The sequence below is a fragment of the Sturnira hondurensis genome, unplaced genomic scaffold (genome assembly GCF_014824575.4).
Source record: "Sturnira hondurensis isolate 20B ecotype Veracruz unplaced genomic scaffold, ASM1482457v3 Scaffold0025406, whole genome shotgun sequence".
NCBI classification, from domain to species: Eukaryota; Metazoa; Chordata; class Mammalia; order Chiroptera; family Phyllostomidae; genus Sturnira; species Sturnira hondurensis.
Genome location: NW_028098037.1, coordinates 847,315 through 1,093,624, shown reverse-complemented (window position 1 = coordinate 1,093,624; position 246,310 = coordinate 847,315). Strand labels below are relative to the sequence as shown.

At 40.4% G+C, this 246,310-nt stretch overlaps 2 protein-coding genes across 6 annotated transcripts; one reads left to right on the top strand and one right to left on the bottom strand.

The window, feature by feature from the left end:
- Positions 1–12,522: 12,522 nt before the first annotated feature.
- On the bottom strand, positions 12,523–68,071 carry GDAP1 (ganglioside induced differentiation associated protein 1). Of its 4 annotated transcripts, none has more exons than XM_037039716.1 (7): positions 67,865–68,071; positions 67,300–67,446; positions 44,257–44,310; positions 18,609–18,782; positions 17,303–17,397; positions 16,329–16,443; positions 12,523–15,351 (listed from the first exon to the last, which is right to left on the bottom strand). In XM_037039716.1, exons 4-7 carry the CDS (start codon positions 18,763–18,765, stop codon positions 14,969–14,971), a joined length of 750 nt encoding a protein of 249 aa, XP_036895611.1. In that variant the 5' UTR covers positions 18,766–18,782; positions 44,257–44,310; positions 67,300–67,446; positions 67,865–68,071; the 3' UTR covers positions 12,523–14,968. The 4 variants fall into 4 exon arrangements, with proteins under 4 accessions (XP_036895611.1, XP_036895610.1, XP_036895608.1 ...); XM_037039715.1 differs by having other exon boundaries at positions 67,805–67,869; XM_037039713.1 differs by lacking the exons at positions 44,257–44,310; positions 67,300–67,446; positions 67,865–68,071 and adding exons at positions 33,011–33,203; positions 34,481–34,631.
- A 206-nt stretch (positions 68,072–68,277) lies between these two features.
- On the top strand, positions 68,278–160,902 carry JPH1 (junctophilin 1). Of its 2 annotated transcripts, none has more exons than XM_037039718.1 (6): positions 68,278–68,834; positions 74,580–75,339; positions 132,741–132,859; positions 151,018–151,664; positions 158,361–158,456; positions 160,238–160,902. In XM_037039718.1, the coding sequence occupies exons 1-5, from the start codon at positions 68,456–68,458 to the stop codon at positions 158,439–158,441; spliced, it is 1,986 nt and encodes a 661-aa protein (XP_036895613.1). In that variant the 5' UTR covers positions 68,278–68,455; the 3' UTR covers positions 158,442–158,456; positions 160,238–160,902. The 2 variants fall into 2 exon arrangements, with proteins under 2 accessions (XP_036895613.1, XP_036895612.1); XM_037039717.1 differs by lacking the exon at positions 160,238–160,902 and adding an exon at positions 159,049–160,145.
- Positions 160,903–246,310: the final 85,408 nt, after the last annotated feature.

The following is a 246,310-nucleotide window of genomic DNA, read 5'->3' as shown; positions in this document are numbered from 1 at the left end:
AAACATAATAATGTCCGTATAATAAAATTACCAGAAGAAGAAGAAGACCAAGGGATAGAAAACCTAGTTGAAAAAGTGATGATGGAAAAATTCCCTAATTTGATGAGAGAAAAAGTCACACAAATCCAGGAAACACAGAGTCCCATTCAAGAGGAACCCAAAGAGGCCCACTTCAAGACACAACATAATTAAAATGGCAAAATTCAAAGAAAAAGAGGGAATCTTAAAGGCAGCAAGGGAGAAACAGGAAGTAACATACAAGAGATCCCCAGTAAGGTTAGCAGTTGACTCCTCAATGGAAACGCTCCAAGCCAGAAGAGAATGGTAAGAAATATTCCAGGTATCGAGAACCAGAGGCCTGCAACCAAGACCACTTTACCCAGCAAGACTCTCAATTAAGATAGAAGGCCAAATAAGGAGCTTTCCGGACAAAAGAAGTCTAAAAAAATACACCTCCAACAAACCAGCTCTGCAAGACATGCTAAAGGGACTGCTTTAAGGAAAGGAAGGTAAAAAGAGAAAGGCAAGAACAGAAGTACAAAAATGGTAATGAATAAGTACCTATAAATAATAACCTTAAATGTAAACGGATTAAATGCTTCAATCAAAACACATAGAATAACTGAATGGATAAGAAAGCATGGCCTACATATATGCTGCCTACAAGAGACCCACCTCAGGACAAAAGACCTACACAGACTGAAAGTGAAGGGCTCAAAACAAATTTTCCAACCAAGTGGACAAAGAAAAAAGCTGGGCTAGCAATATTCATATCAGGCAAAATACACTGATATGTCATAAAAAAGGTCCATAAAGAGAGACCCAGAAGGTCACTTCATAATACTCAAGGGAAGATTCCACCAAGAAGACATAAACATTGTAAATATATGTGCACCCGACATAGGAGCACTCAAATACATTAAAAAAATCTTAGAGGGCTTCAACAAAGATATTGACAACAACACAATTATAGTAGGAGATTTGAACACCCCACTGTCAAAAATTGGCAGATCTTCCAAACGAAATGTCAATAAACATATTGCAGCATTGAACAATTCCCTAGATGAAATGGACTTGACTGATATATATAGAGCCCTTCATCCCAAAGAAGCTAAACACACATTCTGTTCAAATGCACATGGAATATTTTCAAAGGTAGATCACATGATAAGAAATGAAACAAGCCTCAACAAATTCAAGAAAATTGAAATCATACCAAGTATTTTCTCTGACCACAAGGGACTGAAACTAGAAACTAACCCCAAGGGGAAAAACCTAAAACACTCAAAATCATGGAGATTGAAATGGCATGCTATTAAACAACAAATGGGTCAAGAATGAAATTTGGGAAGAAATAAAAAAGTTTCTGGAAACAAATGAAAATAAACTCACAACAACCCAAAACTTATGGGACACAGTGAAGGCAGATCTGAAAGGGAAGTTCATAGCAATACAGGCCTACCTAAAAAAAGATAGAAACATTTCAAACAAACAATCTAACCCTATGCATACAAGAACTTGAGAAACAACATCAAAGACAGCCCAGAGAAAGTAGAAGGAAAGAAATAACAAAGTTCAGAGAAGAATCAAATGGCATAGAGACTAAAAGCACAATTCTAAGAATCAATGAATCCAGGAGCTGGTTCTTTAAAAAGATAAACAAAATCAACAAGCCTTTAAGCAGGCTCATCAAGAAAAAAAGAGACAGAACCCAAATAAGCACAATCTGAAATGAAAGAAGAGAGATTCTTCTTCTTATTATTATTATTGACACCACAGAAATACAAAGGATTATAAGAAATTACTATGAAGAATTGTATGCTAAGAAATTTGAAAACCTAGATGAAATGGACAAATTTCTAGAAAAATATAATCTTCCAAACCTCAATGAAGAAGAAGCAGAAAGCCTAAACAGACCAATAACAGCAGATGAAATTGAAGCTGTGATCAAGAAACTCCCGACACTCGACAGCCCTGGACTGGATGGTTTCACAGGAGAATTCAACAAAATATTTAAGGAAGAGCTAACCCCTATCCTTCACAGACTATTTGAAAAAATTCAAAATATCGGAAGACTCCCAAACTCTTTTTATGAAGCCAACATCATCCTAATCCCAAAACCAGATAAAGACATAATGAAAGAAAATTTAGGCCAATATGCTGATGAACATAGATGCTAAAATCCTCAACAAAATATTGGCAAACTGCATCCAACAATACATTAAAAAGATTATACACCACGACCAAGTGGGATTCATCCCAGGGATGCAAGGATGGTTCAATATTCGCAAATTGGTAAATGTAATATATCACATTAACAAAAGCAAAGACAAAAATCACATAATCATATCAATAGATGTGAAAAAAGCATTTGATATGGTACAGCACCCACTGATGATAAAAATACTCAGCAAAGTGGGAATAGAGGGACCATTCCTCAACATAATAAAGGCGATATATGAGAGAGACCTACAGCCAATATCATACTCAATGGACAAAAACCAAAAGCTTTTCCACTTTCACCACTTCTATTCAATATAGTATTGAAAGTCTTAGCCACAGCGATATGACAAGAATAAGAAATAAAAGGCATCCAAATCGGAAAGGAGGGAACAAAACTGTCATTGTTTGCAGATGACAGGTAGTGTACATAGAAAATCGTACTGACTCCACCCAAAAACCTCTGGACCTAACAAATGAATTTGGCAAAACAGCTGCATAAAAGTCAATATCCAGAAATCAAAGGCACTTTTGTATACCAGCAATGAAACATCACAAACAAAAACCAGGAAAAAATTTGTGTTTGATATAGCAACAAGAAAAAGAAAGTACATAGGAATAAATCTAACCAAGGAGGTAAAAGACATGTATGCGTAGAAAGACGTGTGTAGAAAACTACACAACACTGAAGAAAAAAATCAAGGAAGACACAAACAAATGGAAATGTATACCATGTTCATGGATAGGAAGAATTAACATCATCAAAATGTCCCAAAGCAATTTATAGATTCAACGCAATTCCTATTAAAGTACCAATGGCATATTTCACAGACATAGAAGAAACACTTCAAAATTTTATATGGCACTATAAACAACCCTAAATACCAGCTGCAATTTTGAGAAAGAAAAGCAAAGTAGGAGGGATCACAATACCTGATATCAAACTACACTATAAGACCACTGTAATCAAAACAGCTTGGTACTGGCATAAAAACAGACACATGAACCAGTGGAACAGAACAGAGAGCCCAGAATTAAACCCAAGTCTCTACAGTCAATTCATAGTCAACAAAGTGGGCAGCAACATAAAATGGAGTAAAAATAGGCTCTTCAACAAATGGTGTTAGGTGAGCTGGACAGCTACATGCAAAAAAATGAAACTTGAACACTGACTTACACCATACCCCAAAATAAATTCAAGGTGGATAAATGACTTAAATATAAGCCATAACCCCATTAAAGTCCTGGAATAGAACATATGCAGGAAAATCTCAGATATTTCATGCAGCAACAATTTTACTGATATGTCCCCTAGAGTAAAGGACATAAAGAAAAAAAATAAACAAATGAGATCTCATCCAAATGAAAAACTTCTGCATGGCTAAAGAAAACAGTATTAAAATAAAAAGAGAACCAACAATATGGGAAAACATATTTGTCAATGATACCTCAGACAAGGGTTTAATCTCCAAAATGTACAAAGAACTTACATGACTCCACCCTAAGAAGACAAGAAACTCAATTACAAAATGGGCAAAGGAATGCACGGACACTTCTCCAAGGAAGATATGCAGAGGATCCAGAGACACCTGAAAAGAACCTCAATATCACTAGCTATCGGAGAGATGCAGATTAAACCACAATGAGATATCACTTCACACCAGTCAGAATGGCCATCATAAGCAAAGCAACAAACAACAGGTGTTGGAGAGGTTGTGGAAAAAAGGGCACACTAGTGCACTGTTGGTGGGATTGTAGACTGGTATAACCACTATGGAAAACAGTATGGAATTTTCTCAGAAAACTAAAAATGGAACTGTCTTTAGACCCAACAATTCCACTGCTAGGATTATACCCTAAGAACCCTGAAACACCAATCCAAAAGAACCTATGCACCCCAATGTTCACAGCAACACAATTTATAATAGCCAAGTGCTGGAAGCAACCTAGGTGCACATCAGTAAATGAATGGATCAAAACACAATGGTACATTTACACAATGCAATTCTATGCAACAGAAAGAAGGAAGGAGCTCACTCTTTGGGACAGCATGGATGAAACTGGAAAGCATTATGCTAGGTGAACTAAGCCAGGCGGTGAAAGACAAATACCATATGATCTCACCTTTAACAGGAACCCAAACAACAAAACAAACAAGCAAAATATAACCAAAGACACTGAAATAGAGGCAGATTGACAGTGTCCAGAGGGGAGAGGGGAGGGAATTTCAGAAGAATTTCAGGGGAAAAGCGGGAGGATTTACAGGAACAAGTATAAAAGACACATGGATGGAAACAAAGGGTGGGTGGAAATGGGAGGGAGCGGGTTGAGGGCTGAGTGTGTGGGCTGGGATGGGAGTAAAAGACAGAAAACTGTACTTGAACAACAATTAAAATTAAAAAAAGAATAAGAACTGTGCTTTTCAAACCTTCCTGGAAAACTGAAATCTACCTCAGGTCAGAGCTCTTCCCATGACTTGGCTGACTCCAGGCAAGAAGAGGAACTGCAGTTTCAGACCGCTGCGCTGAAGTGGATAGGCTCTTCCAAACAACGCGCTTGATTTAACCAAGTTTTGTCTGTTTAGGATTAAATAGCTCACTGTCGAAGCCTGTGTTCTTTAGTAACTGCCTTTTGGAGATTTACAGTTTCCTCCCCTAGGTACCAAGATCATTCAGTTCTGAAAAATAATTGCCCTTCTGATGATTGAGCAAGAAGAAGGAGGAAGAGGAGGAGAAGAGGAAGAATCTCCAGGATACAGAGAACTGTACAGTAATCGCCCCAGGGGAGGGTTGGGTGGGAAAGGTGGAGGAGGGTATGGGGGAATAAATGGTGATGGACATAGACCTGACTTGGGGTAGTAAACACATGATACATTGTACAAAAAAATACGAAGAATGCCTTTAGCATTTTTGTTTTGCAGATCTGCTGAATTCACACCCTCAGCTTCCATTTATCTGAAAAATGTTTTTACTTTACTCAGTTTTTAAGGGGTATTTTCTCCAGATAGGGATTTCTGAGGATTTTCCCCCATCAGCACTTTAAAGACATTTCTGTTGTTTTCTGACATCCACTGTTTTTGATGAAAACTCGGCAAACATTCATATTGGTATTCACTCACATGTTATATATCTTTTTCCCCCTCTGGCACCTCTGAAGTTTTTTTTTTTCCCCCGGCAGTCTGACTCTGGTGTGTCTAGGTGCATCTTTCTTGGTATTTGTCTTTCACTAAGCTCCACAGTTTTCTTGGATATGTAAGTCAACATTTTTCATCAAATTTAAAGAAATTTGGAATTCTTAACTCACAAATTTTTTCTGGCCATTTTCACTTTCCTCTTTTTCTCAGACCACTATAACACACACAGGGGTGGGCAAGAGGAGGCCTACAGTTAAAATACAAATAAAAATACAATAATTAATAAGTAATAATGCAAGAGTAAACTCACATACTCACAAATGTAAACCTACTTTTGCCTACCCCTGTGTATCAGAGGAGTTGATATCATCCATGTATCCTGAGGTTCTGTTTCTTTATCTTTCTTTACCATCCCCCCTGCTCTGAAGCTTCTCTGGTGAATTCTTCACCTCAGTTATAGTACTTTTTTTCAGATTTTTCATTTGGTTCTTTTTTATGCTTTTTATTTCTCTACTGAGATTCCTTATCTGTTGACTACTTCAGACTACATTTTCTTTTAATTCTATGAATATACATTGTTCTTTAGCTACTTTAAAGCCTGCTAAATTCAGTATTTGAATCATATCACATTGTGTTTCTGTTCACTACTAGTTTTTTGATTGACTGTGGATCCTATTTTCCTATATCTTTGAACATCTGGTTTTTTTTGGTTTTTTTTTACTGTTTACTGGACATTCTTAGTGATACATTAGAAAGACTCCGGATTCTGTTAGCTTTCCCTGAAGGGTATTGATTCTTGGTCAATTACTGGCTAGTAACCTTTAAACTGTGTAGGCTTGTTTTTACGCTTTGTTTAATAGGGGATACATAGAAACCTGAGATGTTTCCCAAGTACTTCTAATTGGCAGGACTTGGCTGTGAAAATCTGTCCCGCCTGCAGACCTTGTCAGGGCTGTGTTGTAAGCTTGTTTAGGGTGGGTGCAGAGCAGTGGTATTCAACTGAAGATGATTTTCTCCCTGGGTGACATTTGGCAATATCTGAAGACATTGTAGATTGTCACAACAGGAGATCAGTGGGAAGCTACTGGCATTTAGTGGGTACAGGCTAGGGATACTGCTAAATATCCTGCGATATACAAAACAGCTCTACACAAAAATTATCTGGTCAAAAATATCAAGAGTGTCAGAACTGAAAACCTCTGGTCTAACTTAAGCCTTATTCTAGGGCATGGTCCTTACCTTTGCTGGATGGATTAACCAGGTGTGGAGGCCGTCCACTCTGCCTGGAATGGACATCAATACCTTTAATCACTACTTGGGTTCTCTCTGCTGAGCTGCTCTGTGGTCAGTCTAAAGTAGTCATACTCTGAGCTGTTTTATTGATGGGAAGATTTTATTTTATTTTTTTTTACTTTTTAATCTTTTATCATTATCTAAACTCATGAAAAGATTATCTTTTTTTCTTTTCTTTTCTTTTTTTATTGTTGTTCAAGTACAGTTGTCTCAATTTTCGCTCTATCACTCCCACCCGCCCCAGCTATCCCCATTTCTCATCCTCAATCCTACCCTCCTTTAGCTTTGTCAATATGTCCTTTATACGTGTTCTTTAACAATCCTTCCTCCTTCCCCCCTCCCCCCTCCATTACCCCTTCCAACCTCCGCTCTGGTTACTGTCAGTTTGTTCTCAATTTCAATGTCTCTGGTTGTATTTTGCTTGCTGTTTGTTTTGTTGATTAGATTCTACCTATTGGTGAGATCATACGATATTTCTCTTTCACTGCCCAGATTATTTCACTTAGCACAATGCTCTCCAGATCCATCCAAGCTGTCACAGGGGAAGGAGCTCCTTCTTTCTTTGTGCTGCATAGTATTCCATCCTGTAAATGCACCACAGTTTTTTCATCCACTCGTTTACTGATGGGCACATAGGTTGTTTCCAGCACTTGGCTATTGTAAATTGAGCTGCAATGAACATTGGGGTGCATAGGTTCTTTTGAGTTAGTGCTTCAGAATTCTTAGGGTGTAGTCCCAGCAATTAAATTTCCAGGTCAAAAGTGAGTTCCATTTTCAGTTTTCTGAGAAAATTCCATACTGTTTTCCATAGTGTTTGCACCAGTCTGCATTCCCACCAACAGTGCACTAGGGTTCCCCTTTCTCCACAACCTCTCCAGCACTTGGTGTCTGTCACTTTGGTTATAATGGCCATTTGATGTGAAGTGGTATCTCACTGTGGTTTTAGTTTGTATCTCTCTGATGGCTAGTGAAGCTAAGCATCTTTTCATAGGTCTCTGGACCCTCTGTATGTTCTCTTTGGAGAAGTGTCTGTTCAAGTCTTTTGCCCATTTATTAATTGGATTGTTTGTCTTCCTGGTGTGGAGTCACGTGAGTTCTTTATGTATTTTGAAGATTTAAACCCTTGTCTGAGGTATCACTGGCAAATATGTTTTCCCAGACAGTTGGTTGTCTTTTCATTCTAATGCTGTTTTCTTTAGCTGTGCAGAAGCTTTTTATTTTGATGAGATGCCATTTATTTATTCTTTCCTTTATGTCCCTTCCTGTAGGGCACATATTGGTGAAAATAGTGCTGCCATGGAATATCTGAGATTTTCCTGGCTATGTTCTCCTGAAGGACTTTTATGGTATCAGACATATGTTTAAACCTTTTATCCATCTTGAGTTTATTTTTGTGTATGGTGTAATTTAGTAGTCAAGTTTCATTTTTTAGCATGTAACTGTCCAGATCTCCCAACACCATTTGTTTTTTTTGTTTTCTTTTTTGTTTTTTTAAAGATTTTATTTATTTACTTATCTTTAGAAGGGAAGGAGAGGGAGAGAAACATCAATGTATGGTTGCCTTTCATGCGTCCCCTGCTGGGAGTTGGCCTGCAGGGAACTGGCTTGCAACCCAGGCATGTGCCCTGATTGGGAATCGAACCGCGATCCTCTGGTTCGCAGGCCTGCGCTCAATCCACTGAGCTACACCAGCCAGGGCTCCAACACCATTTGTTGAAGAGGCTATTTTTATTCCATTTTATGTTACTGTCCCCTTTGTCAAATATTACTTGACCATAGAGATTTGGGTTTATTTCTGGGCTCTCTCTCTGTCCTGTTCCTTTGGTCCATGTGTCTGTTCTTATGCCTGTACCAAGCTGTTTTGATTACAGTGGCCTTGTAATACAGTTTGATATCAGGTATTGTGATCCTTCCTACTTTGTTCTTCTTTCTCAAAATTGCAGCAGCTATTTGGGGTTGTTTATGGTTTCATATAAATTTTTGAAGTGTTTGTTCTATATCTGTGAAATATGTCATTAGTATTTTAATCGGTATTGCACTGAATCTATAAATTGTTTTGGGTAGTATAGACATTTTCATGATGTTAAATCTTCCAATCCATGAACACAGTACATGCTTCCATTTGTGTATGTCTTCCTTTATTTCTTTCCTTTGTGTTACACAGTTTTCTGAGTACAGGTCTTTGCCTTCTTGGTTAGATTTATTCCTAGGTATTTTCTTTTTCTTGTTGCTACATCAATGAGATTCTTTTTTCTGGTTTCTATTTCTAATATTTCATTGTTGGTGTACCAAAATGACCTCAATTTCTGAATATTGACTTTCCTACTGTTTTTCCAAATTCACTTATTAGGTTGAATAGCTTTTTGGTGGACTCTATAGGATTTTCTCTGTACACTATCATGTCATCTGCAAACAATGACAGTCTTGCTTCCTCCTTTCCAATTTAGTGCCTTTTATTTCTTTTTCTTGTCTGATTGTTGTGGCTAGAACTTCCAATACTATGTTGAATAGAAGTCATCAAGTGGACATCCTTGTCTTGTTCCTGATCTTAGGGGGAAAGCTTTTAGTTTATATCCATTGAGTATGATGTTGGCTGTAGTTTTCTCATATATGGTCTTTATTACGTTGAGGTATGCTCCCTGTACTCCCTGTTTGCTGAGTGATTTTATCATAAATGGGTGCTGTACCTTATCAAATGCTTTTTGACATCTATTGATATGATCACCTTAACAGTGGTCAAAAGTTAAAAATGGAAAGCTTTGGAAGTAACATACTTTCCTTTAAGCACAATTTTTTTATTTTGTTTTGTTTTTGTCATTTCTTTAATTGTTGCTCAAATACAGTTGTCTCCATTTCCCACCTCCATTTTCCTCCACCCTACCCACCCCTACCTCCCACCCTCTGTCCCTCCCCTGATTGACTTTGTCCATAGGTCCTTTATATGTGTTCCTTGGCGACCCTATCCCTTCTCTCCCCCATTATCTCCCTCCCCCTTCCCTTAGGTTAAGGTCAGTTCATTCTTTATTTCCATTATTCTGGTCTTATTTTGCTCACCTGTTTGTGTTGTTGATTAAGTTCCATTTTAGGTGAGTTCATATGGTATTTCTCTTTCAATGCCTAGCTTACTTCATTTAGCATAATGCTTTCTAGTTACATCTATGCTGTCTCGAAAGGTGGTAGCTCCTTCTTTCTTTCTGCTGCATAGTATTCCATTGTGTAAATGTACCACAGTTTTTCATCCACTTATTTACTGATGGGCTCTAGCACTTGGCTATTGTAAATTGTGCTGCTATGAATTTGGAGTGCATAGGTTCTTCTGAATTGGTGTTTCAGGGTTCTTAGGGTATAATCCCAGTAGAATTGCTGGGTCAAAAGGCAGTTCCATTTTTAGCTTCTTGAGAAAATTCCATACTATTTTTCACAAGGTGGTAGCAGTTTGCATTCCCAACAAGAATGTAGTAGGTTCCCTTTTCCCCACCACCTCACCAGCACTTGTTGTTAACTGATTGGTTTACGATGGCCATCCTCACCAGTGTAAAGTTGTATCTCATTGTGGTTTTAATTTGTATCTCTCTAATGGCCATAATCCCAGATATTCCATGCAGCAGTATTTTCACCAATATTTCACCTAGAGCAAGGGACATAAAGGAAAGAATAAACAAATGGGGCCTTATCAAAATAAAAAGCTTCTGCAAGGCTAAAGAAAACATCAGCAAAATGAAAAGTGAACCTTCTGTATGGGAAAATATATTTGTCAGTGTTATACTTCAGACAAGGGTATGATCTCCAAAATATATAAAGAACTCACACAGCTCCACTCCAGGAAGACAAATAATCCAATTTAAAAAACTGGCAAAGGACCTGATGGGAGGACTTTTAGTTCATATTATTTTCTCAGTGTGAACCTTTACTTTCTTTTAAGCATTGAACTTAATAACTTCAGAATCTCTGAAAGTATACCATCATATTTTTATTATGATGTATATTTGATAATGTTTGTGTGACTATGTTAATATCAGATTCTAAATTCAAAAGATAATTTAATCTGATGACATAAAATGTTAGATGTACTGGTCACGTGCATGAAAAATTACCTATGTGATTAGGAATTAACTCATACATATGAATGTGAATATTGCTGTTGGTGTGAAAACCTGACCTTTAGCATTACATTTCATTACCATCTTATAATTTCATCCACACTACTGGTTTTTTTCTAATAATGGAGTTTAACAATAGCACAATATTATCACAAAGCCAATGTGTAAACAATGAATAAAGTGAAAGGCTAAAGACAAAACTTCTAACCTTCCCAAAGGAGTTTATGACAAGGTACTATGGATGAGATACACCACCCTTCTTGAATTAGAGTATTTCAAGGCCTATTATAAGCATGTTTTTTTCTCAAGCTTCACACAGCCTTGTCTTCTTGTACCTCAGCACCTGCTCTACCTCATCTGTACCTTCTGACCCACAAACCAGTCTTTTCTTCTTTCTAAGTCCACACTCAGCACTCAACTCAGAAGCAAGTAATAGAGGGTATTATTTTCATCAGCACGTTCTCTTTCTCATCCACACAAGAGTTCTTTCTCTCCCCCTCTCTTCTTTTTCATTTATGTAATACACAATTAAAGTTACTATCCTTACTCTAGAAATTATACTTCCTCACGTGGCTTTGGATCTACTACCTTACCTAGTAAAACACGGTTATTCTGAGAAATTAAACAATTAAGACATTCTGATTTGAATAGTGGAGAAAATAAAACTAGGCCAAATATTTGGCATAAACAAAATGTAGGTGATGTGTAAATACTACATTATTTATTGCATTAGTTTGACTTTTGTGTCTTTAACTGTGGTGTTTTTTTCTTTTCTGAAAATACTACAGAGTGACATATGCACTTGACTTTCCATGGGTATTCACAATTGTTCCTTTGTTGTTGTTTGCTCACTTGGGGAAAATAGGTCAACTTAATTTTCATTTAATTTGCTTTGCTCAATATAAAACAAAAGTATCAACAGTACTCGGTCTCTACTTGATGATTAGAATAATGGCTAAGCTTACCAAGCCTAGAAATATGGATGATAATTTGGATATTTATAATCTATAACTAAATAGAAGAAACAGAATTAGCTAAATCAAAGTATGCATAAATATCCTAAAAAGAGTAATATTCAAAACCCAGTAAACATCCAACAAAGTGAATTGGAAAAAATACGTTCTCAGTGTTTATCATTTTCATGCTGTCTCTTGTTAGGTGGCTGGCTGCAAAAGAGATCCCTAAGTAATCAGGATCTATGTGTACCTCTTTAAGGTGCCATTCATTTTCACCATGAAATTATGTGTATTTAAATAAATCATTAATCATTAATATTTTGTTATAAGAAATATATGGCATTTTATAGCTAAATATCTTGAATACCTAACTCCTGCTTGTTTTACTACCACCCACATTATGCTTTGATTGTAAATGAAACAAATGCATCTGTTTTCTCAAAAAGATTACAAAATTAATACTTGCAGTGTACATATTTATTTTTCCATTGCTTTTATTGATCTCACAGGCAGAATAGTATCTTGTTCTCTCTGTTACAATCAACAACACTAAAAATCTATGACTCTGGTGTCAATATCAATAACTACTAAAAATCAAGCAAGCAATTTACAACTATCTACAATTAAGAAAAATGGATTCCAAAGGCATATAATTGCTATGACAATAAAATAATATTTATGCATTAAGACACAAATAGCCAACATAAATTTAGTACCTCAGGCATTTTTCTAATTATGATAGCTACACAAAGTTGAGAAACTGAGGAGCACATCAGCCAGTCACCAGGAAAACACATAGAAGTGCTTATTTTGCTAATAGTATATGTTTAGCTCTTTAGCTTGACTTTGTGTGATAGTGTCATCCCTTCCAAAGCATCAGAAGAAATCAATAGTACATGTGCCTCAAGCTTTTCTACAGATGAATGATTTGATGAAGATGCCCTCATTTCAAAATTGAGGTCATTAATGTTTATCTTCAGTTGAAACATTTCAGAAGGCTTGTTGAACCTAAGAATGCCCAATCTCAGACTACTGGATGAACAGCGACATCTAGTGGTCATGATATCCATAAACAAACATTTAAAAAGTACAATATAATCTCCAGGGTAGCCATAGAACGAGTGAAATGGCCATGATGCATCATCTTTAATATTGACAAAGGAATATTTCCAATGAAGCTGTATCAGAAATTATAGATACTTCTTAGTACATTTTCTCTGATTTTGCAATGATACAAATTTAAGGAAAAGCCAGCACTGGGTTTCTAATCTTAATTCTTAATGAACAACCCTTGCATAGGTAAATAACTTCTGCAGATTCTTAGAAATATCCAATTTTAACTTCTTCATGTCTGAGTTTCTACTCTAACAGGGTAACAAATAACATTATGAACTACTGAATAATCCGTTTTGTGGATCTTTTATGGACACATGGACTAGAATGTTCCAGCAACAAATTTCACTGTATACAACAGTGCACCAAGGTGCAAAATTAAGACATTATAAAAGCTTCTAGGCTATTAATGACTGTTGGACTGAATTTACACTAGAGATGCTTTTAATTTTTTATAAACAGAGAATATCCAGTTCATCAAACTTTTCTGAAAGAACTGTATCATGAAATGGAATTATAGAATCCTTTGACCAACCAAAAAAAATCATTGTTTCCTAGTTATGACTATTCCTATTAATCAAAAATTCAGTCCAGTCTTTGGATATTTTTCCCAGCCATTCTGAGGCAGTCCAGGCAAGCTTATATTGTTCTCTGAAAACTTAGTTCCTTATGCTCTGTACATATTTTCTGCCAAAGACTGGACATCACTCCTAAGGCCTTTCTGCCCAGCTCTAGAAAAACTCTGTCTCCCTGTCACCATGAAGATTTTCCTGAGCCACACTGTATGATGCAGCTCCATGGTTGCTCATGGGATGCACTATGATCATCCTTCCACATGGACTGAGGCACGCCCTAAATTGCCTAGACATATATGAATGAATACTGATGGATGTTGCTATCTAACCATTCATTTCATCTCCCCTAAATTGTCTGCCAAGGGCTAAGACTAGATCTTCCTTTTCCTCTGTAACCTTCTAAAGCTTTGTTGATGATCATAAACAGATACAAGTCCTTGATAATAGTTTTTGAGTTAACACAACAGCCTTCCAAATGCAGAATGTGCATATTTAGTACTCCCAGATCATCAAAGTCCACTACCCAGTCACATACCATGCTAGTGATTAGCTGGACACTTACCAAATGCCACTTGTATGCATAAAAGGGGCTGTGGAGGCCAAGTCCCTAGTGACTGGACACAACAGTCCATAGGCACCATCAAATTGGGGAACCATGAAAAGAAAGGAACCATTTTCATATCACTTTAAATTTTCATGTAAATGCTAGGCAGACATGCTCCAGTGGGCATCTGTCACCCTAATATATAAGCAGTTAATCTTATTAAATCAATGCATGTGATTCATATGCATTTAAAGTTAACTCTAAAGTCAAATGTGAATATAAAGTCTGGGGTTTTCTCCAGCCCACTTCACCTAGTAACTACTTAGTCTTGTTTTCCCAAGGTTCTCAACTATAGGAGGATGCGTGGGCCATGGGTACAGGGCATCACAGTAATGCTTACTAAGGGGCCAGGCAGCCCTGAGTAGTTCTGGAGGCTCCTGAAAGTTGCGTTCTGCTGCTCTGCCCTATACAGTGAAGACCGTATTCATCCTTTCTCTCTCCCTCTGCCTCCCTTATTTCTGCCTGAAACTAGCAGGGCTAGCATGAAGCACTGCTGTGCCCTGCTGCTGTCTGAACCCATGCTGTGTAACAAAGATCACATCTGAACTCCAGGGAGAAATTCTGCTTACTACTCAACACTCAGCACACCTAGAAACTCTTAGATAAAGAGTTATGGGCAATCTCAGGTTATTATTACTGTCTGCTTGTAATAATAACCTCTGCCCCCACAAAATTTAGAACTTGAACTGGTTATTTTGAGTTCAAGGACTATTCTCAACCAATCACATTTATATACCTTAACCTTATGAGTATTTTAAGGGTAGATTAGTTCAGTTTAGAAAATCAGTAGTCTCAACACTACCAGCCCACAAAAAAAAATTTCATTGCCTCCTCTGCCCGCATAAACTACCCAAAGAATAAAGTAAAATAGCATTTTACTGTTGCTCGGGGTCATTCTCCCCTGGTCCTGGCAGAGTGGACAAAAGGTCAAGTTAAATGGTAGGGTGAATTGCCACCACTGGATCCCCACAAGCCTAGAAATAATTTGGTCTGGGTCTGAGTGCTAATATCATGCTTCCAAGTCTCTTTCTGAACAGCATAAAAGCAAAATATCCCATTCCTGCAAGCAAACCAACCACAAGGGTGGTGCCAAGAACTTTTGGGGCCCTTTTCTTGGCCACCCGGAGTGCTGTCGGCAGCACCGCAGAGATTAATATATTGTTGACATGCCCTAAAACCTTGTTAAATGTTTTTCTCTTCAAGACACGCTCATAGTATGTTTCCAAGTTGGGTCGCTTTCCATTTCCCCAGTTTCTCCTTGCAAACCCCAGGAACTTCAGTCGATGCAATGTGACAGCGAGCGAGACATCTGCCAGGGTGAAGGACTCTCCACAGAGCCAAGGTTGGCGGCCCTCTTCTAATCAGAAAAAGGGACACAGAGCGTTAAGGACAAGCACAAACAGACTCTAACTGGTGTCTTTCATCTCAGTCTTGAGGGCAAGTGTGAGCATAGAAGGAGATGAAAGCCATGGTACATTTTCTTGACAATCATACTCAGCAAATAATTTTATGCTAAAAACAAAGTCCATGAAAATGTATCCCAAGCTAAGGGAGTCTTGACTTCTGCCAGTCACCTAAGTCCCTAAGTGAAACTAGGGTCACTTGAGCTTGAAGCCTGTCTTATCATTGTGGAAACAATTCTTAGAAGCTGAGAGCCTCAAAACCAAAGGAGTTAATGGATATTTCCTACTGGTTTAGGCAAATAGCAGGTGAACTTTAGGAATAAAGTCCCTAAAGTTGTGCCTGGAATGTCACTCAGTGAGTGTTGCTCTTAGTTATTTGTCAACAGCATCGCAGAATCCCTATTGTGAAGCAATGGTCTTTAAGTTCATTGTCAATGGGAATACTGGAAGGGGAAGTGGGCATGTGCTTGCAGCTGGGCCCTGGCTGCATCACGAAGGCAGTTTCATAGGTACAATGCACGGGTGCTCACCAGCCAGCCGGCACGTCTACACGTGCTCACCCATTTTATACTTGACTACAGATTAGAAGTTGTCTCCCTGCCTAAGGAAAAAATTGGAGATAGCATTCAAGTAATTACTCAGGTCATTCAACCAAATTAACTACTATAATTACAAATTTGTGAAATCGGTTAGGTTGGAATTTCTCAACCATAATTTAAATTGTGCAGAAAAATTCTTCAGCAGTCATATTTCGTGGAGATATAGACTGACTTGTAATTATAGACCTAGGTTTTGCTGAATTCAATGTTATCATTGTTACTTTAATTTAAACTAATGAAAACAACAATTACAGAACATTTTTGTTGAAATATAAGACTGTCCCTATAAATACTCTAGGAAAAAAAAAGATACAGTACAAATGAGAACCTACCTGGGGTTTCTTCATTTCTTCTTTGCAACTCAGTTTCAACCTGATCCAAGACTTTCTCCAACTCATCAAGAATTTTCTTCAAATATTTGACATTGTCATGGTCAAGCAGCTTGGACTAATTAACAAAAATAACTCAATGGATTACAGCAAAGAAGATATAAACTATCACAGTGTTGGAAACTATTTATTCTAGACAACAAGAAAAATTAGAATAACTTTGTAAAAACAAAATTGGGGAGAAATGTGCCCACTGTGAAAATACCCCAGGGCCAGACCCACCACTCACTGGCCTCTCCTTGGGGGACCAGGTGACCAGAGAGGGTGAAGACTATGAGGGGCACAAAGAGACTCCTCTTGGGCCCAACTCAAGAATGGAATTTCAACAGGCTTCACTGGGGAATAACTTGAATCATAGAAGGCTCAGGGGCAAGGGAGAAATCTGAATGCAGTGAAGTAAAGAGTGAGTGGAAAGTAAGAAGTGCTGGTGTTCAGGTGATTAGTTTCTTCTGAGAAGCTCCCTAGCTAAGATAAAGGAAGATGGGAAGTTAAGAGAAGGTGGAGGTGTTGATACTTGCCACATCTTTACTGTGGGAGAAGCTGGCACAGTAACTGATGAAGCATAGCCCGGCCCCTTAGGAGGCAGACAGCCATACACAGAAGTCAGCCTAGGCCTAAATGTGGCAGAGTGCCCAAAATGACAGAGTCCTCAAACATTTAATTAACTTGCTTTTACACTTTACAACTTTCCTTAACAACCAGCATGTGCAATATCTGCTTTTAAAGCAGTTGTCATTAGATTTGAATATCAACCATAATAAAGAAAAATTCTTAACAGACAGCATAAGCCAAAGGTGAATTGTTTACTGGTAACTTCTATTTAATAGAAGATGTTCTAAAATAGTGACACTTTACAAAAGGTAGAACGTTTAGTACAAATAGTGTGTTCTGGGTTGAGGACAGCCTGGTTTACTTACTTTAAGTCGTTTCTGTTTCGCAATGTATGCCTCTTGTAAATCCGGGTTTTCCTCAGCAAGTTTCTTCAGTTCAGATTCTGTGTTACCAATTTGGCCTGATAATGGAATCATTTTTGGAATAGAAAATTATTTCCTACCTTCTATGTAAGAAACACGGAGAAACTAAATGCCCTGCCTCTGCCTCAGGCATGCCCTCTCTGTGGACCCTTCACTGTGGAGCCACTAGAGTATCTGCCACTCAGGGGGAGGGTTCCGTGGGAAGCACTGCCGAAAGCACTTAGGGCAAGGCCAGCACATCGGAAGTGCTCGGTGCAGGGTACTGGTTCTACTTGTCAATACCTTTCAAGTTTTCTGTAAGGAACTTCTACACGAAGAGAAGGGAAAAGCCACATTTTTAAAAAGTATTTAAACTCTAGGTTATAGAATTATATGTATCAGAATATTTGTTTCAAATCATACATAGGAATTTATGAAGAGAAGGATGAGGATCAAAAAGGTGAAAAGGAGGAAGAAAGAGGGGGGAAAATAGTAGAGAAAGAAGGGAAGGAAAGGAAGAGGAGAAGAGCAAGGAGGAGCAGTATCAAAAAGCAAGAAAAATAACATAAGAGAATGATAAAAGTAAGGCATGGTTTTGTGAAAAGAATGTAGTTTCTAGATTTAGAAGATGTAGATGTGAGTATTCCTAGTCAGACACCCCCAGAGTTTGACCAGCCACCATCCTCAACCTTCCTGTCCCCAATTATTGTGCCACACAACATCGGTCCTGCTGCCGTGCTCCTCAGGTACCAACCCTAGTCCATCTTCAGGACAAGTCAGGAGAGAGGTGGATATGTCAACTCAAGCTCTGTAATTCTGCAATCACTGAATACAGAGGTAGAGTAAAGGTTAGACAGCCTGTAGTTCAGCTCCCTCACATAATGAACAAAAGGCAAGGACCACAAATGTAAGCTCAGTTGCCTATATTCCCCAGAGATCCCAGCCTTCCTAATTCCCAGTCTATTTGTCCATGAGAACATGTTGTGGTCTTTACTTTTCCACAGACCAAACTTGAGTTTTGTCCAAACTTGGCCCTCACAAGTCAGGAGCTAGAAAATCAGGAACTATAGACAATAAATGTACAGCTGAATAGCAGCTGAAGCACAGGTTAATCTGATTGTGCATGGATTGATCTATAACATGACGTCCATAGAGCAAACTCAGCAACACTGTTCCTGTCTCCTCTTAATGATCATGAGATACACTATGTCTCAAAATGAATTAAAAGTATCTCAAAAGAGAATCCTAGGACATTAAGAGGTTTACATACTGCGAATCCTTGTTGTTGCATAAGCTGGGATCATGGAATCCACAGTTAGCTCGGGATGTAAAATGCAGCCATGTGTATAAGCATCCATTGGCAAGGAGTCGAGCAGTTCTCGGTAGTGTTGTACTCGTGGATAATACATGCTTCCTTTATCAGGCATTAACCTGGGCGTTTTTTCTAAAGCGCACATACAAACACATACACAAACATTAAAGTTACAAGTGAAATGCTGCATCAAAAGCAAAAACAAAATCCCCAACTATCGCATTATTAACATCTTCACTATATATCAAAACATTTAAAAGGTACCCCCCCAGTCCACATATTTGAAATTTGAAATGGCCTGACATACCAGACCAAATCCCAAATCATGATCACACCGGCATTCTTATCCGTCTCTACCTTACAAATTACTACCCAACCCTCAGGATCTAGGTCATTGTGCCAGCTCATCCACACTGCATTCCCTGGCCTCCTACAGCTACCAGCATCAGACTGAGTCAGGTGTGCCTTCCTCTATACACACAGAGGACTTCGTATGTACTCTATTACAGTTCTTATCGTGGTAATTATTTTTACCTTTTTGCCCCATGAATCTCTTCAGGGTCAGGAACCTGTGGCCCAGGGTCTAGCATTGTTCCTTGTATATATGAAGCACTTGGTAAAGTTTATTAGGCCCTTGGTAAAGTTTGGTTAAGGATGAAAGCTCGTTATAGAAAAATGTTCAGGGACTACTCTTTTTAGGTTCCAATTAATACCAAGAGTGACCCTGTTGATGTGAGTGTGAAATGACAATATTAATAGAATTTCTAATATTTTATCTCTAGAAAGTGGGTTCTACAAAAATCCTAATTTGCTGGTTAAAAACTAGACTATAGACTCCTTGAGGACAGGGACTACATCCTCTGTTGTATCCTCAGTATCTAATGTAAATATTTGGCTCATAGTACATGTACAGTAAATTTTAATTAATTCATTAACATATTTCCAAATTTATAGTTACTATAGAATATAGCAGGCCCATATATTCATGGTTTCACTTGTCATGGTTTCAGCTGTCCACATTCAACCACACTCCAAAAACATTAAAACTTCCAGAATAATTTGTAAGTTTTAAATTGTACCCTGTTCTGAGTAGCGTGATTACACCTCATGCTACCCTCCCTATGAGCCAGTTCGTATCCATCTCAGACTGTCAGAGCGTCACAGTGCTTGTGTTCCAATCACCCTTATTTACTTCATAAAGGCCCCAAAGCCATTCACATAACTTTCATTATGGTGTATTATTATCATTGCTCTACTTTATTATTCTTGTTAATCTTTTTCGGTGTCTAATTTATAAATTACACTTCATCTTAGATAGGTATGTACATATAGGAAAAACATAATATATAGGGTTTGGTACTATCCACAGTTATAGGCATCCACTGAAGGACTTACTTTCCAGAGACTATCCAAGAATAATAAAGATGAATCACACGACCCAAAGGCCAGAGCAATGGCCCTTTAGAATCACTTTCCACTTCTGACTCTAAAACTACCCTGAAAAATGCCAACTAGCTTATTTTAAGAAATGAAAAGAACAATCTCAACTTTATTGGTCCATTTATTAGTTTGGGTTATTTATTTAATTTAGAATCATTTTTAGTATCACTTGCTCACTGATACGTTTTGACAATTCAGAGTTGGTTGCAAAGCATTTCAGGCAAGATCTCATAATGCCAGACCAAGCAGAACAAGCTTTTAAGACACTAGGCTACTTCTAACTCTCTAAGAAATAGAAGATGGATTACTCCTTAAACCTGCTAGGGAATCCAATTCTGAAGGCTGCATTAGAATCATCAAGAATGGAGTTCACTACACACTGCCTGTTAACAGATTTACCCAACTACAGCACACTTCCTTGCTGACCTTTCAAGACATCAGTGGATTACCAGGAGGCCAATCAATGTGGTAAATGCTTCCCACTTCCAAGAGATCAACACACTGGAGACTTCTAAGGTCTTTAAAATTCAAGAGTTNGAATCCAATTCTGAAGGCTGCATTAGAATCATCTCCAAGAATGGAGTTCATCTCCAAGTGAACTCCAAGAATGGAGTTCACTACACACTGCCTGTTAACAGATTTACCCAACTACAGCACACTTCCTTGCTGACCTTTCAAGACATCAGTGGATTACCAGGAGGCCAATCAATGTGGTAAATGCTTCCCACTTCCAAGAGATCAACACACTGGAGACTTCTAAGGTCTTTAAAATTCAAGAGTTCTTAACCCTTTGTACATCACCACCCTCTTCTCAAAATGTTGTTTTTAAATGCATAAAATACATAGGGTTGCATAGAAAAGTGATTACATGAAAATATAGTTATCAAAGTAATTTTAAATGATAAAATAATAATAGGGGTTAGTATTACAACATCTAGTAGCAGGCCTGCCATAATTTCAATAAAATAAATAATATGAGATAAATAATATGAAATAAATAAATAATATTTCAATAAAACAATAATATTATGCTCATATTAAATAAATAATATGAGCATAAATGCTATTTTAAAATATCTGCAATAATATGCTGCTATGAACATATCTGTGATTTCTATTGATAACAATGTCATAGGCACTCCTGATACTGCTGTGGGCTGTGCACACATTAGAAATGAAAGAAATAATAAATTTCTATAGAAAATTATTGAAGATAAGATATAATTTTTCCCCATCTGAGATCATGGATCTCCTGAATTCTATTCATAGACCACTAAGGGTAAAGTGTGATATGAGAATCCCTAAGCTTTCCAAGACACTCCCCAGGGCCTTTGCAATGTCAAAGTTATTTTTACAGTAATTCTAAAAGATTAGTTGCTTTTTCACTCTTCTTCTCTCTCAAGTTGTCCAGAGGCTACATGACATGTACTGACTCCATCATCCTGACAGTTCATTGCTCGTGTGTTTGTGCGTTCTTGTGTTTTACGCTTTTCTCTGCTTTTATATTTAATAAGGTAGATATTGATAGATGCGGCCCACACAAACAAACACTCTCAGGTACCCTCAATAACTTTTAACACAAGGGGGCCCTGAAATCAAAAAGTTTAAGAACCACTGCTTTAGGTATCTAAGAACCTCAGGTTAGTACCATAAATGGTCAAGCATTTTAAAATGCTTCCCAAACAGTTAAATTTGTGGCCATTTGCTCTGGTTACCTTCCAGTACCAGGCCTGAGGTTTGTGTCCAGGAGAGCATGCCGCTTCATCCTGAAAAACGAAGAAAGCATGAAAAATAAGTCTGGTTTATTTTGGGAAAGGTTCCATGTGGCCAGGCCAGAATGCTTCCAAGGAGGACAAATGTTGAAATTCAAGAAAATAACGTTCTTCTATGCCACAGGTGGCAAACACAAGGCTTGCAGGCCAAATCCGGCCCTCCACCTTGTTTTATCCACCTGGCACCTTATTTCTACCCGGGAGCAGGACTGAGCTCCTTGCCCCTAATTAAAGAGTAGTTACCTTTATACAGTCCTAAAATTACATTCAGCCCTTTGAAGGCAACTGCAAGGCTGATGTGGTGAAAATTAGTTTGACACCCCTGTTCTATGCAGTACACCATTGCTATGCAGCTATAATATCTCCTGAAATGCTGTGTCAGAGCAGAAAACACCTGGGGTCCCACATTCTCTTCCAGTCTCATTCTCTCCCAGAAGGTGCCCTGTCGAGCGTCAAATATGCAACGTCCTGCCACCCTCCTTTCACCAGAGCTCAGCAGTGTCCCGCTGCCTCTGGAAACAGGTTTTCCAAACACAACTAGGAATCTCCTTTAAACTATACAGCTTCCCCATCACTTCATCAAATTTTATATTTTCCAGTCTTTTCATCTTTGTTATAATACTATGAAAATAAATAAACAGAATCTCACTGAAATGGAGACATGAGGCTAGAAGGAAGACTTCTCATGCATGTCACTCAATGCTAACCCCAACAGAAAAAGATGCACTTGCATCTCCAGCAGGAAGTGACACTAGTACCTCAGCTGAAGAAGGAAAAGCTTCCTCCCTGCCCAGTAACAGCTCCACCAATGGGAGGCCACCAAAACTCGGTCAATGAGAAGTCACTGTACTTTGAACACCTGATGTTCTCCAATGAATTCTTCCTTTACAACAGTTCCTCCTGAGTCCTTACAAAAGTGTTCCTCTTCTTTGTTTCTCTAAATTTGCACATAGTTCACCATTAACCATGGGTCCCAAACTGCAATTCTTTGTTGTTCCCAAATGAACACATTATGCTACAGAAATAGATGGCTATTTCTTAAAAAGTCAATAATGCTAAAAAAAAGTAAAAGAAAGAGAGACAATATTTTCTTAGAATTGCACTCAATCAAGAGTGGGAAAGTAATTGAAGGCTTATAAGAACAGAACAGGGCACCAAATGGCGTTTAAGAACCAGGCAATATGAAGAGTTCCCAGCACTGGGGAAGAGGGTTGCAGTAGTGGAAGCCACGATTAGTGACTAAGCTGGAAAAACAAATAAGAATAAATAAGTTAGTTGGCATCAGACCTGACTTCCTAACTGATCTTTTTTCTAAACTGATCTTTTTTCTAAAATATATTTTATTGATTATGTTATTACAGTCATCCTATTTACCCCCCTTCATTCCCCCCTTTAGTTCATGTCCATGTGTCTTAAGTTCTTTAGCTTTTACATTTCCCATACTATTCTTAACCTCCCACTGTCTATTTTCTACCTAACATTTATGCTACTTATTCTCTGTACCTTCCCCCCACTTCTCCTCCTCCCACTCCCCTGTTGCTTACCCTCCATGTGATCTCCATTTCTGCAGTTCTGTTCCTGTTCTAGTTGTTTGCTTAGTTTGTTTTTGTTTTAGGTGTGGTTGTTAATAATTGTGAGTTTGCTGTCATTTTACTGTATGTGTTTTTTATCTTCTTTTTCTTAGGTAAGTTCCCTTAACATTTCATATAAGGGCTTGGTGATTAACTCCTTTAACTTGACCTTATGTGAGAAGCACTTTATTTGCCCTTCCATTCTAAATGAAAGCTTTGCTGGATAGAGCAATCTTGGCTGTAGGCCCTTGCCTTTCATGACTTGGAATACTTCTTTCTAGACCCTTCTTGTCTGCAAGGTCTCTTTCAAGAAAATCAGCTGACAGTCTGATGGGAACTCCTCTGTAGGTAACTGTCTCCTTATCTCTTGCTGCTTCTAGGATTCTCTCCTTCATTTTAATCTTGGCTAATGTAATTATGATGTGCCTTGGTGTGTTCCTTCTTGGGTCCAACTTCTTTGGGACTCTCTGAGCTTCCTGGATTTCCTGGAAGTCTATTTCCTTTGCCAGATTGGGGAAGTACTCCTTCATTATTTGTTCAAGTAACTTTTCCACTTGTTCTTCCTCTTGCCCTTCTGGTACCCCTATAATTTGGATGTTGGAAGGTTTAAAGATGTCCTGGAGATTCCTAAGCCTCTCCTCATTTTTTCTTAATTCTTGTTTCTTCCTTCTTTTCTGTTTGGTTATTTCTTTCTTCCTTCTGGTCCACTCCATTAATTTGAGTCCCAGTTTTTTTTCCCCATTACTATTGGTTCCTTGTGCATTTTCCCTCATTTCACTTAGCATAGCCTTCATTTTTCCATTTAATTTGCGGCCAAATTCAACCAATTCTGTGGGCATCCTACTCGCCAGTGCTTTGAATTATGCATCTGATAGGTTGTCTCTTGGTCACTTAGTTGTATTATTTCTGGAACTTTGATCTGTTCTTCCATTTCGGCCATTTTATTCTTTGTCTTGTCGCTCCTGTTACATATGAGGGTGGGAGCCTTAGGTGTTCACCAGGGCAGGGCAACCCAGTTGCTGGGTTGTGACACTGTATGTAGGGGCAGAGTTGAGAGGGAACAAGAGCACTTGCTCTGCTCTTGGTGGGATCTCAATCCCCTCTGCCACTTCCCCCAAGCAAACTGGGCCTTTCTGGTGCTGATTCCTGTGTGGGTGGGCTTGTGTGTGTTCTGGAACCCTGTAGGTCTCTCCAACAAACTTTCCTGTGAGGCTGGGAGTTTATCCCTGCGCCTCACCCCCCACAGGTGTTTTCAATTGGTGTTTTGAGGCTTTATTTCCCGGTGCTGGGACCCTGGGTTGCACAGTCTGTCTCGCTCCCCAGTTATCTGGGTGTGAATGTGGGATGGCTGCCCAGTCAGCCAGCCGCTTTACGCACAGTGCCTCCCTTCACAATCGCCACTTCACTGGGTCTACTGTTTGCCACCCCATGCCCGGGGTCTTCCAGCCACTGCCTTTGCCCCAGGGCCCACCCTCCACTGTCTTGCGCGCTCCGTGTCACTGTTTCTTGTGTTCCAACCCCTGTCTGCTCAGCTGCCCGACTCTGCCCCTCCTGCCAGTCTGGATGAATGTGTCTATTTCAGCTCCTTGGCTGTCCAACATCCATACAGTTCAATTCTCTGTCAGTTCTCGTTGTTATTTTGTTTCTACTTTTTTGTTGTCCTTATTTTGGTTGTGTGGGGAGGCACAGTGTGTCTACCTACGCCTCCATCTTGGCCAGAAGTCTCAAGACTGAACTTGTATCGCACCTGTCCCTGTATTGCTGGTTAGAATAACAGTGGCCTTGAGCCATTTTTAAAAATTACATTCAGTTCCACCAAGAGCAAAAAATAAAAATGATCTAAGGGTTTAAAGTATAAGCTTCCATTATTTTACTAAATACACTACTCTGATTTCCTACATTTCCCAGTGATGACAGATAAGAGAGGCATTATTGTGCCTGTTATCAAGAAAGACTACCCCAGATATATTTTAATAACTTTCAGGTCTTCTTTACTAGCTCACTGAAAACAAATTAGACTGCATTTCTGATTGGATCTTTTTGATGATTTTTTAATCCCATTGACATTACTTAATGAGGACATTAGTGTATAAGATAATATGCATCAAATAGCTGAACAACACTATACCCTTCATCTAGTCATACCACTGGCCATTTTAAAATACAATAATAGTAAACAAATTATGACCTGAAGAAAAAAGGCATAGTTAAAAACTAACTATAACTCAAGGCTTTTTTAACTTTGGTGCTAGAAAGTTCAAATCTACACACAGACAAAAAATATTACATAGCATCAAATTATACAAGTTCACTAAATGCACCCAGGATTTTCTGACACAGCAAATTTAGAACATTATTTTCAAAAATTGTATACCTTAAATGTTTAACTACTTTTTATTTAATTGCTATTATATTTAAGACTTTTTACAGAAACATCTATAACTGGGGGCAAAAACTCATTGGTTTGTTCTCATTGTTGGATACACATACTACAGAAACTAGGACCTCTGAATTTTAATATCCACACCTTTCCACAAATATTGAACAAATCAAATAATAAAAAATAGTTACTTTTTAAAGCCACTTTTATTGGCATAGCATGAGTTTTAAAGTCACTTTCTTTTCCTTAGCATATACCATATTTTCTCCACCCTGGTTGAGAATTCCAGTGCCAATCTGCAGTTTCAGTGATGTGCTAAAAGACACACAAAGTTGTTTGGCTGTATATGAGAGCCTTGTATGGACAGACATAAAATTATTGATTCTATGAACCTTGATAACAACTAGGAATTCCTTACATAAATAAATAATTTCATTTTTTAATGTAGCAGTGACTTCAGAATTAATGTTCTTTTGAAAATGTGAGGCAGTTGATTTCCAATATACATTAATAAAATGTTATCTATAAAATTATATTTCCTAGTCAAAATTATGTGATGCTGTAATTTCATACCAGTGATAAAGAACAAAATTCAACTGAGTAAACTTGAAGATCTAATTGACTTTATTGAACAACTTATAAATTGGGCAACATCTCACCCAGCCACTAGAAGGAATCTTGGAAAGGCTATATAAAATGGAAGGTTTCTGGTCTACAGCCACACCATCCTGAACGCACCCGATCTCGTCTGATCTCAGAAGCTAAAATGGAAGGTTTCTGTAGGAAGAAGGGTGGGCAAGGGAGCTATTAGAAAAAGAAAAGGAAGGATTATTTTAGGCCAGCACATCTTTTGTGGAGTAATGGGCCTGCAAGGATTTTATCATGCAGATTACCTCTTTTTCCTTTGGAGGATGGAGGGGGCCCATGTGACAGATTGCCTTCCTGGTGCTGGACAGGAAGATTCTAGACTGGTTGGTTAATTAAGATGACATTTCTGGTGGAGGCTGAGACTGCAGTTAGGTCAGGTGTTACGTGTCATGGGCAGGTGTTACCATTTGGAGTCTATGGTTTTCTCTTTAATACCAGAATTCCTTTACTATTTCCAAGCCCAATACTATTTCCTAGTAATACTTTAAATGATATATATAGACATAAGATAGGAACATAAACTTCAAAAGATTGTTATATATTAAATTACCAAAATTCCCTATTCGCCGTATACATTCTTGTTTCCAGGTTGCCACTGGCAGTAATACACAGTGTATGTTCCAGCATTTTGTACTTACTGCATGCCCACATTTTGTTATTATTTAGTGGCTAAATTAGAGTTCACCAAAAGCAATTATGAATAGTATAAGAAATATCTAGATTTAAAATCAATATTATTAGTGCTTGTATTCATTTGTCACATACATTATTCCTGAGCTCTCCTAGTTTGCTTACTATCACACCTCATGTAGATTAATAAAGTGCTCACTTTACTATAACTATTCTTCATTACATGCCCAGATAGGAAAAACTCTCATACACATAAAAAAGTCTATACAACTGAGTAGTAATAATAGCACATGCATGTATTACAGGCAGATTTGGCATTATCTTCAAGTTTATAAAATGAAATTATGTTTGAAGATTAATAAGTTTTAATGATTTGGGTCTTTTAAATTAGGGCTTTGTATCAATTAACACCCAATAAATATCTATTGCAAGAATGAAGAGATTGCTCTTGGACAGCCCTGGGTTGAACAGCCACAACACAGTAGTTATACATTCTTCCTTTGACTCAAGCTCTGACCTCAGGAACATCACTAATGTCTACACCAGCCTTCCATGTAACCACTTTAAGAAGGAAAAAAAAAAAACACAGCCATCACTCAATTTAGATATTCACTCTCTTTGGCCAAGACTTGGGAAGTATTGTTTTGGCAATCAAATTTCTCCCCTAAAACTAGCAGTTATTTAGTGGACTTATACCATAAAGATTTAAATATGGAAATACTGGCTACCCAGGAAGGTTGAAAAAGATTTGCAGATCAGCAAGCCATCATTTTTACTATAATCCCCAGCTGATACATGAGATCGGGATAGCAAATAGTAACAGCAAAGGGGATACTACTTCACTATACTCTGTTTTTTAGATGAATGGATAAACTTAATTAAATTCTGCCACTATAACCACAGGAAACTATATACCTCATGAAATACAATTACTATCATTCTAATTTGCCAACTTCTTCAGACTTTCATCCATAATTGGACAAAACACTACCTATTCCAACCAGTTAAGAATGTAGCAGGTTATAATTCACCATGTTCTGGACACAAGCTACACTTTTGAAACAATATGAGATCACACTAGCATTTTTGTTTTATGATTGGCTTTTACTGGTAACTTACTAGCCAGTCAGGTTTCCCATTCTTCATTAATGGAAATGATTTTTAAAAACAAAATTCACATACTATGTTGTAGATTGCTCTGCCTGGTTCTAGGAATTGTATCTCAACCCCCTGTGGCTAAGGGCGAGGGACAACCTTTGGAATATGAGCCACAGGAGACAAAGCCTGTCTCTGGTAGCAAATGCTGCTTCAGTTCCTCTCCCTGTCCCCAGAGCTTGGTCGGAAGTCAATGACGGGTAAGACCCCTCACAGCAGGGGCGGGGTGGGGGGGGCAACCCAAGCCAGACTTGATCACTTGGGAGGCCTTCATGGAGGGACTTGGGGGGGGGGGGCAAGGACTTTCGCCCTCCCCTCCCCCCCCCCCCACATAGCCTGAGTCCCCATGTCTTCTGGGAAAAGCGCTTCCTGGCTCTAATCCCCTTAAACCTGAATACCTGATGGAGAGAGGTGCAGCTAAGTGTCCTGGGGAAAAATCTGGCATCACAAAAACTTCCTGATAAAGCTGTGAAATCTGCTCCACTAAGAGTGCTTTCATTCATATGATAAGGCTCCAAGAGGAAATGAGTATGTCTCCCAAAGTTTCTGCAACTCTCTTCCTGACAGACACTGACTCAGACTCTGAAGCCCTCAGATACCATTGAAATGTTATCTACTGTTTGATCCTTGCCGCTCTGTATTCCTGTGTATTACAACCCAATAAAAGGCTATGGAGGAAGGCACTCAGGGCCTTTGTCTCCCCAGAGAAACTGGCCACAGCTCACCTCTCCTCACTGAACAGATCACAGCATGTCTCAGCCATTATTCACTTCCGTCCGTGGCACTCAGGGGGACTCGAGAGAGAAGTCGCCCCCACAATACTACATTTACCCTTATTAAAGTTTATCTCAGTTATTGTTCCATTAGAAACATTTTATAAGCTAGTCATTTTAACTATCCTCACTTTTCTGTTACCTACAGATGTAATAGTATTTCCTCTAGGTCATTATTCAAGTTATTTATGGAATTGTTAGGCTTCTCAGACAATAGAAGCCTGTAAGCATATTAGTAGAGATCCCTGTCCAGGCTGACATTTATTTTCAATAATTCATTCACTTTAATCATTCATATGTATTTACAAAGTTTCTATTAAAGAACATACACCATATGAGGCACTGGGAATACCATTGTTAATGAGACAGACACTGTCTTTGACCTCATGGTGTTTAGACTGGTCTACATGCAATTAACATAATTAAAATAAAGATAAAATTATTATATGGTAAAATAAATGACAGTATATAACTAAAGGAGCAGCCTAATATAAGAAATCTTAAATAAGTATTTGTCAATATAGTGGTTTGTTCATCTGAAAATGTGCATTTCATCTAGCTGTATTTTCTCCTTCATTCCCACATTTACAAGTACCCACAAGGGTATCATATGAAGTATTTGTAAATGCTCTACTTAAATCAAAATACACTATATCAAAATCATGCCTGGCATAAGACAGACGAATATTTTAGAAAGTGTTAGTTAATGACATTCTCCAGTACTGTAAACTTAAGCTTGTTTCTTTTAACTGAGATGCTCAAAATTTACATATACAAGGTCTGTTCAGAAAGTATCTAGCCATGTAATATAAAAAATAGAGACATTTATTGAAGAAGATACATGATACAAGAAACATTGTACATAGGACAATGACTCCTCAGTCCCCTTCAAAGTAGGCACCTTGGGACCTCACACAATTCTCCCAGTCACCATCAGCTGTCCTGTTATATTTTTCTGAATCTCATCAACAGCCTGAAATTTCTTCCCTTTCAAAGGTGATTTTAGTTTTGAGAAAAGCCAGAAGTCACAAGGCATCAAATTTGTAGGGTTGTAGCGGGGCTAAGTCACCTGGGTGATTGGATGTTTTGCAAAAAAAACTGCATGAGCCATAATATGTGAGTGGGTGCACTGTCATGAAGAAGCTGCCAGTCACCAGTTGCCCATTGCTGTGGAATTCTGAATCATCCAAAAAGTTTCGGCAGAAAACTGTTCAAGCTTAATGCAAAATTTAATGCAGTTTCCTTGCTCTACTCACACAGTCATTTTTAATATAATGGCCACACAATACACATGCTCATTCAATGGTGCCTATCACCCCCACTGACTAGTACAGTGAAGTCATCATTGTTGACATATGCATATTCCAGTCCAGTCTCCTTGGCTTCTAGGTTACATGGATGATGTGCAAACTGTTCTCGTTATATTAACGATGGTTGGGCTTTTCTGGACAATCCTCATATTTCTTTAAATTTTTGACAATCCATTCTAGAACTCTGCCAATTAAAGATACTTATTTATAGTTCTGCTTTTAGCTTAAACAATTACCTAATGCACATTAATTTGTATTGATGCTTCTCAAATTTAATGTCTATTTGAATCACTTGGGGACCTTGTTAAAATACAGATTCTGATTCAAGAGATGTGCAGTAGAGTCTAGGTCTCTGCATTTCTAACAAGCTCCCAGTGATACCAGTGTTGCTGGTCAATAGAACACTAAGTAACAAGGATTAGTAGAACTCCCCTCCCCCCATCCTTGACTATTGGGATATTTGTCTATCACTTATCTGACTCTTTTCCTAATCTCCATGAGTTACTAATGATAAACATAAAGTATCTAAATGATAATTATGATAACACTTCTATGTTTTTTTTAATTTATTACATAGGGATAAACTTCTGTAGACTAGACTAGGCTTCATTTATATAACTTTTCTCTTGCTGTCTTTACATCTACCATGGTTTTTAGATCCTTTAGTCTTAATCTTTTTCAGCCCTATCCAACTGACTACTCTCCTAGGAAAGAAGAATGAGTAAAATAGGAACCAATTGGACTTGCTTTATCTCTGCAATTGATAAAACTGCATCACCTAATACAAAAGAAGTCAAGTCACCAAGAACATGTAGTAAGTTAGGGCCAGCTTCAGACTAAAGCCAGGATTCTTGATTGCTTACTTATGCTGTTGGTACAACCAGAATTAAAGTTCTTAACTTCCATATTTTCATCTTAACATTTAGCCCCAAATGGCCTCTTCTCTGATTCACTAAATAGTAATAAGAACCTAGTATTTCCCTTGTTAGAGCAGGATTCGGAATATGTTTCAGTTTTTCTATTATACAGTCAAAGAAAATGAGAAAGCCTAATAATCATTAACATTACTATGTTATAAAGTAACATTTCATAGTATTGAATATCTTAGAGCAGAAACAATGTAAGGAGAAAGTGAAAAGGAGGAGAATAGTAGTACTAGTAGTAGTAGTTCAAGGGATACTAACAAAAGATCTAAATATGATTTTCCAGTTACTGTAGCTTTTTAACATCTGTGATTATTATTATTTAAAACAGACTTCTTGTACAACTGTTTTTGTCTTATTCACATTATTATAATCACTTCCCCCCAGGAATACAAATTATTATTTAACAGACTTATCCATTTCCAAAAAGCTTCAGGTTGAGAAAAATTGTATTAAATCAACTAGCCACCATTTTCAGTATAATCCTAAGCATATAGACTCAGAGGAATGGCAAGTCATGGTGAAGGAAAACGCAGTTTATTAAATTATTTGGTTTAGATCAATGGCCACCTCTAACTAAACCTCCAGCCTGACTCCTAGAGAGCTAAACATTTGGGTTAAGAACAGAAGTAGCTCATCTAATTCCTTGGGGCCCCTGTCCCTTTCAGGTCCCATATCTAAATATTTTCCTCTGAGGTAAAAAAGAAGAGACTTTTTGGCTAAATTCCTTTCTTCTTTTCCAATGAGTTGAGGTTATATTCTGGTTTTAATCTGCCCAACTGACAACAATATAACTGGTGGCAGATGAAGAGTAACTGGATCTTGTGCAGCTGAAAGCTAGAAAGCCCTGTGTTCTATTCTGAATCCTGCTAGTGATCAGCTGTGTAATCTTGGGCAAATCAGTGAAACTACAGTTCACCTCAAAGGGTTGCCCTGAGGAGCAAGATACACAACGTATATGTGGTAATGACTATGGGAAACAGTTGGTATAACATGAAGGTATGGATTTGAAAGACTTACATTCCAGCCCCATCCTGCCATAAAATAGCTATATTACCTTATGCAGCACCTCACATACAAAATAGGAATAACTAGTCTACTGCACTTGTGTCGGGTGGGTTCTTTGAAGACTGAATAGAGCAGAACTTATAATATGCCTGATATAAAACAGGCAATCAATAAGTGATTATTAATTAAAAGCACTATATCAATTTAAGCCCTATACTTCCTTACAAAAGATATGAAAGACAGACTATACAGGAGTAACAGGGGCAAAGAACTCAAAGTATACCAACATCCTATTCTCCCTTGCCTAAAATGCATTCCTCTGTTTCCCTCTTACTGTTTTTAAGGTGGGACCATTGATAGAATACATGAAACTAATTTTCATAGTGTACATTTAAAATCAGTATTATAAATTTGACTTCAAGGCAACTAAATTACCACCACAAGCCACACACCTGCAGGATTTTTTGCCAGTAAATTTAAACCATTAAAATTTGTAGTTTACATAAAATTCTTTTAAATGGAGTTTATACTGGTTTATACAAAACTTATGTTATTGACCTATTTTATTTTTGTGTGCTTATGGAAATGGAAAAGGTTTTTATCACTAAACCACCATCATGAAAGCAAAAAGAAAGAAATAAAAGGGAAAAGAGGAAGGAGGGGATAAGGAAGGAAAGGAAGAGGGATGAAGGGAAACATAGACTTGTGTTAAAAGTAAATCCAAGAAATCGCAAATAGCCTTAACATTACCATCCAGGAAAGTCTGTTCAAGATAATCAATGATCTGAGTGGCCTCACAAATAATGTTTTCCCCGTGGATAAGGACAGGCACTTCTCCAGTTGAGTTCAAACGCATAAACCAAGGCTCATTGTGCTCACTGAGGGGCAGACTTACATCATGTTCCTCGCACTTCAATGCCTTTTCAGCAATTACCAAGCGCACCTGGAAGAGTTCACACTGGTTACCACAGCACACATAGACTTTTAATTCAATGACCTCTCCGGATACCACTAAGCAGTACCACTATGCTTCCCTAACTTATTAATATTTTCAACATCCTTTTTTTAACTACAGCCATACACAGCATAGTTACCTGTAGGCCAGCAACAGACTGCACACATGACAATGGTCCCATAAGATTATAATGGAGATGAAAAATTCCTATTGCTTAGTGATGTTGTAGCCATCTTAATATCATAGCACAATACATCACTCCGGTGTTTGTGGTGATGCTGGTGTAAACAAACCTACTGCACTGCCAGTTGTATAAAATTATACACATAATATTATGTACAGTACATAATACTTGATAATGATAATAAATGACTATGATACAGGTATATGTTTATACTATACTATATTTTTTATCATTATTTTAGAGCATATTTGTTGGAAAACAGTATGTCATGATCCACCAGCAACAGCCTCATATATTTCATGTTTATGCATCTCTTGATTGCATCATTTTCTCTTGTGCTTGATTTAATCTCATGTAGTTTTGTACCATAACACACTGTACAGGCCTGTAGCCTAGAAACCACAGGCTATACCATACAGCCTATACCATCCAGGTCTGTGCACAGGCACTCTGTGATGTTCACAGACCGACAAATTCACCTAACGATGCATTTCTCAGAGTGTGTACCTGTGGCTGTATTCCTATTCTAGAATTAACAAATCAGATATGTTCTAGTGCCTTGTTCTTATAAATTAGAAAGATAAGTAATGAAAATGATTCTGGCTACAATAATTTATAGTCACCCTCCCCATCACCAGTATTTTGTGCCCTAAACCTAATTGTATCCTTCCCCAGACAAGACTCTGAAATACAGATATGCTAGGCCTTGTGAAAGAGAGTGGATAGGAACAAAACGAAATAAAACCAGGAATTTCAGATCATTCAGCTCTTTGAGGGTGCTTCCCTCTGCCTGCCTCACCCTGCAAAGCCAAAGGGACAAGGCCTCTAGCGCAAACACCAGAAAGTGAAGCTTTTGGTCTTATTGCAGGAATCGTGGTGCCTGGGTCCTATTTTTTCCGTCTCAGGCCGATTCTCTTTGCTCCCCTCTAAGGTTCATCCCTGCCCTGGAGGAAGCACTAGCCGGGTTAGGGAGTTGGAGGCCTGTTTCCAGCTAGGTCAGAGGCCCGGTGAGGCCCAGAGGGAGCTGTCCGGGTGCTGAAAACCAATCCTCACCGCCCGCCCTCCTAACGGAGGCCTTTACCTTTTGGGAGCTGAAGGAATGCGTCCAGTGGTACAGAATGAGCTTAACCTCTGCATCCGACTTTCCTTCCGCCACCAAGGGCACGCCCCCTCTTTGCTCATCTTGCATCCGAGCCATTTCGAGGAGCACCCTATCCTTCTCCCACCCTCACTGCCCCGCAAAGCATCAATAGTTTTTCGGGGGAGCTGGGAAAGCAACAGCGCGCAGACGAATGGGCCACTGGGAAGTGTAGTTTCTGCAGCCAGAAGCTGCGCGGCGGCGACTGAGAATATTTGGAGGCGTCCATTCCCCAGAAAGCCTCTGGAGTGCAGGGGTTACCGGAGAGATACAAGTGAACGGTTTTTAGGAGAAACGACCTAAAATTCTCTGATTACTAAAGTGAGTAATGAATAAAGTTGATTGCAAATTACTCGTTGGTTTTGGAGATGGAGTAGGGGTTGCTGAGGTATAAATGCAGCAATTTTCCAATATTCCTCGGGTTCTTCTGGGAAAGTCGGTGCCTTTGGTGGAGAAGTTCCAATTGCCAGACAAAGTAACAGGATAAGGATTTAGGTGTTATTAGAACGACTTCTATGGAGTCATGCAAAGTCGTGGTTATTGTTATTCTCATAAGCAACTAATACAAATGGTAAGGTTAAAGAGCTTAGTTGTTAAACACAGAAATTTTAGAACAAATCTACCTGGATTCATGTCCTGTTTTTTCAATTTTGTCCCCACTTTTTTTGGAGGGAAAATTTATTACCCTAGTAAGGTTTTGTGACAATTAAGTAACAAAATACTGTGTTAAAACACTTAAAACAGCCTAGCATGTTGTAGGCACACAATATTATTCACAAGTTAAGGTGCCTTATAAACATTCTCTTTATAACCATGATTAGAGTCATAATTTTATACTAGTCTAATTATTATTGTATATCTCTTAAAATTTAATGCCTTAGTAAATTGATAAAATTTCTTTTGTAGTAAATATGTATTAATATGACCATGAATGCTTGTATAATGCATTCAGCAAATATTTATTGAGTACCTGTTACATTCCAAGCATTATACTGGACCCTGAAAATACAAAGATGTGTAAGACCTGATACCTGGCACCCAAGATATAAGCCTGGTGGCAGAGACAACAAAATAAATAGCCAACCACAATGGAGATAAGACCCAGATGTCTTAGCTCAGTGAACACAAGTATTATGTGAAAAGAGAGGAAGTAAATAATTAATTAATTAATTAATTAAAAAGAGGAAATAATCCAACTCAAGTCAAAAAAGGCCCTTTGTAAGATACAAGTCTCATAAGGTCCCTTTTCCCCTTTGTAATACTTCATACTTCTAAGTTAATTCAAATGCTACAGCAAAAGTGACTCCTGCCAAATTTGTTTTTCATCAGTTCATGCTTCAGAATGGAAAGGGAAAAACACAACTTTGAAATCAAGACAGAGTGGGATTCAAATTCTAGCTCCACCCCAATAACCTCTCTTGAGCCTCCACTTCATCACGTATGAACTATGGATATATAGAAATATGGGGTGGCCCTGGGAATTGAGTGAGACAGTGTGCATAAAGCACTTTGGACATTTCCTGCCATATGGCGGTTGATGAAAACATGTGGAAAGCCCCGCCAAGCCATTAAGAGGACATAGTATTACACTTTCTCCTCTCTCTTTAGGTCTCAAAATTTTGCAACTATTTATATAATCCCCTCTCCATTCCTCTTCAGAAGAACTTTACTTTTAATTCTCCAGCTTCAGTTTCCAACATATACTATACCTCAGTATCTGAATAAACTCAACATCCTTGGTAAGCTGTCTGTCACTCACAGCTGAAAGAGCCCTGCCAATAAAGCTCAGGTCTGTCAAACACTGAGCACTTCTCTACCACATGTTCCCCTCAGCAAAGCTGCATAAACATTGAATGAAGTGATTGGTTCCTGTGTTAGTGTTGAATGTAAAACATTCATATATACCCTTGGGAGTGTCCATATGTACAGAGCTCCTGAAGGGAAATTGACCAGTATGCATCAAAAACCTTGAAAATGGTTATAACTCTCAACCTTCCAATTCCTATGTTTGCATTTTAACTCATAAATAACTGCAGTAAATTGGTGGCCCTAAAAATCTGTTTTCCCCCTCTTCAATGATAAACAAAATTTTAGCTAAGCACATGGCTGCTGATAATAAAGACTGCATTTCCCAGGTTCCATTGCAGCTAAAGGTGGTCCTGCGACTGTGTTCTAACAAATGGGATATAATGCACATGCCACAGGGCAAGTTCTAGAAAGCCTCCTTAAAGAAACAGTTGGCCCCATGTCTCTTCATTCCATTCTCCATCCTGCTTCCAGGAGGTTATATGCTGACAGGGACCCTCAGGATGGGCAAGTCCCTGGGCTGAAGGGAAATTAAGCACCTGAGGACAGGACATTTTGGACATCACACATTCATGCAGTCGCTGGGAGTCAGAGCTGACTCAATGGCATGTAACATACACAGGGACTTTGGAAAGCAGAGCCACCACATCCACCTGAGTGTACACCTGCAAATTTTTACTTGAAGAAATAAAGCACTTTGTTTAAGCCAGTTGTTTGGTGTTTTCCAAGTGCTATTATCTTAACCTATCTTCACTGAAATATCAATCTTACAAATATTGGTGGCTTTTATTTCTTTGTACTTCTCCATACTATAATTTTTCTATAGTGAATATGTGCTGCTTTTACCTCTTACAGATTTGAACACTAAAGAATATCAGTAAACACATGAGGCTGGGAAAGATGGTTGTATTTCGGTATTAAGTCACAACAGGGCAGAAAAAGAACTGAGCATGTTTGCATTGGTCCATAATCCCTACTATTTTCCATCCCACTAAATCCTTTGTAGGTAATAGAAAAACTTTATTATTCATTCACACATTTATTCAAGTTGTGTGTGTGTTCTGTTGCTGTGCGTCCTTGTCTATGACATTAGGAGAACAGGAGCCAGATCCAGGTCAGTTTACTTCTTCAATGTGCATTTGTTGAGCTTTCCCTGTTCCAGGAACAGTCCAAGAAACAAAAGATGTGGAGTTAAAAGTCACAGTCACTGGTCTCAGAGAACTCAAATATGGAGGGAGAGAGATGAGATTACAACACAGGGTGGATATCTAGGAGTTTATTATAGGACTATAGCGAAAGAATGCTAATAAAATGTCTTCCCAGAAGTTAGGTCCCATAACTAGTTACCATAACTAGTATCATACTGGTACAATTACAAAGATATCTAGTATTGGGCCACCACTGGCTCACGCAGGCTGAAGAGAGCTGATAGCTAAATTTTCGGGAATTTTTCAAGCTAGATGTTCAACACAGCTAATATTAACAATTAAAATTGAATTGCATTTAAATAATTTTAAAATAGAGCTAGCAAATACTCAAAACTCATTACTTCCTGATCATTTTGCTGTGTTTATTATCTACACTCGAGATTTTTTGTCTATTATATTCATATGATGGAAATCACATGTAAAGACATGCTGCTGTGCATCTCTTCCTAACTCCCTGTTCAGTGATGTTATGTTAGTAGCCTGAAATTGGCTCTGGTAGGAGAATTTACACAATAGAAATTGGCCAGTGTTATCTATCATACATTTGGCTTTTTCCCCCCAGAGTTAGTTGTTAAGCATTTACCTGCACACCATGGAATGTATGGATTTTATTTAGTGTTTAATAAATTATTTTGATGATGATCATGAGAATCAGGAGATCTCTGGGTAAATTTGTGAGTGTGTGAGTGAGTGAGTTGAGTGTGTTTGTATATTAACCTGCTTTGGGTACATTTTAATGTCCCAACCAACTTAATTCTGCTTCCTTCCCCATTACTCACCCACTACCCTCACAATGTTTTCATTCTCTTCATGGTACCTAGGAAGAAGGTAAATATGCACATGTCTATCTGGCCACTGTCAAACACAGCAGTTTCTCGTGCACATCTTCTCAGGAGCAAAACCATAAACCTAAAAACACTGAGTGAATTGATTATTGCATTGGTGTTAAATATTTATAATATCCTATAAACAAAGCGTAATGTAGAACTTTGTATAAAGATAACAGATGACTCTCTTGAAATCTCATTTGGTCCCCATGATAGCCTGCGGTAGCTGCCATCCCTAATTTATAATTGAGGAAAATAAGGTTTCATGACAGAGAGTGGTCCCACATCCTAGAGCTACTGAGTGGAAGGGCTGAGCTACTGAGTGGAAGGGCTGAGCTACTGAGTGGAAGTCTCAAACACGACTTTTCTGACTACTCGTCAAGTATTGTTTTTTATTACTAGCTTTAATATGCTAGCTTTAATAACAAAAGAGAGAAATTTGTGGAGTTTCAACCTTTGCATAGTGTGAGGTTGACTTTGGAAAAAATATAGCCACCCTCTTGAAAATCAGTCCACATAGGCATATACACTTCTATTAAACCACAAACTATAGTATCAAACTACTGTTTATATGTCTGTCTTGTGCATTAGACTCAAAGCTGCTTAAGGTCAAGGCCTAATGTTATTCATTTTATTATTTCCAGGAACCCAGATTAGTGCCTGGTACATTAAAGATGCTGTAAGACTGCTTATTAATTAATGGAGAAAAAGAGTAGGTCACTTCTATAAATAGTGTTAAGAAGATTGGACAGATATGTGCAAAAAATGAAACTAGACCACCTTCTTATACCACACACACAAGAGTGAAGTCAAAATGGATCAAAGACTTAAATGTTTGAGCTGAAACCATAAAAATCTTAGAAGAAAACATAGGCAGTAAAATCTTGGACATTGCCTGTAGAAATTTTTTTATCAGATATATCTCCCCAGGGAAGTAAACAAAAATAAATTAAGTAATTAACAAATTGGACTACATCAAGACAAATTTTTTGCACAGCAAAAGAAAACATCAACAAAATTAAATGACAACCTACATAATGGGAGAAGACAATTGAGGATACATATGATACAAGGGGTTAATATCCAAAGCTTATAAAGAACTTACAAAACTCAACACACATACAAAAAAAACCAAACAACCCAATTTAAAAAATTGGCAAAGGATTTGAATAGACAATTCTTTAAGGAGGACATACAGATGGCCAATAAACATACAAAAAAAGTTCAATATCACTAATCATCAGAGAAATGCAAATTAAAACCACAATGAGGTATTACCTCAAACCTATCAGAATGGCTATCATCAATAAATCAACAAACAAGTGCTGGCAAGGATGTAGAAAAAGAGAAACACTTTTGCACTGTTGGTGGGAATGCAGACTGGTGCAGCCACTGTGGAAAGCAGGATGGAGATACCTCAAAAAATTAAAAATGGATCTGCCTTTTGATCCAGCACTCCCACTTCTGGGAATATATCCAAAGGAACCCAAAACACTCACTCAAAAGAACATAAGCACCCCTGTGTTTATTGCAGCATGATTTGCACCAAGATATGGAAGCAGCCCAAGTATCCATCAGTAGATGCACAGTAGATGAGTGGAAAAAACAACTATGGGACCTCTACATGGTGGAAATCTACTCGGCTGGAAAAAAGGAGGAAGTTTTACCCTTTGAAACTGTATGGATGGACCTAGAGAACATTATGCCAGGTGAAATAAGCCAGTAAGAGAAAGACAAATACCTTATGATTTCACTCATATGTGGAATCTAATGAACAAACTGAACTAACAAGCAAAATTAAGACTCATTGAAGAACAGATGAAAGCTAGTGGGGGAGGAGGTTAGGGGGTGAAGGCATTAAGTGAAAAGGAAAAAGGACTCATGGACATGGACAACAGTGTGAGGTTTCTGGGGGGTAGGGTATAAGGGGACTAAATGGTAATGGAAACAAATATAATAAAGATTTTTTTAAATGGGCTTTCTTTTTTTTAATTTTATTTATTTATTTATCTTTAGAGGGGAAGGAGAGAGGGAGAGAGACATCAATGTATGGTTGCCTTTCGTGCGTCCCCTGCTGGGAGTTGGCCTGCAGGGAACTGGCCTGCAACCCAGGCATGTGCCCTGACTGGGAATCGAACCACGATCCTCTGGTTCGCAGGCCTGTGCTCAATCCACTGAGCTACGCCAGCCAGGGCATAATAAAGATTTTTAAAAAGTGAAAACTTTGACACAGATAATCTGCCATTTTACATTGAATTTTTTAATTAATGATTAAATTTGGTACCTATTAATTTACTAAAAACAGTAGATCATCACCAACAAAAACAGCAACAGCAAATAATAACAACTAACCATAATAAGAATAAATTATAGCCTGTTTAGTCTACTGCTCTAGGAATTCTATGTGTAAAGGTATTTTCATTTGAAAAAAATTTGTTTTTACAAATCTGGGTTGAGGATTACAGCTCTATTAATTGACTGTCTAATATATTAACATTTATTGAAATTCTTGGTTTCTGCCCTGGCTGGTGTAGCTCAGTGGATTGAGCACAGGCCTGCGAACCAGAGGATCGCAGTTCGATTCCCAGTCAGGGCACATGCCTGGGTTGCAGGCCAGTTCCTGGCAGGGGACACATGATACATTGTGTGTCCTCGGCAGAGGCAACCATACACTGATATTTCTCTCCCTCTCTCCTTCCCTTCCCCTCTAAAGATAAATAAATAAAATATTTTTTTTTAATTTTAAAAAAAAGAAATTCTTGATTTCTATGTAAATGAATTTAAAATGGAGTTGATTGATCACACAACCTCTCTGAGCTTGAGTCTTACCTATAAAATTACAATAAAAAATCTATCAGACATAATGGCTACACAGAGAGATCCAGTTTGTGAAAATTCCAGTTTGTGAAAATTCCTGGATCATCAGGATTTGTTTGCTTTTATTTATGTCTTATGCTTCAATCAAATTTTAAATTATCATGTAGAACTGTTATGGCTGAATGATGTATATATTTATAAAAGTTACCCTATGTAAATTCCTAAAATTCTATTACCGATCTTCTTATCTATTCTGACAGGTATTAGGAGATATATATATATAATTTTTAAGTATAGTTAGAATAAGTCAGATGTTGTAACCTTTTGACAAATTGGAATACTCTAGGTTTTTGTATTTTAAAGTACTTTCATGAATGACCAGCAGAGGTCTCTATTTTTTAAAGAAAAATCAATCCTCTGCTTTTTTCTTTCTTAACAAATTAGAAAACAGAAATGTCTCTAGTCTCTAAATAATATGTTTAACTAATTAAGCTATCAAGTTCAAAATGAAATTTTCCAAAATTAGAAAAAGCATCTTTTCCACTTTCACCTGAGAGTAGCAACATCAACACTAACTCTAAGCACCCAGAAGCTACTTCGCCTACTCTGTCCTGACCCAATCAAGTCATCTGACCCATGGGAATTGAAAGAATATATAATTTGTATGTGTATATATAACAAAAAGGGGGGAGCAAATTAGAAATTATTGTTTAGAATTTTTATCTCAAATATGAGGAACTTTTATCTCACATATGAAGAATTCTTACTCTCTGATATTCTCAAACATCTACAAAACTCTAAGTATTATCTAACTTAATGAGGTAAAACACGGCTGGCTCATCTGAGTTAACTGATGTGCTAAAAGAACTGTGATGGTTCTAGCCAGTTTACCTGAGCTCTAGTCAACTTCCCTCCAGTATTTGATATATCACAGTGATTTCCAAAGTGTGGCCCCCTAACAAACAATAACAACTGAATCAGAAAATATGGAGGTGGAGCCCAGCAATCGGTTTTTTAAAGAGCTCTCCAGCTTTTTAAACTGATGGGGGAAAAATCCATCAGTTTCACTGATGCATATTAAGCTTGAGAATTACCAATTTAGTTTACAATTGATGAATCATCCCAATTCTCAGCCCCTAGTTTGTCCCACCTGGAGAATTTGTAAAGCAGAATAGTATATGAAAGTCAAAGGCTGATTTATGGTATCTGGAAGGAAAGACTTAATAATTTGGAACCACTTTCATAAAACAACCTGGTAAAACCCCACTGAACCAAGCCACCAGCATAAAGACTCAAGATGCCAAGACTCCTCCACTTTTTCCTCAAAAAATCCATATTACCTGCTGTGGGCTTCTAAGCAAAAGAAAGCCTCCTTGATCTTAGAATAGCCCACACTTGCTTTTTGAGACTCTAAAATGTTTCCTCTGGTTTTTCTTGCATCCCAGAGCAAATAATCGTACATAATACCAAGTACCAAGTGCACCTTATTAATGCAGGAGGCTCTATAGACTTGCAATAATTTCATTAATATTCTAGTTTTTTAAAGAATGACTGCAATGTTAATAATGCACTAAATTCTTTATTTTTTAGTAGAGAATTCATGTTGTTTTTCTAGTGAGGAGGATTTGACACATCGCCCACCCTCTCACATTCATCTCTACTGTGAGGAATGGTGTACATTTCAGAGTGACTATGTGGAAATGGGCCAATAAACAATTCAAAGATGCACTTGCACTACATGACTGTTAATATTGTTGGAGTGTTTAGTGTGTGCCCGGAACTATTTTGAGGATATTATAAGTACATTGTATTTAACACTTGTAAAATCTCTTAAGGCAGGGAAAATATCTCTATTTTATAAATAAGGATATTGAGAAACAGAAAGGTCGGGAAATTTCCCAAACTCACATTGTTATTAATAAGTGTCCAAACTAGGACTTGACCCCAGAGGACTGATTTGGAGACCATGTTCTCACCACTGCAAGAGCCAGCCTCAGGCAGTGAGGGACAACCACAGAGACATCCACTGTGATTTCACTAATCATGTGTAAATGTTACGTATTCCTCAAGTCACTAAATATTTTACTTCAGGAATTTTTTGCCCACAATTTTTTAGAACTTGTAGAGGGGGAAAAAAGGCTGGGAGGAACAGGGTGGAGAGAAACCTCCAAAAACTAAACCAACACTTACCACAAATTCGTGCCAACATTTCCCTAATAATATCTAGTTTCTTTCTAAAAACAGTACTCATTGGATTTTCCCAACAATTCCCTTTGTGAGATAAGGAATCAGAACACAGACATGAAGCCAGCTACCCTAATAATTGATAGAGAGGGTACCAAACCATCAGGCTTCCAGCTCCAAATTCTATGCACCTTTCTCCACATCCCACAGCTCCACTCACTGGGGCACAGATCTGGGCTGTTGTCCCTCAGTAGCCATGTGGGGTTTATTCCAGGACATGCCCACGCCACCCCCGACACCAAAATTCATGAATGTTCAAGTCCCCTACATAAAACTGTAGAGCAATGCATACAGTTGGTCCTCCACATCTGTATTTTTTCAACCACAGATTGAAAATACTATTTTCCATTCTCCATTGGTTGAATCCATGGAAGCAAAGGCCAACTGTATGGAGAAAAGAAATTCAAATATAAGTACACCTGTGAAGTTCACACCAGTGTTGTTCAAGGGTCAACCATAGTGAGATTAATCATGATAACCATAGTGAGATTAATCATGATTTTTTAAATGTTAAGTACCTTATACAATGTTTTGCACAAGGTATGTAACAATTATAAAAGACAACATTGGAACAGTACAAATCACTAGTATTTTTAACACTCTGGGTAAATGGTAACTACTAATATAACTTGTGCTATAGTCAAAGGGGCTTGGCTGCCAGAGTGGCTATATTTTGGCACTTCATTTTGGCAATTCTAATGATGTAATGTGAATTTTAGCCATTTATACTTCAAAAACACATGTGAAATAATCAGTATTATGTGGAAATCAAGTATTTCTAATAAAAGAAATGATAAAATACTTAAGTAGTACTCACAGCTAGGTTCAGATTCATTTCTGAACTTCATGCCATTCCCACTAGAATAGATCACTAGAAGAATATGTAGTGATTATGTTAATAGTATGCAAATATCACTTAGAATATGAAGGTAAGGTGAGTCAAGGAGAAAAAGAAGAGTCCCTTCCCAGGTGCTCTACTGGTATTTGAATAATATCACTAAGGCTTCTTTCATTAATGTAACACTATGAAGAGCCTATTTATAAATGATTGAAACTATAAAGCCTCTAGGATTTTTACATGCAATCTTGGAAAAAGCATATGCCATATAAGATACTTAATGCTTAGGTCTAAAATTGCAGCTTTTTATTAGTTATATTTCATAAAGTTAAGTATTTGTTTACTAATTCAAGTGCTTTCTTACTGGTTTAAGTGTGCTCATATACAATTCATTCTTTGTTATAACCACAGAATGCCATCCTCACGTGGAAGGTGACTTTTTCTTCCTATTTCCCAATAAATGGTTTGGGTAGTATTTTCTTTTTATCTTTAAAGGAATCTTTCCATGGGTTTAAGAGCATTTGGTACTTATCTTTGTAATTCAAATTAGAATATTTAAGTATGTGTTGCAATTTATTTTTCCAGTGTCCTTGCTTTTATGTTACTATAGTCAGTAAATAATCATCAGAGAAGTTAATTTATGCCTATATTATCTCTGGCCACATGAGAAAAATGGCATAAAATCTCAAAGGCACAAGTTTTAAAGAAAGAAAATGCTAATGTCACAAGGGTTGCTCTAAGGAAGATTTTGCTTTGTGAATGTATAAATAGGACAAGATAAGGTTTTGGCAGCGGCAGGTCATGGGCACCAAAGAGTCATCTATGTTCCTTTGGCACCAACTTCAACCCACTGGCACGATTTTTTTCTTAACCATCCAAAGTCACCAGGGACGTTTGGAAAACGAACATGAGAGCTAATGCTATAAAACCTACTTCCTTTACCTATTGGTCTTAATAAGATCCTTTAAATAGTTAAGATAATAGTGACAATAAAATAGAGTGCTAACTTTTACACTGAGATACCAACGTCTAAAGCAACATTTGTTTTTGTTTTTACATACTCCACTTTTCAAATAAAAGCAATGTTGTGATTCATAGATAAAGATTAATTTCAATTCTAAGCATGTAACTGAAACAAATAAAGGTGTGGAACTGGATCTGTGCCTGTTAAGGCTACAGGATGAAGGACATGCGGCCACCATGAACCTGTTTCTGGTGACTTCCTGCATGACACTGGGAACTGGTTGAAGAGACCCTTGATCCACCAAGATCATGGAGAGAAGGACATTGGCTTTATAGGAAATTCTATTATTTTAGAGTAGGGATGTTTAACAGGGAAAGGGAAACCGATCAAATTCAGTTGGTGCTTTGATTTCTGAAATGCAAAGGGGAAGTCAGGGACATATAGTAGCTTAAAAACTTTTCATCCTGAGTGACTGCTACTGTGTGCAAGTTAGGCAAATGTGAAATCCCAGTCCTGCTAATTCCAACTGGCAAAAGAATGCAGAGATGGTAAAACCACAGTCACCCAGAGACATGGCCATATCTAAGATGAAATTGAAACATATAGGAAGTGTGACAGAAGATGAAGCCCTGGGAGTCTCAGAAATGGCTAGAGTCCAGTGACTTGGTCTGCAGGGGAGACTCGAGGTGTTTTGAAAGGAGAGAGATGCCCCTTCATCCAGGGCCTCCTGGAGCAAAGGTACTGATTCCGTACTGCGAAGGGGCTGAAATCACGGAACCTCTTCAAAGAACCAGTGACTACAAAGAGCCTCTTTTTCCCCTTCCTCATTATGTATGTGCCTTCATGGCTGTGGCAGCTGCAACTAACAGCAAGCTCTCAGGCAGACATGCAAGGAAGTTCTCAGTTCAGCTCTCCTGAGCCCTGAGCCAGCTGTCCCAAAAGCTGATTAAGGACAGGCTCCCCTGTGGCCAGAAGTTGCTGAGTACCCCCAGCTCTGCATGCAAAGGCGCAGCTCTGAAGTCAAGCATGTCCTCTCCGTCAGCATCAACTTTTGTACGTGTTTCCTCCAAACCCCTGAGCCAGCCTCTGTAGCCAGAAGACCTGCTGGGTGCCACAAATGTGATCCTGTCTGTTGTTTCAGCCTCAGCAGAAGAGCTCCATGACCATATTTATTGCTGTTGCTATTCTGAGGGCTGAATGACGTTTTTCTCCCCTTGTGGCTGAGCACTGCCCGTTCATCTTTCACCACCCCCTCCAAGTCTGCAAAGCTAAAACCAGGGATACAAATAGATTCTACTAGGAGGAAAGTTAAAATGAGCAGTTCTTAAGTATTCTTAAATCAATTTGCTGTGGGGCATTAAAACCTTTAAATTCTGTTGTCCTGTGTTTGAAATGTGTGCTCTTAGCATCCCACTATTATCATACACAGCAATTGGTGGTAGATTTGCTTAAAAAATGAATAAAGGGGGGAAAACCACCCTGATAATGACAGCTTGGAAATTTGGCGAATGTTAACTTTTGCACTGCCAAGTGTTGGGAGTGTCCAAATGTTACTGGCTCACAAAGATGTTTCACTTGCCTCTGTCCCTTCACTCTTCCTCACTAAGACACTCCTCTTCTATGACGTGAAAGGGACTCAGTGACAAGCTGCAGAAAGTCCTATTAAGGATACAATGATACAGGGCACAGATGATGGAAAGAACCAGTGACTACAAAGAGCCTCTTTTTCACCTTCCTCATTATGCATGTGCCTTCATGGCTGTGGCAGTAACTATATACAGATTTTCTAAATGAAGGCCTTAGGCATATAACTAATTACCACATGCATTACATGCTATGCCAAATGGGAGTGGTTCTGGCTTTACCACTAACCCCTATTCTTTACCCATTGGCCACCATATGTCCTAATCCCACCACATCTGTACTCACCTGGGTGACCGTCTGCACTTGGCAATACTTACGTGTCTAGCATGGCTAAGATGACTCTTCAGTTCCATGCACTCTGACACAAATACCATTTGTAATGTACACACAAGGAGCATGTCAGGAGGCAGTGGGTTGCAGAGGTCGCATGAGAGGCTCTGGAGCCAGCTGTCTGGCTTCGAACCCCTGCTCAGCCACGGCCCAGCCTGGGACCTCATTAGGTATCCATGTCCTCTCTAAAATTAGGATGATCACAGTGACTCCCTCATGGGGTTATTATGGGAGTTACAAGAGAAAACTATAGGCAAACACAGAAAGATGAAAAGGCTGAGAACAGGAGCCTTGTTTCTGTCAGAGCAGAGACTTGAACCGCATTTCACTCTAGCACCTTCCCTTGGGATTGGTTGTGGTTCATCTCTGGCCTGTCTGTTCACTCTTAAAATGATAGGACATAGGAGCTGTGCTTCAGATTCTGGTGGTCTTGGCTGCCTGCTGGGGAAATACCTTTTCAGTAACCAGAGTGGAATTTCACATGCACTATCAGCTAGCTGGCGGCTTGGCTAATTTAACCTAAAAAGTCCATAAACTACAAAACTACTTAAAGCCTTATAACAAGGCCCAGTTCTTAGTGTTAAGAACGTGAAGTCTATAAATATATATATATCACATATATGATTTTTGCCCCAAGTGGTTTGTGTTTTTGTCTTTTCTTCTTCTTTTCAGTTGTATATTTTTGTACCTATTTCCACATATGGTGGAAAAACGCTTCATTTTGTTCCTTTCATGGCAACTCAGCCACCTCCCATAAAATGCAGATCTCTTTGGGGTCAACATCCAGTCTTTCTTCTCCCTCCCTCTGGTGGTAGGAAGGATGGTGGGTGGTGGACCTAATGAACTTAGTATTCGCCTGCATCCAGGGGCGAGACACCTGATGTGATAGCCAGCCTCCGGTCCTCACTGGCCTTCCTGAGTTGTCTTGTCCAGCTGGACCATTGGGATTTGCCTTTAGCCTTTCTGATGTGCTGAAGGATTCATATCTGAGGTCACTTTTGGCCAGTGTTCTAGCATAGTCAGGCATGGTTGGCATGTGGCCATCCACTCCTCCCCACCAATGCTGACTCAACCTTGGCTCTAACTGATCCTCTGAAATTCAGCAACATCATCCATCCTTGCCTTTGTGACATCTACTCAAAGCCTTACCTCTCAGCATACCACACAGCCCATGGACAACCCATCATCCAACAGTTCTCACCTGTGTCAGGTCAGGAGAACTCATCTCAGATTTCCTCCAAACTTCAACCCCCAACCGCAGAGCTAGGGAGATCAAGGAGGCCTGTCATAGCTCATGTTCCCCGGGAAACAGACTTTTAGATTTAACCTATAAAACATTTATTGGCAAATGTTCTCCAGAACAACACCTGTAGGGAAGTGAAGGAAGCCAGCCAGGTGGAGAAGTTAGAACTTCCATGCAGTTCTTCACAATTGTGAAGAAACTGATTATACAGGTTGCTCTGGAGCTGTTGTTCAGGTGAGGCAAAGGTCCATTGCAGGGACCTTTGTGTCCCCCTGCAATGCACAGTCATAAGATGTGGGCTGCCCTGGGAGTTCACACAACCTTGAGCTAGGAGGCCTTCTTTGGCTAGCGGCATGGCCTAGAAAAGGGCTCAGCTGCCAGCACTCACAGTGGCTTGGGGAGCAAGTGCTGGTTCCAGAAGGGGACCTAAGCAGCGTGTCAGTGCCCCCTGGATGGCCATCTCAGGCTCTATCTGCCTACGTACTGTCTATGTCCCTCTGTCCTGACATGGCTGTTCTGTGTTCATTCTAATTATCTGATGAGGCTGCTGCCATCCCTCTCCGCAGATATCCAGGATAGAAATGGAATGAATATGTGACTCTTCTGACCTCAGATTCCCAATACACCCGGGAATTTTTCTCCCCCACCAACCTCTCCCAACACTCTGGTACCTTATCCCATATCCTCCCTTATCTATGGTTCACAGTACAAACCCTCCGATCGATTCTCCAATTCATGGCTTTTGGGGACCCAGCGAATCATTTCATTTCTCCTAACAAAGATTGAATCTTACAAATGTGAGCCTTGATCTCTTGTATATCATTTCTCCTAAAGTAAAAATTTGATTTTCAAGTTTGAAGTTTCAAGTTTATTCTTTTGTACCTTCTCTGCCCCCCTCCCTGGAATGAGGGACCTCATTGATGGACAGGAAGACATAGGACACTTTGGAACAGTAAAACTTTAGTTGGTATTTCATATGAATTATGATCAACTCACAATTGTAGATGACCTCATTTTCTGTCCTGTCAGGAAATGCACATTTCTCTACTGGCCACTCTGTGCATTAGGTAAATTATACAAACTGTTGAGAGCTCTCAGTTTTACAAAGCCCCACTCACACTTCTTTGGGAGCTGTTCTCTACATGCCTGAGGGGTGGGCTCACTTGGGTTTCCAAGGCCTGGAATATTTTCTTCCTGCACTCCAGAGCATTGGTGTGTGCACCTGACTTGGGAGGCTGCTGGTACTGTAAACCTTTTTGAGCACATGGCCGGGGAGGTAGAGACCTCTCCGTGGTCTCTTTGTAATCTCATCTGTCCTGAGTCCTATAAGCAGGAACCACAGGGTCTTGTGACCATGGCCAAGTTGGCTTCTCCTTATAATCAAATCTTAATGATCCCTCTTGACCCTACCTAACCTTCCATTCCAAGAATCCCTTTTTGGAATGTTAGAGGGGACGATTTATCCTATCCCCATGGCTCCATGTGAAAAGGCATACTTTTCCTTTTTTTCCTCTAGGTAGTCTCTGAGAATGATCCACTCTCATATTTAGAATTGTTGTCTAAACAGAAGTCCCCACACCCATGGGGGTTTGCCCATGTATTCTAAGGGGCCAGGCAATTCTCTCTAGATTTTCCATTTCCATGGATAGTGACTTGGTTTTGGACTGTCTTGTGTATATGTATAGGCTGACTTTGGCACTGAGTGTTTCTACTTCATTGTGTCTGACTAATGAGAAGAGAGGCAGACCTACTACTCAAATGATGCATCTCCATCAAGCAATTGCCAAATGGTGCCAGCTCCCTGTACAAGGAAAGGCTTCCTAATCAATGCACAGAGGAGTCCTCAAGGCATTAGCATGTGCTGAATCAGGGAAGCTGTGTCTCCGTGGGCAGTGCCATACTTTTTAAAATGCAAGCAGATATTTCATTTTATCCAAACATCATCTGTCACATTAAATTCAGGTTGTTATTTTCAGTATTCCGTGTTTTCAATTTATGTGGAGTTTAAGTTGTAAATAAACTATAAGCATAGGGAGGTACACCTTCTTTTATGCTTTACATATTTAACCATACAGAACAACTATTGTATATTCAAATTAAATAAAAATCATTTAAATAACCATGGGAGAGACATTTGGATAAATTTTTGTTTTCCTTCAAAAGCTTTTGATGCATTTCTCAAGTTTGAAAAACACTGTTCTATAGCAGGGAGTCACATCTTGCTTCAGTGTATGTGTCAGAATCAGCAGGGAGAGGCTGCACTTAGCACCCTTTTAATATTTTCTTTCCAAAACTGCCCTTCTTCCTCTTTTCCTGTCTCTGCCCTACACCATTTATGGTCATCATTTCTTACTGAGCTCTTAGAGTAAGATCACAAATAGGCTGTGGTCCCTGCCTCCCTCCCCACTATCATCTCTCCCCTGCTCAGTGAGCCTGAGCACAGTGGCCTGTTTTCATTCTTTCTGTGTGTGAAGCTCTTTCCCAACTCAGAGTTGTTTCCTCCTCTCCAGCTGATCTCCTACTTACTTCCCCAGATATCGCTCAGTCATCCTTCAGAGATCAGCTTAAATGTCAGTCTGTTAGAGAGGCATCTGAGCAATATCTGTTGGAAGGAAGGATGGATGGAGGGGGGAAAAGATGAACGGATGCTTAAAGATGCCTTTCCTGAGCTTGCAATCTAAATAAAAGTTTCCCTTAATATTATTTTTATAGCAGTACTTTTTCTTATATAGCACAGCTCTTTTCAATGATATATTGATTTAGTGCATATCTTCCCCAACCCACAGGACTTTATATTTCATAGGGGCAGGTAACTAATAACTTCATACCTATTAGATGGCATTCCATGTAGAAAGAAATCCACTATACCTACACTGAGTAAGTGAATGATAGGAAAACCTGAAGGTTTTCAGGTTACATTTGCATCACTAAAATAGCTGTAAAGTGGGAGTAAGGCTTTTTCTAACACTTTAAAATCTTTTATTTAATAGATTTCATTAGCATGGAACAATACAAACAAATGATGTTTTTTGAGAGAAAGTAACATGTGGCCTTTGAGATGAAAGAGAATCACCAGCTGAAACTGTCCTTGTATACAGTCTCAGAGACACTAATCAGAGACAAAATAGAAACTGTAATCAGTGTGGTTATATAGATTATACAGTATGATTCTTAACAAGATTCAGTTTTTACTTGGATAGAAGAGCTCTTGAGATATATGTAATTCAGCGGTCAAAAAAACATTTGCTAACACTAATAAAAAGGAAATTTATTTTTTTCATCTATCTGACATAATTTTTATTTTTTTCAAATATGGAAGAGGTGACCCCAGAATCACTTGGACACATTCCTTTCCTGCATGTTCAACCCTAAGTCTCTACTATCTCAACACTGCTCTACATCCCCAGGAGTGATGGACAGAAAACCCAGCTAATTCAGGTGCCAATAATCAAGAACAGGAGGCAGCCCAGTGCGTCCAGCTGCCACAGTGCCCAGGCAGTCCAGGGCTATGTACAACTTCCAGCAGAATCAAGGCTACAATTCTAAACTAGCTGAAAATTGCAGGAGCAGGGGCTCAGAGAACTTTGCTGTGCAGTAACCCTAACCTCTTAGCTTAGCCTAGGCCCTGTTCCTTGGGGAAAGGAGACTGACTTCTCAAGGCCAGAGCTCCCTAAAGATAGCACACCTTCCTGAGTCCATGCTCTGGAGATGTTGGGCAAGGAACACAGCTCCTTACACATTTAACAGCTTGACTAGAGCTATCAGATTTTTTAAGTCCCAGATTTCAAGTCCACCCCATTAATGACCCGTTTTATTTTGCAAGAATCGCTGTCTATTGTACACTCATCCTTAGGAGGCATGCTCTTATGTAGTACTTTTGAATTTTGTTTTTAAAATGAGGAGGAGGATATTATTTATAATTATCAAAGAACTTTGAGAGAGAATTCATGCAAGAAAAATGAATTCATATTAAGATCACTAGTATCAGGCAACTCTGAATTCATTTCACCAGTTTGTGGACTCTAACATATTCCACCTGAGAACACTCAAGAGTAATTATTGAAAACAAGATTCCTGAGCCCAACTCAAACCCAGTGAATTAAAATTCACCATGGGAGTGACCTGGACATTCCTGAGTAATTTAATAAGTGTATATTTAAAAAGTGCCCCAGTGACTATCACTGGAGAAATTTTAGGAATTGTCCTACAGAAATGATTCTTCACCAGAAAAATACCTTGAAACCACTGGGGAGGCTCTCAGAATGTATGTGATGGGGTCTCTCTCAGAGAGATTTCTAAGGTAGGGTGTAGTCTGGATAAGCATCTTCTGAAAATACTAAGGGATTCTCAGCTGTACTTTGATAAAGTGTCAGCCATAAAGGAATACTTTATATGGATCTTAAATGTTAAAGAAGAAAATATTAAAGAAGTAAATGTTGGTGCATACTTCTTTCTAGAAGTGGCAAAATTTTTCAGACCAGCAAACACGACAGAACTGACAAACTGGTATATAGCTGCAGGTTCCAAAATGTTCCCTCTATCACAGTCAGGCAGACAGTTGATGAATTACTCTTCATTTGATGAGTCCGAAATCACTCATGCCATCTGGTTTACCCAGATAGTCCTTTTCCAATCAGGACAATTTTCAAGAGTCCTAGAATTCATGAGGTCCATGCACTGCTGTGCCCATGTTGCTGAATCATATGCAACTGGCAGTTCTAGTCAATCACATAAAAAGTATTGATTTTTAAAATAATAACATCTAACCACCACGCTCTACACCTAAAACTAGTATAATATTGAATACCAACTTAATTGAAAAAAATAAAATTAAAAGAAATGATATTTATCCACTAATGATCTGTGAGCTCATATATTAGGAAGCACAAAGAGAAATACTTTAGATATCCTAGAAGCCCCAGAAAGCCCCAAATATTCACAATAATTAACATTATGTACTAATTACTATTTTTTTACTTTTTCAAAATTCTTGTTCAAGTACAGTTTTCTGTCTTATATTCCCAGCCCTGCCCCCCCAGTGCTCCCCACCTCCCTCCCATTTCCACCCCCCACCTTAGTTATTGTCTATGTGTCCTTTATACTTGTTCATGTGAGTCCATCCCCTTTTCCCCTGTGATTCTCTCCCCTCTCCCCTCTGGACCCTGTCAGCCTGTTCCGTATTTCAGTGTCTTTGGTCATATTTTGCTTGCTTGTTTATTTTGTTGTTTAGATTCCTGTTAATGGTGATATCATATGGTATTTGTCTTTCACCACCTGGCTTATTTCACTCAGCATAATGCTTTCCAGTTCCATGCACGATGTTGCAAAGGGTAGGAGCTCCTTCTTCCTTTCTGCAGCATAGAATTTCATTGGGTAAATGTACCATAGTTTTTTGATCCAGTCACTTACCGATGGGCATCTAGGTTGCTTCCAACTCTTGGCTATCGTAAATTGTGCTGCTATGAACATCGGGGTGCATAGGTTCTTTTGGATTGGTGCTTCAGGGTTCTTAGGATATACTCCTAACAGTGGAATTGCTGGGTCAATAGGCACGTTCATTTTTAGTTTTCTTAGAAAATTGCATACTGTTTTCCACAGTGGTTGTACCAGTCTGCAATCCCACCAACAGTGATCTAGGTACTAATTATTAAACCCAGAAAAATCCATCCATTTCTCCATTCAATTCAATTCAGTGTCTAAACCAGTGAATTTCCATTTTGTCTCTATCTGCATAATTCTTCCACAGTATTTTGATTTGTGCTATGAATTCAATACATAAATAGTACTAGCTATATGGGATGTTTGTACCAAACAATAACAATGAACTAGGTACTGTGTAAATAAAAAAATAAATTGAAATAGTGTGCTAAGATGCTAAAGATTGGTGTTTCAATTTAATTATTAATAAGTAGTACAAGTTCAAAGTTTAAAACAAAATAAATCAAAATGAGCATTGCCAACCTGCCACCCAATATTTTTCTTTGTGTCTTTACAAGTTTTTACATACATACAAATATAGCATGTCACATATACTGGTCTGTACCTTGTTTTTCTCCAACTGATAGATCTTGGGGATTTTTTTTATCAATACAGAGAGAGTTTTTGTTCCTTTTTGAGAATCATGAAATCTAAATTTCAAATTGATTTTATTAAGCTTGAACCAGACCTTCGTCTCTCTTTGTCCAAGGCTCACCTATACTTGTGTTTGAGTGTGTGGATGTGTGTGCATCTTAAAAAGATCTGGTTGTATCAGTTCAGGGTCTCCAAAAAGCAGATGCCAGGACAGAATTAGACATACAAAAGAATTATGGGGGGAACATGTGTGAAAGATAAAAGCCAGAAGAAGCAGGAGTAGGTGGGGAGAGTCTTTAGGTCACCACGCAGCTGTTGGCTGGAGATAGTCCCAGTAGATCATGGCCTCAACATAAACCCTGCTGGGACCCAAGGATACAGTCGCTAGAGAAAGTTCACCCATCTCCCTGCTTGCAGAAAGTTCTCTTGAAGGGAAATCTGAGCAGTCCGTACCCATGGCCAACATATTTCCCCTTCCATTCCAAACAGTGCCTTCTCCACACATTTGGGGGCCTCTCATCTTGAGGGAAAGTTTAAAAAAGTAAAGTTAATAAGGCAACTAGGAACTCTGTCTCTACAGTTGGTCATGGGGCTGCAAATGCTTATCTTCTGCCTCTTCTTTGCTACATTTTTTAATTCACCTCACCCCAAACTATCGGAGCACCAGGGTCTGGTAGTTTTCCTGGTGGTGTGACCCAAACTTTCATTCCTGGAGAGTCTGAGCCCTTCTCAGAGCGGGGCTGCTGATGCATGTGTTCATAGCTATAAGGAGTCCATGGAGAACTAGTAAGCAACCAATGGATCACCTGCGTTCTGCCCCTGTTTATTTCTGTCCCCGTTGTACAAAAGCCTCTTCCTGCCCCCAGGGTGAATTATTACTGCCATTATGGTAATTCCTCTTCTCATCTGCTGATCCCTTGGCACAAGAGTCAATGGAACTGCCAGGCAGCAGCCAGAATGCAGTTCAATAGCACTCTCACTTTGTCTACTTGCAAGAGTGAGATCCACTGGAAACCCTGTAGAACCTGGAGTTGCAGGGATAGAAAATAAAGACACTGAATAGGTCATTTATATGTGATGCTAAGTAGAGTGCTCTTGTTTCTTGATTAGTATTCTCAAGGAGTAGTTTCTGTTGCTGGCAGGCTAGACAGAGACAGTAGTAGCTAAATCGACCTTGATAAATGGGAATCCCTCCTGTTGGGCCATGTATAACTTCCATCTCTGCCACCAAGGCCACTAGTTCATGTGGCTCTTGTTCCTGGGCTGGGCTGGGTGATGAGGAAGGATGGCTGCCATCACCTGGCTAGGTCACCTACTTGGATTTGTATCTTCCATGGAAGCCCATTGACATGCTGCACAAAACTACTCACATGCATTGCCCTCATACATTCATCCATATGTCTCCATCCTAGACCTGCACGTCTCTAGTCTTCCAGTTCTGTCCCTTCTAGGCCTCTGACCAGATATCCAAGCTGTTGGCCATTGCCCAGAAATTTATGTACATTCCCACCTCAGGCCACTTTTCCTTTCACACAAAACAGATGACCAACTTCACCACTCATAGCTCTGCCCCCTAGAAGGATTACCACCCCTTCCCAGCTAGGTGACTGCAATGCAGTCTCCATTCATTTTCAACTTCACCCATATCCCAAACCTGTCCATCTAGTAGGTTTTCTAAAAAGTCTATTTAATTTTTTCCCGTAGAATAAAAGAGACATTTCATTTTCGCCAATAACGTTCTTGATTCAGATATTCTTTTTTAAAAAGATTTTATTTATTTATTTTTAGAAAGACGGGAAAGGAGGGAGAAAAAGACCAGTGTCTGGTTGCCTCTCACATGGACCCCACTGGGGACCTGGCCTGCAACCCAGGCATGTGTCCTGACTGGGAATCGAACCAGCTAAACTTTGGTTCACGGCCCACACTCAATCCACTGAACTACACCAGCCAGGCTGATTTGGATATTCTGATGTCAGCTATCTCCTCTGTGGTATAACATGGATTGTTCTCAGTTAATGTCTTGATTTCATCACTATCAACTTCAGTTGGTTTACTGGATTGTGCAGCATATCCAGCAAGAAATCTCCAGCACAAAACTTTGCAAATCACTTTTGACACGTTAGATCAGTCATGGCACCTTATCCATACACTGCACAAATCTTTTTTGTCTGTGTTTCAGTTGAGTTTTTATCTTTCTTGAAATAATAAAACATAAAATGCTGAAAATGTTGCAAATTTTCTTCCATCTTCAATATTGAAATGGCTGCCCCAAAATTCACCAATTTTGGTAAGTTTTTTTTTTATGGAAACTGATATTACACTGGTCACAATACAATCTAACAAAAATTTAAGTATATTTTATTGATATTATTACAGTTTCCCAATTTTATCTACCCTCTACCCCCCCTCTGCCCAGCACCTCCCACCCTCCAGCAACTCCCCTCCTCACTTGGTTCATGTCCATGTGTTGTGCCTGTAGGTTCTTTGACTTCTCCGTTTCCTATACTATTCTTAACCTCCCTAATTTGTGCCTACCAATTATGATTCTTATTCCTTGTACCTTTTCCCCCCACATTCTCCCCCTTCCCCTCCCCACTGATAAACCTCCATGTGATCTCCATTTCTGTGATTCTGTTCCAATTCTAGCTGTTTGCTTAGTTTTTGTTTTTTAGGTTCAGTCATTGGTAGCTGTAAGTTTGTCATTTTACTGTTCACTGTTTTAGATCTTTTTCTGAGATAATTCTCTTTAACATTTTATAACGGCGTGGTGATGATGAACTCCTTTAACTTGGCCTTATCTTGGAATCACTTTATCTGCCCTTCTATTCTAAAAGATAGCTTTACTGGATAGAGTAATCTTGGGTGTAGATTCTTGCCTTTTATGACTTTGAGTACTTTTTTTCCAGCTATTTCTTGCCTGTAAGGTTTCTTCAGAGAAATCAACTGATAGTCTTATGAGAATGCCTTTGTAGATAACTCTCTCCTTTCCACTTGCTGCTTTTAATATTCTTTCCTTATCTTTAATCTCTAGTAACTTAATTATGATGTGCCTTGATGTGTTTCTTCTTGGATCCTACTTTTTGGACACTTTGAGCATCCTGGACTTGCATGTCTATTTCCTTTGTCAAGCTGGAGACGTTTCCTTACATTACTTGTTCAAATGAGTTTTCAATTACTTGCTCTTCCTCTTCTCCTTCTGGCACCCATGTGATTTGGATGTTGGAATGTTTAAAGTTGTCCCAGAGGTTCCTCAGCCTCTCCTCATTGTTTTTGAATTTTTGTTTCTTCACTCTGCTCTGGTGGGATGTTTATTTCTTCCTTTTGTTCCAAATTGTTGATTCGAGTCTTACTTTCCTGCCCCTCACTGTACATTGGTTGTTGGTTCCCTGTACATTTTTCTTTATTTCATTTTGTATAACTTTCATTTATTCCTTTATTTTGTGGCCATTTTCAATCATTTCTGTGAGCATCCTGATTACCAGTGTTTTGAACTCTGCCTCTGATGGGTTGTCTATCTCCTCATCACTTAGTTCTTTTTCTGCAGTTTTGATCTTTTCTTTCTTTTGGACTTTATTTCTTTGTTTTGGCATACCTGTTACATTGTAAGGGGTGCAGCCTTAGGTATTCACTAGGGCTGGGCAATGCACTTCGCCATGTCGTGGCACTGTATGTGGGGATGGTCTGAGAGGGAACAATGCCACTTGTTCCCTTCCCTGGCTCTCACCCCACTGTCGCTCCCCTCGCTTCCCACAAGCAAATTGGGCCATTCTACTGCTGATTCCCAGGTAGGTGGGCTTGTGTAAGTTCTAAGATCCTGTGGGCCTCTCCAACAGACTCTCCTATGAGACTCAGATTTTCAAGTGACTGCAACCTCCACAGATTTTTATACCCAGAGGTTCTGAGGCTTTATTTCCCAGCACTGGACCTTTGTGTTGTGTGATCTGTCTCACTTCCCAGTTGTTCCTCCCAGTTTATCTGCAGGCAAATATGGGTAGTCCTGTCTGCAAGCCACTGCCTTGCCTGCTTGGTCCACCACCTCACCACATGTCTTCTCTCCCCTGGCTTCCCATCTCTACCCCTCCTACCAATGTGGATGAATATTTCTCCTTTAATTCCTTGGTTGTTGGACTTCCATGTAGGTTGATTTCCTGACAGTTCTGGTTGTTTTTTGTTTTTAAGTTGGTTGTTACCCTTATTTTGGTTGTGCAAGGAAGTGAAGTGTTTCTACCTATTCCTCCATCTTGGCCAGAATCTACAATCTAACCAAATTATTTCAAATGACATTAAAGACAACAACTCACTATTATAGCTATCCTACAGGAAAAAGGCAAACTTTTTGGCCAATCCAATATAAACCTAAGGCAGGCTTTTATTCCTCCTTCAGCTGTTGGTATGGAAGCCTAATCTTCCCATGATGAGAGCTGGGGAAAGGGTATTAGTGCAGCCCTAAGAGATATGGGGTCTGGGCAACCTGTTCTTGCAGCTTACTCATGCCCTCTGGTCCTGGACCTACCGTGTCTATCTCATGATAGACTGCTTCTTGGTCTGTTTGTCTTTGCCTTGACAGACGCAGCTCATAATAGGAAATTTTAGATGAATGGTCAGTTGGAGTCCTATGGCCAAACATTTTTTTACTACCACGGTCAAGTAACTTACCAGGGACTGCTTCTCAAAGCTATAGAATTCTCTTTTGCAAATGACACAGCCTTGCTTCAGATCCCATAGACCTTCAGTGTGAGTCTTCCACTAGGGTTTGCCATGTTCCTCACATTAGGTTTTTCTTACCCCTGACACCAAACACCAACATGAAAGACTCTGCCTGATCATTGGGCCCAAGAGGCAGGGCTGTTTAGAACACAGCCTGGGCCTCTTGTGGAGCTCTTTCCTGCTCTGAACCCTCTCAGGGATGGCAGCTGGCCTTCTGTCACTCAGCACATAGGCTGGAGCAGTTTCTAAGTGTGGCATATGTTGCTTCCAGAATCCAAGAGACCTGCCGGGTGCCCTGGTTCTTTGTCTGCATTGGAGGCCACAAGATGCACAATTTGCCTCTTATTTGCAGCGGACATCCTGAGTGAGCATGGCCCTGCTGTGAACACTGTAGCTAAGCTGAAGTCACAGCAGCTGGAGACTGTTTATTAAGTACCATCCTCTCAGCACCTGAGCAAGCTGCCCCACGGGATGTTCCAACTTCTCAGTGAGCTTTAAAAGTACTTGCCACGTGAAAGTAATAATGAAATGCAAGCAATGACAAAAATGTGAGAGCATATGTAAGGAAAAGAAGAGGAATTTAAGCCTTATCTGAAATGCAATCTTTCTGAAGAACCCAACCTGGGCTTTGAGGTGTGCTGTTGAGGTGACAGGGAGAGTAACCTTTGGCAAGGACACAGCATGCCCCATGTCACTCAGTCAGAAGAAAGCCTTTTGTATTACTGGCTATTGTTTGTAGTCCCTTTCCAGAGCTCTCAGAACCATTCCCTCCTCAGTAAGAATCCACATTTCTTTTACTGCCTGCTAATTGATTTCCCTTTTTTCTCTCCTTCAGCTATCATCACTTAGCAGCTGTTTACAACTTAGTGGTGCTTTCTGCAAATTGTGTGCCTCCTTTCTTTATTCAACTGTTCAGAAAAAGATTATCTCATCAATATTCCCAACCTTTACCATCTCAATACTTTCAAGTTGCATTGTGACTCCCAAGTTGTACTATTTCAAATACAGTGTTGTCCAGTATCTTCATATCTTCAGAATGCTTTGCAATTTTCAGTGTATCACAAGAGACATGCAATTGTCATCTCATCTACCCAGGTTCCAGAAACGTCTTTTCCAGGTCTCTTCTGTCTCAGTCACAGACACAATTCCTTCATTCCTTCCCTCTGTAGGGTGCCTCTTAACTCAAGACCCCTCCTTTACAGATGTCTGGAAGGATGCCCCTTCCACTTTATCCACAAAGCTAAACAATATTTCCCAAAACAGCTTCAACCATAGCAGCCCACAAAAAGATTCTGTCCTGTGAATTCTTAGGAATCTTGGCACTTACTTGCCACTGTAGTTGTCTCCTATGTACTTTTATTGTGTCTTTTTTATTTCCTGCCTTTTTAGAGATGTTTTACGTACTTAAAGAGCAAGGTCTGAACCTTACTTCACTGTATCTCCAAACTTAACCCAGCAATCATATGTACATATGCATATATGTACACACATACGTTTTATGGTTTCAGGTGCTAAGTCTTCAGTAAGACCTGCAACCTGCTCTGTGCTTTCAATCTTACTACCTCCTTTAAGCCTCCCTTTAGTCTGTCATTAGTTACTCATTATTAGAACTTACCTGAAACTCTCTGTGAGCCTCATCATTGGGACATACTAAGTCTACAAGGAGCCCTGCCCATTAGGAAGAGCAGGGAAAGAGCTACAATGGTCAAGTCATGGGAATAAACCAAAGTGCTGCCCTTGAGACTTAAAAAAGGCTTAGCTGTGTTTTATGTTGAAATTAGACTTGTTATAAATTAGACTTTTTGCACCAAAGGTAGGGTTGCCTAGTTGTACAGATAAGCTAGCAGGTATCCAGCAATTAAAATTCTGGTATCACAACACTAACATCTAGAACACAAAAGATAGCCTAAAATCAAGGAGACTAGAGAAGGATAAGGAGAAAACTACACAGGATATGAGCCAGCTGAAGTAGTGGGTGAGGAAGAAGCAGAAGAAATGTGAGACATATGGGTTTTACAGAGGCCAACGGAGACTCATGCTCACAAGTATCAAATTTGCAACTGCCTCTAGCATGACAAGAGCTGAAGAGATGCCATTATATATGTCAACTCATGGCTAGACAAGTTCCATTATACCAGTGAGGACAGAGCTCAAATCAAGTGGCATGAGAATGAGTGGTGTCAAGGAAATACTCAAATGTAACATACGGTACTCTTTCAAGGAGGTCTGTAGTTTTGAGGACAGACACAGAAGACTTGAGGTAAAAGCAAGTACTATGGACCCTTGTTTCTTGAACTTAATTTATTCTGGAGGCTATTTGAGAAGTAATTTGTCCAAAAACTGAATCATACTCATACTCATGCATTCCTTCGTCACCTGAAAGCCACGTGACTGATTATATAGGTACCAGCATGAAGGGGTTGTTGGGCCAATAACTGAAGTTTTGTTCAACAACAAAGACATTTTCTCTGTGAATAACTTGGTCAAGAACTGAATTATTCAAGATGGAAGACATTCAAGAACCGAGGCTTGACTGTATCTAGAAATGAGGACTGTTTTCACATGGAGGACATACAGGACCACATCTGATAAATGGAGGGAAGAAATTATAGCATATTCAAAAGAAGGAAGGAATTGACCCAGAACTAGTGCAGGAAAAGGACATGTTTTCCTCTCAGTTGGGGTGAGTGAGGAGAAAAAGAAAATGAGAACTAATGTCAAGTTCTGAAGAGAGGAAAGAGAAGGCAGGTGTGCCATGTGTTGGCTCCTTTCTTCTCTAAGGAAGAAGACAAGGCCTCTGCTCGGTGGGAAGGAACTCAGGCTGAGGAGCCTGGGACAGTCATAGGAAGTCACCTGAGAAGACACTGTGGAGCTGTGTGGAGGGATAGGTCAGAGGTCTGCACCCATGTTTCCAATGGCAACTGGTAAATGACGTGATTTTCTCCAGAAGAGCTTCCTAGGGGTGGGGAATAAGAAATGGTGGCTTGGGATTGGGGACTCCATGGGCAAATGCACTGGTGTGGAAAGGATGGTGTGGAAGAGATGACTCATAGAGCCTTCAGACAGGGTAGGGTCAGGCCCAGGGGAACAGGGAGGGCATCAAAGGAATGGAGACCTTGATACAAGTTGGTGATTTGTTCACTGGGTGGGGAAGATGAGAAAGTGTTGTCAAACAGTGCAATTGTCAAGGTCGAGTTTGAAAGGTTGGTTTACTTTGGGATCAAGGTAAGGCCCAGGCTGTGTCTCAGGACTTTATGATAAAGGTCATGATACTGAGACAGGCTTGAAGGCAGGATAAAGCTGCCCAGAACAATGCCAGGGGACAACATGGGGGTACATAAACCATTAGTCCCGAATGTACACAGGGCACTGACCTAGAGAACATGGCAACAAGATCAGTCCCTATGGCTTGAGTGAACAATGCAAGCCTCAAAGGGGGCCACTACTAAACAATAGCTGTCAGAGGGGAAAAAAAGTGAGAATAACTCACATGTGGACCTCATTTCATTGTTTCACTTTATTGCACTTCACAGATGTTTTATATTTAGCAAATTGATGGCAAGACCCTCTACAAAAAAAATTATGACTTGCTTCATTGTGATACTTGCTTTATTGAGGCAGTCTGGAGACAAACCCACAAAATCACCGAGGTACTCCTATACTTATCAACTCATTAAGTTTTGTTCTTAACCTGCATTACCCAACTGCCTACTGAACATCTCTGGGATATATTCCTAGATAATTGTTTCCCACATGTACATATCTTCCCAACCTCTGTAATTTACTCCTTTTCCTCCATTTCTTTAATGCTAGACAGTAGCATTACCACTCATCTGGGAAGCTGTTCTTAAAAATAAGAAAAGCCATCTTCGCCATCTCTTCTTGCTTCCCGCTCAGGGGATTTCCTCCTCACATTTGACTCCTCTCACTCTTGCTCCAAAGCAGAAAGGTGATCAAGAGAACCACCTCTTGAGCCAGACAGACTTGAGTTTGAAATCTGCTCATCGATGTCTGCCTTGAATGATCCTGGGCACATAAATGTCTTACACCTTATTTCTGTTCTCCTATAAAATGGTTATGAAACTATACTAACCACACAGGTTATTATGAGATTTAAGTGACTTAATGCATGTAAAGAACTTGGCACAAAGTCTGGCATACAGTGGTTGCCTTCAGTTCTGAAAGCCATTCACTTTTAAATTTTCTTCCTCTGCTGACTTCATGTCGTCTGCAAAGCTTCTGATCATAGTTTTTAATTCTTTATTTATTGTAGACAAATTTCTTAAATTCTTTAAATGCGGTATAACAAAGGTGCTAGTAATACTCCTTCTGACATATAAGTCAAATAATTTTAATTGTGTGTGCTTTTTTACACATTTGAAACAATCACACCTTTTAAACAATAAAAACTGGCAGGTTAGCTTTTGGTCATTTGTAAACTTTATTAAAAATTCTCAATAATTCTAATATGCAAATAAAATTAAATCATTAATAAATTTTCAACACACCTTCATTTAAAAAAGATTAAAATCTAAGTACAATATCTTCACCATGTTCTTACTAGAGATTCACACTCAAACAGCTTACACTTTGTTATAAAGTTTGCTACAATGGCAGTCTCTAATAGCTGGATTTGAACTGGAGGAAAAGAAACTGCTAGGGTGGTTGTTGACCTATGGGCTTTAATGGCCTCCCCCACCCCACCTGTCAAACCAACATTCACATTCTCTTCTTACTAATCCCTTCTTAAAGCTAAATTCAACTGCCCCTTATCCAGGGCAAAGGTTCAGAGTGAGAGGGAAAATAAGGACATTACTAACCCTGACTAGTAAATGCAACATTATTCCACCGCCTACTCTCTGCCGTCCGTCATTCTCGGCACCTCTTCCTAGTCCACTTTCCAGTCTATTCCAACCATTACCACTGAACCCGAACCCTGACATCAATGAACACATTAATGTGTCCCGGGAAACATTCCATGGTGATGGCAGCAGGTAAATGAGAGCCTGGCTAATATTGTTACTTTGCCAAAAATTGTTCAGTGATGTACCTAGTATTCAATACTAACTTTTTTCCATGATAAGAGTCAATGGCAGAGTCAGGTTACACTTAAGATTACTTGAAATTTAATAGCAGATAGCTGGTGGTAGATTCTCTCTTTTACTGAAGGTTCCTTCCAAGGAAGACATTATTAAGGATAGCAAGAATAAAATATTAAGAGACAAATAGAGAATCAAATCAATGATTTGGAACATAAGGAAGAAAAAAAACCAATCAGAAAAATAAGAAGAAAAAAGAATCCAAAAAATGAGGAGAGTGTAAGCAGCTCTGGGACAGCTTTAAGCAGTCCAGCACTCACAACCTAGGGGGAAGAGAGACAGCAAGAACTCTATTTGAAAAATAATTAAAGAAAACCTTCCCAATTTGGTGAAGGAGATAGACACACAAGTCCAGGAAGGACAGAGAACCCCAAATACGATGGGCACAAAGAGGCCCACTCCAGGACACATCATAAATGCCAAAGGTTAAAGATACAGAGAATCTCAAAAGCAGCAAGAGAAAAGAAGTTTGTTACCTACAGGGGAGTTTCCATAAGACTGCTGGCTCATTTCTCAAAAGAAACTTTGCAGTCTAGAAGGGATTGGCAAGAAATATTCAAAGTCATGAAAAGCAGGGACCTATAGCCAAGATTGCTCTCCCCAGCAAAGCTATCATTCAGAATTGAAGGGCAGATAGAGAACTCCCCAGACAATAGAAAACTAAAGGAGTTCACCATCATCAAACCATTATTATATGAAATGTTAAAGGGACTTACTTTAAAAAAAACTATGAACAATAAAATGGTAAAAAAAAATACATATCAACAACTGAATCTAAAAAACAAACTGAGCAAACAGGAAGAACAGAGACAGAATCATGGATGTAGAGAGAGCTTTGATGGTTGCCAGGTGGAAGGGGGTGGTGGGGAAGTGAAAGAAGAGATGAGGGGATTAAGAGGCACAAATAGGTAGTTACAGAGCCATGGGGATATAAAGTGCATATAGGAAATGGCAGTAGTCAAAGAACTTTTACATGTGACCCACGGACATGAACAATGGTGGGGGGATTGTCTGAGGGAGTGGGGCGGCTCAGTGGAAAGGAGCAAAAGCGGTAAAATCAGGACAACTGTAACAGCATAATTAATAAAATATGAAGTTAAAAAACTTATCAAAATTGGTGAATTTTTGTGCAGTCATTTTAATATTGAAGATGGAAGAAAGGAGGCAACGTTTTCAGTGTATTATGCTTTATTATTTCAAAGAAGTTAAAAATGCAACTGAAATGCAAAAAAAGACTTGTGCAGTGTATGGAAAAGATGCTATGACTGAATGTGTCAAAAGTGATTTGCAAAGTCTCTTGGTACTACTGATATTTTGGACAAATAATTCTTTTTTTAAAATATTTCATTTATTTATTGTGAGAGAGGGGGGAAGGGAAGGAGAAAGAATGGGAGAGAAACATCAGTGTCTGTTTGCTCTCTCATGTGTCCCCTACGGGGGACCTGGCCTGCAACCCAGGCATGTGCCCTGACTGACCCTTTGCTTCACGGGCCCATGCTCAATCCACTGAGCAACACCAGCCAGGACTGGACAACTGATTCTTTGCTGTGGGTCTTTCTTATGCATTGGAAGACATTCAGCAGCACCCCTGGCTTCTACCCACTAGAAGCCAATAACAGGAGAGAGCCGACATACTCAAAATCTCTACATCAAAAAAGATATTAGTGAAGATGAAAAAAGAGATAAACAGCCATATCTTTTATCCTCCCCAAATTTCTATACTTTACCCAGATGTATATATACCATGATCCTGCATGTATCCACCATAGATGGAGGAGACATCTTTTACAGAAACTAGAAACTCGCTCTGGGCTGTAGATTCCAGAAAATTTATCACTTGCGTGAGAGCTAATTAGGAAAAGTAAAAATCTTTCAACGTTTCCATCATGCTTGCAAACAAAAACGTAGTCTTTAAATATTCCTATGGGGCTCCAACACACATATGGGTAGGTCCAAAAAAATATAATCAAGAGACAAAGGACACTCTATGAAGAAAGCTAGTTTTAAGAGGGGGAAAATGTTGTCTTTGCAACCACACTGTTTCTCCTATGAAAAAGAACCCCCAAATAGATGGAGATGTGTTTACGTGAACTGCTGACCCTGGTGTGTCCCATAACAAAGAAATGCAGGTATGGCTCAGCTGCAAAGTCCTGGGCCCTCGTTTTCCCAGTGGCCTAAATCAATCCCCAGCCCAGGGTGAGATGCTGAGCAAGATGTGGAATTATTTCAGGCCACTAGGGTAAGCTCTATTCCTGGCAGCTCTGTAGGCAGTAGCATGGATGAGGGTTTCTAATTCCTTTTGGTGATTTGGTTCTGTGTAAACTGTGCTTTTTCCTTTTAGCATTTCAGACAGATAAGCAGGAAAGGCCCGCTCCAGTCCTGAGATGGAGGCAATCAAGGTCTATTTCAGTTCCTTTTCTGTGCAGTTCAGTCTACTTTTCCATGCTGCCTCCTCTAACACCTGTCCTTATATTTTTATCTGATTATCAAATATCTATGAAAGTTTGGCAGCCTCGGGTGTTCACTCAGTCATCCAAAAACATCTTAGCCTAAGGAATGCCAGGAATACTCTGCAAAATGTGTCCTTGAGAGGCTAACCTAAGACTCCTGGCTGTGGACCACAAAGAAGTGTCCCGTGGGCATTTGGAGGGTGAGGTTGAGACCAACCCCTCCTCTCACCAGAGACAATACCAGCTGATTGATTTAACTTGCCTGTTACCAATCTCTAATTCCTGACTTTGCACTGCACCCATAGTATACTCAGTTGTCATCGAAGGTAACAAGGGAAAAGCAACTCTTGTCATCTCCATATGGGAGATAGTGAAATTGAGGTTTAAAAGTGTAAACGAGTTGTTGAAAGTGGATTCAACAAAGCAGTGTTGTAGCTGGAGAGATCAGCTGACACCTGTCCCTGGTTTTGTAGGTCACAGACTCTGTAAATTTTAGAGCAGTGTTTTACTTACCATATATCTCCTTGAAAGCTTCTGTTTACTTTCTCAAACTGTGGATACCAGTGGAGAGGTGCCAGGTGTACATTCCAGACACTTACCCGATATACACAGACTGAGCCGGCTTGCCTGTTGGGTACACAGCTCCAAGCTAAAGAATTTCTAAGGTTGTTAGAACAAATAAGGCATTAGGGCGAATGACCTCTGATGTACAAGGAAATAGCCTATAAGCTTGCAAAGACAGATTTAAAACATCCTCTCCATTACTATAAATAAAAAACGAACCAATTGGTTCTGTGCTTCTTTTCAAACTGCGTTAGTCTTCCCCGCGTCTTCACTAAATAAATGCAAACACACGTGCTTTGAAATAGGTAGTGTCAAAGAACACCCTGCACAATTTTATCTAGGCTGCTACCGATTTATATACATATATCTGGAGGATATTAAGTCACGATGACAGTGGAGCATGACAAATGCAACAAAACACAAGTTTGAATGCCGAAAAAATGCAATTACAAACCTCATGCAAGCAAACACGCACACAGTAGTTTTCCCTCAACACACGTGTGGCCACACTTACAGGCGTGATAAACCCCAAGCACAAACCCAGGAGGCTCCGCCGCCCGAGAGCTGTCTCCAGGCACGCACGCAGCCGCGCCTTCATCTCCAGGTGGGGACTGTCGCTGCTCCCTGGGGACAGTAGCCCTGCCACAGCCAACCCTTTCGCAAGCACACGCGCACCCTGAGCCCCGAGCCAGAGAAGCAGCGGACCCGGGGCTGGGTGCTGGGCCCGGTGGGGCGGGAGCGCCGCGGGGCAGGGCCTGCGCGCCTGGGGAGGGGACTGGGGCGGGCACGGGGCGGTGCCCGGCTCACGTGGGCGGGCGGGAGCAGCTGAAGGTCCGCTCGGAGCCCGGGCTGTCCTCTCGCGCGCGGCGCTGGCCAGGGCGGCGGCGGTGGTGGAGGAGGAGGAGGAGGAGGAAGGCGGTGGCGGCAGCAAAAGCGGAGGGAAGGACGGGGGCGGCGTCGGACTGGAGCCGAGCGGCGGCGCGAGCTGCCCAGGGCGCGGTCCCGTGCTCGCCCGCCGGGCCCCCACCTCCGAGCTACACCCTGCCGTGCCCAGCTCTGCCCGCGTCCGTGCCCCCGCGGGGAGCGCGCCGGGGCTGCCCCCCGAATGACGGGCGGAAGGTTCGACTTCGACGATGGCGGCACCTACTGCGGCGGCTGGGAGGAGGGCAAGGCGCATGGGCACGGCATCTGCACGGGGCCCAAGGGCCAGGGCGAGTACTCGGGCTCCTGGTCGCACGGCTTCGAGGTGGTCGGAGGCTACACCTGGCCCAGCGGCAACACCTACCAGGGCTACTGGGCTCAGGGCAAGCGGCACGGGCTGGGGGTGGAGACGAAGGGCAAGTGGATGTACCGGGGGGAGTGGTCACATGGTTTCAAGGGGCGCTACGGGGTCCGGCAGAGCCTGTGCACCCCGGCTCGCTACGAGGGTACCTGGAGTAACGGGCTGCAGGACGGGTACGGCGTGGAGACCTACGGGGACGGAGGTGAGCGGCGTCGCGGGGGGCTGAGAAGGCCGGCGCGGGGGGCTTGGACTCCGCGACTGGGCGGAGGGGGTGGGGGCGAGGACGCGAGGCGCACGTGTCCGGAAACCCGCCAAAACACCTGGGCAGCCGCCCACTAGCCCCTGTTCCCGCCCTGGTCCAGAAGGTGCGTTGGGATGCAACTGGTGCGCGGGGGCGGGGTGGGGGGGTGGTGGGGGTTGACCTGACCCGGTTCTGAGAGCGGGCGCTGTGTCCACACCCAGGGCAGCCAGGCGTGAGTATACCTGGCCGGCGCCAACACAGCGCTGCCGCCGGGAGGAAGCGCCGCCCGGGAAGGTTGGGCTGGAGAGAGGACGCAGTCATTTGAGCCCGTCACATTACGTTCCTGATTCCTTCTTCTCCCGGCTGGGTTTGAAATCGCCACGACCGTGGAGTTAGAGCGAGCGCCCTGAGCTTTCGAGGTTGGCGGTCAGCGCTGACCGCTCCCAGATTGGTTTCATATGGAGTCGTATTTCGCTGCTGGTCCTCTAGTAGCCTAAAGATAGAAGCCAGAACCCCATAACTAGGATGTGGGGGAATGGCACCTTATTTGGGGTGCATTTGGAAACACCATAGCGATGGGAGCGGAGAGGCCACCTGATGCAGGTGCAGTCCTCAGGGTGTGGGGTTTTGTTCCTAGTTTTCATAAGGTTCCTTAAAGTATTTGGTCAAAACAATGGTAGTCTTTGTTGACCTGGAGATCTATAGACAAATTACCAGGAAAACATTTTAGAAATGAACACAAAACTCTATGTTTAAAAAAATACTATTGAGAGCTGTAGTCCCTGTAGTTAAGTTAGCAGCTGCTTTACTCCTGGAAATGACAGTGCCCAAAACTGACTTACGCTTCCTGTAAGGTGTAAACCGTATACTGGCTGTGAACAAAACTCACCTTATTTTAATATTTAACAAAAGAAATTATGTACAGTAGAGCAAACTTTTTCAGTTGGGTAAAATATACATTATTGATACAGGTGTCAGAACTTGATGAGTTTCCTTGTGTAATAAGCTGAGAAAGATGAATGGCTTATGCTTTGGCAATATACATTTTCTGATGATAAACATAATCGTAATTCATCGAAAAGGGTTGGAGGGGGTGATGTCACTTTTGGAATTATGCAGCTCAGAGTTGGAGGATATTAAAGAGATCCAGTTAAAAGTTTCTCCAGTCCAGTGCAACCCCAGTTAGGCCGTTGCTTGTATAAAAACTTACACAGTTTGTGTACTTCACTTACTCAGAACATGGGCCGTGTTCAAATGCAAAACGTCAGGATGGTAGGACTTGCTAAAAGGGGCTTCTTGTCTTCTTACAGTACAAAGGATAGTATTCTCATGGATTAAAAGAAAGAAAAAATATTTCTTGAACACTTTTACATGGGCTGCTTGCGTCCCAGTTCCACAGTAGTTCATCAGGGCCCTTGCATGTTTTGAATGGGCGTAGGATGCCTTGGTTGGCTGTGCTGCCAGTGCATTAGCTTGTGATTATGTTTCATGGAAGCCCCTGCTCTTCAGTGTAACGAAATTCCATGCTCAAATGTGGAACACAATATTTACTTTTGTGTTCCACATTTCAAAAATATTTATTTTTTAAATAAATAACAAAAAAATAATTATTTTTAAGTGTGTGCAACATTTTATAACCTTTTAGGAAGGCCATGAATAGTTTTCTTCAGTTTGGGAAGGTTAAAAATAAGTTGGTCTTCTTTCAACATTACAGATCATTGAACAAAATCTCTTGGTTTAGAGCATTCATTATACATAGTAATCAAAACACATACAGCACAGTTAAGGTCATCTCTGTATGTGTTGTGGAATCTCAAATACATGTCCGGGCTGACTGTATTTATAATCTGCGTCCTGTTTTAAAATTTGAAAAATTAAAATCCTTACAATGTGGCATCGCCATAGTATAGTGCTTTCCTTTTTCTACAAAAGAACAAAAAAAAATCTAATATGCTATCAGTTAGGAAGAGGAAAAACATCTCTTAAAAGTTATGATTGAGTGTTTTACTCTGTGCTAGGTGATTTCCTGCTTTCTTTCATTTGTCACTCTGTTTAATGACAAAGTCTTCAACCATAAAAGGGGAGGATCTAACTGGAAGTGTATGACCATTACTTATTTCATACAAAGGTTTTGGCCCTAATAGGCAATACCACTTTATATATTCTTACTTGACTTAGCTTGGTTTTGTTGTTGTCATTTGTTTGCCTCTGCACAACTATATGCCCATCCCTGTATTACCCACCCTCTGTCAGACTTAGGGGAAATCTGATTCCATGTATTTTGTGATAACATTAAGTTAGAGGAGAAGGGAAATAGTAATTCCATGTGACAAATATCATGTGATTTATTATTGATTTATGTATAATGTGTTGCTGAAGGGAAGTCCCTGAATATTAGAATAAATTGGTTCCATATTCACAAAACCCAAGTTGAGGTAGCCAGCATTTTTGGTGCATATACTGATCTGCTATACTTCATCTTTGTCCCCACCTGTCAGACAACTATTAGAAGTATCTAGGAAGACCCATCGTTAACTGGATGCATATATGAGCACACCCATCTGTAGCATAGAAACAGATTTGGCATACGACAGTCTTAATTTGACTGCAACTCATTCTGAACTGGATGCCTTCTACTACAAAATGGCTTTAGCTAGAAAATCAGCTCCCAGATGAAAAGTCAGAGAATTTAAAACAAAACCCATAAAAATCAGCTTTACACTTGTGAAGTCTGCGTGTCTTTAAGGAGTCAGGAGGATCTTAATTAGAGCTTTACCTGAGCATTAAATAAAGGCACTGGACCCCATGTGCTTCATAAAGACATAGAGGCCCTTTTTTCTACATTCACTGACTAAACTAAACGTATTGTAAATTCCAGATGAACAACTGACACGTTGACTGTAAACTGTTTCTGGAAAGACCATGGAGGAATCCTTCCATATATTGTAATTTAACAGAATAGAATGGAATGTAGCCACACTGTTCGTCTCGCCTCACCTACTTAACAGTTAACCAGAGACATGAACTTCCTAAGTATTATTGTTGCCTTAAACTGCTTAGATTTTCAAGCAATACTTCTTTGGAAATTCCAAATATTAGTTTTACTTTTGGATGTAATCTTTTAAGGAAACCAGTTGTTAACATTCCCTCAGTGCTAACCATTTACTAGGATAGTATAGTTGCGGTGTAGAAGTGTAACTACTTACTGATTCGAACAGCACCTTTAGATATTCTCCTAGCAAAATTAACTTGTCATTATGTAGGAAAGCTAGAAGGATATAATTTTAGTGTTTCACATTTGTTTAAAACAAAATATCTAAAATAAGGTGGTTTGTTTCAGTATGTGTAAGTCAGGTTGTATAACTTTTATCCTAGAATTTAAATTGTGTCTAGATAGGCAAAGAAAAAGTCAAAGTTGACCTTTCCAAGTAATTCTGTTACCTTCCCTGTTACTGTGGTGATGTTTGCAGATGGCTAGTATTCAGTAGGAAGTTTCTTACCCTATTGTGTTCCTTCTGACTGTCCTGCCCCTTTTGGGCTTACCCTTTTGAGAAAGCTATGGCCCACCTACCTCCTGAAAAGATCATGGATGTCAGGTTAAGACTTTCACATCTACCCAGTGTCTGACCCTCACAATACCAGGCCTACTTACTATTTCAGTTTTGTCCTTCTGTTTGTTTTGTGACAGAAATATAGCAAAACAAGCAGAAAGAGAAGATAGTCTTGAAATTAGTCAAAACTTTCGATTTGGGGGCCATTGTGGTTTTAACTTTAAAATATAGCCCTTGTTACCACAGTGACATAAAACAACTAGCGTTTTTGCTCAGAATTTTAAAATGAAGCACACACCACACTATGGACATCTAGACATGGCAATTTAAAATGACAACTGGCTTCAAGGTAGATCTGTAAAATTAGAAACAGAGGTAGAGCCAGAGTGTAATGATTTACTTTCTATGATCCTGTAAATTGTTATGAATACAGAAGAATGGCACCTTAAAATGTCCACATAGCTTTGTTTGGGAAGGTACTATAATTTTTTTTTACTTTGTACCCATTAGCTATAATGTGGTGTTCAAATTATTTTTTATTTTCATTTTTTCAATTACAGTTTACTAGTATTTTGTATTAGTTTCAGATATACAGTTAGTGGTTAGTCATATACATTATAAAGTGTTCCACCCCAGTATTTCCAGGGGAGATGCTGTAATTTAAATTTTGTCCTTAATGAAAGAAAATGACCTTAATTTTAAAAAGAAAATTCTAAGTTCCATAATTTTAACATTCATTTACTCCTGAGATTATTTCAAAAACTGTACCAGGTTAATTTTGAAATGTCTTTGCTAATTTATTTAGTAGGAAACCTTATTGAACATAAACACTTTAGATTAGAGGTTATCCTATTTCTGAAAAGGCATGATAATCATTGAGGAAAGTGATCTGGTATCATAAAGTTTTAAGGAACCCTGTCAAACACATCTTTTTTCTGAAATGAATTCCATAATGTTAAGAGTGAAAGGTTTCCTTTGGCCTTATCTTAGTTTTTCTGAGGGTAAATAGATATTATTTCTAGCCACCATAGCTTTTTACCATAAAGTTATCAAACACCTACAAACCACAGAACACACAAGCCATGAGTTTAGAAATTTCATGTTCTCTTAGGGTAATTCCTACTCTCAGTGCTCTTAATCCTTGCTGGGAGTCACAGTGCAGGGGCAGAGGCTAGGAAAGTGGCAGGAGAAAACAGAAATTTTGCAAATAATGTGGGACAAATCTTTGTTTAAATATGTATTTTTTAGGTAGAGTTGACAAAATGTTGGTTTCAGGCGTACAGCATAATGATTCCATACTTGTGTATCTTATGAAATGGTCTTCACAATAAGCCTAGCTCACGTTCATCACCAATAGGAGACAAATCTTATGCTTTTCATCTGAAAATACACAATGTTAAAACAAATTGCCCATTTTTCCATGATGGTTCACTCTATTCAGGATATATATTGTATTTGTTAAAATCACTCAACTCAGAAAGTTCCACCCAGATTTAAGTCATAATCCTAGATATTTTCACTCCCCCCCCCCACCGAAAGTCTGTTTGATGACCCATCCCTCAGTAGGTCCTTGATCTTGTTGTAATATTATACTGACAGATCTAAAAGTCATTTTTAGATTTTTTCAGCTAAGTAAGAGTAATTAATAGTAAAATTAGAATAAAATACACAAGTAGAACTCATTTCATCTTCTACTATGGCACTGCACTTTAATTTTTTTACATTGAAATTTTCTTTCAGTTTTTTGAATTACAGTTAACATTCAGTGTTACATTAGGTTAGGTATGCAGCTAGACACTTATATAATTTACTAAGAAGGATTTCTGCTATGTCGATTTCAGGGATGAAAAGTTGTTTTTCAATGATCACCCTTTGTATTCAAAAGTAGTGGTTTCCTTTGAAACTGGTATGAAATTTTAGATGAAAAGCAAAATGACCAGACTATGGAAGATCCTGTATAATTCCAAAATAGACACCAAGTTACAGGCTAGGGATTCCCAAATGAAAAGCGTCCAGTAGAGTTGACTGGGAAGGCTGTGGGATTTGACCTCGGGCCTGTCTGTCCTGCGCGCGCAGCTGCCCAAGTGCACGTCAGGTCCTGGCAAGATGGGGCACCTTCCTCCCTGTACTCATGGTGTGCTTTGGTCTCTCGAAGGTACCTACCAGGGCCAGTGGGCCGGTGGCATGCGGCATGGCTACGGCGTGCGCCAGAGTGTGCCCTACGGCATGGCCACGGTGATCCGCTCGCCCCTGCGCACCTCGCTGGCCTCGCTGCGCAGTGAGCAGAGCAATGGCAGCGTGCTCCACGATGCAGCAGCTGCTGCCGACAGTCCAGCCGGCACCCGCGGTGGCTTCGTGCTCAACTTCCACGCCGACGCCGAGCTGGCTGGCAAGAAGAAGGGTGGCCTCTTCCGCAGGGGCTCCCTTCTTGGGAGCATGAAAATTCGCAAGTCCGAATCCAAGTCTTCCATCTCCAGCAAGCGCAGCTCGGTCCGTAGCGACGCGGCCATGAGCAGAATTAGCTCCAGTGATGCCAATTCCACCATCAGCTTTGGCGATGTCGACTGCGATTTTTCCCCTATGGAAGACCACGTGGACGCCACCACCACGGAAACCTACATGGGTGAGTGGAAGAACGACAAACGCAACGGTTTCGGCATCAGCGAGCGCTCCAATGGCATGAAGTACGAGGGCGAGTGGGTCAACAACAAGAGGCATGGGTACGGCTGCACCGTGTTTCCTGATGGCTCCAAGGAAGAGGGGAAATACAAAAATAATATTTTGGTCCGTGGAATAAGGAAGCAGCTTATACCAATAAGAAATACAAAAACTAGGGAGAAGGTGGACAGAGCTATTGAAGGCGCACAAAGGGCAGCTGCCATGGCAAGAACCAAAGTGGAGATAGCCAATTCAAGGTATGTAAACACAGGGCGGGTGGCTTTGCTGGATCGTTCCACACAGCACTGTGTCAGATTGTGTTTGTCAGTCTGTTTGATTATGGCACCAAGTAGGTCCCACAGCTGCCGGAGTCAAAGGTGGCAAATGATTAAGCTCAATAGAAATATACCTACACTGTTCTGAAACTTTCCGTCATCAAAAAATGTTGAAGGTACATTGAGGTCCCCTTCCTATTATAAATTACTTCCCTTATCCTCAACGTGATGGAGTTCACACAGGCCGAGTGTTCATTTTCCCAGTCCAGAAAGTTACACTTATTTAAAAGGTACTCCTAAAGTACTGCCACGGAGAGGATGGTGCATCCACACAGAAACATGCCTGGTATGGATGAGTCTCTTTGTCCTAATATTTCAGTTCAAGGTGTGTACAACTCCCTCTATAAAATTATCCTGGTTTATAAAATTCAGATTCTGTTTTCTGATGCATTTTAGGTGAAATTGGCTTTGAGAAAGCCACTGAGATCTAGATAGGCAGAGGTGGGAAGTTGCATATAAAATCTAGCATGCATTCTTGAAAACAACAGAGGTCATGTACGTGGGAAAGGCAGAAGGACTAAAACTGCACAGTATATGCAGGAAAGATTAGATCACTGGGATATTCTAAGGAGGGGGTGGGGGCAGCTTGGGACTGACAGATGGGACTGTCCGTGTGCCAAGGTTGGAAGAAAGTAGAGCAGTAGAGATGAGCTGGAGTGTGGAGTGAGGAGCAGAAGGCGGGTGAATAATAGATTGAAAAGTAGGGTGTATGTTGGCATGGAAGGACTATGCGTTTGAAGTTTTACCATTAGTGGCTGGGTTCAGAGATTCAACAAGAAGGATGGAGAGAGCTAGTGGGGATAGAATTTTATTAGGAATGGATGTCATGTTAGAAAAAAAAGAATGACAATAAATGGGAATTTTTATTTTTAGGTTTATTTAAGTGGGTACAGACTGGCCACAGTTATGTGTGACTTGAGGCAGACATTTAGTATAGAATGTCAAAAATGCTTTTCCTGTTTTAGTAATATTCTCCCATAGAAGTAAACCTCCAAAACCACAAAATTAGCATGTCTTCAGGTTTTTATTCTTAGCATTGAATTAATTTCCCCCTCCCCACATTTTTTGGTTAAACATGAAATTTGTGATATTTAAATTCTTTATGTACAAAAAAGTGACAATTTCATGTGGTTGAACCTAATACTTCCAGGCTTTTAGAGGTTTTGTTGTTTTTTCCTTTTAATGCCCCTACTTGATGGCTACTGTTTATTTCTGAGTGTCTGAAACACTGCTTGGAAAATAGATTTTGCACTATTTATATATTATATTAATACATGTTATATTAAAAGTATTCAAAGGTTACCATTATATCTCAAACCAGTCATTTTTAAGGAGATTTTATTTGTTTTTAAGAAAGGTGAAAGGGAGAGAAATATCCATGTGAGAGCTGAACAATGGTTGGTTACCCCTCATTTGTATGCCCTGATCAGGGACCAAACCTGCAGTCCAGGCATGTGCCCGACTGGAAATTGAACTGGTGACCTTTCGCTTTGCGAATGATGCCCAACCAAGTGAGCCACACCAGTCAGGGCAAACCAGTCCTCTTTCAAAGTTAGTTAATCAGTACGAACTTTTATGAAGGGTCTCTCCTTTCTTCTCTGCCAAGCATCTTTTGTTTTAGATCTTAGTTTTGTGTAATCACCTAGCAATGCATCTACCTGCTTTTTCATTTGCTTTGTAGATACTTGGCACATCCAATCTTGCTGGCTTCCCTGGCCCTCAGCTGACACTAAATCTAATCACACACCTTTCTTTAATCCCTGGCCTCTAATTTTAAACATGCTCCCAAATTCACCCATTTTATTTTTACCTTACAACCTAGTGATATACTACAGGCAGTTCAATCTTGACAGGTGGAAAATAAACCTTTGCAGAACAGTCAAGCATCAGATGACTCTCTCATGCTTGCTGTAATTACTGACTTTATCATTAGTTGGCATTGGAGGAATCTACATAAAAGGGAACCATTTGTGATGTGAAGCTGGTCTCTGACTATCCTAGTATCATAAAACTCTTTCTTACCCAAGCCCTAGCTATGTTCTTGCTGCTGAAAGTCCTAGGGATGCTATTATGTGGTTTGGGAATATTGTATTATAGTTTATAATTAAGAATCTTTCATTTAAGATGTTATACTTGTAACTAGTTACCTTCTTAAAGAACTTCAGTTAGCTATTCCAAAAATGGTCAGTTCATTATGCTAACTGAAATAAGCCAGTAACAGGACAAATACTGCATGACTCTACTTATGTGAAATATAGGAAGTGGTCAGACTGATAGAAACAGTAAAATGGTGGCTACCAGGGCCTGCATGGAGGGGGACATGGGAAGGTGGGGTTCACCAGGTGTGATTCCAGGTTAGCAAAATGAAGAAGTTCTAGAGCGCCATGTACAACATTGTGTCTGTTGTACACATGCTATTATGCACTTGAAATTGTGTTAATAGCGTAGATCTCATGTTAAATATTCTTACCACGATAATAAAAATACTCTTTGGATGACACACTAAAAAACCCACTCAATTGACCCTTTCTGTTTTACTTACTTTCACCCTTTTTGTCCCCATTCCTTGCTTTAATGACTACTTCAGCTATAGAGCTTTGCAACTTGTTTTTTGTGGGAAGTAGCTGAAGGACTAGCATTCTCTCTATACTTGTTCTGAGTTTAGAGTTCTACATTCTTTTTTTAAAAAGTGTTTTAAAGGGGAAAAAAGGTTTTGTTAAGTTTGGGGAGCTTGCTGCCTGGGAAGGACTTCCAGCTGTCCTCCTCTCATATCCCTGGCTCTTTCTAATGCCTGAGTGTCCTCTCAGTCCTTCTGGCCCCTCTCTTAGTTGCTGTTATTAATGTTTTTGTTTTTAAAACTATCAAAAGTTTAAGAACATAGACACACTCCCCCTCTGCCCCCCTCTGCCCCCGCCCTGGTGATGACAGAGTAAGAACTTGAAAGTGCCACTCTGCAGCTGCCACAGTTGAAATGAATAGTTCATCTTGGGCAACAAAGGATGACCAATTAATAGTCATTGACCATTTCAGTTTGCCACCCACGTAGTGCCAGTCATTTTTCTATTGTTGTCATTTCTCATGCTATAGAGCTTTTGTTTCTAAAGCATCAGGGAGATAAATGACTTTCGTGCCGTCACCTCATTTCTTCTGGGAGCAAAGCCTCAGGTCAGTGCCGAAAATGTCTCCTCCGGTAACACCTCCCCAGGGGAATTGGGAGGCACACAGTCCCCATCCTAGGCCCAAATAGTTAGGAAAACAAGGTAGGTCTGTGGACTTTCCCGTTGCTTCTTTGAAGAGGACATGGTGTGTCTCCCCAGTAAACACACAAGAGGCTTATTTCTGAAGGCTTTGTATGGCCGCTGTGTAATTGTTACAGATCAGGGAATATGAGATGACATGAATCAGCAGAGACTGGGAATAACACGGCAGGTACAGAATTAGGAGACACCTGTAGGGACCAGCAGTTGGCACTTAGTTAGAACTATAAGGGATGCTTATGATTTGCTGACCTCCTATCTAACTTTTCCTTAGTTTCTGGTCTATTCCCAAAAGTACTATGTTGATAAGAATTAACAAAATGTTTTATTTCCCTCTTGTCTTGGTCCCAAGGATAGAAATCATCACCTGGAATTGAGAAAGATTCTCAATCTTTTTTTTTTAAGAAATGTCCAAGAAGGAGCACAGCAGGTCAGACATGTCAAGCCCCTCCCAGCCAGACACAGAGACTGGGGCCCTGTCCAGGGTCACCCCACCATCCTTGTGGTTTCAGTTACATTTCTCATTCCCTCATCACCAGTCATTACCTAGGAGAGACGTTCAGATTACCGTTCCTTGAGAAAAATACTTGAAAGAAGAATTTAAAGAATTTAATTCACTTGATTGAAATAGCAAATAAGTGGCCCCTAGGGAAACACCCTTCCATGGAAATGAATAGATCATTCAGAAAGAGCTATAGACAGAGGAGGAGCACTGTAGGTTCTGAGCCTCAGAGGAAACACTGTAATTATTGTGCTAGAATACAGAAGTGGGATGGTGACAGGACAGGAGAGAGCCTGTCTAAAGCAGCGACAACCGTAGGCCTTTGCTTGTACTACCTTCATTCATCAGGTTAGAAGGAAGAGAAAGTGGGAAAAAGGAGTGACCAGCCTCACAGAAGCTATTGGGATATGTGGCTGGGAGCCCCCAGAACTACAGTGAAGTGTCAGGGATGGGACAGACCAGCCCATACAGTGGGGTGGTGCTCCTCCCATTAGTCTGCGTGAGGACCTCTCAGTGCCCTAGCAGGTGGTAACAGCCCCATCCAGGCAGGTAATGATAGCAGGGAACCTGGGGCTGTCTCCTGATCTGCTGGGCTTGTCACAGGGTTACGGGAGCAGCCAGGCAGATGGTGGAGGGCCTCCAGCTCAAGGGCTCTGGAGCTCAGGTGGATGCTGCATCTGCTTCTAGAACTAGACACGGTGTTCCATGTTTGCCAATTTTTGACTTCAATATACAAATGACATAGTTTGAGGTGAGGGCTCCATAGTTCAGGGGTTAGAGCACTGGTCTTGTAAGACTGACATAATAGGAAAAAATCCCACAGGAAAAATGTATTTCCCATACTTTTCTTTTAAGATGTATTACTATTCTAAACCAATCTCTCCTTTCCCTCCAAGCCCAGAATAAGTTAGCCACAACACCTTCCTTTCAGTTCTGAGGGCCATCTGCTGAGCCCTTTCCTCTGACCAGCACCCTTGCCCAGCTCCCGGGCCTCTCCCAGGCTGCTCCATCCTCAGGTTTTAGGCATAAAGCCTCTTCGTCGCCAAGGGTCTCCCTAACTCCACGTCCTCCCACTCCATTGCCATCCTCCTGGTCTAAGTCCCCCAGTCGTCTAAACTGTCATGGTATTTCAGCATATTTGTTCAATATCTCTTTCTCCAACTAGATAGGAAAGCCAGACCCTGCAGGCGGCTTCTCTCACTTTTGTATACATGCATCAGGGCACTGCCATAAGACCTCTAGTAAATATTTGGTGAGTGAGTGAATTAAATCCTCATACTTAGGGTATGAACATTGCCAGTGTTTCTAACTCCATTCTGCTGGACCTTTATAAACCACAGTTTTAAAGAAAGAAACATAGCTCTCATAATTCATCATACTGTGCTCTAACAATAGTCAAGGATGTGCAGAAAATGCAGAAGCATGTTTTGCAATACTCTTTTATTTAATTAAATCAACATCATTAAAGTGTCAGAAATAAGGCAGGGCCAAGAAATAAGACCTTCAGGTTAAGCCACACTGTTATCACCATTCCTCATAGGTATGAGCTGATCCAGTGATACGTATGAGTACTTCCTGTAAGCAGATACTGCACCTCCAGGAAGTCACCTTACTGAACTATAATAACATTAGCTCATCCGACATATTGGACATCACTGACATAGGTGAGAGGTCAAGACATAAAGAACTCATTGCCTTTTTCAAATCTAAGTTTGCTGAATGTTCATCGGACTTATTTTTCCTCTTGAAAGACTTTCTTTTCTTGCCAATTTAGGGTTGTTTTTAAAATTCTCAAATAATGGTAGTCAGTAGAACAGTCCCTCCCAAGATTACTTGATTTGCTTCGTACTTCGCTTAGTAGTAGTGAACACCCAAAGTCAAGCATGAGTCAGTGCACGTTATGGATCCTGCTGAAACTCACTACCACCGGTTTTAGGAAAAAGCTTAACTTCTGCCACGGTGTTGCGAAGGGGTGGGAATTTGAAGTTCTCCAATTCTGTTGGACAAAAGGATTCTCTTTCTCTTTTGCAAATCAAAAGTGTAGTTTGTATTCTGTCTTTATTTCCTTTCTGTATTGTTCTCACATCTTTGAAAACTATTTCAGATTACTTTTCCCATGAATTCTTTGTTTCTTCTACTAGAGCTCTGGTTAATTTTCTATTTTTAGCATAAGTAATCTTTACGGGAAAGTAAAGTCCTTGTAATGCCTTACAAGTCATTTTAATGAAGAGGCTGTTAAATGGGTAAAAAAATTAGGGATGAAATTACCTAATGTGGGAATTTATAGCTAAAGAGTATTATTTTCTGTGGTTATGCCATCTGTGTTCCTCCTCTCTGCCTCTCTGCCCGTTACCCGTGCCCACCCGTTATCATCAGCCCTTCTACAAACTAATTCCAGAGCCTTGGTTAAAATACTCAAACTCTAAAGCCCTGGCTGGTGTGGCTCAGTGGTTTAAATGCAGGCCTGTGAACCAAAGGGTCACTGGATCAATTCCCAGTCAGGGCATGTGCCTGGGTTACAAGCCAGGGGGTGCATGAGAATCAATTACACACCGATGTTTCTCTCCCTCTCTTTCTCCCTTCCTTCCCCTTTCTCTAAAAATAAATAAATAAAATCTTAAAAAAATACTCAAGCTCTGAGTTACAAAAAACTTACCATGAACGAGGACTGATATTTGCTTCTTTCTTCACAGGGGTTTGGAGGGGAGTTTGTAACAGTTGAATGAGAGAGTGGGTGTCACAGGGCTTTTAAACTGTAAATCACTAGACAGAGTTAATGTTTCCGAAAGCACGTCAACTCTGCAAGTACCATTCCCCCAAGGAAAAGCCGATAGAAGACCAAGAAGCAGACTGGGATGGAGGTAAAGATGGGGGACGGGGAGAGGGAAGGCAGGTTTGGGAGCAGAAAGAGGGATAAGCAAGAGGAAAGGAGTTAATCCCCCCAGCTTGACTACTGTGTGCAGACGTGAGCATATGTCAGAACTCACCGGCTTCCCAGCCTCAGATCTGGGTGAAGTCAATAGACTGTCAACAGGTAATTATACTTTTTAAGAGAAAAGAAAATTAACAGAGAAATATATATTTTATATATTTTTTGGTGTATGTATTTTAAACTACAGTATAGGATAATAAAAATTTTATCTTTAGAGCATTTAAGTATGTTAGTATAGGTCACCAGTATTCTCCATTTTGTATTGCACATGAAAATGTAAATGCATTTTTCTCCTCTTTATCTAAGAGCACCCATTCCCATGCACAAAAGTGAGGAGACCGCTCTGATTTCCTGATTTTTTTTTTTTTAGAGAAAGTCATGCTCCTCTGTCCCAAGGGGCCCAGGACAGAGCAGTCACTGAGAATTCTCTGTATGGGTGTGCAGAGGGGGCAGCAGAAACGGGAAAGATTACCTGGGTGGCAGCTCAGCGCTGCCACCGGCAGAAGACAAAGCTAGGATGTAATAGCCCCCAGAGGTTTCACTGGGGACACAGAAATTCCTGGCCCAGCCCCTGCCCTTCAACTCTGATCTCTATCACCATACTGTAGGACAGGTCAATGCACAGTAAATGGGAACATACTGTGTTATGAGAACTTTGTATTATAAAATGTCCTGAGGCTATCTTGTTTCTAAAGATCTTTCTTTAAAAAACTCTTCGTCCAGCCCTTCCAAGTCCAGGCCCGTTCAGAAACTGTGCGGCATGGAGGTGTGCATGTGTTATAATGATTAACAGGTCGGTTCAAGCAATACGGTTTGAGTGAAAATTAGTCTTAGGCCATGAAATAATGCAGGGGTCACACAGTGTTCCAAACCGTGGGGCCACATAAAAACATACTTTTTTGAACCTGGAATCACGTAGGCATGACTTTCTACTTTGGTTTAAACAGAGAGGGCAAGGAGAGGTGCATGTGCTATGAATGGGATGAGATAACACTCAATTCTGTAGAAATCTATGTGGCGAAAACTGGAGGAAAAACAACAAGGTTGATAATAAGCTAAGTTTGGGAGCCCCGTGTTGGCCTTATTTTAACTATAGAAATCTGGGTTTATTTGAACAATACAAACTCCAACAGACCATCATATTTAGCTCTGATATAGGATGTTTTCCTGATTCTGTGACTATGAAGCATTAAAGCAGCAGTTACATTTTAGTAAAACTGCATTTGTGATGAAAACCCCCTACCATAATGTTTTCCGGCAAGCCAAAGTTGTGATGGCATTTGTGGTTCATCTTGTGTACTCCATGTAAATTTCAGCTTATAGAGAAACTCTGTTTTTGGGCAAGTGGCAAGTTCTTCATGCATCTGACGGAACTGGTGGCCTCCTCCTCCAGGCAGCCCAAACGGCCTGCTCACGACTTTCCATTATGGATTACGCTGACTGCCAATCTCACTCCACTCAAGACACCACTGGATGCTTGCAAGACCAGTGCCTAGCAAATCTTTGAGATGCTTTTCTTATTATAGATGAAATATGAACATTGTGTTTAGGAACAAGATCCAACAAATGCCAAAGGTATTTATGTAAGTCACTCAGCTTTAGTACAACAGCCTCTTGGGAATTAACCAAATAAGCTTTTAATAATGTTGCCCTTCTATCTTAGTTGGTGTTTCACATTTATTTGCATAATATACTCCATTCAAAATAAGCTTCTTTATCAGAAATTTAATTAATATGTAAGGAATCAAGACTGCCTCCAAAATAGTGCAACTCTTTGAAGTCCAATCTTCTTAGGATTTTCCTGTGTGCCAGAAGAAACTTGCTCAAGCCAAGGAAAACACATTCACTTTCTAGCATCTTTAAAACAATAACTTATGCCAGAGAGTAACAAAATATTTTTAGTTTTTAAAAATTTTTAAATAAGGTAAAAATTTTGCCAAATTTTCTGTAGCAAGTCAATTAAATTTTGATCTCAATTGCTTGGTCAAGAAGTCCCTGTCTGTTTAACTTTTTACATGATGCTGGAGCTTTGTTGAATCAGTGTATCAAAATTTTATACATTTTCTCCCATCCATTAGGGGCCAGGTTCGAGCTTCATGTGGTGAGCCAGTTAGTCAAAACATGCTGAGATATCCCATAAAAGCTAGAGCTTAGGGTTCAAGAGTGTGAGGGAGGAGCACCAGACGGATCCCGCCCCCTCCTGCTCATCCCAGTGATTGGAGAATCAGTTCGGCTCTGTACTGATCGATTACCCTGTAAAGGTGCAAACGCCCCGAAGGATAACACTTTCAGCTTTTATCCATCATCAGTTAAGTTGCTAGTTAGCATTCTGGTTTGGATTTTCAGAAAAGACACATACCAGCCCATTTGATAAGATTTGTTTCTTATTTCAGTGAAATATTGACTTCAATCATTCTTTGTAACAATTGATTGCATACTATGTATATAAAATTATGACTGGAACCCAGTGGTTTTCATTATAGTCTGGATGGGACAGATACAACAGTTTCCTGTCGGATGATTGACACCTTGCTATGAGGTTAGGTGCCCATAGGAAGAGCTTAATCATAACCTGGGGCTGGAGGCATGATTCTGCAGGTGGTTGTCAGCATGAGAACCAGAGGATGTGTGCATGTTTTCCAGAAGATGGAGAGGGTGCAAAGAACAGTGGCCCACGTGTACTTGGGGTATTGTGAAATGTTTGGCATGGCTGGAAAAGAGAGTGCTAGGTAGGGATGTTGACAGATGAGGTGAAGAAACAAGCTCACTGACCCATAACAGGGAGTTTGGACATTGTCTCAAAGACAGAGGAGAGCTTTTGATAGTCTTAAACAGTGAAATTACATGACCAGATTTAGAAAGATCACTCTGGTGCAGCGAGGAGTCAGAAGCAATAGAACTGGGGGAAAATTAAGTGGTAACCTGCTAGCTTGTGGTTTAAGGAAGGCCCCATGCCTGAGCTAAGGGATACAGCAGGGATGGAATAAAAGGGAATGTGAGGTGAGAGCCTCCTGCACAGATTCAGTAGGACTTGATGGCTCGTCGAGTATGTGCAGCAAACCTAGGAAAGGAAGAACCAGTGTGATTCTGGATGGCCAGCTAGATGGATGGTGGGCCTGTTTACTCACAGAGGGACCCAAGAGGAAGGTACAAGTTTAGAGAGGAAGATGAGTTTGGATTGGATTTTTGACTTCTTGAATTTTGAGGTACTGGCCCAAAAGACAACAGGGATCAGGGCCTTGGAACTCGAGAAGATGTGCACTGTGCATGTGGAACTCAGACCAGAACTCTGAGAAACAAAGATACTTACGAGGCACGCCAAGAAAGGAACCGTATGTACATGATGTTAGAAACAGCTCTTTTTAAGAAACACAAATAAAGCAGTTCTCACTTTAAGGGACTGGGAATCTGTTGCCTTTGAATAATGCAATTCAGGTATCAGAATGTCTGCACTTGAATTTGTGAAATTTATGCTTTTGAAGATTTGTGCTCAAAACACCTACCCAGTGAGCAAGAACTGTTGGCCCGTTTCTTTCTTGGCAACATAGTGGAACAATATACCACTCTTGAAAATTAGTATGCTAAAGAGCATCATTTGGCAAACGTGTATGTAGTGTCAGCTCTGTCCAAAGAGGGCACTAAGTCCTAGAAATACAGAGGCAAATAAGAAACTCAACCTTTCGTGAAGAGTAAATCCCCTGGCGGGGTGGCAGTGCTCCTGTGCAGTAGGCAGGTGCTGCGAGTGCAGTGGGGCTGCAGGTTGGAGGGACTCGCCTGGAAGCACTTAAGCCAGCCTGGGCAAGCTCATCACAGACACTGTCTGGACCTCTTCACGTGAGCATCTCTCCCTGCCTGGAATGCCCTCATCCCAGCCCCTTTCCTTGGCATAACCCCTGTTTGTCTTTGGTGGTTACACTGAAGGTCCAGAGCAGACATGAACTAAACTAAGAAAACCTAACAAAATGTCTCTTCAAATAAGTCATTTTACCCCTGACAATAGGAATGCTATCAACAGAATATTCATAAAGTAGATAAGAATTTTATGCAAAAGTAAGGAAGCTTTGTCTGGAAGCAGTGGTATATAGTCATGTCATTGTGCTACTCCTTTCTTTAAAAAAACTTAAAATTTTAATAATAAATCATTTTAATTTAAATCACACTTTAAAATTATTTCTACATAGCAGCTATAAGATAGAATTTTTGATGGTAGTGGGATCTCATTAGTAGTATTTGGATACAGAAACATTAAAATTAGCTATTTTGCAATAAATTTTTGGCACTGTTTCCAGATACGGAAGCAGTGTAGACACTGCAAAGTGTTTCCCTGTGTGCATAATGCATGAGGCCACAGCATGCCCTTTGGTCTGAGGATAGCAATGGGGATGGTAGGGTTTGGCCCCATGCAGACTTGATGTGTCTCGAGTGGTTACCTGGAGCCTGGACCTGTGCTGTGAACTTGACATCTATTATTTCATCTCATCCTCACAGCAGCCCTGTGGGTTGGTAAGAAACAGGCATAGAAATGTCACAAAACAAGTAAGAGATCCATCTAGCATGGTTCCCAGGCAGGATAACATCAGCAACCTTTACTTTCCACTTGATTTTGAGAATTCAGGTAGGAATTCTCTTCTTCAGCCCACATACGCTCCTTCAGCTGACGAAAGAAGCTCTGTCTGGGAATGGGATTATATAGTCACGTATGTCATTGTACCTCTGTTTCATTGAATAGACATTATTCATTCAGCAGCCACAAATCTTGTGGGCACAGCAAACATAAACAAATGTCAGTATAGCATGGTAAATTTTAGGAAGAAACTGAAAATGGAAAGGGAGGAGGACATGTAACCTGAGCTGTGAAGAGTGACTTGAAATACAGCTGGAAGGAAGACAAGCATAGGGTACCAGTGCATCGCTGAGTTCTTCCTGGCCGTAGGCAGTAGGCAGGGCCTCTGCAGTGCAGCCCGCCCACCCCTTCACAGGTCTCAGGGTGCTTAAAACCTCCTGGCCCACACTTAGTCCTAAATTAACCTGTCTTTGGGCCAGACCCAGAAGTGTGCATTTTAGAAGTGCCCCAGGTTATTCTCAGGCACACTGAAGGTCAGTAAGTGTAGGTTAAGTTTTGATAAAATAGACACTATGAAAGTTTGGGAGCTGAATTTTCCTACTGATGGTCTTGGGGGTTGGGGGAGAGATCTTTTAAGGGATTTGAAGAGAGCTGTCAGCCTTTGAGATGGATTTAAGAGGGCCCAAGACCTAAGCCTGGTCTGTTGGGGAGAGGATAGAGACCTAGTCGAGGACAGGATGGTACACAAAAGATAAAATTTACAGGAGTTGGTGGACTGGAGGGGGTGAGTAAGAAACAGGTGAATCTAAGATGTTAGTGTCTGATATTCCAGTGGCCCTCAGTAATGTTGGTGAAAAGGTTCATTCATTCCAGAACATAGGGGATTTTTTGTCAAACATATTAAACAAGTAATCTTTGCCAGTCTCTTACTCTAGTTAATAAAATGGGGGTAAGGAAGTGGGCAGCTGGACCAGATTTTTACCAGATTGTCACAGAAAGCACAAATCCAATCTTCTGCTGCGGTGTGACTTCCCTTCCGTTTGCCTGGTTTCAAATCTGACATCCCATTCTTATTCCAGTGATGTTTCTAATAGAAATTATTCAGTTAGAAAACATAGTAAAACATCACTAACAGTTTACTTTTCCAACTCTAGGTGTGTGTGCAAAAGATGGTGGACTGAAAGGGACAATGTCCCACTATGTCAGGAACGTGCTATCAAAATGCATACCCTATTGAAGGACCCATAAGAAGCACAGGGCAGTGACCCTGGTCTTCTCAGTCATTCACCATTCGATACCTACACACGCGGGACTGCCCTGGGCCAGGACGGGAAGGAGGGAAGGGCTTAGAACTGTTTGGAATTAACTTACATTCACAGGAAGTAGTTCAGTAACGCAGAGCAGTTTACTTTCAGCTCTTAGTTTCTTAGTACTTTTCTTTATTCCATGCAGGTTTCCAGGCACTTTTCATAATTGTCTAAATGGTCAGTCTTACAGGAATTAAAAAGGAATAGATTGGCTTGTTCAGAAAGCAGTTCCAAATACTTTTTAGTTAGCTACATAGTGTAGTAATATTTGAGAGGTTTTATTTTTCATGTTACTGTACAAATGACAGTAAAAGCATTTTTCAAAATTACTCTTCTGACTCTTCAGTAAATTAGAGTAACTTTCAACCTATTGTTAGAATGGTGAAAATCTGATTAAGGAGTGAGCAGTCACTAGTGTTTAATTCCATAAATGAAAACGAGGGAAAGGAGAGCATTTTTAGGGATTTCCTCTTTTTTCCCCCTTCGGAATCTTCAGTGATGTGTTCATTTCGTGGTGGTTAAGTTTTTGCAAAACTTTACCGTTGAAAAGTTTTCTTTAATTACAGTTGCTATATTTGTAATAGTAATAGAAGTTACAGAACCTCCACTTTTTTTGTGCCCAGTAAGATCTTACAGATATTTCAAGTGAAATAGAAGACATAAGCCAACAAAGAAAATAAAGTCTCGAGCAAGTATTCCCCATACTTGCTGTGTGAATGTGTGTAGATGAGTCTATGTGAACATCAGTGTGTGTGGATGAAATGCCGAGTTATGAGAAAAAGGAGGAAAACTAGAGACAAGATGAATATTAAGGGGCTCCTCGTATAATTGGTATGTCTGGTGCCGGATGGAATTGACCTGGAATGATTTCATAAAGAATTGGAGCCTTGAGTAATATTTTGAAGGGAAGAGAAGGCATGCTTTTGTCACAGGGGCAAGTAGAGATTTCACCAGGTGGGGGAAGAATAGCATGTTGGTGACTCAGCCTGAGAAGAATGAAAAACACTCAAAGGCCGTGAAAAGCTCAGCAGTGCTCATTGTCAGTGGGCAGTATTGTCCTTGTGGCTTGCTGGAGGAGCTCTTTTAGCTACATGGACTTATTACTCCTCTCCTGGTGTTCTGTGTTGAGGTTCCCTAGTGACTCCATTGCCAGTAAAACCTGGAAACAAGGGTCTGTCAAATGCAGACATGTCATATCACCACCAGGAGAGATGATCCAGGAATCATCTGCTGCTGTGTGTCATCTAAGACTTACAGTGTTGTGCTCTGCAGTGGTATGAGCTCAGCTGAGTCATGGATAGGGAAGAGGACAATTAGATAAGGGTGCTGACTGCTCAAGGATCTGAAAAGCACTGTCAGGTGTTATGCAACACGCAAGTGGAAGCCACCTCAGTTCCCAGGAAGTTAGTAACATGAGCAAAACAACATCTGAGGAGAATGATTTTCACTGTTGTGCACAGCAGTAGGAGTTGGGACAGAACCATCAAGAACATGAGTAAATCTATCCAGCCATAATGAACTTGAAGTTTATAAAGGAGAACTCATCTTGCGTACAACTGCTTGTGTCCAAGGCAGTTAAAATGCTAGGTATCTGAGCATTGTTAGCTTAAGAGCACAAGGAGACAGTGAATAATGGTGGGGATATTTGGGTAAGGAGGATAATGAATCTTTTGATTCATGGACATTTAAGGAGGAACAAAACAATGAGAGCTGAGATTCCTGTAAGCATGGTAACTCTGAAGACTTGTGCATTCCAAAGGAAATGAAAACATCAAAATCAAAAATGTACATCGTCTCCATAATGGAAGCGTCATTAGGAAAGTGAGTAGAGAGGGCTGGGGTAAAGCAATTGATAAGAAATGGTCCAGGGTAGTAGCCCATGTGTAGAAAGAAGTGGGGAATTATTTTATCCTCAGATAAGCTATCCTAATCTAAGACAAGATATACCAGGTTGATTGTGGGTATAAATAGCATCTGTTTGCATGATTCCATGATCTAAAGTCAAATTAGCAAATCCTTTTTTTTTCTGTTTACTGATAGAGTAGCTATTGCAGTACCTAGCTGGTCAGCCAAAGAGTATTCAGAGCTTTCATTAAATGCTTGTGCTTCCTGTTGGTTTTGACTAAGCCCATATAAAAGAATGAAATGAACATTTCTGACTTTTTTTGCCTTAGCAAAGGTATCTTTCATTTTTATTAGCTACTATGTGTGCAAAATGGATCAAGAGAATGAGTATACACTTTGCACGGAGATACCTTTCTTACTAGTAAAACGGAGTGAAAACTTCACAGTGGCTGCTTCCAAACCTTGTCATCTGGGGCTGCTCCCACAGGAGGACATTCAGAGGCGTTTTGCCTGTATGGAGTCGTTAGCACAGAGAACAGTGAGTTAGCAGGCCTGCAACGAGCACTTGGGTTCAGCTTGGGATCAAACCAAGGGGGTGCCAGGTGTCTCTTTGTGTTCATTGCATTCCATGGGTACCGCCAGTCATTATCCTTTCTTTCCCTGGTTCCTGCTCTAACTTGTCACTTTTGTCAGATCCCCCGCTCTGGTTTGTAATAGAGAATGCACCCAGCCTCCAAATGCTGGCGTGTCAAGCTTCCCTGCAAATCCTCAGCCCCTGTTTGAAAAGACCCCCTTGCTCTGTCCTGCTAGAAAGCAGGCAGGGGTGGGGTGCTTGATGAGATTCAGGGGTGTCTGTTGAACAGTCAGATTTTGCTGTTAAGAGATATCTGGTTACATGTATATTCTGTCCTAGTCCATCAGCAGTTTTCTTATTGCTCATAAAAGAGGAAAATATAAAAAAAAATACTTTTACTAAATGACAACCATCTCAAATGAATCAAAATATAAAATTGTTTATATCCTACGCTCTTCAGGTATAAATGGTTCTTTCAAAATCATGGGTTACATTGAGTCATGCTTCATAGTGTTTGTCTGTGCAAGGGCTCTGAATCAGCCAGAGATGGAAAAGCTTAAGTTTTCAAGCCATGGAAATTGAGAAAGGATTTCTTTGTAGGGGAAAAAAATGAAATTTTTAGGTAAATTGATATATTTACAGTCCTTGTACCAAATAGCTATAAAGACCTTTAGGAACTTAAAATAGGCCATATGTAACTGGATTTTCTCGTAACATTTGCAGGAATTTATTTTTCTCTTCTTTTTTCCCCCTTCCATTGAATCTCTATGATTAGTATGAAATTCTACTTGCTTAAATCCTAAACAATTTTTAGAACTCTGAATTAATAAGTACTGAACTAATGAGCTGTAAAGCCATACAGGTTTACTAAAAGTTTTTCCTGATCATGAAGTATAAATCTAAAGCTAGCTAGAATCACTTTTAGTAAGAGTAAAATATTTATTTATGCAACACCAGGAAAGAAAACGATACCTATGGATAGGTCATTTTTAGATTTCAGTGGCCTACTTTATGCTTCTCAGTATATACTTTATAGATAATAAAACCTCTGATTTTTATACCTTGCATGAAACCTAACCCAAGTGTCAACACAGACATTATAGGTATTCCAAACACTTGGTTTTCATTGGTTCATCATATTTGAGTTGGTATTCTCCTTTAGAGATTGTGCATCTGCAGTACAAGGCTAAGATCTAATAGGATTTCTGAGTTTATATTATCAGTTCAGTGTTCCATGTTTTATATATACACATAGTTTTTAAATCTCTATATGGCTATCACTGTGTAAGAGTTACTCAGTTTAACGGAAATGACCACTCATTATGGAAAGTCCTCTATGATTAGTGACACTGATTTCCTATCCCTTGACCTAATGGGCCCAGTAAAAGCTGAGTGACAGGAGGTGAGTAGAGGAATGAGTTACAGTTTGAGATGTCCAGTGACTCATGATCTGGAGACCATGCTGTCTTCCTGAACAGGCTCAGATCAGGGCCTGAGAGTAAGAACCCAAGAGGAGGCCCATCTGCAGGTGACCTGAAGGACATCCACTCTTCCTCGTGGCACTGTCCCCATCCTTCTTTTGGTGAGGAGGATGCTAGAGAGACTGAGGGGACTTTTAGACTCAGCTGAGGTGGGAATTTCATTCAAATACTGTCTAATTAAGTATTGTTTACTCAGACTTCTCATCCTCAAACTTGGGTGACTTGGTACCTGGCGCTTACAGGACATTGGGAGAATTAAAGGAGATTAGTATGTGTGAATGTTCCTAACACAGTAAGTTGTGCTTAATAGTTGCTAAATAAACTGATATGTACAACAATTGAATACTTCCACACCTACTGTTGTGAAAAGACTGCTGTATGCTGGAGAAGACTGAGGAGAAAACCAGCAGCTACTATATGATGTGACCTAGCAAAGAACACTATGTATATAAGAGCCCAGAGGGTCCCTAAACACCTGGAGGAACCATGAGAGACTTCAAGGGGTAACTCTTAAGCAGTCTTAAGGACACGAATAGGTATTTCCAGGAATATAAAGGGGAGGAAGGGCTGTCAGAGAAGAGGTAACTGCCAAGGCAAAGCCAGAGGATTAAGAGCTCCCATTGGTTTCTTCCCTGCTGAATGCTGTTGTCATTTATCTTCATGTAATCCCTGGACCTAGAGAGGCAGTCCCAGCAGTGAGTGGTTAAAGCATGCAGTAGCCCCTGCTTCCCCCACCGTTTCTACTTTCCACAGGTTCAGTTACCCTCAGTCAACCATGGTCCAAAAATATTAAATGGAAAATTCCAGAAATAAACAATTCGTAAGTTTTAAATTACATGCCATCCTGAGTAGCATGATGAAATCTTGTACTGTCCAGCTTTGTCCTGCCTGGGTCATGAATCATCCCTTTGTCTGGTGTCTTCATGCTGTAGATGCTCCCACCTGTTAGTCACGTAGTAGCCACCTGGGTTATCACAGAGCTTGTGTTCAGGTAACCCTTATTTAGTTTACTAATGGGCAAAAAGCACAAGAGTAGAGATGCTGACAATTAGATACGCCAAAGAGAATCCATCAGTTGCTTCCTTTAAATGGAAAAGGACGTATATGTAGAAATATATATATATACACACACATATATATATTTCTGTATATATGGCTCGGTGCTATCCACTGTTTCAGGCATCCATCGGGGGTCTTGGTTCCATTCCCCTGTAGATGGGGGGGGCTTCTGTACCCCGCAGCCCAGTCTGGGTTCAGATCCTGATGCTGCCAGGGCTGTGACTCAAGCAAATGGCCTAACCCATCCTCACCTCACTCTCCTTCTCCTGCACCATGGGAAGAGAACAAGCACAGTTCCTCACAGGATGATCGTGGGGTTCCACCAGTCAATAAATTTGAAATGGAAAGTGGATGCTGTTTCCTGTGAGAGTAAATTTTGTAATCATTTCCACCACTTCCTGAATGCCTTCTGTGTAAAGCAAGTAGAGTTGGTGCCTTGGAAAAGACCAAAATGAGAAAGACACAACCTCTTTTCTCCAGGAAATTTTTAAGCTCATAACCAAGTGACAGAGATGGGGGTGTCAACAAGTAGCAGTGCTGCCGGAAACTAAACAGGAACTGCGTGGAGGTGGAGGCAGTGCGTGGGAGGATCACCAGCAAAGAGGTTTCTTGCAGGGACGAGGAGGAACCGTGGAGAAGGGGAGTCAGTGTCCATGGAGTCCTTCAGCATCACCATGAGTCAGGGCAGGCCCATCCAGGCTGCTGTTGGCCCTGTTTCCTTCCCTGTGGCCAACCCTTCTGGGTTTCCCTGTCCATCTCACTAGCCAGCATTTACATGCTTACCTTAGAGCTTAAGCTGGAGAGGTAGAGAGGTTTATCGGTTTGAAAGAGGTACAGTGGAGAGAAGTCAGGTAACAGATAGGTTCTCTAGTCCTGAGCTTTGGGGCCTGTTCGCAGAATTTTCCTCCTGGCCACTTTGCTGCCTGTCCTGTTAATTCTTGGTTCCGGTGGCCCCACCATCTCCCACAGTGAAGGGAGCCTGCTCAGACATGTGGGTGTCACCCCCATTGCTCCCCCATTCCAGACCAGAGGGAGGCCTGCATTGTGTCACAGAAGCCGCAGATGAGAAAGCAAAAAAGTGAGTGCAGCCCTGCCCCACAGCACCTGTCCTGGGCCCTGCCAAGTCCTCCTGCCTCACAGCCACCGGCTCGCGGGCCCAGATGGAGATGGCTGTCCATTTGCCCCAGTGTCTTCCAACAGTTGGATCCAAACTGTCCTATTTCTGGCAAAAATATTTCATAGAAGGTGGGGTGTGCCTTGCTCCAACCCATAACCTCAGCTCTGATGAGTGTTTTTTCTTCCCCTGGGTCCATCTTGTCCTAAGTCTATTCTAATTCAGTATCATTGTGGGAAAATCAGGGAAGACGTAAACATGAGCTGGCTCTATCGCAATGAATTTCATGGAGAAAATTTTAAAAAATCTTTCCTGCAACAGCCTGATTTTTGCCCAGAGCAGTTTAGAGAATGGTTTAGTGAACACTTGGGAAATCTTTCTGTACTACAGTGTAGCAGAAAGTCCTGGCTCTGTCACTTTTTAGCTGAGTGGCCCCAAGCAAACAACTTGATTTCTCCTAGCCTTAGCTTTCTCATCTGTTAAATGGGTGTTATCATTTATAGGGCCTCCTCACAGGGCTGGAATGAGCACTTCCCTGGGTAGCATGTGTTGTGTTTGGAGTGGTGCCTGGCACCAGTGAGCACTGTGCAGCTGTGAGCTCTGACTGGGCTATGGGAACAGGGAGAGATTTGGGGTGAAGCTGTTTCCCTGCTGCCTCACTGGACATATCTGAGGGTATGGCCATGCCTGTGGGGCACTATCCAACACTTTTATGAAGTTCAAGTAATATCTGTGTTCAGTAATTGGGTTGAAGTTCATTGCACTCAGAGGTCTTGGAGAAAGAGAGTTGTAGAGATTCTCTGCCAAATTGTGGAATAGGATGAATGGTTTTCTCCTGATACATCACATACAAAAGGAAGAAAAGTCCCTTGCAGTGAACAATGCCACACCTCTGTTTGAAGTGCCTGAGGTGGCTCCAGGGTGTGTGCACAATGTGGACGTGCAGACAGATTTTTGTGATGCAGGTTTCCTGTGGAGACTCAGACCAGCCTGGGACACCATTGTGTGCCACCTACTCCCAGTTTAAACAGCTTTGAGCTGAACACCTGTGCCTTTGTCCCGAGTCTTGTCTTGCATAACAGGATTTGATTAGACTCTTTTTTCAACACAGTTGCCCACCTATATGCCTGCATGTCTGCATTCCTACCTCATTGTTTCAGTCAGCTTGTTTAGAAGAAATAGCCAGACTTGAAAGTGTGAGGAAATAACATTAAAGTTCTCCTTGCAATACTTTTCTCTTTAATTAAAGAAAAAACGTATGAAATGTCTATCATAAGATTATTAATGTCTTCATTATATCGTTTTCTCTGTGTCTGTTTAGGCTTTAGAGAAATACCTGAAACCAGTTTTTTTGCCTAGATGCGGTTAGATAAACTGTTGTTTGCAAAACTACATCAGAAGAATAGAGTATAAACAGGAAGGGTCAGTACTTAGAGGACCACGTGCCATGTGTATTATGACAATTCTTGGAAGCCTTGGACCACTCTCCTTTTTTGCTGTGACCTTGTTGATGCTCCATGAGTGAATACTCCTAGTTCGGAAGTGAGCATGACGTAATCCTGGCTCTCCAGCTCCTTGTTCTCCAGGAGGGAAACCGAGCAAGTCTCTGTGATCCCAAGTGAGGAGTGAGTGCCATGGGCCAGTCTATTGTGTTTTTCAGAATCTTCTCAGGTCTGGATAAAGTATTAAAAAGCAAAGAGATTTATCCATGTAGGAGCATTGGGAAAGGTCTCCCAGGGAAGAGGATAGAGTTGAATCTTGAAACATCAGAAGGGTTTGGGCAGGCAGAAATGGAAAGGGAGAGGTATTCTAAGCAGAGCAAAAAGTATGAGAAAAGAGCCCCAAACTGGTGTTTGGGGAAACCACTGCGGGGAACATCCTGTGACATACCCAAGGCCCAGAGAGCTACTGAACACTTGTGATTTGTGTGCATTTTTCTCTATTCTTATTGTTTACACTACTCCAGATGTCCCTATTACCCTCTTTGCCCCCTTCCCCACCACCCTCACTCCCCTTCCCTTGACACACTGTTGTCTTTGTCTATGGGTTATTCGTATATGCGTATATGCTCTTTCACTAATCCCTTCACCTTCTTTCATCCAGTCCCCCCTACCCCTGACACCTGTCAGTCTGTTCCATGTGTCCATGCCTCTTTCTGTTGTGTTTTTCAGTTTATTTTGCTCATTAGATTCCACATATAAGTGAGATCATTTGGTATTTGTCTTATTTCACTGAGCATAATAATCCTAGGTCCATCTATGCTGTCACAAGAGGTAAAAGATCCTTTCTTTTACAGCTGTGTAGTATTCTCTTGTGTAAATGTACCACAGCTTTTTTAATGCACTCATTTACTGATGGGCACTTGGGCTGTTTCCAGATCTTGTCTGTTGTAAATAATGCTGCTATGAACATAGAAGTGCATATATTACTTCAAATTGATGTTTTGGGATTCTTAGGATATACTTCCAGAACTGGGATCAATGGGTCAGCAGGCAGTTTCTTTCTTTCTTTTTTTTTTTTTAGGAAATTCCATACTGTGTTCCACAGTGGCTGCGCCAGTCTGCATTTCCAGCAAGAGTGCAGCAAGGTTCCCTTTTCTGCACATGCTCGCCAGCACTTGTTGTTTGTTGATTTGGTGACGATGGCCATTCTGACCAGTGTGAAGTGGTATCTCATTGTGGTTTTAATTTGCATCTCTGATGATTAGTGATGTTGAACATTTTTTCATATGTCTTTTGGACATTTGTGTGTCCTCCTAGGAGAAATGTCTATTCAGGTCCTTTGCCCACTTTTTAAATTGGATTGTTTGTCTTCCTGGTGTTAAATTATATAAATTCTTTATATACTTTGGAAATTAACCCCGTATTAGATATATCATTGGCAAATATGTTCTCCCATACACTGGATTTCCCTTTTATTTTGTTGATGGTTTCTTTAGCTGTGCAAAAGCTTTTTAATTTGATGTAGTCCCATTTATTTACTTTTCCTTTGCTTCCCTTGTCCTAGGAGATATATCAGCAAAAATATTTTTGCAAGAGATGTCTGGTATTTTACTGCCTGTTTCCTACTGGGATTTTTATGGTTTCATGACTTAGATTTAAGTATTCTTTTTGAGTTTATTCTTCTGTATGGTGTAAGTTGGTGGTCTAGTTTCTTCCTTTTTTTTTTCTTTTGGCATGTACCTGTCTGATTTTCCCAACACTATTTATTGAAAAGACTGTCTTTACTCCCTTATATGCTCTTGTCTCCTTTGTCAAATATATTATTTGACCATAAAGGTGTGTGTTTATTTCTGGGCTCTCTGTTCTGTTTCATTGATCTATATACCTGTTCTTACGCCAATACCTCATTCTTTGATTATGATGGCCTTAGAGATAGTTTGATATCAGATATTGTGATCCCTCCAACTTTGTTCTTCTTTGTCAAGATTGTTGAGGCTATTTGGAGGCTTCTTTGGTTCCATATAAATTTTTGGAATATTCTAGATCTGTGAAATACACTATTGGTATTTTAATAGGAATTGCATAAATCTGTATTGCTTCAGGTAGTATGGACATTTTAATGATGTTAATTTTTCCATACATGAACATGGTATATGCTTTTCAATGAAATGCCTTTGGGGTTTTCTCCTTTTTTAAAGAAGTCAAAGTTTGAACTACCATTACAAACCTGTTAGACCATTTCATTGTTCTTGCTAAGCAGATATGTGTTACCGTTTTTCTTTGAAGAGGACCGTACCACAGCTGATGGCATCTTTGGGATGGATACAGACACTCTCTGCCATGACTGTGCTAGTGTTAAGCCAGCGTAGTCAGTTATTTCCTTTTAAACCTGTAAAGGAATGAACATTGGATGTAACTCAACTATTGCACCTTCTTCTTAAATAAAGCTTCTAGGGAAAATGTATTTTACCCTCATTGAAAGTGGTGTGGTGTGGTGTAATGGCTCCTGTGGTTTAGTAGAGCTGTATTTCTTGGGCTGGTTTGCTGGTATCTTTTCGAAGTTTATGTGGGAGCCTCCTTTCTGATGGCTCATCTGCTCCCATCATATATGACTGAGTCCTTGTTGGCCATCAGCAGTCTTTTTAGGAAATATCCCCCCTGTATGCATGAAAGGAGTTTGAGAGACACTTCTAAGGCCAAGTTAGCTCTGCACAATTACAATATGCACCATTTCTTACCAGAAACATGTCAACAAACCACAGATTATTGAAATAGCCTAAGACTATTATTATAATTATGAAAGTCTGTTTATTTAAGATTGACTGAGGAGGACACGCACACTTATCTCTCCTTGAGAAATTATCCATTGGCTCAGCTTTCTGCTTCAGGTAGAAAGGCATATTCTTGAAAGCTCACGTGCTTCTTAACTGTCTCTTGACTTCCCCTTCTCGCCTTTCTACTCACAGCCCTCCACACCCTTTTCTACTTTTCCTGCCTCTAGACCCAGTATCCACTATCCTGAATGTCCAGCTTTACTTGGCTTGTTTGTACCCAAAAGTCATTTGCAGATCCATTTCATTTAATGGATGTTAATGTGGTGTTATGCGTGTTCGAGAAATGGATTTTCCAAGATAGCGCCTACCCTTTAGGTGAGACAAGTAAACAGTGGGCTACAGGGCAGAAGTGCTGGTGCAGCTGAAATCATGCTGGAGAAGGTGCAGGAGACTTAGCAACCCACGAAGGAGGAGGGTGAAGGAGGAGGGCAGGAAGATGAACCTGTTTCTGTTCAGCCCTCCTGGAGGTGCCTGCTCCAGCTCCCCCCATCTTCCTGTGCTCCCAAAGCTTTGGGTATAGACCAGTTTCTGTATTTACTAGGCTATATATACATGAGCACTTATTTCTTTAAATAAGTTCAGCCGGTTCATATTGATAATTGTATACCTCACTATGCATAGCAGACAGAACACAGCCAATTGTGATGTTCCTGGACTTGGTCTTTTCATTTGTAAAGTAAGAAGGGTGACTTAGAATTCTTGCCAAGATTTTTCTTCCTTAAAAAAATCTGATTATCAGCTAAAACAAGTACAGATTTGTACTGAAAACTGTGTAGATGTTTTTCCTTTATTATGTTATCATACTGACATGGTTTATAAGTGAATTGCTTTACTAGGATTAATTTTCAAGGATAAAAAGGAGAGGAAAATGTAGTTTTTATTGTTGGCTTTTAAAAAATGGTTTGAATGCAAAGGTTTGTTTCCAATGCAAGAACAGTAGAATCGAATGAAATGTATAGTGAGAGGGAAATTTTACTTCACAGAATGGAATTTCACCCTTCTTCAAAAGTCTGCTTTCTGTCTTACAAAAGAGAAACTGGCCTGATCGTTAAATTGGATATGACTGACCTTTTCAAGAATCATTTTGGACTGATTTCAAGGATTCTAAGAAAGATAAGGATTGCATTATTTCTAAATTTAGTAGCCCATAATTTTTAAAGATTTCGACTCTTAATTTAGGTCTTTAGGACTCATTGCAATCAGTAAGTAACTTGTTTCGTTAATACCACCAGGAACAAATGCAATTTTTAACTCACAGCAATTCTTTTCAGACCACCTTTTGTGGATGCCAGGGCACCAGAACATAACTGGGTTTTCTCCACCATCAGTGAACAAATCAGTCCTTGGAAAATGTAAACTCAAAATCGGTCCTGTAGGCCATGGCTATATTCACATTGCCATTGCAGGTGGCATTTGAGTCTTCCTAAACCTGCCTTGGTTTTTTTCCCCCTTTTCATTATAAATACTTCCTGGGAAATGATTTGTATTTTATAGGCTTAACTCAGTTTAGCTCATATTTATCACTTACTACTTGGGCAGCCTTGGAGGCTCATTAGGAAGACCAAATATGCACCCAGTACAATTAACCATCAGTGTAAGAAGAACTATGCCAAGTAAAAGTTAGATTGTTTTATCTGTACTTTCCAGTGAAATTGAAAAGATAGGACAAAGAGGTAAGCGTGTATCTGTCCAGTTACATGAGTTTATAGAGTTTCATACATAACTGAGGTAGCCATATGTGGGTCAGGGAGACAAAAGCTTCGTTGAAGAAACAAACTGTACGCAGTACTGCAGAACCATGAATAATGCCATTTCATTATAACATTGATGACACTGATGAAACGCAGTAGGAACTGAACTCTCTTTATATCAGTGAGCTTGTGCTAAAATTGGTTTCGTTATACATCATGTGTCTTAAAGTCGCAATACCTATCAGTGACATTAAGTGAGGACTTTTTGTATTGTGAAGGAACAGACAGCAGCAGCATTGGAAGGACCCAGACGTGCTTAAAACGAGAGCTAAGAAACTGAAATTCATGGCTGCTAAGGAAAGCTAGTCACAGGGACCCACTTACACCAGGCACGAACCACTACGTCCTGAAGGCTTGTTCACGGGATGCATTTAAATAGATTAGGCCTTTGTCCTGTGATTAGATTTGGTGAGTTTTTAAATTTTTCATTTTGTTTATTTTTTAATAGATGATACATGTTCATGGTTCAAAATTTTAAAGTTACAAAATATTACAAACTGCATGGTAAATCTCCCTCCCCCTCTTGACTACAGCTACTTTTTTCCTTTCCCTAAAAACAAGCAATGTTATTAAGATTTTTACAACATTTTTCTGATGTTTATACATGCAGATACACATTTTGTCTCCTTTGATGCAGGTGGTTACATACCACAAGTCCATAATTGCTTTCCAGAACTTTTGGGTCCAGCTGTGTTTTAGAATCCAGAACTTACTGGATTTTAGAAAAGTGTCATGGTGCCTGTAGCACAAAGTGCACAGTACCCCCAGGGGGGTCTGAGCAGCACCCTGTAATTAAGCATATTAATTCTCCAGGGAAAGAGCAGCCACACACAGTGGAGTAAATGAGAGCCATAAATAGCCTCATTCCGGTTATCTTCAGGTGTTATTGTCAAATAAGTTTTGGCACTAAACTTCTAAAAAAGAAAATTTTGGTTTTTACAGCTTTTTAGGTTTTGGAATTACAGATAAAGGGCTGTAGCCCAGAATACACACTGTTCTGTACCCTGTTGGGTTTTTTAAATTAGCAATATATCAGGTTGACCAAAAAAGCTCATTTAGTCTTTTCCAAATGATGGCTGTAGTAGTGCTTAGTTGTCTTTAATGTCATTGAAAACAATTTTGTTAGACTGTATTGTGACAGTTACCATGGCAGCATGCATTTTTTAAAAACTTATAAAAATTGGTGAATTCTTATATAGCCATTTTAATACTAAAGAGGGCAGAAAAGCAACATTTTCAGTGTATTATGCTTTATTATTTCAAGAAAGGCAAAAACCCAGCTGAAACACAAAGAAAACATTTGTGCAGTGTGTGGAGAAGGTGCTGTGACTGACCAAATGTGCCAAAGTGGTTTGTGAAGTTTCTTGCTGCTGTGAAATTTTGGCCAAATAACCCTTTGCTGTGGGGCTGTCCTATGCACTCAAGGTGTTTAGCAGCGCCCCTGGCCTCTACCCACTAGAGGCTTACAGTGGGAGAGAGCTGAAATACTCAACAATATCCGAATCAGTAAAATTATTAGTGAAAATAAAAAGTGTGTTTTTTGTTTAACAGAAAAAAACTAAATGGACTTTTTGCCAACTCAATATATTAGAATTCATTTCATGTCAGTACATAGAGAGCTTCCTCATTTATAAGCAATACATCTGGCTCTTGTATAAAATAATTTATATACATACAGCGGTTTATGTACATATACATATGTGGCATGTATGTATGTATGTAGATACAGGTGTGTAAGATTCATATATATAGGTTCTGTTGCAGAGTCCGGTGTTGGTCAAATTATTGATGTATCAGGCTGACTGTAGTACTGCAATGCCTACTTTAAAAAAAAACACATCTAGAAATAGTAACAATACTGGTGTATGAAGAAAATATGCAGTTTAGCCAAACCAGTAGAATCACCATATATAACATTATAATTTACTCAGCGTCGGAGGAAAGGAAGCCTGAAGAATTTAATTTTCAGTATTCTTTTGAGACTTCTTTGCCAAGTAGACATATTCAGGTTTATTTGCAATATCATTATTCCTTGCAGGGAAGCTGCTGCCTGGAAAGGCGAGAGGCTGTTTAAATCCCAGAGAGCCTTTTTTTTTAATTGGTGTGTCAGCACCAGTGACTGGGGGTAGAGAGTCGGGTCACAGCACGCGCAGTTGTCCCCGTGCCCGGCACTGGGGCAGAGCAGCCTGACTAAATAAGGCAATGCCCAAGTGAGCCTTATCAGTGTTGGACCGAGGGCGCTGGGCTCATCCGCACACACACGGGCCAGGCTGTGTGCTCTGCGAGTCCTTCACCTCTTGCCAGGTGTGCCGTCATCACGTACGTCAAAAGTTACTACCAACCAGACTCCAACGTGGTTGCACCTGCATTTTATTTTCTCTGTAAAGCTGACTATGAAACATTCTGCCTCTAGTGAGGATGAAGGGGAGTGTTCAGTTTACTGGTCCAAAAATGTGTTGTGCATGTAAGCAGACTTATTTTTAGTGATGTGTCAGGGGAGAGTTTGTTTAGGAATTCATTCACCACCCCTGGCTCCACAGCTTTCTCCCCACCAGCCCAGCCCAGCGCCTCTCCAGGGGCCTGAGCTTGCAGCAGGGGTTCAAGGAAGGAGAAAAGATTGTGGTCACCCCTGGAATCCACTGGGTGGAAGGGAAGACGGAGGAAAAGTTAAGCTTTCCATTACATCTGGTCATTAGCTCACCTCTCATCTTCCATTTCTTTAGTCTCTGTGTTCTGCATGTCTAAACATTGCCAGACTGTGGATCTATTCAAAGAAAATGGAGCATTTTTTTAAAAAAACATATTTTATTGATTATGCTATTACAGTTGTCCCATTTACCCCCCTTCATTCCCCTCTACCCTGCACACCCCCTCCCACCCACATGTCCCCCCTTTAGTTCATGTCCATGGGTCATACATACAAGTTCTTTGGCTTCTATATTTCCTGTACCATTCTTAACCTCCCCCTGTCTATTTTCTACCTACCATCTATGCTACTTATTCTCTGTACCTTTTCCCCGTCTGTCCCCATCCTATTCCCCTGTTGATAACCCTCCATGTGATCTCCATTTCTGTGATTCTGCTCCTGTTCTAGTTGTTTGCTTAGTTTGTTTCTATTTTAGGTGTGGTTGTTAATTCTTAATTGTGAGTTTGTTTTCATTTTACTGCTCATGTTTTTTATCTTCTTTTTTTTAGATAAGTACCTTTAACATTTCATATAATAAGGGCTTGGTGATGAGGAACTCCTTTAACTTGACCTTATGTGAGAAGCACTTTATTTGCCCTTCCATTCTAGATGAAAGCCTTGCTGAATAGAGCAATCTTGGATGTAGGTCCTTGCCTTTCATGACTTGGAATACTTCTTTCCAGCCCCTTCTTGCCTGCAAGGTCTCTTGAGAAATCAGCTGACAGTCTGATGGGAACTCCTTTGTAGGTAACTGTCTCCTTTTCTCTGGCTGCCTCTAAGATTCTCTCCTTCATTTTAATCTTGGATAATGTAATTATGATGTGCCTGGGTGTGTACTTCCTTGGGTCTAACTTCTTTGGGACTCTCTGAGCTTCCTGGACTTCCTGGAAGTCTATTTCCTTTGCCAGATTGGGGAAATTCTTCTTCATTATTTGTTCAAATAAGTTTTCAATTTCTTGCTTTTCCTCTTTTCCTTCTGGCACCTTCCTTCTATAATTTGGATGTTGGAACATTTAAAGATGTCCTGGAGGTTCCTAAGCCTCTCCTTTTTTTGAATTTTTGTTTCTTCATTCTGTTCCTACTGAATGTTTCTTTCTTCCTTCTGGTCCAAACCATTGATCTGAGTCCCAGTTTCCTTCCCATCACTATTGGTTCCCTGTACATTTTCCTTTATATCACTTAGCACTGCCTTCATTTTTTCATCTAATTTGCGACCAAATTCAACCAGTCCTGTGAGCATCCTGATTACCAGTGTTTTGAACTGTGCATCTTATAGGTTGGCTATCTCTTCGTCACTTAGTTGTATTTTTTTTGGAGCTTTGATCTATTCTTTCATTTGGGCCTTTTTTTTTTTTTTTGGTCTCAGCAGGCCAGTTATGTATAAGGGACAGAGCCTTAGGTGTTCACCAGGGTGCAGTAACCCACGTTGCTTTATGAGGCTATATGTGGGGGAGAGGTCCAAAAGGGAACAGTGGTGCTTGCTCTGCTCTCTGCTGGTTTTCAGTCACTTTCCCCACTACCCACAAGCAGAGTGGGCCTTTCTGGTGCTGATTCCCGAGTGGGTTTGTATACATTCTAGGATCCTGTAGGTCTCTCCAATGAACTCTCCTGTGAGGCTGAGAGTTTCTCCCACAGCCACCTCAACCCCCACAGGTGTTTTCAATTGGTGGTTTGAGGCTTTATTTCCTTGGGCTGGGACCCTGGGTTGTGAGGTCTGTTTTGCTCCCCAGATGTTCCTCCTGGTTTATCTGCATGTGAATGTGGGACTTCCTGCTTCACCAGACACTGCCTCACCGGCCCACCAGCTGCTGCCTTGATGGCCAGCTGCAGCCTTACCCTCCACACTCCACAATCCACTACTTCTCTCTGTCCACCAACCATCGCCATTGCCCAACCTGGTCCTCCAACTTTGCCGTGAGTCCTCTCTGCCCAGCTGCCTGTCTCCACCCCTCCTACCACTCTGGATGGGTGTTTCTTCTTTAACTCCTGGGTTGTCAGACTTCCATACAGTTTGGCTGTCTGGCAATTCTGGTTGGTTTTTGTTTTTAAATTGTTGTTGTCCTTCTTTTGGTTGTGGGAGGAGGCACAGTGTGTCTACCTATGCCTCCATCTTGGCCAGAAGTCTGTTGAAAGTGGAGCATTTTTTAATCAGAATCACTTCAGGTGTTCCAGTATAATGCCCCCAAGTACCATTCTAAGTTTCTGTTAGTCTTCAAGCCCACAACCCAGGCTGTAATCCAGGTGTGGCCATGAGGGGCCTGAGGATGCAGGCTGAGTGTGCACACATGCACATGTCACACACATGCCCAAAGCCGAGGATTGCATGTGCTGACACCAGAACGTGGAATGAAAGATAACAGTGGATGTGTGGGGACAGCCCTGAGCTGGATTCATAAGCTGTGTCCATCCTCTATGGACTCTTCTATTTCTCCCCCTCCCCTACTTCTCTCCTTCCTTTTCTTAACCCGTTGGTGTAGAAGGTTGAAGAAACACATCCCTCGGGTTCTGGCCTTCCATATATAAGCATCAATGCAAGGCCTCTCTCTTTTGTTCTCTTTCCTCTTTCTCCATTTCCCCAGGTCCATTCCTTTCCTCTCTGGAAGCACTCAACCATCATTATTATAGCTCATTGGTTCTGTATAGATGGGAACATGGTATTTTCTGTATAGTATTAGTTTATGTGAATGGCACTGTGTCATGCAGCTCATTTTCTTTTCCTTATATTTAATATATTAATAACATTTTAAGTTTTGTGTATGCTTTTGTTCTGTTTATTTGCCACTCCAGACTGTGATTTTTTGTGGGCCCCAGGCCCTGGGTTCTGACAGCTGCCCTGTGTCCCCGACTCCTCACGCCAGCTGTAAGACTGGCATCCCCGTACTGATGGATGCTTAGGTGGCCTTTGATTTCCCAACTGCACATCGTGTTCAACCAGCTTTTAAAAACCAAGGTGCACGCCATTAAAGTACCCCAGTAAAACCTTGTGGCTTCTTCTTCAATTCAAATTTACACATTCTAAAGTTCTTTGTTTAAAATGTTTTTCTACTGTTTGGAATACTTCTTAGTATCCACCACAGCATGAATGTTCTTGGCATCTCTATTCTAATGGCACAGAAAAAACCTCTGATCTTTCTGATAGGGCCCAGAATGCATTCTCTGGTTGGGCAGACAGCTGCTGGGTCTTCTGCTTTAGAATAAAACAGTCGCATATTTTTCCTAATAATAGTTCGGGTCTTTGATAGGCAGACTTGGAGAAAGATTCTAGACTATTCAGGGGTTACTGACCTTATTCACACACCATCATTTAAGGTCGTGGAGTCAGGCAAAGTCTTGACTCCACCTTGGGCAAGTCATTTAATCTTAGTCTTGGTTTCTTCAATAAAATTAGGATAGTTATAGAACTCTCCTCATAGAGACCCTGAGCATTCATGAGTGAGATGGGTCTTGTGTAATGCCTGACACCCAGTGAGGGTTCCGTGAAAAGGGCACTAGGGAACATCAGGAACATCTCCTCACCGTGGGCTGGATTAGAGAACTTCATAAATGGATTTATCAAGGTTTCTAAGAGCCAGCTGGGTCCTTTCTGCATAGCCTCTTGTCACCTTCCAGTTCCTTACAATGTCAATGCTGCTCAGCTCTCCTAGGAGTGGAAGGTTGGCGGTCGGTGGCATCAGTGGTTATAAGAAAAGGGTAGAGTGTAGGAGGGGGAAATCCACCCATGTTTAAGATTTATCCCATGACCTAAGATCATCAAAGTATGAATGTGAGGGGATAATAGTGGGCTGAGTCAGGTCGGGTTCCGGGTAGTTCCTACTAATCACAGAGAAAATATGAGAACAGAATTGGATGTGTTGCATGAGCCACGGCTTGGTACGTGGATTCTGGCCATCAGGAGAATGTTGAGCTTACAAACACCCACAAGCCCAGAATGTCCTTACCAAACTTTAGTTTGAAACTTGTCCATAGACACTTGATTCCAAAGAAGAATGGGGTCACTTCAGTGTGCTGGACACTAGGGCTGGGTCTGCTCGTCTGAAATACTTAGGTACACACATCTGTCCACTTAGTATTTTTGGCTCTCTTAACCAGATTGGCTCACTGAGGAATCAGTAGGGTTTTGCTCCTTCTATATTAAGGCAAGCCTTAAATTCCCGAGTGGCCACTGCTAGCATTCTGATCAGGGGGCAGGGCGGGGAAGGGACATTGGTAAGCAGAATTGGTTTAGCAATGCCACTTATTTCCAGTTGATTCTTAGTTTCATTTGTAGCTTACAGAACTGATCAGAACCTTTGTCTGAATGATCAACTTTAGTGAAAGTTCATTTTACAGGATTATGTTTGACTTAAATATAAAAACCAGTAAAATAAGCAAACAGTTATCACAAGTTGGAAGATTGCCCCCGTAACATTTTTATTACATCCAGCTGATAGGTACCATGGTGTGGAAGAAAAAGTGTGGGCTTTGTCATTAAAAGTGTTCAGGTCAGTTTGATTATGCTCGTACTGTGGACAGACCGCTATAGGAGTGTACCTCCTCGTAACAAAGAAAATAATAACTTTGAAGGATTGTTGGGAGAGTTCAGCATAATAGTTTTCTCCCTAAAGAGTTTAGCAAAGTTTCCTGGAACATAGATGCTCAAAAAGTATTATATATTTATATATCTTTAGAGTATGTTGTGTGTATGTACATGCACATATATATTAAAATTTTAATTTTCACATTTCGCCCAGGGAATTGAGAGTTTTCCCATTAGGCTTCACTCTAGCCTGTTTGGCAATCAGTTCCCTGGGCGGTGTGGACCCCACAGGAGCCAGCACATCACTGTCTTTCCTGTCCTCCCCCTGTCCCCCTACCCACCATTCTCTGGGTCTGCCTTCCCCCCATTCCTTCCTCCCATACCTTTCCTCACTAATAAGAAAGGTGAACATATTAATAGTATAATTAATTAAAAGCAAATAATTAGAAACACCTGTCTGCTTTACTGAAGCGTAGACCAATTCTTAGCAGTCAGATTTAAAGCCATCCCTGCACCTAACGTGTTCTGACAGTCCCTTGAGGATGGTAGATCCCCCAGGTTTTATCACCTCACGGCTGGTGAAGTGATAACCATTTGTGCATTGTATCCTGTGTGGCTCTGTTACTGTACCTCCCATCACACTGTCACCACGGGTGCCAGCACTGGTGAGGCTGGGGTCCTGTCCCACCGATGTTATTTTCAGTGTGCACATGAGTGTGGGTGAGTGTGATGCAAGTGTAACTGATCTGGCCCCGAGCTCATCTCCGTAAGTGAGATCTTTTTCAGCTTCCAGATTTTGTGAAGTAGATTGTTAGTATATTAATGATTCCAGGTTCGATTAGCAGACTGCAGGATGTTTAAAGACCGTGGTTAGCCTTAGAGATCCACTTATAAAAATAATCAGCCATGAATCCTTGAGAGTGTTTCAGTTCTGTGATCACATGTATATATACACATCCATCACTAGACATTTCAATCTGCATTGTTACAAGGTACACACAACTTCGTATTTTACTTTCCACAGGTGATTTTATTGCTAGGCACAGGCTATTATTTAGGGTTCTTTATCATTCAAATTGCAGAAAAAGTTTTAGCTAGAAGATATAGTCACATTTCTTACTTGAATCTGATACCTCTAACTTTCTTTACTGAAGCAAAATAATTCATTTTAGTTGGAAGATTATTATCACTTTTAAAGGTAAAAAAAGGAGGTCTAGCTTTTACTTACACATAGTAATAAGTAAACTTCTTTAGAAATAAAAGTGTAGCTGCCACAGTTACTAAACGTCCAAGTTGAAGGGAACTTTAGAACTCTTGACTACTCCAGGAATCTTCAAACTGTAGTTTCAAGTTTTGGGGCAATTCTGGCCTTTATGGGAGGGCTGTTGTAGGAAGCAGGGGAAAGCCAAGTAGGTGGAGACAGGTCCCTGCAAGCCAACGCACATGCAGTTTTGCCTGACTTATGTGGGGTAGGGGGAAGTATGTTAGATTTTATTATAAGAATGAATTAGAATTCTCATTTGAACCCCTTCATTTCATGGGTGAGGAAGCTAATATTTCACAGGGAGGTGAGAGGCCTTTGGTTGTAAGTAGTAAGGAATCAGTAGAAGAGCCCAAAGCTCTTAAACCCCACGTAGAGCTTCCTCTTGAGCAGCGCCCAGACCCCCTATGGCCCACGTGGCCAGGCTTTTGGAGGACTGAACACGTTGCACTGCTTGTGTCATCTGTCCCGTTCCAGTTTTCCTCCTGTTTATCTTCAACCCCTAAGACTCGCGTCAGGTAAAGATTTGTGTTGACACAAGTTAGGGTCGGCTCTCAAAGGAACTGGACCAGTGTTGGAAAAGTTCAGCAACATTGATCTAAGTCATGGAGCGCCCCCCACACCAACTTCGTGACCCGCAATGACGAACGTCATCTGGCCAGCCAGGTTCCGGGTCACAAGCAGAAACTCTGTGCTCTTACCACCCACGCACTGGTGTTTCTAACTGGTGATAATGCTTGGTGTGTGTGTCTCCAAATTTACAAAACACTTGCACACAAATCTCATTATATCCTCACAGCAAACGTGATGACGACCCACTACACACCTCCAGCACTTTTAGATAATCTGCCCAGGGCTGCACAGCTTGCAAGTGATGGACCCAGGACCAAACAAAGGTCTCCTGACCAGCACCCCACCACTCTCACTGCCCTGGCTTCAGCCAGGTGCTTACACTCACTGTCATTTCTCACGAAGGTCAGGGGTACCATGGTTAGCCACAGTATGATGCCTATGCTCCACTTAGTCCCTGTTTTGGGGTTGCATTTCACAAAGGAACAGAAATGGTATATATATTGCTTTCTTTTATGTAGAAAAGGAGAAAACAGGAACTTTATCTTCTTGTATGTACATACGTAAAGGAACTCTGGAAAAATCTTTTTAAAAAACAGCAACACTGTTTTAGCTTCAACTAGATTAGCTCTGACTGGGTTCAGACTAGGGAAAATTAGGGGCAAGGTAAGGGGAGACTTTTTCTGTTATTTTTTAAATATTTTTGAACCATTTGAATTTACTACTTACTCATAAACTTAATATATTTTAAGTTGTTGCCCTGGCTGGTGTAGCTCAGGGGATTGAGCGTAGGCCTACGAACCAAAGGATCGAGGTTCGATTCCCAGTCAGGGCACATGCCTGGGTTGCAGGCCAGTTCCCGGCAGGGGATGCACGAGGGGCAACCATACATTGATATTTCTCTCCCTCTCTCCTTCCCTTCCCCTCTAAAGATAAATAAATAAAAATTTAAAAAATATATATATATTTTAAGTTGTTGAATTAATTAAATGGGTAAATGTTATCTCTAACGATGTTGAATATTCTGTGCCCAGCTTTTCCTGCATCGTTTGTTCTCCAGGCTTTCCATGTATCATCTGTAATCCTCATAACAAACCCCACGAGGTGGGTTCTACCACTGTTCTTGAAACAAAGGCATGGTGAGGCTTGGGGAACTTCCTGGGTTGCAGGCTAATGAGGGGATAAGAGCCAATTGGCATCCAAGCAGGCCAATCCTGGAACTCCTGCTCCTACTCACTATAGGGAGGGATGAGACAAACAGCAAGAAACTCAGCTTTGAGTGTGTTCCAGTATGATGTAAGAGATATTTTCAGGTTGGCACTTTTGAAGTCTGTGAATCCTCAGTAACTTGCCTCCGTCTATAGTGCAAGGCCAGGGAGACTGTGAAATTTCCATTATGCTAATCTAATCCAAGGTTTACATTTATGCTGTGGCTGGAACCGTATGNTAAATATTTTTGAACCATTTGAATTTACTACTTACTCATAAACTTAATATATTTGAAGTTGTTGAATTAATTAAATGGGTAAATGTTATCTCTAACGATGTTGAATATTCTGTGCCCAGCTTTTCCTGCATCATTTGTTCTCCAGGCTTTCCATGGATCATCTGTAATCCTCATAACAAACCCCATGAGGTGGGTTCTACCACTGTTCTTGAAACAAAGGCATGGTGAGGCTTGGGGAACTTCCTGGGTTGCAGGCTAATGAGGGGATAAGAGCCAATTGGCATCCAAGCAGGCCGATCCTGGAACTCCTGCTCCTACTCACTATAGGGAGGGATGAGACAAACAGCAAGAAACTCAGCTTTGAGTGTGTTCCAGTATGATGTAAGAGATATTTTCAGGTTGGCACTTTTGAAGTCTGTGAATCCTCAGTAACTTGCCTCCGTCTATAGTGCAAGTCCAGGGAGACTGTGAAATTTCCATTATGCTAATCTAATCCAAGGTTTACATTTATGCTGTGGCTGGAACCGTATGCAGTAGATGGAGGTATCAGGTTTTCTGTGCCAAATGTTACAAATGTTGAGACATCTGAGGACATGTGGAAGGCAGTAGGTGGGAGGAGACAGTCAGAGCCTCCAGCTGGAGGAGGCAGCAGGGACTAGAATGGATGGCAAGGTGGCCTCAGGGTGGCCCGGCCAGCACAAGACTTCACATGTCCCCGCCATCAGCATGAAGTACCTGCTCTAGCAGGTTTCCTGTGTGTCAGTGGTGGAACCCCAGTGAGAGACAGCGGCATGCCATGGTCTCACAGAGGTCTGAGGGAGATATTGCAACCCCATTTTTAAAAAATCCCTTATCTTGGAATAAATCATTGGAAAAGCTAGTGCAGCTAATAATCACTTGTTACTAGATAGCACCGATCACACTTTTATTAAGCTAAAAGGTTACTATACATAAGAATCAAAGGATCATGCACAAAGGAGAAATGTGTATGTTAATTTAAGAAAACTGTTCATCTTTATTAATTCAAATGAGGAAACCAAGTAGTTATGTCCAGGATGAAAAGAAAGTCCACCCTAGGAAGAGTCTCTATAGCTTTACTAGGATTGTTTGTTTCTTCGTTTGTTTTGCTGGGAGGAGGGTCATGCCTGCACAATTCTGACATTCAGTTCAAATTAGCTGACACCACTCACTAGCTCGGAGCCCAGGGCAGATCATAGGAGACAGTACGCATCACGTACACATCGAGTTCTTTGAACAGACAATGTACGTTAAACCTGACATATAAAAGGCACTCAGTAAATGTTAGCAGGAAACATCATCAATGCTTGCTTGCTTGCTTTTTTAACTTAATAAATATATCCCAGGTGTTTATATTTTTCCAATGGTGATACAGTAGGTCCTCAAATCAAGTTGTTTCACCTAGCATTGATAGATGCCCTAGGAATTTAACTCTTGCTTTTATCAATTAGCCCCTGGTGAAGTTGGTTTCCTTACACATTTTTGTTGAAGTCACGGAACTACCACACTGATGAGTTAGTACTTACTGTACTCTGTGGGTTACAAGTCACTGAGTTGCATCCTTTGTATCTGGTCCTGCAAGTGCCATGTAATGACCTGAGGCAGGGGCTGCCCTCCAGGCCACAGCAGCAGAGACACAGGTCACCTCCCTGCTCAAACCTTCACAACCTGGGGCTTGCTTGTCCTGCTGCGCAAAGCGCAGGTGGTGGGTGATGTAAACAACTTGCATGCAGTCACCCCTCTTTACCCCCAAGCCCAGAAATTTGATCTGTTCCCCTTTGTTTTCACCTCCTACCACCTGTGGTTTTATTTGTTTAATATTCCTCTCCAGGATTCCTTAAAAAATGTGATCTAGTTTATCTTCTTTACCCTGTCATTCCTAGAAATCATGACATATCAGCCCTTTATTTATTGCATTCTCAGAGTATGTGATATCTGTGTGTTTTAGCTGATAATAACCACAGAGAAGCACACACTATAATAAAAGTTGAACTACTAGTTTTGAAGGCCAGAATTGGTCTCTTTGGTGCCGTGATTCTTTCCTACCTCATCTGACCTTTCTGTCTCTTGGGTCTCAGCAGGAGCGTGGAAGAAGCCACCTCACATCCTTGTCACACAGCAGTAACAGCCCGATGACTGTCGGAGCAATAAACGAAAGGATTTGATGTTCCCTTAGAGACATCATGCTTCCATGGTCAGCCTGCTGTAGCACAGTTGTCCTCCCATTGCCAGCATTTATGTGATGTGGTCTTGTTCCAGACTTGTACGTGCACAATTTATTCTAAATAGTTACTCAGAATTGTGGTGGAAGAGGCCCTCACATGTGTCCTTGTCATTTAAGAATGAGCTTGGACTATGACTTAGGAGAAGACAAACTAGGAAGACCTCAGGTAATTTTCTTAGCTACAAGAATATCGGTGTCAGGGAAAGCATTTGGGAAAGAAGATGACATCTTATTTCTAAAAATTTGGAATTAGCTCTCTGAAAGCTTAGAGCTCTAGGATAACATGGGATTTATTTCAGGATGTGTTTTCATGATACTCGGAGCATAATGATATCCAGTAGCACTTGTGCACCTTCTGCTAAAATCAGGAACCTCTGTTTCCATTCATTCTCTTCATCTCTGTTTTGCTACTATGTAGAGAACTGTGAAAGCTTGTAGCCTTGATTACATGTAACCAAATAATCTGCTAATGGGCCCTCCTTTGTTAGGGACTTTAAAAGTGGTTTCATATGAATTGACTAGTGAATACTCTTTTTTAGCGTGACATTTCTAAGATGGTTTTCTTGGTCAGCTCAGAAAACAAAAGCCTGGTCTTAATTTACTACCTGCTTGGATATGAAGTTCATTCAGCAAAAAAAATCAAGTCGAATCTTGGCTGACAAGGTAAATTCTAATAGTCCAAGCAGTCAGAGTAAACACCTCAGAAGGCCCATTTGAGCAGAAACCCTGGATTCTGTACTTCAGTTGGATGTTTAGGACCCTGCAGCCAGTCTGAATTTTAATTCCAGTGCCAGCCACGTGAGTGTGTCAGTACTAACATCCGTTCATTCAGGTCTCAAGGCCAAAGTCCTGGACTGGTAAACTTTTTTTTGAAGTTGACTGTCTTCTGATTCTTTATGATAGATTTCGGCTTCAAGCTAGCTTTGAGCTGTAAATGTTTACATGACTTTACCGGCAGGTCACTAGAAAGGTGTTCTTTATATTGTATTTTGTATTTAACTTTAAATGATGAGGGAAATAATAATAATGATGATTTCAGTGTAGTTTTCTTCTCTGAGGGAACAGCTTAAAGTCCAGGCGACAACTTACACCTTCTTTGNTGTAGGACCCTGCAGCCAGTCTGAATTTTAATTCCAGTGCCAGCCACGTGAGTGTGTCAGTACTAACATCCGTTCATTCACGTCTCAAGGCCAAAGTCCTGGACTCGTAAACTTTTTTTTGAAGTTGACTGTCTTCTGATTCTTTATGATAGATTTCGGCTTCAAGCTAGCTTTGAGCTGTAAATGTTTACATGACTTTGCCGGCAGGTCACTAGAAAGGTGTTCTTTATATTGTATTTTGTATTTAACTTTAAATGATGAGGGAAATAATAATAATGATGATTTCAGTGTAGTTTTCTTCTCTGAGGGAACAGCTTAAAGTCCAGGCGACAACTTACACCTTCTTTGCAGCACAGAAGTGAACTCCTGGACATAGAATAGGGTGGTGTCAGGGAGGGGCTAGAACCAGTGATGATTCTTAGCAGGCCCACTTCTCAAAGCTCAGGAACTTGAGAAAGCTAGCTTGTCATGTGTGGGCACTTTCTCTTAAGGCTCTCTCAATAGATGAATTACCTTTTACAAAATTCGTATCTGGAGATTGGTCTTTGAAAAATTACTGTGCAAATATTCAGCCACAAGGAAGAGGCATTGTTACTTTCCTTCCTGTTTTCCCTTCTGGTATTGCGGTTCCTGCTCATTTATACTCTTTCATTTTTGGTGACCACTCCAGGGTCCCTGCTGTGGGTCTTCCTTCCCAGAAAAACATCCCACCCCACCTAATGTGCAGTGAACACCTGGATGCAGAGAAGGAGCTAAGCCAGTGTGCATGGGACCGAGTCTCACACAGCCTGACTCAGAAGCCAGGGCACAACTGGATTCTGTCAGAAGCGGGGAAGGCGCCACCAGTGTTTGCCATGTTTCTTCACCAAGCAGGCCAATTTAAATATAGCCACTACCACAACTCGTCCAGAATTAAAATAGCTCAGGACGAGTGGCAAATGGCAGGGAGGAAGGCTCGTTGCCAAGAAATGGGCTGAGGGCTGAGGAAGATGGGCAATGGGGATGGATTTTAAAGGCTTGAAGGACGCAGCAGACAGGCCGTCCATGGTCTGACGTCTTCACTCACCTCTCAGGGCACATGAACACCCAGACCATAATGGAGAGGACTGGTTAAAACGCTCAGAAGCTTGGGTAGCTATTTAAAAAACTGCTGAAAATGTGCAGTATTATTGTTTTTAAATTACAGTCTGGTTACTAAATTCCGGTTTAATGACTCCTCATCAGAAGGCAAAGACAATACCATTGTCATTAGGTTTTTGCAGGCATGGAAACCTTTCTAACCCATAAACTGAATTACATAATGACTCTGTAACAGGGTCTTATTTGACAAAGCAGCCTGGTATCACACATAATGGAATTATAATTTAAAAATATGAACAGCCTTGACTTAACTACTTGCTAGGGCAGTGGTAGTCATCAATACTAGAGTTTTCACTAATATTTCATTTAAACTATTCATTCCTGAAATTTTGTGTTTGGTTGGTGGTTTTTTAGTTTTTCTTGATTTCAACTCTGTCATGTTCCCCCAAACATCCCCCCAAATTATTAGAAGGTAGTAAGTACAGTTAATTATTTGCCCCCAATGAGAACGAACAAAAAACCTTCAGACAGCACAGGCCTATGAACCACACGATCACAGTTCGATTTCCAGTCAGGGCACATGCTAGAGTTGCAGGCCAGTTCCCAGCAGGGGACTCACAAGAGGCAACCATACATTGATATTTCTCTCCTTCTCTCCTTCCCTTCCTCTCTAAAGATAAATAAATAAAATCTTAAAAAAAAAACAACCCTTCAGACACATGTAATAGAGGTTCACATTTGTTGGTTCAGATATAAGCATGGATGAATAGGTTAGTAATAATAAATAATACAATAATTAATAAATAATAATACAGGAATAAACTTATTGTTTTATGTACTCAAAATTGCAAACCTGCTTTTGCCCACCCATGTATTTCAATCATCCACAAGTTAAAATGTGTATATATATTTACATATGTTTATGTACTCTTTCCCCAAAATTCACTATCAGATTAAGCCTATCAAGCAAACATTTTATATCTGCTGTAGTAATTTTAATGATGCCAGAGATTCATCTTCTCACAGCATTTAAATTGACAGTTATAATTAATAGTTACTTTTTTTAAAATATTTTATTTATTTATCTTTTTAGAGGGGAAGGGAAGGAGAGAGGAAAGAAACATCAATGTATGGTTGCTTCTCGTGCATCCCCTGCAGGGAACTGGCCCCTGCAGGAAACTGGCGTGCAACCCAAGCATGTGCCCTGACTGGGAATCGAACCACGATCGTCTGGTTCACAGGCCCGTGCTCAATCCACTGAGCTACACCAGCCAGGGCTTAATTAATAGTTACTTTTAAGATGACAAAGCAGATTTCAAAAAAATAATCCTAGGCCTTTTTATACATTTAGAAAGAGAAAGGTTTTCTTCAAAAATTAATTTCAGACTTTTAGAACAAAGGTAGATAAGATACTTTCTGGAATTAAGCTGGCACCAGAGAAAATAAATTTTAACAAGTAAATTGCAAGGATATTTATCATATTATAAAATGTGACTTGTGGTGACTTATTACAGTGTCTCAGAGCCTAGTATATGTCGGGACTCTCGCTCTCTCAATCCAGCATCTGAACCTTTTTCATTCCGCTTTCCCATGCAAGATCTCTCTGTGCGCTGCTGTTGCTGTGATGTCTCAGAAAAACATTGCAGAGAAATTTCTTACTTACAGTTGACTGTTGTCAGCAGTGATCATCTGCTGAGAGAAATTCAAGGGAAAAGAAGCCCCCAGTTCACCACCAGCATTGCAGAGAGCTCCGAGCAGGACGGTGGTTGGTTGCAGTGTAAATATGATGAGTAGGAAGAGAAAAATGAGCATGATACTCAGAATTAAGTAGAATTACATGTGTCCAGAGTAGCAAATTATTTAAAAGAATTTCTTAATGTGAATCATTAAGATGTTAAGGTTTTTATTTAAGACAAAAAACATCGAGTTGATCACAAAATGAGGACTTTAACAGCATTGAAAAGCTGTCAGTAGAGACAGGCCTGCAGTGGCTGTTTTAAAGGAACCAAATCCGAAAGTGCTCTGGAACCCGGAGAAGTATCCCTAGGAAGACAGGCAACAGCAGGATGTCCGTAACATCAGTAAGAGCTCATAACAGCATAGCTGAGGCAGCCAGCCACACACCAGCCTCAAGGTTCAGGCAGTCTCCTGTTCCTTGTCTTGTGTGGGAAGAGCCCCCTTAATATCTTCTTCTGTGGAGTAAATGCCATTTCCAGGACATTTATATCCTTTCCATTTCTCCCCAGAAAAAACTCTGTCTGCAGGACAGTGGAGTCTCCCCACAAACTCCTCAAGTAATGGAGACCTCTGCAAGATGGGCTTATTCTTTTAACAGATGAGACCCAGATATCTTTTTTTTTCATGTGAATGAAAGTGAGCTTTATCTACATGTTGTATTGCATCCATGCCCCCAGCCCTTTGGCAACAGTTTGTTCTCTGTGTTCTGTGGTTCTGTTTCTATTCTGTTTATTCATTTGTTTCTTAGATTTCACATATAGGTAAACTTACGTGGTATTTGTCTTTCTCTGCCTAGATTATTTCACTTAGCATAATACCCTACAGGTCCATCTATGTTGTTGCAAGTGGCAAGATTTTATTCTTTGTTATTGCTGAGTAATATTATATATAATAATATATATTATTATAATACATATGTATCTCATAACTTCTTTATTCATTCCTCTATCTGTGTGCCCATAGGTTGCTTCCCTATCTTGGCTATTATGAATAATGCAGCTGTGCTTTCTTCAAATAAACACCCAGAGTGGAATAGATGGGTTCTATGCAGCTCTAGTTTTAATTTTTTGAAAAATGTCAATACTGTTTCCTGTAGTGGCTACACCAATTTACGATCTCACCAACAATGCACAAGGGTTCCCTTTTCTCTAACTCTTCTTCAGCACAGGTCATTTATTGATGATGGCCATTCTGACAGGTATGAAGTGGTATCTCTTTGTGATTTTCATTTGTATTTCTCTGAGATTAGTGATATTGAGCATCTTTTTTTTATGTCTGTTGGTCATCTGTATGGAGAAATGTTTAATCAGGCCCTCTGCCCATTTTCTAATCAGACTGTTTGTCTTTTTGGTATCAAGTTGTATGAGTGCCTTACATATTTTAGATGTTAACCACTTATGAATATATCATTGCCAAATATCTTCTATTCAGTAAGTTGCCTTTTCATTTGTTGGTGGTTTCCTTTACTGTGCAAAAAGTTTTTAGTTTGATATAGTCCAATTTGTTTATTTTTTGTTACTGCCCGAGGAGACATAAAAAAAAGATATTTCTGAGACCTGTGTCAAGGAGTTTTCTGCCCCTGTCTTCTTCTAAATGTTTTATGGTTTCAGGTCTTGCCTTTAAGTCTTTAATTCATTTTTAGGTTATTTTTATGTATGATGTAAAAAAGTAGTCCAATTTTATTTTCTTTTGCATGTATCTGTTCATTTTTCCCAGCACCATGTATCCTCAATGAGACAATCTTTGCAATCTTTACAAGCCCAATGTATAGCCTCGCCTCCATTATCATAGATTAACTGACCATATAAGCAAAGTTATTTCTGGGCTCTCTGTTCTGTTTCATTAATCTCTCTATATATATCTGTTTTTATGCCAGTACTGTACTGTTTTGATTGCTGTAACTTTGCAGTAGAGCTTGATGTCAGGGAACATGATGTATTTACTTTGTTTTTTTCTCAAGGTTTCTTTGGCTATTCAGGGTCTTTGTGGTTTCCTATAAATATTAGGATCATTCTAGTTCTAAAAAGAATGCCACTGGCATTTTAATTGGATTGCATTGACTCTTACATTCCTTAAGGCAGTGAGAACATTTTAACAATATTAATCCTTCCAGTCCATGACTGTGGTATATCCTTCCATTTATTTATATCCTCTTCAGCTTTTTTCTTGAATGTTCCATAGTTTTCAGAGTACAGGCCTTTTACCTCTTTGGTTAAATTTATTCTTAAGTATATTATGCTTTTGATGTGGTTGTAAATAGGATTGTTGTCTTAATTTCTCCTCTGATTGTTCATTATTGGTGTATTGAAATGCAACAGACTTTTTTTATATCTGCAACTTCACTGAATCCATTTATTCTAATAGTTTTGGGTAGAGTTTGGGGGGTTTTCTATGTGTAGTATCGTGGCATCTGCAAATAGTGAGGGTTTTACGTTTTCCTTTTCCTTTTGGATTGTTTTACTTTTCTTTCTGTGGTCAGGACTCCAGTACAATTGACATGTGGCGAAGTGGTGGTAGTGGACATCTTAGGGAGGCGGCTTTGAGGTTTTCATCACAGAGCGATGAGCTGTAGTGGTGTTAGCTGTAGGTTTGTCATATTTAGTCTTTATTATGTTGAAATAAATGTGTTCCTTCTCCATCCAGTTTATAGGGAGTTTTTATGATAAAATGATGTTGAATTTTGTTGAATGCTTGCTTTGCCTCTATGAGGTGATACGACTTTCAGCCTTCCTTTTGTTGGTGTGTCACATTGATTTACAGATGTTGACCCATCCTCACATCCTGGCATAGATCTACTTGGTCATGTTGTTGAATCCAGTTTGCTGATACTGAGAATGTTTGCCTCTATGGTAACCAAGGGTATTTGTCTGCGATTTTCTTTTTTGTAATGTATTTGTCTGATTTTGATATCAAGGTAATGCTGGTTTTACAGAATGAGTTTGAAAGTGTTCCTTTCTCTTCCGTTTTTTGAAATTATTTAAGAAGAAAGGATGGGCTTGTCCTGGACATTATGATTGACTCCCACAGGTCTCTTCTTTCCTTAAAATCCCTCACATTTTCAGGGTAACTGGCCAACCCAAAGCTACCCCACATGAAGCTATAAAAGGGTTTTCTGTGCCCCATGTCATTCATGCCAAAACAAGGTAAAGAATGTGAAGTATCATACTCTGTCATGTCCATTGCAGCATTATTTGAGTCCAAATTACATATAAATACATTTCACAGGGTCCTACCAGAATCCTGCAGAGCGTCTCATGGTTCAAAGGTTCTTTGCCTTAAGTGCAAGGGTATTTTCATGTCCTTACTTCAAATAGCTCAGAGCGGCCATCAGGTGAGGCACATGCTTTTGCTGCCAAATCTGTTGTCATTTAAGTAGGTGCTATGATTGTATTGAAAAGGAAGGTAGAGCTGTTTCTAGCACTCATGTCACTGGCTAAAACGTAACACATTCGGGAAACAACTTGGAAATTGTAGCCCAAGGCTCAGATGTAGACCTGGAGTTCTTTAGGGCAGCTGTGGGAAACCAGTAAAGCAATTGGACCTTGACGCCTTCACTGGACAGCTCCCAGCTAGGGGAGGGCAGGCTTTGGTTTAGCAGATAACTCTTCCTGCGCCTCACAAGTTCAGCCTGACATTCCCCCAGTTACAACATAGCAGTCAGTGGGCCTCAAGAGGAATCCTTACCTTAGTGTCACTCACATCCCCCTTGTTTGTGGAGGGGGAGGGGTGGGTGGTGCAGCATTCCCTCTCTGCCTGGAATTCTTCTGCAGATTCTCTGGACTCAGTGGGGATCTCAGATTGGTGGGGACTAGTTCCATTCCTGTTAATGCATCTGTCACTAAGGAATGGAGTCATGGAAGGCAGACGCAGCATTCCCCAGTGACTGCAGCAGGCGTCTGTCCATCCTACTGACAGACACACATCCCAGTCCCCAGAGTCAAACAGTTCCATCATGAAGAAAAACAGAGGTTAAAAGTTCATCAAAAATGTGTCTCAAGTAGCTACTCAGGCAGATAGCAGGCTTCTGGTCAAGAAAATTCCAACTATTATAAGCACTAAGGATGTAGTATTGCATTAGATTACTGACAATCTATCAGAACGAGAAGGAAACTACTCTGTTATTTGAGTCTGAATTTAGTATGATTCTTTTACTTGCATTTCTACCTTATCTTTAATGAAGGAGAAGCACCTGTGCATCTTTACCTCGAGGTAGATGTATTTGTCTTCAGTCTTGCCTTTGCCGCCCCCCTCCAGAGTGAACCAAGTTGTTATTTTTATTTAAAAGCACTAAGCAATCCACTCATCATGGTTTATACATTTGTTTCTGCCTCCACTTTTCTCAGTGTCCTTGGCTAAGCTATTATTTTATCTGTTGAGTGTTGAGATAAAAAAAATTTCTGTTCTCACTTGATCATAGCAAATGCTAAAAACAGGTAAAATCACAGCAGAAATTTTGAGAGAGTCTGATGAGAAAAAAGGAGAAAACTCTTTAAGAATTCAGGGAAAACTGGAAGAGGTTTTGATATTCCCTTTTAAATTTGGAGGTGTTAATTACTAATTTGGTGATTTGAGGAAAGCAGCTATGAGTTGGATGAATCTGCAGTATTTTTAACACCACCTAAAAATGTTCCTGCTAAAGAATAACCTTGGTGGAAACCAAATCTTCTTGTAGTTTTCAGTAAGACATTTTATAATCTGTGTTATTTCATTTGAAAGTCAGCCAAAACTGGTCTTAAATATGTAGGAGAAGAAAGCTCAAAATTTGCATTTTTCAATGGGAATTGCAAATCTATTAAGATTAAAGAATTGAATAGAGAAATAAAGAGGGCTATAGTCTCTTTGAGTCTGAATGTAAGAAGGTAGAACTATGTATATGAATGGATTTTTATAACCAAAAAATTTATGACAGAATGTTTGCTAAAGCAAAATCTAGAACCCTAGAACAGAAATCTCTTTTCACAGCGTAGTCAGTCACCCAGCTTTGCCCTAAATGTTAGGAGACCTGGGTTCTGCCCATTCATCCCACTGAATTGCTGTGACTTGGAATATGTTCCTTAGCCTTTCTGATTCTCGAATTCCTGCAGAAAGAGAAGTAATTGACCACAGGGGAGGGAACATGTGGACTCTCAGAGGCCCTTCCATCCTAACTGTGGTTTTTAATCTGCCTGGTGAAGCAGGACTTCCGGAGTCACTCCCTCAAAACCAGAAGGCTGCGGTAAATCAGAGCAAACCCTCTGTGCTCATTGGATTGTAGTGCCCACTATCTATTTCAGCAGAGCACGGATGCTTTAGAGTGAAAATAGTCAAGGACGTCATAACTGAACTATTGAGTGATTTCAGTTACAGACCAGGGATGAATAAATGGAGTTTATGACTAAATTACAATTTCTACAAGGAAACATGAAGTGAATAAAACTAGTTTGCTGAAAGTAACTATATCCTACTATTTGGGCATTCCTCACAAAGCAGTCCCCTCATAAACTCGACAACTTCAAATTGTATTGACGTGATGGAGCTTAAGATGCAGGATGATTTTGCACAGCTGGTCCCAGGCAAGTTCCCATTCAGACAGTTCAGTGTCAAATGCCCGGTAGAGGAATAGATCCTTTTACTGTTCACCGTTTAGGCATATCGACAACAGGACACAGAGAAGTGGTAAACTGTTAATTCAGGATTTTTAGAGAGTCATTTTTATGATACTGATGTTAATTTTATTCTAGACTTTTTATAACTTTTGCAATTAATTGAGGTATAATTAATATACATTATATTCATGTATACAACATAATGATTTGATCTTTGTGTCTTGTGAAATGATCACCACATACAAGTCTAGTTAACGTCTTTCATCATACAAAGTTACAAAAATTAGAAAAATATTTTAGGTAATATAAGATAGAAAATGGGTAGTTTATTACCTAAGAGAATGTGTTTCCAATGTCAGTTGAAGGAGGTGCTCTGAAGGATTGCTGTCATTGTTGAGGAGTGAGTAATGTTTGTGTAATTCTTTTCCTAGATAGATAGATAGATATGGGTTTACACAATGGAGAGTTTGAGCACCACAGAGTGTGCAGTGAGTGGGCATTTGCAGCAGTCAGTGGCGATAAGGCTGCCTCAGCTGAACCCCACTAGCTGCCATGGTGCATTTTGACCATTACATAGTCTTAAGTTGCTCTAATCCTTAGTCATACTTTAATTTGTCCCCATAATGGACCATTGGTAAAGGACAAGAAGCATAATAACAATGGTGTTCCAAAAAAACAGCCTTGATATGACAATTCTCATTCTCGTTACCCAGAAGGTCTCAGGTGCCCAAGGTTGCAGAGTTCTAATCGGACACATCCAAATGTTCTGTCACAGTAGAAAATGTAGTCATGATTGTATCTGGTTTTGTTTTATAGATGATACATCCATTTTAGCATAGTTTACTGCCCCTTTGTTACCAAAAGACTACTAGTTGATAATTTGAACGAGAGAAACACTCTTTAGTAGTAAGTCGATTTTAGTCAGAATTTAGTTCCTATGGAATTTGCCTTGGGAAAGACAAGGTCTAATTTCAATTAATTAAAAAGCACCTAAATCTATAATATGACTTTAAAGTTATCAAATTGCCTTCCCATTTTTCATTTGATCCTAAACTAGTCCGTTCTACTTCCTCTGGTCCAGAGTCCAGTTGGCCATGTGCCCTTACTGCCTACCCAAAGCTCTGTGGTGGGGATGTCCCCATTCTCCTCACTCAGGTCTCTGCCCTGCATCAAAGCCACCTCTCATGCTTCTCCCAGAATGAGAACCCTGCTAGAGAACAAGGCGGAATCGTAGAGACCTGAAGTGAGGTCCTTCTGGTCCTATCCGACATTCTATTACTCCATCCTGCTGTCCCATAGAACTTTTGTGCAATGCTGATCTCAAATCTTGATCTCTTTAAGCCCTTCCACTCTTCCTTCTAGCCCTAAGTTTCAGCAGAAGACTAATACGGCCATTTATTGATGAAATATCTTAGGTTAGTGCTCAGTACTGCATATAGATCAGTTGTTCTGGTGAGAACAACTCTGTAAGATACTATCACCCCCTGTTGACAGACAGGAAACTGGGGCTAACATGACATGGCCAGTGTGTGATAAACTGGGGATTGGGCCCAGGTCTGTCTGGTTCTAAAGTCCACAGCTCTGTCTCTTTCAAGCTTAGGACCTTTGACATAACCTTAAAACATTTGGAACAACCCATTGCTGTTCTTAATTTTTTTCCCATTTTCTTTCTTTGGCTTCATCTAGGACCCAGCTCTAACAATTGTCACCTCTGCAAAGGTCCTTCATTTTCTTCTGTTCTCTGGACATCTTTCTCCCCAGCTTCCAGCAGGATCAGCTCTGATTTTCTTAAGCTACGAGTGAAATGTCTTTTCCCTGGGCCTTCTGGTCACTGTCCAAATTTTCTCCTTCTGTTCAAGGTCAAAAGTCTCAAGTATATGGCCAACATCTGCTTCCTCCACTTCCTCTGCCCCTTTCCTCACCGACCCCCTTCCCTCTGGCGCCTGCAGTGGCCTTCGGGTTAGAACTGGGCTCTCAAAGCTTCTTAGCCTCTGCAACCCTCAGCTTTCTCCAGCACATGGCAGGATTGACAAACCACCCCTTCCTCAGGTTGTCACTGCACATGTCACAGTGCTACTTCAGGGAAGGGACAAATTCTGATCTGGCCCACTTCCTAACAGGAGCTCAGATTTAACCAAGAACAAGATCTTTGAATGGTTCTATTAGAAGTCTTCCTTCATCTTTACCCTGCTGCCTCTCAGTTCGCATATGTCTTTATGTCTATCAAGTCCCAAGGGCACTTTTGTCTGTCTTCAGCTCTGCTTTTTTGACTCACTTACTTGATGGATTCATTTGCCTATCATGAAATCCTCCTCTGTGATCATGAAGCCGATCTTTCTGTTTCTAACCTTGACCTTTGCTTTGCATTTCAGCCCTGTATTTCCAACTATGAATGTCTGTGTTGTGTAAGATCCTACTTGTCTAAAACTGAACTTGTCGTCATCTTCAGACTATCTCCCATTCCCACCTGCACAATTTCTATCTGTAGCAAAGCCATTCATCTGCATGCCACATGACAAATCTTGGGGCTCTCCTTCTTACCCATTTCCCCATTTGACCAGTATTTGTTGAGGGCAGCCTCTGTGCCGGGTTTTATGTTAAGAGCTGGCAATACAGACCTGGAGGCTACCCTCATGTTTCAAAGTTCTGACCATTCCTCCCTTACAACATCTTTTAGTTATTCCTTTTCTTGCAGCTATCACCCCTCATGACAGCACATGCCCTACCTGGGATTCATGTCGCTTCTCAAGTGAGAGTCCAGCCTTTGGTCTTTTTTTCTCACATCCTCCAGACATGTAAGATGCTCTAGAAATACTTGTGCATGAATAATTATGTTTTCTTTATTGAAAATATATATACATAGTTTAGTAGTGGTAAGTGCACCCATGTTGTGCAACCAGTCTCCAGAAATTTTTCATCTTGCGCAATTAAAACTCTACACCATTAACCAATAACTCCTTATTCTCCCTCCCCATTCCCTGGCAACCATCCTTCTATTTTCTGACTCTATGAATTTGACGATTCTCGGGACCTCATATGAATGAAGTCCCCAGAAATCTGTTGTTTTGTAACTGGCTTATTTCATTCAGCATAATGTCCTTAAGATTCATCCACATTGAAACAAGTGTCAAAATTTCCTTTCCTTTAAAGTTAAATAATATTCCATGTATGTACAATCTTTACAGTTAAATAATATTCCATGTATGTACAATCACGGGCCATTTCACATCAGGGATACATTTTTAAAAATGTGTTATTAGGTGATTTTGTCATGTGAACATCATAAAGTACACTTACTCAAATCCAGCTGGTCGAGCCTACTGCTATAATTGTATGTGCTACACTTTTATACAACAGGCAGCACAGGAGGTTGTTTACACCATCATCACCACAAACATGTAAGTCACGTATTTCACTACAGTGTTACAACAGCTGAGGTCACTAGACCATAGGAAATTTTTAGCTCCATTATGATCTTACGGGCTCACCATCATATATGTGGTCCGTCATTGACCAGAATGTTGTTATGTGGCATATGCTTACACCTCTTTTTGTTTTCCATTCATTCACTGGGGGACACAGGTTGTTTGCACCTTTGGACTATTGTGAATAATGCTTCTTGAACATGGGTGTACAGATATCTCTTTGAGACTCCGCCTTCAGTTCTTTTTGGTATATATCCAGGAATGGAATTGGCAAATCATGTAGTAATTCTGTTTTTGTTTGGAGAACCACCATACTGTTTTCTGCAACAGCTGCAACATTTTACATTCCCACCAACAACACAAGGGTTCCCTTTTCTCCATATCCTCACCAACACTTGTTATTTTCTGTTTTTTTTTAATAGTAGCTATCCTAATGGATGTGAGGTAGTAGTACTTCATTGTGCTTTTGATTTACATTTCCCTTAATGTAAGTGATGTTGAGTTTTTTTCACAGGTTTATTGGCCATTTGTATGTCATCTTTGCAGAAATGTGTATCAAGTCCTTTGCCCATTTTAACTGGGTTTCAGGGCAGTTGTTGATATTGAGATAAGGTAGTGTTTTATATATTCTGGTTACTAACTAGACCATTGTCAGATGGTCTGTCCAGAAATTATCCAGCCATATAATATGAAAAATCAAGATATTTATTGAAGAAGATACAAAATGCAAGAAACTTTGTACATAGGACAGTGACATCTCAGCCCCCTTCAAAATAGGCACCATGGGACCTCACACAGTTCCAGTCATCATCAGCTGCCTTGTCACATTCCTGAATCTCATCAATGGTCTGAAATCATCTCCCTTTCAAAGGTGATTTTAGTTTTGGGAAAAGCCAGAAGTCACAGGGCACCAAATCTGGGATGTAGGGTAGCTGAGTCACCTGGGTGATTTGATGTTTCACAAAAATCGCAGTATGAGACGTGCTGAATTGTCGTGATAAAGCTGCCAATCACCGGTTGCCCAATAGCTGAAGCCTTCTGAATCATCTGAATAGTTTCTGTGAAGGAATGTTTAAGCTTAATGCAAAATTGGATGCAGATTCATTGCTCTAATCACTCAGTCATTTGAATATGAAGGCTATACAGTACACATACTCAAAAGTATCTACCACCCCCACTGACAAGTACAGTGAAGTCATCATTGTTCACGCATGTGCACTCCAGTCCACTCTCCTTGGCTGCCAGGCTACATCAGTGTAACACAAACCATTCTCATTACATTAACAATGGCTGGACTTTTTTCAGACAGACTTTGTATATATGGTCAGCAAATATTTACTCCTATTCAGTGGGTTGCAGATGATTCTGTTTCAAAGTGAAGTTTTAATCTTATTGAGTGGTAATTTTTTAACTTTATTTTTACTGTCGACACTATTACAGATTTCCCTGTTTTCCTCCCTTTGTCTACCCCCCAACCCTTGTCCCCTCTTCCCTCTTGCCATCAAGTGGTAATGTTTTTGAACTTCAGAATAACCCTAATTAAAAAGGACTTCTCTCTAAAAATTATTTCAAGAATAATATGTTTCTTAAATATTTTACATCCAGTTTTCTCAGTGCATAAATCACATGTAGAAGTAAATTCTATAAAACTCAGAATAATGTAAAAGAGAGCCAATTATTTATCATATTTCAACTGAGGATTAAAAGTGTGTTTTAGGCCTGTCTTTGCCAGAGAATATAGCCTCTAAGCTTATTAAGTTTGATCGAGTTTGGGGAATAAAGTCTGTAAAGTACTTAAGAATGAGGACTTCATTTCCAAGCTTGAAAATATTCCAGATATAGAAAAAAGTGCTATACAGGAAGTCGATTAGTAGCTTCAGCTGTCCCCAAGTTATTATATGTGTCCCTGAGCATTAACACACTGTAAGGGGCTAGAGTTCAGAAAACAGAGAGCTTTATTGAGCCAGTAAGTTTTTTTCAGTATCCTGCCAGTTTCCAAAAAGGATTTGCTTAGAGCATTGTGATGAGTCACACATATGGTAGCATTCCTGACTTTGGGGAATGTTACGGCCGTGTAGTTAGGGAAGATTAACCATATGCATAGATTGAAGGTAAATTTGCTCCAAGTTTCTTGGTAGCCCTAATAAAAAGAAATAAAAATTATGTATGATGCAAGAAAGCACCCTGGTTTATCTTTAGAGACTAAATATTTCCTGGCACTAAACTTTAGGAGGAATGTCTCACCTAGATCTTTGTAAACAGGGAACCACACTTTACAAAGGCACATAAACGTTCTTCGTATGAATGGTGGTTCCTCCTGTCTCCTCTCAATAAAAAGCCGAAGGTGTGATATGAATTATGATTCTATGGACATTTTTATAATAGAGTAACGTGGGTGAGCTTTTGATGTTGTGGGCAAGGATTATCTGTGGCCTAGATGGGTCTTAGCCTCGTCTCTGAGTATTAGTGTTCTCAAAGCCTGTAACATCATACCTCTGTGAGTTTGCTCCTCTGAAAGATCAAATACCAAACTTCAATGGGAATATCAAGCCCCTTAGTTTACATTTTATATCTAAATAACTTGATGTTGCTCTTAGGAAAGTAAGACATGGACTCCTGCCCTGGCAAGAAAGACAAATATTTGCTGGTGATGTAACATGTTTTTAACTAAGACCTAAGACTTCTGTCTTGAAGTTCCTATTCTAGTTCCTGTCTTTAAAAAAACAATACAAAACAAAAAAGGAGAAAAACCCCAGGAGAAAATTAACATTCAAGAATGAATAAATGTAAAGATTGGCCCTTAAGAAGTTGTCTTCCCAACCCAAGTTTACTGAGGATAGAGCTTTAGCAGAATCATTGTCCTTTTGAGATTGAAATTGTTATCAGCTTATCAGCTGTGTCAGTGAATAGGTATATAACAGATTGAAAGTTAGAAGCTGGAACAAACATCTAAGAGACCCCATGTACCTTAGCAGGAGTAGTGTATCCTGAGCCTTGCTAGGTCAGTCTTATCCGAGAACCAAATCTAGATTAAAAGGCCAGTTTCTTAAAGGCACAGTGACTTGGAAATCAGGCTTCTGTGTTTTTGACTGAGATCTGTGGAGCAACTTAGATCTTGTTAATATCAAAAAAATGTACCTTGCTCAGCAGACTGATTTTTTCTTAAAATGGGTTATAAATATAGGCACAGGATCACTGGTTTAACAAACCTGGGCCTCTTGTAAATGAATATTGTCACAGTCTAAAAGGAAGGCTAACAAGACATATATTTTGCATTTTCTTTCTGTGATGCCATAACCCAGGAAAGGTTGTTGGTTAATGTCAGGCCCAAGAGAATCTGCCCCAGCTCAAGAGAACTGGGAGGGAAATGAAATGGCCAGTGACAAGGAGAGAAGCAGGGTGGTCAGTTTGGTCTTCACAGTGACCTGGCATGAGACATGATGGTGATGTCACCAGAGCAGCGTCAGTGACAAGAATGAGAAATGGTTGGACTGGGGATATATTTTGAAGAAAATGCCAACTGTATGTGCCAACCATGGATGTGGCATGGGAGAAAGGGAGAGGTCACAGATGACACAAAGGGTTTTGGTGCTGCCATCAGCTAAGACTTCAATTTTTTGTGCATTCGCCCTCTTTAATCAAATCACATGTATAGCCTTTGAATCAGGCGTGTCCAACCTGCGGTCCATGGGCCTCATGCAGCCCAGGATGGCTGTGAATGCAGCCCAATGCAAAATCATAAATTTACTTAAAGCACAGGTTTTTTGTGATTATGCGTCACAATATAATGTGCGGCCCAAGACAGCTCTTCTTCCCAACTGGCACAGAGATGTCAAATGGTCAGACACCCCTGAGAGCCTTTGCTATCCAAGAGTCAGATCAGTAAACAGGCTTTGACTGAACATATAACAAATTTAAAAATACACCAAAATCAGCATATTTTTGGAAGCAGCTTATTTTGGGGAACACAATATATAAAAAGTAGAAAAAGCAAAATATATAAATATTATGTGCATTTTTACCTTGATCAGAATCATAATTTCTAGATCAAAATTGTTATCAGCTATGTCAGTGAATAGATGTATAAAAGAGGGAAAGATAGAAGTTGGAGCACACACATAAGGGCCCACATGTTTGGAAAAATAAGTTGTAATTAAGTTCTTAAGTATAGATAATGCCTAACATTCTGAAATTCCACAATGACTGCTTGGCTGTTCACAGGGGACCTTTGCAGGGCTCCTGTCCAAGAGGGAGTCTCTTAGCTGGTGCATGAGCTTAGCCAGCTTCCCAGGTATCTGGATTGCTACATTCCTACATAGTAACTCTCTACAAGTTAAAGCTTTGGTTTATTTCTAAAAATGTGACCCTAAAATAAAGTCAACAGCAAATGCCTGAAAAAAAGATGCTTTTCACTTACTTTCGTCTGTTTTATGGGAGAGAGTATATGTGATGATGGCATTGGAGGCTGGTGAGGGTCTGACAATTTATGGATGTTGGCAGTCTTGATTGAGTAAAAGGTTCTTGGGCCCGTGTGTGTGTGTGTGTGTGTGTGTGTGTGCGCACACACCACATGACCAGCAACAGCAGCGGGTCATCACTGCGAGCTCTTCGAGCTCATCTTGCCAGACTGACCAGCCTGAATCTCCATCCCCCAACCCATGAACAGTGGCATGTCTTACCAGTTGGCTGATTAAAGAGACCATGTGTTGCTCTGGAACTGAGCCTGGGATTTGAACCCATGAAATCACTGACATGAGCCAGAGTCAACCCCAGATTTCCCCCCAGGCAAAATCTGGACATATCAGTGGTCTGGCCACAAAAAGCTGGTTTTATTACAAGGCAGACTAACTGCACTCTTACGGTTTCATTCATTATGACACCTGGACGTCATTGGACTCTAAAAGTAGCAGATAACATGAAAAATAATCCTGGGGAAAAAGTCTTGAGATTCTGGGAAACTGAAAAAACATAACAGAGACCCCCCAATAGGTGCTCCTCGGACTGAAGTATCATCTGTCATCTGTGCCAACTGCCCTGTGGGGTGATGAAGCCGATTGTTTTGGAATAGGCCATAACCCTCTTAATTTTATCTCCTTTTCAAGATACCCTTTAGACAGAGATAATCTAAAACATCCTTCAGGATTCAGAAAGAACAATCTTGATGATTCAGTGTTGATCCACTCCTTTTTGACTAGTAGATTTTATTTTTTAGAGCAGTACTAAATTTACAGAAAAATTAAGTAGAAAGTAGAGAGAGTTACCATATATGCCACACCCACATTCCTGTTATTGATGTCTTGCATTAATGGGTGCATTTGGAACAATTGACAAACCAATACTGATACATTAGTATGACTAAAATCCATGGTTTACATTAGGGTTCACCCTTTGTATATTCAGTGGGCTTTGACAGACACAATACCATGTATCCCCCATTACAAGTGTCACACAGAATAGTTTCACTGCCCTAAAAAAGCCCATGGGCCACCTGTCATTCCTCACCCACTTTCACCCTGGACCCTAAGCAACCACTGATATTTTTATTGTCTGTATACTTTGTCAGTCCATTCATATGTAAATGACTCTTAACTATTTCATTCCTTTATTATAAAGTAAGTCCTCAAGAAATACTATGTGCCAGCCAGTATTCTATACATTGGGCATATAGCCAAGGCCCAGAACTTTAAAATCTCAATCTTCATGAAGCTTGTATCGACTACATCAAGCCTCCAGGCTAGGTCATAAGTAGGAGTGAAACAGCCTCATGAGAGCACAGGATGAGAGGGCAGAGTTGGAGAAAGTAGCTGGAGAATGGGGCCTCCTACCAGCTGGCCCATGGTCTCAGGTCAGACCTCACCCTCCTGTTTCTTGTTCATGGAATTCCATCTGCTGGCCTCCTCCAGCTGCCATCTATGTTTTCTGTCCTAAGACCAGTGAGAGCCCAGTTCCCTTTTCTAACTCTTCTCTCTGTAATAAGTCTAAGCACTTTTAGGCTCAAGTTTTTATTAGTAGTTATCTGTAACCATGCCTAGTGCTCATGAAATAGAATAGAGAGCTTACAAAGTTGTAAGAAGTAGGTGCTCGTGATCATCATCTGAGTATTAACTGCACAAAGTCTTCTCCTTTGGAAGTTCCTTTGGAACTCCTTTGAAGTTCTCGGTCACACTCTCCAAGTTCCCTCTTCTCAAGCAGGCAGAAACCAGTTCCCTATTGTTGCCATAAGAAGTTCCATTGTTCTTTCTACTGCCTTGTCCCTTGCCACAGTCCTCTAAAAATATAAGAGGTCTCAGTGAGAGGGTGGGCCTGGGAGAGGACAGAAGCCTGGGAGAAGTCCATTTCCTCATCTCTCCACCTGTTTCCTTTTTTTTAACCAAGAAATGTGCTTTAATAGCCACTAAATAGACTCCTTGGAACCCCTCTGAGCACATTCTTACAGCAAGCCTGGTGGTCTGCTCCTGCAGGCTGATGAGAGCCGATTGTGTGCATCTTCTTTCAGTTACAGAGTGGCATCACACTGGTAGCCTGAAATTGGCCATGGAGTATTTACACCATGGAAATTGGTCACTGTGACAAATCAGAGTTTTATGCCCCCCACCCCGCCAGACAGCTACTTTACCAGCATAACATTGGGTAGCCCCTTAATAATCAAATTCCATCGTAGGGATTAAATCTACAAATACCATGTTGACTTCTATGTTTTAATTCTACTCTCCATGGTTTGGGAGAAGAATGGCCACCAAAGGCAACAGGAGATTTTAACCAGTTCGGTACATCAAGGCATACCGAACTTGCTTATCCATCATGTCTCTTGAAAGGATTGTGGCGTTTTATTGGTAGTTTCATGCATGTTGTCTTCATTGAAAAGTCACAGCAAGAGGACTTGTAAGACTTGCTGGTGCAGGTGCAGGGCCAGATCACAATTAGCATTTCTTTTTGGTTGCAGCCAGTTTGCTTGTCAGTGTGTAATTAACAAGGTGCTGCCCTGATGACTGGTCCTTTGTGCTCCCTGCAGGACTGCACACGCCAGAGCCAAAGCTGACGCTGCGGACCAGGCCGCACTGGCTGCCCGCCAGGAGAGCGACATCGCCAGAGCTGTGGCCAGGGAGCTGTCGCCTGACTTCTACCAACCAGGTAAGACTGCATCGTCCTGTGGTTGAAGAGGTAAGAGCGTTGCCTCTGATTTCCTTTTTTGATTATTTTTCATTTAACTGAAACGTGTGCTTCGTGAATCCCAGAAATACTAGAAAACACATGGCCACATAGTTAGAAATTATCAGTAGTCTGAGCATTAGCACTGGAAATTCGGCTTGTTCCCCAGTGTATCTCCCTTCCTGCCTCCCCATCCCCAGCAACAAACTTTGAGCTGATAGCAGTAAAGGAGATAGCAATTCAGCTCTCTTCCCTGACTCTTAGAAAGTGTATGAGTGTTTAGTGACCAATGAAGATGCTATAACAAATACCCCAAATCAGAGGCAGTAAGAGAAGAGCCAGCACTAACCATATTTTTTTCAGTGTGCCTAAACTAAAGCTCACAGGAATGCGGTTAGGAGATACAAAAACATACCACATAAAAACAGGTGACTCCTTACAGGTTGAGATGACAGTGTATGTCCTCACAGATGCAGTAAGAGTGACAACCTCAAAAAATAAAAATCAGTCCTGGTTTTCTGCCTCTCGAGTGTTTCAAAGCAGCAATAAACACATATTTTCAGTAGGTTTAAATACTGAAGTCACATTCTAGTGGTTTCCAACTAGCCTGTCTCCATCCCTTTCTGTAATACACTGGTATTAATAAAATGCCAGTAGCCATTTTTATGTGTGTTTCTCCACTGTTTTATAAAGAACAGCTTTCCGGTGATTGCTTGAAGGCTCAATAGATTTCTTGGAGAAGAGACCAAAAATGTTCTAAATTTCTAAATATCAAAATTTATATTTTCTTGGTAAAGAATTTTTCCACATCATTTTCTGTTAAATCAAACTGGATAATCAGCATCCTGCGCAACATGTATGTTCAATAAACATTTGGTTCCAGTGAAGGTGATAGAATATTGGGACCCACAGGGCACTGCTGTGATGAAATGAATAAAGTAAGCCACAGTATACAGAATAGCAAGGTCCATATAAAAGCCAGAAAGTCTCCTATAATAAAGGATGGAGGTGAGAGAAGGAAATTTTTTTCTACAAAGAATGAAGACAGTAAAAGGCCAAGTAGAGAAGATTTCTTTTTTATGGAAGAGGCTGGGGGAAAGCCCAGTCTGGCCAAGTAATGAAGTTGTCACAGAGTGAGTGATTTCTGTATAGTTCACGGGAGGCAGCCTGTGATAATGGGTGTTTTCCTTTACGTGCATTATTTTAAACCTCTGGCTAAGATTGAAATCATTTAATGTGTATGTTTATTTTGTCAGGAAAGGGAAACTTTCCAATTTTTATGGCAACCTCAGGAGCGAAGAAACTATTTCCTGGTGTGACATGAACTCTCTTCACTGGTATCTGAGCACATTGGCAAACTACCTGTTGTAAGGTGTGAGAGCCGGAACCAAGAGGGACTGTCGCATTCCTGCCCTGCGGGGCTGGCATTGTCAGGGTACCACATTCCTGCCCTGTCATTGTCAGGGTACCACACTGCTCAAGAACCAGTAGTGACTGAGCTGCTTTCAAAGCAAACAAACTTCCTATTGTTGTCTGCAGGTGCTAATTCCTGGATCCTGTTGTTAATTCTGTTGGAGAATGGGGTCCCTGTGGATTTCTATTAGGTGCCACCAAGAGATAAATGGTGTTGAAGGTTATCTCAGTTTCCCAGATAAAATGGTTTTAAAAGCCTTTTATGGTGTAAAAGCATTTAAGGGATAAAAAATATTGTGGGAAAATGTAATCCCACCCTTTCTGAGTGAAAACAGCTTCATGGAAGCTAGTTGTCACTCAGTCATGAATACATCCCTGTAGCAGGATATGACAACAGTGGCTTTATTTGAGACAAGAGCCAAATTGGGGGGTGGAGGTGGCTGTAGTCCCCTTTGACCCACAACCAGCACTTCCTTCAGCAACCGTCTGGAAGCTCTTTCTGTGCTGAGTGTTACTGATCTTCTCGAGGGAGCATAACCCATGCTTTCCCCTCTGCATTAGAGGGTGAGCAAATCAGACATGTCTAAAAGGGTTTTCAAGTACTTTTTCATTTATATACCTCAGAGATAAATGATTTCCTTGTTGGGAATGCATGTGTCGTGCAGACAGAGATGACACTTTGATCATTTCCATGGTAGGTTAACTACTTCAGGACTGGGCAGTATTTCCACATGCTTATGGTCTTTGTTAAGTTTTAATGCTTTTAGTTCAAAACTGTATGATTCTGCAGTTCAGTTAAAAACTAAGGAAAAACAATCTGGCTCTGTGGGATGCCGCTGAGTAAAGGGTTAAATTCTAATTTTAAAAAAAACATACAAATGGGTGTGAGTGTGTGTAGGTGACTACATATGCACACAGAAAAATAAACTGCCAGGAGTATGAGTGACACAGCAAGTCATCCCCCAAGAGTTTAGAGAAAGGTTACCCTCCTAGAGCTTGATTTTAAATGAACCCATAATACTGCACAGAGATTGATAAAGTGCTTCAAAGTGAGAACCTGGGTTTTAGTGTTGCAGGATTTCCATTAAACCTGACTGAGTATATTAAAACACCTAGACAGAATTGGTTATACAAACAGTATAGAAAAAAGTCACAGAGGCAAATTTTGGCAGCACCCATCCAAACACTATCCAGAGGAGAGAGGAGCCTTGGCCAAAATGTAAGATAGAATGTAGTAGTTGTATTGGAAGGACATTTCTATTACGGAGAAGGATGCAGGGAACTGTCGCCAACAGTGTGTGGCTTTATTGGCAAGATTACCCCACTGAGAAACTGGCTGCATCCGGCTAGCTGAGGCTCAGGCCTTCAGAAATTTGATTCATCTTACGCTTCATGTCCTAATTCCATGTTCACCAGCAACATTCTCATTTTGGTTGAACTTCTGGTACAGGTCAACCACAAGGAGAACATGCACTCACTGGTGGTATCAGTACAAGTTCCCTGGCCTATATGACATTAAAATTTGTTGTTGTAAAGTAAATGAGTTGGCCTTCTGGTGTTCTGCATCAGTCTTATGAAGTTTGGTGGCAATGGGAGTCTGCTCCAAGGGCTCACTCTGCTTCAAGTGCAAGTGAAATCAGGTTGCTAAGCCAGAATAGGTAAGATGAGTCTCCAAGTAGTCTCTAAGGAAGGGGGAGTGGGACATGGTGACAGCATGATTGAGAAACTGTATATGTATGGTTGGTTGTCTCACTGTTACAATTTCCTTTTAGTCAGGATACTTACTTTGTGTTTAATGTTAAGTGGTATTAAGTATAGAATTCTATGTTTATCAGTTGGGTGAGTGATAGAGCATGGGTTAAAAAAGACAAAGAAACACTGCTCTAGAATGCGGCAAATGTATTACATTCAGTGAGCCTCTCCTCAGAGATAGCAAGCCCATTATACAGATGGGTAGAAAACAGAACAGAAAGGGGTGGCCTCCCCTGCAGTTCTTCCCAAAGATGAAAGTAGCTAGGGAGGTGGAGAGACATCTCCCCACTTGTTTTCAAAGACAAGAGGTAGGTAAGGAATGAATGTGGGTTCTGTAGAGGTGTCACCTCGCTTTTTTCCAAGGATAAGAGGTAAGTAGGAAAAGAAAAAGGTGCTAGAGAGACTTCTTCTCAAGGAAAAGAAGAAAGGAAAGGAAAGTGGTAATGGAGAGAATTTTCCCCAATTCTTTCCAAGGATGAGAGGTAGGTAAGAAGGGATATGGGGGCTGTGGAGACATCTCACTTCTTTCAAAGGACAAGGGGTTGGTAGAAAAAGTAAAGGGAGATGTGTGGTAGGCAGAATCTCCCCAACACACATTTCTTTCAAAGGATGAGAGGAAGGTGGGGAAGGGAAAGTAAGGCCATGCACAGGAGACTTCCCCCTCTTGTTTTCAAGGATGAAAGTAGAAAAGAAAAGGGTGGTGGGTTCTGGGGAGACTGCTGTGCTCCTCTGCCCAAGGATAAGAGATAGGGAAAGGAAAGGTTGCTGAGTGTCTTGTCCTACCTTGTCAGGTCCCAGTAAAAGCATTCTTCTCCCTGAGTTTTTACTCGGTCTCTCCTGGGTGCATGCAGGGAGAGTGACAGAACTCTGCTGTCTTCCTCTTTTTGTAAGGACACCATAAGGGTTTCACACACATGATATAATCTAATCCTACTTACCTCCCAGTGGCCACACCTCCAAGTACCTTCAGAATGTGGGCTTATGGCTTCAAACTAGGAATGTAGGGAGCACACATTCAGTCCATAGTAGCATGTATTTGCAAACACACAGTAAGTTTATTACTTTAAGTAAAAAGTGAAGTCTTTGGCCTAGGTTACTATGGGCCTGTGTTCATATTTCCGTTATGAATTAGAAGTCTCTAGAAAGAAGGGATCAACATGGCAGTAGAGTACGTGGAAGTTATACTCACCTCTTTCCAGGACCAAATTCCTGGAATTACAACTAAAATGTAGAGCAAGCAACCTAAATAACCAACTGAAGACTAGCTGAAGAGAAAGAAGTCTTATAATCAAGGATTTACAGAAGAAGCCACATTGAGACTGGTAGGAAAGGCAGGGAGAAGGAAAAGGGCTGGCTCTGCTCCCACAGGTGACGCTGATGTCCGAGCTGTGTGGTGTATGGGAGCTACTCCCCTGAGGAGTGAGGGGTCTCAGCTTCAAGCCAAACTCCCCAGACCAGAGTACCAGGAAGAGGCACCCATAGAACATCAGGCTGTGAAAATCAGGGATTCTGTTCACCAGGAATAGATGGGAGTCTGCTAGAGACATAGGTGCCCTATTAAAGGGTCAATGCACAAAATCTCATTCATAGCCACTCACCCTGGGCTCTGGCAGAGGGAGAGCAGAGAGGACTAGAGTTGTGTGAGAAGAGACTGGGGTTCATGGCTCTGGGAAGACAGCTGAAGGGATACCTCCAGGGTCCCTGTACTGAGTCATTTTCCCACACCACCAGCCTGGGGAAAGCAATAGCCACACTCTCTGAACTCCCTGTCACCACCACCTCTCCCCCACACTTCCCCCTGTGGAGCTGTGCCTTTTTGAGGAATCTGCTACCTGGACTGGGGTGTCAGTGACTATGCTGTGTGATGTTGGGGCTTGAGCCATTTTCCCGTGAACATGACTAGAGCCTCCCTGTTATGAGAAATTCACTAGCCCCACTCTCTGAACTCCTGGTGGCTCCACCCTGCTGAGGTATATGCAGAATCCAGGACACACTGAGTTGTATGGCTATTGGCAGAGGCCACTGCCCTCTCTGTCTTTCACCAAGCCCGACTGGTATCTCACCTTCACAGGTGAGATCCACTACCCCATAACTCTGAACTCCCATCAGCCCTGCCCTGCTACGGTCAGGCTTCTGGCAGAATGTGGGACAGACTGAGTTGTGTGGCTCTAGGACAGGGATCATTTTTTTCCACATACACCCCACCAATACAAAAGCCTCCTTTCACACACACTGAAACCTTGGTCCGTTTTGGCCTGATAAACTCTGCTAGCCTCACCCTGGTGACTCCCTGAGAATTGCCTAGCCACAGAGGTATGCAAGCACCCAGAAGAGGGCAGCTAGATAGGGTATACCCTGGAATATTTGTTGAACAGCCTCAGACCCAGCACTGCCACCAAGTTTGAACCCGTTTCAATCCCATAAACACCACTCATCCCTATCTGGTGTTTCACTGAGAACCTAACTCATGCAATTTGAGTACCACCAGTAACTGAGCCTAATAGGCAGACAGCAGGCAGATATTGGGGTGCCTTGGAATTTTTCTGACATGCCTTCAGGCTATGTTGATAAAAAGTGTTGATAAAAGTGGCTTGGTGGACAGCTTGATTCTTCCTAAGGACACCAGGCCCAGAAGAGGCAGCTACAAACTAGATTGCATTGTAGCTCCAACCAGAGTGTCTTGCCAAGAGGCCTCAGAACCAACACACCCAGTAACTAGCTTCAAACAACATCAGAGCAATAGTCAATCAGCTTCACAAACAGCATATCCAAAGGGAAATCTCAGCACAAGACCCCACTGAGGCGAATACCACTTCAGCTGGACAGCACCTGCATAGCACCTCATACATACTCATACATACTGTGGTCAGGGCTGATCCTCAGAATTAGCCTGCCTGAGGGTTGACCCCATGCATCAACAGGCCAGTAGCAATCAAGACTCAATTACAAGATGGCTCACATAACCCACACAGGAACATTCCCAGAGCTCCCAGCACAGGTGATCAAGAAGGCTGTGCCACTGGGTCCCACCTACTATCCACCCTGCCAAGAGTGGGATTCATAGCAGATCTACCTAATACATAGAAACAAATACAAAGAAGCAGACAAAATGGGAAGACAAAGAAACATACCCAACTTCCGCCAAGATGGAGGCATAGGTGAAAACACTGTGCCTTCTCCCACAACCAAGTTTGAATACAATAAAGGTTTAGTAAACAAAGACACAGCCAAAGAACAGAAAATTGAACTATATGGAAGTCCAACAACAACGAACCGTTGAACCGGGGCTGGTAAGAGGGGCGGAGCCAGCAGCAGAGCAGGGTCGGGCAGGAAGGATCCCCCAACCCAGGCACATAGGCATCACGGACCTAGTCGGGGCAGACTGACCGAGGTCGCACATTCGTGTACAGTGAGACAGACTGCGCAGGCCCCAGCAGGCGAACCCAGTGGCAGAGGGCTGACCGCGGTCACACATTTGCGCGCAGTGGGACGGAAAAGGCTCAGACCCTGGTGATGGTGGCAGCTGCAGCGGCAGGAGACCGCAGACGCGACCCCCATTGCTCCTCTTTGACCCCCACCCCCACGTACAGCATCACAACCCAGCGACCCAGTTGCCCTGGCTCCTGTAAACACCTAGGACTCCGCTCCTGATATGTAACAGGCACGAACAGTCCAAAATATGGCTCAAGAAGAACTCAAAGCCCCAGAGCCTATAACTCTAAGTGACCAGGAAATAGCCAGCCTCGCAGATGCACAGTTTAAAACACTGGTGATCAGGATGCTCACAGAACTGGTTGATTCTAGTCACAAATTAGAGGAACATATGAAGGCTAAACTAATTGAAATGAAGGGAAATGCACATGAAACCAATAGTGATGGAAAGGAAACTGGGACTCACATCAATGGAATGGACCAGAAGGAAGAACGAAACATCCAACCAGAAAAGAATGAAGAAACGAGAATTCAAAAAAATGAGGAGAGGCTTAGGAACCTCCAGGACATCTTTAAATGTTCCAACATCCGAATTATAGGGGTACCAGAAGGGGAAAAGAAACAGCCACAAGTGGAAAATGTATTTGAACAAATAAAGGAGAACTTCCCCAGTCTGGCAAAGGAAATAGACTTCCAGGAAATCCAGGCAGCTCAGAGAGTGCCAAAGAAGTTGGACCCAAGAAGGAACACACCAAGGCACATCATAATTACATTAGCCAAGATTCAAATGAAGGAGAGAATCCTAGAAGCAGCAAGAGGTAAGGGAACAGTCACCTACAAAGGAGGTCCCATCAGACTGTCAGCGGATTTCTCAAAAGAGACCTTACAGGCAAGAAGGGGCTGGAAAGAAGTATTCCAAGTCATGAAATCCAAAGACCTACAGCCAAGATTGGTCTATCCAGCAAAGCTTTCATTTAGAATGGAAGGACAGATAAAGTGCTTCTCAGATAAGGTCAAATTCAAGGAGTTCATCATCACCAAGCCCTTATTATATGAAATGCTAAATGGACTTATCTAAGAAAAAGAAGATGAAAAATATGAACAGTGAAAGGACAGCAAACTCACAGTTATTAACAACCACACCTAAAACAAAAGCAAACCAAGAGGACAGCTAGATCAGGAGCAGAACCATAGAAAAGGGGACCACATGGAGGGTTAACAACAGGGGAGTGGAAGGAGGAGAAGGGGGGAGAAGGTACAGAGAATGAGTAGCATAGACAGTAGGTAGAAAATAGATAGGGGGGAGGGCAAGAATAGTAGGGGAAATCTAGAATCTAAAGAACTTGAGACACATGGTCATAAACTAAGGGTGGGGAATGGTGGGGGGGTGTGCAGGGTGGAGGAGAATGAAGGGGGGAATAGAACAACTGTAATGGTATAATCAATAAAATATGTATATTAAAAAATAAAAAGAAAAAGAAACATGCCCCAAATGAAAGAACAGAAGAAATCTCCAGAAAAAGTTAAATGAAATGGAGGCAAGCAATTTATCAGATACAGAGTTTAAAAACATCGTTATAAGGATGCTCAGGGAACATAGTTTAAATTACAAAGCATGAAAAAGGACATAGAAACTGTAAAAAAGAACCAGTCAGAAATGAGGAATACAGTATCTTAAGTGAAGAATTCACTAGAAGGAATAAACAGTACATTGGATGAAGTAGAGGATCGAATCAGTGACTTTGAAGACAAGGTGGCAGAAAACACCCAGTCAAAGCAAAAAAACACCCAAAAACCTATAAAAAATGAAGATGGTTAAAGAGACGTTTGGGACAAAATGAAACAACATCCATATCATACAAATGCCAGAAGAAGAAGAGAAAGCAGGGGATCAAGAACATATTTGAAGAAATGACAGAAAACTTCCCTAACCTGGTAAAGGAAAAGGTACAAGTCCAGGAAGCACAGAAAGTCCCAAGCAAAATGAATCCAAAGAGGCCCACACCAAGGCACATCATAATTGAAGTGGCAAAACTTGAAGACAAAGAGAATCTTAAAGGCAGCAAGAGAGAGATGGTTACCTACAAGGGAGCTCCTATAAACTGTCTGCTGATTTCTTAACAGAAGGAATTGGCATGGAGTATTCAAAGTGATCAAAAGCAAGGACCTACAACCAAGACTACTTTACCCAGAAAGGCTATCATTTAAAATTGAAGGAGAAATAAAGAGCTTCCCAGACAAAAAAGGGCTAAAGAAATTTGTTACTACCAACCAATGTTACAAGAAATATTAAAGTCATCTTTAAAACAAAAAAAAAGAGGAACACAGAAGAATGGGTGTTCTTCTGTGTTCACCCAAAATGGCAATAAATACATCTTTGGCAATAATGACTTGAAATATAAATGGCTTAAATGCTCCAATCAAAAGACATAGAGTAGCTGAATGGATAAGAAAGTAAGACCTATGTATATGCTGTCTACAAGAGACCTGTCCCAGGATGAAAGATACACACTGACTAAAAGTAAAGAGATGGAAAAAGATTGAAAATGGAAAGGAAGAAAAATTAGTGACAACAATACTTTGATCTGGAAAAATAAACTTTAGAACAAAGGCTATCATAAAAGACAAAGAAGGTCACTGCATAATGATAAAGTGAGCAGTCCAACAAGAAGATATAACCCTTGCAAACATGTATGCACCCAATGTTAGGAGCACCTAAATATATAAAGCAAACTTTGATGGACATAAAGGGAGATATTGACAGTAATAAATTCACATCCCATTGACAAGAAATCAGTAGGGAAACAGCCTTAAATTACACACAAAATCAGATGGATTTCATTGATATCCTCAAAGCATTTCACCCCAAAGCTTCAGAATATACATTCTTTTCAAGTGCACATAGAACATTTCCTAGAATAGACCACATGTTAAGACACAAAGCAAGTCTCAGTAAATTAAGAAGATTAAGATCATATCAAGCATATTCTCTGACCATAATAGTAAGAAACTAGAAATCAATCACAAGAAAAAAAATGAAAGACACACAAAGACATGGAGGCTAAATAACATCTTAGTAAACAATGAATGGGTTAACAATGATATAAAGGAAGAAGTCAAAATACACCTTGAAACAAATCAAAATGAGAACACAACAACCCAAAATCTGTGGGACATTGGGAAGGCAATCCTGTGAGGGAAAGTCAGCATTACAGATCTCCCTTAAGAGACAAGACAAATCTCAAACAACTTAATGTTATACTTGAGGGAACTAGGAAAAGAACAACAAACAGCCCAAAATGAGTAGAAGAAAGGAAATAATAAATATCAGAGCAGAACCTACCTCAAACTATTCCAAAAAATTCAAGAAGAGGGAAGACTGCCAAGCTTATTTTATAAGGCCAATGTTATTCTAATTCCAAAAGCAAATAAACACACTACAAAAAAAAATTATAGGCCAATATCCCTGATGAACATAGATGCTGAAATCCCCAACAAAATATTAGCAAACCAGATCCAGACATACATTTAAAAGATCATGTACCATAATAAACTGGGATTTACCATATTTTTTATAAGATGCACTGGACCATAAAATTCACCCAGACGTGCAAGAGGTTTTAGAGGAGGAAAATAGGAAAAAACAATTGAGGCAAAAAATGTGGTAAAATATTTAATAAGCTGTGACCCTGCTACACCACCACTGCCCCCAACCCCCCACCACAGCAAGCCAGATAAGCTACATTCAGACTATAAGACATACCCCTTTTCCTCCCAAATTTGTGGGGTGCGTCTTATAGTCTAAAGAATACAGTATTCTGGGGATGCTAGGTTAGTAAAGTATTCACAAATCCATAAATGTGATACACCGCATAAACAAAATGAAAGATAAAAATCACATGATTATATCAATAGGTGCATAAAGGGTATTTAAAATCTAGATCCCATTTATAATAAAACTCAGAGTTGGAATAGAAGGAACATAACATAATAAAGGCCATATATGACAAACCCACAGCAAACATCATACTCAGTAGGCAAAAACTGTTTCCCTTACAATCAGAAACAAGATAGGGATGACCAGTTTCACCACTTTTATTCAACACAGTACTGGAAGTCCTAGTTACAGCAGTCACACAAGCAGAAATAAAAGGCATCCAAATTGAAAAGGAAGATGTAAAACTCATTGTTTGTAGATAAGATGACACTGTATATAGAAAACCCTAAAGATTTCTCAAAAAAAAAATACTAGAATTGATAAATCAATTAAGTAAAGCAGCAGGATACAAAGTAAGTATCTAGAAATCAGATACATTTATACACAGCAGTAATGAGCTATCAGAAGGGGAATCTGAGAAATTAATCCCTTTTACAATTGCATCAGGAAAAAACACCTGTGAATAAATGTAACCATGGATGTAAATTATAAAACACTGAAGAAAGAAATTGAAGATACAAATAAGTGAAAGCATTCCGTGTTCATGGATAGGAAGAATTAACATTAAAATGTCCATACTACCACAAGCAATCTACAAATTCAACACAATTACTATCAAGATACCAATGGCATAGTTCATAGAATTAGAACACATATTCCAAACATTTATATGGAATCACAAAATACCCCAAATAGCAATTGCAATAGCACTCTTGAGAAATAAGAATAAAATTGGAAGAATGATGCAATCTCATATCAAACTATACTGCAAGTCCTTGGTAATCAAAACAGCATGGTACTGGCATAAAAGCAGACCTATAGCCCTGGCTGGCATGGCTCAGTTGGTTGGAACATTGTCCTATAAACCAAAATGTTGTGGCTTTGATTCCCAGGCAGGGCACATACCTAGGTTGCATGTTCAATCCCCTGTGTGAGGCAACCAATCAAGGTTCAGTGTTCCTCTCATCCTCCCTCTCTCACTCCCTCTCCCTTCCTCCTAAAATCAATAAACATTTTTAAAAAGTTTTAAAGGCATACAGATCGATGGAGTAGAATACAGAGGCCTGAAATAAACCCATGCTTCTGTAGTCAATATTTAACAAAGGAGACAAGAACATACAATTAAGTAAAGACAGTCTTTTTAATAAATAGTGTTGGGAAAATTGGACAGATATATGCAAAAACATGAAACTAGTACACCTTCTTACACCAAACACAAGAATTAAACTCAATATGCTTTAAAGATTTAAAGGTAAGTCATGAAACCCTAAAAATCCTAGAAAAGGAAACCATAGGTGGTAAAGTCTCAGACATTTCTTATAGCAATATTTCTTCTGATATATCTCCTCAGGCAAGTCCCATAACCAAATGGGACTCCATCAAATTGAAAAGGTTTTGCATAGCAAAGGAAACCATCAATAAGATGAAAGACAACTGACTGAATGGGAGAACATATTCACCAATGATACATCATAAAAGGGGTTAATATCCAAAATTTATAAAGAACTTGTGAAACTCAACACCAGAAAAAAAATCTAATTAAAAATGGGCAAAGGACCTGAATAGATACTTCTCCAAGGATATCATACAAATGCCCCATAGACATATGAGAAAATGGTCAACATCACTAATCATCAGAGAAATGCAAATTAAAACCACAATGAGATATCACCTCACACCTGTCAATGTGGCTATTATCAATAAATCAAACAAATTTGGCAAGGATGTAGAGAAGAGGGAACCCTAGTGCATTGTTGCTGGAAATGCAGACTGGTGCAGCCACTATGGAAACCAGTATGGAAATACCTCAAAACTTGAAAATGGAACTGCTTTATGACCATTAATTCCACTTCTAGGAATTTATCCAAAGAAACCTGAAACACTAGTTGAAAAATATATATGCTGCTATGTTCAGTGCAGCTTTATTTATGAGTACAATAGCCAAAATTTGGAAGTAGCCCAAATGTTCACCAGTAGATAAGGGGTTAGAAAAGTTGTGGTACATTTATAAAATGGAATGATGTGGACTCTGGCCAGCAGTGTCCACAGTGTTGTGAATGTGACGAATAAGATCACATGAACTGCAGAAGTCCTGTGGAGAAAAGGGATAGCATGGCCACTCTCTGAGTGAGAGAGAGCCCTGACCCTTGTCTGGACAGGCTTTTATTGCTTTCTGACAGCATTACCTCAAGGAAGGTCCTCATTCATCATTGTCAAACAGTAATGATCAAACAGTAGATAACATTCAGAGAACTGTGAGGCTTATTCTGAGTCAGGATCAGTTAGTTAAAGGGCCATAAAACTTTGGTAAACAAACTCATTTCATGCTTGGACCCTTATCAGAAAGTTGAGGACATTCTTAGCAAAGTAGGTTTCACAGGATTTTATGCATTCTTTCTTAGACCTGATCACCCCAGGGAACTGCCTGTTCCTGCCCAGGGCTGCACCTGCCCTCCAGCATTGTTTTAGGCTTAAGTCAGGCAGGGGGAGTAAGGCTGCCAAGAGATCAGGAGACTTACTGCAGACAGAATGAGGACTCAGGCTATGTCAAAGTCAAGGGGTGAGGGTTCACCATCCCCTTATTGTATAGACCCCCCAAGTCCTTCCCTGTTAGCCTCATCATGACCATGCCTGTCTTAGGTCGTCCCTCCCATGAGGAATCTTACCTGTCATTGGCTGACCAGTCATCCTCCCAGAGCCAAGCAGGGTAAAGTAAAAGGGGGCAGAGGTGGTGCCCCTGCCAAGAAGGTAAGCTTTATCTCCTTAGTGGCTGATGGTCCCAAGGTCTCTTACTCAGCCTTAGCCATCAGAGGGATTACAGCTTCTGAAACCAGGCAGGGAAGTTCCCAGCAATGGAATACTACTTGGCCATAAAAAGGAGATCTTACCTTTTGCCATAGCATGGATCGACCTGAAGAGTATTATGCTAAGTGAAATAAGCCAGTTAGAGACAAATATCATATGATTTTAATCATACGTGGAATCTAATGTACAAAATTTACTAACAAAATAGAAACAGAAGCATGGATACATGGAACTGACTGACAACATTCAGAGGGGAGGGGGTTGGGGAGCTGGGTGAAAAAGGTAAAGGGATTAAGCAAAAAAACCCAGAAAACCTCATAGACATAGGCAACAGTATGGTGATTACCAGAGGGAAAGGGGGGTGAGGGGAGGTAAAGGAGTGTAAAGGGGAATAAATGGTGACAGGAGGAGACTTATTTGACTTGGAGTGGTGAACACACAACACAATATACATAAGATGTATTATGTAGGTTTCAGGTATCCAATAACTTTTATTAGCCAATATCACTCCAATACAATAAAATTTTTTAAATAAAAAATAAGTCTTTAGAGATAAACCACATTTTCATTACATAGTTTTCTGTACCTATCGTATGTGTTCTTTATGGTTGAAATAAGGGAGAATTTTGGAATAGACAGCTTCTCAACTTATTTAACAAAATCCAAAACAATTTTTTCATAGAAATGAGAAATGGAATAATCTAGCAGTTGATGTAAAATGATTGAGTCATGATTTTGCCGGTTATTTTCCCACTCACTTATTCAGTCTCACCACTGTGCCAGTCACGTGCAAGGGACAGCAACGGATGTCCTGCAGACGAGACTGTATGGCTGTGTTTAGACACTACAGTGTTGTCCGAGACAGGACAGAAGTCCTGCAGGAACGTGTTTTTCTCCCCATGTTGCAGCCATATAATCTAAAAATGTTTCAAAGTGGTTCTGCTTTACTGAAGGGCAGGTTCCACAGAAGACACCTAATTTCTATTTCATGACGTACCATGTGGCTACAGAGCATTCACTATCAGCACTGCCCTTGTAGACATTTGTTTCAGGGGAATCTTCATGCTGTTGCCATCTGCCGTAGCTGTTCAGAGCCTTCCTGCCCACTGTAACAAGTAACCTTTCAGCGTTAGTGGATGACATTTGCTGAGTGTTCTTGTTTCCTATCATGTGGAATGTGAGTGAGCATGTGACCTGTACCCCAATAGGCATCCTCAGGGAATAAACCCTTTAAGATTCACAGATACTGTCTAAAACAGATGAAAATGCTTTATGCAATACCATTTGCCACCCTTTCCCTCCCTGGCAGCATTCTGACTAATCTTTTTCATGAATTGCTATATCTCATCAGCATCCTGCTGCTGGCCTGGAGATGCTGACATACATTCCTCCACCAAACAGGTAGCAGATACAATGTGTGCCTTCCAAGAAAATAGTCCAAGAAGAACTTCTAATCCTTTGTCTTATATTAAATGTCTTGTTTCAAAAGCATTCGATCTTATTCTGGAAATTTTAACTGAATACCCTCGATCACCTGCCCAGTCCCCACATGACTGTGCCTTGTTGGAGTCATTACCAAAGAGATGCAAGGCTTAAGTTAGGGCCACCATGAGTCAGCATATTTTTGACATGCTTTCAAATGTGTATAACTAGATACATTAGAATCCGGAGCATTTGTTAAACCTCAAGATTTCTAGGCTTTGCTTTATGCTCGTTAAATCAAAGTCTTTGGGAATCATGCACCAGGTGCCTCTCACAGGCAGCAGCTGTGGAAGCGCTGGATAAGGGAGTGTACTCCCTTATCCAGCTATTTTTAATGCATAATAAGGAGCAGAGTTTTTTTTTATTCTGACAGTGTTAGAGTGTACATCCAACCTTCTAGTAAATCCTTTGCACTCCATAGATTCTGAATTTTATCAAAGTTCCTATAGGTAAATCTGAATGAATGTGCCTGAAAACTGCATCACAGGAGAGGGACACACGTGATCACATAAGAAATGCCTTTTCTAACACATACAGAATAGAAAAACTGTGTCCAAAGAAGCAACACATCAGATTTCTATAGATCTGAGGGAATGATTAGACTAGTAATTGGGAGTCAGTAAACATAATGAATACACTCAGTGGAGTCCAAAAGAGAGCTTCATCCATCTATTAATACACATTCCTCCAGTGGTCAGATATTTTCCACTTTGCCTATTAATGAGACTGTAAGTTTAAAAACAATTGAAAATGTTTGTGTTCAAGGGTTACGGTTTTGTGCTCTCTTTCCAGAAAACTAAAGTATCTTAGTTTTCTAAGTATCTTTAGTATCTGGAAGATACTTAAGTATTTTCCAGAAAACTAAACTAAACTTTAAAGTATATTCCTTTAAGTGCTGACTTTAAAAAATAATTGTTTTCCTTGGACCCAGGATTACTGAATTACCTGTTTCCCCCCAAATCATCAGTTTCTTGTAGCTGCGTTTCCGCAGTCTCCTTCTTGCTGTCAGCTGTCACTTTGTCAGCAGCTGTTTTGACAAAGGAGGGGTTCTGTAAAAACAGTTCTTCCATTGGATGAGGAGGGCCTGTCCGTGGAATACCAGTGTGAGTGACCGTAATGGGTTCTAAATAATAGAGCCAGCCTGCAACTGAAACACAGCCCTAGGGGTGCTATGTCCCTGTCTCAGCACCCAGAACAAATTTGGAAAAGACATCACCTTTGAATAACTGCAGTTTGTCCTTTTTCGTCACTTATGTGAGGGGCATTTCTCTGTGCTGATGATCCATACTGCTATTGTGGATGGAGGATGTAAAAGAAAATGATCTGCTTTTTAAAAGAGGGTGCTTATACTGGGTTTAAAAGGAACTCTCCGTTGTTGACATGTAATTGTGACCCCTTTGGGAAATTTTAACTCCCAAGGATAAATTTGTCTTCTGGAGGATGAAAAGTAGGATAACGCTATTATGTTTTTGGCCCTGTGTACAACCCATAATTGTGGGTCCTTAGGAATTCTCATTTGTGGGCTTAAAATATTACATTGTACACTGCATTCTGTTTTATCTTAAGGATACATAGGAGCTATGTGACATTTGGTTTTTCAGCTGTTACAGTAAAGTGAGGATCACGACTGCTTCCTAAGATTTCAGTGAGGCTTGGAATTTTGAAAAGTGCCTTGTGTAATAAATAGCAGTCTCCTAACAATAAGTTATTACTCAGAGTACCAAGGGGAGAGCAAACAAAAGTACAAGTAGGCAGTATATATTTTTAACAATTCAGGATAATTGTTTTTTCAGCCCCTTGGGGGTTGGGGGGCTGGAAGGAAAGTGCACGTTAGGATGCTGTGGAGTTGACAGGAGCCGGGCAAGTCCTGTAAGTATGGTGGTGGGATGATGTCTCCCTTGTATACAGGGGAGATGACATTGTCAGGAGCAGAGGGCCAGCTGCACTGCGTGACCTTGACTTCGCCTCCTAACCTGAGCAGTGGCTGATGAGTGGAGTGGTGGCCAGAGGATGTACATGACCTGGTTCTAGGGGAGGGGCTGAGAGGTGAAGTCCCTAGAAGGAGGGCAACACCTTGGGGTGCAGTCTCTTGAGAGCCCCTGCCCAGACCACTGATCTCCTCAAACATTCACAGCTGGTACCATCTGGTGCTGCACTTTGTGTTTAACTCCTCAGCCTACTGGCGAGCCCCCATACAAAGTAACAGTGTACCAGGGGACCTTCTTTACATGAAAGGTTTCACAATGATAAAAAGAATATAGGATTTTATAAACAATCCTGAGACCTGAGAGCCAAAGACAACAGCCCCGTCCTGATTCCTGCAGTGCAAATCCACACAGGGAAGAACTCCGTGCGAGTTATTTTGTACTGTAAGACCTAAACCACAGATGTTGTTCCTAACTAGGAACTTGAAATGATCGTTTGAAGGAGGATCACTAAAAATGTGTTATCTGCAGGTTTGTCTCATACAGTGTAGATGATATATTAAATATTAAACAGATGAGTCAACATCATTGATAAGAGTTTATAACTTGTATTTTATTATGTCACCTCATTTGAATATGTCGATAGTCACAGAGTACTCAGCAGGGCCCTGTCAACACAAATCTGCCTCAGTGTTCTGCAAGCAGGCACAACCAGTACAGTTATTAGAGAAGTCACAACAGCTTCACTTGTATGGCATTCAAAATAGTATATACACCCCTGACTATGTGGCTCAGTGGATTGAGTGCCAGCTTGCAAACTGAAAAGGTTGCTGGTTCGATTCCCAATCAGGGCACATGCCTGGGTTGCCAGCCACCCAGCTGAGGGTGTGCAAAAGGCAACCACACCTTCATGTTTCTCTCTCTTTCTCCCTCCCTTCCCCTCTCTCTCAGAAAAATAAATAACAAAACAAAAATAGTATAAGTAACCATATATATTAACATTAAAACACTTCTTCAACAACAAATAATCTTTTTATCCTGGAAAATGAAATATGCATGTGCTTAGTCAATCCTCATAAGTATATTTAGAAGAAAAAGAAGAGAGGCTAAGCTGATTTACTGTGTATTTTTGCTGAGTCCTCACTTAACATCATGGGTAGGTTTTGTGACTTTTAAGTGAAACAGCATATAACAAAACCAGTTTTACCGCAGGCTGGTTTTGTAAGCAAGGGTTAAGTTCTTAGGGCATCTTATCAGCTTATCTCAAAATGACATAAAATGAAAGGTCCTGCTTTCATTTGAGGACCTGTTTTACATACATGCCCTGAGGAACAATCCTTTATGCCTTATTCTTATGTTATCACCATCCTTTCTGTTGTCACTTTTACCCTCAGGCCCAGATTATATCAAACAGAGATTTCAGGAAGGTGTAGATGCTAAAGAAAATCCAGAAGAAAAGGTACCAGAAAAGCCACCTACACCAAAGGAATCTCCTCATTTTTATCGCAAAGGTACGACACCCCCAAGGTCTCCTGAGGCAAGTCCCAAACAAAGGCACTCTCCCCAGCCGTCCCCACAGCCTGCAAGGAAGCAGAACCCCAGCCCAGGGGCCAGACTCAACCTAGACATACGGAATGTGGCTGATGAGCAGGTGACAGCAGTCATCAACAAACCCTTGATGTCAAAGGCTCCCTCAAAGGAAATGGGAGCCATCGTGCCCCAGTCCAAGTACTCTGGCCGCCACCATGTTCCCAACCCCAGTAACGGGGAGCTACATTCTCAGTACCATGGCTATTATGTGAAACTGAACGCTCCCAAGCACCCTCCAGAAGATGTGCAGGAAGATGAAGGATCCGGCCACTCTTCCTCAGTGCTGGTGCACAAGCCATCACCCAACAAGTGGAGTCCCCCTAAATCTGTGACAAAACCAGTTGCCAAAGAAAGCAAAGCTGAGCCAAAAGCCAAGAAGTCTGAACTTGCTATACCAAAGAATCCAGCAAGCAACAATTCATGCCCTTCTTTGGAAAAAGAAGCCAATTCGGTAAGTTGACTAAGATGAGTTTTCTCTTCCTTACCTCACTCTGGTTCTTTCAGGTAGCATCATGGGGTGACTTGCACCTTGATGACAACTAGGCTTGCACAGGTCCTGACACCACGAGGCTGCTTGGAGCAGGTCTGAGCACATTCGTAGCTGGAGATAGGAAAGAGCTTTCCAGGCAGGAATGCCACCAGGGTCACTCAGCCAGCCACCCACCCACCTTAAACATCATTCAGCTTGGACAGCGTCATGGTCGAGCAAGCCTTTCCCAGCACTTCCTGGTAGCTTAGTTCGGACTGCTATAACAAAAGTACCATAGATTGGATGGCTGAAACAACACTTTGATTTCCTACCATTCTGGAGACTGGGGAGTTCCAAGATCATGGCACCAGGGGATTTGGTGTCCAGGGAGGGTCCACGTCGTGGTTCATAGACCGTAGGCCCTTTTATCACTGTGTCCTCATGCATCTGAGAGAGAGAAAGCGAGTTCTCTGTGCCTCTCATTAACCCATTTTGACGGCCCTACCCTCATAACCTAATTACCTCATAAAGACCCCATCTCCAAATATGCAACATTGGAGATTAGGGTTTCAACATGTGAATTCTGGAGGCACACAAACATGCAGGCCGTAACAACAGCTAACTAACTTCCTGAGGGCTGTGAGGGAATCCCGCAACTCTCAGAGCCCGAGCTAGGAAGAGGGCTCCAATGCCATGTTCTCAGTTCTTGGCCCACCTTTTGACTCCCAGAAGAGTCAACACCTTTAGACAAAAGTACATCTTTTCTAGCTATTGTGAATTATCTTCATAAATATTTAGTTTGGATTTTACTTTAAACCAGGCCTTTGCTAGAACATTTTTCCTTTCCATATGCGAACTAAATTGGTTCGCATATGCGAACTAAATTGGTTCGCATATGGAAAGGAAAAATGTTCTAGCTGCAAGGCCTTGGTCTTCTAACCCCTCAGAGTGTTAGTGCTCCTAAAATTCCAGATTTTTGGTAGATGCTGATTTTAATAAATCTTGAGCATTTAGGGGTTTTGTTATTCAACCAGAAAGCTTTCAGTTATTGATAAATGAGATTTATTTGTTAATGATATATGGAATTCATATTTTATCAAGTTTTGTTGAATTTATAAAAATCTGAAGCTGAGTAATTTTGGATAAACCATTGACCAGTCTATCCATATGCCTTTGGAACAGAGGTGTTGCATGTTTATCCTAGCTTAGGGAGGAAGCCACAGCCAACCCAATATTTACTAGTAATTTCAGAGACATGTTTACATAAAAGTGTGTGTTAGTATCTTGGTCAACAAGAATATAATACAATCATCAGTTTCTTTTTGGTCTGCTTAATTTTCTCACAGGGTTAAACAATTGAAATTCATTTTTTAATTATGTTTGAAATTTCTTAGGTTTGTTGACTTTGCTAATATCTATAAACACTGGTTCCCACCCTTTATTTCAAATTCTAATCCTTTCGATTATGTAAATATACATTAATCAGATCAACTGGATTAACTTTCTGAGTCAACCCCATGGGATAGATGGTTTTCAAAACAGAGTAACTTTGAGACTCTAGCTGTTCAGTAAGCATTCATTGTGGGGGTTTTTTTTTTTAGTTTTAACACTGATATTTCAGTATCCTGATATTATACCTATAACGTATATTTATCAGTATTGAAGTTGTTAGATGTAATAATTCACTTCTTATTTGGCTTTCAGCATTTTTATTCACAGATTAATAAAGCCTTACTTTTATATTAATATGAGTTTGCCTAACTTATAAGGTGGAAGTTCAAACAATACAAGGCCCTGTAACTTACAGTTTGGGGTTCAGTTGACTTCTAAAACTGCCCACAGGGAAGCATATGCCCAGTGTCCTACAATTAGATGAGTTACCTCCCTCTTAACTCTAACAGTTTTCTATAAACTTCATAGTTTCCTTCTTTATAAAAACATCTGTTTCACTGATGTACAGAGTTGTGTGATTCTGGGAGTTAAGCCAAGCATCTCCCAACTCACTAGGTTTGTCTCTAGGGTTCCCTTCCCACCCCAAGGGGAAAGGAGGACAAGCAGCTCCCACTTCTGCCACAATGGGAACCAGAAGTCAGGACTGGCACCTTCCTGGGAAGATTTTTTAAAATATTTTATTTATTTTATTTTTAGAGAGAGGCAAAGGGAGGGAGAGAAACATCGATGTGTGGTTGCCTCTTGCACACTCGCCACTGGGGTGCTGGCCCGCAACCTAGGCATGTGCTCTGACTGGGAATCAAACTGGCGACCCTTTGGTGTGCAGGACGGAGCTCACAGTCTGGTCCTCAATCCACTGAGCCACACCAGCCAGGGCCTTCATGGGAAGATTTTAACAATTAACCTCTTTCTAGTAATAACTGAAAACTGCCTTCCACCCCCTGATAACTTTTCTTTATGGAGAGTTAGGAAGTGACAAAATCACCATCAAGATAGTCCATGAACAACTTTTAAAACCAAGGAGTACTACATACAATTTTCGATTAAATGACACTGTATAAGTTAGAGGTTTATAAATAATAACTTGAAAATTCGTAGAAATATTCACACTAAAGCACACATTTGAGAGAAAACCAGACGGAATCAGCGAGGGCTGTTTCTGGACAGCTGACAGACCCAGTTTGAGTCAGAAGCACCATTTGTAGGGTGGCTCACCAGACTGAAACTAGAATTTCAACCAGCTTATTAAAACAGTATAGGCTAGTGGCTGGTGCAGTGAACTGTTTTGCCGATCTCCCTAGGTTTAAATCCCAGCAGTGTGGCTTTCCTAGTGTGTGACCTGGATCAAGATTCCTAACTGCTCCGTGACTTGGTTTCTTCCTCCTCTATCATAGAGTTGTTAATGCTTATAAAGTTCTTAGCATGGTACCTAGCATATAGTAAGTGTTCAAAAACCATTGCATATAACTAATTTTGCTTCAACACTGTACTAGTGGAAGCATAAATAGCTGATAAATACAGTGAGTCCTCACTTAACATCATCAACATACAGATTCTTGGAAACCACAACTTTAAGTGAAATGACATATAATTGAACCAGTTCACCACATGCTAATTCGTATAAACAAGAGTTAAGTTTCTACAGCTTATGTGTGATCACAAAACCATCACCACACTTCTAAATAAAGATCCAAAACATTTCTAATATTAAACACTAAATAAAATAAATGCAAGCTATATACATATTTAAGAAAGATGACTAAGAACAAGTATTAAAATTCTTTTTCAGCCCGCTTACTGCAGTTCAGGGTCGTGTGTGGCCGGAGCCTGTCCCAGCAGCTCAGGGCACAAGGCTGTCCCCTTTCTGTACAGGGTGCCTTCTATCATAGAACCACATACCCATGCTCAGACTGGGACAGTTCACCTCACATGCCCAGAAAGATGTAGGAGAAAACCCACACAGACATGAGAACAGGAAAACTCCACATAAATCGTGGCCCTGGCCAGGAATCAGTTTTTTTCTCCTCAGTCTTTTATGAAACTATGTTGAGCAAAACAACCTTATTCAAAAACCTGCTATATTCCAGTAGACTCTGACCCAACCTCCAGGTGACCCTGACAGTTTATCTAGAAATCTAGCAAATCTTCTGCGACACAGGGTAACATCTAAAGCAAATTAATTCCTTGAACATGAGAATGCGGAGGAGGGAAGCACTGGCAGGGACTACTCTGCAGCCGCCCCCCACCCCCCACCGCCCCCGCCCGAAGAGATTTGTGACTCCTGTGGGCAGGCGTTGCATGTGGACTCATGCGATGCCAAACTTTTTTTGGAGGATTTTGTGACCTGGTGACTTGGGTTGAAGGCAGAGGAGGCATCTTAACAGCTTTTTCAGATAGACTGGTGAGGGGTCTTCTAATTAAGAATTGCCACCCCTTCTGAAAACTGCCTGCATTTTTTCCTAGCCATTACTCTGATGAGCTTCCAAGTTTATTTTGAGGTTTACCTGTTATTTCTTTTGAATTATAAACCTTAAAGCATTCCTGTCAGATCATGTTTGAACCACACACATAGACACAAACAATAAAAACAGTCAATCCATATAATTAAATGTTGTTATTAATCTAAACTAAGCTGTGTTCTTTTATGTTTTTGGAGAAATTTTCCATTTAACATAAACTATACCCTTAGCAGAAAAATCCTCACCATTTGAAATGAACAGATAGTCTCTTAAAGAAAAAAAAATTATTTCAAGTTAGAGTGACTTTCCATATTTTGACTTCCTGCACTTTATGTTCTCACTGCCTCAAATTTTCTTCCAATCAGGACTTGCACTTTGCCCTGCAACAGCTTCCTTCATGACACCTGTTCCAGTCAGTCTTGAGAAGCAAGACTGATTATTTTTTTCGTTTTGCTATTTTAAGCTACAACTGGCCACCAGTCATATTTATGAAACTTCACCTTAAAGTTTTCCACGCTGTACCCAGCAAGGCAGCTGAAGAACACAGAGGTCACATCTTGACATCTGCCTTAGTATTAAACACAGCGTCCCGGAATTTACTTTTTGCCTGGTTGCTTTATGAACCTGTTATTGCTGGTTTACCCTCGTCTTTACTGAGTCATCTTTAAAGATAGCTTTATAAATAGTAAGACAAATGGATTTGTATATTAGAATATATACAGAATAAATGTATGTTCAATAGAAAAATTTCCTCATCTTCTTGCATGTCACTGTCTTTCAGAATTGGGAATTAAATGCACTGACCCAAAAGAATTGAAATGATCCCCAAATTCTTAACACATTCATGAGCAAATTCTAATCAGAGTTTATAGTATTCATAGCATTTCCTTAGTCTCCATGCTGTTGTGATGTTAGGAGATCATCTCAATTATTTGCTGAGGTATAAAAGTTTCCCACATTATATATTCTGAGTTCACCAGGGTTGAGAAATTGCCTGGGTTAGTACTCTCCTAATCATTTACAACATAGGTATTCTGAGAAAAGCACAGGTAGTTTTTCTGATACTGTGGAATCATGCAGTATGAGAATACCATGTTAAAGAAGTTGATGGGAAATTGGCTTTCACGAGTATGTAGAGAAAGGGGCATGAGTTCTGCAGTGAGCAGACTAAAGTTTAATTCTAGTTCTAATTTGTCGTGGCTGAGTAATCTTGGGCAACATACCACCTCAGCTTTGTAAAATGGAACTAATAATCACTTGTGAAGAATTTTTAAAAATAATCTACAAAGGAATCTTAGCTCACTGCCTGACATACAAAGACCTGCAGTAAATGGGTTTTCCCCCCTTTCATTTACTTGGGGTTTAGGAACTAGGTAATGTTTTTCTTCTTCCTAATAATCCCTATGTCAAGGGCATCCATTTTTACTTCATCCTTTCCCTCGCCCTTATTTTCTAATCACCCTGTTTGTCTTTAAATGCAGTAAGTTAGTCCATTTACCACACCCATGTCACCTGGAAACGTACCAGAAGAGAGCAGGTTTTGATGAAACCTTGGCTGTCTGAATTAATGGGGCAATCCCTACATGTGGATGCACAGTGGTGAGCAAGGGAGGGGCCCTGCCGCCGTGGAACTCCATCTGAGGGGAACAGCAACAATCACCAAAATTGACATTAAAGCATGAAGTATTAAATTGGGAGAAAATGGCACAAACATTCTGACCTCTGCTAGGGAGGAGATCTCCTTCAAGGATGCGTGACCCAAGCCCTAGACCCTGCAAGATGACCCCAGGACCAGTGGTAGTTCCAGTCTCACTCAGTAACCCCATCTGTCAAAACTACTATAGTAAGCATTTGAGGACTAACAGTTTCAATGTTAGTTTTCTCATCTTTAAACTAAGAACAAGACTACCTCCCCACCTAAGTCATGAGGCCAGCTTTAGAATGCTTTTAATGCTATTTAAGAATAAGACATAATTTTAATGGTAACTACCAAGATTGAGTCTTTGTACAAAGATGGCTGAGTTTGGGCAGATCTGAATAGGTGGGTCATATAAGGCAGTTTGTTTTTTAAACAAGTCAACAAATTTTGGGTACCTTGGGCAGGGTGAGATATATACTGAAGTATTTATCAAAATAGGATTCTGTGATTTCTTAAGCATAACTTCACTTCTGAAATGTTAGGGTTATAAACAGAGAAACAAAAAAATTAAACCTGTAAAATGATTTGTGGAAGCATTCAACTTCCCACTCTCAGTTTTTCCTTTAAGGAAGGAATATGTCCAAAAAGATGACCAGAGAAAGCAGTAGTCAGAGATCTTCATTTTGAGTTCTCCTGAAATTTCTCCTGGGAGGCCTTTACAAGGCAGTAATTCTTCCTCATCCACATTGTGCCTTAACAAAAAATGCGCATCTACTCCACGCTAGTTCTGAACCGTGCATGTTAGGCGAAATGTGTCTCACCCACACTGTTGCCCAATGTTTTGAGGCAAACATAGCAGATTATTTTTAAGTCATATTTTAGATTTAATTAAAACTAGACTCATTTTAAGTGAAAGTTCAGAGGTGGCTTCATCTAAATATGACATTGCTATTTTTAGTTTATACCTTTTGTAACCGCTGTCATTCCTGCCTTATTTACTGCAACTGTGTTGGCTTTTTTAATATTTTTAACAATTGCTTTTGTGAGTTAATGTATGTACCGATATTAAAATGTTAAAGTTGTGCTTTAACATAACTTTATGCTTGTTGTGTTCTGTTCTATTTCCAGGGCCCTAATTCAGTCATGATCATCCTTGTCATGCTGTTGAATATCGGACTGGCCATCCTCTTTGTTCACTTTCTAACCTGACTGGAGCTAGGAAAGGTAAGAACAGTCTTAATCTCTATATAAAAATCAGGAAATATAACATTCTTTTCCCATATTCAAATTCACATTCTTTTTAACAACTACATATTGTCCTTCACTTTAATTTTGGCTGTGCCTGAATGTGATTCAACATAGTTACTCAATGATACAACTGTTTTGACCCTACGATGAAGTCATGACAACTAGTGGTGTTGCCCACAGTTCTCCGCAGTGGTGTCATCAGCCCTTTAAATGGCACGCCCCAGTCAGATGCAGACACAGGGAAGGAGGTTCGGAATTAGGATGGGCTCACGAGAGAAAGGAAACTTGGAAAATGCAGCCGGAGTACCCATTCAGTTCCCTTGGGAATGCTTTATGGCTTTGGGGTCCTCTGGGAGCTGAAGCAAGCAACCGTGTTGGAGCAGAAAACTTAACAATCGTCTTTTTAAAAATCTGCTGAAACAGGCCCATCTGGCAGAGTTCTTGGCATTGACTATTCCATCTGTCCTAGCATAGTGTGACTAAACTGGAAATGTATGGAGCTGCGTTTTTTTTTGTTGTTGATGGAAGTCAACAGCTGCCTTACTATTTTACCATCTGACGTTTTCAGTAGGGAGCTGGGGAAACAAACGAGCCCGAGGAATGCGGCCGGAGGATTGTGTTGCTGCGCCACTTTTCCAACATTCACTCCTGTCTCATTACAAGAACGAGGTAGCAGCATCACTCAGCAGTCTTATGCCATGACCTGCTGCTTTAACGTCTCCCGGAACATTCTGGGAGAAAACGTTGTGTTTGCTTGTGCACGACTATTTTTGCTGTTTATTTAAAGATGATGTATGGTCACCTACCATGTGCGGTCCTGGCCAGATGAAACACACATGTTGCATCTCAAGGAAAAGAAACAACAAAATTCTAGAGAAATGTGTTGATTTTGACAGCAATACATCATTTTTTAATGTCATTTAGTCTTCCTAAACCTTTGGTGAAAGGCTGTTTATCTTTAAAATTTAGCAATTTGAAAGCATTATACCTTCCTAAGAAATAATTTAATTTTAAATATTTTTAATGTTACTAAATGAATTATTTATGCACTTACAAGGTGCTCGACTTTAAAGGCTGAAAGACAACAGAATTCTAAGAAGTCAGAATGTTGCATGGGTTGCAGTAATCGGTGTTTAAAAGATTCAGTTTCATTGCTGACGTACTTTACAACCAAATAAAATCTTGTCAGTGTCTATGTTAATTCCCATGAAACTTAAGCAAGATGCTATTAATAACTGCTCTTCTCTTTCTTTTTTTTCCCAACTGAATATTTTGTTGAATACATTCAGGTAGAGCATAAAGCTTTGTGAGATCACTGCTTCTCAATTTTATGCCTTATGTGTTGTTTTTCAAAGTCCTTTTAAAATTTTATTTCACATCTTAAAGGCTTAGACTTTTTTGTTTGAGTATTTGTCCTTCGCAGTCCTTTGTTATTCTGACATAATCTGATTTTTTGCTGTTTTATAATTAATCCTTTATTACTCAAAAGCATGCTTACTTCGAGAAACTACATGGTCTTTCTAAAAGTAATTATTTAAAAAGAAATTGGGGAGGAAAGGTTTCTGTTAAATCTCTATGAAACACTACATTGTGGAGAGGGAGCTATTCTTAAATAGTTTCATAATCTGCATGGTTTAATCCAATTCTTTTTGCCTTGCTACCTTTTCAATGCAGAAGAAACAATTCACATGTTAGCACAGGTGTGGCCTGGATGCTCTGTCCCCTGCCAGGTAGTAACCCAGTGGTGTTTTTTGCAGAAGTACAATATGTTGAGAATCCTGGGTGTGACCAATGTGGAATAAAGAAGAAAGCAGAAAGAGAGCAAATGAAAATTACAACTTGTATATTTATTTTTTACATTTTGCTTTGACTTTTAAATTTAAGAAGTACGTTTTTACCCAAGAAACGTTTGAGTTCCTCTGTCAGTCTCAAGACTGACACTTCTCCTTCCTAATCCCATAGCTCTTTACACTGGGAAAGCTGATTTTTTAAAGAAAAAACAAAATACTTAATCTTATTAAGTGTTTATTTAAAATATGTCATGCTTTGAAATAATGGATAACAGATAACTAAAGGATATGTTTATACAGTGAGCATGTTGGTTCCATTTATAAATATATGTATGATTTATAAGCTTTTTTAAAATAAAGCCAAAATTGTTGGTATTTTTCTAAAATGTGCACAGCTGTATTTTACATGAAAGGCTCTTTCTAATGGGTTGTTATACTGTACTCTACATTTTGGACAGCACATGAGGTCTGCCGATGTACTTAATAAAACATGACTTGTTTATTTAAAGTTTCTTGCTGTGAAAAAGAACTCTCTACCTGTGAGTTCCTTTATTTATAATTCTTGAAACCAAAATGTATAATGTACAGTTTTCACAACTGTATCTGCTCTAATAAAAAAAAAGTTGGTTATTTAAAAAGTTGTAGGTGTGTTTCCTTTGTGAGTAAATTACTGTCTACAGTTATGTGGAAGTTTCCGTGGTGGTGGTAGTATTGAAAGAAAGACCTGCTGAAAAATTAACAAGGGGGGAGGGATGGTCTTGCAAGAAGCCACATCGCAGAATGTCGTACCACACCATGATTTCTTTCTACGTTTCTTTCATTCTGGGCCTTCCAAATCATTTTGCAAAATAAGATTCCTTGCTCTGGCTCTTGCCTTCATTAATTGGATTAGTGCCTTATTCAGGATTTCAAGTCAGCTCCTATTTTTTAAGGAAAACTCAAATTTGGAGTAAATTTCTACTTGCATGGGTAGAAATTTAATTTTCAATTAATCTTTTAATTAATGTAAATTTTTTACCATTGAGCCCCAAATAAATTAATATGTTGCTAGAGCCCCTGCTGCTTAAGCACACTTCTGGAAGCATAGGCCAGTGTGCAGCACCCTTGGTCCTGGCCTAGGGAAGCTGCCCGAGAGGTGTGATAAAAGGACCTCTCCTAGAACAGCTTTCCAGGGAGCTACTGGAGCACTTCTATATTTCAAGATTTGTCACTACTATTGAGGGCTAATCTGTTGGAGACCTCCATATAAATAATGCACAAAGTCTTCACCACTAGGTACTAATAGACTGACCAATTCAAACAATTAATCTAGCAAATCCTAAATGAACACAGCATAGAACAGCATGTTTGGGAGCATGCGGGAAAAGCACAGGGTTCTAGAAAGATGACTGATTCCAGATTCAGGTCCAAACCACATGTGTTAATGGTTGAGGCCAAAGCTCAGAAGAAGACTGTGTAGTTGAGAAAAATCTGGAAAATATTCTGCATGCTCATTTGATGTAATACACATTTTCAAGAGTTACGGTGAGCAGGCTCCCTGGGCTCACACTCAGTGCAACTCGCTGTCCTCTTCTCATGCTCTGGAATGTTGTGTAGCCTCGTGTTTCCAACTTCATATGTAGTTTTAGATGTGGCATAGTCTGCCTATCCATGGGAGTGGTTCATGAGGCTGGGTTTGATTATCCCAGGTTTGTGAAATATGTCCAACATGTCATTCTTACTTTAAAAGTACTGAAAAGTACTTTAGTATTTCCTAACAGCTTGGGTAGAGGTCAGAATAATAGAAGTAGAACAAAATAACAAAATAATTTAAGGAATACTAATGAATAGTGTGAATATAGATAAACTTCTGGCTAGACCCTGATTGACTGTCGCTTCTCCCCTAATCTAATCCTCTGGCTTCTTCTCTGTAAAATGGGTGTAATCATATCACTACCCTCACAGGCCGGTTGTGAGGATGAAATGAGCTCACTTACATTAAGTGCTTTAAGTACAGTAGCTGACGCATAGTAACTGTTTTGTATTTATTAGCTTTTACTAATGGATGGAACTAAGAAAAAAATATTAAATGTCTGTAACGAGTGTCTCAAACGAGTTAAAAAGTAAAGTGAGATCCCACTAAAGACCTCTGTATAAGGGTTAATTATGCCACAGGTCATGTGATAGTTTTTCTTCAGTGGTGATCAGTGAGTCTTCCTCACTGTAAAAACCAAATGCCACATTTACAAACATCCTTTTTGACACTCACATGTGCTTTTCTTTATAGAATGTGAGACATTTGCTTTGCAAAGTACTTTCACATCACTGTCTCATTAAATTCATATAGAACTCCTATGGAAGATTTTCTGCAATTAAATGATTTGCCCAAGGTCTTGTAAACAAAACTTATTAAAATTTGTAATTTTGATCTGACTCTACATATTGTGCTTTTTCAATGACATACTTTACAGAACTAGAACAAATATTTCAAAAATTTGTATGAAACCACAAAAGACCCTGCATAGCAACAACAGTCCTTAGAAAGAAGAACAAAGTTGGAAGAATCATGCTACCTAATATCAAATGATAGTATAAGGCCATAATAATCAAAACAGCATGTTACTGACATAAAATAGACACATAGATCAATGGAACAGAATAGAAAGCCAAGAAATAAACCCATACCTTTATAGTCAATTAATATTCAACAGAGGAAGCAAGCACACACAATGGGCTAAAGTAGTTTATTAAAGAAATGGTCTTGGGAAAATTGGACAGATATGTGCAGAACAATGAAACTAGACCACCTTCTTACACCACACACAAGAATAAATTCAAAATGGATCAGAGATTTAAATGTTAGACCTGAACCCATAAAAATCCTAGTAGAAAACAAGCAGTAAAATATCAGACATCTCTCATATAAATATTTTTGTTGATATATCTTCTAGGGCAAAGGAAACAAAGGAAAAATAAACAACTGGGACTACATCAAATTAAAAAGTGTTTGCACAGCTAAAGAAACCATCAAGAAAATAAAAAGGAAGCCCAGTGTATGGGAGAACATATTTGCCAATGATACATCTAACAAGGGGTTAATTTCCAAAATATATAAAGAATTTATGTAACTCAACACTAGGAAGGCAGTCCAATTAAAAAACTGGCAAAAGGACCTGATTAGGCAGACACTTCTCCATACAAGACATACAGATGGCCAATAGACATATGAAAAGATGCTCAAGGTGCTCAAGATGTTCTCGTCATCAGAGAAATGCAAATTCACAATGAGATACCATCTCACACAGTCAGAATGGCTATCATCAATAAGTCAACAAACAAGTGCTGGTGAGTGGGGAAAGGGGAACCCTTTTGCACTGTTGGTGGGAATGCAGACTGGTGCAGCCACTGTGGAAAACAGTATGGAGATATCTCAGAAAGTTAAAAAGGGAACGCCTTTTGACCTAGCAATCCCACTTCTGGGAATATATCCAAAGAAACCCAAAACACTAATTCGAAAGAACATAAGCACCCCAATATTCATTGCAACATTATTTATAATCGCCAAGGTATGGAAGCAGCCCAAATGTCCATCAGTAGATAGGTAGATAAAACAACTATGGGATTCAAAGAAGGAAGATGGTGACAGAGCAGGAGGGAACAGGTTTCATTTCCCCCTACACACAGGAGAAAAACCTAGCCAACAGAGGAACAGAGTAAACGGCAAACAGTACCCCAGCATATATGAAAATAAGAGACCAAAAATTGTAGAGGACACTGAAAAACCAGATGGTGGGGAGGGTGCTTCAGGACAAGAAGGTCCTAGGGACCAGTGTGGAGACCAGGGGTGCTGTAACCCCAGGCCCAGCACCGGTACTGGGTCTACCACAGACTCCTTGGGAGAGAGCTGGGTCAACTGCTCCCTCCCTCCCCAGCCAAACAAGGTTTAAGTACCACCAGGGGAGACCTGGTTGCTTGAAGTTGCAAAGAGGGGAATAAGGACAAAGAGGCAAACACAGAGCGGGCCATGATCACCCACAGAGTCTGTGGTCACCATCTTGGGAGAGTTGCACAGTGACATGCACTGACCCCAATACTGGCTGGAGAATTGGGTGATATGAAGTGGCAGGCTTGAGTAGGAGGACTTTCTTGAAAAGGAAAACTGGGAAATTCTTCTGCAACAGCCGCTTGGCCTACTCCCCTCCCACCCCGGCAGCAATCCCGAGGTTGCATGGAAGGTTGCACGGAAGGCATCGGGGAAGGCCCTGCACACCCCCACAGCACTGGGAAGGGACCCAGACAGCCTGGCCAAGCGAGAGTGCAAAAGCCCGTACCCCAGCCCACAGTGGTAAACTCAGGGTAAGAGCCTCTGTGAAGACCTGATCCCACACCCAAGGCATCCAAGAGAGGTGCCAGACTAGCTTTAGGGAGAGTGTGCGAGAGACTGGCTGAGTACACACTGGAAAGGGAGAAAAGCCACACCAATCTCCCCTCAGCCTACTGCAGCCAGCAAGACCAGAAAAGCCAGTTTGGCCAGTTTGAAAGCAATAAGAGGTATATTTTTTTAAGTAATCTTTTACTTTTTAAATTTGTATTATTGTTTTATCTTTCAATACCATTTTTCTCACTTTCCTTCTTCCTTGTTTTATTCCTTTCTTTCTTTCCAATTTTATCTCTTCTTCCTCCCTTCTCCTGCTTTTTTAAATACCCACAAGTGAGACAGAAAAAACTGGAACCGTGAAAGGACCAGAGCTGGACCCAAACAGAAGCATCCCAATAGTCGAGACAGTGAGACAAATTTTACTTTGCTGTTGCAGAGAAACTGCAAGTTACTGCATATTTGTATTATTGTTTTTTCATTACTATTACATCTCTTATTTTAATAGTATTTTTGTATTTCTCTCCTTTCTGTATAGTCTTCTTTGCTTGGATGGTTATATATCATTTGACAGGTTTCCTCTGTTCTCTCTTTCACAGTGTGTTGCTAATTTACTATCCTTCACGTCACTTGTGTACCTTTAGCACACTACTCAAAGCCCTATACCCCCTATTCTTGTTATCTAGATCACATAGATTCCATCATATGATTGTTACTCTAATATTATTGTAAATAATAGCTGTTCCATACAATTGTACATACTTCACAACACCCCTCCCAGATCTTAGCCCACTTCTCACAGTTTCCTGAACTCTGTTACTATGCTGGTTAACTCTATTCTCTCACACACTACACCTATTTACTATCCTTTACTCTCACCTTACCTCAGAATCTGACCTTCCACAACGTCACTTTTTTCTAGATCCAACTCACAATCCTTCCCTCCCCAACAAGAGTCTTATCTTCTTTCCATCCTTTCTAGAAAGTGGCTAGTTGAGTGGAAGATCACGGTTAACACTATACATAGCCAAAGGATCTCCTATCTCTTCTCTACCAGCTGCTACTGTAAATATCATAGAATATGCTCTTGCTGTCTTAAACCATTTTGCTTTCCCCTCCCACTGATCACACAAAAAAAGAGTAGGTGAAAGCGGTGAATACCAGGATACCCACTGGAAGAGGAAGCCCAACAACAAAGGAACCACCAACAGATAACAACAGAAGAAGGTGAAGGAGGGAAATACAACCTATCTGGAACTACAACTAAATAGTGAAGAAACTACCCAGTACAGACAACTGAACAAGAGCAAAAGAAAATCCTCAAAACCTTGTACACATGGAAGAACTAGCTTCAACACAACCTGCCCTCACCAGCAGAACAAAATAAAAGAGGTGGTGGACAGAGTGACCCTCAGGTAACCAGCTGGTGGGAAGGACCCTCCAAAGAAAGACCTACAAACAATCAAAACCAAAAGAAAAACACAGAGCCAACTTAAAGGACAGTCCAAGACCAGTGAGCTTGGGAGATCAAGGAGACTACACCACTGAATCTCACAGGTATTATACCACAGAAGTTCACACCATGAACCCAGGCAGCAAGAACAAATCAATTTAAGAAGCTGAAACTAACAAGAAGAGTCTCACAAATGATAGGAGTACAAAGAAAGAGACAATCCCCAAGTGAAAGGAAAGGAGGAAGCCTCAGATTCAATGCTAAATTAAATAGAGGCAAGTCAACTATCAGATATTGAGTTCAAACCACTGGTTATAAGGAATTTCAATGAGCTAACAATGAGCTACCAGAAACTACAAGGAAACTACAATGAACCCATTGAAAACTATATCAACACAAAAAATGACACAGAAACTATCAACAGAGGCCAGGAGGAAATGAAGAATACAATTTCTGAACTGAAGAACACAGTGGAGGGAATGAAAAGCAAGATTGATGAAGCAGAAGATTGGATCAGTGAGCTGAGGGAAAAAGTAGGAAAAAAAACCACCCAGAAAGAGCAAGAAAAGGAAAAGAGGCTCAGAAAGAATGAGGAGGGATTAAGAGAAATGCAAGACAATATGAAACATAATAATATTCTTATAATAGGGATATCAGAAGGAGGAGAAGAGGAGAAAGGGATAGAAAACCTATTTGAAAAAGAAATGATGGAAAACTTCCCTAATTTGATGAGAGAAAAAGTCACACAATTTCAGGAAACACAGACAGCCCCAATCAAGAGGAAGCCAAAGAGGCCCAGCACAAGACACATCATCATTAAAATGGCAAAATTCCAAGACAGAATCTTAAAGGCAGCAAGGGAGAAACAGGAAGTAATATACAGTTGAGCCCAATAAGGTTAGCTACTGACTTCTCAATGGAAATGCTCAAAGCAAGAAGAGAATGGCAATAAATATTCCAAGTAATGAGGACCAGAGGCCTGCAACCAAGGCTACTTTACCCAGTAAGGCTCTGAATCAAGATAGAAGGCCAAATAAAGAGCTTCCAAGACAAAAGAAGTCTAAAACAATACACCTTCACCAAACCAGCTCTGCGAGACATGCTAAAGTGACTGCTCTAAGAAAAGGAAGGAAAACAGAAAGAGAGGAACACAGGTACAAATCCGATAATGAATAACTACCTATCAGTAATAACCTTAAACGTAAATTGATTAAATGCTCCAATGAAAAGGCGTAGAATAGCTGAATGGATAAGAAAGCATGACCCACACATATGCTGCCTACAAGAGACCCACCTCAGGACAAAAGACCTACACAGACTAAAAGTGAAGTGCTGGAAACAAATTTTCCAAGGAAATGGACCGGAAAAAAAAAGCTGTGGTAGAAATACTCATATCAGAAAAAATAGACTTCAAAAAAAGGGCCATAAAGAGAGTCCAGAAGGTCACTTCATAATACTCAAGGGAAGAATCCACCAAGAAGACATAAACATTGTAAATATATGTGCACCCAACATAGGAACACCCAAATACATAAAGAAAATCTTAGAGGACCTCAACAAAGATACTGACAACAACACAATTATAGTAGGTGGTTTTCACACCCCACTGTCAAAAATGAACAGATCTTACAAACAAAAATATCAACAAAGATATTGTGGCATTGAACAATGCCCTAGATGAAATGGACTTGACTGATATATATAGAGCCCTTCATCCCAAAGAAGCAAAGTACACATTCTGTTCAAATGCACATGGAATATTTTCAAAGATAGACCATATGATAAGACACAAAACAAGCCTCAACAAATTCAAGAAAATTGAAATCATACCAAGCATTTTCTCCTACCACAAAGGAATGAAACTAGAGACAAGGGAAAAAACCCAAAACACTCAAATTCATGTAGATTGAATAGCATGCTATTAAACAATGAATGGATCAAGAATGAAATTAGGGAAGAAAGTAAAAAGTTTCTGGAAACAAACAAAAATGAACTCACAACAACCCAAAACTTAGGGGACACAGCGAAGGCAGTCCTGAAAGGGGAGTTTATGGCAATACAGACCTTCCTAAAAAGGATAGAAACATTTCAAACAAACAACCTAACCTTATGCCTACAAGAGCTTGAGTAACAACAACAAAGACAGCCCAGACCAAGGAGAAAAAAAGAAAGAACCAACATCAGAGCAGAATTAAATGACATAGGACTAAAAGCACAATTCTAAGAATCAGTTAATCCAGGAGCTGGTACTTTGAAAAGATAAACAAAATCAACAAGCCTTTAACCAGGCTCATCAAGAAAAAAAGAGACAGAACCCAAATAAGCACAATCTGAAATGAAAGAGGAGAGATTGTTGTTGTTTTTGTTACTATTATTATTATTATTATTATCTGACGCCACAGAAATAGAAAGGATTGTAAGAAATTACTATGAAGAACTGTATGCCAAGAAATTGGAAAACCAAGGTGAAACAAATTTCTAGAAAAATGTAATTTTCCAAATCAATGAAGAAGAAGCAGAAAGGCTGAACAGACCAATAACAGCAGATGAAATTGAAGCAGTAATCAAAAAACTCCCTTGACACAAAAGCCCTGGACCAGATGGTTTCACAGGAGAATTCTACAAAGCATTTAAGGAAGAGCTAACCCCTATTCTTTTCAGACTATTCCAAAACATCCAAAATGATTGAAGACTCCCAATTTTTTTTATGAAGCCAGCATTATCCTAATTCCAAAACCAGGTAAAGATATAACAAAGAAAGAAAACTTCAGGCCAATATCACTGATGAGCATAGATGCTAAAATCCTCAACAAAATATTGGAAAATTGCATCCAACAATACATTAAAAAGATCATACACTATGACCAAGTGGGATCCATCCCAGGGATGCAAGGATGGTTCAATATTCGCAAATCAGTAAATGTAATATATCACATAAACAAAACCAAAGACAAAAATTACATGATCATACCAATAGATGCAGAAAAAAGCATTTGATATGGTATAATACCCATTTATGATTTAAAAAACTCAGCAAAGTGGGAATACAGGGACCATTCATCAGCATAATAAAGGCCATATATGAGACACCTACAGCCAACATCATACTCAATGGGCAAAAACTAAAATCCTTTAAACTAAGATCAGGAACAAGACAAGGTTGTCCACTTTCACCACTTCTATTTAATATAGTATTGGAAGTTTTAGCCACAGCAATCAGACAAGAAAAGGAAAGAAAAGGCATCCAAATCAGAAAGGAGGAAACAAAACTGTCATTGTTTGCAGATGACATGATAGTGTACATGGAAAATGCTATAGCCTCTACCAAAAAAACTGCTCAACCTAATAAAGGAATTTGGCAAACAGTGGGATACAAAGTCAATATCCAGAAATCAAAGGCATTTTTGTATACCAACAATGAAACAGCAGAAGCAGATATCAAGAAAAAAATCCCATTTGGTATAGCAAAAAGAAAAATAAAATACCTAGGAATAAACTTAACCAAGGATGTAAAAGACCTGTATTTAGAAAACTACACAACACTGAAGAAAGAAATCAAGGAAGACACAAACAAACGGAAACATAGATATGTTCATGGATTGGAAGAATTAGCATCATGAAAATGTCCATACTACCCAAAGCAATTTACAGATTCAATGCAATACCCATTAAAGTACCAATGGTATATTTCACAGACATAGAACAAACACTTCAAAAATTTATATGGAACCATAAATGACCCTGAATAGCAGCTACAATTTGAGAAAGAAGAACAAAGTAGGAGGGATCACAATACCTGATACCAAACTACACTATAAGGCCACTGTAATCAAAACTGCCTGGTACTGGCATAAAAACAGGCACATAGACCAATGGAACAGAACAGAGCTCAGAAATAAACCCAAGTCTCTACAGTCAATTAATATTCAACAAAGGGGGCAGCAACATAAAATCAAGTAAAGATAACCTCTTCAACAAATGGTGTTGGAAGAACTGGACAGCTACGTGCAAAAAAATGAAACTCAAGCACCAACTTATACCATACACCAAAATAATTTCAAGGTGGATAAAAGATTTAAATATAAGCTGTGACACCTTTAAAGTAAGAACCCTGAAGCACCAATCCAAAAGAACCTATTCACCCCGATGTTCATAGCAGCACAATTTACGATAGCCAAGAGTTGGAAGCAACCTAGATGCCCATTGGTAAATGACTGGATCAAAAAACTATGGTACATTTACACAATGGAATTCTATGCTGCAGAAAGAAAGAAGGAACTACTACCCTTTGCAACATCATGAATGGAACTGGAAAGCATTATGCTGAGCGAAATAAGCCAGGTGGTGAAAGACAAATACCATATGATATCACCATTAACAGGAATCTAAATAACAAAACAAACAAGCAAGCAAAACATGACCAAAGACACTGAAATACAGAGCAGACTGACAGTGATCAGAGGGAAGAGTAGAGGGAATTTCAGGGGGAAAGGAGAAGGGTTTACAGAAACATGTATAAAGGACACATGGACAAAAACTAAGGGGAGTGGAAATGGGTGTGAGGTTGGGACCACTGGTGGTGTGGGCTGGGATGGGAGTAATATCCAGAAAACTGTACCCGAACAACAATGAAAATAAATTTTAAAAAATAAAATAAAATAAAAACAACTATGGGACATTTACACAATAGAATACTACTCAGCCATAAAAAAGAAAAATTTCCCCTTTGCAACAGTATGGAAGGCCCGTAGAACATTATCTAAGTGAAATAAGCTAGTCATAGAAGGACAAATACCATATAATTTCACTCATATGTGGCATCTAATGAAGAAACTGAACTAACAAGGAAAATGGGGACAGACTCATAGATGGGGAGCAGGATGACAACTAGTGGCAGGCATTAGGGGATAGGGTGATTGATTGAGCAAAAAGGAAAAAAGACTAATGGACATGGACAACACTGTGGTGATTGCTTGGAGGAGGGGAGTATAAGAGAAATAAATGGTAATGGGAGAAATACTATAAACATTAAATTTAAAAATAAAAATATTGTGCCTTTTCATTTCATATATTGACTAGCATTATTCCACATGTCACAATCATCAACCATGAAAAGGCATAAAATATGAAATTCAAGGTAACATTGTATGTTATAAGCCCATTTCTATTGTTCCTTAATGCCACTTGGTTGATGTACCTACAGTAGAGTCTATTTGAAGATCTGAATAATGTATTTACAATCCTACTGTCATGTGACTTTTCATAATGTATTTATGATATTTCTTTTTGAACCTTATACAATGCAAAATACTATTAACAAAAAGTTTTACATTTAAATAATATCTTGGTATTTTTGGAGTAAGAGGCACATTATAAATGAATTTGGTTGTATGTGTTTGAACTCGATATCTAAAATGAAGCCAGAAAATACACATACTGCCTCAAAGCCCTAAAATATTTACACGGATACCATGGTGTTCTTTTGACTTTGAAATTCTCTCACTTTGGTATTCTATTGAATCCCAAGTTTGAGATAGATAAACTATTAGGAAAATTAACATAAAAGTGAGGGCCCAAGATTTGTTCAGCTAGTGATTAATAAAGCTATTCACTTACTATGATAAAGAGTATAGTAATATCAACTTCCACTCATGAAGGTAGAGCAGGTAAGACTGCTCACCTCCTCCCATGACCACATCAAGATTACAACTAAATTATAGAACACCCATTTTAAGAACCACCTGAGGACTAGCTGAACAGAATTCCTATAACTAAGGATACAAAAAGGAAGCCACATCGAGTTTGGTAGGAGGTGCAGAGACACAGAATGGGCTAGTCCTACACCTGCATGTGTGGCAATTAAGAATTAGGAGGGATATCTTGGCTGCAGAGGTCACCCTGTGAAGTGAGGGGTCTCAGCCCCTCACTGGGCTCCCCCTTCCCATGGCCCTAGGGCCAGAAAGAGGTGTCCCCATAATATCCGTCTGTGAAAACCACCAGGGATTGCGGCTGAGACTGAGGATACTGGATATTTAAACACTGCAGGTCTTAACACCTGAGCACAGACTCCCTCTGGGTACCAGTGCTGGTATAGCAGCTACAAAAGCACCAGGGCCCTGTGGGGAGGAACTAAATTGTCTTCAGGGTGGAGCAGAGGGCAAGGTTCAGGAGGAAAGGACTGGAAGACACCTTTGTTCCTTTGTTAGTTCCCGACCCTCCACTCTCCACCTCCAGCCTACACTGGCACAAGGGTACCAAATCTGAGCTCTCCATTAATTTGGCTAACAACATTTACCCTGCCATAGTGACTCATCGAGACTCTGCCCCACCCAATTTGTACACTTAGTTTTAACCTCTTCTCGCTACTTTTCCACGAAAGCGGCATTCCTTGGCTCACACTGTAAAGTTTTCTAAAATCTCTCAAAGCTTCACAAACACCAAACAAACAGTGGCTCTCCTCAGCCTGCCCCATTTCTCTTGCTAAGCAGCCCCAACTGGGGGCAGCCAACCTCAGTTCCCAGCAATTAAGAATCTCCCAGGTGCTGCCAAGACCAGCACAGGTGAAACAACTCACTTTCTAGCATCTACCAGGTTGTCCTGGGCTAGGCATAGGCAGTAGCTAATCTAGGTCTGCACCCAGAGCCCCTCTCAAGGGGCCCCAGAAAAAAACACCCTGAGGTCAGCTTCCGACAACATCTGGGCACCCCCAACCAGCTCCACAAATGACACACACAAAGGGAAGATTCAGCAGGCACCAGAGCCCCACTAAAACAAATCCCACCCCATGGGGGCAGCCCAAACAATATCCCATCTGATGTAATTATGGCTAGTTCTCACAGCCAGTCAGTCTGAGGGTCCATCCCACCTGTTAATGTACCATCGGCAGTCAAGCCTCAACTATAACAGAAGGGCATACACAACCCATACAAAGAATATACCAGGAGCACCCAGCCCAAGTGACCAGGGAGAATGCAACACTGGGCCACAAAGGCCACTTTTCCTACATACATAAAGCCATCCTGCCAAGACTGGAAGACATAGCAAATATACCTAAAACACACAAACACAGCGAGGCAGCCAAAATGGGGGGAAAAACAAACATCCCAAATGAAACAACAGGACAAAACTCCAGAAAGATCACTAAATGGAAATGAGCAAATTACCAAATACAGAGTTCAAAACACTGGTTACAAGGATGAAATTATGATAAGGCTAGATGAACTCAGTGAAAACTTCAACAAATGTGGAGAAGATAAAAAAGCACCACTCAGAAATGAATACAATAGCTGAAATGAAGAATACATTAGGTGGAATCAATACCAGATTAGATATACTAGAGGATCAAATCAGCAATCTAAAAGATAAGGTAACAAAAAACACCATAGCAGAACACCAAAAAGAAAAAAAAAGGGTACTTTAAAGAACCTCTAGGACAACACCAAATTTAACAACACTCACATCATAGGAGTACCAGAATGAGAAGAGAGAGCAAAAGATTAAAAACCTATTTGAAGAAATAATGACAGAGCCTCACTAAACTGGTGAAGGAAATAGACATACAAGCCCAGTAAGCACAAACATTCCTAAACAAGGTCAATTTACAGAGATCCATACCAAGACACATCAGAATTAAAAGGCCAAAGGTTAAACACAAAGAGAATGTTAAGAGTAACAAAAGAAAAGCTGTTAAAGCTATGTAAAGGGAGCTACATCCCGTAAGACTTACCAGATGATGTCTCAACAGAAACTTTGCCAGCCAGAAAGGATTGGTATAAAACATTCAAAGTGATGGAAACCAAGCACCTACAACCAAGATTATTCTACCCAGCAAGGGTATCATTTAGATCAGTGATTTTCAACCAGTGTGCCACAAAAGTTTTTAAAACATGCAATACATGACTATTTAGTCAGAGGCATGACCTCTTTTCCCTTCGATGGTCAAAAAATTAACAACAGCCTACATAACAATACCCATCCAGTGGGAAGGAATCAAAATTATATATATTTTGATCTGGCCAAAATAGAAGCATAGGTTGATATACTTTGCTTCCTTACACAACCAAAAAAAAGGATAACAACCAATTTAAAAACAAAAAACAACCAGAACTGCCAAAAAATCGAACTGCATGGAAGTCCGACAATAAAGGAGTATAAGGAAAAATATTCATCCAAACTGGTAGAAGGAGCGTAAATGGGAAACCAAGGTGGAGTGCACGTATGCCAAGGCAATGGCTGGAGGACAGGGCAGGTGAGGTTGTGGCTGGCAGATGGGGATATCGTACATTTGCATTCAGATAAGCCAGGAGGAACAACTGGGGAGTGAAACAGATTGCAAAACCCAGGGTTCCAGCATGGGAAACTAACGCCTCAAAACCCCTGACTGAAAAAAACCTCTGGGGAGTTGAGGCAGTGGAAGGAAGTCCCAACCTCACAAGAAAGTTCATTGGAGAGACCCCCAGGGCCCTAGAATGTACACAAACCCACTCTCCCAGGAATCAGCACCAGAAGGGCCCAACTTGCCTGTGGGTAGCGGAGGAAGTGACTGAAAGCTGGATGAGAAACAAGCAAGAGGCATTGATCCCTGATGGCCCCCTATGCCACATACAATGCCACAAGGCAGTGCTGTGGGCTGCCCACCCCTAGAGAATACCTAAGGCTCCCCACCTTACAACATAACCAGTGCCCTGAAACAAAGAAATATTGCCCCAATGAAAGAACATAGGAAAACCCCAGAAAAAGAACTAAATGATAAGGAGATAGCCAGCTTATCAGATGCAGAGTTCAAAATACTGGTAACCAGGATGCTCAGAGAAATGATTGAGTATGGTTGCAAAGTAAAGGAAGAAATGAAGGCTACACAAAGTGAAATAAAGCAAACTATACAAGGAACAAACAGTGACAGAAAGGAAACCAAGACTCAAATCAATAATTTGGAACAAAAAGAAGAAAGAAACAGTCAACCAGAACAGAATGAAGAAACAAGAACTCAAAAAAAATGAGGAAAGGCTTAGGAACATCTGGGACAACTTTAAACTTTCTAACATCCAATCATGGGTGTACCAGAAGGAGAAGAGGAAGAGCAAGAAATTGAAAACTTATTTGAAAAAATAATGAAGAGAAACTTCTTTGATCTGCAAAGAAATTAGACATACAATTCCAGGAAGCTCAGAGAGTCCCAAAGAAGTTGGATCCAAGTAGGAACACACCAACACACATCATAATTAAATTATCCAAGATTAAAGATAAGGACAGAGTCTTAAAAGCAGCAAGAGGAAAGGAGACAATTACCTACAAAGGAGTACCCATAAGACTATCAGCTAATTTCTCAAACTTTACAGGAAAGAAGGGACTGCAAAGAAGTATTCAAAGTCATGAAAGGCAAGGACCTACACCCAAGATTACTCTACCCAGCAAAGCTATCATTTAGAATAGAAGGGCAGATAAAGTGCTTCCCAGATAAGGTCAAGTTAAAGGAGTTCATTATCACCAAGCCCTTATTATATAAAATGATAAAGGGACTTACCCAAGAAAAGGAAGATCAAAACTATGAACAGTAAAATGACAACAAGCTCACAACTGCCAACAACTGAACCTAAAAACAAAAACAAAAACAAAAACAAACTAAGCAAACAACTAGAATAGGAACAGAATCAGAGAAATGGAGATCACATGGAGGGTTATCATCAGGGAGGGGTGGGGGAAAAGGTACAGGGAATAAGAAGCAAAATTGGTAGGCACAAAATAGACAGGGGAAGGTTATGAATAGTACAGGAAATGTAGAAGCCAAAGAATTTATATGTATGACCCATGAACATCAACTAAGTTGGGGGGCGGTGTTGGAGGGACTAGTGGTGCAGGGCGGAGGGTTATATAAAGAGGGGATAAATAAGTGGGGCAATTGTAATAGCATAATCAATAAAATGTACTTTAAAAACAAAACAAAATTATACATATTTTTTCAGATTGGCAAAAAATATATTTTGGTGTGATGCTGCAGAAATTTAGCAATTAGTTTATATGTGTAATGAAATGAAAAAGGTGGAAAATCACTGATAACGACTGAAGGAGAAAGAATTTCCCAGCACGAAAGCTTAGAGAGTTTATCGACACTAAACCAGTATGACAAAATAAATGTTAAAGGTACTTATTCAAGAAGAAAAAATCAAAAATAAAAATAAGAAGATATGGGAATGAAAAATATTCTCACTGACAAAGGTAAACACTTAGTAAAAGTAAAAGCAGTGGATCAACCAACTACAAACCTAGTACAAAGGTTAAAAGACAAAAGTAGGAATATCATGTGTAATTACAATAAATTAGGAAATACACACAAACACACACAAGAAGTAGAAAATAACAGCAAAAACAAACATGGAAGGGATAAGTAATAACTACAGTGATTTTAGAATTTGTTCAAACTTAAAATAGACTGCTATAAATATACCTTGGAATATATGAAGTTCATGGTAACCATTAACCCAAAAGTTGGAAACAGCCTAGGTGCCCAAAGAGTGGAAGAGTACATCTAAAAACTGTGGTACATTTACACAGTGGAATACTGCCCAGCAGGAAGAAGGAATTCCTACCCTTCACAACAGCATGGATGGAACTAGAGACCATTATGCTAAGTGAAATAAGCCAGGTGGTGAAAGACAAATACCATATGATCTCACCTTGAAGTGGAGCATAATCAACAAAACTAACAAGCAAGCAAAATATAACCAGAGACATGGAAATAAAAAACAAACCGACAGTGACCAGAGGGGAGGGAGGAGGGAGATAAAAGGTAAAGAAGGGAAAAGGTCAGCAAGGAACATGTATAAAGGACCCATGGACAATGTGGGGGGTGGTGGCAAGGATTGAATATGGGAGGTGGGGTGGGTAGGGCAGAAGAGAGTAATGGAGGGGGGGCGGGAAATGGGGACAACTTTAATTGAACAATAAAATCTTTTTAAAAAGAAGGCCCTGGCTGGTGTAGCTCAGTGGATTGAGCACAGGCCTGCGAACCAGAGGATCATGGTTCGATTCCCAGTCGGGGGACATGCCTGGGTTGCAGGTCGGTTCCCTGCAGGCCAACTCCCAGCTGGGGACGCATGAAAGGCAACCATACATTGATGTTTCTCTTCCTCTCTCCTTCCCCTCTAAAAATAAATAAATAAAAATAAATAAAAATAGATATACAAGAAATAAAGAAGAATCCAAAAACAATGCTATAGAAACTCATCAACATGCAAGAAGAGAGCAAGAAAATAATTAAGGAACAGAGAACTACAAAAACAGAAAAGAATAAAATAGCAAAACTACATATCTATCAATAATTGTACTAAGTGCTCCAAAGAAAAGATAAGATGGCTGAAAGGATTAAAACAGACACACAGACTAATGGAAAAAGATATTTCACACAAATGAAAACAAAGAAAAAAGCTTGAGTAGCAATATTATGTCAGAAACAAAATAGCCTTTAAAACAAGACTAACAAGAAACAAACAAAAGGTATTTCATAATGATAAACAGATCAATCCAACAAGAGGATATAACTCTTATAAAGATTTATACATCCAAGCCCTGGCTGGTGTAGCTCAGTGGATTGAGTGCGGGCCTGTAAACCATGTGATTGCGGTTTGATTCCCAGTCAGGGCACATGCCTGGGTTGCAGGCCAGTTCCCAGTAGGGGACTCACGAGAGGCAACCACACATTGATATTTCTCTCCTTCTCTCCTTCCCTTCCCCTCTAAAGAAAAATAAATAAAATCTTTTAAAAAAAATTTATACATCCAACATAGGAGCACCTAAACACATAAAGCAAACATTGATACACATAAAGGGAGAACTCAGAAGTAAATAGTGATAATAGGGAACTTTAATACCCCATGAACATCAACGGATAGGTCATCCAACCAGGTAGAAAATTAATAAGGACACAGTGGCCTTAAATGACACATTAGACCAGATAGATGTAATTGGTATTTTTAGGACATTTCATCCCAAAGCAGCAGAATATACATCTTTTTCAAGTATATTCTGGAGCATTTTTCCAGTGCACATGGAACATTTTTCAGGACAGACCCAATGTTAGGCCACAACATAAGTTTCAATGAACTCAAGAATATTTTAATCATATCAAGTACCTTCTCTGATCACAATGGTAGGAAAGTAGAAATCAATTACAAGAAGAAAACTGAAAAACACAAACTCATGGAGATTAAATAACATGCTACTAAACAATTAATTGGTTAACAACATCAAAGAACAAGTCAAAAAATAACTTTGAGACAAATGAAAATGAAAACACAGTGACCCAAAGTCTGTGGAACACAGCCCAGGCAGTTCTAAGGAAAAAATTTATAGCCAAACAGGCCTACTTCAAGAAACAAGAAAAATCTCAAATAAACAATCTAACCTTACACTAAGAACTAGAGAAACAGAAACAAAATCCAAGTAAATAGAAGGAAGGAAAAATAAACATCAGAGTGGAAATAAATGAAATAGAGTCTTCAAAAAACAGTGAAAAGATCAATAAAATCAAGAGCTGTTTTTTTTTTTTTGAAAAATAATCAAACATGATAAACCTTTAGCAAGTCTCATAAAAAATTTTTAAAAAATAAGAAACAAGAGATAGGGCCCAAATAAATAAAATTAAAAATGCAAAAGAAGTGACAACCAACACAACAAAATTCAAGGGATTATAAGAAAATACTATGAACAAGTACTGTATTTTGCCATGAATAATGCAAAGCCAAATTTTGTCCAAAACTTTCAGAAAAACATCTTTCATTTTAATTTTTTAACTCAATTTTTAATTCAATTACAAAACCAATTATCATATTCCATGATATTGATTTGCATGTGGGTATCATTATTGCTTTCTAGAGTTACACTTTTTAATGCATAAGCATAAATAAGTAATTTGAGCACCCACCTATGCATCACATTATATCTTGTGCAGAGTTTTTTTGTGAAACATCAAATCACCCAGGTGACTCAGCCTCCAACAGTCCAGATTTGGTGCCTTCAGGTTTCTGGCTTTTCCAAAAACTAAAGTCACCTTTGAAAGGAAAGAAACCATCAATGAAGTTCAGGAAAATATGATAGGGCAGCTGATGGCGACTAGGAGAACTGTGTGAGGTCCCAAGGTGCGTACTTGGAAGGGGACTGAGGCATCATTGTCCTATGTACAATTTTTCTTGTATCTTCTTCAATAAAGATCTCTATTTTACATAGTACATGGCTGGATACCTTCTGGACAGACCTCTTATATAGAGAAACCTAATGAATCCACCAAAAAGCAACTACAACTAACAAATGAATTCAGTAAAGTAAGCATGATACAATAAACATTCAGAAACTAATTGCATTTTTATACACCAATAACAAACTTAGAATTAGAATTTCAAAATTAGAATTCAAAATTAGAATTTAAGAAAATAATCCCATTTACAGTTGCATCAAAAAGAATAAAATACCTAAGAATAACTTTAACCAAGGAGGCAAAATACCTACACTAGAAAAACTGTAAGACATTGAAGAAAAAAATTAAGAAGGTATCAATAAATGCAAGGATATAACGTACATGGATTGGAAGAATTAACATCATTAAAATGTCCATACTACCCAGTGTGATATACAGATTTAATGCAATTCCTATTCAAACACCAATGGCATCTTTCACAGGACTAGGACAAATAATTCTAAAATTCTTATGGAACCAAAAAAGACCCCAAATAGTCTGAGCAATCTTGAGGAAAAAAAATAAAGTTAGAGCTATCACTACCTGCTACAAGGCTATAGTAATCAAAACAGCACGGTACTGGGCTAAAAACAGACATAAAGAACAATGAAACAGAATAGAGAACCCAGAAATAAACCCATATCTAAATGGCTATTTAATTTATGAAAAAGGGAGCAGGAATATACAATGTATTAAAGAGTCTCTTCAATAAATGTTGGAAACATTGGACAGATAAATGCAAAATAAAGGTGGATCACTTTCTTATACCATATACAAGAATAAACTCAAAATGGATTAAAGCCTTAAATGTAAGACCTGAAATCATAAAACTCCTAGAAGAAAATATAAGGAACGAACTCATTAATATCACTTTTAGTAATATTTTATATTTTTCCTCAAGCAAGAAAAACAAAAGAAAATAAATGGGACTAAATCAAACTGATTTTTTTGCAAAGAAAACCATTAACAAAACAAAAAGACCTACTGAACGAAAGAAGATATTTGCCAATATAAAGAATTCATACAACTTAACGCCGAAAACATCTGATGTAAAAATGGGCAAATGACTCAAACAGACTTTTCTCCAAAGAGGACACACAGATGGACAATAGACACATGAAACAATACTCAACATCACTAATCATCAGGAAAATGATGATACCCCTCTCAGTGAGGTATCACCTCACACCAGTCAGAATGGCTACCATCAATAAATCAACAACAGGCCAAGATGGGAGCATAGGCAGATACACTGGGTCTTCTCACACAAGCACAAGAAGGACAACAACAAATTTAAAAAACAAAAAACAACCAGAACTGACAGAAAATCAAACTTATAGAAGTCCAACAACCAAGGAGTTAAAGAAACATTCATCCAGACTGATAGGAGGGGCAGAGACAGGAAGCTGGGGCAGAGACGTGTAGCAAGGCAGAAGCTGAAGGACCCAGATGGGCAAGGCAGTGGCTAGCAGAGTGGCTGGCAGAGCAGACGGCCCCACATCTGCATGCAGATAAACCAGGAAGAACAACTGGCAAGCAAGAGAGACTGAGCATCCCAGGGTTCTAGTATGGGGAAATAAAGCCTCAAACTGTCTGACTGAAAAAACCTGAGGGGTTGTGGCAGTGGAGAAAGCCCCAGCATCACAAAAAGTTCACTGGAGAGACCCACAAGATCCTAGAATATACACAAACCACCCACTGGAGGAATCAGCACCAAAAGGGCCCAATTTGATTGTGGGTAGCAGAGGAAGTGACTGAAGGCCAGCTGAGAACAAATCAAGTGGCATTATTCCCTCTCAGGCCCCTCCCACACACACAGCACCACAAAGCAGTGAGGAGGGTTGCCCGACCCTGACAAATACCTAAGGCTCCGCTCCCTTACAACAGAGCAGGTGGGTGGAGACAAAGAAATATGAGCCAAATGAAAGAACAGATCAAAACTCCAGAAAAAGAACTAAGTGACAAAGAGATAGATAACCTATCTGATACAGAGTTCAAAACACTGGTAACCGGGATGTTCACAGAATTGATTGATCTGGGTCGCAAAATGAAGGAACAAATGAAGGCTACACAAAGTGAAATAAAGCAAAAGGTACAGGGCACCAACAGTGAAGGGAAGGAAACCAGAACTCAAAGCAATGATTTGTAACAAAAGGAAGAAATAAACATTCAACCAGAACAAAATGAAGAAACAAGAATGCAAGAGAGAGAGAGAGAAGAGACTTAGGAACCTCAGGACAACTTTAAGTGCCCCAACATGCAAATCATAGGGGTGCCAGAAGAAGAGGAAGAGCAAGAAATTGAAAACTTATTTGAACAACTAATGAAGGAAAATTTCTCCAATCTGGTAAAGGAAACAAACTTCCAGAAATTCCAGAAAGCCCAGAGAGTCCCAAAAAAGTTGGACCCAAGGAAGCACACACCAAGGCATATCATAAATTACCCAAGATTAAAGATAAAGAGAGAGCCTTGGAAGCAACAAAAGAAAAGGAGACAGTTATCTACAAAGAAGTGCCCATGAGACTATCAGCTGATTTCTCAAAAGAAACCTTATAGGAAAAATGGGGCTGGAAGAAGTATTTGAAGTCATGAAAGGCAAGGACCTACATCCAAGATTACTCTATCCAGCAAAGCTATCATTTAGAATGGAAGGACAGATAAAGTGCTTCCCAGATAAGGTCAAGTTAAAGGAGTTCATCATCACCCAGCCCTTATTATATGGAATGTTTATTTTAACATTTTAAAATATTTATTTTAACATTCCTTCTTTTAAGAAATAGAAGAAGAACAAAAACTATGAACAATGAAATGACAACAAACTCATAACTATCAATAACTGAACTTTAAAAAAAAAACCAAAAACTAAGAAAACAACTAGAACAGGAACGGAATCACAGAAATGAAAATCACATGAAGGGTTTTCAGTGGAGAGGGGGAGGGGCAAATTGGGGGAGAAGCATGAGGAATAAGAAGCATAATTGGTAGGCATAAAATAGACAGGGGAAAGTTAAGAATAGTATAGGAAATGGAGAAGCCAAAGAACTTATAAGTACAACTCATGGACATGAACTAAGGGGGTGGGGAATACTGAAGGGTGAGAGGTGAAGGGTGGAGGGGATAAAGGAGAGAAAAAATTGGAACAATTATAATAGCATAATCAATTAAATATGAAATTGGAACAATTGGAACAAAAAATTGGAACAATTAAATAGCATAATCAATTAAATATGAAATTGGAACAATTGGAACAAAAAATTGGAACAATTAAATAGCATAATCAATTAAATCAATTAAACTGATTATACTATAAATAGCATAATCAATTTAAATACTAAAAAACACCATAGTTATTTCAATATTATTGACTATTCTCTATGCTGTAATTTATATACTCATCACTATTTTGTAACTGTCAATTTGTACTTCTTAATCCCTTCACCTTTTTCACCCAGTCTCCCAAACCTCCTCCCCTCTGGCAACCATCAGTTCTTTATCTGCATCTGTGCTCATAGGAATTTGTAAGAATCAAACTGGTAACTCCAGTCAACTCCTTGGCATATGGTAACCTCTCAAAGTACAGTAGGTGCTGTTACACTTAACAGTCTCACCTTTTATTAGCAATTTTTACTTATTCCACCATCAGATTGCATTTATTACCCATAACTGATGTTTCTTCAAATTCATTGAAATGAAATTCTACTAGCCTTTGGTCATTAAACCTCGCGTCCTGTCCTAAGAAATGTATTCTGCATTTAGAAAGCATTGTACTTTGCACAGTTAAATGGGTTCCTTCTCAAAAGTAAAAAGAAGACAATTAAAATTCAAAACTCCTAGTGGACATCAGAAGGTACACGGACAAGCGTTTTGATGCATTCTCATAAAAGGCTTAGGAATACTTAATACAGAACATTCATTACATACAGCTATTTATTAATGTCTACTAGCCACAAAGATGATGTGAGAAAAAAAGTTTGATTAAGGTGTATGAGAAATGATCCTGACAAAGACTTGCTACAATGACTATACTCTGCTGTAGGAGACTACTTCCTGACATATACTTTTTTTAAAAATCAAGATTTTCACTGATTTGCAGAAATATGTTAATGGGCCCAAATATTATGCACAATCACTATAGAAATGAATATGGGCAAATGGCTCTGTCTTTTTATTAAGTATATATTTAAAGATTTTATTTTTTAGAGAGAGGGGAAGGGAATAAAAAAAGAAGAAGAGAAATATCAATGTTCACACATTGATCAGTTGCTTCTCCCATGCCCCCAGCAGGGGACCTGGCCCACAACCCAGCCATGTGCCCTGTCAGGGAATCAAACCTGCAACTTTTTGGTTCACAGGCTGGCAATCAACCCACTGAGCCACAGCAGTCAGAGAGCTCTGTTTTACATAAAATTAAAATATATATAATCAAAAATTATAGCAAAACATCATAATGTCAGCTCTTCCAGGGCTGAGTATTCAGTGTAGCATCCATCAGTTTATAAATTCTGCCACTGATATTTACAGAGAAAGAACAGAAATAAGTTAACTGTCCCAGTTCAGTGAAGAGATCCAGATAGCTGAGCTCAAATCCCACACAAAACTGAACTTGGGTATTTTTCTCAATGGGTAACAGAAAACAATTTTCCTTCTTGAAACATAATCCATTCATCATTTTAAGAGAAACATAAAATGAGATGAAAATCACCTCCTGGGACTTTAACCAGCTTTTCCCCCTTCTCACCAAATCTCATTCTATGTGGGCCACAATAGGAAGGAGATTTTTAGAGGTTCTCAAACTGTAACCAGCGCGAGAACTACCTGTAGGTAAATCATTGCTGAGCCCCATGGGCAGAGCTTCTGATTGAGAGGTCTGGGGATTCATTTCTAACATATTCCCAAGGGCTTTGTTGCTGCTGGCCAGTGAACCCCACTTAGACAACCACTGCTCTGTGTAATCAAGCAGTGCACAAGTGTCAAACACCAACTACATTCAAACCCTTTGCTTAGGCTATACGTCTGACATGGCAAAGAGAATAGAGAAGAGTGAAAAGGAATACACACGTACCTAACATCTGTCTAGCAATCATGTTATTTGATCTTTATAACTCAGGGAAGCAGGTTCCCCATTTTGCACAAGAGAAAACCAAGGTCCAGAGGGGTGGAGAGAATTGTTTTATCAAACCCTACTGATTGGTAGCAGAGCCAAGACTGCCACCCAGGGGCCTGTGGCACCAAGTCCTGGGTGCTCCTTCCCCTACATCTTTCCTGCATCCTTCGCCTCCAGCAGCTCTGATCCTGTCTTCTGGCCACCAAGAGCTTAAAACACAAGGCACAGCTGTAGAGCCCTTCTGACTGCCATCAGGCAAGATAACATGAAGGCTAAGTCCTCGGGGTTAATAGGGACAAAATATTGATATCTGAGGTTAAAGGCAAATATCAATGAATGAGTCATTTTCACAGCATCCAAGCAATTTATCAAACCAGATATGAAATTGGATCTCATTCTTTAAGATTTTCACGCTCGAACACTTGCATTTTCTCAGACAGTGTTCACACTTGCAAGCCTACGCATTACTCCCTCTGTCCATCTGTGCAGACTTTCCCCCCTAGCTCTGACAGGAAAGAAAACAACTAAGCAGTTGAATCTGACGAAAGTATCCCCACGTAGATTCCATCACATCCATTGACCTTTCTCAGTGACTATCAGGCTAGAAGAGGAAGCCTGACTATCAAAGAGGCAAGAGTGTGTGGCAAGAAGCAAGGGGGCTTCTAGGAAAACATCCTAATCCTTATTTTTGTCAGGAGCGATGTGTAGGATTTCGGAAACGAATCCATCAGGGAGCACCAGATAACCTCCCTATTTGCACCATAGTGCTTATTTTCCATATTGATATTTTCCATGAATGGCAAGACGATACACAAAAGATAAAATAAACATGGTGAATGTTTATTTTGGTCAATAAACATGAAAAGATGCTCAACATGGTCAATAAACATGAAAAGATGCTCAACCCAACTGGTGGCCAGGAAAATGCAAATTAAAACGAGGTTTTCAAACCCCTGGGCCTGTCACACTGATTATATTCTTGACTGAAATGGTAAGGGGGCTTGATTTGGAGTCAGCACTGGATCTCAAATCCAGATCAATTTACTTTCCAGATATGAGACTCCGACTGAATAATGACCCTCCTCAGTGACTCCAGACCACATTGCTTGATTCTCTCTTTACTGCATAAATCATGTTTTTCAAGTCTGTCTCCATGACGAGGCCATGAACTCCTTGCAAATGGGGACTTTGCCCCATCTCTCTACCCCAACAGAGCCTAGGAACATACATATGCACAATAAGACTGATGAGTGATTAATAAAACCGAAATAACCTTGCCCTTGAACAGCTCACACACCAGGGTAACAGCCATCTTCCACAACGTGCCATAAGGACACAACACTCTGATTCTTTCCTCTTACAGTGTTAATATTACTACATGAAATGGGAAGGGGGTTAAAACTTTGCAGAACAGTAAGAGGTTGAGAAATCCTGTTGAGATATCACTCATTTCCATTTGGCAAAAATTATGGCTATGTCTTTGTAATGGTTTGCTAAGCAATTTGATAACATTTCCAAAAAGGCCAGCAGTTCACTGATCTTGGTTAAGAAAAGAATTTCTAACCAACAGGTATAAGACTTCAGCGAAGGAAGAAGAGTAAGTTCTAGAGGTCTGCTGTACAACACTGTGTCTAGAGAACACAGTATTGTATGTGCACTTAAAGTCTAAAAGGGAAATGTGATGTTAAGTAATTTTACCACAATCAAATAAATTCTTTAAAAAATTAGTTCTTAGCACCTTGACATTTTTTCAGGCACTTAATGTTAGGGGATGGCAAAATGAAACTAGGAACTAAATTGGAGATCAGTTCCTTATGACTGACTTGCCCCTGAGGTGAGGAGAAATGAAGAGATTAGAGCCACACTAAGGAGAGAGAATTAAACCAAGGTGGTGAATGATTTGGTGTAGAGAGTGAGGGAAAAGTAGAATTCAAGAATGACATCCAGGTTTCAGGCCCTCATCCAAGACACAGAAGGGGGGGGAGGCATGCACAGGTGAACTGAAGACACCAAGTTCAGTGTGAGACATTGTGAACCTGAGGTATTTGTGAGACAAAATGCCACTGGGTACACAGGTCCAAAGTTCAAGGAGACTCTCCATGATCAAGATGCACTGAGTGGAGAGTAGGGAAAAAACTACTCACTTACAAGCAGTTATCTGCTCCTCTTCTTACAAATTATTCTTTCTATTTATTAGGGCAGGTTCCTCAAAAGAACTACATTCAGTAGATGTTTTTATTGTGCTAAAATATCCGTAACATAAATTTACTATTCTATTTTTAAGTGTCCAGTTCAGTGGCATTAGGTACATTCTCATTGCTTTGCAATCATCGACACTACCCATCTTCAGTTGATTTTTTAAAATTGCCTCTTTTCAAAAGCACAACAATTTTGTCATTAATTTCACTAATTTGGGTTTTACTATTGCAGAAGTGTTTAAATTCATTATAATAAATTCCTTTATCTGAACTCACTGAATAAATAGCACATTAAATATAAAGTTTTTCTAGTTCATCTTAGAACATGGAATTTAATGATTAAGCTACCGTTAAATATCTGTGAGTGCTTAAGCTGTCTTCAAATGAAGGCAGTTTTTCTTTACAAGAAGGAACTGGGGCCCTGTGTCAGGCCTGAGGGCAGAAGCTGGCAGCTGCTAATCAAGACTAAAAGCCCCTTCCTGTGTGAGGTGAAGTGGCCTTCTTTGTCCTCTTTCCTGTTGTCTCAGTTTCCTGTGTAATCAAGCATATTGTTGAACTCATAAATTTAAAGAGCAACAAAGTTGAATCTTGACATCCACCAGTATTGTTTCATCATTATCTGGTTGGAGAAGTCATTATTGATTTACTGACTTTAAAAAAGAGGGGGTGGGGCGGAAACAGCTTCTAGGAAAGGGAAAGGGAATTAAATTTTTTGCCCCTGGAAACCAAAAAGGCAAAAACATCTCTTCTTCTACAGTGGTCTTTTAGTTCTCTTAGCCTCTAGGAAACAGGCTACTTACTTATCCATGAAAATTTCCATTGATTTACAATTAAATGATAGGTCACTGGATAAACCAGAATTCTTGTTGCCAAAATCTCAGCTTCTTAAAAATGCCCCCTTCGGGTAGGAAACCACTGTCAGTCAATCTCACTCTTCTTTGCCAGATTTTTTATTTCTTGGCCTTTTCAAACCCTTGAAAAGCGTCAGATGACTATATGACCAAATTCTGGCCAATGGAACCCTGCTGAGTCTTCTGGAAAAGTTTTTGCTTTCCTGAGTAAAGCAATAAACAGCAGAGAACTCAATGGTAATGTACCTTTCTATTTTTTCTGTCTTGAATGTAGATGTAATGCCTTATGCAATGGCAGCCATCTTGCAACCATGAGACAAAAAAACTGGGACTCAGAAAGTTGGAAAAAGCTAGTATCCTTAATAATGTTGTTGAAATTGTTTCTTTCATAAATAATAAATGTCAAGTTCCAGCCAACATGGAGGTGTAGGTAGAAACCTTTCTCTTCCTCCCATACCAAAAGGAGCATAACAACCAATCTAAACTCAATAAACAACCAATAGTGCCAGAAAAATCAAACTGCATGGAATTCCAACAACCAGAAAATTAAAGAAATAGTCAACCTGAACAACCAGACCAGTAAGAACCCCTGGCGAGGCAGCAGACCACAAAGGTGGGGCTGGCTGAGAGAAACTGCAGCAAGGCAGTGGACTGCAGGGGTGGGCATGGGGGGCAGTGGCTGAAGGGAAAACTGAGACTCAAAGCTCACGATGGACTAGGCAGGTCCCAAGGTAGGAGAAACTCCCAGTCTCACACAAGAGTTCATTGGAAAGTGTGCTAGAGCTGAGCAGGCAAGCTGCATTGTTCCCTCTCTGGACCCTCCCCAACAGTTAGCATGCTAGTGCAGCAAGGAGGGTTGCCCTGCCCTGGTGAAAACCTAAGGCCCTAGCCCCTTACAACTTAACAGGTGCACCAAGACGAAGAAATATGACCCAAATGAAAGAAGAGAGCAAAGCTCCAGAGAGAGAGCTAAGCAATGAGGAGACAGACAACTTTTCTGATGGAGAATTTAAAGCCCTGGTAATCAAAATGCTCACAGAGCTGATTGAGCTTGGCTGAAAAATGAAAAAACAAATGAAAGATAATGCAAAATGAAATAAAGCAAAATATTCAGGGAACCAACAGTGACAAGAAGGAAACCAGGACTCAAATCAATGATTTGGAACAAAAGGAAAAATTAAACATCTAACTGGAACAGAATAAAGAAATAAGAATTCAAAAATGTGAAAAGAGACTTAGGAATATCTGGGACAACCTGAAACACTCCAATATCTGAACTATAGGGGTGCCAGAAGGAGAAGAACAACAGCAAGAAATTGAAAATTTATTTGAACAAATAATGAAGAAAAACTTCCCCAATCTGGAAAAGGAAATAGATTTCCAGGAAGTCCAGGAAGCCCAGAGAGTCCCAAAAAAGTTGGACCCAAAGAGGAACACATCAAGGCACATCATCATTAAGTTACCCAAGATTAAAGATAAAGAGAGAATCTTAAAAGCAGCAAAAGGAAAAGAGAGAGTTACCTACAAAGGAGTTCACATTAGACTATCGGCTGATTTCTCAAAACAAACCTTGTAGGCAAGAAAGGACTGAAAAAAAGTATTCAAAGCCATGAAAGGCAAGGACCTATATCCAAGATTGCTCTATCCAAAAAAAGCTTTCATTTAGAATGGAAGAGCAGATAAAGTCTTTCCCAGATAAGGTCAAGTTAAAGGAGTTCATCATCACCAAGCCATTATTATATGAAATGTTAAAGGGACTTATCTAAGAAAAAGAAGATAAAAAATATGAACAGTAAAATGAAAACAAACTCGCAACTACCAACAAATAAACCTAAAAGAAAAGAAAAACAATGAAAACAAAAACTAAGTAAAGAACTAGAGCAGAAACAGAATCAGAGAAATACACATCCCATGAAATCAGAATTCAGAGGGGAGGGGGAAGGGAAGAATAGGGGGAGAAGGTACAGGGAAGAAGAAGCAAAATTGATAGACATAAAATAGACGGGGAGAAATAAAAAATGGTACAGGAAACAGAGAACTCGAAGAACTTATATGTACAATTCATGGACATGAGCTAAGAGGGGGGAATGCTGGAGGGTTGGGGGGTGCAGGGCAGAAGGGGATTAAAGAGAGGGAAATTGGGAAAATTGTAATAGTATAATCAATAAAATATACTAAAAAATAAATAAATAATAAATGTCATTATGGTTTAATATTTTGAAAAGGATTTCAGCTGTTATTAAAATGATATTAAAAGGAAGAAAATAAATTCAACATGATCTAACTATGAAAAAGATACCAGCCCTGCCTGGTGTAGCTCAGTGGATTGAGCACAGGCCTGAGAACCAGAGGACTGCAGTTTGATTCCCAGTCAGGGCACATGCCTGGGTTGCAGGCCAGTTCCCAGTAGGGGACTCACGAGGGGCAACCATACATTGATATTTCTCTCCCTCTCTCCTTTCCTTCACCTCTAAAGATAAATAAATAAAATCTTTTGAAAAACAAAGAAAAAGATATCAACAGTACTCATGCTTATCATTCATAGCTACCCTGAAAAGTAAAGCCTATTTTATATATCAGCTCATGTCTTTGCTTAAGAGAGAGAGTTAGATTTCTAAAACATCAAGGACCTGAAAAGACCCCAGCCCACACTCTTGACTTATCCATGTGACCTCCCTGAGCAGCTCAACTAGACCTAGTCAGGCCCATCACCCCAACTCAACCACATAAACTGCACTAATCATCCTACCCAATGCCTACCATGTGCTGGGAGCCCACCTAATGTAAATGCTTCATGATTATTCCTCACGTAGTTTGTTGTTTACAATAAATAACTCGGAAGCAGTCATTCTCATCCCAGATTTTACAAATTAAAAAACAACAGATCAGACTCCACAAGGTGCCATTTCCATTGGCACCTTCACAGCTAGTAGTAACAGAGGTAGAATTTGAAACCAGATCTATTTGTGAAGCCTGTCACAAGGGATCTGTGAGAACTGCCTCCCAGTTTCTCTCCTGGCACTATCAGCCGCCATCCCCCTGGGGCTGAAACCAGACTGCTCTTTGTGGGAGCCATTGTTACCTCCCATACATTCTGCCCAAAGTGTGTCTCAGCTGACCCCCTCTTTCCCAGCCACTGTTTGGCTCCCTGTTGTCACCAGGTCTCCCTGTCTCAAGTGTGCCCTTTCTATAGCTGCAGCTAAGACTTGCCAGAAATACAAAGCCACATCTTTCTAAAATTTAACTCTGAGCCTGTGACCTGCCTCAGGAAAGAACGTACATCCGCTTTTTCACTGCCATAAAAGTAGAAGAAACAGGAAAACAGGCCCCCATGCATTCACAGGATCAAGCCAGAGCCTTTCCAACCCTACAGTCATACATCTCACCTGGGTGACATGTGCTGAGAAATGCATCACAGGCGATTTCATCATTGTGAGAACATCATAGAGTACATCACATAAACCTACACGGTCTAGCCCACTGCTCTAGGCTGCAAGCCTGTATAGTGCATTACTGTCCAAAACAAAATGAGATAGAATGAAGCACAAGGAAAAATGGTGCACTCAGAGGCATGGTAACCGTGACATATCTGAGGCCACTGCCACCCTAACACAACATACTCTTTACAGTAAATATTTTAATAAGTACAAAGCATATACTCTAAAGTAACAATGGGAAGTATAGTGAATACATAAACCAATACCATTGTTGTTTATTATATCATCATCATTATGTAGTGTACATAACTGTATGTGCTATAATTTTATAGGACTGGCAGCGCAGTAGGTTGTTTACAACAGCATCACCACAAACATGGGTAATGTGTTGCCTCGGACATTACAATGGCTGCAACATCATTAGACAATAGCAATTCTTCAGTTCCATTCAGATCTCTTGGGACCACCATCACACATGCAGTCCAGTGTTGATCAGAAGTCATTATGGGGTGTGTGACTGTACAGGGTTCTCCATATCAGAAGAATGGTCAGTGGCTACTCAACCCCACATCCCCATGGGTGCCAATCCCCTGCTGGGTCTTGGGCTTCCAACTGGCCAGCATTTGGCCATGAGAACTCTGCCAGAGAAGGGGCAGAGAGTTCCTCAAAAAACTCACTGGAAACTTGAGTGCCAAGCTTGTACAACCACAAGTAAGCCAGGCAGCTAGGAGAGATTGTGTCAGGTGTGTGCCCTCCTGGCATGCTCAGCGTTCCTAGAGTTCTGAGCTCCAGGAGCTGCTGAGAACGAACAGCACCCATAGTCCTGGCCAAAAAGATTTCCCAGGTTTGCCTAGACACAGCCTCACTGAAAGACAGTGCTTTCCCTTTTTGGGGGGGAAGGGAAGGAGTAGGAATTGTGTCTCAGTTTTACAAATTTGAATTTTATGTGCATGAAATGGAATAAAAAATAACTTGTTTCTTTCATGATCCAAACTATAGAAAATAAGTCCCAGTAGAACTCTACAGGAGGGAATTTGCAGATATTGGGCACAGGTTAAAAGCCTGAGACCACCAAAGTGATGTTCCCAAACACTGACCTTCCTTTAAGACTACATGCCATCCCCAGCCAGTCCCTCCCAACTTTGCCATCCCACCCTGTGCTCTGCTCCTCTCCTCATTTGAAAGGGCGGCTGCAAAAGCATTTAGAAGATGAGTGCCTCCACTCCTCCCACCACCACCCTCCAACCACTGCCAGCACACCCATTGCACCATCTCTCTCTCTCTCTCTCTCTCTCTCTCTCTCCCCTTCTCCCTCTCTCAGCTGTATCTCACCAGGCACAAAGTATGTGTCTCTCTCAGATAAGAATTTTAAGGGGACAGGCCACAGGTCCTGTAAGGAAATGCACTAGTGGGCTTGTGGATCTTTATCAACCTTCTACATTGACCTCTGCCCTGTTACCACACAGCACCCAGGACCAGTCAGAATCCTGGAGACTCGGCTGCAGTCCAAGGCTCCAAGGCATTATATGAGTGTGGACCTGAGTGTAAAAGGTGTGGCTCCCAGGAAGCTGACTGAGGCAGAGATGAGCAGGCCAGTGTCTGTTAGGGAGTGCTCCTAGGTCAGCCCTGTGGAAGGGTGAGGACAGGAGTGGGGTCAGGAGTGGAGAGGCAGAGGCTGAGCTCTGGTGGAGTTCCAAGGACTTCAGCTAACCCCGTGGGGAGCTTAAGGGCTTAGATAGGCTTCAGAGTTGTCCCAAGCTGGGTAGGAAAACCAGGCCTGTCAACCAGCCTTGGTTAGTCAATGGGTATGGACTTCTTCTAGAAAGAGGTGGGACTTGATTGAGGCAACTCTCTTCAGCTATGGCACTGCCCAGAGGACTGACAGCTGAAGGCTATCTTGCTGCAGCATGGCCAGCACCTGGGGGACTAAATCCCTCATTCCTAAGAAAGATGCTGGGTAGCCCCTCACAGCATGCACCACCCTGGAATTCCCTCTTCAGCAAAGTCCACAGGAGTTTGGCTTCCTCCAAGAGACCCCCCTGACTTTGGCCTCTCACAGGGACTGCTTCTCCTCTGAGCTCACTAGCACCACAACCTTGTGGCAGCTTTTGCTTTGAAGTCTAGCTTCAAAGTCCAACTTCCCATGTTAAAGAAGCCAGATGGTAAAGTACTTGAGGGTAGTGAGACCAATGTTTATAAAACTCCTCCCTGGCTGGGCCTTTCTCCCAGGGAGCAATGTATTTGAACAGGAAGAACATGAGCTCTGGGCTCATATCCAAGCTGGAATTCTTACGTGCTTGGACAGCTTAGACAAGCTATTTAACCTGTTTTAGCCCCAGATATCTCAACTCTAAAATGGAGTCTCTCTCTGGGTTGTTTATTTAAGCAGCAGAACTACAGTGAGCAGCCATGATATACCAAATGCCTTTTATGTATATTACTCTAGTTCTTACATTTCTTTTTCCCTTATCAATGCCATGATGGGAGGGGAAATAGAGAACTGTGTCCCATGCCACTCAGATGTGAGAGCCATTGTGGATCTTCAAACCTACAAGTGACTGAGGACAAAGTCTTGGTCCTTCATTCTGCTTCTAAACCTATGAGCTTTCTGCTCAAGGTGACTAACAAATTGCTTTGTTCATGCACTTCCATGGTCCCCAAATTTCTTAACATGGCAAACAAGATGCTCTGTGATTTGACTCCAAACAACTTTCTAACCTCATGTCCCATGACATCCTCCAGCCTCACTAGTCCTCTCCCCCAGCCCAGCATTACTCCTGCCTGCCCTTTTCCTCCTCTCCCTCTCCCCAGCTGAGACCCTTCCATCAATCACCCTGCTGAAATAGCACTCCCTCCATGAAGCTTCTCACACATGCCTTCTGTGTGCAAAACACTTTATTTGTACTTCCTATATGCTCTTATGTCATCCTCTGTACTATGTCTACTTATTTAAGTCTTTTTTTCAGTAGACTGCAAACTCCTTGGAGATGAGAGCATCTCAGTCACCAATGTACTCAGATAAGATTTTTTTTAGTAATAAGTGATGAACACACAGTACAAAATACAGAAGATATACAATTGTATACTTGAAGCCTATATGTTATTATTAACCAGTATCACCCCATATAATAAAAATTGGAAGAACTGTAATATTGGGTTGGCCAAAAAGCTCATTTAGTTTTTTCTGGACCGTGGCTTAGTGCTTAGTTGTCTGCAACTTCATTTGAAATGATTTTGTTAGATTGTATTGTGAAAGCTGTCATATCCATGTGCATTAAAAAAAGCATCAAAATTGGTGAACTTTTGTGTAGCTATTTTAATATTGAAGATGGAAGAAAATATACAACATTTTCAGCCTATTGTGCTTTATTATATCAAGAAAGGTAAAATGTAACTAAAACACACACAAAATATTTTTGCAGTGCATGGAGAAGGTGCTGTGACTGACTGAATATGTCAAAAGTGATTTGTGAAGTTTCTTAGTACTGTTAACATTTTAGCCAAATAATTATTTGCTGTGGGACTGTCTTATGCATTGGAAGATGTTTAGCAGCACCCCTGGCCTGTACCCACTAAAAGCCAATAGCAGGAGATAGCTGACATACTGAAAATATCCAAACCAATAAAGTTCTTGGAAAAAAACATACAGACTTTTTTGCCAACCCAATAGCATAAATAATAATAAATGTTGTTTGATTCAATAAAAGTATCAAAATTCATCTATTGAATTGAATTTCTTCAAAAACCATAGTTCTTTAGTTTTAAGAAAACTTTTTAAAGATCTTATCTTCTCAAGAATTTTCATGGTTAAAGGTCTTTCTTAACTTGTTTGTGGCAAGAGCTTTGCTTCGGAGAGTTCCCTGGGCCAGGTGTTCCACTTGACTTTTGTATCCAGTGGCTGTGGTTCTTTCTTTGCCTGTTTGTGTTTTTGTATCTGTTGCATATTCTCACCCAAGCCACGAAAGCAGACAAGCCAAACATTGAGGGGCTTGGTAACACTAGTGAACCAAGCCCCTGAAGGTGGGCCTTCAGCCAGCAGCCACCAAATCAGTACTATGTGCCTGAGGCTCAGGAGGGGACCTTCCCACAAGTTGGTTAGGTGAAAGTCATGTAGGCAACAGTTCTCTCGGGTCAGCCTCCTATGCACTATGAAATGTCAGTGTTTGTGCCAGAGCCCCAAGAAAAGCAAGCTCTGTCCTCTTCAGCTCTCCTCAGACACCAAGGAGAAGGAAATCTTGGGTCTGCTCTCTCCAGAGATCTTGGGAGATTGGTGGCTGGTTGCCTGCCTCAAGCCCCATGAGCTCACCTGGGAATGACGTAGAGAAGAGAATGTCAAGGATGCAGCCAAGCTGCTGTCTGCCTTGAACCAAGCCACCTGTGGTCCAGGGAGAACACTATGCTGGGTGAAGTGGAAAATACGAAAGTAAATTTCATGCCCCCCCCTCCCCTCAAACAGTTTGCAGTCTAGCAGAAGACAAAAACAGCCTGGCTCTCTTGCTCCTGAGTCTCCTGGGCCTAAGGATGAGGGTTATTTGCTCACCTATCTTGCTGTTGAGAAGCTGGGTCACAGCAAAGCAAAAGCAGAGCCAAAGCTGGCTCGCTCAGCACCCCAGCCCCATGGACCCAAACCTTACTTGACATATGCAATTGGACTGTCTTGAGCCACCAGGTTTTACAGCCTACATCAGCATGTTTCTAATTCCCCAAAGACAGAACTTGCTGGGAGCCATAGCTTCAGGAGGAAAGCTGCACTCAGTGGAGGCAGGATTTCAGGGCTGCACTGGCAGACACCAGGAAACATACCAATTACTCACATTTCCTGTTTAACAACAGCTTTTCCTCCTGGTGAAGCATCTGCTAATTCCAGGCAGTGCCTTTACCAAAGAGCCAGCAGGATAGCAAATTCCCTTCTATCCAGTAGGATAAAAACTTCTCCAACCAAGAAAGGAATCAAAACACAGAATCAGTGTGGCAGTGGGTGGGGTGGGGAGAAGGTTCTGACTTCCCCAGCCTTCTGTAGGCTATTCAGGTAGGCTATTTAACACAAGTTTGCAAAAGCACATGGACAAAGGAAGGAAAAGGGGAAAGAAGGATGGAGGGAGAGAGGAAGGGACAGGAACAGAGCCTGATCCACTGACATGTTAGCAATAATACAAGAAAAGCTATAGAAACTGAATTGGACTTAGAAGAAGAGTAGAACACTTAAGCAACCTCTTTTTTCCATTTTCAGAAATTTTTATTGTGGTTTTGAGTGAAATTTTGTTAAGTTTTACACACTTTTCTATAAGGGTAAGTACTAATACAAAAACAAAACAAACAGATTTTTCCCTGGTGAAAAAAAAAGGAAAATACCTTTCCTCTCTTTTTTTCTTAGAGCAATTTCTTGAGAAAACTCATAATTGTAAATCTTTTCTCTGTCCCTTTGAGATGTATGTAAATTTTTTCAACAGTAAATAAGTCTCTTACCAGTTTTATAGCATAGGGACTTCATTTTTTTTAAAAAAATTATTTTATCATCTCAGTTTCAGGTGTACACGTTGTAATTTGACATCTGTATTCACTACAAAGTGATCACCAGAAGTCTAGTTACCACTCATATCATTCAAAATATATAAAGAACACATACAACCCAACAACAACAACAAATTCAATTTCAAAATTGGGCAGAGGATCTGATTATGACCCACTTTAAAGCCTTTTGAAACTTTGAACCTGTCCAAGTTTACTTAAAATGTGGTAGATGTTTATAAAGCATATTTATGTCCTTAACTGAATTTATCATTTCAATGAACTACAGCCCTGTACTTGCTCCTCCAAAGCTATAATTCTAGAGAGCTCTTCCTTTACACTGGCCAAATCCAATTTACCACCAACTCCCATGGATACAACACTTCGAAATATCCTCTGAATCTAACTCCTGCTCCATTCACATAGCCTCTGACTTAGATGAACCCCTCATCACTTCTTGCCTATATTGTAGCAAAGACCTCCAAGAACAAAGTCTGCTCACCTCTGCTTTTTGCTACCAGAATGGTAACACAGATCCCCAATATGAGCTTCTGGTGGTAACGACCTCACATTCATGTATGCAAATGCAGCATACTTCTTCATGGGTTCTTTGACTTTCTTTACACGTTTTCATGCTACCTGCAATGTCCCCCCTTCCCACCCCATTTGTGACTGGGGAGAACTATGACTGAACAACAATAAAAAGAAAAAGAAAAAATTTTAGATTTTGATTAAAATAAGTTGGAGAAAATATTTGCAAATTGTACCTGTTCCTGAATATGTAAAGCATATGTATAACTCAACCACACAAAAAAAAATCCAATTTATAAAAATGGTCAAAGAACTTGAGTAGATATTTCTACTAAAAAGTTATTCTGCAAAGAAGACAATTTCTATAAATGGAAAATTGAGCTCAGAAAAACATGTTCACCATTGTCAGTCATTAGGGAAATGAAAATGACAATGACAAACGTCAGCAAGATGGTGGTGAGATAAAAAGTCCCAAATCTGCTCACCCACAGAAGCCACGATTTAACCACCATCCATTAACAAAAATACCTTCACACTCTGGGATGAAAGTGTGAGGTCCCAGCACCCCATGGAGCATAAAACCAAGAATAATCACATTGAAAATGGTGAAAAGAAAAGCTTCACTACCCTCATCAGCCCTCTCACATGCTGACCCAGCTCAGCCCAGTGAGATGGCCTCCACCAGCAATTTCTCCTGGGTGGGAAAGAAAATGAGAGCTTCTGTTCCCACAGCCTTTCTATCACTTCCTTTAGGGTTAGCCTCTGCCTGGCTGAGGCAGTGAGCAGTCTGGATCCCCTAGGGTCAGCTGAGAACAAAGAAATAGGGAAGGATTTACAGTAATTGGTATGTGGATCTCAACAACCAGCCCATCCAAAGACCCTACAGCTGGCATGGAGTTCTCTCAAAAAAAAATTGAAAAGAGAGCTTTCATATGATCCAGCACTTTCACTTCAAGTATCTAATCAAAGGAAATGAAATCAGGATCTTAGAGGGTTATCTGCACTCCCAGGTTCACTGAACAGTTATTCACAACAGCAAAGACTTGGAAACCACCTAAGTGTCCATCAGCAGATGATGGATAAAGTAGATGTAGTGTATAGATACACAGTGGAATATTATTCATCCATAAAAAAGCAGGAAGTGCTGCCATTTGAGACAACATGGATGAGCCCAGAGGACATTATGCTGAGTGAAATTATCCAGACACAGTGAGAGGAGCATCTTCCTCAAGAAAAGTCCAGCAAGCTATGTATTCCCAGGGGACTCTCCACAGCATTCCTCTCCACTGGCATTTTCCTCACTTCTCTCATGTGTTACTGGTGTTCTGTCAAAAATCAACTCTGCAGCTGAAGACACAAACAATGTGATGCATGCCTGGTTGACTCTCCAACAGATGGGAGAGTCACTTCACTTCTCCTTCCCTGAGTCCTAAGTACCTTTCCACTGAGCCCAGTGTCTACATGGGACTTAATGTAAACCAAGCCCAGGCTGAGGCCAGACCTGGCCCTAGGCTCTGAGCACACAGAGTGTTGCAAAACAAGGACCTGGATCGCTTTGTGAGAGGAGACCCTCCAGGAACACTCTTCCTCCTTCTCAAACCCAGCCTGACATCTCTAGTTGACAGCAGAGTTGTCTCAGACTCAAAAAAGCATCTTCAGAATCCCACAACCTCTTTGTAATAGCTCAGCCATTGCAGGACTTGTAATTACCCAAGCACTACCAGAGATGTTAGGTACTCGCCTGTACATACTCTAAATCTGATTATTACCATGCTAAATTTTTCTGAAGTTCTACTAAATCAAATTCTAGAAAGGCAGATGTATGTATTCTACCAGTTAATTCTTCTAATTCTTCAATAAAACTTAACAGAGATGAAAAATGGGCAACAAATTTGAAGACATACCACTCCAAAGAAGATATAGAAATGGCCAATAAGCACATTAAAAAATGCTTAACAGCATCAGTCATAGGATTACGCACACCTCACTTCATACCTATACCTACCAGATACTGATGCAAATGTAAAATGGTGTAGCCACTGTGGAAAATATTTTGGTGGTTCCTCAGAAAGTTAAACATAGAACTACCTTGAGACCCAGTAATTCCATCCCTAGGTATATATCCAAAAGAACTGAAAACAGGAATTCAAACAGCTTACTGTACACCAACGTCCATAGCAAAATTATTCGCTGTAGCTAAAAGGTGAAAACCATCTAAATGTCTATAAAGAGATTTGTGGATAAACAGGTGTGGTGTACCCATACAATGAGATATACTATTCAGCCTTGGAAAGGAATGGGATTTTGATGTATACTACAAAATGGATGAATCTCAAAAACACAATGCTTGAACTTCCAGCCAAGATAAAGGCACAGTTAGACACACTGTGCCTCCTCACATAACCAAAAAAGGACAACAACAAATTTAAAAAAAAAAACAGAACTGACAGAAAATCAAACTGTTTGGAAGTCTGACAACCAAAAAGTTAAAGAAGAAACATTCACCCAGACCGGTAGGAGAAGAGGAGATGAGCAGCCAGGTGGAGAGGACGCATGGCAAGGCAGTGGCAGGAGGACCAGGTGAGGTGGCAGCTGGCAGAGCAGTCAGTCCCATATTTGTGTGCAGATAAACTAAGAGGAACAACTGGGGAGTGAGACAGACCTTGCAACCCAGGGTGACAGTGTGGGGAAATGAAGCCACATAACCTCTGATTGAAAAAAACCTGTGAGGGCTGAGGCAGTGGGAGAAACTTCTGGCCTCACAGGACAGTTCATTGGAGAGCCCCACAGAGTCCTAGAACATACACAAAACCACCTACCCGGGAATCAGGACCAAAGGGCCCAATTTGCTTGTGGGAAGCAAGGGAAGTGACTGGAAGCTGGCTGAGAATTGAACAAGCAGCATTGTTCCCTCTTTGACCCCTCCCTGACATACAGGACCACAATACAGCAACACGGGTTGCCCCTGCCTTGGTGAATACCTAAGGCTCTGTTCCTTACAATTAACAGGCACACCAAGACAAAAAAGTAGCCCAAATGAGAGAACAGATCAAAGCTTCAGTAAAAATACAACTAAGCAACACAGAGATAGCCAACCTATCAGATGCATAGTTCAAAATACTGGTTATCAGGTTGCTCACAGAAATGGTTGAGTATGGTTGCAAAATAGAGGAAAAAGTGAAGGCTATGAAAAATGTAATAAAGAAAAATGTACAGGGAACCAACAGGAACGGGAAGGAAGCTGGGACTCAAATCAACAATTTGGAGCAGAAGGAAGAAATAAACATTCATACAGAACAGAATGAAGAAACAAGAATTCAAAAAAATGAGGAGAGGCTTAGGAACCTCTGGGACAACTTTAAACATTCCAACATCTGAATCATAGGGGTACCAGAAGAAGAGGAAGAGCAACAAATTGAAAACTTATTTGAAAAAATAATGAAGAACTTCCTTAGTCTGGCAAAGGAAATAGACTTCCAGGAAGTCCAGGAAGCCCAGAGAGCCCTAAAAAAGATGGACCTAAGGAAGCACACAGCAAGGCACATCATAGTTACCTTAGTCAAGATTAAAGATAAGGAAAGAATCTTAAAAGCAGCAAGAGAAAAGGAGACAGTTACCTACAAAGGAGTGCCCATAAGACTATCGGCTGATTTCTCAAAAGAAATTTTACAGGCAAGAAGGGTCTGGAAAGAAGTATTCAAAGTCATGAAAGGCAAGGACCTACATCCAAGATTACTCTACCCAGCAAAACTATCATTTGAAATAGAAGGGCAGATAAAGTACTTCCCAGATAAGGTCAAATTAAAGGAGTTCATCATCACCAAGACCTTATTATATGAAATGTCAAAGGGACTTATTTAAGAAAAAGAAGATAAAAAATATGAACAATAAAATGACAAAAACTCACAATTATCAACAACGAAACCTAAAAAAAAGAAACAGAAACAAAGTAAGCAAACAGTAGAATAGGGAAAGAATCACAGAAATGGAGATCACATGGAGAGTTACCAGTGGGGAAGGGGAGAAAGGGGTAAAATGTACAGGGAATAACAAGCTTAAATGATAGGTAAGAACTAGACAGGGGAAGGTTAAGAGTAGTATAGGAAATATAGAAACCAAAGAACTTATATGTACAACCCATGGACATGAACTAAAGGTGAATGGGGGGAATGCAGGTGAGAGTGGGTATGCAGGGCGGAGAAGAATAAAGTGGAGGGAAATGGGACAGCTCTAATAGTATAATCAATAAAATATTTTTTTAAAAAGAAAACATAATGCTTAACGAAGTAAGCTCTACATAGGCAAATATTGTATGACTCCATTTCAATGTGTTAGCTAGGATAAATAATCCATGGAGACAGGAAGTAGGATAGAGGTCACCAGGGGTAGGGGGAAAGTAGGAAGGGAGTTTTAATGGGTGTACCATTTATATTGGGGATAACGAAGAAGGTTTGGGTACAGTAGAGAATATATTTAATGACAGTAGAGAATATGTTTAATGACACTGAATTGCATACTTACAAATGACTTAAATGATAAATATTATGTTATGTATATTTTAGCAAAATAAAATAAAAAATGAAGCATTGATATATACTATATGGTGGACGAATTTTTAAAACACTATGCCAGGGAAAAGAAGCCAGTCATAACAAATTATATTTTGTATGATTCTGTTTATATGAAATGTCCAAAATAGACAAATAGACAAATCCACAGAAACAGAAAGTAGATTAGCTGAGGACTCTGGGGAGGGAGGGAATAAGGAGTGACTATTGTTAATAGGTACAGACTTTTGGCAGAGGATGGGGGTGTGGTGAGGAAAATATTCTGAAATTAAATAATAATAATTATTGCACAAGGCTGTGAATATACTAAAAACCACTGAACTGTCTACTTTACAAGGGTAAATTTTATGGTATGTGAATTACATATCAGTAAAGCTATTCTTTTTAAATATTTTCAAATTTAATGCACTAGAATGGATTGCAAATTGAGAATTTGAGTCTTTCCTTCTCAGTCTGAAAACACCAATATAAATACCAATTAATCTAAACTGGTTTAGGGAATTGACAATTTCTATGACCACTTAAAAAGTTAATGAGACAATTAATGAACTTCAACTTGATAGTATATCATTTTTACCTGTCAAGTTGGAAGACACCATAAAGTTTAATAATACACAGTGTTATCTGTGTTATCCTCACAGTGCTTATCTGGAAGGCAATAAATGCTCTCAGATACTGCTGGGTAGCAGGTGACTTACTGCCAACACTTTGGAAAGCTTCTTAATGACATATAGTAAAATGTAAATAAAATACAGTTACCCCTTGGCCCAATCATTTTCATTTGTAAATTTATAAATTTACTCTCAAATGAGTAAATATATATGTATACAGATGTTAACTCCAGTGCTGTTTATAATAGACAAAATGCAGGAAATAATTTAAATATATACCCCTGGAGGACATGATAAGAAAATTTTAGTATTTAGCAATTCAGGTATTTAAATTAATGAAGTCTACACGAATTACCTTGAAGCATTGTCCAAGATACATGAAATTTTTAACAGCAAGTTATTGAATTTGTATAAAATAAAGCTGCTAGTTGTCTACTCAATATTTACTTTTTCCCATTATTCTTACTAAATGAATCCAGATTTTATTTGAGCTGCAAAGTACTTGGTGAAAAGGCCTTGTTTCCCAGCCTTCCTTTCTGCTTAGGATGGCCAATGAGACATGAGTAGAAATTGTTGGGTGGGGTCGCTGAGAAAACTGCTTAAATGAGGTTAACTCAGCTAGGAGGGCATAGTCTCTTGTCCTTCTTTTTCATTTTGGCCTGGTACATGGACATGATGGCTGGATCTCCAGTACCACCTAGAGAACATAAAGCAATTTTCAAGATAGACACTGTGCTAAATACAGGGGAGCAGAATGATAACAAGGAAGCTGCCATTCATTGCCATCCTACCTTCCTTTGACTTTTACATGACAGAGAACAAGAAATCTTTATTGTTTAGCCACATATTTGGGGTTTCTACTACATGCAGCAAAATTTCTCCTGAGGCAATTTTATAAGCATAGATGAATATTTGGTATACATGGGATATTATGGCCAACTACAGCCAGTAACCTGAAGGTCTGCAATGGAAGACCCACTTATTTATTGGAGGCTTTTTTGTATTGCTTGAAAGTTTACCACATCTGTACTGACACACCTTAGGGACTGCCTTCAGTGTCTCTAGCTTCATTTCTCCCTGAGACCTCTGCTGCTGGCCCTCCCCCATTGCTGTTATTGTGATACACTGATCCCACTGAGTGAAGTGTGTGGTTCAGGTCTCTGGTTCTTTTCACCACTTCGGATGGAATCTGACTTCTTCAACAGCCACTAAGGGGTGGGAGTTCAGGGGCAGTAACACTCCTTGGGGTAGACTTCACTTTTTGAAATGACAGGCAATGAGAGAGAGCCACCAAGTGCATTTCTCCACATTCATTCGCTGATGGTATGGTGTTTCTGCACCTCTCATCCAGAGGCACCCTATGGAGCTGAGAAACTAATTAGATCCATTTGTGAAGTAGTAACCACCTTCTCTATGTCTACAGGAAGAAACCCACCTTTTCTATATTTGCATGGAGTAGCACACCTTCTCTATGTCTACAGGAAGTAATACACCAATTTATAACACCTGTTCTTGAAGTCTGGCTACCTCGTCATTGTACCTCCCCAATTAATCAGCGGTGCTTAAGATGTTTTCAGTTTCTGTTTGCTAGGCTAAGGCAATGTGCATATAATTCTTTTTCAATTAAGAAAAGAGAGAAAGCCAGTTGATTTTTTTAGAAACGCAACAAACAAAATAAATGAGAACATTGGACCCCAGACAGTGGGTTTAGAGCTATTCTAGTCTGTAAATTCTTTCATTTCTATAGTAAACCAAAAAATTACATCTAAGTCACTTTTTCCTAATACAGCCCAACATTCTTATTTTTTCTTAGGGTATCTTATTAGGCCTTTTATAGTCTAGCAATCAGTAAAACTGGGAAGTTTATAACCACAATACATAAAAGGATCTGAACTTTTACTGAATGATTGAAACACAAAGGGACAGATCCCACAGCCAAGGACATAGGAGAGCACCTGCCTGTGCTGTCCTCATCTGACTTTGTCTAAACCCTACAGACAGTCACACTCCCATCATCCTGGAATCCGATCTCACAGGCTGCAGGATCAACATGACCCACTCCAAGGTCATGTACTGGTTTCTCTGTTGACACGGACTCGAAAATTCACTGGCAGCCAGTGTAAAATCTGCAGGCCTAGGGAGCCCTGTCTTTGGAGCTAGATGATCTAAGTGAGAATCCTTATGATTGCATTTCTCAGAAGTTGGAGTAATGACCACATTCCTCAGGCATTCTTCAGCTGTAACACAGCTTCAAAGTCATCAGCTTCTGCTTCTGCAACAGGGAGCCAATATGGAGACCAAAGGATTATCAACCAAACACACGCAGCACTTAGAGCACCAGGGCAGAGGCCCCTGGCCTCAGCTCCAAAACGCCAATCTGACTGTTCAGCTAATGAAGGTGCCTCTTCCTATCCACTCAGCCAAGGTCAGGTTGGACATGTTATGCTCAGGAACGAACAGAAAAATTCATTTGCACAAATGTATGTTGTGCCCCTACACACCAATATCATTCTCCCTGTGTCCTCTCAGTCTCTTTGAGTCCTTCGTGAGGAGATGGCAGCACATTGTGAACATTGTCACAGCTGTGCCAGGGACCAGCTGTTGTGTTTAGGCACCAACAAGGCATTTGAGATACCCCAAGCATGCCTCCAACAGAAATACAGCAGGCAGGTCCCAGGGCAGCCCCACCCCAGAGAAACCAGGTGTCCACCCAGATGTGAGGTCAAATTACTGCTTTAGCAACACATCAAAGATGTATGCCCATGTTCATAGTAGCATTATTCACAATAGCAAAAAATGGAAGCAACCCAAGAGTTCATCAGTGTATGACTGAATAAACCAAATATGGAATATCCATACAATGGAATATTATGAAGTTCTAAAAAGGAATACAATTCTGACACCTGCTACACCATAAATGAATTTCAAAAACATGTGAAGTAAGCCAGATACAAAAAGACAAATAACTGTATGATTTCACTTTGTTGGGTGCCTAGAAAAGGTAAAATCATGGGACAGAAAGGAGAATTGAGTTTATCAGGGGCTGGAAAGAAGGAGAAATGGGAGTTTTTTTATAGGTATAGAATTTTTACTTGGGATGATGAAAAACTCTGGAATTGAAGAGAGGTGATGGTTGCACAAAAATGTGCATGTACTTATGTCACTGAATTATACAATGAAAAATAACTAAAATGGTAAATTTATGTTATGCATATAGCACAGTTAACAATTTTAAATCAAAATAAAAATATCATTTTATTAATAGAAGTATCGCACTTAAAATAAGCTATGCCTTTAATATGCATTTGTTAAATATCTATTATGTGCTAAATTTTGAAGAGGGTCTTTTGTGGGATGCAAAGCCTCAGGAATGGTCAGTGACCACAAGCCACTGAGTAAATAAGAAATCAGCATGCCAAAAGTCAAATGATAGTACTTCTATATGTAGAATAAGTTTAAAATAATTAACATTTTTATTATGTTTACTCAATACTCTCTAAGTCATCTAATACAAACAATGTGTGGTACCTGAACCAAGATATGCACTCAATAAAATGTTAGAGGTTGGTACCATTATGTCTGTTATTATTATTATTATTGTACAGATGAGGAAACTGAGGTACAGAGAGGGTTATAACTTGCCCAGCAATTATTATGTGGTGATAGCAAATCAGTCTTTCAGTATCAATGTTTGAGGTTATCCCGCTAAATTGCAACCATCTCATTAAATGGTTCCAATAATGGGTGGAAGTGTACATCATTACTGGGCACAAAATATCCTTTCTCTCTGAATTAGTTAGGACACAGCTGCTGTGACAAATGCCAAAACAACAAAGACTTCAACAGAATAGGTCTGCTTCTCCCTGTGGAACAGGCAACATGTAAGCGGTCCATTACTAACAATTTCATCCCTGTGGTGCTGGGAACACACACGCCTTTAATCTTTTAGGGCTGCATTCTCAGCCTGCAGCTTCCATTTTGTAGTTCAAGATGACTGCTGTAGCTCCAGCCATCATGTCAACATTCCAGCCTACACAAAGAGGGACGAATGAGTGAAGACTTTATCCCTTTAAGGGCACAATGCATATGTTGCACACATCACTTCTAGGCACATCACAGAACTTGGTTGCATAGCCACACCTCAGTGTAAAGTTTGGAAGTCATGTGCTTCAGCTCAAACTGGGGGCTCTGTGAGGAGTTTTTTATGACTGGATAGTAGGCAGGCTCTGCTATGCTTACATCTGGATAAAGTCAAGGTCCCTGGCACCTTGTCTCCATTGGGCCGGGCCATTCTAGGGGGCTTTTCCTCCCCAGAAATCCACACTACGTTGTGCCACCCCATGTGTTTTGCCATCAATCTCTGGCAAACAAATGCTGATGTTAGAAAAGCAATCTGATAGGAAAGTCTACACCAGGAGATCAGAGTTTTCTATAGGAGGAAATGTGATACTGCCTTGAATCAACTCAATCTGCTCTATGTGTAACATTAGCCATGGGAGATGAGAGAAATGGGAAACTGACCTGCAGCATCCAGAACACACAAGTCATCGGTAGCCTGGTCACAGGGCTTCAGGGAAACAGTGTTTTCACAGCCCAGACTGTACCCTTCCTTGTTGTTCTACTCTCAGCATGAGGCCTACCATGAAACCATTAGTAACATTTCTTCGTTGCTTTGCAGTTTACAAGATGCTTCTCTGTAAAGATTATATTATTTAACCATTACCAAAACCTTAGGAAATAGTTATCGTTACTGTGCCCATTTCATAGATGAGAACACTACAGGTCAGTGAGCCAACCGAACCACTGCTCAAGAACACATAATCAGGAAGGCTCAGAGCTGGACCTTGAATCATTTGGAGGGAAAGTTGAGTGTAAATAATGTTCTATTATGGCCACTCCTTCTTTCCTTGTAAAACTTCAGCATAACTCTTTAAATCTAATACTAATCATATTTAGGTAAACTGTTTACTAGTTCTTGTTCAATACCATAGAACAGAAGTGTCAAACTCGTTTTCACTGGGGGCCACATCAGCCTCATGGTTGCCTCCAAAGGGCCGAATGTAATTTTAGGTCTGTGTAAATGTAACGACTCCTTACCTAGGGGCAAGGAGCTCAGAGCTGCCGCCAGGTAGAAACAAAGTGCCAGGCCAGAAAAAACAAGGCGGAGGGCCAGATTCATCCCACAGGCCTGTGCTCACCACCTGTGCCCTAGAACATAACTACTATTGTCCCTGGGTGTGTCAGATTTGCTTACAACATGTGCTTCCCATGTGTTCAGAGCTCCTCTCTGAGGCTCTCCTCTTCCCTTGATAATGCTGACGCACTGGGCCTACATAGAATAAGGTGTGGAGGCAGGCACGTTGAACAAGATAGCAATAGGGGTTTCAGCCTATCCAGATGGGATTTCCCTCCATGTCTGTCCCCTGGCTTCCCCAAAGCTGCCTTGCAGTCCCTGAAGACAGCGAGCACAGGAGTGAGGTCAGAAGCAGGTACAAGGGTGGAGCAAAGGCTGAGGAATGTATGAGGTTGGCGGTGGTGACTGTAAATAGCACCGAGCTTGAGGTCAGTGTAATGGGTCTAATCCTGGCTCTGACACTCACTCCTTGAGTGACATTGGACAAGTAAGTCAACATTTCTGGCTTAGTTTTTCATTTGTAAATCAAGGATGACACAAGTTCCACCAAGAATTAAATGAAACAATGAAGTCGAATGAGATGCCATAAAGATGCCAGAATATAGTAGACCCACAGTAAGTGTATTCATAAGATTCTAGAGCTAAAGGCCATTTGTTCCCATCCTTTTGTTACATCAGTTAAGAAACCAAGGCTCCAAGAGGTAGAGTTACAAGGTGACCCAGCTGGGAAGTCCAGAGCCAAGAAGGCTCTTTCAGTCCTGGCCAAGTGCTCTGTCCCATGCACCATGCTTTTCTGATGGGTGGAAGGCGAGGCTGTGGAAATTCAGGTGAGAATATGTGTTTCAGAAGCAGATTTACAGAGCTGAAGATCTCAGGATTGGATATGTGCACAGGTGCACTCAAATACACATATACACACACATGCACTTACATGCCCGGCACTCTCCTTGAGGGCAGGAACTGTGTCATCTCATTCACTGCTCTCTTCCCAGTGTTTAGGACACTACTTGGCAAAAGGATACCAGCCAATATTTTTCACTGACCAACTGACACATACACACATGCACTGCACAAAGCAAAGCACTCATTGAAATTTTGATGCCTAGCACAGCTATTTTCAACCAGTGTGCCACACAAAAAAATTTTAAACATGCAGTACTTGATATTTAGTCAGGGCACTGACCTCTTTTCCCTTAAATTGCCAAATAAAAAAAATCACAACAGCCAACACAACAATAGCCATCTAGGGAGAATGAATCAAAATTGTACCTATTTTTGACAGATTAGCAAAAAACGTATTTTTGGTGTATTGCAGAACTTTATTAATTAGTTTACATGTGCCTTGAGATGAGAAAGGTTGAAAGTCACTGGCCTAGTACAATAGAGTCAGTACCAGAATTTAAACCAGGCTCGTTGTGCCTCAGAATCTCTACCTTCTGTGGAGCCTCCTCTGCCCAGTGCCCAGCACCTTCAATTTTCTAAAAGCTTTTGAGCTCCAAATAGCTTCTCTATCATCAAAACTTACTCTCCTCTCATCCCATTGCTTCTAGGCTTTGAACTTTCTACAGTCTATATGGCAAAAGGTTGCTTTGACTAATTAAATTAGCTGAGAGATTAGCAAGAATTAATAAACATCCTCAGCAGTCTAAATAGTATAATTACAGTAGTGAGATAAAGCGAAAAGTCAACAGGAAGTTTGCCATGCAACTTTGCTAGAGAACCAAAAACAACTGTAATCCACCACTATTTTCCCTGATACCAAGAATGGAACACTGAGAGAACACAGGGAGTCTTGATCTAAAGGCTATCTGCTACTTTTTCTCTTTCCTTGAGACTCTCAATAACTTGGAGTTGTTATTAATATAAAGGCAGGCTGCTCTCCATCTTTGAGAAGGAGCCCTGGAGAAATGTGTCTGTACACACTGGCTTGTTAACAAACAACATGTAGGAGTCTTAGGCAGGATGGAAATGGTAATTTAAGTAAGCCAGAAAGGAACTGAAAGAGTCCAAAAGTTGATGAGTAGACAAGGAGATAATGGAAGTAGAAGAGACAGTTATCATCAAAAACAGGAAGTGGGCTTCATTCATTCATTTATTTACTCAGCTAGTACCATCTGAATACCAACTATCCACAAACCATGTGCTTGGCCCTACGGAAATGAGAAAAGATGACCAATGGAAGAGGGAGATTTCAATCAAATAGCCACACATGTAAACACTAAACTTTTACTTGGGCAAGTTTTATGAAGCAGGGGTTCTGATTATAGCACCCACTGTTGGTGCATCAACCAGACCTCTAAGATTCCTTTTAGTTGTTTGGTTGGTGAGCCCATCCCCAGCTTCTGTGGCTGGTCTCTACCTAAAGCCTCAACCTGCAACCTTCTTGAAAAAAAAATGCACACTAACATCTCATGCAGGAAATGCTTGGGCGTTAGTCCAGAGGGATGAGGGAGGCTTTCCTGCGGAAATAATCGAGTTGAAGTGAAAGAAAGAGTCAGAATTAACCAAATGGATTAAAATAGAAAAGAGAACCTTCCAGAAGGGGAAACAGCATGAGCGAAGGTCCTGGGGCAGCAGAGAACATAGCTTTCCTGATTGTCTAAAAGAAAGTTGGTATGTCAGGAGCCCTCAGAGTGGAGTGAACTTGGTGTGAGATGAGACAAAGAGATGGACATAGGAAGAAAGGAGTCCAATTGTCTAGCTTCAAGGGAGCAGAAATAGAAGTTACAGGGGAAAGATGGCAGCTAAAAAATCTGGCAGCAAGACAGAGCTCTAGCAAAGGGATGATCATCTTGAGAAGCAATGAGTGCCTGTGAATGAGAACAAACAAGTAGAAAGATAGTTGGTATCTATCAGGGAGCTAATGTAGAGTGTTGGGGTAGAAGATCCTTAATTTTTCCAACTTCATAGTTCAGTGAGAGAATGTTTGGCCTGTTAAGTAAGGCTTTAGTGGATAAATCTATGCCCCCAAATTCTGAGCTAAACTGAGGGCAGAGTCAGCCCCAGATACAACTGAGGGGTGAGAAGGGTTATGTCTACCCTCTCCTCTGTTTCTTTTCCTCCAGGAGTACCACAGGACCCATTCTGTCCCTGAGAAAATTTCCCCCCAGGGCTCATTCAGTCCACAGGTGTCTGCTGTCATTCAATTGTACATTGTAGTCTAATGTATACCCAGACACATGGGTTTTGAAATTTAAGTGCCTGATCTCAAGTCCTCACTCCATATTTCCTACTTATCAGACCTCACATAAAGTCTTTGACTGGACTCACTTATAAAATGGCAATATAATGGTACCTACTACTGGGCTATATTCATGATGAATAAAATAACAAAAATCACTTAGTATGGTACCTGGATCACCACAAATGCTCATTGAATATTAGCTACTAAAATTTAATTAAGAAACAAATTGCTAATGATGCTCAGTGCTGCTCATTCTACAATACCACAGTGGTTAATAGCATGAATTAGTAGCCAGTCTGCCTGGATTCAAATTTTGCCTCTTCTACTTTCTACTTTTGTGACCTATTTTGGACAAGTCACTTAATAGCTCTGAGCTTCCATTTCCTTGTGTGTAAAATGGAGATAATATTCATCATGTTGTCATAAGAATTAAATGAGTTAATAGCTGTAAAGCACTTAAAACTGGAGCCTTGTAGAGGAAATATCAGTAGGTTTTAGCTAGTATTAAGATTTGCAGAACTGTTTACATTTCAAATGATTGTTCATGGGTTGTCTGAAAGAATGAATCTGTAATACTGAGAGTTCACATGGTATGGGCCTCTGGGAAAGTGATTCTGAAGTAGGAGGGCCTTTTATGCCTATCAAATGGAATATTTGTGAGGAGTAACTCTCTCAGGTCACTTGAAGCTCAAACCTCTAGAAGGTACCTCTAGAAGGTACTCCTGGAGGTAGTCAGGCTGCCATGGTGTAGAAGTAGAAGAATAGGTATCCTATCACTCACACAGTTAGTGGAAGGGACTGCATGGAGTAGGGACCAGGCCAGGCTTCCTCACATACCCAATCCCAGGGCAGCCTGGGCCTCTTGTCTCTGCAGTGCTGAATGGTGTACAGCTTTGGAACTACCTCCTTTGCACAATCACATCTCCTTGGAACAGTCTTTTTTTATGTACCCTGATGATGCCAATTACCTTCTCCAACCTCTTCCACTACAAGCACAAACCACTGTTACTCATCTTTGTGTTCTTACAACTTGACAGTGGACCTGACATGTTCCAGTTGTTCAGTAAGTCTTTTCAAACCAACTGGTCTGTCCACAGACAGGCTCACTCCCTGCTCCAGTCTCCTGCCTCCCAGTTCATTTCAATCTCCATTAAAAGAGACAGCCCCTAGGGTTTTATGTTGGGCACATTCTCTGGAGCCTCCTGAATTTCTAAATTGCAGTAGGGATATCTTCATCTGTGAAGATAGCATCTGCTATGTTCTCAATGCTCTGGGTTATTTAAGGACTCTGCATCGTTTCTTCACAATTTTCGAAATGGCTTCTCTTGATTCAACATAGCAAGATCAGGCAGCCATGTGACATTTGTACCATTTTATTTCAAGATGTTATACAATGTAGAGATATTTAGCATGATACTTTAAATATACTGCCTTGCATTTGATGCTTTTTTGTACTTTAAGTTAATCCTCACAGATATTTAGAAAAATAATCTTTCATTCTACAGAAGAGAAAAACGAAGGTCGAAGAGGATAAGTAGCATGTGCCAGTTGCTTGGTGGCAGGGCAGGGACATGACACTGGATCTCCTAGTTCCTGTTCTCACAGGAAGTAATTGTGGCATATCGGCGTTTGAGAGAAACTTACAGATAAACCAGTCCAATGAATTCTTTCAACTCTGATTCGTGAGACAAACTGAGCTAGGTCCAAAAAACTGAAGCCTAAACCTCGAATAGCTCACATGCAACTAGTAACAAGGAAATGATGGTCAAGGAGTAAGGCAAAGCTGGATTTATCAACAGTTACAATGCTCTAGATTCAGAGAATGGCCACAGCCAGTGTGCTCTGCTAACCCAAGCATTGTTTACCGAAGGCCAGGCACTTAGCTAAATGCTGGGGAATCAGGGTGAATGCCTCAGCAACATTCTAATTTGTAGGATTGCACAAGAAACAGCAAAATCAGTGGGGTACAGTGGGGTGTGGTGAGTCTCACACAAGGGTATTTGAACAGGGAAGGAACTCCGCAGACAGGTTCTTTCTCAGCTTGGGAAGATCAATAAAGCTTCAAAGAACTGATGTTTAAACTGGGCAGTGCTGAGCAGAGTGGACAAATGGACAAGAGGATGAGCAGAAAAGAGGGTGTTTCAGGCAAAGAGAAGAGCTTGAGCAAAGGCAGGGGACAGGAGGGCAGGGCAGCTAGTAACACAGCACATTGGGGCAGCTGCAAGTGCAACTGAGAATGGACCAATTCATGAAAAGTAATCTGTCACACTAAAGAAATTATTTTGTTTTGTGTGTCTTTTTAATTTTTTTTATTTTCACCCGAGGAAATTTTTCCTTTACTTTTAGAGAGAGAGGGAGGAAGAGACACATCAGTGCAAGAAAAAAAACATCTATTGGTTGCTTCCTATACACACACAGACCAGAGATCAAACCTGCAACCTAGGTATATGCCCTGACTGGTGATTCAACCCAAAACTTTTCAGTTATGGGATGGAACTCCAACCAGCTAAGCAACACTAGCCAAGGCTCATGATTTTGTTTTTAAGTGAAAGTAATGCGATCACGTATTCATTTTAGAAAGTTCACACTGGAGGATTATTTAAAAAAGAAAGTGCACTGGAGGGAAAGACTTGTTAAAAACAAGGGGAGCCAAAGGAGGTGAGAAAGGATTAAATTTTGAATTCAGGGAGCACCAGGTAGGGTGAAAATGTTGAAAGAATATTTACAAGTTAGAAATTATTAGGCTTAATAATATGGGATGTAGGAGAGAGAAAAGTGAAAATGCAAGTTGACACAAATTTCCAGTGAGCAGCTAAGAAGGTACCATTCCCTAAGACAGAGGAAGAGAGGTTGGATGAGTAGAGGAGTTAATGAGTTGAGTTGAGTTGAATTGAGTTGGAGATGCCAGCAGGACATCTGGGTGGACAGGGCAGTAGGCAGTGGCAAATAGGAGTTAGGAACCTGGAAGAGAGGACTGGGAGGGGCCTAGGCATTTGGGGATCATGGATGTATTGATGGTAGCTGGGTCACAGGTGTGGATGAGATAACCCAGGGAACACACAGGACCATAAAAAGAGAATAAGACTAAGGTCAGCCTCAGAAAACAGCAGTAGTTTGGGGGAGGGGAGAAAGATTTTTAAAAGTGTGCAAGGGACATAAAGAAGTGATGATAGATGAGAATAAGGAAGAGTCACAGAAGTGCCAAGGGGAAGGGAAGAAAGCAATGGAACTCATATTTATTGATTTCTGATTGGGTGCTCAGCCCTGCAACAGTCTCACATGTTTCCTCACTTCATGCTCCTGGAAAATCCCCATGAGCAAGGCATTTGTATCCTAATTTAACTCAAATGGAAATGTGGCCTAGGATTACGTAGCTATTAAGTGGTGAAATGGGGTTATAGCCAAACCTCACTGGCTCCCAAGTCCATAATACTCTGTTCATGGCATAAATTGCTTCAGAAAGTCAATAAGGCTGAAAAGAGCCAAATGAATGTAAGAAGTCATCATTCAGCCAAGGGCGAGGCTTCATTGCTGTGAGTTGCTGAGGGAATAGAGGGTGAACACACAGAGACAGACAGTGAAGGTACAGTATTTTTGAGAAAACTGTTCTCCCCATCCAGCAAACATTCCAGAATATTTTTTACTCTCTCTCTTTCATATACCACGTACTGTTCTAGGCACTGGTAACATTGAGATGCTGCTTTTAAGGACCTTGCATTTGGGTGATGGGAGAAACAGACTATCTCAAAGATACACCACATGTCAGATGTAGGAACGGCTAGGAAAAGAAATAAAGCCAGGAAAAGGGTGAGAGGTGGGAAAGAGGGAAGGTGGTGTTTTAGGTAAAGGGGCCTCTGATAAGACATTTGAGCAGATGCTTGAATGGAACACCTGAAGGAGCAAGGCTTGCAAACAACCCAGAGGTAGGATCATACCTGTCCTGTTTCAAGATTAGCGAAGAAGCCAGTAAGGCTGGCAGGAATGAAGTAATGCAGGGAGTAATAGAAAGTCTACAGGGACTACAGTGTGCAGGGCCCCAGAGGCTGTGACAAGAAATCTGGGTTTTATTCAGAGTCAGATGGAATCCTCTGGAGGCAAGAGGTGCTTCCATTGTCCTCTATCCCAAAGGAACAGGTTAGTAGATCAGGGCTCCCTGGAAAATGCTGCTCTCATTCTCACCTCCTTTCTGCCTGGAGCAGCCTGGAAGGGGCCTGGAGTGGTAGCACAACAGTGATGAGAAGAACGGTGGTAGATAAAGGTCAAGCCCAGAGCAGGGTGCTAAGTGGCCTCCCTAATCATTGTTTCAGTCACCAGGGCCCTAGCTTGCTTAGGGTGAAGCCCTTGGTACCTTGAATTTTCCTACTTGGAAGTTTGTGTCTCAGCCCACACCTACTACTCAGGACCCCTCCCTTCCCATGCAAATGTATTTAAACAACAGGAATGGAACTCTTAAATAGCCAGGACCCTGAACAATCTCAGAGAGATGCTACATCCCAAAGCAGCTTTAGAGATGTGAAGGTTTATCTTCAGTTCCTCGTGTGTGTGAATCCCAGCCATGCCCTGCCCCCTCAACCCCTAACATAGAAAGTTAATCATAGTCATGCAGAAGACACACACTCCCTGGTACAGGAATTGCAAGGGCATCTTGCCTGCAACAGGACCCTGTAGCTGACCACACTTAGCCAGCTGCTCATCCCAGGAAGAGACAATGGGAGGAAAGCAACAGTTCAGGTGGCCACAGCCCAGGGCCGTGTTAGCCCTAGCAAAGTTTTGAAGGTAGTTTTCTAGCAAATAGAAAATAATTTATCATGATTTTGTTGTCACCTTTTATATTCTTTCTTGTGAGCCTATTGATAGTATGGGAATATTAATGGAGGTCATTAATATTGAATGCAATCTCCCTTCCATCTCTTTGTGTGGAATAGAGGCCAGATTGCAAAAAATCTGGGTGGGGTAGGAGCAGGGTGGACCAACTCACGGGGAAGAGCTTTGGCACACAGAGAATTTACCAGGCTCAAGGAGCAATGGAGGCCATTGTAATTGGTGTGACCTTGTGTCTTAATCTGTTCTGGCTGCCATGACAAAATGCCATAGACTGTGCAGCTTATAAACACATAAATTTCGTTCCTGCAGTTCTGGAGGCCGGAAGTCCAAGTTCATGGCATAGTGACCTTCTGGTGAAGACCCTCTTCATGGTTCATAGCCATCACCTGCTGGCTGTGTCCTCATGTGGCAGAAGGGAAAAGGAGCTCTCCAGAAATAGAAACACTAACCCCATTCATGAAGGCTCTGCCTAATCCATATATGCATTTGGGTTAAGCACGCATAGTACCCTGGTTATTAGCATACATCGACATGCCTCTTTTAGTTCTATCTTGAATTAAACATCTGATACTTTTTCACACCCATGATGGGATTAGTGTCTTTATAGGAGAAAGAGACACCAGAGGGAGTGAGCTCATGTGCTGTATCCTTCTCTCACCTCTCTCACCACCCACCCCGCCTCTGCCTCATGAGGACATAGAAAGAATCCAGCCATCTGCAAGAAGCCAGGAAGAGAGGCCTCACCAAGAACCAAATCTGCTAGCACCTGATCTGGGATTTCTGGCTTCCAGAACTGTGAGAAATAAATGTCTAATATTTAAGCCAGCCAATCTATGGTACTTTGTCATAGAGACCAGATTGACTAAGATAATCATTATTGTTTTCGTATCTCTCTTTCTACTTCACTAGACTATGAACTTGAGACAGGAACTATAATTTTTTCTTTCTGTTTATGGTATCTTTACATTTCTGGAACAATCCATCAGTCATAGGAAACATTGAATTAGTGAGTTGAATGGGTGACTATGAGGTCACACACAGGAATGGGATCTTTCAAAGACAGGCTTGATCTGAATGTGTGGCTCTCGTAGTAGGAATTCGAGGAATGGAGCAAGTGAGAATCTCTGGGCCCCTTGCATATCCCGGGAAAGCAGCTACTTCCTTGGCTTTGCCTGGGTGAGCCCTGAAAAGGACTGTTCCTCCTTTCTACTCCTCTCCTCATCCCCTCTTAATTGGGCCTGAAATTGAGCCCCTGGTGTGTGCTTCACCCACATCTGGGGTCTCAAGAAGTCTTCTCCATGTAAAGACTGTTTCATCACTCTCTTTTCAACTCTGATCTTCAATCTGGCTACAACTTGTGAGCAGTTTGGAAGAAAATCACTTAACACACAGGCAAACTTGGCCAAGAGGCTAAGAGGATCTAAAGCAGGGACATTAAACTCATCTTCACAGGGGACCACATCAGCCTCACGGTTGCCTTCAAAGGGCCGAAGGTAATTTTAGGACTGTATAAATGTAACTGCTCCTTAATAGTTAAGTGAGAGCGTGGTGCTGCCGCCAGATAGAAACAAGGTGCCAGGCTAGATAAAACAAGGTGGAGGGCCAGATTCGGCCCGTGGGCCTTGTGTTTGCCACCTGTGACCTAGAGCATGACATAATTTCTTGATCTAAGCTTTTCCAGTCATCTAGGCTGCAAGTAGCTGCAAAATGTGATTATGCAGAAAGTCCTGTTTTCTCCATTTATGTATTTTTGGACTATAACATGCACCCCCACCCAAATTTGAGAGGAAAGGGTGGAGCATCATATAGTCTGAATGTACCTTACCTGGCTCACTGTGGGGAAGGGGGAAGGTGGCGGTGGAGCAGGGTCACAGGTTATTAAATATTTTACCACATCTTTTGCTTCAATTTTTTTTCCTATTTCCCACCTCTAAAACCTAGGTGCATCTTAGGGTCCAGCACATTTTATAGTCCTAAAAATACAGTACTTAAAGCTAGATGGAATCCACCTCTCTGAGTTGGTTACAAATTTTGTTTTCTTTCATCTCCCATAGTTTTTTCTTGATAGAGAAACATTCGCTCACTTTTTAAACTATCACGTAGGGTCAGGCTGGAAACTGAGATGAATCATCAAGTTTCCACGGCAGCACTAGGGAACCTGAGCTGAGCAATGGACACTTGTGTAAAGAGGGCCTGTAATGCCCATTTCACCCAGACAGAGCTCACTTATTTTCCATAGCATTTTAGAGCTGGGCCTGGCACCATGATTCACCCTATTTATAGTTTAACATGCAACATAATATTTAGTTCGGGCTCCAATAGGAATGCTTCTTACAAATGTCAGTGGATTATTTACTATGGTAAACTAATTAGTTACATAAATGTTTCCCTTTTCAGGGTACGTGAGGAGAAGACTGTTAATTCTTCTTGGATTAACCTAACATTATTGTCGTTTGAAGTCCCTTTACATGTAAGATCATTATTTCAAGACTGCCCAACTTTGCATGAATAGCACATCTGTTGCTTATATAATGTGAGCCTTTTCCATGTTAACTGACAGGGTAAAGTACAACAACAGAATAGGAATGCATCATGAATTAAGAGAAAATCATTACAGTTTGACCATGAAAAAGAAGTCAACATTTCATGATTCCATGATAATGTTCTTGCTTGGCAGAGCTAACTCACACTCCTTTTATGAATTAGAACAAATATGCAAAATAGCTATAAATGAAAGAAGCATGGAGATCATTGATCCCTAGGGAATTATTACAGTGGCCAAAGGCAGTTTTCTTCCTGTACTTCTCAGGGACTCAGATCAATGATGGGACAGAATAGCAGATAAGATCTGTGTTTGGAGAACTGCCTTGGATGGCATGGTTCATCTTGGGAAGTGGGAAGGCATGTTTTTTCCAGTGCTGATCACAAAGAAATTATTAATATAAAAACTAAATGTTAATGGAGGTTAAAATATAGTTGGAGAAAAAACATTTTCAAAATAGAAAACAGCCATTTGTGAGTTTTAAATACTTTTCACACCATATGTTTGTTTTCCATAACAAGATTTTAAGTGGGGGTACACATTCCTAATCAAGAAAGTAATGTAGAATTAAACCCTGTATATGAACAATACTCCATCACAGATCAAAAACAATTATAATCAAAGTCAGTTTCTATTTAAAAATCATAATAATGACTATGGAGCTTTTTTGTACCAGGCACAACTCTAAGTACATCACATGAATTATTACTTGATCTTCACATCAGCCAGAAGAGGTTAAGTACTGTTACTCAGTCCATTTTAAAGATGAGGAAATTCAGGCACAGAAAAGTTAAATGACTCACTCACCTAATGTGGAGTGGTAAAGCTGGAAAATGGTAAAGGAAAGGTTCTCAAACTATGCTTCAGGGACCCCTGAATGTTCCTGTGAGTTTACCAGGGTCCACAAATTCAAAACTATTTTGTAAGAATGGAAACTATTATTTGCCTTTTTATTCTCTTTCTCTCACAGGTATACGACAAAGCTTTCCAAATGCTACATGACATGTGTCATTGCAACAGATTAGATGCAGAGCAGGTAAGAGGTCCAGCTGGTAGCTATTCAGCCAGACATCCAAGAAATGCGCAAAAATGCAACAATGCCACTATTCTCACCAAGTTGCTTTTGGTTTGAAAAATACATGTATTTTCATAAAACTTATGTTGTCTACGTTAATATATAATTGGTTTATTAGTCTTATTTTTAAATGAATTAATAAATAAATATTTAAATTTTCTTAGATTTTTATCTATGATATAGTAGATATGTATAGATGTAAAGCATACAAGTATAAGCAAAAGGTCTTTGGGGTGCTCAATAATTTTTAAGAGGGTAAGAGTCCTAAGATCAAAAAGCTTGCAAGCAGCTGAAATACATCCTTTCATATCCTATGAAATGATCATCAACATGGTCACATCCACTGATGACAAAAGAGGTTGTAATAACATAGCAGGATCCATAAGTTGTTTAGAGCTTTGATGAAAAAAAAAATCAGTCCAAGGTCCAAAAGTCTTTGGCACTTAAATATTTGGATAACTGACTTTGGAGCTGAGATTTAAAATTCCAAATTAAATGTGTCTTTGCTCTTTAAAAAGGCACTGCCTTGTATTCCCTTGGCTTGGAATGGGCCCAAACAGTCCCAGGCCTCACTTGCTTACTTCATTCAGACCTCTGCTTGAATAACCTGGCCACCCTATTCCAATCAGCAACCTTCCCCAGCCCCTCCACCACTCTCTACCCTGTGCCATGCCTTATTTTTTTTGTAACAGTTACCACATCTAACACAGATATATTCTTTCTCTGTGTCCTCTGTCCCCACATGAACTATAGGCTGTATGAAGGCAGGAATGTTTTGTTTTTTACATCCTCAGTGCTCAGAAGAATGCCAGAAACATAACAGGTACTCAATGAATAAGCATTTGAATAAACAAATGACTATTACATATAAAAAGAATATAATGGAAGAGCAAGAACAAAAATAAAATAGATATTTTAAGTATAAGTTATCCAAACTAATCACAATTATTGAGCACATACTTGAGTGCATAGTTATAGAGAAAATGCAGTATGTTCACCATGTCATTTGCTCTCCCTGGCACCCATTTCCAGCATCCCCTGCCATCAGAGCCACAGAACTGAGTTCTAGGCAGTGCTTCTCAAAACTGAATGTCTGTGCAAACTACCAGGCAATCTTGTTAAAATGTAGATATGAATTAAGTAGGTCTGGGGCCTATGATTATATATTTCTACCAAGCTCTCAAATGAGGATGATGCTTCTAGTCTATAGACCACACTTTGAAGGTATTTTCACAACTGGCCCTTAAAACACATGCCATGTAGAAGCAAAAACAGCCCGGTAGCAACAAGCATATCTAACACCCAAATTCTGGTTTCACCAGTAAAAGAAACCAGGGCTTCTTGGAGAAATGGCTGATTCTGGGACAGGCACATAAAAAATGAGGCACATAAAAAGCCTGGAGGATCTTGTGGCAAAAAGTAGGGAAGTGCTTACTTATACCAAAGGGACTCAGGAGCCACCCAAACAGTCCCATTAGCCAAAGCTGGAAAAATTCAAGCCACAAAATAAATAAACAAGCATTGGATTATAAAATGTAAAATAAATATATGAGTCCATACTTATATAAATTATTGGATAAATTAATAAATGGGATACAAGTCTCCTTGCATAAGAATTCAAAATAATTTATGTAGATTTTCTGTCCTAAAGGAGAAAGAACGTAACTCCCCACCAAGGTGTGAGCTGTGTGTAGTTACTCTTCCCAAAGAGTAGCATATGGAAAAGGGCAATAGTGTCACTTTTCAATGGAGACACCTGACAGACACGACCTCAGTGAAATGATCAAGGTCAACATCAACGGTGACAAATCATATTGATATTATGTGATAAAAATGGCACCTCACCTCTGTGGCATTCCTCCCAAATTGCATAGACATAGTATAAACATAAAAACACCAGATATATTCCAATACTGGGGCATTCTACAAAATGCTTGACCAGTATGCCTCAAAACTATCAAGGTCAACAAAAACAAAAAAAGCCTGAGAAATTATTGCAGCCAATTGATGCCTAAGGAGACATGAGGACTAAATGTAATGTGGGATTCTCGACAAGATTCTGGAATTTTAAAAAAGGGCATTAGTTAAAAACTAGGGTGATATGAATAAAGTATACACTTCAGCTAATGATAATATATCAAGATTGGTTCATTAACTGTACTAAATGTACCATACTAACATATGATGTTGATAATAGGAGAAGTAAGTGGTTGTGGGACTTCTCTGTACTATCTTTTCAATTTTTCTGTAAATCTAAAACTGTTCTAAAAAATGAAGTCTTAAGAAAAACTATCCCATGGGATCCCTGAGCCTTCCCTTTCCCTTCAGAGAGGGAGAGTGCATGAAACTTAGAGTAAAGGCCTCCTTAAATTTTGTGCCCTAGGTACCTCTAGACTCACCCCAGTAATGGCCCTATTCTGAGGAAGTCTGAGGATGGCTGGTGCAGGTGTATCTGCTGCAGAAGGGAGGAAGGCCACCCGAATGGGCAGTGTGAAATAATACTGAATATTTTAAGCAACTGAAATTTTGTAAGTTTTAGAATCAATACTGTAGCATAGCCCAACCTACACTGACTAATATAATGACCTACATCAGTGGTCAAATTCATTCTGCAGGCTATTATTGTACAGTCATGGAGCTAAGAGTGATTTGCACATTTTTTTATTTGTACATTTTTAATGGAAAGAAAAAGGGAAGGAGGAGGACAGGGATGAAGATGTGGGAGGGAAGAGGAGGGGGAGGAGGAACTAAGATCATAGGTGGCCTGAAAGGCCTCAAATATTTACTGACCAATTCTCTATAAAAATTTTTTGCCAACTCCTGGTCTACATCATATAGACAATCTGGTTAAAAACAGGTTATATTGAGTTCTAGCCAAGATGGAGGCATAGGTAGAATAGCTTCACTTCCTCACACAACCAAAAGAAGGGTAACAACCAATTTAAAAACAATAAACAAACAGAACTGCCAGCATAACAAACTGCCTGACACTCTGGAGTTAAAGAAAAATTCATCCAAGCCCTGGCTGGTGTAGCTCAGTGGATTGAGCGCAGGCCTGCAAATGAGAGGATCGCGGTTTGATTCCCAGTCAGGGCACATGCCTGGGTTGCAGGCCAAGTTCCCGGCAGGGGACACACCAGAGGCAACCATACATTGATGTTTCTCTCCTTCTCTCCTTCCCTTCCCCTCTAAAGATAAATAAATAAAATCTTTTAAAAAAAAAGAAAAAAGAAAAATTCATCCAAAGGGCAAGATGGTGGAAGAGTGAGTGGAAGCCACACTAAGCTCCTCCTAGGACCAACTGGAATGACAACTAAATTGTGCAGAAATTACCCAGACCAAACAAATGATCAATAGTGAGAGAGAAGCTGTATAACCTTAGACAAACAGAAAAACCAGCTTCAGAACAACCTATCTGGTAAGGAGTGTGTTCGAGATGCAAGAGGGCTGGGTGGGCACCCACAGGTGGCAGCGCCTGAGGGATAATTAAGCAGCAGGTTGGATCCCCCTGAGAAGGATGGAATCTAAACCCTAAGCTGGGGTCCCCAGCCTAGAACACCAGAGCCCAAAAAGTATGCAGATAACAGCTGATGGCAAAAAGCAGCACGGCTGCTCTCTGCCAGAGGTGGACAACTGGAGATGCAAAGAGCCATTTAAAGGGCCAACATACTAATTTTCACTTGCTGTCACTTAGCTAGGGTTCCAGCAGGTAAGAGTTCCAGAGCAGAGTTCCAGCAAATGTGGGAGCAGAGTGGGCCAGAGACACCCGAGGAGAGGCTGGGGATGGAAGCTTTAGGAAGAGAGCAGAGAGAGTAGCCGCAAGGAACTCAGTGATGAGTCACCCCCAGGTAGGCAGCAACCTTCATGCTCAAGCAGACCGCTACCCTCCAAAAGGTAGCAGCCTGAAGGGAAACAACACCACTGCCCCCAAGAGAGATTCTGCCCCCACTCTGTGGTGCTTAAGCCTGACTGCTGAGTGCAGAGTGACCATATTAATAGCTGGTGAGACAGCCACAGATGTAGATCCCTGGCAAAGGTGAGGTAGACTGGACTAGAGATGCTTGCAGAGAGACCAGGGATAGAGCATTGTGGGAGAGAACTGACATAGAGGCCACCAGAATCCCAGTCCTGAGTCACCCATACTGCATCAGCCAACCTGCTCAGGCACTCCACTTCCCTCAGAGCAGCAGCAGCCTGAAACAATGCCACCAACACCAGGAGGAATTCTGTCCTGCCCTTTGAGGCTTAAGTCAGACTGCTGAGTGCAAAGTGACTAATTAACAACTGAAGTAGACAACTATAGACAGCAGATCTCTGGCAGTCTCACAGCAGGCTGCCTAAGGTCAGATGGAGTCAATATCTGACACCATAAGGCACAGATCCTATATGATACAGCAGTGGTAAATACTAAAGGACACTGAGACAAAATCCACTGTGGTCTTCTCCATGATTAGTGATATTTTCTTTCCTGCATAGCTTTTTAACATTCATTTCTTGCCCAGAAAGTTAGTGCATATTAAGCTCCTAGAATTTATACTACAGTTTATTTTTCTCCTTTCTCATAATAGTCTTAATCTCTTTACACCCTTATTAATACTGGTTCATTTGCTGTTGATACTGAGATTGCAGGAGGGGTAGGAGGAAATATTTTTGCAGACGAGGGTTTGTTCGTTGCACTTTGTTGTTTTCTTCTGGCAGCACCTGGACAACAGCATACAAAACACGGTGGGCAGAGAGACCCTCAGTCAACCAGTGGGAGGAAGGGACCCACCAAAGAATGACCCAACAACAAACAAAACCCAAATACACACAGAGAGCCGTCATAAATGTCATCTCAAGAGCAGCAAGTTCAGGAGCCCAATGAGAGTGCATCACTGAATCTCAAAGGCCTCCTACCATAGAAGTTTGCACCATAAACTCAGGGAGTCAAAACAACTCAATTTAAGAAGTAGAAGCTAACAAGAAGAGTCTCACAAACATTGAGAAGACAAAGAAACAAACCCCAATGAAAGTAAAGGGGAAAGTCTCAGAAAGAATGCTAAATGAAATAGAAGCAAGTCAACTATTAGATATCGAGTTCAAAGCAATGGTCATAAAGAAGCTCAATGAGCTTACTCAGAATTACCAAAAACTACAGGGAAACTACAATGAACCCACTGCAAACTATGTCAACATGAAAAAGGAAATAGAAACTATCAACAAGGGCCAAGAGAAAACAATTTCTGAATTGAAGAACACAGTAGAAGGAATCAAAAGCAGGGTCGACAAAGCAGCGGATCAGATTAGCAAGCTGGAGGACAAGGTACAAAAGACACTCCCAGAAAAAACAAGAAAAGGAAAAAGACTTGGAATGAATAAAGAGATGTTAAGGTAACTGCAGGACAACACAAAACATGACAATATCTGTATAATAGGGATGCCAGAAGGAGAAGAGAAACAAGTGATAGAAACCCTGTTTTAAAAAGTAATGATGGAAAACTTCCCTAATTTGATGAGAGAAAAAGCCACACAAATCTAGGAAGCACAGAGGGTCCCAAACAAGAGGAACCCAAAGAGGCCCACTCCAAGACACATCACAGTTAAAATGGCAAAATTCCAAGGAGAAGAGAAAACCTTAAAGGCATCAAGGGAGAAACAGGAAGTAACTTACAAGGGAGCCCTAATAAGGCTAGTAGCTAACTTCTCAACGAAAATATTACAAGACAGAAGGAAATGGCATGAAATATTCCACTTAATGAAAAACAGAGGCCTGTAACTGAGACTACTCTATCCAGCAAGGCTCTCAATTAAAATGGAAGATGAAATAAGAAGTTTCCCAGACAAAAGAAGGCTAAAAAATACACCCCCCTAAACCAGCACTGTAACTTATGCTAAAAGGACTGCTTTGAGAAAAGGGGAAAAAAAGAGTATGAGAGAGAAACACAGGCACAAAAGAAGTAAAATGGCAATGAATAAGTACCTATCAATAATAACCTTAAATGAAAGTGGATTAAATGCTCCAATCTAAAGACATAGAGTAGCTGAATGAATAAGAAATCATGACCCAAACATATGCTGACTACAAGAGACCCACCTCAGAAAAAAAGACCTACACAGACTGAAAGTGAGGGGTGGGAAAAAAATTTCCAAGCAAATGGACAGGAAAACAAGCTGGGGTAGCAATACTCCTATCAGACAAACTAGACTTCAAAACAAGGGTCATAAAAAGAGACCCAACTTCTAGCCAAGATGGAGGCATAGGAAGACAAACCATGCCTCCTTGCACAACCAAAATTAAGGACAACAACAATTTAGAAACAACAACAAAAAAAACAACCAGAACTGACAGAAAATTGAACTGTATGGAAGTTCGACAACCACTCATCCATACCGGTAAAAGGGGCGGAGTTGGCGGCCAGCAGAGAGGGGTCACGGTAGGAAAAAGCAGTGGCTGGTGGACTCAGGTGCACAGACGGCAGTTGGCAGACCCTGGGTGTGGGGAGGCAACAAGCAGACCCAATGAGGCATGCAAGGCAGCTGGCTGACCACAGTCACACATTCACATCCAGATAAACCAGGCAAAAATGGGGAGCAAGACAGACAGCGCAACCCAAAACCCCAGTGCCAGGAAATAAAGCCTAAAAGCACTGATTGAAAACACTTGTCAGGGTTGAGGTGCTGGGAGAGACTCCCAACCTCACAAGAGAGTTCCTCAGAGAAACCCACAGGGTTACAATGTACACAAGCTGACCCACCTGGGAACCAGCACCCAATTTGCTTGTGGGAAGGGGCAGAAGAAACTGAACTCAGAGAGAGAGCCAAGCAAAAGCCATTGTTCCCTCTCTAACCCCCCCACCCCCAACACACACACACACATACAGCATCACAACCCAGGGACTGGGTTGCCCCACCCTGGTGAACACCTAAGGCTCCACCCCTCACTATGTAATGGGCTTGACTAGACCTAGAAAAAAATGGCCCAAATGGAAGAACAGATCAAAGCCCCAGAGGCAATACTTTTAAGCAACCAAGAGATACCATCCTATCAGATTCACAGTTCAAAGCACTAGTGATCAGCATGCTCACAGAATTGGTTGATTTTGGTTGCAAATAAAGGGGAAAATGAAGGCTACACTAAGTGAAATAAAGGAAAATGCACAGGGAACCAACAGTGATGGGAAGAAAACTGGGACTCAATGGAGTGGACCAGAAGAAAGAAAGAAAGAACCAAACAGAAAAGAATGAAGAAACAAGAATTCAAAAAAATGAGGAGAGGCTTAGGAACCTCCAAGACAACTTTAAATGTTCCAACATCTGAATTAGAGGGGTACCAGAAGGGGAAGTGGAAAAGAAACAAGTGGAAAACTTATTTGAACAAGTAATGAAGGAGAACTTCCCCAATCTGGCAAAAGAAATAGACTTACAAGAATCCAGAAAGCTCAGAGAGTCCCAAACAAGGTGGACCCAAAGAAGAACACACCAAGTCACATCATAATTACATGAACAAATATTAAAATGAAGGAGAGAATCCTAGAAGCAGCAAGAGATAAGGGGACAGTCACCTACAAAGGAGTTCCCATCACACTGTCAGTGGATTTCTCAAAAGAGACCTTACAGGCAAGAAGGGGCTAGAAAGAAGTATTCCAAGTCAGAAAAGGCAAGGACCTACATCCAAGATTGCTCTATCCAGCAAAGCTTTCATTTAGAATGGAAGGACAGATAAAGTGCTTCTCAGATAAGGTCAAATTCAAGGAGTTCATCATCACCAAGCCCTTATTATATGAAATGTTAAGGGGACTTATCTAAGAAAAAGAAGATAAAAAATATGAACAGTGAAAGGACAGCAAACTCACAGTTATTAACAACCACACCTAAAACAAAAACAAACTAAGCAAACAACTAGAACAGAAAAAAAAAACACAGAAATGGAGATCAAATGAAGGGTTAGCAACAGGGAAGTGGGAGGAGGAGAGAGGGGGAAAGGTTCAGAGAATAAGTATCATAGAAGGTGGGTATAAAATAAACAGGGGGAGGGCAAGAATTGTACGGGAAAGGTAGAAGCTAAAGAACTTAATACACATGGACATGAACTAAAGGAGGGGAATGTGGGTGGAAGGAGGTGTGCAGGATGGAGGGGAATGAAGGGGGGAATGGGTCAACTGTAATAGCATAATCAATAAAATACATTTTTTAAAAAGAGAAAAAAAGAGACCCAGAAGGCCACTTCATAATACTCAAGAGAAGAATCCATCAAGAAGACATAAACATTATAAACATATATGCACCCAACATAGGAGTGCCAAAATATATAAGGAAACTCTTGGAGGACTTCAAGAAAGATATTGACAGCAACATAATTATAGCAGGATATTTTAACACCCACTGTCAAAAATGCATAGATCCTCCAAACGAAATATCAACAAAGATATTGTGGCACTGAACAATGTCCTAGATCACAGGGACTTAACTGATATATATAGAACCTTTCATCCCCCCAAAGTAAAAATACACATTTTTTAAATGCACATGGAAATTTTCAAAGACAGACCACATGATAGGATGCAAAACAAGCTCCAAAAAAAATTGAGACAATTGAAATCATATCAAGCATTTTGTCAGACCACAAGGAACTGAAACTAGAAACCAACCTCAGGGGGAAAAAAACCTAAACATCCAAACTCAAGGAGATTGAATAGCATGCTATTAAAAAACTGAATGGCTTAAGAATGAGATTAAGGAAGAAATAAAAAACTTTCTGGAAAAAAATAAAAATTAACTCACAACAATCCAAAACTTATGGGACACAGCGAAGGCAGTTCCTGGAGGGAAGTTCACAGCACTACATGCCTACTAAAAGAGATGGAAACGTTTCAAATAAATAACCTAACCTTAGACCTACAACTACTGGAGAAACAACAACAAACATTGCCCAGAGCAAGGAAAAGGAAGTAAATAACCAAGACCAGAGCAGAATTAAACAACCTAGAGACTAAAAGCACAATTCTAAGAATCAATAAATTCAGGAGCTGGTTCTTCAAAGACATAAACAAAACCAACAAGCTTTTCAGCAGACTCATCAAGAGAAAAAGAGGACGTCTGCCAAGACGGAGGTGTAGGTGGAAACACTGTGCCTTCTCCCACAACCAAGTTTGAATACAACAAAGGTTTAGTAAACAAAGACGCAGCCAAAGAACAGAAAATTGAACTATACAGAAGTCCAACAACAACGAACCGTTCAACTGGGACCGGTAAGAGGGATGGAGCCAGCAGCAGAGCAGGGTTGGGCAAGAAAAATTCCCCAACCCAGGAGCGCAGGCAGCTGGAATAGCAGCAGGTAGCAGTGTGGACCCATTAAGGGTGCGGGGCAGGCTGACTGGGGTCAAACATTCACGTGCAGATAAACCAGCAGAGGAGTGAGCAGTGAGACGGAACCCGCAGGCCCCAGCGAACAAACCCAGTCAGTGCACAAAGCAGCGGGCTGACCTCAGTTACACATTCATGCACAGTGGGATGGACTGCTCGGCCCTGGAGGTGGGAGGCGGCAGAGGGGACCACCATTGCTTTCCTTTGACTCTGCCCCCACATATAGCATCACAACCCAGTGCCTGAGTTGCCCATCCCTGGTGAACACCTAGGGCTCTCCTCCTCATACGTAACAGGCACGAACAGTCCAAAATATGGCTCAAGAAGAACTCAAAGTCCCAGAGCCCATAACTCTAAGTGAAAAAGAAATAATGAGCCTCTCAGATGCACAGTTCAAAATACTAGTGATCAGGATGCTCACAGAACTGGTTAATTATAGTCACAAATTAGAGGAACATATAAAGGCTAAACTAATTGAAATGAAGGGATGCACAGGAAGCCAATAGTGATGGAAAGGAAACTGGGGCTCACATCAATGGAATGGACCAGAAGGAAGAACGAAACATCCAACCAGAAAGGAATGAAGAAATGAGAATTCAAAAAAATGAGGAGAGGCTTAGGAACCTCCAGGACATCTTTAAACATTCCAACATCTGAATTATAGGGGTTCCAGAAGGGGAAAAGAAACAGCCATGAGTGAAAAACTTATTTGAACAAATAATAAAAGAGAACTTCCCCAGTCTGGCAAAGGAAATAGACTTCCAGGAAATCCAGGAAGCTCAGAGAGTCCCAAAGAAGTTGGACCCAAGAAGGAACACACCAAGGCACATCATAATTACATTAGCCAAGATTAAAATGAAGGAGAGAATCCTAGAAGCAGCAAGAGATAAGGGGACAGTCACCTACAAAGGAGTACCCATCAGACTGTCAGCGGATTTCTCAAAAGAGACCTTACAGGCAAGAAGGGGCTGGAAAGAAGTATTCCAAGTCATGAAATCCAAAGACCTACAGCCAAGATTGCTTTATCCAGCAAAACTTTCATTTAGAATGGAAGGACAGATAAAGTGCTTCTCAGATAAGGTCAAATTCAAGGAGTTCATCATCACCAAGCCCTTATTATATGAAATGTTAAAGGGATTTATATAAGAAAAAAGAAGATGAAAAATATGAACAGTGAAAGGACAGCAAACTCACAGTTATTAACAACCACACCTAAAACCAAAGCAAGCCAAGAGGATAGCTAGATCAGGAGCAGAACCATAGAAATGAAGAACACATGGAGGGTTAGCATCAGGGGAGTGAGAGAAGGAGAAGTGGAAAATAGCATAGAGGGTAGGTAGAAAATAGATAGGGGGGAGGGCAAGAATAGTATGGGAAATATAGAATCTAAAGAACTTGAGACACGTGGTCATAAACTAAAGGGGGGAATGGTGGGGGAGGGGGTGTGCAGGGTGGAGGGGAATGAAAGGGGGGAATAGAACAACTGTAATCCTATAATCAATAAAATATATTTTTAAAAAAGAGAGAGGACCCAAATAAACACAATCAGAAATGAAAGAGAAGAGATTACAACTGATATCACAAAAATACAAAGGATTGTAAGAGATTACCATGAAGAACTATATGCCAAGAAGTTTGAAAACCTAGGTGAAATGGGCAAATTTTTAGAAAAATATAATCTTCCCAAACTGAATGAAGAAGAAGCAGAAAGCCTAAACAGACCAATAACAGCTGACAAAATTGAAGCAGTAATTAAAGAAAAACCTCCCAGCACACAAAAGCCCTGGACTGGATGGTTCCACAGGAGAATTTTACAAAGCATCTAAGGAAGTGCTAACCCCTATCTTTCTCAGACAATTTCAAAATTCCAAGACAAAAAAGTCCCAAACTCTCTTTATGAGGCCAGCATTATCCTAATCCAAAACCAGATAAAGGCACAACAAAGAAAGAAAACTACAAACCAATATCACTGATGAACATAGATGTTAAAATCCTCAACAGAATACTGGCAAACCTCATCCAGCAATACATTAAAAACATCATACATCACAACCAACTGGGATAACTCCCAGGGATGCAAGGTTGGTACAATATTCGCAAGTCAATAAACATAATACATCACATAAACAAAAACAAAGACAAAAATCACATGATCATATCAATAGATGTGGGAAAAGCATTTGATAAGGTACAGCACCCATTTATGATAAAAACGCTCTGCTAAGTGAGAGTACAGGAAGCGTTCCTCAACATGATAAAGGCCATATATGACAGACCTACACCCAACATCATACTCAATGGGCAAAAACTGAAAGTATTCCAACTAAGATCAGAAACAAGACGAGGATGTCAGCTTTCACTGCTTCTATTGAATACAGTTACATCAGTATTGGAAACCCTAGCCACAGCATTAAGACAAGAAAAAGAAGTAAAAAGCATCCAAAATTAGAAAGGAAGAAGCAAAACTGTCATTGTTTCCAGAAGATATGATAGTGTACATAGAAAACCCTATAGATTCCATCAAAAAATACTCGGCCTAATAAATGAATTTGGCAAAACAACAGGATACAAAGTCAATATTCAGAGTCAAAGATATTTTTGTACACTAACAATGAAATATCAGCAACAGAAATCAGGAAAAATATCCCATTTGATATAGCAACAAGAAAAACAGAGTACCTATGAATAAACCTAACCAAGAAAGTAAAAGACCTGTACTCAGAAAATATGCAACACTGAAGAAAGAAATTAAGGAAGACACAAACAATTGGAAGCATGTACCATGTTCATGGATAGAAGAATTAACATCATCAAATGTAAATACTACCCAAAGCAATTTATAGATTCAGTGCAATTCTTAATAAAGTACCAATGACTTATCTCACAGATACAGAACAAACACTTCAAAATTTATGTGGAACCATAAATGACCCCAAATTCCCTTAGAAATTTTGAAAAAGAAGAAGAAAGTAGAAGGGATCACAATACCTGCTATCAAACTGTATTACAAGGCCACTGTAATCAAAACAGCCTGGTACTGGCATAGACCAATGAAAGAGATTAGAACACCCAGAAATAAACCCGAGTCTCTATGGTCAATTAATATTCAACAAAGGTGGCAGAAGCATAAAATGTAGTAAAAAATAGCCTCTTCCACAAATGGTACTGGGAGAGCTGAACAGCTACATGGAAAAAAAATGAAACTCAATCACCAACGTACACCATACACAAAAATAAATTCAAGGTGGATAAAAGACTTAAATACAAGTTGTGACACCATTAAAGTCCTAGAGGAAAACATAGGCAGGAAAATTTCAGATATTCCACTCAGCAATATTTTCACCAATATGTCCCCTAGAACAAGGGACATAAAGGAAAGAATAAACAAATGGGAACTCATCAAAATAAAAAGCTTCTGCACCACTAAAAAAAAACCAGCATTAAAAAGAGAGCCAACTCTATAGCAAACTATATTTGCCAATGATACCTTAAACAAGGGTTTGATCTCTAAAATATATAAAGAACGCACACAACTCCACTCCAGGAAGACAAACCTAATTAAAAAATAGGAAAAGGACTTGAAAAGATAATTCTCCAAGGAAGACATAGGGAGGCCCAGAGACATATGAGAGGTTGCTCAGCATCACTAGCCATCAGAGAGATGCAAATTAAAACCACAATGAAATACCACTTCACACCAGTCAGAATGGCCATCATAACCAAATCAACAAACAAGTGTTGGAAACTAAGTAGAGAAAAGGTCCCACTGTTGGTGGGAATGCAGACTGGTGCAGCCACTGTAGAAAACAATATGTAATCTCTGCATAAAACTAAAAATGGAACCTCCTTTTTACCCAGCAATTCCAATGGTGGGATTATATCCTAAGAACCCTGAAATACCAATCCAAAAAAACCTATGCACCCCAATGTTCATAGCAGCAAAATTTACAATATCCAAGTGCTAGAAGTAACCCAAGTGCCCACCAGTAAATGAATGGATCAAAAAAGTATGGTACATTTACACAACAGAATAGTACACGGCAGAAAGAAAGCCCTTGCCCTTTGCAACAGAATGGATGGAACTGGAGAGTATTATGCTAAGTGAAATAAACCAGGTGGTGAAAGATATACCATATGATCTCACTTATAAGTGGAACCTAATCAACAAGATAAACAAGCAAGTAAAACATAACCAGAGACATTGAAATTAGGGACAAACTGACAGTAACCAGAGGGGAGGTGGAAGGGGATAATGAGGGGGAAAGGAAGAGGAGTTTTCAGGAAGATCAATAAAGGACACATGGACAATACCAAAGAGGGATAAGATCAAGGGTAGGAAGTGGGGATGGCTGGAGTGGAGGGGGAGCCAAAGCTCAATAAGAGGTAGAATCTATGGGAAATTCTTAGATTAGATTTATTCCTTTCTGATTGGAAATCCTCAGCTGGTTGGAAACATCCCATCAGAATTTGTTTCCACAAATATTACCCAGAATTTTGATGCTACAAATTAACAAAGTTCCATATTTCTTTGTTATCAAAGCCTCACTTCCCTGATGTAACTGTATTATAAACCTCCTGGGACATGCTGAGCTCTGACTCTGGCTGCAGACTTAGAGGTAGGTTAATGGGGCTGCGGGGGTCAGGGGTGATGAATGGCTAAGCCCTGGTAAGAACTGGCTTCACATTGGGAGGAAGTTACAGAGTCTTCCGGCAAGATAATGTCTCCTTCCCCCACGACAGAGGATGCTGGGCTGCTCTGACTGGCAAGGACGGCTCACTGGGGTCTGGGAGTCCAGCTACCTCTCTGGGTCCTTCAGATCCTCCCACACATCCTAATTCTAATTCTTCCCATAGCAGAAGGTTTTTTGGTTTGATTAATTGTAAGCAGAGCCTTTTTAAATAGAAGAGGAAAAAAATAGAAAAACATTCTGCTTATAATAAAGGTAAATATTGTTTCATCACAGATTTCTTTCACTTTTATCAAGCTGTGTGCATGTTTGTGTGCTGGATCAATATAAAATATATTTCTTATAGGTGTTACTATCAGTATTTAGCTAGAAAAGGGGAGCAATGGGGACTAGACATTGAGCTTAATAAATTGGGGAATATAGGCCTGCTTGCTTAGCCAGGAAGCTATAGCTTTACACCTCATGGGACCACAGCATTGTGCCCTGCCAAGGGGATTAGCATTCTTCCCTTCCCAGTTCTGGTACCAGATTGCCAGGTAGGAGCAGGAGAAGGCAGGCACATAAGCAATAGGAGTCAAAATGGCTAAGGGGCAGGTGCTTGATGAAAAAGACTTGTCAGCTAGCCTGGGGAAAGAAGGGAGGTAAACCCATCCAAAGCCTGAGAAATTGATTGGTCATTTTGAAAATGCAACTGATCTACCCCACACTCAAATTAATACAATCCAAGGGAGGAAGCGCTTGTCTCTCTCTCTCTCTCTCTCTCTCTCTCTCTCTCTCTCTCTCTCTCTCTCTCTCTCTCTCTCACTGTCAGGGTGACCCACACTCACCCTATGCACTCATGCATCCTCTCTCCATAGCTATGTGGCCTTAGTAGCCACATGGCCAGCAACCATGCAGGCTCCACGTGAGAGTATGAACACCTCAGCACAGCAATGAATTGCAGCTGGAAACACACTCTAAGCTAGCCAGAAGCTGGATTGGTTGTACTTTAATATGAAGCAGAAACTTTGAACTCTGGCTTTTGTTTGGGGCTTACTGAGAACAAGGTTGGATTTTTTTCCACAGTGGGACAGAGGGAGATGGGATATTGGAAACCCAGAGGGCAACTCTATTTTCACATGAATAAACCATACCACATGGCAGTCTTGGAATTTCTGTCATGGAGATGTCTGTCATGGAATGCTTTCCTTGTGACTCTGTAGAAAAGCCTAATTTCCACCAACAATGAGACTGTGGTTAAAAAAAATGAAAGCCACTATGTAAGAGATTAGCAAAGTTGTAGCTTTTTTTTGTAATTATAGTGGATTTATTAAAAGCATTCAAAGTTTAGCTTATATACATGGGACAGAACCTCTATTTTATCAATAGAGAACTAATCTTCAAATTTACATAAACTTAGAATTACAAATCTGTAGCTTTGACTAATGTTGTAATTCATCAATTTACATACACTCTGAATTTGGTATGGGGCTACCTGAACCATTCAGCTTCTGGAGGTAAAAGGATTTTTTAGTGAAGTCATATGTCATCAGTGGGGCTTCATCTTTACCTTCAGCTGAGGATTTACATATTTGGTTTTATTGCTCTTTCTTTAGCCTTTCTAGGGTTGTTGGAAGGAACCATTCCAGCATGACTCTTGAGTTTTCAGACATTCATACTGTTCTGTGTCAGCAGCAATATGATCCCCCAATCTGGCCTTCACTGAGTACTTCATTATAAGTGACAATGGACAATAACTTAATTAGTATATGCCACTTCATACCAAGGGTTTGTCAAAATCCTGTGAATAATCCTAGTAGAATCTTCATGGCCCTACTCCTCTCTCTGCTCTCTATGAGAATCTGGAATCTGTATCACATAGCTCATTGTTAATCCTATATCAATTGATTTCAAGAAAAAAACCTGAATAACCTAAGGAGAAAATAAGTATATATTTGGAAGACATTGAGAGCCTACAAGGCTGGAGAACACTAGAAAAATGGGCTAAAACCAAATGCAGTTTCTGAATTTGGTAGCCAATGCTACCAAAACATCTTAAAAACATTTTTAACAGTCCCTGCATATTTCTGTCTCCATTCAGATTTGAAATCCAAGCAGGAGCATGAGACTGGCTGAGCAGAGTCACAGACCTGTGTCTTTACTGTTGGAGACGTGAGAATTCCTATGGGTTACACGCAGTGAAGGAAGGCCCTGTCTAGTGAGGTGAGGCAATCTGCGCACATCCTCAAGAACTGAAAGGAGGTCTGGATGTTGCCAAAGAAAAGAGAAAACAGAAACAGAAAGGCAAATATCTGACAAAGCATTTGCCCAATTCTTTGGTGATTTATGGATATTGTCCCTTTTTTTTCTACTAAGCTGTGAGCTACTCCAGCGATTATCTTGCTTTTCTTCGCATGTCCCATGCCATGCAGCACAGTACCAGGATTAAAGATGTTGTGTGTTATTTGTTTTGAATAAAAGAATTTGTGGAGCTCTTGAGAACCTCAAACCAGAGTCAAGCTGATGGACTGAATAAAAAAACAAGCTCAAGAATAGCTCAGTCTCTGTGGACCCAGCAGTAGGGTCAACTGGAAGCCATAGGGAAGAAAAAGCCAGGCAATCCACACAAGGTAGGGCTGCACAGAGGGAAAAGATCCAGGCAGAGGTGCCCAGAAACTGTGCCAACCAAGTCAGGATGAAAACTTTGAATCTATAAATTCAATTATTTTTTCATCTTTCCTCTTGATTAGTTTTAAGTAAAACTTGCCTCTGAATTATTGCATTTTCCCAACTAAACCAGAGGAAATCTAGGCTGGTGTGGCTACTGGGGTAAGGTTCCCCAAGAAACAAAGCAAAGCTGAGATGTGCCCTGAGTGCCCCAGAAAGAGACCACAGGGCTAGGACAACAGAGAGATCCACAGGGGTTGAAGAGGCCAAGGAAAGTAACTGGGGTTTCCTTTTCCTGGGATCACTTATGTAGGGGTGGGAAGAGGAGGAAGAAGCAGGGACAGAAGCAAAGAAAGTGAAGTCAGTGGGGAATGAGGGAGCTTAGGTCAGAGGCAAACTGAAGAGGAAAGACACATGCACTCAGTTGAAGGCCAGGTTCAAAATCCCACTGAGGGAAACAGAGAAAAATGCACAGCACAGTGAAACTGTAGGGTGAGACAATCCACATGAGGATACATAGGCCCTGAAAAACAGATGTCTGCACATTCCCTTCATGCAGTTAAACATTTATAGTCTCTTTTAAATATGTAGGAATTAGGCCCACTATTCATTAGAATATTTCCTTTGTCTCATCTCCTCTTGGAGCTTGATGTTCTGATGAGGCAGATAATATTAGCATAATTATTTCAAAGAGAATGATTTGGGATATGGACAAGGCGAACTAACTAACCAGAATCACACTGCAAACCCTGGGGGCTTCCAAGTTTAGAACTCGGGCTGTGGCTGCTACTTCCTGGCTTGTTGAATAAAATACATAAATGAACATTTTTATAGACTTCATGGTGCCTTCATAAGTACCAATTATTTTAAATTCAAAAAGCTTTTCTAATTTTAGTAATCAACTGAACACCTTGGACATTCTTGCTGAAAAATTATTATCACTGGTAGATGGTGTTTGCACCAGACAATGACATCTATTAATAGTCACTCATGGATCTCCTTTTGACCAGAAGCATATAAATGCTCCAGGTTTAATTTGCCACATACAGAAATAAGTGTCTGTGCACCTGGACACTAAAATATGTTCAATATTTTATATCTCAGATTTTCACCCAAATAAGATAATTTTGAATCTCTTCTAAGCCAGTATTTTTTACCCCTTAGGTTTTGTTAAAACAATTTTGTTGAGTCCAAGCAATAATCAAATAAGCCAGATGGCTAGAGAAATCAGAGTATGAGTTAACATCAAAGATGTTTTGACTTGCACTATGTTTTTATTTATTGTGTTATTCAGAGAACCTTAATGTCTTCTGGGAATTGGGTCATGTCTTGAAGAGGAGTGGCTTAAATCAACATTTATTGTGTTTCTTTGTGTGTGTATGAATTTAATCCTCAGAACCACCAACATTTTGGTGGGTTCCCCTAATGGTTATATCATGTGCTCAATGTTATTTTATATTATTGACATTTCCCATGCCTATATCAACCAGAAACATGCCTCTTTCCCAACTGGATTACAAACTCCAAAAATGACAACATAAAACATGTTTTCAGACATTCATACTGTTCTGTGTCAGCAGCAATATGATCCCCCAATCTGGCCTTCACTGAGTACTTCATTATAAGTGACAATGGACAATAATTTAATTAGTATATGCCACTTCATACCAAGGGTTTGTCAAAATCCTGTGAATAATCCTAGTAGAATCTTCATGGCCCTACTCCTCTGCTCTCTATGAGAATCTGGAATCTGCATCACATAGCTCATTGTTAATCCTATATCAATTGATTTCAAGAAAAAAACCTGAATAACCTAAGGAGAAAATAAGTATATATTTGGAAGACATTGAGAGCCTACAAGGCTGGAGAACACTAGAAAAATGGGCTAAAACCAAATGCAGTTTCTGAATTTGGTAGCCAATGCTACCAAAACATCTTAAAAACATTTTTAACAGTCCCTGCATACTTCTGTCTTCATTCAGATTTGAAATCCAAGCAGGAGCCTGTAAATCATACTTTTTATTTTCCTCAAATATCTGATACAGCATTTTGCATCAAGTAGGTATTCAATGAATATATGATCATGGACTGAACCAGCAGCATCTGGAGATGTGGAGGGGATGACTAATTAATGGAGAGGCGTGCATAAGCCCAGCACCCAGCAGCTTCTAGCACTTTGGTCACAAACTATCAGTCACACCAGAGAAGGTGACCCTGGCTCCTTCCTATTTGAGATTTGTCTCCCATGCCTTCTCACTTCATCTAAGATCTGATTGGCCACTTATTACTTGTCCTACTTACCCAACCTCCCCCTTCTTTGGTCTAACGAGGTAGCAAAGTAACTTAAAGGAAATACATAAATGTAGCTGTCAAATACCCAGTAGGCATCACTCTCAGAAAGAACATGCTGAACCCAAAGGGGCACCAACCGTAGAGCCCAGACCCATCCCCAAGTCACTGATGCCCCCTTCTTAATGGGCTTGGACCAGAAAAATCTAAGGGAGTCCAGTCCTTTCAAAGATGTCTGTGATATTGTGATTTATAATAAGAAACATGAGTTTGGTCTTCATTCATTTTCTGGCACAGAAATCCTAAAATCATTAGAATTGGTCTTTCATTACATGAATGAGCTGACTTTAGGAAAGTCCCTAAGGATAGGGGCTGTTTGATGGTGGAGTCAACCATGTGATGAGAGAGATAAAACTTTCAATCCCACCCCACTGACCTCTGTGAAAGGGAGAGGGGCTGTGAACTGAGTTTAATAGCTAATGGCCAATGATTTGATCAGTTATGACTCTGTAATGAAGGCTCCACAAAAACCCAAAAAGTCTGAGTTCAGAGAGTTTCTGCATTGGTAAACAGGTGAAGATTCAAGAAGGCTGGAGATCTTAGACAAGGCATGGAAGATCCCCATTCTTTCTCCATACCTTGCCTTATGCATCTCTTTTATCTGGCTGTTCCTGAGTTATAATGATCTTTTTATAATAAGCCAGTGATGGAATGAGTAAAATGTTTCTCTGAGTTTTGCGAGCCATGCCACTAAATTAATCGAGCTCAATGAAGAGGTGGTGAGAACCTCTGATCTACAGCCAGTGGGTCAGAAGCACAGATGATAGCCTAGATTTGTAATTATTCTCTGAAGAGGATAGGGGGTGTGTGTTCTGGGATTGAGGCTATAACCTGTGGGCTCTGGTGCTATCTCCATATAGATTGTCTCAGAATTGAGTTGAGTTGCAGAACACCCAGCTGGTGTCAGACACTTGCTTAGATGTGTGCGGAAAAACCTCCCCAGACCACCCCCGCCCCAAACACACACACACACTGAAATTGAGTGAAGAATTGTTCATGTCCTAAAAACTAAAGGCTGGTCCCATATTGGCCTGATTTATAAAAGATCAGAAGAATAAGTTATGCTCGACATCAATCCTAGATACAATTCCAATACAGAGTGAACCAGTGAATCTAATTTGGTCTGATACTCCAGCTGAACCTAGCAAAATTAATCAATTTAAAATATTTATACAGGAGCTACACTGTCCAAGACAGGGATGAGACAGATACAAAGATGAAAAACACAAGTATAAGACTCACTCAACAGGCTATCTAATGCAGGAGATATAAACACATTCCCTGTAATCTGTAAGACAACATAAAACATGATTATCACCACAGAAGTGAGGCCGAGGAAAGTGCTGTGAGAATTCAGAAGGAGTGGAATTTTCTTCCACCTGGCAACACTCAGGGAAAGTTTTAAGCCAACATAGCATAGAGATAGTTGTGTCAGGGCCAGAGCTAAACATGTGTAAAGGGAAATAGTGGGAGATTGAGGTGAAAAGGAATTTTGTGGGACTTGAATTCTTAAAGAAGCCTCAGGAGACCTTACATTTTCCATCAAGGAGAAGGAGCCACCTTGATTTATGAGCAGGAGTGCCACGAACCATTCCTGAGGGTGAGGTTCAGCAGCAGGAAGGGACAGAAGGGCCAGGTGGGGGGAAAGTGGAGATAGACAAAAGCTAAGACACAGCTGCAGTGGGAAGAGGAGAGCTAGCAGAGACAGAGGCCCACATCTGGCCCTTGTCAAAGGCCTGGCGTACAGGAGTTTCGCTCAAATGACTTTCCTGAATGAAGGTTTACTCCAAAATTGCTTGCTGTATCCATCTACAGGGTGAATTATTGAGAACTCTTCTTGCTAATAATAACTTTGTCATGCACCTTGTTATATATTTCAACACTTTATTAATAAATTTAGTATCCCAGAGGAACTTTTGGAATAACACTGAGCTTTAAGTCTGAAATGACATGCACATGCCGGTGACCAAACAAATGGTCACTCGGTGCCATGTTATTGAACTGTCATCTGACAGGCCAAATGCGCTCTAGAGCCACTCTGGCCCTGCCTTGTACCTGGGAATCCTTTTTCTCAGCTTCAGTTTGGCCAATGAGAAGCACCGGTGAGAGATGAGCTGTGACTACCATAGACCCCCTTTCCAGTTGGGCAGCCCTATCCCAGCCCTCAATGACCAGGGCACTGCTCTATACCTTGTTTCCCAAACCCTGCCCGTGCCTTGAAAAATGTCCCTCTAGTAGACTATCTTCACATTTCCAAGTTTGCAAATGCCATCTACTTCCTACTGGAACCATGATTGATATGTCAGGCATAAGATAAAAAAGTCACCACTTATTTAAGGAAATCACAATTCTGATTACTGCAACTTTGTACACAAAGTGCTTTCCCATGCCAGATTCCAGAGGACTCTAGACCATCACTCTACCGCTAAGCCAGAACTTAAAAGAGGCCCCTCTCCCAACACCAAGCTTGTGCCTGTGGAACTGCCAGATGAATTATTTCTGCCCAGGAATACTCTGCAGCTCCGAGCCAGGGGAGCATTAATTTTCAATAAACTGGCCTTTCAGCACGTTGGTCTTTTGGTAAAATGATTTTGGCGAGCTGGTTTTTGGTAAAGTGACCTAATTTCTCACTTGATGTCTCTCTTGATGTTTTGGTTTGAACTTAATTGTATGATCCTTTGAGAGTGAGAATCACATGCTACTGTCTTGTGTTTTCCCAGCTCTCTCCAGGGCCCAATACAGGGTTACAGGGTTAGCTGCTCAGTAAATGTTCAGGGAAAGAAAGCCTGTGAACAAAAGAGATACAGTGAATGACCGAAACAAAGACAGACTCCAGCAGAGCTACACACAGGGACACAGCAGGTTTCCATTTCAGTGTGAAGTAGTAATGGAGGACAGGAAGGAAAAGGATAGAAGGAAGGTTTCAGAAGAGAAAGGAAGGCAAAGAAGAAGAAAAGGGGAAATTAAGAAAAGGAAGAGAAGAGGAAAATATGCTTTTATAAATCTATCTTAAGTAAAAATAAATTATGTAGCTATATAATTAGTAACTTACATACAAGTACACAGCTGAAAGGATTTTTTCACTAGACACCTTGATTGTCTCTAATAAAACCTTTTAAAATTGCTAGAATTATATAAATAATGTCCAACACATATCTTCCTTAATGGTATTTTCAAATTTTGATTCTGAAACTCTACACAGATCGCTTTAGCTCTCCAGAAAAATCTCTCTTGAAATTTAAAACTCAAACCAGGAGGCTGACCAGGATCCAAACATGAATATGGAGGCTGCCTCTGATTTCTAAAATTGGACCAGAGTGATTACTTTCCCAACAGTATTTTTAGCAGTGTGAGGGAAGGAGCTCCCTGTGCTGTTCCTTGGCGGGCTCACAGTCTGCCACTCCTGAGCCTGTCCCCCAATCCTCCTGTCACTCCTCATCTTCTGCAGCAGTCAGCACCCACACTCGGGCTTGGGAGCCCATGAAGGGGTCCGCCCGACTGACTGGAAGTCCTTTTCCTAAAGCAGGGCTCTTCAGACACCATCCCCTTGAGATCTCATCCCCTTGATAACTATGCTAAGAAAAAGAATCCATTTCGTGTTCAGGTACAAAGTTCTGGGAAAAGTCCAATTTACAGAGAATTAATTCATGTTTCTTTAGAGTCATCCTTTGGAGAAGTAGATAGAATTCTCCTCTTTTTCTACACACAAAAAGGGGCAGCTTAGAGAAGGGAAATAACCTTCCCAATGTTCCTCAGCTGGTTAATAGTAAAAGCAATACTGAATTAATAACCACTGTTTGTACAGTGCTGTCTGGTTCACTGTGCACTTCCACTTCCTGATCTTCATAACAGACCCAAACGATGGATTGAATCAGTCTTATGATTCCCATTTCACAGAGGGGAAAACCGAGGTTCATAGGAGGAAAGTAAATTCTCTAAGTCCTTGCACATGTGGGAGGGAGCAGTGTCAAGGGTTGAGCCCATGGCTCCCAATTTTCCTGACCTTGTGCAGCAGGCTGCCCACTGGCCCTGGCTCACCAGGCAGCATGCTGGGGGGGGGGGTCCTCCTTTGCACTGTGGGTGACAGACGTAAGCTGCCCAAGTCAGGAGAGCCTGGCACAGATGTCAAAGGAGTAAAACTGTGAATGTTACAACTATCCCCACATGATCCTTAGATAACTTTGTGGTTCATCTGATAGAACAAAAGATAAATGGGTGAGAAATGAAGTAAAATTGACAACACATGGCATTTGGCTTATAGAGCCTTCTTCCTTGCAAAACATGACTCAGGAAAGCAAGGTGGTCATTTGTCCCATTTTCCTAGGACAGGTCTAGGCTGTTGTCCTGGTATAGCTAGGCATAGTGCCTTCTTTATTCTCAAAAGCATCCTGGCTTACATAATAAATCATATTCATCTTATAGCCAGGAATTTGTATTTCATAATTATCTAAAGCAAAATGTCTCTCCTTCCTTCTTTGATACTCCAAACCATAGCTGCAACACAAATTCTGAGCAAACAGGTGCATGATGACACACTGGTGTCAGCAACCCACAGGGCAAAGGCCAGACTGAAACAACTAATGTGGCACTGACATTTTCTCAGAATTTTCAAGTTGGTGAGCAAATCAGTAACTCACATGTTTCGCCCACGTGCCCTGTGATCCAGATTCCCCAGAAATCTTCCCAAGGCAAGTGTCATTGCTGAGAGACAGCAAGAAAATTCCTTACTGCTGGACCTCTTTGTTGCCATAATAATAAGATAATGAGTATATTTGAAGAAAAAGAAACAACTTCATTTTTTAAAAAATCACACATAAATAAGATAAAATGCAAAGCAATACTTTAAGTTTTTAAACTCTGCAAAAGAACAATCGGTTTTTTTTTTCTCCAGTACTACAACTATAATAAAAGAGGGGGGAAAAACCTCATCGGAGGTGTTGAATTATGTTGTCTACTTTCAGACACCACAGCTCATCCTTGGACATTTCAAAATCAGCTCGTGAGTTTACAATTTCCTGAGCAGCCTTTCTGTCTTCTAATTGCCTTTAAAAGGACCAAGAGTCAAATCTAGAAGTTGTTGCAAGCCCTTGGGCTTGGTCTAGGTCAGCACATCACACAAGCTCCTACCACAGCATATTGGGTTACAAGTGCATGAGAGTGCCTGGACTGCCTCCAGTTCTTTAAGGATCCGTTACTGTGTTTTCCAAGCACCTATGGGACTCCACCCTCCTATTTCTCACTTACTGGCTTTAAAAGCAACTCTCAATGTCATCAAGATCAAACCAGATCTCAGGGAGGCAACATAATGCCATAGCTCAGAGCTTGAGCATCAGAGTTCAAGACTGGGGTGCAAATCCCAGCTCCGCCATTTACAAGCCATGTGACTTTGGTCAAGTTACTCACATCATCTGTAAAATGGGGATAATGATGGGGCATGATTCACAGGATTTATGTGGGAACGCAGTGCAATAATTTAGGTAAACACAAAGCACCATTCATGGCACATAGTATGTGTCCCCCCAAATATCCATCATCTACTTTTAGAAATGGAACATGGCCTAACATTTCAGTTTACTTCAAATCATCATTGTAATGGAGAGGATGGTTTTCATAGAAAGACACAGAATTTAGAATTAGAAGTCCTGAATTTCATTTTTTGTTTTCTTATTCACTGCTTTATATGGTTTTGGATTACTTTCTTTGAACCTCAATTATTTCCTCCCATTCTATAAAATAATGATAAATATATCCTAGGGTCATTGAGAGGTACCAATAAGATAACAAGGAAAATTGTTTTGTGAACCCAACAAATATTTATTATTGTTGATCAAAATTATGAATATTAATGAAAATATTATGAATCAGGAAAAATATTTATTATTACTATTATTAAATATATCATCTGCACAAACCTAAGGGCTAATGTGTACTAGAATACACATTCCTTAGCTGGAAAGGCAAGGTGGCTGTGGTGGTTCCTCATATGTCCCGGGCCACATCTGCCTGGCTGCTCCTACCTGCCCCATTTTATGTGGTACTGAGGGTCGCTGCTAGACCTCCTTTGGCAGGACATCAAAGGGCCTGTCTGCCCTGCTAGCATTTCCATGTTTGTTCCTTGGTTGTGCTTTCGTGTGTTACAGTCTTATCATATCTGCAATCATGTCCCTATGTGATTGTGTGTACTCCCATACATATAAGACTTGGCCTTCACAAAGATCCCCTCTTGTTTCCCACAGTTCATCTTCTTCTTTGCCCACTGAGAAGAACACCACCTGCTCTTCACCACTCCCAAACCCCAGAGAAGAAGGGAATTATGTGGCTGGTGAGTCTGGAAATTGAACAGGGTAGCCTCCACTCGTCCTCTTTTGAGTTTTCACTCAGAGCCCACCTGACTACTGAGAGGTGTCTTAGGGCTGCTCTCCAAAGAGCATGTATGGAGCCTGTATGTGAAGAGGAGGACAGCTCACACCCTCTGTCCCACGACTCGATGAAAATGCCTGTCTACTGTGAGGGTGGCTCTTGGAATCTGCCTTCTCCTTGCTTCAGCCTTTCACTCAATTTGGAACTGAAGCAGGGGAAGCATATTAAAGTGCAAACCCCTAAAGCCCTAATCTAATATCTGAAATTGTATTTCCTCCCCCATCTGATCTTGCTGTTTTCTCCATTCCAGCCAATGAGAAGTTGTTATCTGTCTCACATGCCCATCTTGCCTTACACTGTACCCTTCATGACTTCGACCTCTTCCCATTAAATAGAAGGAGCCAAGCTGATGAGTTCTCATTTGGCCATTCAGTTTGGGAATTAGGAAAGCCATACAAAGATGAAGTTGACTATCTCTACTTTCACCGAGCATAAACTTTAAGTGGTATTTCCATTGGTAGGAGTGAATCAGCTCACGTTATCCCTGGCTCTTGTGGTAAGCAGCCAGCCAGGATGAACAATGCCATCTAAGGCCATAGAAAACAATGACTAAGGCACAGGCAGGTTATTCCCACGACCTCAGTGTCTCCAGCTCAGTATTACAACATGAGCAAATCATTTCAGGCAAAACAGTTTGCAAAAGGGATATCTACTACCTAGGAGAAGACTGGGGTTCCAATCCCAGCTTCTCTGCTTACTATTTTCCTGGTTTCAGGTGTGTTATTTGACCACTCAGGTGTGTTATTTGGCCTCAGCTTCTCACTTGAGAAAGCACAACTATATTTCACAGGTTTGGTATAGGAGTAAATGAATTAATGCCTGTAAACATTAGATGTTGCCAAGTGTATGACAGTCAATAAATTCTGCTGCCATTGAGTTGAAATGTGATGCTACACACAAACATAGAGTCCAGTAATGTTCCATTTTGTCATCTGGTTGTCTTGTGCTGGCCTAATGTGGCTCCACCAACAGAAGCTCAACAGAGTCCCCTTTGAGGTTAGAAATGTGAACTAACTCTTTCTTTTGAATCTAAAGAACTATGGACATTTAACATACATTTTAGTTGATTGGTGAATTATGCACTGTTAGTTGAGCTGCCAACAACAGGTATAATGGCACTCATTCTCCCGGACAGCTCAGAAACCATTAAGATTTCTATTGTCATGGCTCTCTGAGACACAGCTCAGGCACCTCTGTGTCACATCAGCTCTGCAGACAACATCTCACCACTTTGGTTAGCAGCCTCCGTGGGGGACATCCCAGAGGTGAGCCAACACAAGTGTGGCAAGCAGAACAAGGGGATCTGGGCATGAGAGTTTCGGGGTCAAAAACATTGCCTCAAAACCTCCAGATGGCACAGAAAAGCAGCATAATAAACAATGATCAGTTTCCATGAAGAGGATCCCTGCAATGAACCACGTTCCCATGAAGGCCTTCAGGATTCAGGTTTCGTCTGTTCTTTGAGCTCTGCACACAATGAATCCCATCCCTTAATTGCTATGTATTGCTTCAAATGTGAGAAACACAGTATGTTCTGTTTTTATGGTAATTGATGGTCTTATTTAGAAAATGTAAAACTCCAACAGTTGCTGAAATAATTGTTCAATTAAGTTGTCGCTGTATTTCCTAGGCCAGGTGGTTCAGCTGTGTCACAGGCAGCTTCCTCCTGGCTCTCACAATAGGAACTTCTTTTGCTTCTACAACAACTACCACAAATGCTGTCACTAAAGATTCCATGTCATAGTCAAAAGAAAGAATATGATTTCTAATTTGTTTATTCCTGCAGAATAGGACTCGATGCAGTGTTGCCAATACTTCATAGAGGCTGGAAATTTTTTTCAATAAATGCAGCTACATATATAGTGAAAGCTAAGCAGCTGCTTTTAACTCAAGGCTCCAAGGAAAGCTGAAAGGCATTTGAAAGTGCTGGAAAATGTGTATGTAAAAAGTGGATTTTGGAGGAGTGATGTCAACATCATGGTGGAGTGAGAGA

Excerpts from the sequence above, each read along its gene's own strand:
- JPH1 (XM_037039718.1), top strand. The coding sequence starts at position 68,456 with ATGACGGGCGGAAGGTTCGACTTCGACGATGGCGGCACCTACTGCGGC. Across the intron at positions 68,835-74,579 it reads GGAGACCTACGGGGACGGAG|GTACCTACCAGGGCCAGTGG; the intron begins GTGAGCGGCGTC and ends GGTCTCTCGAAG. Across the intron at positions 75,340-132,740 it reads GTGGAGATAGCCAATTCAAG|GACTGCACACGCCAGAGCCA; the intron begins GTATGTAAACAC and ends TGCTCCCTGCAG.
- GDAP1 (XM_037039713.1), bottom strand. The coding sequence starts at position 34,597 with ATGGCTCGGATGCAAGATGAGCAAAGAGGGGGCGTGCCCTTGGTGGCG. Across the intron at positions 17,398-18,608 it reads TGCAACAACAAGGATTCGCA|GCCAAATTGGTAACACAGAA; the intron begins GTATGTAAACCT and ends TTCCATTATCAG. Across the intron at positions 16,444-17,302 it reads CGAAACAGAAACGACTTAAA|TCCAAGCTGCTTGACCATGA; the intron begins GTAAGTAAACCA and ends TTTGTTAATTAG.